Below are 278,332 nucleotides of genomic sequence, written 5' to 3'. Positions count from 1 at the left end.
AGTGATCCTAGGAGCTAAGTTGTCTGGTGCTTTATGCCCCTGGTAGGGTCACCTATGGCAAACAGGTCCGAGGTATGGGACAAGACAAAGCACGTCTAAAAGACCCCCCTATGATGAAAAAAATAAATTGATTAAATTTCCCTTGCCCAGACGCAGGTCACCGGGGCTCCCCTCTGGAGCCAGGCCTGGAGGTGGAGCTCGAAGGCGTGTCCCTGGTGGTTGGGCCTGCACATGTGGGGCCCGGCAGGGCACAGCTCGAAAGCGTAATGTGAGACAGGTTCTTCCATAACCAGGTTTGAGGTCATTGAGGTGGTAAAAAAGCTCCTCGGTGGCAAGGCCCCGGGGGTGGATGAGATTCGCCCGGAGTTCCTAAAGGCTCTGGATGTTGTAGGGCTGTCCTGGTTGATACGCCTCTGCAACATCGCATGGGCATCGGGGACAGTGCCTCTGGATTGGCAGACTGGGGTGGTGATCCCCCTTTTTAAGAAGGGGGACCGGAGGGTGTGTTCCAACTCCAGGGGGATCACACATGATGGCGGACCGTCGGGACAAGGAAAGTGGAGGAAGCGGTGGCGTGAGCAGGTGGGAGGGCTTGACGACGTGGCTGGAGACATCAGCAAGGCGGGGAGCATGGAAGAAGCACTGAGGACAAGGAAGAACATGGAGGTCAGACAGGACAGCTCATGACAGTAGCCCCCTCTTAACAGACGCCTCATGGCCTCCTACCTGGCTTCCTAGGGTGAGCCGCGTAAAAGTCCCTAATCAGAGAGTCATCAAGAACAAGTTTGCAGGAGATCCAGGAGCGTTCCTCGGGACCGTACCCCTCCCAGTCCACTAGGAACTGGAAAACCCTGCCTCTGGGCCTCACATCAAGGTTGTGTGAAACTGTAAAGGCCGGATGGTTGTCGATAACGGGGGAGGGGCAGAGGGGGTATGGCTGCAGGGTTAAGAGCACAGGTGGAGACAGGCTTGAGCAGCAACAGATGGGACGTTGGATGGATCTTGCGTTTTAATTTAAGTGACATGGAAGTGATGATTTTAGTGATCAGGAAGGGACCAATAAAGCACAGAGTGAGCTTATGGGATTCGGTCTGGAGCGAGAGGTCACGGGAGGAGAGCCAAACCGTCTGACCCACTTTGTACTCAGGCGTGGGGGAGCGACGAAGGTCAGCGAGCCGTTTATTCCTCTCAGCAGACTGAGTTAAAGCTGCCCTGACATACTCCCATATAGAACTTCCCAGGTGATCCCTCACCCCAGGAACCGCCACTGCATGCTCCTCTTCCCTAAACAACGGAGGTTGGAAACCGTAACAGCCCTGTTGTATGAATCGGATGGTCCAGGTGATTCCGGGGTGACAGGTGAGTTTTGAATTGTGTGCCCGCTGGAGAACGTCAGAACATCCCGAGTCGGGTACAAACAGCCGGTCGGGAGGTCTAGTCTTGGGATCCGGTTGGGTTTCTTGACCATTTTTAACTACCTTTTTCTATCTCCCAAGTGGCTGCCCCAACAAAGCAGGAGGATGGGTTCAGGCTCTGCAGGGCTGGAGGGGGGTGAGTTCATGCGAGAGGGGGCGTCAAGCTTGCTGTTGTGGGAACCAGGGGGGAAGGAGAGGCTGAAGTTAAATCGGCTCAGGAAGATGGCCCACCGAGCTTGTTGGGGGTTTATCACTTTTGGTGGAATGGAGGTAGGCAAAGTTGTTATGATGGGTCCATATGATAAATGGAGAATTAGTTCCCTCCAGCCAATGCCTCCACTCCTCCAATGTCTAGATGGCCAGGAGCTCATGGTTACCAACGTCAGAATTCCATTCGGCATGGGACAGACGACGGGGGGGAAGCACAGAGATGTAGTTTCTGAGAAGTGGGGTCCCGCTGAGAGAGAATGGCTCCTGCCCCAGTGTCCGAGGCGTCGACCTCCATAACAAACTGGAGGGAGGGGTCGGGGTGCCTCATGATGGGGGCACTGGTGAATAAGTCTTTAAGACGCTCGAAGGCTTGGGATGCAGCTGGGGTCCACTGGAATGGAGAGCTGGTGGAGGTAAGGCTCGTGAGAGGAATAGCCACTTTACTGTAATTGTGGATGAAGCGGCGGTAGAAATTGACGAATCCCAGGAAACGTTGTAGTTCTTTGTGGGTGGAGGGAATGGGGCAGTTCACGACTGCTTGGATCTTACCCCTTGCTCTCGTGCTCTTTCCCACAAACGGTTGTCTTGGCGAATGGATAATGAAATAAAGTCCTCGAGTGAGGAGGCCTCGTCCCGGGCAGCGAGCTCGTCCTTGACCTGCTCAGAAAGCCCTTTAAAAAAATACCCCTTACCGCGGCGTCATCCCACCCGCACTCACCCGCAAGAATTCCAAATTCCACCGAATAGGATGCCACGGAACTAGAGCCCTGAGTGAGCATAAGGAGGCGTCGTGTGGCTTCCCTGCCCTGAACGGGGTGGTTGAAGGCTTTTTAAAGTTTGTCGGAAAAGGAGTTAAATGATGAGTACCGGGGAAGAATTGCGCCATAACGCCTTTGCCCATTTAGCAGCTTTTCCGCATAGGAGGTTGGTGAGGAATGCTACCTTGGGTAGTTCCCGGAGTAGGGCTCGGGCGGAGGAACTTGAGGCTCTTTGTACAGGAGGCAGGATGGATCGGACGCTGCCGGCTCAGAAGGAATACTCACAGGAGGATGGGCGGACTGCATTTGGGAAGAAAGAAGGAATACTTGTTGAGAGAGGGTGTTTAACAAGTCCATGATCTCACGGAGAACTTTGTCCTGTTTTCCAAGGTGGGCGCCTTGGTGGGTGAGTGCTTCTCTTAGCGCCTCCGGGGTTGCTGGGTCCATGATGGCCAGAGTATTCTGTCACGGTACAATTGCATCAGGTTTGACTGGACCCAGAGGCAGGCGCAGAGTTTGTGGAGAATGGCTTATTAGGATTGCATTCAGAGTTGGACCTCCAAGGCATGGTGGCGGACCGTCGGGACAAGGAATGTGCGGGAAGCAGTGGCGTGAGCAGGTGGAAGGGCTTGACGGCATGGGTGGAGAGATCAGCAAGGCGGGGAGCATGGAAGGAGCACTGAGGACGAGGAAGAACATGGAGGTCAGAGCAATTGCGAGAAGTTGTCACGTACGTGGTTAGGGCGAAGGCGAGGAACGCAAGGCAAGAACATGGTGGACCCAATTGCAGGGAAGCAGGGAGGCAAGACAGGAGTGCTGGACGAGCGCTGGACGAGCGCCGCTGGAGCAAGGACGGGTGGCGGCCGCTGGACGAGCGCCGCCGGAGCGGGGACGGGTGGCGGCCGCTGGACGAGCACCGCCGGAGCGGGGACGGGTGGCGGCCGCTGGACGAGCACCCCCGGAGCGGGGACGGGTGGCGGCCGCTGGACGAGCACCCCCGGAGCGGGGACGGGTGGCGGCCGCTGGACGAGCGCCGCCGGAGCGGGGCGGGAGCCTGCCGCAGCTGCCGAGGAGCAGGAACGGGAGCCTGCCGCAGCTGCCGAGGAGCAGGAACGGGAGCCTGCCGAAGCTGCCGAGGAGCAGGAACGGGAGCCTGCCGAAGCTGCCGAGGAGCAGGAACGGGAGCCTGCCACAGCTGCCGAGGAGCAGGAACGGGAGCCTGCCGCAGCTGCCGAGGAGCAGGAACGGGGCCTGCAGTCGCTTCCTCAGCCTGCCGCCATTGAGGTTTGGGAGTAGAGGGTACGGGAGTGGAAGAGTGCACAAGGTCTTGGGAAGGTGAACTAGGAAAAATGGCTGGTACTGAACATGGTGGCAGGTTTGACTAGACGTGACTTAATTGGAACCGTGGAACAACGTGTGGGAACAGGTGAAAAATTAAGTGACTTGTGAAAAGGGGAAAAACAACAAGGGGGCAAAATTTGACCTTTAATTGGGCGCCTCCGTTGGCCACCACGTGGCGGTCCCGGGTAAATGGCCAAACGGGTGCCCAAGAAAAGGTCAGAGGGAAAGGTTTTGGACTCCCTGTGGTTGGAAACGGGGAGACGTGACAAAAACTGACGAGGACGGGATAAACTAGGGAAGGAACCAGAAAAATCTAAATCTGTGTCAGATTCGGAATCAGACAGGAGGTTAACTAAATCGGGGCCATCTTCACAATCAGAAAAATCTGAATCTAAAGAAAAATGTGGATGTAAAATAGTAGGGCATGGTGAATAACTAGGACAAGTGGGGGGACCCGATGAATAGGACAGAAAAGACTGAACGATAGGGCTTACTGGAGGAGGGTAGGTATGGATGGCAGGCTGAGGACGGTGGGAGGCAGTTTTGTGGTGTCCAGGGTGACGCCATGTTCTTCCCGCTGGGTCCTGTTCTGGTCGGTTCATTCTGTCACGTACGTGGTTAGGGCGAAGGCGAGGAACGCAAGGCAAGAACATGGTGGACCCAATTGCAGGGAAGCAGGGAGGTAAGGCAGGAGTGCTGGAATCTAAAAATAATAATATTTAATCACAATGATAAAGACAACTGGCGACTATGACATGGCAAGACACGTGACAATGACAATGAACAGACAAGAACTGAAAGAAACCAGGGAACTAAATACAAACAAATTGACAAGACAACGAGGAACACCTGGACAAGACACAAGTGGCTGGAGAGAGCTGATTGGTCGACACAAAGTAGACGAGAACAGGTGGACACAACAACCTAATGAGCACGCGACAAACATGGAACACAGGAAAACATGGAACAAAACTCAACACAACCCAAACCAAAACACAGACCATGACAGAAGTAGCGTAGCTTACGTGTGAGTAGAGAGCCGGTGCACCACCGATGAACGTTAGTGGAGTCCTGGATCTGGCGAGCTTAAATGCAGGCAATGATGAAGGCTGACTGACAACAGGTACGCGGCTGAGGTGGTGCTGATTACTGGGAAGAGAGAGCGAGGGCGAGAGGGGCGCAAAGTGCGAGGGCGAGAGGGGCGCAAAGTGCCACCCAAGCTCCAACAAAGGAACGGCAGGGCACAGGTCATGACGCCTTGGTATAGAAGAGAAAACTAGAGTAATTTTGTATTTGATTTATTGTATACATTCAATGAAAAGAGAAAACACACTTTCATAGCCGATATAACTGTACATTTGCCTAGATGCCTGAATCAAATTAACACGCGAGAAGGATGCTATTTAGTTTGCACAGTAAATGAAGAGACATGCAAATGGAACCTGAAGAAGCACTTATGGTTTCATCAGGCTTTAAACGGCATGTGTGTGGGGGAAAAAAACATTTCATTGCCTTTATGACACAGAATAACATTTTGTTATTTTCTACAATTAGACTTGAGGGTATAAATAATGACAAAACTTGGCTCTTAATTACAGTCAGTTATCCTGAACAAATTTCTGCTTGAAGAGATTCCGAGCCATTGTGGGAGCTCCTGTTTAATCTCAGATGAATCACAATAAACCTGCATTAGCTGTAGCAACACTAAACTCAGTTGAGTGGCAGAAATTGGATTAGCAAATGTGTGATTTGATTAGATTTTGATTGCATGATATGATATATCATTGTGCATATTTTCTGCTTAAATTACTGCATTGTTCGGTCTTTTTTTTCTTTTGGTCTTTAAGAGTTCAAAAACATTTGAATTTACCAATATAATTTTCCTTTTTTAAGTCTCTTGCACAGCTTCCATCCATCCGTTGTCTGTTCCGCTTTATCCTCACAAGGGTCGCGGGCGTGATGAAGCCTATCCCCGCTATCTTCGGCTATCACCTAAGGACAATTTAGAGTGTTCAATCAACCTACCACACATGTTTTTGGGATGTGGGAGGAAACCGGAGTGCCCGGAGAAAACCCACGCAGGCACGGGGCGAGCATCCAAAGTCCACACAGGGGGGGCCAGGATTTGAACCCCGGTCCTCAGAACTGTGAGACAGATGTGCTAACCAGTCGCCCACCGCGCCGCTTCAAATTCTTCCCAGCCTTGAAGAGGCATGCACAAATAATGCAGCTTGTGACGTTAACCAACTCTCAAGTAGTGGGATGCCCTATCAACAGGATGCACACTCACTTACTCACTGATGAGGCGTGCCATCCACAGATGGCTGGTAGAGACACAGCTGTGGGTAAGCTTTTATGCACGCCTAAAGGCAGATAAAATAACTATGGCCATGGAGTTCTGCATAATGCCACAATGCTTCCATGGAGATGATAGTGAAATATTCACTGACACTCAATTCACTTTTAATGCGTCAGGTTTTGTCACGACAAAAATGTAATTAGGTTAACTCTTTTCTTCATATCCCCTTACCAATATATGCGGCATTTATATATATTGTTCCTTCTCAGATGATTTGTTGCATTACGGTTTGTACCCTACATAAAATACACATGTAGAGGTACATAGCATATGTTGGGCATTTTCTAATGTGGTTGTTTATGCCACCTTGCTGAGCAGTGAACATCCAATTTAGCATCAAAGGTGATTAATTGACATATTGTGGTGTGGATAATTGTGATGACAGTCTGTGTTTGATTTGATCCAATAAGTCTTAAAAAAAATGTCTTATTGATCCAATAAGACATTTCTTGTTGCTTTCTCCAGTACTCATCCAAGCCATATCTGGCCCGTCCGCAGTCTCTGACCAGCCCGCGCAGTTTATAAGAACCTAAAATAACGGTGATTTTATTTTAAAAGTTGTTCTTTTATTTTAATGTACACATATGTGGGTGGTAAGAACGAGCACGAGCAACGACATTGGTCTTCAGTGTGGTCAACTTGGCAACGTCACTATGTTTTTGTGAATTTAACAACCACAGTGACTGTTTTACAAAAAAGCAAATAGTAACAACTACTGACAGCCAGTGGTCCAACATTCATAATTCCTGGACATTGGAGGGAAGAGGGGGATTTGCCCTTGAAATCATCTGGGAGTCCCAACTTCAAACAGCTAATACTGTACAGTGTGGGTTTTTGCAGCAAAATGCATTGTTTTGATTGTCATATGTGGGTTTATTTAGTAATGATCAGTCAATACACAAAATCGGTGAAACTTTGTGAAGGGTTGGAACACATACCAAGCAAGAACCCATAATATGGGTCGCCATGGTAACAAAATCTGGATTTGACATCGACCCCAATGTAAAAGCGGATCGGGTGTGCAGTTGCTCATTTGCATGAAACAGGCCCACTCAAAACGGTTAATTTTAGAGAGATAGGAATAAATATGCTGAAAAGTGTGCTATAATTATGACAAACGCATATCACAGACATGTAACTAAGATACTTGGGAGTTGTTCTCAAGTCCCTTTAGAGTAAATTCATAGATTTGTTACATTATACATTTTTGAAGGTAAGTGAAATGTGAAAAGACTTAGAATGACAGTGGGTACGGAAAGTATTCATTCATCCATTATCTGAGCCGCTTCTCCTCACAAGGGTCGCGAAAGCGCTGTAGCCTATCCCAGCTCTCATCGGGCAGGAGGCGGGGTACACTCTGAACTGGTTGCGAGCCAATCGCAGGGCACATATAAACAAACAACCATTCGCACTCACATTCACACCTACGGGCAATTTAGAGGCTTCAATCAACCTACCACGCATGTTTTTGGGATGTGGGAGGAAACCAGAGTACCCGGAGAAAACCCACGCAGGCATGGGGAGAACATGCAAACTCCACACAGGCGGGGCCAGGGATTGAACCCCAGTCCTCAGGACTGTGAGACAGACGCTCTAACCAGTCGCCCACCGTGGGAAAGTATTCAGACCCATTAAATTTTTCACTCTTTATTATATTGCAGCCATTTGCTAAAATCATTTAAGTTATTTTTTTTCCTCATTAATGTACACAGAGCACCCCATATTGACAGAAAACATTTATTCAGACCCTTTGCTGTGACACTCATATATTTAACTCGGGTGCTGTCCATTTCTTCTGATCATCCTTGAGATGGTTCTACACCTTCATTGGAGTTCAGCTGTGTTTGATTATACTGACTGGACTTGATTAGGAAAGCCACACACCTGTGTATATAAGACCTTACAGCTCACAGCGCATGTCAGTGCAAATGAGAATCATGAGGTGAAAGGAACTGCCTGAAGAGCTGAGAGACAGAATTGTGGCAAGGCACAGACCTGGCCAAGGTTACAAAAAATGTCTGCTGCACTTAATGTTCCTAAGAGCAGAGTTGCCTTCATAATCCTGAAATGGAAGACATTTGGGACGATCAGAACCCTTCCTAGAGCTGGCCGTCCTGCCAAACTGAGCAAGAGAAGAAGAAGAGCTTTGGTGAAAGAGGTAAAGAACCCAAACATCACTGTGGCTGAGCTCCAGAAATGCAGTCAAGAGATGGGAGAAAGTTCTGGAAAGTCAACCATCACTGCAGCCCTCCACCAGTCGGGGCTTTATGACAGAGTGGCCGGACGGAAGCCTCTCCTCAGTGCAAGACACATGAAAGCCCACATGGAGTTTGCTAAAAAAACACCTGAAGGACTCCAAAATGGTGATAAATAATATTCTCTGATCTGCTAAAACCAAGACAGAACGTTTTGGCCTTGATTCTAAGCAGTGTGGAGAAAATCATGCTGTGTTTTTTTTTTTTTTTTTCAGCTGCAGTGACAGAGGACGACTGGTTGCAATCGAAGGAAAGATGAATGCGGCCAAATACAGGGATATCCTGGATGAAACCTTCTCCAGAGTGCTCAGAAACTCAGACTGGGCCGAAGGTTCACCTTCCAACAAGACAGTGACCCGAAGCACACAGCTAAAATACCGAAGGAGTGGCTTCAGAACAACTCCGTGACTGTTCTTGAATGGCCCAGCCAGAGCCCTGACTTAAACCCAATTGAGCATCTCTGGAGAGACCTGAAAATGGCTGTCCACCAACATTCACCATCCTACCTGACAGAACTGCAGAGGACTGCAAGGGGGAATGGCAGAGGATCCCCAAATCCAGGTGAAAAACTTGTTGCCTCATTCCAAAAAGACTGAATTAGCTCAAAAGGGTGCTTCTACTAAAAGCATGGGTATTCAATTATTACCTTAGTAAACATAACACCTAAACAGTCTCTTCATGCTGGGATTGCATCATCGTCATGGCTTACTTTTGTAGAAGCTGTACAGCGATGGAAAGACAGCAGAAGTAAAAGAGCCAGAATAGAGGATCAGATGATTCCAAAATCATAATCTATAATGACATGCTGGAGCAGAAAGCAGTTTGACATCAGTAATGTGTGGTCTCGTGAAAAAGGAGGCTACAGTTTGCACGCTTGATGATTCGTTACAGGAGAGCTGCACCTAAGTACATGCTCACAGGGACATCCTGGCCCCAAACACATTTGCTTCTGGGTAAATTAGAGCAATTTCACATGTCGTTGCCTTCTGGAGTCACTTGATGAGAGTTGCAGAAAGTTAAAAGAATCATTTATATATGTACATTAGCACATTAGAATTACTATTTCGAACTAAACCAAGCAAAACTCCATCCAATCTGTATTTAACATCTAGGGTGAAGATATATGTGAACTGAAAGATCTGAATCTGTACTGCCATTAATTCATACGTTTACATGCATACTGATGATATTTGTCCTCTGCATTTAACATTACAGCAGGGGGCAACTATAGTTATAGACCTACAGTTTTGGAATTTTGGTGCCTTGCTCAGGGACTCCATGGCGACTCGTGTGATCCGGGACCCCGAGTGTGGCAGGCAGCAGTCGGCTACGTCTATCTACCTTTTTGTTTTGTTTCATAATGGAGAACAAAATAAATATTTGCCTATTTCTAACAGAGTATTGGGACCGACACACCTTCCCATGAGGGAGCAGAGTCTGGGTTCTCTGAGGCGAGCTCTCCTATCTCTGGGGTTGAGGTCACCGAGGTGGTTAGAAAGCTCCTCGGTGGCAAAGCCCCGGGGGTGGATGAGATTCGCCCGGAGTTCCTCAAGGCTCTGGATGTTGTAGGGCTGTCCTGGTTGACACGTCTCTGCAACATCACGTGGACATTGGGGACAGTGCCTATGGTTTGGCAGACTGGGGTGGTGGTCCCCCTTTTTAAGAAGGGGGACTGGAGGGTGTGTTCAACTACAGGGGGATCATACTCCTCAGCCTCCCTGGTAAGGTAAGGTCTATTCAGGGGTGCTGGAGAAGAGGGTCTGTCGTGAAGTTGAATCTCAGATTCCCATGCACCCTCGAGGAGGGTGCATGGGAGTTCGCCCAACCAGTCTAAATGTGTTTTGTGGACTTGGAGAAGGCGTTCGACCGTGTCCCTCGGGGGATCCTGTGGGGGATGCTTCGGGAGTATGGGGTACCGAACCACCTGATAGGGGCTGTTTGGTCCCTGTACGACCGGATTTAGAGATTGGTCCGCATATCCGGCAGTAAGTCGGACTCGTTTCCGGTAAGGGTTGGACTCCGCCAAGCCTGCCCTTTGTCACCGATTCTGTTCATAACTTTTATGGACAGAATTTCTAGGCGCAGCCGAGGCGTAGAGGGGGTCCGGTTTGGTGGCCTCAGTATTGCATCTCTTCTTTTTGCAGATGATGTGGTTTTGTTGGCTTCATCAAGCCGTGACCTCCAACTCTCACTGGAGCAGTTCACAGCCGAGTGTGAAGCGGCTGGGATGATAATCAGCACCTCCAAATCTGAGACCATGGTCCTCAGTCGGAAAAGGGTGGCGTGCCCTCTCCAAGTGCAGGAGTTCAAGTATCTTGGGGTCTTGTTCACGAGTGAGGGAAGAATGGCGGATCGGTGCATTGTCTGCACTAATGCGGACTTTGTATCGATCCGTTGTGGTAAAGAAGGAGCTAAGCCGAAAGGCGAAGGTCTCGATTTACCGGTCGATCTACGTTCCTACCTTCATCTATGGTCACGAGCTGTGGGTCGTGACCGAAAGAACAAGATCCCGGATACAAGCGGCCGAAATGAATTTGTGTCCGGGCTCTCCCTTAGAGATAGGGTGAGAAGCTCGGTCATCCGGGAGGATCTCAGAGTAGAGCCGCTACTCCTTCAAATCGAGAGGAGCCAGATGAGGTGGATGGGGCATCTGATTCGGATGCCTCCCGGACGCCTCCCGTGTGAGGTGTTCCGGGCATGTCCCACCGGGAGGAGACCCCGGGGACAACCCAGGACACGCTGGAGAGACTATATCCTTCGGCTGGCCTGGGGACGCCTCGGGATCCCCCCGGAAGAGATGGATGAAGTGTCTGGGGAGAGGGTAGTCTGGGCGTCCCTGCTCAAGCTACCGACCCGACCCGGATAAGTGGTAGAAAATGGATGGATGGATATTATTATCATATTTTAGCAGACAAGACACGGCCATGTGCAAATGACAAAATCATAGATTTAGTGAATCGTTTATAAAGGTACAATTCTTCCACCAACACAACAATCCACTATAATGGAAGTGAAGGCTTTGAGCAACTCTCAGACTAACTCTTTGACCTCTTAAAAACAATGCTTGAGGATATCTTTTGAAGTACAAGGTTAGATCTCTCCATCAAAATGTTTTGCTCTTCTATGCCTTACTATTTTTCTCAGTCCATCTCTCTTATGTTGTGCAGAGTTGCACAGATAGCCTCCAGGTTTTTTGTGTCAGTCTGTATTACTTATACATGAGGTGTCAGGTCAAGCATAATCAAAGCAGTTGGATTTAGACAGAGAAATAATAACAGAATTGATTGCAGGGCATTTTAGACAAGGTTCACAAATGCTTCAATGTTTTTCTGACTCTCTGCAACAATATAGTGCTGAATTGTTGAGCTCTAGCGTAAGCATCTTTTTTACCGTTTGAATTTTCCTGATTTTGTGGGTGGGGCTAAAACAGCCCCGTGACATCATTGGGCTGGGGTGTATACTTTCTAGCGCGTGTTCCCTCCCCCACTATATAAGTACAAAGTGACGTCATTCTGTTTGGCTATTCTGCTCAGTTGTGAGTTAGCTGTGCTTAGCTTTCATAAAAAGGTCCATTTACTACTACAGCGTGCAGTTAGCAAGCTAACGATGGCTACACCCCGAAAATGCGTTTTTGCTTGATGCCTCAATTTACAGAACAGCTCGGTGATGTTTTTTAAGTTCCCGAAAAAATGAGGAATTAAAAAAAGCGATATTTTTGAAGACACACGCAGATGGCGAGCTGAACATCAACACTACCACCCGACTCTGCAATAAGCATTTTACGACGGATAGTTTGGTAAACTTTCACCAGAGACATGGCTTCCTGGGTAACTTGATACTAGTGAATGGAGCAGTGCTGACTCTCTAACTACCTGGGCTTCCTCCTACTGTCCCGCTGTCGTCAGGTGTCGTGTTCAGCTGGGACATGATATCACCGACAACGAGGTAAGTTGACTTGTGCGCTTATTTTTGCTGATTATAGTCCACAATAACCATTAAATTTTGAAGTTGAGCCTCCTAATCTGGTTTTAAATCGTATATCACCCCCTCAGTATGTTTGATTCCTTTTGGTGCATCCAACACGCCCACAGCGTCTGAGAGCTGAGAGGTGGCCCTTATTTTATATTTTAAGTTTTGAAACCTTTTTTTGTATAATATTGCAATAGTCCGGTGCAATGAGTGTATGCGGTTTAAAGTGACAATATTGCAATAGTCCGGTTCAAGGAGTGTATGCGGTTTAAAGTGACAAGTAGTGCGATAATCTGGGACAATGTTGGTTGTGCAAATGTTACAGATACTCCTCAATCAGTGTGCAAATGGAGCATATGGTACTCTGGCATGAGTGGCCAGTATATGCAAATAGTGCAGCATATATATATATATATATATATATATATATACATTCAAATTTGGTAGGCTTGTTAACATTGCTTTTCTCTGTGGTGTGTCGAATTTACATCCCCTTTTATGTGCCTGTTTAGTGTCTATTTAAGTAGATTTTTCAGGTATCTGTACTTTACTTGAGTATTTATTTTTCTAGCCACTTTTTACTTTTACTCCTTACTTTTTAAACACAAGTATCTTTACTTTCTAATGAGTTTGTTACTTTTAAAATCTTATAACGTTAGCGATGTCGCATCATAAAAAGCAGAACACCAATGAACCGGAAGTAAGCAAGTCAAGTGCATAGATATCGTACATACGACACTCACCTATGAGCCTCGTGCTTACGGCAATGCTAAGATAGTGGGGGCAAACTGTCTGAGCTGGTAAGTAGGTATATTTTAGCAAAACTTGCTTGTGTAAAGTTTGAAGTTGGGCATGCAACTATCCATCCAAAATGGAAATAGAATGTATAACTTCCATTAACAGTTCCTTTTGCTATTTGTATTGCAACTGTTTATCTGGTCTCCGATTGGCTGGCGACGAGGAGGGTTGGCATAGGCTCCAGCACACCTGTGTCCCTAATGCGGATAAGCGGTGTAGAAAATAGATGGATGGATGTTTAACATGCTATTTTTACTGCAGGCTTCAAGTTTTGAACAATTGCTACGCCTGGAGGGCCTGAACACAATGTGGGCAAGGGGTGATTGAAGTCTTCTAAAACTTGGTGGTTGTTATGTTGGGTCAGGGATGATGATGGTGATGATGATGATGATGATGACACTGTTGGAATACTCAAGGTCACATAAAGATCAATAGCAACTAGTAAGTTTCCTGCAAAAATGCAGCACAAACTGTTGTAAATATTTTGCTCAGCAAGCAGATGAAGTGATTATAGCTGTTTTTTTGTTGACCTCACCTTTGAGAGTGGCTGCAGGACAAGAAGAAAAATGTCTCCACCCTGAACAGAATCACTCACACTCTACTTGCTTTCGACAGTTCATAACCAGTTGGAAATACAAATTACTTTACCCTGTGGCCATCTCAGATTTTGGTATTCTGGATTTCTTTACTTTAAAGGACAAAAAAAAAAAAAAAAAATTCAGACGCCAAGAAAAGACAGGAACAATAATTACTTAGTAGGGAGAAAAACAACAACACACTTTTTTTCCCAGTCTATTTTTATGAGTGGCGTTGGATTTTATGACTGTCGCTAAATCAGCCATGTTCTTGGGCTACAGCAGATTTTTCTTCAAAAGACATTTCAATTAATCAGCCAGGCACCAGTGACGAGCAGTGAAAGGAGAAAAGATGACAAAGCTTACTCCGTATTTTCTGAGGAAGGCAAGCAAACTGGGGGCTACGCAAGCTCCACTACGCTGTTGCAATGATTACATCAAAGCTTATCCGTGACTCTTAAGAGCCAATACACAAGTTGAGGAATTCAAATTTCAAGGAGATTAATTTTGCTGCAGGCACTATTACAAGAAAATCCCTCTGATCTATTCACCAAATGTTTTGTTCATCCTTGGGCAGAGTGTGCCTATGTGAAGCAGAATATTACTTGTCATTCAAGGTTATAATGATGCACCATCCCTTGCTCCTACTGCCTCTCTCAAAGGTCATCTTCACACTCACTTATCGGAATAAAAAGACTGTAGGAAATCTTATCCCATTCTCTCCCATGTGACTTTAAAAGAGAGATTTCACTGTATTACAACATTTGACTTCATTTGCATTTGACTATTTGGGAAGGGCAAACCACACATTGAAACTCAAGTTCATTCAATGCAATTTTTACCACATGGCATTTAATACTTACTATACTAACAGGTCATTTGTATTTTGTCATCACCGCTGTTGTAAAACGGGGAAAACACACTAAATGGTTGACAAAAGCCTTTTGGGAAAAGCATGTTTTGTTTGTTTGAAAAAGACCACTCAAAACTGTGGAAGACAATTGAATGAACATTCTGTCTGTCACTGCCGTTGTCTCTTCCTGAAGATAGTCAGTAAAAAGAAACCTTACATCACTGATTTTCAAGCTTCTTGGAACAAATCCTTGATACAATTGGTACAACGGCAATGCTTATCTCTTCCAGGTGCCGTCACTGTTTACAACCTCGCATTGATTTAACATAACTTGTCCATAGCTGTTACCTATGTCTCCAAGTTATATACCAGCCATAATCAGGTATGTTTGATGCTTGGCCCTCTATTGTTCAGCGCCGCTTGGCGATATCATACGCAAATATAACATCAGATATCATTGTTATGCAGACTATACATGCCTTTAAAACTGACTAACCCACGTAATTGCTGTAATTTAGAGGCATGTCTAGCGGAGATTATAGGTGTGATATGTCTCCAATAACTTTTGGGTTTTTAACCCTGAGAAAAGTGAGATTTTGACACTGGCACCTGTTTAAGGCATGGCCACCCCACTGGCCAAACCAAAGGGACCCCCCCCCCCCCCCCCAAGCTAACGATCAGTATTAATTAGATAGATGGCCGAAAATAACAACCCCCCACCCCCCGCACTGCCCCACCCACCCCCCACCCCCGCTGCCTCATTGAAAATTTAATTTCGTGGCCACTCCAGTAATTTTCCAATCACCCCCCACTGGTTTAGGGACACCACCCTGAGTTTTGATAAAAGTACCATTACCCAAAGTCATAAAAAGGTCAGCAAACAATCTCAGGGTTATATTTGACCAAGTCTCTCTATTCAAATACACATCAAGAATATGTACCAGAACTGCATTTTTTCATCTCCGGAAAATCATTAACGTACGGCCTATTCTAACTACTAGTGAAGCAGAGATCATAGTTAATGCATTTGTTAGGTCTCGCCTCGACTATTGTAACGTGCTGCTTTCTGGTCTTCCCGTATCTAGTATTAAAAGCCTGGCCTTCATGCAGCTTCAATTAACATTGTACAACACTATATGTGGCAAATGTTGCCCACCCGGCATCCATTGCCTCTTAGTCATCCTGGAAGAGAAATCCCTCCATTTGTGGTCCCTTCTCAAGGTTTCTTCTTTTTTCCCCAAATAGGGTTTGGAGTTTTTCCTTACATGGTTGGAGGATTCAGATCAGGGGATGTCGCTGATCTTTGTTAACTGTGGGCCTATGAAGCCATTTGAGACGCCTTTGTGATTAATGGCTATACAAATAAACTTGACATTGTTGGAATTTGCCAAAATAGATTCATGAGATTACAAATCTTTGCTCTTTATTTTCTGACATGTCCAGTCACCCTTTCAATAGTTGTATGAGTTGAGGTTGTATGCCTTGCTCAAAGGCACCTTGGCAGTGTTTAGGTAGTGAGCGGCCAGTCATCAACCAAGACAACCAATCTCCACCTTCGTATGTCATGGATGTTTTGTTTTATGTCTCATTTCTGTTCATTGGTCTGCACACATAAGATTCCAACATCAAATCCTTGTAGACTGAAACAATGTCACCCATTCTACACAGTTTTGGAGAATTAAAATAAACATTGTAGATTGGTCAACAAACTGTGGTTTGTGGTGACTCTCTCCTCTGGACGTGTATATTGTCTTTGTTCTTCCACAAAACAAGAGATAAGTAAACAGCATTTCCATCCTGTTAAAGAATGAGCTCCAGCTTTGTTGCCTCACACATAACACGTTTTGGTATACCCGTTTTTTTTTTTTTTTTACAGCCCCCCAGTTGCTCCTTGTTTAATGTCTTGTTTCATTCCAGCATCAATCACTCAGCTTGCTGCTTTCCTCAGGCACAAGCTTCAGACTGATTACCTTTTAGGAGTTCAATATAACGACAGGAGGCCAAGCTTATATCTGAAGTGATAAATGTATGCTAAGTGACTACAACCAATTGGGAGGTCTTGGAGCAATATCTAATAATGTAAGACAATACAAAAAATGAGCTCCGCTTACAGCTCAAAAACGAAGAGAGGAAGTCTGATCTCGACACTTCTCTTGGGGTATGACTTTGAAACCTCAATTTGCAATGGTAGAGGATTGAGGGCGAATGAACCAGGAAGATATGAAGTATTATTTGAAGGTGCACAAGAGCGTTCCCACAGCTAATTTAATTTACTATGCTTCATCATTGCACTGGTTTCACCTCTGCAATGTGTTTAACTCAGCAATTTCCACTCCTCTCGTTTTCCTTTGAAAATAAAAAAATAATTACAAAATTATTTGCAACTAAATCATGAAAATAACCCTTGGAAAAACACCTGCAACCCCCTCGAGAGGGTGACAACAGAAACTTGAAAATGCCAGTGCTCTTGTGAGTTATATGAACCTTGAATCACAACGTCAACAGGCATGACCTAGGGACAGTTGTGTGACATTTATTTGAAATAATTTTATTGTCATGGTCTGTTTTGGTTTGGGTTGTGTTTGGTATTGTTTCATGTTTTCCTGTGTTCCATCTTTTTCATGTCTTGTGTGCTCATTTAGTTTTTGTGTCCACATGTTCTCGTCAACCTTCTACCTTGTGTTGACCAATCAGCTCCCTCCAGCTACTTGTGTCTTGTCCAGGTGTTCCTCGTTGTCTTGTCAATCTGTTTGTATTTAGTTCCCTGGTTTCTTTCAGTTCTTGTCGGTTCATTGTCATTGTCGTTGTCAGGTGTCATTGTCTCTGTCTGCGTCACGTCTTAGTCGCCAGTTGTCACTCAGTTATTTCACCAGTCATGTTTTGTTTCCAGTTTTATGTTTCTTCAAGTGTTTCTTTGTTACTTTGGTTATCAGTTGTGGGACTTTATTTAGTTTTCTTTCGTTTATTTCCTTGTTTGCCTTTTTTTCCTGCACTCCTGCCTTGCCTCCCTGCTTCCTTGCACTTGGGTCCTCCACATTTTTGCCTTCCCTTCAAAAACCCTAATCGTGACATTTATGACAGAAGCATCATTTTTATACACAGAACAACCAGTTGGCATGACTGCTCCTGGTTTTATTTTTCCAGAGCGTGTCAGTCAGAAATGTTGCATTCAACAATGCTTAATGCAGAAAATAACCTCCTGTGGTTTCTTTGTAGCATATCTGTGCTCAAGGAAACTGGGTACTTCTAAAGTGGCCGAATCCCCTTTTGCAGTGGATCACTTTTTTCATGGATAAATTTATAAAATAATAGTGAATCAGATATAGCCTTTGTGTAAATGTTTTCCCTTAATAGACGAGACCATCTCTGAACAACATTCTCCCAAAATATATTTTTACACGGAAAATAGTCAATTGTGCTAATTGTGTGAATGTAGAGGCAACAAACATCTACATAAATGATACTGCACACCAAAATAGAGACGTAGCTGTGTTGACCAATGCAACTATAATCCCGACAAGAAAGATTCCAGAAAGATTCTGGAAATTTTCAGTTTCAAACACCAAACTTTATTTGTACGCAGATGGAATTTCAGGCTCAATAATTTAAATACGGCCATTAAAAAGTTATGATTTGCTAAAAAGGATATCATTACAGGATGATTTCTACTATGAGGAAAAGGTTCCATCTTACATGAGTGAGAGAATGGAGCAGTCACCTCCACCACATGGTACATGGTAGGAGAGGTCACACACACCGCATAACAAAAGGTACATAGGTTAAAAAAATACACAACAACATAAACATGCCAATCAGACCTAGAGAAGAGAGAAACTTCTATCTGTGATCTAGCCTATGGCAGTCGATTTGTACTGGAACAAGACCTTCACAATATAAAGGCCTCTTATTACTGCTTTCCAAAAGAAAAAGAAAATAACAATCAAACAGAAAAAAAATAACCATCTTGAAAAACAAAGGCTAAAATAGCAGTAGCAACTGCCCTAATGTCTTCCCTTACTACATCTATCAACCTTCTCTTTGGTCTTCCTCTAGCTCTCTTGCCAGCAAGCTCCATCCTCATCACCCTTCTACCAATATACTCACTTTCTCTCCTCTGGATGTGTCCAAACCATCGATGTCTGCTCTCTCTAACTATGTCTCCAAAACATCTAACCTTGGACATCCCTCTGATGAGCTCATTTCTAATCCTATCCAACCTGGTCACTCCAAGAGCGAACCTCAACATCTTCATTTCCGGCACCTCCAGTTCTGCTCCCTGTTGTCTCTTCAGTGCCACTGTCTCTAATCTGTACATCATGGCAGGCAATCACCACTGTCTTATAAACATCGCCCTTCATCCTAGCAGAGACTCTTCTGTCACAGAATACACCTGACACCTTCCTCCACCCGTTCCAGCCTGCTTGGACCCGTTTCTATACTTCCTTAACACACTAACAATTGCTCTGGACTTTTGACCCCAAGTGCTGTATTTAAAGTCCTCCACGCTCGCTATCTCTTCTCCCTGTAGCCCCACTGCCCCCCACTCCTCCCACCTCTCTCATTCATTCACATATATTCTGTTTTACTTCGGCTAATCTTCATTCCTCTCCTTTCCAGTGCATCCCTCTACCTTTCTAACTGTTCTTCCACAAGTTCCCAAATTTCACAGCAGATCACAGTGTCATCTGCGTACATCATAGTCCACGGGGATTCCAGTCTAACCTCATCTGTCAGCCTATCCATCACCACCGCAAACAGGATGTGGGGCAGTTTCCGGACGAGGCTCCGTTGGGAAGTAATTGCGGTGCAAGTTCTCTCCAACCGTGTGGCAAGCAATGCCACTGCCAGCGCGCCGGCCAACCTGCACTTGAAATGTGTCTTTTCCTCTTTTCTTCCTTTTTCTTCAAACCATCCCTCGTGAGTGCTCTTGCCAACCCTCGGAATGTCGACCCGGCTGCCTAAATTGATCAACACACGTAAGTCCAACACCAGTTTGTGTTGCCTGTTTTTGTGCTCGCGATCTTGGGTTTTGCGTTTCATTTTTTTTCACTTACGTTTCAGTTTTTTTCCCGTACGTTTCCGCGTTTGTGTGCGTGACTTTTGGCGCAAACCTCTCGGGTGGGTGGGCTTTATGAGGAATGCATCCTCATTGGCTAATTCGTTTTGAGTGACGGGCTAATTACCCCCGGATGTGATTTTTATTTTTTTTCTCGTGTCACACTGAGCAGAGCCAACGACAAGAATGTAAGATTCAATTTTCAATCACCTTAAGGAAGTGTAAGTATCCATCGTGTATGTTGTCAATGCTGTACTAGGAAGAAGTGATGTTGTAACATTATGCTAGTAACATATTAGAAGTGCACAGCCAGAGTTGATCAACAATTTAGCAGCTAAATATTGTTCGCGATTCTGCTAACGTTAGCTACCACACTGACTCGTCCGTACTGTTTACTATAAGGCCACTGGCCACATTTCTTTATCATCTTAGGATGATTCCATTACTAAATTCAATTCAACACTTAAAACCAGTATGGCTTAAAGACATAAACCCCCCCCCAAGAGGTTTGTGCCAAAACTCATTGACATTGACAGGGAAATGTACACGAAAAAAACAAACGCAACCGCAAAAGACAACATTGCGAGCACAAAAAACAGAAACGCATGCAAGAAAAACAGGCAACGCAAGCGCAAAAGTCGTCATCGCGAGACCCAAAAATTTTGGCACGTCTGTGATTTAAAGGTTTTTGTGTGAATCTTTTTAGGACGTTTCCGATCTAAAAAGTTTTGTGTGAATCTTTTTGGCATCAATCTGATTCCTTCCATTCCCCTTTACATCAACACAGGCTCCCACCGGCCGGCGAGGCTTGTCTGCATTCCACTGCAGTGGAAAATGTCATTGACAACAGCACCCGGGTTTCCTGCTCATCCACCTGACTATTATTGTCATCTGATTAGTATAAAGTGTCTGTAAGTGTCTTAAGAAGCGTTATGTAAGCAAAGCAAAGCAAATTTATTTATATAGTGCATTTCATACACAAGGTAACTCAGTGTGCTTTACATGATTAAAAGCATTTAAAAACAAAGACAAAAACAGCTTATAAACATTCAAAAGAAAGACAAAAATTAAAGTACAATTAAAACAGCGTACAGTGCGAGAAATATCCACTCCTATCATAACTTTTATTTTTTAATTTTATTTATGAAGGTATTGTTCACCAGCTCCAACTCCCTTTCCAACCACTTCCGTCCCCGAAAAAGGTCATACCTCCAACCCCCCATGATGTCTGTTTCTGGTCAGGGGCCAAGGGGGTGCTAAACACCTAGGAAGCCCCTTTTGGAAATGAATATACACAATGAAGAAATGTCAAGCGCTACGTATCGTATGAAATGATATGCTCATTAGCTGCTGTGAGTTGTAACTAGGGTTGGGAATCAAAAACCGGTTCCCAGTAATTTAATTCCTAGGATGATTCTTCTTATCCATTCCTCTTGGGCTTGGTACACAAAAATATTTTTCCACTCTTTAAAGATTGTTTTATCTGCTACAGACCCCACACACACAAATTGGGCATTCAAAAGGTTTGGTTGTCATGTGTGTGGTGTGCTCCGAGAATCTCAACAACACCCACATAAATATTCTATCCACTGCTGATCTCGAGTCCAGTCATCCAAGACCGGAACCTGGAGTGATCTAACGTGATCGTAACGAGAGTGGAGAATCTTGCAGCAGGTGTAATACTTTTCAGGTGACTTTGGGGCACAAGTAGCAAAGGTAAAATGTATCATTTATTTTATTGACGGTAATATTTACAAGTAAAATCAACGCTGGCCAGTACAAGATTAGCAGCAAGTTACCTACCTAATAGTTCCACGGCAAATTTCTTGCCAACTCTTGTCCTTGTCGTTTTGGTTGTGGTATGATTTGGCGGAGACGTTGAATAAGCAGTGTTATGCTTCCCACAGCTCCATGAGCTGGTCCTCCATTTGTGACATCCACCAAACTTTATGCTTTGGCAAGTACATGTTCATTCATTCTCAGCACCGCTTATCCTGTGCAGGGTCGCGGGGCGCTGAAACCAATCCCAGCTGACTTCGAATGAAAGGCGGACCACCCTGAACTGGTCGCCAGTCAGTCGCAGGGCACATATAGACAGACAACCATTCGCACTCAGATTCACACCGTCACTGAGTGGAAACTGAACCAACGCTGCCCGCACCAAAGTCAGGCGAGTGTACCGCTACACCATCAGTGACAAGCAAGTCCATGTTTGTTTTGATTTTTTGTGCTTCCTGGTTCCCAGCTCAGGTGACACGTCACTTCTTGATTGGGTACATTCCTTTTCACGTCACAACTCTCGGCGTCAATTACTCGGGAGACATCGGCTTCTCCCACATACTGTACAAGAAGAGTTTTGTTCGTAAATATTGAACGCTTTCATTATTTAAGATTCTCGGCCCCGACCTGTTTCGGACCCTAAACTTAGATCCACTCTTAACACACGTCAGACTCAAGCACAATCCTATAGGATAATCTTATAAGACATAAAATGGTTTGACATTCGATGTCCGCTGGGCGTTGTCGTTTGTTTTGCGATTAAATCCAATGTGTTATTTCCTAGTATCGATACAATCGATTGATTACCTTTTAAAATTACTTCAATCGATATATTTAATTCTGGAAGACTAACTTGCCGTGCAGAGATAAATCCAATTGGATAGTAGGAACAGAAATCAATACAGCAGGCGTGACCTAATGGTTAAGATCAGCACCTGCCACCGTGCGGGACACCCTGCAACCAGTCCTTGGTACATATCCCCACCTGAGCGCATGTTATCAATGTGTCCCTGGGCAAGACACTTTACCCACATTGCCTACGAATGAATGTGGGTGGATGTTTGTAGGTGGTCGGAGGGACCTTGGGCACAAAATGGTCGCCACGCTTCCGTCAGACTGCCCCAGGGCAACTGTGGCTACACAAGTGGCTTACCACCAACAGGGTGTGACTGAGGAGTGAATGAATAATGCATTAAATTATAAAGTGTTTTTGAATACATAGAAAAGAGCTATATACTGTACCTGTAAGTATAATACATTCTTCTTATTATTATTATTATTATATGACCTGATAATCTGGCATTAGTGTTCCAATGGATGATTCTGTACAGCTGACCTTTGCATGGGATGGGACGAGGGGAGCTGTTTCGTGGAGCAACCTGAGGAACACGTTTCAGCTATTATTACACCCATAGCACATTTGACACTGTAGATGTTAAATAGTGTCCTAAGGGACCCAGGTCAGGGTTGGGAAGACATAATAAATAAGAATAATTTTAAAATTCACTTGGAATCCAAAAGGGCTTCATGTAATCAATTATATTTTTCAAGACGACAGACTGGGAGACTTAAACATTGTAAAACACAGCAGTGCAGGCAAGCAAACAAACCTTGTTTGTAAAGAAGGGAGCAAAACTTTCACAAACATCGACTGGAGCTTCCAAGCTTTGTGTGCATAAAGAACACATCCATCCATCAATCCATTTTCTACACCGCTTATACTCACTGGAGTCGCGGGTATGCTGAAGCAGGAGGCGGGGTACACCCTGAACTGATTGCCAGCCAATCGCAGGGCACATACAAACAAATAACCATTTGCACTCACATTCATAGCTATGGGCAATTTACAGTCTTCAATAAACCTACCGTGCATGTTTTGGTGATGTGGGAGGAAACCAGACAACTGACTATATGCCCTGACAACAAATAAAACAATGCCACTCTGGGACTCTCACCTAGGGAATACCACTATCAGATTATATTCTATCCAGAGTTTCCACTGAGTTCCCACTTTCCAACACTAAATGTATTTGTGAACAGATGGAATTCAGGCTCAATAAAAAAAATAAGGCCCATTTACATTTTTTAGTTCATTAAGCAATAGTTATGATTTGAAAAGAATATCACTACAGGCAGCATGGTTAGCACATTTGCCTCACAGTTGTAAGGACCTGGGTTCAAATCCAGCCTCTGCTGTGTGGAGTTTGCATGTTTTTCCCGTGCCTGCATGGGTTTTTTACCAGGTACTCCTCCGATTTCCCCCACATTCCAAAAACATGCATGGTAGGTTAATTGAAGCCTCTAAATTGCCCTTAGGTGTGAATGTGAGTGCGAATGGTCGCCCAGAGTCAGCTGAGCTAGTTGCCAGCACACCCGTGACCCAAGTGAGGATAAGTGTTATGGAAAAAGGATTGATGGGTGGATATTACTACAGCAATAGGGTCCGAAGTATCCGGTATCGCATCACTAAATGCGACATAAAGTATAGTCTTTAACGATGTATTCCTCAGTTTCCATCACTACAATTTGCGATGTATGTTTTGAACCATTTATTTCTCATATCTCAACAAAGACAGCTTGGATTTATCACAGAAATGAATACTGTGTAGTAAGCAGAGGTAAACAGCTACGCAATTGCTGATTGGTCAAAGGTTAGTCAAAGGGAACTCATAGCAGATAGCAATAGCGATAAAATGCAACATGCCAAGCTCACGGACGTTTGAAAACTGGGCGAAAAGCCACATGTGCTTTCTTTTTGTGATGAAAGAGAGTGCCGTAGATGAGATACACTGTTGCCTTTGTCACCAACACGCAAATGTAATTAAATTTTACAGGCCTATTTTGAGTGGGCTCAAGCAAGTTATGACATAATTTCATTGTCCATGCATCGCCTTTGAAGGAAACATCGACCTTCCCAACATGCTTGCCACGTAGACACGTCGGTTAGTCGGCTTGCTACAACTCGCTGGCGTATAGTCTTCATATCTGTGGTCTGAACAGCCACACACATTTCCAGCTGTGTTAACGCTAATGACCAGGTAATGCTTGATTTACAACCCTAACACAATCTATGAAGTTACAGTTGACCACACGGTGATGAAGTATGAGCAGGAAAAAAGTTGGCATGCCTTGCAAAAGCTCTATCTCTACCGAGATTATTGTAGTTCTAGTCAAAACAAATAAAAATTGGACACAAAAATAAATAAATTGCCAATGGAGCATTAACACAAAAAAAAATTACTACCCTAGCATACTTTTTGTCTGCATATTTCAAGTAAAAATTACCTTGAAACAAGAGAAAATTGATTAAAAACAAGGCGGTGAGTCTTTTTTTTGAAAGATTTTGAGTTTTTGCAGTATGATTGTTTATTTTCATTTAAAAAATAAATAAAGAAGTCAGCCAGGTGCAGATACGAGACTAAAAAAATACTTCATGATAATGCGTTTGTCTTGTTTTTTTTTGTGTGTAGTTATACTGTATATACTACATTTCGAAAAGTGCTGCAAATATATTAATATTTTGAATATTAGTCAAACCAAAAGGTGACCTTATAAACAACTTACAAACTTCTTTAATATGGCGAGATCCTAGCAGAGACACGTCTGTCACAGAATACACCTGACACCTTCCTCCACCCGTTCCAACCTGCTTGGACCCGTTTCTTCACTTCCTGACCACACTCACTATTGCTCTGGACGGTTGACCCCAAGTATTTAAAGTCCTCCACCCTTGCGATCTCTTCTCCCTGTAGCCTCACTCTTCCCCCACCCCCCCTGTCATTCATGCACATATATTCTGTTTTACTTTGGCTAATCTTCATTCCTCTGCTTTCCAGTGCATGCCTCCATCTTTCTAACTGTTCCTCCACCCGCTCCCTGCTTTCACTGCAGATCACAATGTCACACAATGTCTCTAGATCTACAAATACGCAATATAGCTCCTTCTGACATACGCCCCCCACGTTATCGACAACCATCTGGCCTTCACAGTTTCGCGCATCCTTGACGTGAGGCCCAGGGGCAGGGGTTACCAATTCCTTGTGGACTGGGAGAGGTATCGTGCAGAGGAACGCTCCTGGATCTTCCGCAAGCTTATTCTCGATGACTCCCTGATTAGGGACTTTTACGCATTTCCCCCTGGGAAGCCGGGCAGGAAGCCAGGGGGCATCCGTTGAGAGGGCGGCACTGTCAGGAGCTGTGCCATGCAGTTCCCTTGTTGGAGCCTCGGTGGCGCTGTGCGGCCTTCTCGCCCGCTCTCTCTCTTCCCAGTAATCAGCACCACCTCGGCCGTGCACCTGTTGTCAATCAGCCTTCATCGTCACCTGCATTTAAGCCTGTCAGATCAGAGACTCGCAACTTACACGTAAGCTACGCCAGTCCTTGCAATATTTCTGACCTCCATGTTCTTACTTGTCCTTGGTGCTCCTTCCCTGTTCCCCGCCTTGGTGAATTCTTCCACCACACCACCAAGCCATCCACCTGCTCACGCCACCGCCTGCCGCATGCTCCCTGTCTCGACGACCCGCCAGTATGCCTCAAGGATCCACCTCCGAATCTCTTCTCAATAAACCATTCTGCACAAACTTCTTCAGCCTCCGCCTGCTTCTGGGTCCAATTAAAATTAACACCATCGTATCGTGACAGGATGCACCTTACCATGTGGTAGGAAATATTTATAACAAACTATTTCAAAATATCAGTCACCTTTAGAAACGGCCTACACCCATAAACTGCCAGAGAAATGTAGATAATAAAGCAATGTATAATAGTAACATTCATTTGATACAGGATCAATGGAAATGGATAAATGTAATCAATTGTCATATCTGCCTATACAACATAGCCAGCAGGTGGCAAGGCATGATGACGTGGCAGTATTCAAGTGTCCACAATTCCCTGGAGCATTGTCTTAACCCTTCATCTCCCCTGCAAACAGAGTGGAAGGGGAAGGGCTAAGGGGTAGAATTAGCCGATGGGTGGGTAGGTGTATGGATGGATGGATGGACAGATGGATGGATGTATAGATGGATGTTTATATACTTTTGGAGGAGAGTGTACAGTATTGTAAACTGCATGTATCCGTACTCAGATTTTTTTTATCAAAATGTTTGATAGATATACTGAGTTGTCACATAGAATATACTGTATTGCCAGAAGTATTCGCTCATCTATCTTGACTCATATATGATTTTAAGTGCTGTCCCATTGTAAATCCATATGGTTTAATATGATGTTGGTGTACCATTTGCAGCTATGTATAACAGCTTCACCTCTTATGAGAAGGCTTTCAACAAGGTTTAGGAGAGAGTAAGAATTTTGTGCCCATTCTTCCAGGAGTATATTTGTGAGGTCACACACTGATGTTGGACGAGAAGGCCTGGCTCACTGTCCACTCAAAATCAACTCAAAGGTGTTCGATCAGGTTGAGGGGAGGAGTCTGTGCAGGCCAGTCAAGTTCATCCATCTCAAATTCTCTCATCCATCTCTTTATGGACCTTGCTTTGTGCATGGGTTTTAAAAAAAATGCAATTGACACTTTTATACTAAGTCCATGTTGGATAGTAACTCTATGGAGCACTTATTAGCCAAAATATGGGACCTTTATAACCCCGTGAATTAAGAATGAGATGTCACTTAAATTCATATATGAGTCAAGGCAGGTGAGCGAATACTTTATAGTTTACATCACTGGAAAATGTATCTAGTTCTTTTCTCTATCAAAATGCACTGCAGCTTAACCTCTGGTTTGCATGCATCGTGTCTAGCGATATACTGTTGTCAGTACATCTAATTTATTAACCAATTTGAAACAGCATCACATTAGTGCAGCACGAAGAAATTGTACAGTGCAAACACAGCTTCCAGCGGCATTTAACCAGCTTCTACCAGGCTGTTAAAATCCATCCAAAGCAATAACAAAGGCCTTTGGCATTGTTATAGCATGTTAATTCAGACTGTTCATACTGTAATTGCCGCACTGGTCTCAAAAGAGCATTTCCTAAAAAGACAAAAAAAACATTGATGTTGCACTTTCCTGATATGAAGATACTGTATATATTTGGGTGACACAGTGGATGACTGGTTAGAGCCTCTGCCTCACAGTTCTGATCTGATCTTGGTTAAATCCCCGGCCCCGCCTGTGTGGAGTTTGCATGTTCTCCCCGTGCCTGCGTGAGTTTTCTCCAGGCACTCCGGTTTCCTCCCACATCCCAAAAACATGCATGGTAGGTTAATTGAAGTCTCTAAATTGCCCCGAGGTGTGAATGTGAGTGCGAATGGTTGTTTGTTTATGTGTGCCCTGCGATTGGCTGGCAACCATTTCAGGGTGTACCATTCATTTTTAGGAGAATTTATTGATAGGAGTTTGCAGTGTTTAATGATTCAATTCATGTTTAATTGCTGTTGTTGTTTTCGTTATTGTCATAATCAGGTGTGCAAGTTTAATTCCAAATACAAATATGGTTCCTTGTCTCGTAGAGGTTTACTTTGGGTAGATGCTTTATTTGAGCATAAAATATTTCCATGAGTGCTGAGATTGTATTCTGAAGAGGACAACATAGCCCAGTGGCCCTCAGCTTTAAATTTCTAGCAGACATTTAAAAAGGGGTTTCTCAAAAGAGGGACAGTTACTCCAGAATAAGGACCATAGTGGCATCTGATCCTCCCCTTGAGTGCCCCATTAACTGAAAGACTTCTGTGCTGTTCCAGGCCATTACCATGTGCCTCATTACCCCTGTGTGAACTACAGTTTTTTGACTGCATGTTAAGTAGAAATAATGGAGCTTGGAGGACCCTCTCTTTATAACAGCCTTCAGGATATTCCATTCATCTTTTATGGAGCACCGACCCATGCAGATGTGTGAGTGCGCTGTGGTCATGGGCCTCCATTGCTGCATAATAGATTGTGGAAGCTGACAGGGTCCTGGATTCCCCAGCTGTTTCAGGCTTTTTTTTTTTTTTGCTGAAGAGACAACCAAAATGACCAAAAATACAGTAATTTCACTCGTCTGGCCTAGTGTATCTCCTTGTCATTTTGGACAGTAACATCATGAGACAGCTTTTTTTGATCTGACTGTTAGGCCAGGAGAGTCATGGTGAACCAGCAGGCCTTTTGGGAACTGGAGTTTGAAGTTTGCTTTCCAACAATGTCCCTTTCAAAATTAAGATGTTATCTTGTCCTTAATTTATTACTAATTAATTTGATTGTTTTACGAATTATAGTCTATGCAGCAGAAGGGGAAAAATAATTGGAAAATCAAAACACATATTACTGATTCATAGCCAGCTTCATTCTTAATTATGACTGCTTTGTTCGTGTCAATATTAGTGTAGCCAAAGGCTGGGTGACATGCCCTGAAATACATATCAATGTATAAATTGAACTGCTTCACGTAATGGTATCTATCACGATATAAACTTAAGTGCAAAAATTAATGGAAATATTTATGAATGAGTTGCATAGCCCTTTAACAAAGCTAAATTATCCATCCGTCCATCCATTCATTCTCTGAGCCGTTTCTCCTCACAAGGGTCGCGGGTGTGCTGGAGCCTCTCCCAGCCATCATCGGGCATGAGGCGGGGCACACCCCGAACTGGTTGCCAGCCAATCGCGGGGCACATACAAACAAACCACCATTCGCACTCACATTCACACCTACGGGCAATTTAGAGTAGTCAATCAACCTAGCATGCATGTTTTTGGGATGTGGGAGGAAACCGGAGTGCCCGGAGAAAACCCACGCAAACACGGGGAGAACATGCAAACTCCACACAGGCGGGGCCGGGGATTTAACCCTGCTCCTCAGAACGCTCTAACCAGTTGGCTACCATGCCACAAGCTAAATTATATATAGCTTTAGCCACAAGCTAAATTATATATATATATATATATATATATATATATATATATATATATATATATATATACATATATATAATATATTTTATTTTATTTGGTAAGCAAGGGGGACTCCATGGTCCTTCTTGCCAGGAGGTTTTAAAAATGCCACTAGGTTGCCTGGCTGCCGCAAAGTATGTTGAACGTGTCGATGTCCAATGCGTCCTGCAATTCACATTAGTTCTTGCAGTTAGTCGTAATCTTCATCGACCCATGAGCCAAGCGAGGGCCGACCGTTACTGGCAGGGCCACCTGTTCCACAGGTCAGGTTTGGTCGGTGTGGTATTCTCAAGAAGGACCTTTTTGTTTCTTTTTTTTATTGACTTTATGTAAATCTCAGCAGAAAGAGCTAACATGGCAGCCATATATTGTATCCGACTCTTCTTTGTCTCTTATCTGCATCTTTTTATCCACGTAGTCCTTTTACATGGTGCCCAGTGTTTGAGACTGAGACACCACAATCCACCTTCAGAACAACCTCTGAAACAGTTCATTGACTAGCACTTGAACAGGTCAAATGGTAGGCTTATACTTTCTTACTTGAAACAATTTGTTATTGTTATTCAATTCATTTTAATTCTTTGGACTTTATTACGTTTATTCCTTGAAAATTGGTTGTACTGCCAGATATTTTCAGTGGTATTTATTTGGCCACTGGATATCTGTGTTATACTTTACTTTGATGTATCCTTTATTCATCAAATTGTGTTTTTATATAAAATATGTTTTACAAAATAATGGAGAAAAGATAATAGAGAATTGCTATTCATTTGACATAATTTAAAAGAAAAATACTCTTGGAATATATGTCGTTATTGGTATATAAAATTACCTACAGTATACCGGCATATAAAATATCATACAGCACTAGGGAGGAGACAGACGCCTCTGCTTGTGACGAGGATGATGGTGCGCTAGAAGAGACAGACCCAGAGCAAGCTGTATCCAGCACTGCTTTTGCTCTTCCAAGAGGACCGAGTGGTAGGTATATTTTCCTTCGTGGCTATTTTTCTTAAGGGCCGTATTCTTCCGTCCGTGTGTAAAGTCCTTTGAACATGGGCACATCATCAACCCGGTCAGTTGACATTGCCAATCCTACATTATTTTGTGATTTTTCCATACGCCGAACACCCCCCATGGTACCTGACGGCTGTAGGTGCCGTTTTTTTTTTGTTTTTTTTTTACATTGTCCATGGCTTCTCACACCCATGTATTAAATTCTCTACTAAGTTGGTGGGGGCCAAGTTCTCCGGATTGGCCTTTGAAGGGACGTCAGGGCCTGGGCGGGCACCTGTGTGGCATGTCATCGGGCCAAAATAGTGCATTATACAAAGGCCCCCAAGGCACCATTTGTGTTACCATAAAGGCGTTTCGACAATGTGAACTTAGATCCAGTGGGCCCCCTTTCATTCTCCCATGGTTTTGCCTACCTCCTTACAATGGTGGGAAGGACCACCATGTGACAAGAAGCTGCTCTCTTGTCTTCTACTATGTCAGCAGAGGTTGCACGGGCATTCATTATGTCCAGGGTGACTAATTTCGCCACACTCTGACTTCTCCTTAGACAGAGGTCCGCAGTTCACATCGGAACTTTGGACCACAGTGGCTGTGCTCCTGGCAGTGAAGGCTCATGGCACTATGTCGTATAACCCAGAGGGCAATGGACTTTGCAAGCAATTTCATTGAGACCTGAAGACTGCTCTGAATGTTGCCCTCATGGGCAGCGACTGGGCTGACCACCATGGGTTATGTTCGACCTTAGCTCTGCCCCCAGTAGGATCTCCAGGCCTTGTCGGCTGAGCTTGTGTACGGACAGCCTTTCTGCCAACTGCAGCGGCTCCCTGGCCAGCCACCTTTGAACGAACTGTGTTCAGGGACATTGTAAGCAATTTCTTTACCATTCAGACGTCACATCACCGCCTCCTCCAGTTCTTCATCTCCAAGGGCCTGCCTTCCCCCAAGTACGTTTTCATCTGCCATGATAGCTAACGGACCCTGCTGAAGCACCACTACAATGGGCTGTTTTGCTTGCTAAAATTACAATTAAAACAGCGTACAGTACAAGAAATATAATTTAAATGTGGAAATGCTCGAAAAAGCATGGGAAAAAAGAAGAGTGTTTAACCTGGACTTAAAAACATGCACACTTGGGGCTGACGTCACTTCTGTTGGCAACTTATTCCAATTGTGTGCAGCATAATAGCTAAATGCTGCTTCACCATGTTTGCTTTGGACTCTGTGCTCCACTATTTGACCTGAGTCTGTCGATCTCAGAGCCCTACTGGGTTTATATTCGATTAGCATTTCTTTCATGTATTCAGGACCTAAACCGTTTAGTGATTTATAGACCAGTAGCAGAACTTAAAAATATATTCTAAAGCTGACTGGAAGCCAGTGTAAAGACTTTAGAATTGGAGTAATATGCTTTGACATCTTTGTTCTGGTCAGAACCCGAGCTGCAGCATTTTGAATGATCTGCAGCTGTTTAATGCTCTTTTTGGGGAGTCCAGTCAGAAGACCATTACAATAGTCAAGTCTACTTGAGATAAAAGCATGGATGAGCTTCTTCTGTGTCTGCTTGACACATGCAAGCCTTCACTCTGCATATGTTATTCAGATGGTCGAAGGCAGTTTTAGTACTTGATTTGATGACTGTTGAAAGTTAGTTCAGAACACCAAGGTTTCGAACTTGGCCTTTGGTTTTTAAAGAGAGTGACTCCAGGTATTTATTTACAGCAATCCTCTTTTCTTTATTGCCAAAAACAATTATCTCAGTTTTGTTGTGGTTTAATTTAAGAACATTTTGGCTCATCGAGTTATTTATCTGTTTTAGACAGTGACACAACACCTCAATTGAACTGGAGACATCTGGAGACACTGCTAGATATAACTGTCTCATCTGCATAGCTATGATAGTCAAAATTAAAGTTCTGAAGAATTTGACCCAACGGTAGCATAAACAGGCTGAACAGGAGGGGTCCAAGAACTGACCCTTGAGGACCTCATAGGTCATTGCCATCCGATGAGATTGAACACTTCCAATGGTTACAAAATAACTCCTTTCCTCCAGGGTAGGACCCATTTAAGGACTGTTCCATTCAGTCCTACCAATGTTTCCAACCTGTTCAGCAGTATATTATTATCTACCGTATCAAGACCAGAATTGACACCTTTCCTGAGTCAGTATTCAACCTTATATCATTTATCACTTTGATAAGAGCAGATTCTGCACTGGGATGAGTTCAGAAACCTGAACCAGCATTCTTAATTTAGGTGCTTAAAATACGTTTAAAGGCTCAATCAATCATGAGTGTTTTGATAGCTCCAACCTCCACTCTCATTCAATGAATAATTCCGTCATTTTGTCATGGTTGTTTCCTGCAGTCCTTTTTTTGGAGCTTAGGTGGCGCTTCGTGCCTCGCCTCCCTCTCTCGTTCCCCCAGTATCGTGACAGTTTTACTCCTCGTGCAGATGTGATTCAGGAAGATGGTATCAAAACAAACTTGTTGGCACGATTGTGAGCAAAATGAAGCGGGAGCTGCAGTACATGCATTCTAAAAGTTTGGTCTGAATGAAAGCCAAACATGGAAGGTTTTAAAAAATTCCAATCAACTACCAACTACCAATCGAAATGGGATGTAATCAAAAAGAGGACCAATTCCAGAGATTAAAGATCTGCTTCAAACATCATCTCATAAAATGCTAGTTTAGCAGTTTTTAATAGCAAATGCACTTCTTTCTTTGGGTCATAAATCTGTATATCTGACTGTTAGTACCTCACCAGCCATGAACCTCACTCCACGATACTCTGTAGAACAAATCTTCATGGAACAAATTGTGTGTGACCTTAGTGGTTACACTATCGATCAATTTTCAGCAGAGCTTGACAATATATTGTTCGGTCTTTGATGTTTCACTCTCCTTAACCACACAAAAAGGTAAAACCATGGTTATTGTACTGCGCCAAACATAACTAAACATATCCTCATATTTATCATATTTTCTATTTCAGAAATTGCCCTATCTGTCTAGTTCACAAGCTTAGAAAGGAGAATTGATTAAATCACGAGTCTCAGAGGCATTGCAAGAGAAAAAGAAATGTTCAGTAAAACGAAACTGCAGTGGAACCCCTGAGGCCAAGTAAGCCTGACACGTGATGTATCTTTATCTATGACTAATGACACAACTTTGATGGAATTCTCCTTGCAGCTTAGCTATTAAACCCATAAGATAATCATTTGAATAAGATTGTACAAAAGCATGGAACATTATAGGTTGCCATGGAAAACAGCAGCACCGTTCCAATAACCCAAGGACGTGGAAGTTAAATGACTTATGTTGATTTGCTTTTTTTGTGAACAAAAAGACATAAAAGCTTACAAACAAATGTAGTAGCTTACAGTGCAACTGATTGCTTGGAAAAGCACAGTCTTTTTTTTCTTCCCTCCCATCTATTCTATCATGTTGAATCAATTCATTTCCAATAGCACTTGTCACCCTTTTTAGCGGAGGCATTCAAAACCGATCTAGTTGGAAAAATCTATTCGTTAGAAGCTCATTAGAGGTAGAGCAAAAAAAAAAAAAAAGAATAATTAAGGGCAGATTTGTGTGAGTAGCTGTCCAATTACTTAACAGGTTGTCGTTTTATATTCCTGAGATGTGGTCGTGTATAAGGGAACAGATAGAAATAGACCAATTTATTTCTTACAATTATTTAGGCCCACTCTTTTAACAAAATTACTAGCATGAAGTGATCGAGCCTCTGTGCCGTGCTTAAGATGGTAAAGTCGAGGGGGCTACCCGGCGTGACAATGAATTTATCTTAAAGTGGCCTACTTGGAAGAAAGAATGAAATGACTTTCAATGAAAAGACTAATTTAATTGGACGTGGAAGCGCCAGTACAATATCAAATCAAATGTCATATATAGAAAGTACGGAAGCGTATTGCTGCCACACCCAAAAAAAAACAAAAAACAAAGGTTCACGATATGGTTCACGTTATGTGATAAATTACACGTTATAACGAGATTGATTTCATGTTAGAACATCAAAAGTTTCACGTTAGAACGTGAAACGACTTACGTTATAACGTGAAACTTTTTACTTTACAGAGATAAAAACAGACAATTAAAAGAGCAAATATACACACAAAAAAAACACCGTTCCTATCCACATCATGCAAACACTGACACACCCATGCAAACACACACACCCACATGCACGCAAGCACACGCACACCCACGCACACACACACAACACACACTTAAACATACACTGCACATACTGACTACTAATGTAAAAATACAACAAAATCATCTACAATTCCAAGCATATAAATGTACAGCAATTCCATCTAGCCATCTATTTTTCTGAACCGCTTATCCGCACTAGGGTCACGGGGTATAGCAATTCCATTCCAATAATATATATATATACATATATATATATATATATATATATATGTATATATATATATATATATATATATATATACATATATGTATGTGTATATATATATATATATATATATATATATATATATATATATATATATATAGTGTTTAGGCCAGCAGAAAAGGCTTAGAAGGCCTTCAGTGCACACCACTGATTGTTGGCTAAATATTCTAATCATGTTCTTACCGAAGTTACTCTACGATTAACCCCCCACCCCCACCGGCTCTGGACGTAATGCCTAGATGCTGATCCTAAGCCCAATTAGAACTTAAATATTTGCCTAATAAACTGCCCTTTGATGAGGGAAATTGTTTAAAGAAGTGTTTGTATCATAATTTGTCATAATTTGTACATGCATTCAATGCCGGTACTGTTTAATACAGCATAGGAGCAAATAGTGTATCTTGTCATTCTCTTTCTTCTCCCTTCTTTGCCTTCTTCAGCTTGTGTATTGCTCCAAATTCAGGACAAGGACAGTCTGTTTCAATTAAGGCTGCACCATAAAAACTCTGTTGGAAACATATGGGACATCCTTCAACATCTGTAGATCATGACTACAAACCCTCTTTAAATGTTTGATTTAGTAGCTCGGCAAAAGCTCAACATGTTTTTCTTATTTGTTAGAGAGTGAGTGTCCTCATAAAATGTGTTCCAAAGATTACGTGTTATACTTGCAAATTATCCATCCATCCATCCATTTTCTGAACGGCTTCTCCTCACTAGGGTCGCGGGCGTGATGGAGCCTATCCCAGCTGTCATCGGGCAGGAGGCAGGGTACACCCTGAACTGGTTGCCAGCCAATCGCAGGGCAAATACAAACAAACAACCATTCGCACTCACAGTCACACCTACGGGCAATATAGAGTCTCCAATTAATGCATGTTTTTGGGATGTGGGAGGAAACTGGAGTGCCCGGAGAAAACCCACGCAAGCACGGGGAGAACATGCAAACTCCACACAGGCGGGGCCGGGGATTTAACCCGGGTCCTCAGAACTGTGAGGCTGACACTCTAACCAGTCGGCCACCGTGCCGCCCACTTGCAAATTAAAAGAATATAATTATGCGCTATAGTCCCGTCCCAAAGGGTTTAGCTCATTTTTTTGTAGTTTCCACCTCTTTTGACAAGTTCCATTACGCAACCTAAATCCACAATTGGTTTCACTTTTAATTTCCACAGCAGTGAGGGATGCTACATTTCGTTTCCTGTAAATCAGCTGTTCATTTGCACCTAAACTTGAATGTAGTATAACAGATGTCCACCGTGCATACTAGCACCAGTCGAATAAATATATTGCTGCCTAGCACGTATTTAATGGAAGTCAGAACTTCACATTAGAAAGAGATCCTGTGTACGCTTACTGTTCGTCAAACCTGTAGTTCTACACTCATGTACAAATACACAAAAACAATTTGACAAGGGATAAATAACTACAAAAAATTAACATGAATCTCTTTTACTCATGAATGGCAACGATGGCCAAAAACACTATTAGAGTCAGTTAACTGCACTGCGCTTTGAATGCTAGGCGCATTCAATTGTTTTGAAGTGTCCAGCCAGCCTTTCATTTGCCATCTTACAATGCACTAAGTTTTTAGACCTCTTATAAAATCAGATTGCAGGCCTGAGAGTTGTTGGAAGAATAACTCCACTATTGCCATAGCATCAACACTGTAGGTGAATGGGAATGACAGTGTTTTTTCACAGTTTTTCAAATGATATGAAGTCGACATTTTTATGTCCTCTCGATGAATGGTCACGGAGCCTGCTGGTCAGAGCAAGCAAATTAAATCAGTAGTGAGCATCAATGGCGACTTTGTGTTTGATTGAGTTAGTATCTGTTTTGTTGTCGAAAATTGAAACTTGGAAAAATTTGGTAGGAAAATTAGAGTTGACGACCTGGAATTTCTGTGAAGTTGTGGACTTAAATTTAAGCAAACAACAGGGATGCACTGTCGGTAATGCTGAATAAGCCTCACACTGTAAACAACTGTAGCGGTCTTGGACACGCTAATGTAGGAGTGTCAAACTCATTTACAGTACGTCATGGGCCACATAGTAGTTACGGTTTCCCTCAGAGGGCAGTTATGACTGTGAAAACCATATTAATGACATCAAGAGACCACTGGTCCGTCGACTTATGTATTTAATTCATTCCGGGCCGCCAAAAGCCAGCAACAAAAATAATGTGTAACGTGTCTGTTAATCAGAAAAATAGCACTCAGTAGTGTTGTAAAGTATAAAAATAATACAGTAGTTACATAATTAATCGCAATGTTCAGGGAAAAAAAAATGCGTCATGGTGTTATGCTTTAATGCAGTGGATATTGTGCTGCTCCTTGTGTTGTACATTCCTTGGCCACCAGGTGGCAATACAATGAATATACAAAGAAAACGGTCGCAACTAAGCTACAGTAATGTTAGTTGTTTTTCACATAGCATAAAGAATATAGGCCTAAGTATTGTTATATTCTCTGTCTGCATGTGTGACTGCACGATTCTAGTTTCATTATTCCATCTATGGCGTTTTTGCATTGTGTTTTACCATTAAGCTAGTGGACAAAGTTATGGGGTTTGTTGAATTACACATGTAATTCTCTTTGTGTAGTTATACAACCAACTTCAAGTGAGAGTGGTAATAAAGAGCTTGATATACTTAAGTAAGTATACTCATATTTGAAGGTACCACTGTACACAACAGCCCCTGTGATTGATTGCTCTATAGATTGTTCAGAACTAATTGCATTTGAAATCAGAAGTCAGGTAAAATTGTTGAATGCAAATATTGAAATATACAACTGCTCTTTTGTAAAATTTCTGATAAGGGATTAAGTGAAAACAATTCTCAGTTAAATGTGAAGAGAAAAATGCAATTTCAGTACAGAGTTTCTGCCAAAATAAAAAGAAAAAACACATTTACTGGAGCAAGCAACATGAAGTAAAGTGTTTTGTTTTTTTTTGCTGGCCACAAAGTGATGCTGAGTTTGACACCTGTCCTCTAATGCGTCGTGGAGTTGATGTTTTTTTTGTTTTTTTCCCCCACCACCACCATCACCAAGTTAAAAAAATACAATAAAAAAAAGCGCAGGGCAGAAAAAAAGTATAAACAACAGAAACTACATTATTTTGCTATGGGGTTTTCATTCGATCCAGACTGAAGCCAACTTGTTAAATCCAGTCAGAGCAGTTCAAGTGCCTTCTTCCATTCCCAGTTGTCACTTCAGTGCCAATTTGGCAAATTGTCCTCAATGGACTGGGAGATACGTCATCTGGTTAGAGTGACACCTTTGTGCACAGTTCGCACAGTCTGCTGAAACTCCGCTAACCAATGATTGAAATGATGCTGAAGGCTCTCCAGGTCAAAAAGGACTTTCCCCACCTCCTTTTTCTTGAAGGAAACGAGCAGAAAATCAATACTATTGTGCATTTCATTGTCACTTTATTTTCTTTAAATGGTGAAATCCTTTGAGCTGCCGTTTGTCAAAAAATACCCGAGCAACAGTAAATCTCTCTCTCTCTCAATCTATATTTCCTGTTAATCAGTCTCTCAACCTTTTTATGTTAATGACTTAGAGGGGGGAAAAGAAAGGCAAACCTGCTGCTGCTGTTTAATCAAGGCTTTACATGAAATGTGACAATAGCAACTCTGAGGTATTCAGATCAATCTCCAACAGATAAGCACTTGTCACAGTTCCATTCCACTGTAATAACTTCAAGAATACTGGCATTTATACAGTACAGTATATTTAACATAAGCCTTGACAAGATTTTGTGTTAGTATAATGAGGCCAGAACCCCAAAATGAGACCAGCTGGACTCATGCAAATGGTATCTCCTACATCTTTTTGAAAAATAAATTCCTGTTTCCACACTGTTAGAAGCATGACACAATTACTCCTAAATGAAAACTAATGAGTAGCAAATGACTTTGAATTTGCATTTTAGTTCACAATAGAAACATCCTCAAAGAAGAGAATCAAAAAGGGCTCTCTTGGGTTGACAAACAAACAGATGGGGTTGGAAACTCCCCCTTGGCAGTGGAACTAATAGTTTGTTGCCAACTAAGCCAAGATTAGATATTCTCCATTTTAGCTGTCTGCTTCTTCACCTGCAGACCAGAGGGTTTTCTCAGGGTTGTGGTCCTAAATGCACTTAAATGCTCCTCTTTTTAGTCACATTTTCCACTGCTACTTTTACTGCTGTAACCAGAGGCACTAGATGCAAGAAATCATAGTTAGAAAGCAACCTTATGATTGTGTTTGTTTTTTTTTCTTATCTTTCGTTACAGTATTTTCTTGCTCTTTTAGAGAACCTGTCCAAGGCCAAATACTTAACATTTTTATGATATAAAGAGGGACCTCCAAAGTCGAACACAATCAACGTAGTGCCACCGGTTGGATTCCATGCAATTCTAATTACAAAACAATTTGTTTCAGTCTGCTCTTGTGTCCAATCCAACTCGCATCATGACAGAAGTGAGATATTTATGAGCATGTTATGCTTGGATTGGTAAAAATAAATTGCATTCACTTCTGGCAGGAGAAAACCCCTTAATACAGTATCTCTATGACAACACAATATACAGTACGCACATTATTATTATCATTTACATAGAGCGGATATTGGCAACTTTTGTGACATGGCTTTCCACAAGGTTTAGGAAAGTGTGTAGGGTATTGTTGACCACTCTTCCAGAAACGTATTTGTGAGGCCACACAGTGATGTTGGTCAAGAAGGTCTGGCTCTCAGTCTCAAAGGTGTTCTATCCTGTTGATGTCAAGGCTCTGTTAAGGCCAGTCAAGTTTATCCACACCAAAATCTATTCCATGTCTTTATGGACCTTGCTTTGTGTACTGGTGCACAGTCATCAAATCTTAACCTTTCTTTTACGGGTATGGTGTAAGTCCATATGAGACTGCTTCTGGGTCAAGACGCGGGCAGTGGTCTGCCAGTTTAAAATTCAATGTCACCACGATCGAGCGAGCCAGCGCAAGCGTTTTAGCTCCTTAACTCACTAGCAAGTTAGCTCACAGACTAGTGAACGTGATAGCTAACTTCCCCTAAAGTGTCCAAGTTGTGTGCCTCTATGGAGCCAATGCCCTTCTGCCAGAGGGTCGTTTTCACAACAAAGAAAATGTATTGAGTCCGGAAAAAAAGTCTCGTGTCCATTGTATTTATGAAACAATAACACGCCCTATTCTGCCTCCGCTTGGCTAGCACCAAGACTGGACTCATACGTTTATTGGACAATGATTCGCTGAAGGACTTCAGCAACACACACATACGTAGGGCGGGTTTTAAGCAATGCTGTGCATCTATGGATGCAGATTGATTATACTTTATGCGTCCCTGTTCATTTTTGTGTGTCTCAGACGCGGGACGCACATCAAATGGGATCCCTGCAGTGGTAACAACATTGAGGGAGCTAGCTTCTTTACCATACCTGGACACAGCACGTTCAATTGACTCTGCTTTTTCTGCTTGGTCTCTGAAAGTCTTCTTGTGCTTTGCCCTGGATTTTGCCTTTTTAGCGGCCCTGCCATTGTGGCCATTGTTGACATCTGTAATGCACACGTCTTTGGGAATGTCAGAGGGACCGCAACTACAGTGCTGAGGGGATTGTGGTCGTGAGCTGTCACCCAAGCCCATAATGGATGCCCATATTTGGAAGTGCTGATGTAGCCTATGGACGTAGGCCTACAAGGATGTCGGCAGGCATTCCCGGCTGAGTGGACCACTTTCTGGTGTATTTCAGGCTGAGCGGGGAGCTTTGAAAGGGAGTTTGAAAGCCTCCTGCAGAGATGTCTCGGTGTATAATTTTTCTACTGTCCTAAAGTCAGAAAGACGGACAGTGGGACACCGCAATTATAATGCCTCCATTTCCTTCTTGCCATTTACAGTACAAGTCCGCCAAAATAGCACTCAGGAATCACTCCGCCAGGCCCTCTCCTTAGGCGCTTTCTGACGTCACTGCGATGCCGCTCCAGAATAGAATTTTTTTGTATTTGAGGGCACATTGCGTCGCCTCAGCCTTCCTGCACTTCCCGAGCCATGTGCGACACGGCATTCCATGTTACCGCCCCCTCAGCACAGACACCATCGCCCCAGGTCCTAAAGCCTTCCCCATTACAAAATGAATGGGTAAGTCGGCTGAACACCCATGCCAGTGTTTATGCCACGGAGTGCCACCTGACCCCTGACATAAAGTGTTTTTCTAGATGAAACACTGTGTTCCATTTAAAAATTATTAGCAATAATGTCATATCTACTATTTAATCAAACAAAATGGCTACAAAAGTTGGCTGCAGTGGTATCCCCACCAAAGGATAGCTGTGAAGATTCGACAGTCAGATATAATTATCAGTCCTCAGATTACTTTAGAAAAAAACTCACCTCATAGTACCACCAAATAGCTTTGTTTGCATATACCAAATCTAATTTTAAATTAAGTGAAAGCCTTGTTCTTAATCTCTCTTGCCAAAACGATGCCAAAGCATCTTCTAGTTGTTATTGTGTAACCCCTCCTGCTCCTTAATCTTTGAATTGAATTCCCTGAATTTTTTATCAATATCAATCTTAGTAATTACTGCAGATGGAATATTTATAGTGGGTGACTTTAAATTCATATAGGTTGTTCTATTATTAAAAATTATATCCTACTCTAAAGCTCATTGGTAGTGGATGGACCAACCCACTGTCATAAACACATCTGACAATATTTTCAAAAGATCATATTCAGTCTATGTGTGTATATATATATGGTAAATTGACTACACCATCACAGTGTCCACAAGCGTTTTACAAAGCTTCACATTCACCCACACACACACACACACACACATTCATACTCCAATGGGCAATGGGCAACTGCTGCCATGCAAAGTGCTGCTAGGCCCACTGGGAGCAAATTGCACAAGGACATTTTGACATGCGGACACTTTGTAGCCGGGATACGAACCAGTGACCCTTCGGTCACTGCATGACCTGCTCTACCTACTGAGGCTGGATTATTCTAACTCACTCTGAGCAGACTGCTCCACCAAGTCATGGAAGACTCTCCAACTGGTCCAGTATGCTGCAGTCAAAGAGAATTTAATTTAAAATCATTCTTTTCAGGCGGCACAGTAGCCGATTGGTTAGCACATCTGCCTCACAGTTCTGAGGACCCGGGTTCAAATCCGGCCTCGCCTCTGTCGAGTTTGCATGTTCTCCCCGTGCCTGCGTGGGTTTTCTCCGGGTACTCCAGTTTCCTCCCGCATCCCAAAAACATGCATGGTAGGTTAATCGAAAACTCTAAATTGCCCGTAGGTGTGAATGTGAGTGCGTATGGTCGTTTATATGTGCCCTGCAACAGTGGTCTAGTAGTAGGTAGTAGTAGTAGGTTGAACACCACTGCTGTCAGAAGCGCAAAGACATGTCAAAGGTTATATTGAGAAAATGCGGGCCACACAAAAATGGGGGCTGGCCCCCAAATGGCCCCCCGGTCATAGGTAGGACACGAATGCTGTTGGACAAGTGCAAAGCCTTTTCAAAGGTTATGTTGAGTAAACGCGGGTGTTGGAAAAAAAAAAGGTGATGGACTCTTAGGCCTACTAAACTACTGTATGCATTGTTGGTAATTATGGTGAGACTTTTAAGTCCTATGGAGTAAGGGCCGCAAATTGCCCCCGGGTGGCCCCTCTTTTTTATTCCTTGTCTTGACAGCTGGTTCAGGGATATTCTGTGTGTGACACGAGGCCTTGGTTTGCTCATACAGCGCTGTGTGTCGAATGCATCTGTATGTTTGCTCTTAAGTGTGTCACACACAGCTTGTTTGCTTATCAAAGCTTCTGCCATCTCTAAACTCTCTTTCTGAAGGAGCTTATTGAGTCCTTCGGCTACAGACAGAAGTGACTAAAACATCGCATTGCATAGACTGCTGATAACCTATGGAGATTTGCTCTGAGACCAAAAGCTATGGGGGATCCAATGTGAGATTAGCACTCCAAAATGGCAGCCAACATCTCAAGAACTGCTTTGATTGATTGCAACTGACATGCCCAGCGAGTGTTTGAAAGCTTCACAAACACAACTGTTGTCAATCTAAGCTTTGTCTGAGCCTCCATAACCTTATGATGTTTCACTAGGGAGGTGCTGAAGAAAAGGCATATACCTTCCAACAAGCTGAAAAGCTCCACAACCTCTGGGTTGGTTAAATTCATAAGCATAACAAGACACATAGAATTAAGCCTTCTAAAATGTGCTTGTACAGTACAGCTGACCCACTCGTGATGGCAGCAACATCATGTTTGTGCTGCACACTTAAGCTGTACAAAACCAATATTTTGGATCTGCTGCTGCAGCTCATTTGCAATCGACTGGACATCAAGTGCTAGGAAATGTTCCTTCACTGCCCCCTTTGACACATACCTGACACAGAAAGCGAAGCGCTCTGACTTTTCATCCCTTGCCTCCTCCTTTGGACTTTGTCATTTCAGATCAAATGAGCCAAGTAACTTACTGTGGCACAACAATCAATCATGTGGCATTCTGGGATGTTGGCGGGATATAGTGAAAATTTCATGGGTGATTATGTTTTTGAAGAAATGTATCACATTCCTGCAAAAGCTCCATGCACACGAGAAACCAATATTAAAAATACCTGGCTCAGACCCCTACAACTTCAATATCCTTCGTCATATCGCCAAATTACCATTTCTCTCTAAAATTCTGGAAAAGGTATTGCGGCACAGGTCCAGACATACCTCTCTCTTAATAACTTAACAGCTTCAGTCTAGCTTCTGTTCACGCCACAGTATATACACAGCCCTTTTAACGATCACAAATGACCTCCTGATTCGGGACTATTATCTATCCTCCTTCGACACCATTTCCTGTACCATCCTCCTCGACGGACTGGCTTCAATTGGTTCATCTGACTATGCCCTCGACTGACTCAAATCTTATATTTCTGGTTGTACTTAGTTCATTCGGGTGAAAAAGGTCTCATTCCAACCATCGCCTTTCTCCTCTAGCGTGAGCCAGGGATCAGTCGTTGGTGCCATCCTACTCATTATCTACATGCACCCACTTGGCCATATATTCCTGAAATACAACTTCCACTGTTATGCGGGTGACACCCAGCTCTAACTTTCATCCAAACCCACTTCCGCCTTCCCAGCATCATCCTTCTGTGCCTGCATCCAGGAAATAAAATCCTGGTTCTCTTCTAATTTTCTAAAACTCACACCGACAAAACTGTGATTGTCCTCATCGACTCCAAAACCATCCTCACCAAACATCCCAGTTTTACTCTCAGCATTTAGAACACCTCTGTTTCTCCTTCCTCTCAGGTTAAGAGCCTGGTTGTCGTCCTCAACAGTACCCTTTCTTTCTATACCCACATCAGGTACTGGTCTGCCTACTTCCATCTCTGCAATATTAGTTGCCTCTGTCAAACCCTTAACCCGAACAGTGCTGCTATCATAGTCCAGACACTGGCTACTGTACATCCTATTTGGACTATTGAAATTCCTCCTCTTTGGTCTTCCACTTAAGCTCATCCATAAACTCCAACTGGTGCAGAACGCTACTGCCTGCATCATAAAACCACACTGTGCTCCAATCACTGGCTCCACTGGCTTCCAAAGCACAATGACTATAAGATTCTTCTCTACACATTTAAATCCATTCATAACCTCGCTCCTTCATATCTCTCTGACCACCTCCCCCATCTCATTAATCCCACACAGACTCTTAGCCTCGTCCAACAGGCTCATCGTCCCTCCAAAACGTCTGTCCACCATGGGTTCCAGAGTCTTCAGCCACTGTACTCCTCGGCTTTGGAACTCCCTCCCTCCTGACATCAGGATTATGGACTCCTTATCTAATTTTAAATCTCATTTGAAAACACTTCTTTTTCAATAAATTCACTTTGATTTTTGTTCCCACTTTTTATTTGCTGCTATTGTTCTGATGGTTGGTGCTCTGCTGCAAAATGTTTAATTTTTAAATCTATAGATTTGTTTACTGTATATTTGCTTGTTTCGACGTTGTTTTAAATGTCCTCTACGGCAACCTCGAGTGGCTGTATAGGTGCCTTATGAATAAAATTTATTCGCGACCCTAGTGAGGATAAGTGGTAAAGAAAATGGATGGATGGATAATTATTTTTATTAAAATTCCCTCTATTTTTGCTGCCTCTACCTTCATAATGGCAACCGTCCCTGTCTTCCCAACAAAGAAGTGACTGCAACAATTTGCCTGAGATACTCTATTCTCCCTACTATCTCACTCATGTTAGCAGATGATATCATCTGCGCAACGTTTCAGAAGTTGCTAGTTACCCAGGAGCTATTCCATGCAACGACATTGTCCTTAGAAACACATTTAATTAATAACTGATCAACATTGAGGCTAATGACATGATTTTGGCTCAAAGGACAATAACTGTTTGGTCCCAAATACTTTTGAAGTGAAGAGATTACATTTTGTGAGACTAAAATGATTGAAGAGAAATATTAAGCAATTACTTTTAAATTAAACAATGAAGTAATATTAAAATAGTCTTTAAAATATCTGAGACAGGCTTCATCTCTTAGCTGTCTCTACTTTCTAATCATTACTATCCTAAATAAAATGTCCAAGTCTTACAGAAGTCGTCAATACGATGCATGTTGACTGAAATGTTTCATATCCTTATTGAGCTTCAAATGATTCCTAGACCAGTGATTTCCGACCATTATTGAGCCAAGGCACATATTTTACATTTGAAAAATCTCACGGCGCAAAAATGCTCCAAAAAGTGGGTACCACATGTCAATTATGTACTTTCTGCCATCTAATAGACTAGATAGTGGATAGCATGGTGGGAGTCAGCTGCCATTGCGGTCATCAAAGAATCCTACACTTGTGAGGCAAATGTACTATATGTTTAATATAATACAACGGCAACAATCGATCGATATACAACGTAAGAAAAATATTTTATACATCTGTGTTACTTCAGGGAGGCACGGTGACGAATGGTGAGCACAACTGCCTCACAGTTCCTCACAGTTTAAATCTGGCCTCGCCTGTGTGGAGTTTGCATGTTCTTCCGATGCTTGCGTGGGTTTTCCTCTGGTTTCCTCCCACATCCCAAAAAACATGCTTGGTAGGTGAACAGAAGACTCCTAAGGTGTGAATGTGAGTGCGAATGGTTGTTTGTGTGTATGTGCCCTGTGATTGGCTGGCGACCAGTTCAGGGTGTACCCCGCCTCTCGCCCAGAGTCAGATGGGATAGGCTCCAGCATGCCCGGTAACCCTAGTGAGGATAAGCGGTATGGAAAATGGATGGATGGATGGATGGATGGATGTGTTACTTTAGAGTACTGAACTAAAATGTAAATATTGAAAATGGAACTACGTACGATATGTACCGTATGTAACGTATTTTCTAAAGTTACCAATTGTTCAAGCTTGAACAGTGTTTAGAACAAACACAGATATATGGACTGAGTATCTAGTGTGTACAGAGGTGCGTGACATCATGGGAACACTATCTATAAAGTATACCCTTATAACAGAGATAGTTATAGTTTGTTCACAATTTACTCACCTGTACAAGCAGGTAGAAAATACAGAAAATGAAGACAATGCACACAGATTGTGTCTGGAAAAAACAGCAAAGCTTCGCTTCGTTATCTGGAACAATAAGACAAACAAATAATAATAATAATAATAATAATAAACTTTCCGGTAATTACTCAAAACTACAAATTTTTAAATACACGTGGTCACTCTAGTTGAGGTTTGTCATACAAGTCACCACAGAATGTTTATGTTTATCCAATCACTGTTATAAACATTGTTTTCTAATCCCCCACAAACCGTCCTTCCTGCCTGCCTGTCTGTCTCTCTCACTCTCTCTGTCCCCTTCTCAAAATATATATATTTTTTTTTTGCACAGTTACCCCACTTTAAACATAAACTTTAAATCTAAAATGCAATTTTTAAATGGTAATTTTATATATTCAGGAGGATAAAAACTTTTGAAAGCTACCTGGTCTTGTGTGAAAAAGTAATGTCCTCTAAATCTAAAACTGAAATCAAGCATTTTATACAGCTGGTAATGAGTTTTTCACATCTCTGCGGTGACATTTTGACCCACTCTTTGCAGAATTTATTTCATCAACAATGGAGGTTTTTTGAGCAAGAACACCCTTTTTAAGGTCATGCCACAAAATTTCAATTGGATTCAAGTCTGGACTTTGACTAGGCCGCTCCAAAACCTTTGTTGTTGTTTTTTTTTAAATTTTTTTTTAAAGCTGTTCAGAAGTTGACTTGCTGGTGTGTTTTGCATTGTTGTCCTGTTGCAGAACCCAAGTCATGGTTCCATCAATTAGATCAATTCGTCCGGGTCCTGAAGTTGCAAAGCAACCCCAGATCATCACACTACCACCACCATGTTTGACTTGGTATGATGTTCTTTTTCTGAAATACTGTGCTACATTTACATCAGATGTAAAAAGACACACACCTACCAAAATGTTACATTTTCGTCTTGACTGTCCATAGAATATTCTCCCTAAAGTCTTGGGAACCATTCAGATGTTTTTTTTTACAAAACTAAGGCAAGCCTTCATGTTCTTTTTGGTCAGCAGTGGACAGAACCAGTTAGCGTTGAATATTATTTTCCCTTAATACAGAAAATCACCATTTAAAACTAGATTTTATCTTTACTTGGGTCATCTTTGTGTGATGTTTACAATGTATTGATGATCTTAAATATTCAAGTGGGGAAGCTATGCAAATAATAATAATAATAATAATAATAATAATTTGAGAAGGCGGCAATACCTTTTCATACTATGTGACAGTGGCAGATGACTGCGCTGAGTCTCTTTTTGGTTTCAAGGTGTTTACTTTCACTTGTTTCATTGTCTGGTGTTTGCTCCTGTCTTGTCAGTTGCTTTTTGCTCAAGTGTGAGAACTGTGGTTCGAGACCTTCCTTATGTAAAATGCCTTGAGATAGATAACATGTTGACATTCAAGGCATCCGCATTTTACAGAAAACATTGTTCATTTCTCTTTTTTTTTTTCTAGTGAATTCAATTGAATCCTTGTTTTGGTCCGGTGTCTCCATCTAGTGTTCCATATTGTTAGTGCTTACTGTTCAGTGGAGCCAAACATCAATAAAACAAGCTACATCTTGTTTCATTAGTTGGAAAACGGCAGACATTTTAAAATTTACAAAGGTGATGAGTTTCGCACAATAACAAGTATGCAACCATGAAAAATAATAAAATCAAATTAAATACGTAACTAAAACTATCGTAGAGGTCTCCTTTGATTTCTCTTTTTATCTGTACAGTAGACAGACACTCTGGGGCCTTTACCATAACCGATGTTGTAGTGTGTGCGTGCTTGTGTGTGTGTGTGTGTGTGTGTGTGTGCGTCTGTGTGTGTGTGTGTGTGTGTGTGTAGGTGTGTGCATGCGTGCGCGTATGTGTGTGTATAGTGAGAATGGAGTATGTACAATATCAACATGCATCTTCATTTTGAGGGCTGACTCATTCCCATTGTCACGCAAGCACATACTTGTGTCTTTTCATCATTTCTCTCATGTTAGCTTGTTTTCTTTTCCATCAGCTTGGCAGCCAAAGGTGTTGAGGAGGCAGATCTGTCTGAAAAAAAATTATGCATCACTGACACACTCAGCTCAGTTATTGCAGAGGTGAGGTAACTTCTCAGGTGACTCATAATTCCACATAAATTAGATATTTTCAGCAAACCCACCTGTAGAAAAAAAAAAAACGGTCGCAGTAACAGTAACTAAAATTTGTACTTCAGTAAGAGTACTGTTATAACCCCAATTCCAATGAAGTTGGGACGTTGTGTTAAACATAAATAAAAACAGAATACAATGATTGGCAAATCAAGTTCAACCTATATTTAATTGAATACACTACAAAGACAAGATATTTAATGTTCAAACTAATAAACTTTATTGTTTTTAGCAAATAATCATGAACTTAGAATTTTATGGCTGCAACACGTTCCAAAAAAACTGGGACAGGTGACAAAAAACACTGAGAAAGTTGAGGAATGCTCATCAAACGCCTGATCTTCTTCTTTTCCTTTCGGCTTGTCCCTTTAGGGGTCGCCACAGCGCGTCATGTAAGCCTATCTCCTGCATCCTCCTCTCGAACAACAACTGCCCTCATGTCTTCCCTCACGACATCCATACATCTTCTCTTTGGTCTTCCTCTAGCTCTCTTGCCTGGCAGCTCCATCGTCATCATCCTTCTACCAATATACTCACTATTTCTCCTCCGGACGTGTCCAAACCATCGAAATCTGCTCTCTCTAACTTTGTCTCCAAAACGTCGAACTCTGGCTGTCCCTCTGACGAGCTCATTTCTAATTTTATCCAACCTGGTCACTCCGAGAGTGAACCTCAACATCTTCATTTATGCCACCTCCCTCTCTGCTTCCTGCTGTCTCTTCAGTGCCACTGTCTCTAATCCGTACATCATGGCTGGCCTCGCCATTGTATCATAAATTTTGCCCTCTCCTGTCACATAACACACCTGACACCTTCCTTCACCTATTCCTTCTCTCCTTTCCTACCAGAAGATACACAAAGTACTCTCCTGCCTGCCTCTCTGATCACCTTGGCTGTAGTGGTCCAGTCTTCTGGAAGCTCCTCCTGTCCACCGAGAGCCTGTCTCACCTCTTCCTGAAAAGCTGCACAACACTCGTCCTGTCTCAGCTTCCACCATATGGTTCTCTGCTCTGCCTTTGTCTTCCTAATCTTCCTCCCCATCACCAGAGGCATCTTACACACCACCATCCTATGCTGTCGAGCCACACTCTCTCCTACCACGACTGTACAGTTAGTAACCTCCTTCATATTACATCGTCTGCACAAGATGTAATCCACCTGGGTGCTTCTACCTCCGCTCTTGTAGGTCACCCTATGTTCCTGTCTCTTCTGGAAAAAAGTGTTCACTACAGTCATTTGCATCATTTTTCCCACCAAGCCTACCACCATCTGTCCCTCCAAGTTCCTTTCGTGGATGCCGTACTTACCCATCACTTCTTCATCTCCCCTATTTCCTTCACATACATGTCCATTACAATCTGCACCAATCACGACGCTCTCTCTGTCTGGGATAATCAGAACTACTTCGTCTAGCTCCTTCCAGAATTTCTCTTTCACCTTTAGGTCACATCCTACCTGTGGGGCATAGGCACTAATCACATTATACATAACACCCTCAATTTCAAGTTTCAGCCTCATCACTCGATCTGATACTCTTTTCACCTCCAAGACAACTCTTCTTTTAAAATAACCTCGACTCCATTTCTCTTCCCATCTACACCATGGTAAAATAATTTAAACCCTGCCCCTAAACTTCTAGCCTTACTGCCTTTCCACCTGGTCTCCTGGACACACAATAATGCAACTTTTCTCCTAATCATCATGTCAATCAACTCCCGAGATTTTCCTGTCATAGTCTCAACACTCAAAGTCCACGCATTCAGTTCTAGCCTCTGTGCGTTCCTCTTCTCTTTCTGCCGAAGAACTCACTTTCCACCTCCTCCTCTTCGAGTTCGACCCAAAGTAGCTGAATTTCCACCAGCGCCCGCAGGTTGTCGGCGCCGGTGGCGTACATTGTTAACCCGGGCCACGACCGATCCGGTATGGAATTCTTTGGATGAAGGCTCATATTTGTTTGGAAAAAGTTTTAAGCCGGATGTCCTTCCTGACGCAAACATCTGCATTTATCCGGGCTTGGGACCGGCCTACAGTTTGCACTGGCTTGTGCCCCCCCCATATGGCTGCATTAATTATTTCATTATCTCCGGTCCATAATAACATCAAAGGTTCAGAGAATCTGGAGAAATCACTGCATGAAAGCGGCAAGGACGAAAACCAACATTGAATTCCCGTGACCTTCGATCCCTCAGGCGGCACTGCATCAAAAACCGACATCAATGTGAAAAGGATATCACCACATGGGCTCAGGAACACTTCAGAAAACCAATGTCAGTGAATACAATTCAGCGCTACATCTGTAAGTGCAATTTAAAACTCTACTATGCAAAGCAAAAGCCATTTAACAACAACACCCAGAAACGCCGCCGGCTTCTCTGGGCCCGAGCTCATCGAAGATGGACTGATGCAAAGTGGAAAAGCGTTCTGTGGTCCGATGAGTCCACATTTCAAATTGTTTTTGGAAATTATGGACGTTGTGTCCTCTGGGCCAAAGAGGAAAAGAACCATCCGGACTGTTATGACGCAAAGTTCAAAAGCCAGCATCTGTGATGGTATGGGGCTGTGTTAGTGCCAATGGCATGGGTAACTTACACATCTGTGAAGGCACTATTAATGCTGAAAGGTAAATACAGGTTTTGGAGAAACATATGCTGCCATCCAAGCAACGTCTTTTTCATGGACACCACTGCGCATTTCAGCAAGACAATGCCAAACCACATTCTGCACGTGTTACAACAGCCTGGCTTCGTAGTAAAAGAGTGCGGGTACTAGACTGGCCTGCCTGCAGTCCAGACCTGTCTCCCATTGAAAATGCGTGGCGCATTATGAAGCATAAAATACTACAATGGAGACCCCGGACTGTTGAAAAGCTGAAGCTGTACATCAAGCAAGAATGGGAAGAATTCCACCTTCAAAGCTTCAACAATTAGTGTCCTCAGTTCCCAAACATTTATTGAATGTTATTAAAAGAAAAGGTGATGTACCACAGTGGTAAACATGACCCTGTCCCAGCTTTTTTGGAACGCGTTGCAGCCATAAAATTTTAAGTTAATGATTATTTGCTAAAAACAATAACGTATATCAGTTAGAATATTAAATATCTTGTCTTTGTAGTGTATTCAATTAAATATAGGTTGAACATGATTTGCAAATCATTGTATTCTGTTTTTATTTACGTTTAACACAATGTCCCCACTTCATTGGAATTATTATTATTATTATTTTTATACATGAAGAACACCTTCAGTTTTGTTCAGCAGGTCATGCTCAGGCTTGGAGATGGTAGGCTAGCACCAAAAATTTGATTTTTGAAAAATTAAATTGGGTTCTAAAGGCAGTATTATTCAGTGGGGCTTTGAGATAGAAATTTAATTTGCTATGTGATCATGCACATACGTAACTCTAAACACCCATCATCCATTGTCCGTACCGCTTATCCTCACTAGGGTCGTGGGCGTGCAGGAGCCTATCCCAGCTAACTCTGGGCGAGAGGCAGGCTACACCGTGAACTGGTCGCCAGCCAATCACACATAGACAAACAACCATTCGCACACACATTCACACCTACGGACAATTTAAGAGTCTTCAATTAACCTTCCACGCATGTTTTTTGGGATGTGGGAGAAAACCGGAGTACCAGGAGATTCTGGTTCACTTCCGGGATTTATTTTTAGCACTTCCTGGTCATATTGGGGCACTTCAGGTTATGAATAAAATAATAATAAGTAAACTTATATATATACAAAATACACCCAAATAAGCATATTCACTACAATAATTTTTCATAATCATTTTGACTACTTAAGATGTTGAGTCAAATGAGTTCTTCATTACTTAGTTTTCTTTTTTTCAAGGTAACCGGTTCACTAGTGTTTTTCATTGATCCATCCATCCATTGTCAACACCGCTTATCCTGGTTAGGGTCGCGGGGCGCTGGAGCCTATCCCAGCTGACTTTGGGCGAAAGGCGGACTACACCCTGAAGTGGTCGCCAGTCAGTAGCAGGACACATATAGACACGGACAACCATTCACACTCACATTCACACCGTCACTGAGTGGGAACTGATCCCACGCTGCCCGCACCAAAGTCAGGCGAGTGCACCACTACACCATCAGTGACTAGTGTTTTTCAAGTAAACTCAATTTATCCAGGTTTACAGTGACAGCGTTACATTGTGCAAATAAAGACCAAGACAGAATTTCCATGTTTCTCAAGTTCAAAGTGGAGTTCTTGTAGGCTGAAATGCTGACATTTTAGATGGCCAGATGGCAACGCTCGATGTAGCTGTTCCATTTCGTAGTACGTCTATCCATCTTCTATACCACTTACCGTATCCTCATGTGGCACACGGGTGAGCTGCAGCCTATCTGTAAGGTACTGTTAGTATATATTTTGTCATGTTTTATATGAATAGATCACTTTGAACACAAACAATTCCACAAGCAACAATAAATATAGTAAGCCTACCTGTCGATAAAAATACAAGTAGCGAGCGGAATGTAGCGCACTGTAAAAAAGTACAAAAGTAAAAAAGTTTCTTCTTAACAAAAATACTCGGGTAAAAGTAAAAATTATGTTGAATTAAAACTACTGTGAGTAAAATTACAATATTAAAAATACACTTAAATTATTTTTCTTTACCACCGCATGATAATGCCATTGCATCTTCAATTAGAGATCTCCTGCAGACCAAGACAAACTCTTAAACTGGCAGTTTACCAAGTGGGGATCCTCTGATGTGCCAAAAAAAAAAACAAGTACAAGACATGCTGTCATGGAGGGCTGTCACCCACCATCGTCTCGCACTAGTGAGTCAAGGTTTTCCACTGATTCATGTCTGCTGAACCATAGGTGAAAACTTCAGTCAAGTCCTCCTTTTTCACAGCTCCTCTTCCTATTATCTTCTTCCTATTAGTTCACTCCTCCTCTCCGTTTACAGCTTGTTGTAATTCTCCCCGGGCCAAGTTGTTTCAGTGCTGTCTCTGAGCCCTTGCTGGGCGACCATTAGGATGTTTAAAAAAAAAAAAAAAAAAAAAAATTCCCACATTCATTTGTACCTTCGGGCCAGTGCGGCTCCGACAGGGGATTTCACCGCACTGATGACGGGGCGCAGTCTTCCTTCCTGAACCCACATAAATCTGTCGGTGAAGTACCTCCTGTGGTATAATAGTATCGCTTTTTTTCATGGCATGCAACTTGGCAGGTTAGGGAAAATTGTTGTTGAGTAACATCCGCAAGTATAGCTGGTAGGAGAAAAGGCTTCGTTTAATGAGTTCCTTTTGATTTGTACAACTACCAGCTGACCCATCACTTGGAATCAGTACTGTTGAACTGTTGAAGCAGTTGCTTTAACTGAAATTGGCACTTCAAAATCCTCCGCCAAAACAACGTAGCGTATTGCATGTGGACCTATGCTTTTATTCTGCCGCGTTCCGATAGTTCTTTGCCTTTTCGTCGCTAAAGAAAATGACAAGAATGGACTTGCGAGGCCATTTTTCAAATGAGTGAAGGACCTCTGTCATTGCAGATACAGAATGCTTGAGGCTGCTGACCTTAGGCTATAATCAAACACACACACACGCACATCTGCTGCTTGCACACATGGAAATGCATACTATTTGATTCGTGTATAAAAGTCAAGCAAACCAAATGCAGAACAAAAAAACGTGACAGGAATCATAGATTTTAACATTTAATTTGAAAGTTTAGAAAATGTCTTTACAAATGTACAAACAATGTACAGACAGACACAACTTTTATGGCAAAAGAGTAAATAAATACTTTTTTAAAATGGTGACTAATGTGTTAAGAGGCTCTTTGCCATAAAAAAAAGAAGTATAAAAAATAACATTTAAATAATTCAGCTTTTGTATTGTGAAGTGACTAACAATGACACCATTTTGTGTGATCAAGAGTGAAACATAATTTTCTGCAGATGATCATTGCATGTTGATTTAAAAAGGTTAATTATATTTGCCTAAGGTTTATTGTAATACTGAGTTGATTCGATCACCAGAAGCAAAAAAAAAAAAAAAAAAATCAAATTCTTCCCTGAGATCATTCAACTGTCATTCAACTGTCCCGTGGTGTCCCGTGTAAGAGCTCCCAGTTTCCTGTTACAGTATGTCTGAGCCGGTGGAGAGGTTGTGCTCGTGCTCCTGCCAAAAGTTCATCTGCCAGGGATGTCCCAAAGCTGGAGACGGCGCTACAAAAGCGTCTATGTACCCTTGAGTGCAGGAGCCCCACATTCCGGGTTGGTACCCCAACCCATCACCCACCTGAGAGTATCGCAGTGGGCTAGGCGGATAGTCATGAGGGCTGCCACAGTGGCCGTGTGAGGCATAAAGCTGTCCCTCCGTAGGATAACAAGGGTAGTGTGGTGAAGGGGGGCATGACGACACACCGTTATCCATGTAGACATGTGGTTCCATAGGGAGCCTGTCCATGTGCAGACCCTCTTGTGACTGCATCTGATGGGAGATGGATGCTTGCCAGGGAGCGTAACTCTGATGTTCCAGGCGCGGGACCGTACCCTTGGTCGGGAGTCGAGATGCCGCCATCACTGCTGGTCCTGCAGTTGACCTGTTGCACTCCTGATGGGTGCAAGGCTTGCTGGGAGGGTTTGTGCTCAGGAATACAGAAAGAGCAGAGATGCGATTGATGGCCCTTTGCAGTGTGGCAATCTTTGAGAGTCGCTTGCCACAAAGGTCATGATTTAAAGCGACCCGTAGGGCATTGAAGGCCTGGTTGTAGTCCATGATGCGTTTTCGCTCACGCACGTTGGCTGCCACCCGTCGAGCTTTAGAGCGGACTGGTCTGTTGCGCTTCTTGGTCTGACCCTCCTCTGGGTCGCTCGGACTGCTTGTTGAGCTCTCGCTGTCTTGAAATGACGTCTTTGGACGTCCATCGTCCTTACTTTGGCTGAGTGCACCAAGCTCCGACTCTTCCTCCGAAAACTCAGACTCTGCAACGCTGCTGCAGCTCATTGTGACATAGAAGTAGACACTCGCTGGAGGTATGAAAAATACAACTGGCAGCAAAAATCTGGACGCCACGCTAGGTTCGCAGACTGCTGCATGTGGGGCTATTGGTGTTTGCTGCGGTGCGCCGACAGCCCAGGTACTCTCTTTCCCTGACTCCGCTGCTGCCTTGTGATTACTTGTACTTCAACAGGACAGGTTCACTTGCTTTTTAAAGCTTCTGAAGTCACATGGTACAGTCACCTGTGAGGAATGGTGCACTCTCTCCCTCTCCAGGTTTATGAGTACCCTCCAGTCAAATGGCACTGTCACCTCCTCCTCCTCTGACTCTCCCTCACATCCTTTACAAGTTTCAACACTTATGTCTCAGCATACAAAACAAATCATACAAATTAATTTTGAAATCAATCCTGGTTTCAGTTTGTATCTTTATTGAGGGATGTCTGCCCCTATAATTTCTGCTGAGTTGGTCTTCATTGGTTCAGATGTCTTCCTTTTTTTCAACCTTTATCTGTACTTTACCGCATGCAGCTCGTTCTATTATATTAAAAGCAATAAAGACAACATTCATTCTGCAACATGAGTGACATATCACAAGCAGACAAATTACACATTTCTCCAAAAGTCCCAATATTAAACACATTTCCCCTTTTCTCGGGTCTGGGAATTTTCTTATCTACTGCAGGTTAGATTTGGCTTGCAATTACACATCTCAAGAGTTACGATTTGACCCTCTCTCCCCCCCCCACCCACCCACCCCTCTCTCTCTCTCTCTCTCTCTCTCTCTCTCTCTCTGTCTCCCCTTCCAGGTTTAAGGGGGCATGTAATTTAGACTAGCTTCCCTGGAAATCATGCTCATAAATCAGGCTTGGGCAGCACCTCAGGACAAGAGCAGAGGGGACTTCAACTTCAAAGAGAGGGGAAAAAACAAGGCCAAATACTTTACAATTAGAACCTGCAATTGCTGCTGGCTCAGTTGATCTATCTTCCAGAACCTGTTACTCGTAAAAACAATCTGATTAAATTTCTTTGAATTGACTGTTACAAATTGTTAAAGCATAAGTCTTGTCCTTTAATATCTTTGTAAAATGACATGTAGCACTGCCAAATAAAGATTATTCCACACGTCAGAGTCATCAGTAAAATATTGTCCGCCACAAGAATGGTACAAGTTTCACTTGTCATGGACAGAAAAAGGTGGTGGTGCTAACTTTTAAGCAAATGACCCAGCACACAACAGCAATGCATTTAGCAAAAAAACAATATCTTGTTTAGCGCTTGCAGAATAATGTTATTTGTTCTACTTTCTTTGTATGTATGGATTACTTGGGTTGTTCTTTGTATGAATGGATTACCATCATTTCTTGTGTATAATGCACATTTTCTACCCCCCAAAAAATGTCAAAAGTCAAGAGTGCGCATTATACATAGGTATAGGAGAAAAATGAAAAAGACTTTCACATTTTATTAATGTATGCTGCCATCTAGAGGTTATGAAAAAGCTGTACATTTTCATTCTAGTATGCGACCTCGAGGTTATGAAAAAGGTGTAGACAACACTTATATTCCAATATGACAGTTGTACATATGACTGCATATATGTACAATTGTGCTCATAAGTTTACTTTCCCAGGCAGAATTTGTGAAATATTGTTTTTTTTTTTTTTTTGTTTTTTTTAAATATGACTGATGACTGAACAACAACCATCATTAATGTCTTTATGGTTATGTTTTGTTTAATGATAATGCTTTTCTGAAATGCTTGACAGTTTAATTTGAATCCCATTCAAATAAAATTAAATGTGTTTCACTTTATCCTTAATGTTTTCTTAAAAGAATTGTACACATTTTACAAATTCTGCCAGGGTAATCAAACATATGAGCACAACTGTGTGATTTCTCATTTACTAAATAAAAGTAAGGCTGTGAATTTCAAAATAAGAGCAAGTAAATTTAAAAGAAGTATTCTATTTCTGTATTTAACACCGGCATAAGGCACACCGTATTATTGGGCGCAGGCATGGTAAAACATACGCTATCTTAAAACAAACGGTAGCATGCACGCTAAAGCAATGTTTTTTAAAAGGCAGCGGGAGCAAAACTGAGCTCGGTTGTACTTCATAGAATTATTTAACAATTTACTCACGTTATTTTTTTATCAATCCTCATCCACAAATCCATCACATTCCTCATCTTCTGTATCCGAAATTAACAGCTGGGCAAATTCTCAATCCGACATGGATTGAGAACTCTCAATCCCTCTCGTCATTGTCGAAGTCACTCTCGTTGCCAGAGGGCTGTTCAGCAATGATGCCGGCGTTTTCCTGCTTCCTCCACTTGCGAACCATGGATTCGTTGATCTTGAATTCTCTCGCGGCTCCCATGTTCGTCCGCGTAACTGACATTTTCGGGGATCCTTAGCCAAACCGATGTTGTTTTGTACAATGCACATACCCGCGCTATATACCTACTGGGGGCATGCCTTTAGCGTCCTCTTTCACGCGCCCCCTTTAATGTCCGCATGCTGTCCTCAGTCACGTCCGCCTTTCCTCTATATAGCTATATAGCAGTGTGTGGGCAGGAAATCCTCCCAGTCAGTCAAGCGGAGCACTCATCAAAGTCACACAACATTTACAGATTTTGGGACCCGGTGCACACATAAGGCGCGCCGCATTATAAGGCGCCCCAACCATTTTGGAGAAAATTTAAGACTTTTAAGTGCGCCGTATGGTCGTGAAAATACGGTATATTTAATTGATTACACTACAAAGACAAGATATTTAATGTTCAAACTGAAGGCAGGCCAGTCTAGTACCCGCACTCTTTTACTATGAAGCCACGCAGTTGTAACACGCGCAGAATGTGGTTTGCCATTGTCTTGCTGAAATAAGCAGGGGCATCCATGAAAAAGACGTAGCTTGGATGGCAGCATATGTTTCTCCAAAACCTGTATGTACCTTTCAGCATTAATAGTGCCTTCATAGATGTGCAAATTACCCATGTCATTGGCACTAACACAGCCCCATACCATCACAGATGCTGGCTTTTGAACTTTACGTCATAACAGTCCGGATAGTTCTTTTCCTCTTTGGCCCGGAGGACACGACGTCCGCAATTTCCAAAAACAGTTTGAAATGTGGACTCGTCGGACCACAGAACACTTTTCCACTTTGCATCAGTCCATCTTAGATGAGCTCGTGTCCAGAGAAGCCGGCAGTGTTTCTGGGAGTTGTTGATAAATGGCTTTTGCTTTGCATTGTTGAGTTTCAAGTTGCACTTACGGATGTAGCGCTGAATTGTATTTACTGACATTGGTTTTCTGAAGTGTTCCTAAGCCCATGTGGTGATATCCTTTACACATTGATGTCAGTTTTTGATGCAGGGATCGAAGGTCACGGGCATTCAATTTTGGTTTCCGGCCTTGCCGCTTACATGCAGTGATTTCTCCAGATTCTCTGAACCTTTTGATGATATTATGGACCGTAGATGATGAAATCCCTAAATTCCTTGCAATTGTACATTGAGGAACATTGCCCTTAAACTGTTCGGCTATTTTCTCACGCACTTGTTCACAAAGAGGTGAACCGCGCCCCATCTTTGCTTGCGAATGACTGAGCAATTCAGGGAAGCTCCTTTTCTACCCAATCATGGCACCCACCTGTTCCCAATTAGCTTTAGTTAGACGCTCTAACTAGTCGGCCAGTTGATTTAAGACGCTGGAATAACTTGCCTATATCAATACTAGGAAGAATAGCCACAATAAAAATTAAAACCTTACCTCAAATAAATTATTTATTCTCAATGATTCCATTTAAGCCCACATTAAATGATTAAAAAAATAAGAAAAATATAATTAATTCATCCACTCTTCAGAAAAGTAAACAGGAGGGAGGCCAAAATGCTCCCAACTTTAAACACTTTTATTTAGCTAACCAATTGCAATACCTCATCAAATGGATGCACCACGATGGGGAGCATCATTCCTGGCTGGAATTGGAACAAATAGACTGCAACAACATCAAAGTCCCAAAACTCCCATTTATTTCCACGTCTTAAACGCTATAAATGCTTCAAGAACCCAATAATCGCATCACATTAATGGCTTGGTTAAAAAGTTTTAAATCTACAGGATCTCAATTAGTTCCCAGTATGCTCTCCCCAATATGGCATCATCCAGATTTCGAAATTAATAATATACCCCTTTATCTTATGGCAACAACACGGAATTGACCACCTACAACAACTATTTAACGATATTTTTAAGACACGTGATGAACTGTTCCAAGAATTCCAAATAACAGGCGGAAACTTTCTTCAATACAATAAATTAAAAGCAGCAACCTCAAACTGCCGGAGTTTGTCAAGCAAATAGTGAAGCTTCTTCTGCAAAGGAAAATAAATCTCTCAAAAGTGTGTAAATTAATTTCATGCACTAAATCAATGCACTTACCAATTATTAATAAATGGGAAGAAGACCTTTCCATTTCCGCTGACCGTAACTACTGGATACAGATATGTGACAATACGTTTAGAATGACAAAAACACATATTTACAGCTTATACAATATAAAGTGCTCCATAGAACACACTTTACTCAGTACACTATGCATAAAATTGTTTACAATTTTGACAAGATGAGCGCTCTCAGAAAAGAGGAGTGGTGTCGGCTCTATGTTAGAATCACTAGCTACAAACTAATACTTTATGAGAGACATTGATGATGCAAAAGTAACTATTGTTGGTGAGAAGAAGTAACTGCAGTCTAATTACTTTCCTGCGGAAAGTAACACGTTACTTTGCTCGTTACTCAAAATGGCGGACTTATTTATTTATTTTTATTTTTGGAGTAACGCGTTACAAAGTAACGTGCGCGGAATCACTGTTTAGTTGTGTGCTTAAGGTTATCGTTTTGTTGGAAGATTAACCTTCGGCCCAGTCTGAGGTTCTGAGCACTCTGGAGAAGGTTTTCGTTCAGGATATCCCTGTACTTGGCCGCATTCATCTTTCCTTCGATTGCAACCAGTCGTCTGAAGAACACACCCACAGCATAATGCTGCCACCAACATGCTTCACTGTTGGGACTTTATTGGACAGGTGATGAGTAGTGTCTGGTTTTCTCCACGCATACCGTTTAGAATTAAGGGCAAAAAGTTCTACCTTGGTCTCATCAGACCAGAGAATCTTATTTCTCACCATCTTGGAGTCCTTCAGGTGTTTTTTAGCAAACTCCATGCGGGCTTTCATGTGTCTGGCACTGAGGAGAGGCTTCCGTCCGGCCAGTCTGCCATAAAGCCCCGACTGGTGGAGGGCTGCAGTGATGGTTGACTTTCTAGAACTTTCTCCCATCTCCTGACTTTATCTCTGGAGCTCAGCGACAGTGACCTTTGGGTTCTTCTTTACATCTCTCACCAAGGCTCTTCTCCCCCGATTGCTCAGTTTGGCCAGACGGCCAGCTCTAGGAAGGGTTCTGGTCGTCCCAAACGTCTTCCATTTCAGGATTATGGAGGCCACTGTCCTCTTAGGAACCTTAAGTGCAGCAGAATCTTTGTTTTGTAACCTCCGCCAGATCTGTGCCTTGCCACAATTCTGTCTCTGAGCTCTTCAGGCATTTCGTTTGACCTCATGATTCTCATTTGCTCTGACATGCACTGTGAGCTGTCAGGTCTTATATAGACAGGTGTGTGGCTTTCGTAATCAACTCCAATCAGTACAATCAAACAGAGCTGGACTGTGAAGGTGTCGAACCATTTTAAGGATGAACAGAAGAAATGGACAGCAAACGAGTTAAATTATGAGTGTCACAGTAAAGGGTCTGAATACTTATGGCTGTGTGATATTTCAGTTTTTCATTTTTAATAAATCTGCAAAAATGTCAACAATTCTGTTTTTTTACCTGTCAATATGGGGTGCTGTGTGTACATTCATGAAGGAAACAAATGAACTTAAATGATTTTAGCAAACGAGTGACAAATTTAACGGGATCTGAATACTTTACATACCCACTGTATCTTTGGACAAGAGGTGGGGTACACCCTGAACTAGTCGCCAGCCAATCGCAGTGCACATTTCAACAAACAACCAGTCGCACTCACATTCACACCTACGGGCAATTGAGAGTCGTCGATGAACCTACCATGCATGTTTTTGGGAAGTGGGAGGAAACCGGAGTACCCACGCAGGCACGAGGAGAACATGCAAACGCCACACAGGTGGAGATTTGAACCCCGGTCCTCAAAACTGTGAGGCTGATGTGCTAACCAGTCTTCCAGTGTGCCGCCATAATGTGTACATATTAATGAAATATGAATATTATATATATTAAAATATATTGTTATTTTGTTGGTCAAATGAACGGTCCCGAAACTCAATGTGTTTGACACGGGAAAAGCATGTCTCAATTTAAGACTTGACTCGGGACTTTGCTTTCTCGACTTGAAACTTGACTCGGGACTTGAGGGCAAAGACTTGAGGCTTATTTGTGACTTGCAAAGTCATGACTTGGTCACACCTCTGATATATAGAGGTATATATATATATATATATATATATATATATATATATATATATATATATACATCGTTGGTTATATATATATATATAACCAACGACTTTGGAAGAACTTGAAGGGCGAATACGAGAAGTTATGTCGAGAAGAAGTTATGTCTTCCAGTTCATTATGAAATCAGTTCATGCAGTTCCCAGGCGGCTTGAGAAACTGGTGGCTCATGCTGGCGAATTTAAAATGAAATGACACTTTCTTCGCATGTTAATTTCTTGTAAGAATTATAGTTCAGAAATAAACTACAAGTACTTAAAAATAGGGAGTTACTTTTCAATCACCCGGTATAAATCTCAACAATGTCAACCGAGCAGGAGAGCATTTGTTGCCAATTCCTGTCAGCAGTTTAAGGTTGCATTCATCGCTTTTGTATACTATACACAGTTCATTTTTGTCCTCGGCCCTATTGTAGTTCTGGTTTCCCTCAGATGGCCGTTATGACTTCAACTTTATAAATGTTTAATTGCCTCATCACACAGTATTATTACATACACAGAACAAATTGATGGCTCACTATTTTTGAAATCAGAAGTCAAGGAAAATCATTTGTTCATCTATTGTGCAATTTGTTTTATTAAATGTTTGGTAACAAAAGAATGCTTACAATATCTCAATGTTGTTGTTTTAAAAAAAAAAAAAAAAAAGAGCAATTTTGTTTTGTGGGTGGACATGATTTGCTTTAGGAGGACACCCAAAATGATGTGGTGGGACGAATCTGGCCTGCAGGCTTTGAGTTGGACACTGGTGCTATACACTATGAGGCTATTCAGTACAGTGTAACCCGTTGATGTCATTGCAATGCAACATGAAAAAACATACAAGTTATATAGCTGTCTTATTCCTAAAAAAATTTTTTTATTTGAATAGCACACCTATTAGAACACGATCAATCAGTGAGGGTTCCCTCTAATGCATTTTGGAAAGCTCTAAATCCACTACTTAACAAAATCGGCACAATCCTGTTAGTGATCAAAATCTCGCTGTGAACCATAATTCATAACTAGCTTTATTTTAGTCCCTGTCTTGTATTAAACCAGTGATTCATTCCACTGAGTTGTAAACTAGTCACTTACACCTCTTTACTTAGCACAGCTTTCAAATAACCCTGCTGATCTTTTGCATACCTTTTATCCCTAAAATGAAATGTTCATCTTATGCCGCCAAGGAGAGATCAGCCTTTATCACATGCTATGGATTTATGGCTTAACAAACATTACAGATTTACTGCGGCGTTGTAAAGACCGTGCAGACTACAGACTCGGGACTCTCCCCGTCCATTCAGTTTTGACAGGTGACAACACACCAGTAATTATCAGCCACCAGGAATAAATCACAAGATTTTATCACACAGCTCACCTCACCCGTGAAGGAATAACCATTTTCAAGCAAGGGGTACCTGTCCAATGCCACTGCAACTAAGATTTGTAAATCTCCTGCTCAAGCCCAAATAATGACTGGTTGTTAGCCGTTTGTTATTAGAGGTCTGTGTGCCAAACGTAGATGTATATTACCAAAGGGGTAGTTAGGGCTAATAAGCGAGTAAGGTCTGGGTTAGCTAACCTTGGCTTTGCAGTGGTATGTTAATGCATGTTTTTGACTGTTGCAAGGAATTTTCTCACCTCAATAAAAAGCCATTTGTCCAAAAGGTGTTTGTGGTTGCCTCAGCCCCTCAACCAATTGTCACACTATAATCCCTTGAATTTGTGTTAAATGTTGATGGCCGTTATTTGAATTGAAAATGCTGGATTTGTAATTTCCGTTTTAGGGAGGATTTGTTAAACCTGTAAATTTAAAGCCAGAGCAACCAAACAATTTACTGATAGCTAAAACCAGGGGTGTCAAACTCATTTTTGTCACAGGCCCCATTGTAGAAATCATGTTTAATTGTCTCATCATATTACATATATACAACAAATTGATGGAAAACTAGTTTTGAAATGAGAAATCAAGGATAACAGTTAGTTATTGTAAAAGTGGGTTTGGTAACAAAAAATTCTTGCAATATCAATATATTATTTATTGTATATGACAATTTGACATTTTGGTACATATTTAAGCGAGAGTTATGGAAGTTGATACATACGATTTGCTTTCGCGGGCCACATAAAATGATGTGGCGGGCCAGATCTGGCCCCCGGGCCGTGAGTTTGACATCAGTAGCTTAGACTAATACCACACAAACAGGTACAGTATATATTTTCATGTTTTTATTGAAAATAATGTAAATAGGGAGGAAACCGTAAGTGAACCCTTGGATTTAATAAGTGGTTGACCCTCCTTTGGTAGCAAAACCCTCAACCAAATGTTTCCTGCAGTTGCAGATCAGATGTGCACAACGATCAAGACAAAGTCTGGACCATTCCTCCAATTTAGACAGCAACGGCTTCTTCCTTGGTGTTCTCCAATGAACCCCATTCTTGTTTAATATTTTACCTATAGTCAATTTGTCAACAGAGGTGTTGGCATGTGCCTGTGATTTCTGTAAGCCTTCAGCTGATACTCTAGGGTTCTTTTTTACCTCATTGAGCATTCTGCGCTGTCCTCTTGGAGGGATATTTACAGGATGACCACTTCTTGGAAGAGAAGCAACAGTGCTAAACTTTCTCCATTTACAGACTGAGGAACATCAAGACTTTTTGAGATACCTTTGTAACCTTTTACAGCTTTACACAAGTCGACAATTCTTAATCATAGGTCTTCTGAGAGCTCTTTTGAGTGTGGCATGGTACACATCAGGCAATGCTTCTTGACAAAAGACAATTCTAACCTGTTGTGCGTTTTCTAGTAGCCGCTTTGAGCCAAATCTTGTTTCATTGATTGAACTCCAAGTTGGCTCACACCTAACTCTGATTAGCTCTTGGAGAATTCATAGCCTACAGGTTCACTTACTTCTTTCCACCCTGTCCTGTGAATGTTTATGTTATTTTCAATACAAATATGAAAACATAATTGTTTGTGTGATATTAGTTTTAGTTTGATATGGAGTTTGTTTATTCTTGTTCGTTACATGAAGTTCAGACCCCATTTTATGACCAGTTAATGCAGAAATGTATTTTAATTTTCCCACTGTATTGTCTGTACTGTTATATTGTACAATCTGGCAAGAGAAATGTGTGGAGAGAGCAGAAGAAGAAAGTCACCAGCATATCACACAGAAACCCATGCAATGTCCAAGTCCTTTTGCAAGGTCTTACGTTCAGTGGTTATCCTCTTCCGTTTAACAAACTCTCCCGAGTCAATTGTTACGTGAAACGGGATAAAATAAGTCGTTGTAGATGAGGTTGCTTTTAAAATGATCTATTTTTGTTCGTACAAACTTACAAACGTAAAAATGTACTGAAAAATAGCAAATGTGGGCGGCAGGGTGACCGACTGGTTCGCACACCTGCGTCGCAGTTCTGAGGACCGGGGTTCTAATCCCGGCCTAACCTGTGTGGCGTTTACATGTTCTCCCCGTGCCTGCGTGGGATTTCTCCGGGTACTCCGGTTTCCTCCCACATCCCAAAAACATGCATGCTAGGTTAATTGAAGACTGGTAAATTCCCCCTCGGTGTGAATGTGAGTACGAATGGCTGTTTGTTTCTAATTGCCCTGCGATTGGCTGGGATAAGCTCCAGCACGCCTGCGACCCCAGTGAGGATAAGCGGTTCAGAAAATGCACAGATCGGAAATGTGTATGTTTGTAAGTTTGCTTTTTCTCCCCTGTGCTTGCAAGGGTTTTCTCCAAGTATACCAGTTTGCTCTCACACTCCAAACACATTCACGCTATGCTAATAGGTGTGAATGTGAATGACTGTCTCTCTACTCGAGTAGGTTGTACTGTATGTGGTCTGACTTGCACGCAGGATCAGCTCCAAAGTGAAACAATCTGTTCGGTGAAGCTTCTTGGCGTCCAAGTTGTTTCCAGGGTCAAACTTTTGCTATAAAAAGCCACATTTATCGTGCAAGGTTGACATGCCTTAGCTCATATGCAGACACAGGTATAGAGAGATGTTAACCACTGTATCATAAACCAAAATAAGGATGACTACTCACAATTTGATGACACCTGGCTGGTGAGGAACTGAAAAGAGTTTGCAAAGCGATACTGTCACCTAGTGGCATCTAATAGGTGGACCTACAGTAAGTAAGCTTTGTATGTTGGCGGGCAGCAGCTTATTATCATGAATTCCAATTGTTTTCTTTAATTATGGATTTTTAAAAAAAACTCTGAACAAATTGGAGTCGACACTTGTCACAGAAAGGGGTCTCAACCTTTAAGGTTGCTCTGTTATTTAGTTGTTTTGCCTGTGTGTCCTGGTGCAACTTGTATTCTTCAATAAATCTAAACGTGGTAATATTTGTGGTGGTTCATTTGACCAGCTCTGAGGACCGGAGTTCAAATCCCCCCCTGTGTAGAGTTTGCATGTTCTCCCCGTGCCTGCGTGGGTTTTCTCCGGGTACTCCGGTTTCCTCCCACATCACAAAAACATGCATGGTAGGTTGACTGAAGACTCTAAATTGCACGTAGGTGTGAATGTGAGTGCGAATGGTTGTTTGTTTATACAGTATGTGCCCTGCGATTGGCTGGCGACCAGTTCAGGGTGTACCCCGCCTCTCGCCCAAAGACGACCTGGACCTTATAGACTTTTATTCCATGTTTCATGAACTTGAAGTTTCTGTTTACAGAAATAACTGACGAGTGATTAATGTGACATTTTTGTTTCAGTCAGGTCATAAATGTAAGATGGTTGCCATGTAGAAAACAACAACAACAAAACTGCACTAATATTTGGGTCAGTGACAATCCTGCACTCTCTAATTTAGCCGTAAATTGCACATTAATGTAACCTGTCTTTGTGATTTATGTCATGCAGATCTCCGTGTGCTGATGTCATGACACGTCTAACAGTTTCCTCTGCAAAGGAATGTAGACACGCTTCCTCACCCGCTCTGAATCGTGATATGAATCATTCAGTTTAAGACAACAGTATTTACTGGAGGATCCACAAGTGCAAATGTAAAGGGAAGGGATTGTTAAAAAGATGCACTTTTATTGCATACGGCAATGGACAGAAAATCTTCTTTTTGTTTTGCACGTGCACTTTGCATTGAGCTGAAAAAAAAAACAAGTTCTTAAAGGCAGAGACGTATGTTCATTGGACATTCTTTCCAACGAGAAGTCGGTCATTACACTGGGTTATCATTAACGGGTCCATTCACAGTGTTGGAACTTGTGGTCAAGGTTAACTGTCTGTAGGCTAGTTCCCACACAACCCGCAGCATATAAAGTGGTGCCCCCTGACTGCAGAAGCAGTAATAAAGTACCCCAGCAACAATTGGTGTAAATGAATCTAAAACGTATTCAACGAGTGCCCAAAATGAATGTGTGGAAATTGTCAGCTGTCCCTTGGACACAGGATGATTGAAAGCTGTTTTAAATTGATGAATATGCAGACAGTGTATTAATCTAAATGTGTTGATTGGACATCTTTGCTCTCTCGGTCAGTCGTGTGGAGGCCTGAATCTTCTCATGCCTCAAGCCTTTTAATGCGCCCCGTGGAAAAGACAATATATGTGTTATGAGTCTGTGGAGGTTCATTGAATAGTTGCCTCAGTCAGTTGCCTCATTCTTTCAACTTAAGCTAAAAAATAAATCCTGACATTACTTATTGTCTCTTATTTTAAGTGATTATTGACAATAATCTATGTTTAGATTATTGTGAGTCGGGACATTCATTTGTCAAAACGACTCGATATTGAGAAATATTGTGATGTTGCAGACTGCGCTTTATGGTCAGACCTTAAGCTTTAAAATAAACGGAATATTTGGAATCTTTCCCAAAAGACAAAGACACGGTAGTGTTGATGTTTAAAAAATGAAAACAATTCAAAATATGCAAGCATATTTTGTTTGGTAATATAGGAACGAAACAGAAAAACTAAAATAACATTGGTCAACAAAAACATTATTGTTGAAGATTTTTTCGCTGATTTAGGACAATTTTGACATGCTAAATCCAAATATCACATTTGTTTTGCTCCATCAGGTCAACCTTTAGAACTATGGCCACATGTTTTTGTTTCTTTTTGAGTCGTTTACATGTACAGGTATTTTTACTTTGCAGGTTCAAATAAACACATGTTCATGCCCTACATTTTGAAGAAGGATGACGTAACATTCAATTTACTGGTGCTTACTTTTATCAATGCCTAATATTCAATTTACAGTCAGCAAAGTTTGTAACATTTGATTAATAAAGTGGTAACAACTTGGCATAAAATCCTTACCTGAACGAGAGAAACGGATGTAATTTTTGGTTTCCGCGATGCAAAATTGTCCTAAATCAGTTGAAAAATCATCGACAACTTACAGAAATATTTTTTTGGAGCCCAGTGTAATCCATTCCAGGATCAAACTTAACAAAACCTTTGTTAACTGCACAGGCAACATTGACTGTAAGTAATTTTGGAACATTCTTCATGGACATATAAGCAAAATTACCGGTAAATTATATTATATTAATGAATGTTTAAACAATAAAAACCCTCTCGAACACTGTTAACATTAATGAGGTATAAAGAGGTTTTATTATCAGTTCCATGCAGGGGACAATAAATGTTCTCGTTTTTTTGTCATAATATGACAAACTCAGACCTAAGGACCATTTAGAGTCTTCACTTAACCTACTGTGCGTATTTTGGTAATGTAGGAGGAAACCGGAACACCCGTAGAAAACCCACGCATGGGTATGCATGCAAACGCCACACAGGAAGGCAGGAGCCTGGATTTGAACGCACGATCGCTAAACTGTGTGTCAGATGGGCTAAACAATCAACCACCATGCTGCCATTCATTAAATATATTTTTTTGAAATGATTGACATACCATGATGAAATAACCCCAAAAAAATCAAATACAAACTTGGATGATGTGCGGATACTTGCTTGAACTTGCTGGTGTAAAATGCATGTTTCCGCCTCTAGATGGTGGAAGGAGGCTACAGAAAGTGTTTGGTATTAGCAATTAGCACAGACCTGAAGTTCTCCTTGCAATATGTGAATTGCATGAAAGCTGTTTTTTGCAGTTGCATGAAGTATCAGATTTTAAAAAAATTTAAAAAATAAAAAAATAAAAAAGTTATGTCAAGGTGAACACAAAAGGTTTGCAAAACAAAAAATTTGTGTACTTGGTTGCCATCCAAACATATTTTAACAAACAAGATTGACAAAAACCAGAACATTGGATGGAATAAAAAAAAAACTCCAACAAATACACTTTTTTTTATTTTCATTACATGATTCATTTTTAATTATTTTTTCTTTTTAAAAAAATCCATTGCTAAAAACAAAAAGAATACCTCCAAAATACACTCAATCATTGCACCAAAATCACTATTTACACACTTGCATCTGTTTTCTTCAGAATTAATTTCAAAATCCCAAAGTAGAACTATATCTTATTTAAGGGGGGGGGGTGTATAAATCAGTGTAGTTGTCATGTATTCTCATGTCAATGAATAGTTAGGGTCATTTCTGCACTTGTATCACTTGAAGGGAAACACATTTAAATTGTGCAACTCGCACAAATTTGATGAAGCTGTCTATGTCTTTACCGTTATGCACTTTTGTCTTTCTCGTTAACGTATTTCAGTGGGCCACCACCGTTTGCCCTGTCAATAAGGATTGCCTTTACTATGAATGCCTAAAATTTTAATTCAACAATAACATTTGGAAAATAGGACTTTAAGCGTGGCTGTCTTCAGAATGGGAGACATGTCCAATTATTAAACCAAAGCGGCATAAAAACAATTGCTAAATTAATTTTTTTTTTGTCTTCACCGTTATTGGTAAAACTATATGAAAATAGCACATATACAAACAATTGTTTTGCAAAAGTGATGAAACAGTGAAATGTGTGCATCCAGTGACTAATTACGGCCCATACAGTTGTTGTTGTTGTTGTTGTTGTTTGTGGCAAGGGGCTCCCATTGCAGGCTGTCTTAAAGCAGCGGTGTGAGCACTGATCCAAATCAGTCAGCTGCACTGTTGCTCATGTGTGCACGCAACCTCCTTCCCTCTCATTCACTGCTTTCCACTGACCCCTCCTCCATCCCAAATCCTGCTCCTGCTCCCGAGTGCAGTCATTTCTAGTGCAGCGAAATGTCCCTGGTGACACTGAAGGATGACGCAGGCTCTTACCTCCATTCTGTTTATCACCACCCCAGCACTACCTCCCAACACTATCTTTTACCTCTTCCTCTTCTTCCCACATTTTTCCCCTTTAACATTCCCTCTTCCTGCCTCTCTCTCCTGAACTCTCACATGATACCTCTCTCTCTCTCTCTCTCTCTCTGCTCTGCTCTGCTCTGGCACTGCAGTGCTGATTGTGATTGCACACACACACACACGCACACACACATGCACCCACACAGAGCGTTGCTGAGAGGCAAGGACTGCAGCAGCATGCACCAACCGCGGCAGAGCTGCTCGGGAACATGAGAAAGGCGAACTGAGGCGAGAATGTTGTGTGCTGTCTCACGTCAGCATGCATCATTGCAGCAGCGGTAATGATGCATTTCAAGAGCAGATAGCTTATGTTCTCCAGCCTCCTCTGCACTGCCTCTGCATCCTGTCCTCCCTGCTCCTCCCACTCAAACTCTTCCTCCTCCTCATCCTCCTCCCGTCTACTGCTTCACTAGACAGGACTATAGATTGACCGGGACTTGCCAGCGGTGGATGATCAGGTTTGCTCCGGCTGGAAGATTCCTCTGTGGCGATGTTACATCTGCACCGATTCCTGGATTTTAATTGACATTTGCGGCTAGAAGATAACTGACCACCTGCAACGTAGCTTGGATGTGTGTGTGTGACTCCTAAACAGCATTGCCATTGGTTCATTTCCTTGGTTTTGCTGGTTGCTTTTGCCTTTCGTGGCTAGCAGGCACTGCAGCATCAGGACCGCAAGACCGATGAAGTAGTAGGGCATGAGGACCCAGGGCGATCCAAACGAAGGGCTTGAGTGCGTCCATTGCTACCGCTGCTGAGGTGCTTTTCTTGATTCTTTTTTTTTTTCTCCAGAAAAAGAGTGTCTGGTGGGGGTGGGTGGTGAGAGAAAAGGTATCCAGGCCCCTGCAGAGCCCAGCGGAACAGGGTGGCTCGTGCATAGAAGAAGCGAGCAGGACGTCCTGTGGGAAAGGGCCGGCTTGATCAAGCATTGGCCTCCTGATGGTGGCTATTTTTGTCTCCCCTAGCTGAGTGAGTGGGACAGCGGGTGGAAGAGAAGATGCTTATGGCCCGAGACACGGCGCGAGATGAGGCTCAAAAACTACACAGGAAGTGGCTGAAGCACCAGGCCTTCATGGCAGAACTGGCCCGGAACAAGGAATGGCTGGCCAAGATAGAACAGGTGAGTGGATGTGTTGCAGGATGGAGAGGTCACATAGATAGAGCAGGTGAGTCAGAGGGAGGTGGGAGTGGGGTGCCATGTTGATAAGAACACATGTCTGAATTGCCTTAGAAGCGAGGTGAAATTGGGAGAGGTGTCATAACTCATTGATCATTGTTTTATGACATGGCAAAGGGGGCATCCTGAATAACATTCTCAAGGTTATGAATGCTCAGCTCGCTTTACACGTTCACAGAGCTTTTGCCACTCTCGCAGTGATGTAAAGAGTACAATTGCGTCGGTCCATCGTTTAGCTTAGCAACACGAAAAACCTTTGCGGCAGTGGCGATCGTACAGATAATGTACTTTTTTTTTTCCCATTTGAACTGTTATTCTATGGTCATATAGAAAGGCAGGTTTTATTTTAAAGACAGAACTGTGTTCCCATCATATGCCATCCTATCTACATAATGCAATATCCTCTCCCTCGCCGAAGCTAAGGGGGCTTTTGACATGTAAATGAGCTCAATTTGCACTCCTTGTATTCCATGTTGCAGACATTTTACTTGCATTCGAGGAATAGCATTCCCAGTTTAGAGGAGCTGAGGATGTTCTAGTTTGAGAGTGTTGGTCCTGCTGATATGGAATTGGTTTGTTACTTGATCATGTGATTTGTAATGTAAACTCTTCAACATTCGTCTCTTCATTGAGCTCTCTCTATTGCAGTCGTATTAAGATACATTTGATTTCATTCATGCAAAAATCTGTTAGAATATGATGATGCGTTCTTGGGATGTTTGAGCTCATTCTTTATATATCCATCCATCCATTTTCCGCACTAGAGTTGCTGGCGTGCTGGAGCCGATCCCAGCTGATTCTGGGCGAGGGGCAGGGTACACCCTGCACTGGTTGCCAGCCAATCGCAGGGCACATAGAAACAAACAATCATTTGCACTCGCATTCACACCTACGGGCAATTTAGAGTTTTCAATAAACGTACCGCGCATGTTTCTGGGACGTGGAGGGAAACCAGAGTACCCGGAGAAAACCCACGCATGCACGGCCACAACATGCAAACTCCACACATGCGAGGTCAGATTCGAGCCCGGGTCCTCAGAACTGTGAGGCAGATGTGCTAACCAGTTCTACGCCATGCCACACATTCTTTATGTACTGAAATATAAATCTATTGTATGTCCAGGTACTTAAATTTGTTACTTTCTACTTACTGCATAAAATAATACAATTGATTGTAATCCTCTTTACACATTAATTTACTGTTGTCTCCATTATTAATTATTCATGAGCTAGTGTAAGTAATTATATCCATGGTCCTTGAAGACAAGTCCTACTACTGTTGCCTCATGTACCTAATGTTGGCCATTTTGGCTGTCTACAAAAGAAATGCATTTCAAGAATAAGCTACTGCAGTCTTGACCGACCCGCGAAGTGAATCGGTACTGCCACATAATTTCATGTAGCCCACCAAAGATTAAAATATGTGGTTTATAGAACACTTATTAATAAATGTTCTACAACTATAGTCTAGAAATACAGTGTACATGGAGTTGATTATTTCACGGCAAAGTCATTTTTTTAATATTTGGCATACAATAGCACAATCGTCAAACAAAATCTTACGTTTTGGTTAATTTTAGTCTGTATGGTTAAATCTTTATGACTGGAACTTATCTTTATAACACATGCGCCATAACTCTGTAGCCTATGATGAAAACAGGTTCGACAACTCTGGTCTAGACACTCAAAAATATATGATTTATTTATTTTAATCTACGTTCTTTTTCAACAAGCGAGAAAAGCGTCGAAAAGTGTATAACCTCGGGAGTATGTAGTTGAAATGTAACAGTTTGACAACAACAAAAATACAGTACCCCACTTGCCTCAAAAATGGTTTGTTCCACACAATCCCTCCCACTTCTCGCCAACCTGGCTCTTGAGTGCACAGAGTAATACGCTGCCTTCCAGTGATGTACAGTCGTGGTGCAAGTACCTGGCTAAAACCAGGATACGCAGCACATTTATTAACTTCTACCACTTAATACCAACACGCTCCAGAGCGCACGCTCCTCTGCTATATGACTGGCTGCTGCATCGCGGGAAGGTCAGGCTATGCTGACCACTCCAAATGTGTATCACATTTGGACCAAATAAATACAATCAAAATTGTTACAGGAAGGTTTAGGTTGGGTTGGGTTAGTGGGATTCATAACGCCGCCATACTGAAGTCAGATCATTATTTTCCCTCCTGGAAACAGTAGGGCGTTTCATGTGGCTGCCATTCTGCGCCTTCGGCCCCTCCGACCACCACCAAACATCCAACCACATTCATTCTTGGCATGAATGTCTTGCCCAGGGACACAACGCAGTCTGTTCACTCTGGTCGCAGGGCGTAAACTGACCCTCTGCACCACACCACCCAAAAGTGTTCACTTTCACACTTTTGCGTTCAAAGTATGCACATAACGCAATTTCTGTTAATATGTTTTACATGTCGTACATTGCATTTCATATAAAATAGGTTTTATTTTTGGTATTTAGTACTCACTATAGCGGGCTGGTTTACTCGAGAAAACATGTATGTAGAGATGAGTTGTCTTTCCCTCGAAATTAGTGGGGTGACAATATGTTGGTTTTATATAAATCCAATCCATTCTTCTTTTGCTGTGGCTTCACATTTAGATAACCTTCGTCAGCTCATGATATTGCATAATCACGGTGATCCCTGCGTGAGTGGAGCATTGTCACTGCATTGTGGCAACAGAAATGTGAGTGGGTACCCTTATTAAATACAGAATGAGCTGGTGATAAACGCATGCGAGTTAAATATGTCCGCGGAAGCTCAGCATCTGTCTGCTAGCACCCTGATCAAATGAACCAACTGCTTTTATGGACAGTAATTGAAGAAAGAAGCAAATGAGAAAATACGGAGTATGTCGGTGTTTTTCTCCTTTCATTTAGAAGAACATTTGTGAGGTCATGTTGGAGGATCCATTCTAGTTCATTCCAAAGGTTGCTCTGAGAAAGCCCTTTTACACTAAACTCGATAGATGGTTTATGCTGTGGACTAGAGTCATGCTGGAACAATAAAAGACCTTCTCAAAACTATTCTCACAAAGATTGATTATTTAAGAGATCCATACATGCATAGATTTTCTGTAGCGTGGTCCACGCTGGGTCGATCTGAGCTGGATCACCCGACTCTATGGCCGAGAGGATTGGTACAGCTTGGATTGGTCAACAGTCAATCCCAGGGTACATTTAGACACAGTCGCACACAATTTTACACCAATGGGCAATTTAAAGTCTTCTATGAACCTACCGTGCTTTTTCGAGGGCAACATGGAAGCCGAAGCACCCGGAGAAAATCCGCAGATAGATGAAAACAACAGTTACAGTGTGAGCACTGACCCTGTGCCAAGCCTTACCTCTGGCACAGATGCCAATACTTTGTAAATAAAACGACATAGCTGGCCTGAAGAAATAGACCAGCTCGATATTTGCATATGGAAACAATATCAATCCTTCTTTATTTATATCGTTGGAACAGGTACATTTAGGGACAAATACCTTATGCAATACTAATGCGTAAGACACCTTTCAAGGGTTTTTGTTTTGGAAATTTAGTTATGTTATATTAAAATTGAATGTCAGACGAGAGCACAAACTTCAATGCCAAACGCTCAACAAAACTGCAAAAAAATAAAAAATAAAAATTGTAGAACATCAGCGTTGTTTGTTCCCGGTACATGACGATGACAAAGAGAATGATATTTTGCCTTGAACAGTGAAAGTAATTTCTCTATGCGCAGCTTTCAGACTCAGAATCCTTCATTAATCCCAAAGGGAAATTTGCATGATTCTGTTAATTTTTATACCATTGTTCACCAAAATGGAATAAATTCTTCACTGGCCCATGTGTCACCTGCATGCACCTAAACACCAGTTGAGATTTAGGTGGGTTAAACCATCGAATTAACTATAGTCGGTCATCTTTGGTGTTTCCTTCACCCACTACTGATTAAGTCTCACTTATTGTTGTTTTTGTTTAAATGGCTTTGATGCCAATATAGGAGTAGCACTTTGAAAGATGCATTGGCGAGCTGCAAAGGCTCATCAGTTTTAGATGCTCAATATAATTTGAACTGTAAATGTGTTTCATTACTGTGCAGTCTAATCCAGTATGATTTCTTTCATTGTGGTATAGTTGTTATCTGCAATTGACTGGTGGCATGTACAGGGTGCACCCCGCCTCTCTCGCAAAGTCAGCTGGGATAGGCTCCAGCTCACTTGCAACCCTAAGGAGGATAAGCATTATAAAACATTGTATGAATATTTACGGCATCATCTAGTCATCCAGTCCCAATTCCTGATACTGGAAATGTGATATCAATGTCAGTATAAACTGATTACTGGTCATCCTGTGTAAGGTTGCATGAGCCTGTTGTAAACCACACAACACTTTTTTTTAAAAACGTAGTAAGATTGTCCTGTAATGGCTAGCATGGTGGAATAATAATTAGCAGGTCTGCATCACAGATCTGGGTTTGAACTTCCATCGGAACATCTCGGTGTGTAGTTTACAAATCCTTCCCAAGCTTTCATGGGTTTTTTCTTTATATTCATGCTTCTTGGTTTAATTGAAGACTCTAAATTGCCCATAGGTTTGACTAGGAGTGTTAATAGTTGTCTATATGTGCCCTTCCGGGGACTGACGAACATTCAGGGTGTACCCTACCTCTTACCCGTAGTCAGCTGGGACAGGCTCAAGTTATGTGTGATCCTAATGAGGACAAGTAGTATGGATGGATGTTTTTGCCCAGGTCTCAAGTGTGCATACTGTAAGTGGACTCAATGCCATATCTGCACACAGACAGGAGGTGAAAGAAATACCAAAAGAAATGATTGACGACCAGTTCAAAGTCTACCCTACATCCCAAAGTCAGATGGATTAGGCTCTAGCTCACCCATGACCCAGAACAGCATAAGCGATCGAAAATAGATAGATGGGTGGATGGAAAAATTGCAAACAGAAGATGATCAGTTAAGTATATATTAGAATACTGATATAAAGTTAATCTTAGTCAATATACTGTACAATGGAACCTTCTGGGATGTCGGTTAGCCTAAAATTTTGCGACAAGTTTTCCCATAAAGGAAATAAATACAAAATATATACGTACTGTATTTCAGATTTTCAGGGTCAAGCTGTCACCATCATAAAACATTTATCAACTGTATGTATCACACATTAATCACTGTGAATAATAAAATGAAAAAAAAAAAACATCAGTCCTGACTTTACGGACAAACGACAACAATATCTAATGTCTTGCACAGGTGGGCTATATCTCAGGTTGGGCTTCGAGAATCGAGAACCTATTGGAACCGGGACTAACATTCCGGTTCTCCCGGAATCGTTCAAATTTTCAAAATGTGGTTCCCAGTTTCGATGCCTACAGTCCGCCAACCCTGAAGAAGAAAGTTGTGAAAACCAACAAAGAAGCGATGAAAACCAACGAAGAAGAACATGCACGAAAATGTGCCTGTGGCCAACGGCAGCGGTGAACAGAAGTGTTAACTGCGTTAAAATAAATGACCAGTGGCCTCAGTGCAACACTTGGAATAAGATTATATTGTGCTAAGGAGGCTTTCACAATGTGTAGAAGTCTGACGTGCTCCCTTCCACGCTGAGCCTCAGTCAAAGTCAAATTGGGTGAGTGAAACAATAAAATACGTCTCTGCCAACATTGAGGCAGCTAACAAGTTAAACGGTGGGTTGCACTCTTGCACTGATGGTTTTTTGCATTTATTTTAGTCTTCAAACCAACGTCAGAGCTGATGATAGAGACCAAAATAAAATATAAATTACTTCACCATACTGGAAAGAAAGTAGAAACAGTTGCATTACAAGCTTGACATTGAGCTAAAACTTCACAATAGGTCCAACGTGCAACTTTACATCACAATGAATTGGGACAAAATTCACAAAAACGTTGTCTCACAGTATCACAAACACTAACCTTGTGTCTCATCGGTTGGTAGGTAAAGGAATCAAGGATTTACAGAGCATTTGGTTCCATTCATTACTTTTTTTTTTGCTGTCTCGTTTTACTTTGTGAAATTATTTTTCGTGTCACAATGCTGAGTTACAGTGCGTACCCTTCAAAATTGAAGACCACATACTTAAAACAGCAAGGCAAGTTAAAACCTGCACATATAAACCATTTGACGATTAAAAAAAGGCACAAATAACTATTGTAACAATGCTATATTTACCTTTTAGCTGAAAATATAATTAATGAATATTAAGTCAATTGGGTTAGTTCCACACTCATTGCCTTTTAGTTCACAGGTTTGATATTAATACTGGTAATATAGAACCCCGACTCAAATGTTCATTTGAGATTATACTGCAGGCTGCTAATAAAATGAACTTTATTTAAACCACGCACACCTTTTTGAGCCAGCCCCCTAAAAGAATCATAATCGAGAATCGGAATCGGGACCGGACTAGAATCGCTCAAATTCAAACGATGCCCAACCCTAGCAATATCTCACTGTGTAACCTTCTTAATGGTAACACAAGTGTTAAAGCAAAGTTAACTACTGTTCTTTTCTCACATTCTTCTCTTAACACCTCTCGTGTCGTTAATTGTACAACCTCAGAGGCATTCAACATTTGAGGTTTCACTGTGAGAAATCATCACAAGACACTGGCAGAAACAATGTTGCCTACACAAATTACATCGGTATCTGCACTTGAGAGTAACATTGTAACTTTTCCTGTTCCATATATATATATAGTGTGTGTGTGTGTGTTTGTATATGTTTGTGTGTGCATCGTGTGCTTGTGTTGTCTTGCCACTACAATGACCCAATATTGTAGGAGAACAACCTCAAACAATATTGCACATTTGGTTACTTGTGAGCCATTATGTTCAAAAGTAGGTCAATGACATGACAGCAAGAAAACTCTATCTTGTTCTTCAGTCCAGTGACTTATTCGCAAAATGTTTTAAAGCTGAGTGAAGCAGAGAGTTGCGGTTTGGGTAAAAATCGAGTTATTCGTCAATGTCAATAATTATATTAAAACTTTGGCCACGGTCAGTGTAACAATTACAACCATCAATGGAAACCAAATGTGTTAAGCCGCAGTTGTTAATTAAAAAAAAAAAATAGTATGTTAGATCAATGTTTCTTTATTTTGATTTGCTATGGTGACACATCTTGCTTCCTTATTTGGTCTTTATACAACAAAAACATGGGACATAAAGCCTACTGATATTTGACCTTCTTGTTTTAAACAGCTCAGCCATTGGGTGTGTAGTGTACACCTAGTAACTACACTTTTGTGGAACTGTCAAGGGTTAATTTCTCACTCAGTGTGCTGTAAACAAGCGCCATGTGGCAACTCCAAGGTGTAGTCTACCTTTAGCCCGAAGTGAGCTGGGATGGGTTCCAGATTCCCATCACCCTGAACAGGAAAATTGATGGCTTTAAACAGCCACAAATTGTTTTTGAGTTGCTTCATTCCTTAGCTCTTTGTTTAGCTGTGGTTTGATACACAGGCAAATGTTTTAATTATAGTTTTATTAAGCATGGGCAAACACAAATGTCCCTGCTGTTATTTAAAGCTCTTAAATGCCACTTTGGCTCCAAAAGTAATTGGACAATTATCAGTACATTTTGTTTATGGACAATGTGGACTAAAAGAGAGACACACAGAGTTTGTGACATGGTGTTGCTTTTCTGTCTTCAGTCGGTGTAAATACTTTTGTCAACAAACAACAACAAAAAACAGCTCTTACATAACTCCAACTGTACTGCTGCATCAGCATCACAGGAAAGCCTGAAGAATTTCGCACAGTATCATACCGCCATGTGGATGCTATTACGACATTGTGACGTGGCAGACATAACTGCTTTGAAGAAGAAAAACTCGCAGATGTTCATTGGATCCAACTGCGTAAAGGTTTTGCCCACAGCACGGCACACCCGCAGCCCGATTCCCGTTCGACAAACCTTTGATTCGCATACCTCCTTTCCTCTTTTACTCTGCCTTTCCTCTCCACCACCCCATCTCTGGTTTCGTCTCCTCTTGCCTCTGTGTGTCAGTAAAGCCACAAGAGGAGGGAGACCACTTTCTGCCGGCTCTGCATTATGAGATGGAGAATGAGGCTTAGGGATGTGAGAGAGACTGAGCACAAGCAGAAGTTGAACAGAGAGGCTGTGCCAAGAGGAGGAATGCAGCACTGCATTATGGAAGCCATAGAATAGATACAGTAGTCCAGCTCCACAGCAAAATTACAGAAGCAATGCCGGGCTTTGATTGTTTTGATCTGATGCACAGAATGTTAAGGTTATTACCATATTTCACATTTCAGGAATTCTTAAAGATGGAACATTTCCATGGGAATTACCATTTTAGAGAATTACAGAGCTAAATTGGTCAGGTGCAACTGTGGCAAATTACAGGTTTATCTATAGCAAGGCACTGTAATATTACAATAAAACATCTTAATATTAGTCTTAGCTAAAATGATTTGTAAGAATTTCAAGTTCCATGACCACAGCACACAATTTACTGCAGACTCTTGAGGCCACACCCACTTTATGACCGTATGTGAATACACTGTGAATTGCTCCATCATGTCATAGATGTTTAAAAAAAAACCTGCATGCTACAGCAGGAGTATTGAGGCCACTGCTGCATTTGGAATCCGCACACTACATCCATTTTAATCTGTAAAATGATTAAAACACTATTCACAAATAAAACAATGCATTTAAAAAAAAACACACACGCACAATTTAGGCAAAACTAACGTTCATTGGAAAATTTCTAGTTTCCTTTTGCAACACTATGAAGAGCTCATCATGAAGAGCATAATATGAAAGTATCACTGACATCAACAAGCAGATCAAATCAGTGTTTCCGGTCAAATACTACAGACGTTTATACTAGAAATATCAGCTCGACTGATACAAAAGAAAATGCCGGATGCATTGATTAGAATGCATGTCTTCATTCGGATTCTCTCACAAAAAGAGAGAGAGAGAGCAAACGAGGAAAAGCTCAGGTACAGGACATAAGAGAGGTGTATTAGACTTACCCTGCACGATTTGTAGGTCAGCCCGAGGCCAAACTTTGCTCTATTCCTGCTTCTTTGCAAGCAGGAAGTTGCTGCCTTGGCATGGAGCAGTTTTATTCCATGTTATTTCTGGCTACAGAGCTGATTTTATCTACTGCCTATTTTCTTTTCTTTCCCCAGTCCAAACAATGCCATATGTGCAGTGTACAGATCAAGGTTAGACTTTGAGCTTCGCCAGCTCCCATGCTAATGATGACTCAATGAATGTTTGATTTTCAGTGTAATGGAATAGAATGATTGACACTGCATACGTTGAAAATGCTTTATAGCCTTCTCCAGATGTAGTGTTTCATCTTCTCCATATCTGCTACTGAGAGAGACAGCAGCTCATCCCATAAGAACCGTCCCTTGAAGCTATAGCTGACATTAATGCCGTGTACAAGGGAGAAACAGAGTCACTCAGCCAAGAAATGAGAGTCTCACATACAATGCATATTTTAAACTAAATAAGGCTAGCAGTGTTAGCACTGATACAGTGATTTGTATCAATCTGTGTTGTCAGTGTCGCCCCTATCAGTTTAACAACTGTTCCTGTTTTCCTTCCTTAGGAAGGCCAGGGGCTGATCCAGGAGAAGCCGGAGCTGCGCACAGTTGTGCAGCAGAAGCTAGAAGAGATCAGAGAGTGCTGGTCTGACTTGGAGACCACAACCAAGGCCAAAGCTCGCCAGCTCTTTGAGAACAACAAGCCGGAGCCGGCAGTGAAGAGCTACTCGGACCTTGACAACCAGCTCTCCCACTTGGAGCAGCAGCCCCCCCAACTGGAGCAGGCACATCATCTGCCCACATTCAATGAGCAGCTCCAGAAATTTCAGGCAAGAATAAAGGAAAATATGGCCCACACTAAATATTAGAAAAAATATATTATTGCACCGTGTTTCAAAGTATTATGCAAATGATATTTGGCTACGATTTTCCTAAATAGTCGAAGCAAATGACAGCATAATTTTCAAGTCATCAATCGTTCGAGGAGACATTGAATGTTTTTGATCAAACCTGCCAATGACAACTGTATTTATTTTTTTTAAATAAGGAATTTAAAATGCACTTTTCCAAATTATTATGCACAACAACGTTTCAAAGCAATTTAGGATGTTAAAGAATTTAAAATAGTTATATGTTCAATTTGCAGCATTAGGAGCTTGCTTCACAATTCGTGTATCCTTTGAACATGTGAATTTTGCTTGAAATTTTTTTTTCAAGATGTCAGAATAGCATTCCAGAGCTGCTGTTTTGATGTCAACTGCCTCCCACCCTCATAGATGCGCCAAAGGTTCTTCATAGGGTTGAGGACAGGGGAGGATGTGGGCCACACAATGAGTTTCTCTCCTTTTATGCCCATAACAGCCAATAATGCAGAGGTATTCCTTGCAGCATGAGTTTGTGCTTTGTCATGCATGAAGATGATTTTGTTTAAGGAAGCATGGTTGTTCTTTTTGTACTCTGGAAGAAAGTGGCCATTTTCACACCTTTAGGGACCTAAAAGGGACCAACAAGCTCTCGCTGCATGATTACAACCCAAAACATGACTCTGCTAACTCCTTGCTGACATCCCAGCCTTGTTGGGACATGGTGGCTATCCACCAACTATCCACTACTCCATGCATATGGACCATCCAGACTTGCACGGCACACATCAGTGAACAATCTCATGCTGAAAGGAATACTTTTGCATCATTGGCTGCTATGGGCATAAAAGGAGATAAACTCATGGTGTGGCCCCCATCCTCCTGTGACAACATCCTGATTGACGACCTACCGAGCCTCCTCAAGTAAAAGATCTATCAAGGCGGTAGGCAGGTCGCATCCAAATAGCAACTCTGGGAGGCTATTCTGACATCCTGCAAAGAAATGCAAGCATAAAGTCATCCAAAAGGATGTAATAATTGTGAAGAAGCTATCAAATATGATGTTACAATGTAACTTGACCTGTTAAGATGTTTTGGATTGAAATAGGTTTTTATTTCATTAAATATGACCTGCTAATTCTGTAACTCAACAAATGACTTTTTGAGTTCTTTACAACCTGTGAGATGTTTTTAAACTGCGTTGTTTGTAATAATTTGGAACAGTGTATTTTTTTTTTTTTTTTTGTATTAAAAATACAGTTTCCATTGGGAGGTTTGTTCAAATCCTTCAAATTATATTCTAAAAGTTGATGACTTGAAAATTGTGTTGACTGTCCCATGGACTATTGAGCAAAATCAAAGAAAAGTTATCATTTGCATAACAATTTGGAACAAAGTCTAAAATCAATATCGTGTTTGTGGCGCATGCAGAAGACACATTCCAAAACACAAATAGCCACCTAACCCTCCACCCCCCAACCCTATCTTTCTCCACCACCCCCACCCCCGTTGACAATTGTTTTTCAAGGGCGAAAAACTTCAGTCAATACATTATTTGTACGTTTTACATTACATACATATGCAACAATTCCGTTGAACATTTACCTTACTTTAGCTGCAACTCTCCTGTATCGTTTTGGCATAGGCTATGGAGTCTCAGTTTGGGGACATTTACAAGGATGTGGAGGAACTGGGTAGCTTGCAAGGAGTTTGCCTTCCCCAGCGAGGTCTGATGGCAGGTGACAAGGAGGGTGCTGAGCAGTCAGGCATGGCAGAGACCCGCATCGTTCGCCTCATTGAGCCCCTGAAGGAGAGACGCCGCATCCTGCTGGCTTCCAAAGAGATGCACCAAGTCGCTCAAGACCTGGAAGACGAGATGGTTAGCTCATCATCTTCTCATTTTTAAATATTTGTTACCATTCCCACATGTGCACATTGACTAAATGCATTATCTTGTTTGATTATTTAATAGCTGTGGATTCAAGAGAGGCTTCCCCAGGCGTCATGTAAAGAATACGGACGTAATCTCCATAGTGTGCAGCAGCATGTAAAAAAAAAACAGGTGAGTATCACAAAGGTCAATTCTAAGCTAAACGTAGACCTAAACCCTTCCTGAGATTTACCTGAGATCGGTCTTTCAGACTCTCCAGAGGGAGTTGGCAGGGCGGCGGGCTCGTGTTGAGGAGGTTCTAGACAGGGCGGGAATTATCGCATCGCTGCGCACTCCTGAAGTGGAGTTTGTGCGTGAAGGGGCTGGCCATGTGCGGCAGCTGTGGGAGGTGTTGCAATTGGAGCTGGAAAGGAGATCTGTGATGCTGGATGCAGCACTGCAGGCTCAACAATACTACAGTGAGGCAGCCAAAGTGGAGTCCTGGTTGTCAGGTCAGAAGCTGCAGCAGGCCAATGACGAAAAAGGCACGGTACGGACAACGCTGGCAGTCAGTTCATTTTTAAACCCACTACTCCAGTACACAGACTCACTTCTGATCGTTTTCAGGATGAGGCGAGCACCCTGCAACTGTTGAAGACTCACCTGGCTCTGGAACAAACAGTGGAAACATACGCAGAGACTGTGGGCATGCTGTCCCAGCAATGCCAGCAGCTGCTAGAGCTCGGACACCCAGAGAGGTGTGACATGACTCATCATTTCACTTGCTGTTCACCTATCAAGCTCAGTTCATAGCTTTAGAAAAAAAAAAAATAAAAAAAAAAAATCTATTTTTGTTTTAACTAGAACGGTATAGCAGTGGAATACACATGAATTATAGTCAAGATTTTCTTTGTGAAACACAGTTCAGTTTAACTGGCATCATGTTCAAATGAACAACGGTATCTAAGATCTAGGTATCTCATTCTTCAATTTGGATCTACAGTAGGTGTCTGTAAAATAATGCAAATGCGAGTTAACAGTTTTATTTGAGATGCAGGTGGTTGTAATGTGCACCAAAGGGCAGGGCTATGGGCAGAGTTACACAGTGTTGGATTCAGTCCGCCTCAAAGTCGAGCGGTCCCGGCTTTGAATCTTGGCTCAGGCCTTCCTATGCGGAGTTTGCGTGTTATACCCATGCATGAATGTGAGCGTGAAAGTCAGCTCGGATAGGCTCTAGCTCACCTGTGAGGCTAATTAGGATAAGTGTTTTGGAAAATGGATGAATGAATCGATGTGTTGGATTCCATTATACTGTATTGTGCAATTTGGTCACAGTACTGTGAACAGTCAATGTGTAATGTAAGAAAAAAGCTAATTAATTAGTCCATCAAATCAATGGTCTCTATTGCTGACTTCATAATTGAAAACTTTGTTGAATAACTTTAAGGATGAGGCAGTTAGTAAATTCCCAAATTATCTTCTCATAGAGCCTCTATCCCTTAATTTGATAAGCAGAATGGATCGATGGATTTTATAGAACACGAAATTGTACAGTTACGAAGAAAAAGTGCAGTACGTTATATTGTACAACCCCGATTCCAATGAAGTTGGGACGTAGTGTATTCAATTAAATATAGGTTGAACATGATTTGCAAATCATTGTATTCTGTTTTTATTTATGTTCAACACAACATCCCAACTTCATTGGAATTGGGGTTGTATGTATAACATCCTGAACAATTGCTGGATACCTGCTCGGTCGGGCACATTGTGGTCATCTCCAACCGTGCATTTCTAATTGTAATACCTTATAATAAGTGAGTTTGTGATCTGGTATTGTTATTTTTTCCTCAGTGAGCAAATCACCAAGCAGCAGTCCCACATAGACAGACTGTATGTGTCTCTGAAAGACATGGTGGAGCACAGGAAAATCAAGCTGGAGCAGCAGTACTGGCTTTATCAGCTCAATAAGGACGTAGAGGAATTAGAGAAATGGATCACTGAGCGAGAGACTGTAGCAAGCTCTACCGATCTTGGCCAAGACCTGGAGCATGTTACGGTGAGAATTCAGATCACTGCAGTTTTACGCATTGGTCTTCACTAATTACAAGTTGTTTTATAGTTGTGGGTTATGTTCCCACAACCTCAGGAATGTTCATTTTAAGCCAGTTATAGTATATCCCAGTGATTCTCAAAGTGTGGTACTGGTACCACTTGTGGTATGCAGGCTCCCCCTAGTAGTATGCGAAATAATCACTGCGTAAGTACAGTTCAGTTGTATTTAACTTTCGAGTTAACTACTTTTGCATTTAGTCTGTAACAACTTTGCTTTTAAATACATATTTAGGTACTGTTCCACTTTTATGTGCTGTACATTTTAAATTGAATCATTATTGAAGAAACTGTTGTTTTTATTTTCCTATATTTAAATAAAATGTTAATGTTCAAACTGTGCATAATGTTACAGTGGCTTACAATAATAATATTTATTATTATTATTATTTTTAACCTGTCCTGTTCAGCTGCATTGTCATGCAGAATGATGGATCTGTATGCCTTTTGTGCTGTAACAGTTTTGCTGTGCAACAGGGATGCGAACCACAGCAGAAAATTAGTTAGACAATAGTTAGATATTTGACCACAAGTAACATTACAACACTCAAATCATGTTCTTATTTGTGGATGTGTGTGTGAGAACATGGAATAACTACCCAAATAGAACAAGATGAGAGAGGACAGAAAAGGGGAGGACAGGACAGGATGTGGGAAATGATAAAGGAAGTGCGACTGATGAGTGGTGCGGTGGGATGCTTTTTATAGTGTCTAAACACAAGTAAAAAACTGTGAGTTGATATCTTAATATAACCTGTGTTATTATTAGTGGTCCCAGCACAAGCAATTAAAACCTATAGCGTGACTGGATGTAAAAACCTGTACCACTGGTATATACAGTAGTCTGCAAAAGTTTTCCTTTTTCTACTTTTTCGTTAATTTTGAAACTTTGTCATACATAAAAGACAGAAATTCAACTGCATGCTACAAGTGTTATGCATATGACATTGTGATTACATTCTAATTAAGAGACTTTAATTAGATATGGGCATCATGGCATTGGTAAAACAACAAATCTAATGGCAGAATGAGACTTTGGTACTGCACTGGATGTGTCAATATTACTAATCTTGTGTAAACAGTATAATAGCCAAGTGCTTTTATTGTTCTTAATTGATTATCTTGTGTTTTCATCATAGATCACATGTTTTAAAATACACATATTACATTATTTACATATTTTTTCCAGATGCTTCAAGAAATGTTCACCAAATTTGCCTCAGAAACAAACAACATTGGCCAGCAGCGGATGGAGCAGGTAAACAAAATGGTGAATGAAATGATCGACTGTGGTCATTCGGATGCAGCCACCATTGCTGAGTGGAAGGATGGACTGAACGAGTCCTGGGCCGACCTCCTGGAGCTGATGGAGACCCGCAGACAGATGCTGGCAGCATCCAACCAGCTCCATAAGTTCTTCACCGACTGCAAGGAGGTGTGTTACGAGTTAATAACGGCCTGTGTTTCAGGCGTGTCATTTTAAAGGGTGTTTGTCTGGCTGTAACATAACGCTCATATTTTCAAAGCGCTCGTGATGACGACCCTGTCTGGTGTTGTAGGTTTTGGCTCAGATCGCAGGAAAGACAAAGCAGCTGCCAGAGGTGAGGGCATGCCAAGCCAACATCACCAATCCAGCCACCCTGCAGAGACTTATGCACTCTTTTGAGCATGCCCTTCAACTGTTAGTTACACAGGCAAGTGATATAACCTCTTCTGAAAACCACCAGTGACGTCATTTACTTTGTTTTTTTTTTTGGGGGGGGGGTTGTTGTACTTTTATATGATACAGGAATAATCGATTACATACAAAATGATCATATAGATTGTTTTTTGGGGGGTGGGTGCAATTCTTGTGACTGTTCTTTTACCGTATTAATCAACAACCTTACTAGCTATGATGGAGTCATTGCATCCTATCTTGGTTCAGGTACGACAGCTGCAGGAGAACGCTGCACAGCTGCGTACTATTTATGCTGGCGAGAAGGCTGAGGCCATTCTGGCAAAAGAGCACGAAGTAATGGACGCTTGGAAGGAGCTGTTGAGCTCTTGTGTGGCCAGCCGTGTCCAGGTCACCTCAGTGACAGACAAAGTGCAATTCTTCTCAGTGGTGCGCGAAAATCTTATGTGGATGGAAGGCATTAAGGGCCAGATTGGATGGGACGAACCCAGGTAAAATTTACTCTTCTTGTGAGCATATTATTATTATAGTGTCGAGCGAGGCTGCAGTGTCATCTTGACCTAATTTACAATGATATCGCTCCTCCAGTTTAAATATCATGTAATCAAAGCGTCAGAGACTGACTTGAGTTTTCCATCCGTCCCAAATATGCAAAACATGTAGTAAATAGAAATTGTAAAAAAATATATGTAATTGATACATATATTTAGCAAGTTGAAATCAATTGCTATGTTCGGCTGATCATCGGTCATAGCCCATTCTACATGACCAACTGTGAAGCCAGTAGTTAAATTGGGGTAAGGACCAGATGAAACAAATTGGTCTGAGACCAAGGTGGTGTGTTTTCCAAATGAATTTGGCACAATTCAGTTATGGTGACCTCAAACCGCTCTTGGCAAATTTCTGGTTTGACCCAAGACGACATAATGATGACTTACCAGACATGTCTCTGGTTCTGCATATACTGTACTGTATGAGGTTAGCATGTTGTCTGATAAATGCAGGGTTTTTTTTTTTTCATCATAGAAAGGAAATAGGTTCACTCGACTTTTTTTCTGCTTTACTTTAGACTGATATATTGTGCAGTCAATTTGAATTTTTATCAAGCTATCCCAAAAATGAGTTTTGCTCCATGCTGCGTTTATTAGCACCGATTCCACTAATCCATACAGCAAGTCATTTTCCTGTTGGACGTGCATTTATTTATTTATTTTTTGGCTTGGAATTTTCATAGCGTAAAAAGGAACCAAACAAATTTACAACCTCATCAACTGACGGCATAAGAGAATATGAACCAGATGTAAACCACCCTTGATCTCAAAATCGATTAATCTGGGTTGGGTTTGCTAGACTCTTTAGTTGCCACTAAATCTTAATTATTCAGTATAACAAAACATAGAATTTGTGGTGCATTCCCTAGTGCACAAAGCATTGTCGGCTAGGGTATGGTATGATAAGGATTTGACTGTCCTTGAAAGACCTCACTCCCATTAAACACATTTGGGATGAACTATTACGAGAAAAAACTGCTCAAGTACTCGTATGTAATGCTTTTTCTTATCTGTAATTCTAAATAATGCATCATCTTTCTTATCTCAGGGATTTGACGGCATTGGAGGTCATGATGAAACAGCACCAGGAGCTAAAAGCCAAAATAGATGGCCGCAGCAAAACCATCCAGCAGTGTGCAGATCTCGGCAAAATCCTTATAGCTGCTGGCAACCCTGCATCGCAGGAGGTCAGGCGAACCAAACGATGAATTACTTCAAATTCCAAATTATTCATGCACATGAGGATATCTACACAAGCAACACACGTCCTTCTTGAACTCCATCTGATCTCAATCAATATATTTTTGGGTCATGGTTGCAGATTAAAGAAAAGCTGGACAGCCTTCTGGCCAAGCAGAATGATCTTGTTGAGAAATGGGACAAACACCAGGAGAGGCTACAGCGCAGTGAGTTGCTTACAATTGACACAACGTAATGTTAAATAAATTAACCTTATTAGCCTCCAGGTTAATGTGACACAGGTCTGAAATCAATATGTAGAACCATAGTATGATATGACACGCAAATGCAAATTTACTGTGCCACATGCATTATAATGTGAGGTGATGGTTAACAGATTAACGGGAGGCTGTTTTCTTCAGAACATGAGAGGTTCCAGTTTGCCCAGGAGACAGTAAGGGCAGAAGCCTGGCTGAAGGCCAAGGAACCTCCGATCACCTCCAAGCAGCCAGAGGGCGGACAGACCCAGGCCCAAACTGATGAGGTTGAGCAGCTCATCCTTCGCCATGAAGCCTTCCGCAAGGCTGCTGTAACCTGGAAAGAACGCTTCAGCTCTCTCCGCCAGCTTTCCGCAGTAAGCTTGACTGTAGCTAAATGTTTAATCAGTTTGATTCCACAGGAAAAAAAAAAATCTTGGGGAATTGTAGTTGCTCAGCAGACATGGATCTGTACCAGTGATTCTCAAACTGAACTCAAAACTCATTTTTGCCGCGGGCAGTTACGGTTTCTCTCAGAGGGCCGTTATGATTGTGAAATATAAATGTTGAATCACCTTATATTATTACATACACAACAAATCAATGGATGATTAGTTTTGAAATACAAAATCAAGGGTAATACTATTATTCAAGTTACTGTACTGTGAAAAGGGTGTTGGTAACAAAAACATGGTTGCAGTATCACAACTTTATTATTTATTACATATGACAATTTACATTTTTTTGCACAGATATTCGCAAGAATCATGGCGTTTCAAGCAAATGATTTGCTTTCGCGGGCCACATAAAATGATGTGGCGGGCCGGATCTGGCCACCGGGCCTTGAGTTTGACACGTGTGCTCTACAAATATGCAAAAAAAAAATAATAAATAAATCACTGACCAAGCACAGTTCAATTGTAATTAACGTTCAAGCTACATACATTTTAATTTAATCTTTAATAACTGTTTGGTTTTAAACAATTTTATAGGTTTTTTTTAAAAATTTATTTAAAGGTCCCCATACATCCAATTTTTTATATATAATCTTTGATGTCTTTTTATCGAGTATGCAAATTAATCTGGACTGAAAATGCCCATAATGTCCTTTTTTAAGATGTTCTATTTTGTCTTGTTTGCCTGGGAGTTGAGATGGACGGATTTATCACATGTAAATAAATATCACAATAAATAAACTTTGCTTGCTTTCTTCGCTCATCTTCTCAATGTAAATATGGAAAACAGCTTTGCTCTGATTGGCCGATTGGCTGTTGGCGATATCTCTGAGCCTTCATAGCGAAATCGCATTTGGCTCATTCGATGACGTGGGGTCTTACTATCGTCGTGAAGTAGAATTGACCAAGCGTTTGATTGTTCGATCACGGTCACAATCCCACAGAGGAGGGGACGTGTCACCCGGGCGAAGTAAAAGAGAGGAAGATATTTTGAAAGCAGGTGCCATTCAATCACTTCAACGTAACCGGTTTGCGCCGTTCATCCCCATGCCGTTCATTGTTTTATTCCATTCAGCCGACAAACCGCATAGATGTCATACTTAAACCAGGTCACAGACTAATTTTAACCTATGTTATGCATAAAACAGTAGAAAAAAATTGTTTTTTGCTGGAAGGGGACCTTTAACTTTTATATTTAGTATATTTTAATTGACTCATTATTTAAGTTAATAGTTGTTGTTTCCCAATATTTAAACACAGTGTTAATGTTCAAACTGTACATGTTACAGTGGCTTACAACTATTAAATATGCTACTATATTTTAATGTTGGTCATGATGGTGGTACTTGAAGTATTTTGTAGTTGGTATTTGGTGCAAAATGTTTCAGAACCACTGGTCTATACCATCTCTTTGCATCATTATGGCCTTAAAAGCTCTCTCATGAACCATGATCTTACTCATTCCACCCCATATTTTTTTTGTTCTATGGCTGCCAAAAAACGAATGAGCAAATATTCCTAATAATTTTCTATAACTGCATTGCATATATCCTTCTTTTGTGTTCTGTTCTCCTCCCTAGTAAGCATGATCTTAGTTATTTCAATCATTTTCAGGCTGAGAAGAAAAAAGAGGAAGACAAAAAGACGCCGCTCTCCAGTCGAAGGATGTTCCCGTTATCTTGTCTGACTCCAAGTGGTCCCTCGTTCAGTTCAAACCCATCCTTTATGAGGCAGATGGTACACGCCCACATAGATCCCACACACTCACAGACCAGCGTGGAACCAGCTGCCCCCCCTGCAGCCCAGAGATTGTCCTCATCGCTCGCCAGCTACAATCCAGTCATAAATGGATCAGGGTATCACGGGCTGGAGCAGCACTGTAGTGGAAAGTTGGTGAGCCCCTCATATCTCGGGATGAACCACCAGGCCATCGGAGGTGGAAATGACTCTGCTTTTTCAGTGCTGAATTCGCACTGTGGGGGACAGGACACCTCTACATACCTGGGGATAAACAATCAAACAACTGATAACGCTGAGAGCTCTGGTTACTTTGGACTGTCTATGGGTTGTGTGGGTGGCTCTGGCTATGCGATGCAAAGCCATCCGGGCAGTGGCAGGTTAGGAAGTTCAGGTAACCTGGCTCAGGAGCAAAGCAGTAATGTAATGGGAACCCCTGGGTTTCTTCAGCAGCAGAATATGGGAAGTTCTGGATATTTGACACAACATAACATGGGAAGTTCCGCTTACTCGACACAACCTCAAAACATGGGTAGTTCAGGATATTTGGGACAGCAGCCCAATTTAGGGAGTTCAGGATATTTGGCTCCGCAGCCAAATTTGGGGAGTTCAGGATATCTAGCTCACAATTATCACGGCAGTGGTGGAATGGGTAGCTCAGGCTATCTCGCACAAAATCATTACAGCAGTGGAAGTCTTGGTAGTTCGGTTTACCTGGCACCGAGTGGTGGCATCATGGACCCAAAAATGGCTTATGCTTGGCAACACTTGAAAGCTGACTTCATGCAACCAGGGATCAATCACATCCACAAGCCTGTAAACCCCCTCCTCGAGGCCAGTAGAGTACAGCGGGAACAGTATGGTGATATCCCGATGGCAGACATGATGGGGCCGGAGTCAGGACTGGACCTCCTCCACGGCCGTCTCCAGAGGGATCCCCGGGGCAGCCGCTCAGACCCTCAGATGGACCACCTGAGACGAGAACGGGAGTACAAACTGGGTAGACAAACTTCCAGCGAACAGGAGATCCAAGCCAGGCTGAACGAGCTTCCAATGATTGTGCGTCAGGAGCGGTATCGGAGACGCCTGGAAAGGCAGTCGTCCAGTGAACAGGAGGGGAGTGGCAAGCAGAGGCTGCAACGACAGGACTCGAGTGACCTGGAGGGCTCTGTTAAAGATGGCTCTGACAAACGATCAGGGTAAGTGATCTGGTCACGCTGGTGACAGTTCGGGTGCATATACACGGCAAAAACGCCCTTATCAAAACGGGAAAATGATTGATTGACTTTTTGCTTTAAAGTTTCATATCTATATATACAGTATATATATCTATAGTATATATCCATCCATCCATCCATTTTCAACACCGCTTATCCTGGTTACGGTCACGGGGTGCTGGAGCCTATCCCAGCTGACTTTGTGTGAAAGGCGGACTACACCCTGAACCGGTCGCCAGTCAGTCCCAGGGCACATATAGACACGGACAACCATTCGCACTCACATTCACACCATCACTGAGTGAGAACTGAACCCACGCTGCCCGCACCAAAGTCAGGCGAGTGTACCACTACACCATCAGTGACACCTTACTGTAATTAAATTACTTTATTTAATTAAATTACTTCACACACACCAAAACTAGAGCATGATAGTTAGTCCTAGCATTTGCTTGCTAAGATACCTAACGTTTCGTTGCCTGCTTGCGAGCGGTATCATATTAAAAGTTCGAGTTGACAAGATAAAGCCCAGTGATCATAAAAGACGCGATGTGGTGGTATCGGAATATAAGATTTTATTGCAGTAGTCTGACATAGTGCAATTGTGAAAGACCAAATTTGTCTTGTAGTCTGATCCAGGCATTACGAGCTGTCTGTCTCAGACGTGTTGTCTGTGCCACAGCGGCGACGTTTTTTTTTTTTTTTTTTTTAAATAACTTTAATGGTGGTCAGATATTTACAGTACCTCGTCAAAAGACACGCGACAAGGCTAAAAATAAACTAGGTTCTGGATTCAAATATACAGTACAAGGCGACGCGGAGTAAATGTCTTATGCGGAGCCGATCAATGACCTCATTGATTGGATCGGCAAATTATGACATTAAAGCCGATCCGCCGATCAGCATAAATTGCTAATTATCGGCCGATACCGATCAAGCCGATCAGATCGGTGTAAAGTCTAATGTAAATATACTTTTCTCTCCCTGGTTGTACCTATATCTCACTGTCTATCGTCAATTATATTTCTTAATAGAGAGTGCTTGCTGCCTGCTAATGCTATAGGCTGCAGGCTATTTCTCGCCATCTATCATCAATTATATTTCTTAATACAGTATGCATGTGAGCAAGACAGAGACAGAACGAGTGTGTATCATGTTATGAATGCTATTGCTAGCTTGGTTTACAGCAAAGTAAAAAAGACAGCTGTAAACAAGTAGGCTGACCAAATAAACTAATTTCCTCGCTATCCATTCTCCAGGCCTGCTCTTTTTTCATACCATCCTGGTTTTGGGTAGCAGGAGTTATCAAAAATGTTCAAGGTGCACACAAACAGCGACGATCATTTTATCATCCATTGTTTTAAGACGTTGTGAGTGACGACCATTGGCTGTAGCTATGCAAATTTGAGTTGATTGGGTGGGTACTTGAACAATGAGTGGCATATCTAATATCACAACGACACCTTATTTTCGGCACCTAATTCAGTTCCGCTCGTTTTCAATGCCTTTTGACTTTCATTGGCTCTTGCATACGATCAACAAACGGCATAGATGTCAAATTTAAACCATTTCATAGATTATTTTTGACCTATGTTATGCATAAACAGTGGGAAATGTTGATTCTGATGGCATGGCACCTTTAATCTATACTACTTGTCTTTCTGGGTCTTATCCCCAAAAAATATTTGTAATACTGTATTGTATGTCACTCATTATAGGAGCATTGGATGTCACTGTCAACATACTGTTTTAGCACAACACTTCAGCTCCCTTTACATTTTTACTGTACCACATTTGTTAGCAAATCAATGTTCTTTTTTTTGTTTTGTATGTTTTAATTTAAACATTCAAACATTGTTTCTTAACAAATTACAGACTGTTTCTCTTCTCCCACAGGCAGCAAAAATTCTGTAAAACGTTTTCTCTATCAGGTTTGATGATTTCATAGAAAAGCAATACTTACTCACCAATAACCAATATGGATTTAGAAGCAACCGATCAACAGCACAAGCCCTTATTGAATTGATAGAAAAAAACACAAATGGCACAGATTCAATATTTTGTTGGAGTATTCATTGATCTAAAGAAAGCATTTGATACAGTAAGGCATTCAATATTAATCAGTAAATTAGAATACGGAATTAGAGTACTTGCACTAGAGTGAGTGAAGAGTCACTTGAGAAAGGGGTAGTAATTTGTAAAAATGGGTGTATATCAATTAACATGCTTGGACATTGTTTGTGAGGTGCCACAAGGGTTGGTGCTGGGTCTCAAATTATTTATCATATACATCAAGGACCTATGCAATTCATCACAATTACTCAAATTCATCTTATGTGAAGAGAAACATATTTAATGCAGGTGAAAATTTACAGAAACTGATAATATTCAGAATTCATCAAGATCAAAAACTGGTTTGACACAAATAAACTCATTAAATTTGACCAATACAAAACTTATGGTATTCGGTAGCAAAATAACATTGATCAAGCACGGGTGCAGATGGAAGGGGTTGTTTTAGAAAGGATGCATTACATCTAATTCCTTGGTGTGATAATACATGACAAATTCTGCTGGAAGTCTCTCATAAAATGCATATGCACTGAAGTATCTAGAAGCATCTCTGTTATGTCAAAGTAAGTCACTTTTTTGAAACGTCACTCCACACTGTTTTCTGTTACTTAGTTTTACTTTACCTAAATTACTGCACAGAGGTTTAGGGCAATACATATAAGTTTATTACATCCACTCTTCATAATGCTAAAAAGAGCCATTGGAATAGCCCACAAGGTAGGTCATTTGGAACATGTGTAAAGTCTAAAATAATTTGGTTTAAAATGATATTGTGGAAACAGCAGAACGTCTTTGCAAAGCAAGGAACTAGGGAGAGAGGTTTGTCTCAAAATTATTTACACAAATATATCCATGATTTACACATGTTTTTCAGATACACAAATATATCTGCAATTTACATGTTTTTAATGTTGTTTGTGCATTCATCATGACTTATCATTTGTAAATATACAATTCTGTTTCTGAATTGTTGAGGGTGCGTTTGTGGATCAGTGTGCGTGCGCATTTATTTTTTAGACAAACGTTACGCAGTTTTCACACACACACAAGTTGGGAATATTCACATGTGTGGGAAGGCCTGTCCCTCCAGCCGCTAGGTAGCAGTGTACACCATAGTAATACATACATTACTAAAGAACAAGTAAACAGTATTAATAATAAAACTGATCCAACTTATTTAGAAAAGCAAATTAGGAAAGGGTGGCCGACTGGTTAGCACATCAACCTCACAGTTGTGAGGACTCGGTTCAAATCCGGCCTCTCCTGTGTGGCGTTTGCATGTTCTCCCCGTGCCTCCGTGGGTTTTCTTTGGGCTTTCCGGTTTCCTCCCACATCCCAAAAACATGCATGGTAGGTAAATTGAAGACTCTAAATTGCTCATAGGTGTGAATGTGAGTGCAAATGTTTGTTTATATGTGCCCTATGATTGGCTGGCGACCAGTTCAGGGTGTACCTCGCCTCTCAGCCAGAGATCATCCCTTAACAATTGATCTACAACGTAAAAACTGGACCAGCTGGGGCTCAACACTTCGATGTGCAACTGGCTGCTGGACTTTCTCACAGGGAGACCGCAGGCAGTACAGGTCGGCAGCAACACATCCAGCACCATTACTCTGAACACAGGGGCCCCTCAAGGTTGTGTGTTGAGCTTCCTCCTCTTCACCCTGCTGAACTATGACTGCACACCGACATACAGTTCCAACCTCTTCATCAAGTTTGCAGATGACACAACTGGGGTGGGTCTCATCAGCAATGGGGATGAGACAGACTACAGGAGTGAGGTGAGCCGCCTGGCCGGGTGGTGCATGGACAACAATCTCTCCCTGAACGTAGAAAAAACCAAGGAGATTGTTGTGGACTTCAGGAGCGCGCACTCCCAGCACGCTCCCATGAACATGGACATCCTGCAGGTGTGTGCGCAGCACCATGTTCCTGGGAGTGCACAAGGACCTCTCTTGGACCAGCAACACCGCATCACTGGCCAAGAAAGCGCACCAGCGTCTCGACTTCCTGCGTAAGCTGAGAAGAGCCAGAGCCCCGACCCCCGTCATGTGCTCGTTCTCCAGAGGGACCATAGAGAGCATCTTGACCAACTGCATCACTGTGTGGTACAGAGCCTGCACCGCATCCTGCCGCAAGACTCTCCATCGCATAGTGAGGGCAGCTCAGAAGATCATCTGAACCTCTCTTCCCTTCCTGCAGGACATTTACAGCACCCGCCTCACCCGCAAAGCCCTCCGCATAGCAGGGGATGTCACTCATCTGTCACACAGCCTCTTCAGTCTGCTGCCATCAGGCAGAAGACTGCGGAGTCTGCGGGTCAGGACAAGCCAACTCAGATACAGTTTTATTCATCAGGCTGTCAGGAAGCCCGCTCTGCCCGCTCTGCACCCTCTAACTATTCTGTCCTCTGCCCACCTGAACTCTGACGCCCCGCAAACATGTAGATGCACACACACAATACACGCACATACACACACGCACATACACACACACGCATATGCTCACACCAGACTCGTGGTCGCACCAGCCACTTTAGTAGCATTGGGATTTTGTCATCTAATTTATAAATGTCTTATTTGCCTTGGTTCTCTGACCTTGACTATGTTGCACATGTCACCTGACCTTTGATATTTGCACATTCAATTAATACTTTTTATACTGTATATACTATAGTTTATTTAGCTTTTATATTGATGTTATTATTTGTACTGTCTTTTGTACCAGCCCGGGCCATTAAATACCATAATTTCAATCCTCTGTATGTGTTACGCATATTGAAGAATTGACATTAAAAGTACCTTGTACCTTGAGTCAGCTGGGATAGGCTCCAGCACGCCCGCAACCCGAGGGAGGATAGGTGGTATGGAAAATGGATGGATGGAAATTAGGAGGGGATGACCACTAACATTTATTGCATTTAAATATACAGTGTACGTGTTAATGGATAGAAAGTCATAAATGCACATTGTACTGTACATAGGAAGAAGGGTTTTCCTGATTTTTGGAGTCAATTTTGGGGGTATACACAAGAGTGTATTATACACGGGAAATTACAGTACGAAGTGATAAAGAAGTAAGGTCATTCCATAATTGGAGGACAATTTAGACATCAATATTTTTTAATAACAGATCATAAAGAAAAACAGATAATAAACGATACAGCAGTAATTTGATTTGTCCAGCTCAACCACCAATGGTACACTTTTTATGAAATTATGTATTTCATTTGAAGCCGTAACCACAAGGTCATAACAAACAAAAGCAGATTTAAAACTTATTTTGTCTGTTATATTTGATATATAACTTGATAATCAAGAGGGAGGGATGAGAAAAAAGAGAGTGCTCAAGAGATATTTGGTATTTTAAATAATATTTAAATTATATACATTTCAGAATCAGAATCCTCTTCATTTGCTAAGTATGTCCAAAAAACACACAAGGAATTTGTCTCCGGTAGTTGGAGCCGCTCTAGTACGAAAACAGACAGTCAATTGACAGAGAACACTTTGAGACATAAAGACATTGACAAACAAAACAGTCACTGAGCAATATCATTTCATCATTTCGTCATTTCATTACAATTTGTCTCAGGACAGCTATCATTTAAGATTTAGATATATTTTTGTATTTTGTGAATGGATTATTTGAAAATTCATTGAGAACAGAAAACCCAACTTTGTTATTTGTCATCCTCTTTAGCACCAAATATGCAACAACAGCGTTCTGGTTCGGCATTCTTGTTGTGAAGCACTGACACTGCACATGCCTAGCCTGAACACCATACTAAAGCCCTACACTTTCAGAGACTACCATTTTCAGGTTTTCAAGGAAATCTTGATGGTTTTGCATTTGCATTTCAGATTTGAAAAGGCCTTTCACTGTTCACTCTTCATGGGTGATTTATCTTGTCCTCTATCAATGCAGGGAAAAGAGATCTACTATGGCGGAGATTGTAGAACAGGTCCAGGAGAGAGAAGCAGCACATGTAAGTTATCTCTCACAGTGAACCAGAATGGTGCATGCATGTGCGTCATTTTCTCAAATCTGATTCATCAGGCCAGAGGAGAGCCGTATCGGCCTCCAAGCAGCCTCTCAGCTCCAGTGACACGTTTTGATGGTCGACCTCGTGCTCGAGATCGACCCAAACCGAGGAGGAGGCCCCGTCCAAAAGAGCCTGAAGAAACTCGCCGCTCTCGATCAGCTCCAGCCACTGGTGCCCCGACAACACCCCAGCCACCGTTACACACAGCACACAATGAGGGATTCCTATATCGCAAAAAGGCCACCAGCTCTGATCTTGAAGCTCAGCAGAGGAGCCCCACCAGGTATAAGCTGCAGCTATCCAAATGACACTGTATTGTGGCAAGGCTAAAAGCGAGGAACTCTCAGGTGTATTATATTTTTCCAATTTGAATGATTGAAAAAAATCGCCACGCTAATACAATGACAACTGAAAATAGTGCAAAAATCAAGCCGTTGTGTCCGCTGAATGCGCTGAAACCACAGCCGTACAACTACGACAAGGTGAAAGAGAACCCTACTTTGTCTAGCATCTTTCATATGCCTACACCGAACTATATTTTCTAGCCGCGAAAATACAGTATGTCGGCTTAAAGCCTCGGGTGACTGGAATATATCCCAACGGGGCGTGGAGTGGCTTTTCTATAACGAGGCACTCTAAAGCGGCCACACCAACGCAAAACCCTGGTCCATATGCTGACTCTCAAGACTGACATTTTCCATCCATCCATTTTCTACACCGCCCAGCTAACTGCGGGCCGAAGCCAGGGTACACCCTGAACTGGTCGCCAGCCAATCGCAGGGCACTTATAAACAAACAACCATTCGCACTCACATTCATACCTATGGACAATTTAGAGTCTTCAATTAACCTACCATGCATGTTTAGGGGATGTGGGAGGAAACCGGACTACCCGGAGAAAACCCCCACAGGCATGGGGCGAACATGCAAACTCCACACAGGCGAGGCCGGATTTGAACCCAGGTCCTCAGAACTGTGAGGCAGATGTGGTAACCAGTCTTCCACTGTGCCACCGTCAAGACTGACATTTTGACTGAAATTTCCCCCTCCTCACACATCCACCTTTCTCCTCAGTGATGTGTCTGCACTCACAGCGGACAACAAGGCACTCTCAAGCAGCCACGCCAGCGGACTATGTATAATGTATTTTGATGAATTATTGGGGTGTAGGCATAGCTTGCTAACTAAGTGCACATCACAATTGCGCTGGATAACCACTGACATGAATGAAGGCGCTCCAAAAAAAACGGGGGCGCAAAGACTGCCATATCCTTATTTTCGTGCAAGCAAAGGCTCGCCGCATGTGTCTGTCAATGTGGCAGACGAGCCTGTGCCAAGCTAGGCATTTGGGCGCAGTGAGGGTGTACCCTTGGAAATGCGCCCGGCACAGTGACAGTTTGTTGATGAAAGTTGGGCTAAACTTTCCCCCGCGCAGACCACATCTAAATCTTGGCACAACTGGTCCAATGTGATTTTGGTAAATTTGATTGGGGTACAGGCAGACAGATTCTGTGGGGGGCAGTTTCCAAGGACCAGCTTCACAGCGCAGATCTGTGATCTCCTCCCAAGCCAACTTATCATTATCCGCTCGTCAGGGTCTGCTTGGAGTTCCTTATAAATGTACTTTGGGTCTCTAGCCAATCTGTTTCTTCTTCCGCCATGTTAAAGACTCAGTGCGCGACTAACTGCATTTAAAGGGAATGAGAGGAGCCCCTTTGATTGGACAGTATTGAAGTCGGCTGTGATCACGCCCACAGCAGCAAAGACGGGGGTGCGCTGGTCCACGAAATGATCAATACAGGGTCTAACCTGCCTCGGCGCAGATTTTAGATTTAGCAGATTTTTTTTTTCTGTCACGAAAATAGAACCCTGACTGTCCAGTTTTAAAAAAAATTGCCGTCAAAATAAAAGACCTCTACGTTTTGTCTGCTTCTTCATTGTTAGAAGACAATTACGCTCCACTACGAAAAGCAAAAAAACAACAACACTAGTTTCATGAGCTACGTAACTTGCTTTAATTAGGCCAATGTTAATGGTTACCTGAGGCAAACAAAATAAAATGGATGAACTGTATATTATATGGCTGAGATATAATTTATTTTCAAAGGGAACTGCACTGTACTGCATGAGGATGAGCAACCTGACAGACATTGACAGTACAGTATTTTAGCCACGTTCAAACCACTCAAATATAGTCAATAATCATTCATACGCTGACCAACCGTTAGTGAATATTAATTATGTGAATGGGTAGTTCTTTGCTGGAAAAAGTTTTTTTTTTATTTATTATTATTTTGGTCTCTGACCTGTGTTTTCTGATTGCGTTTCCAGCAAATCCTGGGTGAATGTCTACTGTGTGCTGAAAGAGGGCAAGCTGACCTTCTACAAGGACGCCAGGAACCACAACACAACATACAATGGAGAGCCATCTGTTGACCTTTCCAACTGTTCTTTTGATCCTTCTTTGGGATACAAGAAAAAGAAGAATGTCTTCATTCTTCAGTAAGATCAATTGCAAAATTAGGATTGTGTCTTTTTGTGTACAATGTTATTTAGATAGTTAACCAGAAATGTTCAAAACAAGTGACTCTTTTTTCAATATATTTTACTCTAAAGCCTTCCACAGCATGAGAAACTGACTGTCACTGTTTTTTTTCCCCTCTCAGAGTCAACGATGGAAATAACTTATTAGTATTCCATGCAAAAGATGAGGTAAGAGCATTTAGCAAGTCGTGTCAAAATGGAGTTGCATGGGAAGGTAAAAAATAGGATTATTTTTCAAGATTGTAATACACTACATTTGAGGTCAACTAAATACAATAAATATATATCTTTGAGGCAAAGTTAAAACATGAATACATTAGTAATAACTATCTACATAAACAAGCGCAAAGCCAATGATGAATTTATATTGCTTAATGATCTTTACCTTCAAGTACACTGGATCTTCAAATCAGATCAATCAGGTGGTAGACCGAAGCATTATTTTGTTAATTTCATTTTATTGGTTAGCAGTAACTAACTAAATAAATAAATAAAAGAGGCTACTAGGCTAATACTACTAGACGCATCCATCCAAAAGAAATTGAAAATAAAGTTCTGACAAAAAATGCCTTACTCAGTCTATCCTCAGTCATGTGACTCAAGTCCCCAACCTCTGCTTCAGAATAAGCTGCCTCGCTGCATCCGGCACAGGGTGTCTTGAATCTGTGCAGCGTCCAAAGAAACTTTGAGACTTTCAAAGCATTCCGGAGAGAAATGCTATCGCAGTGTCAGTTATCTTTTTCTCAGCAGCATGTCAACAGTTCCTCCAACAGAAAAATGACTGAAATCACACAGCTAAAAACATCCTGTCGACAGGTGCAGAAGCTTCATGGAGTGTTACATACTGTAAATGCTGTGGCTGATTTTCATTTGTGAATTTACATTCGCATTATCACTTCATTTTTCTTTTTTCAATGGAAGGGTACCAAAATGCCCTTATATATAATTAGATAAATGTGCGAAATAAGGATGCACTTAAATTCATGCATAAGACTTTTTAACAAACTTGAGAATGTTTACATTCAGCATTTTTGACGAATGTAGATTTTCAGAATAGCTCCAAGTCAATCGCAATCTATTCTGTCATGCTGGTGGACTCAAATTTCATGACACTTTTTTTTTCTCATAAAGTTTAAATAATCTGTTCAAGTCAAACGCATGCCATCATAACACTCTTATTAACTGTACATATTCTTTGTTTTTTAAGTAACATCCTATAGCATCCTTAACATATTGTACTAATCTGCCGGGACAAAGATGCTTCTACCAAACAACCAACTCCATGGCTAATTTGCATAAGAGACCAGTTGGTTAGGTGGATGGCGAGTGCCAGGTTACGATTACGCTGCTCACATTTTATATGTTGTTCCTCCTAGCACTATGGTATTGTACGAACACAAAAGGTTCTGTTGTCTACATTATATTACTCCTCTTTGCCTGACTGGTACTGTTCTGTGAGGGCGGATACACTTTTGGAGTTAATCCTTTATGTGCTCATTAAGCGGAAGCCTCATGAGATGCTCAAATCTCTTGAGATATGCTGAAGTCTTACAAGATATGCCATACCTGTGAGTTGTTTTTTTTTTTAAGCTCGTTTCTCCTGAGAATTTTGGTTGAATTACAATTGGACAAACTTTAGGGAATTTTTTTTTTTTTTCTTTGGAAATTCCACTGTACTGTAAAAAATGCCTGATGACAAACAGTGGGTGAGTCATTTGATGTCGCTTTTGTCGGCCACTGTATTCTGCTTTTAAGAAAACCACACAAAAAAAAACAGAGCGACTACAAACTGTATCATGGCTGTGTATTGTCGGTCTCTGCAGGAGGATCTGAAGGCTTGGACTTCTAACATCACCACCTGTATAGCTGAGCATGAGGCCATGGTCAAGTGGGACAAGCCCGGGACATCAGGCATGGACCCAGACCGTTCAGAGAGGAAGGAGAGGTCTGAGGGCGATGCAGACGCCAGGTCAGAGAGATCGGAGCTAGTCGGCGAGGAGAGATCTGAGAAGGAGAGATCAGAGAAAGGGGACGGCTCCGACAAGTTAGACACATCAGAAATTGCTGACAAGCTGGAGGGTGGGGCGGGGGGCTCCAGCACATCTGGAAAGAGCAAATGAAGAGCCGGCTTATGTTTTTGTTTTATTCACTGACAAGTGTTGGTTGTATGAATGGGAAGCATGTTTGCGGAGCCTCAGTCACAGAACGGGAAAACAATGAGATTACCACCCAACGACAAGACTATTGTAACTCATCTCTCAGCCAAGCTCCCCTTTACCTAAAGCAGTGCTGTTGCTGATGCGCTTGCATTGGGCTACCTGTGTGTGGGGATTGTCGTCGTTCCATCTCTCGGATTCATCTTTCTATGTTTCAGTGAACGATTATACCATGTCTGTCTCTCTGTCTGTCTAGACACACCTGAAAAGAGGTGAAAGAAATGTTCACAATAATTAAAAACATTTGAAGCAATGTACTTTTTGGGAAGTTATTCTCTCTTGTACTGAGAGACAAAAGCAAATTAAATATGAAGTAGTTGCAAATGTGATGATTTGATATGATTTCTCATCCACACACGATTACCCCAGTCTTGCACCTTAGATACTTAAAACATACAAAATCTTGAAGACATGTATTCCCACCACATGGTAATCATAGATCATGTTATCATAATGGAATGCTGGTGTTACACACCTAGCTTTTTGGGGGGATGTCGTTAAATATAAATTATTTTTTGATCCATGTAAAAAAAAAAAAATGGAGCTTACAATGAAATGCTCACAGTGACACTATTTGTCATAATGCCTTTGTACACAAAATCTGAACACTGCATGAAATTTAATAGTCTCCTAGTGCCCTTGTTTGACTTTTTTGTTATGTTCTTGAAATCATTTGGGGAAATTGCAATAATTTAGTGCAAGGAAACATTTTGCAATCATAATTCACTAAGTAGGGTTGTCTTCCATCCACAGTTATAAGAGACTCCTCCTTCATCTGTTATGATGAGTAAGTGGCCCTTTACTCCCCCGCCCCACCTTTGTTTGTTCTATACCCTTATAATTCATTTTCCCACTGAATTTAACATGGCGTCTGAAGAATTGTAAACACCTGAAGTGAGAGAAATGCTCTCTGTACTGTTGTGTCTTTTATTTTAAAGTCCAGATTGTCACATACCAACAGCGACTTCAAATGCAAATCTGTTCTAAGTCATGAAATGTATATACCTAACTTTGTATGTATATCAATAAACTCTGTGCGCTAATAAAACAGTACACTGAAGTGTAATGGGTAAAAGTAAAACATTTGTATTAATCCACTTAAGTCAAATAAAAACATTACATTTAAAGGAAAATATGCAAATTAGAAGTCACTAATGTTTTACATAGCCTATATAAGTACACCAATATCTAGTTGTATGAGCCACTTTTACCAGGGAAGAGGAACAGGAAATACTTAAAATATGCTTGTATTTTTATATTCCTATGTTGCCTATATTGGCCCACAGCCCAAATAAGACCATCTAGCGGATTGAGTGGTCAGTGTGTTTGTGAGAAGTGTGTTAAATGTATGTATTATCAACATGTGTAAATCAAGAAAGTTTTGTTGGCGAGCACAGAGTTCTGTGAGATTAACAGACATACTGGTTGTTGGCTATGTGTTCATTTCTTTTACATGTACGAGAACACTAGAACATATGTAAATGTGAAAAATCAATTTATTACCATTTTGACACGACATGCATAAATTCCTGAAAAGAAGTGATCCACTCTGCAGCGACAGCTGGAGCCATTCTGTAAATGTTGAAATGTCGTGTTCCATTTTATCATCATTGCAGCTTGATTTTATATATATATATATATATTTATATATATATATATATATATAAATTCAACCAGTCTTCCTTTCTTGGTAAACTCCAAAAGATACTTTCCAATTCACGAGTATTGGGTTACCCCCATGAGGAATGTAGTGACAATGTGCTGTGTCCTTCTGCAGCCTTCCAATTATTCAAACGAGAATAGATGCGCTACTGTACTTTATGATGTGAATGTTGTTTTCCTGTCACTCTTTTAACATAAGTGCCATGTCATACAGTTAGATGAAAGAGCACTAAAGAAGACTGGTGATTATTGAATTGAACTGAAATTAAACCTGTCATTGCAATACATCGTTTTATCATTGACGTGGGAGCTACAATACTTACATGTGGATGTCCGATATGTTTGCTCTCCATCACTTTTATGAAGCACGCCAGGGACTTCTTTTTTTTTCTTCCACCATGTTATGAGCAACACAACAACAAGAGACAGCACAAACTGTGACTGATAAAAAAAAAAAAAAATGCAAACTTTGTTTCCTTCATTGGTGGTCTTCAAGTGTGTATGTCTTTGTTACTTTACATTCAAACCTGCTGCTAAGACATTAATAAACCTCCGAACTTGCTGATGCTAACGTGACATTGAATTAATGTGGACACTGTATGATCTGCTGTTCTACTCACATTCAGTAGCACATTCAAACCAATAGGAGATTGTGAATCTTGAGAGCCGTTCCTACTCAAAACTTTACTGTAGACCAGAGGTTTTCAAAAGTGCGTCACAGTGGGCCTCCCCTCAGAGAGCCTAAAATGACTGGGCTTCAAGCCCCAGTAGGTTGTATTCAATTGGGCTCATTAGATTTGAACTGCACCTCGTAACATAACGAGTTAAGTTACTGGTAGTTTAGCAGATTTTTTAAAAATAATTTTAAAAAAAAACTACAAGCACCTGTCAGAGCAATTCCAGGACTGGTGTCATAAAAGATACACATATTTGAAACCCATACTACAACCAATGAATTTTCCCTTAAAATGCGGCCAAATGATCAGCCAGCGCATCTTCAATGTACAATAACAAGGTACCTGCTCACAATGCCCTGAGCATCCCACAGTTCCTGGCCGAGAAGAACATCGCCGTGTTGGAGCAACCTCCCCGCTTGCCCGACCTGGCTCGGTGTGATTTTTTTCCTTTTTCCCGAGCTCAAGGAGATAATCAAGCGTGGAAAACCACAACATGGCTATGATGGTGGAGCTTTGGAGAATCCTGGAAGAATGCTTCCAGGGGTGCTTGAAGGTGTAACAGAGAAGGCTGGGAAAGTGTGTTAGACACCAGGGGGATAACTTCGAAGGGGAAACAATTGTAGTCTGTTGTCTGGATTTTAAAGATACAGGATATTTTGCAACACCAGTCCTGGAACTTTTCTGACACACCTCATATCTCTTCTTGCACAAAGATTCTACTTAATCTCTCACCCACTTGTAAATTCTTGGTATGTATCCAACAACAAACACTCCACTATTTGAAATTTCACTGCAGGACTGAATCACTGGTTGATATCAATTGTAGGGATGCTTTTATCTCAAAGTTTGTGTCCCCACTTGCCTCTGTATGTACAGTAAAAGAGAGGAACACAAACATTTCGATGCCGTTCTTACAGGTTTTTTTTTTTTTTTTTTGCAGTAATGAAGAGGCGAATTGTGAGTGAATGGGTATGCAAGTAAGAAAAAAAAAAAAGAATAAAAGAGGCTTGTGCAATTTTAGGTAGCGGGGGGGTCTGTTCTATAGTAATAAATTATCAGACATGTATACATTATTGCACAAATCCTGCACAACTTGATGTATGCTTCAAGAATGTACATTAACATTTTGATTTGTTTATTGAATTGAACTAAATCTGAATTAACACTGTCTGTCGAAATATGAAATATGGTGATGTATAAAGTCAGTGCATCCCTTCACTTTGCCATTGTCTTCTTTCTCCTCTGAAGGTTTTACAGACATGCCGATGTTACAAATATTTCTATTTACTGCATAAAGCCCGCGGCACAGTGGACGACTGGTTAGAGCATCAGCCTCACAGTTCTGAGGACCCGGGTTCAATCCCCAGCTCCGCCTGCGTGGAGTTTGCATGTTCTCCCCGTGCCTGCGTGGGTTTTCTCCGGCACTCCGGTTTCCTCCCACATCCCAAAAACATTAATTGGAGACTCTAAATTGCCCGTGGGTGTGAATGTGAGTGCGAATGGTTGTTTGTTTGTGTGTGCCCTGCGATTGGCTGGCAACCAGTTCAGGGTGTACCCCGCCTCCTGCCTGATGACAGCTGGGATTGGCTCCAGCACGCCCGCGACCCTAGTGAGGAGAAGCGGCTCAGAAAATGGATGGATGGATGGATGGACCTTTCGAGGAAGGTTAAGGGCACCTGAATGAAAGAAGGCTTTATTTCCAGTAAATCATTGTTAAATTATACATCAAGCTATATGCACAGAAGAAATAAAAGGACATATGGATCACAGCCATAAGTACAATCCATCCATCCATTCTCAACAACGCTTATGCTGTTCTGGGTTGCGGAGCGCTGGAGCGTATCCCAGCTGACTTTGGGCAAAAGGCGGACTACACCCTGAACCGGTCGCCAGTCAGTCGCAGGGCACATATAGACACGGACGACCATTCGCGCTCCCATTAACACGGTCACTGAGTGGGAACTGAACCCACGCTGCCCGCACTAAAGTCAGGCGAGTGTACCACTACACCATCCCCATAAGACCCCCATAAATTCAATGTTAAGTGAAATACTGCATGATATTTTTATATATTATGTGACAGACGTGCAGAGACCTTTGGAAGGGCAGGTGCTCAAAGTTAAAAGGGGGGCACATGGAACAAGAAGTTTGAAAGGCAATATAATAAGGCAATATTAAGCAATATAAATTCAAACATTAGCACAAATGTGTTTTTGCATTTACTAAATAAAAGTAGTGCTGTGAATTTCAAAATAAGACCAAGTAAATAAAAACAAAGTATTACATACTGTTATTATAAGTGTTCAAATAAAGTGCTTAACTTCAGAATAATTATTTGAAAAAACAAACAAAATATAGATAATACTTCATGTTTTGATCATATAGGTCGAAGGAAAATCATGGATTGTAAAAATGCATTATACATAGGTAGAAGGGTTTCCCAGAATTTTGAGATCAACATGGGTGCGCATTATACATGAGGAATTACGGTATATAGATTATTATTTTTTATTATTATTATTATTTTGTCTGATAAACAGGAATCTCTCTCATGGATGAGCAGCTTTCTGCCCAGATAAATCCGTCGTGTCTCATTTCCGAAGTTCTAGAATATCCTAGACTATAAACAGGGTTGTACAGTGTGTACAGCGTCATAGAATTACAACAAAGGAACTGGAGTAACCTTTCCCATGTATTTTGTTGTTGCTGTTGTTGCTTTTTTTTCAAATGTTATGCATTGATAGCACACGCTTTAGCGTTGATTAATTAAAAAAAAAAGTAAACCTCATGAAAATCGGATGCGAACGAAGCAATTTACTACTTTTTCTTTTTTTTTTTGTCTTTCATGGGAACATCGACCTCTCCAACATGGCCGCCGCATAGCTACGTCAGTAGAGCCAGGCAGCTACAGCGCGCTGGCGTATCGACTCTTGATATCTATGCTATGGCGCCACTCGTGGGCGAGGCTACGGAAGCTCGGCGAAGGGGCGAGTGTAGAGAAAATGGCCTTCGTTGGAAAAGTTGCGTTCTTTTTCAGGAGTGCTGTCAGGGGCTCACGGCATTTGCAAGGTTCAACATGGCGCCCAGCTGTTATCTGCGGCACAGTTTTCGCGACAGGGTTTTTAGGATATGCTTACCGATATGACGTGAACAGTAGACGTATTCCTCTCGTTGTCGTTCACGCCGAAGAGCAAAAGGTGAGTACGCACATGTTTTGAAGTTTTATTTGAACTCCAAAGATTCACCTTTTTAAATGTACATTGTTGTTTTCTCTTTTCAAATTCATTCTTCAACGTCCTGGCCTGCTTTCAGTGGTCTGCTGCTCCCCAAATGTCTGCCAGAAAGAGGCGTTTCATCCAGTTTGCCTCAATTGTATATAAAGAAGAGCCCTACATGACGCCGAGAGACTTCCTCTTCTCGGTGATGCTGGAGAATGTCGATCGTAAGCTGACATAACAGCATACAACATAACTGTACAGTCGTCTCCTGTCAAAGAGAAAGGGAATTGACATTTGTGGCTCATTCAAGAATCGGAAGACAATTAAGGAATTGTGAAAGTGAAGCTCACTGTTTCCTCTTCCTCTAGATAGGGTTAGCATGTTTTGCTAACAGGGTTTTGTGTATTTGGAGAGACGCAACGTCAGAGCATAATTGTTTTTATTTATCCATCCATCCATTTTCTGAGCCGCTTCTCCTCACTAGGGTCGCGGGCGTGCTGGAGCCTATCCCAGCTGTCATCGGGCAGGAGGCGGGGTACACCCTGAACTGGTTGCCAGCCAATCACAGGGCACATAGAAACAAACAACCATTCGCACTCGCAGTCATGGCTACTGGCAATATAGAGTCTCCAATTAATGCATGTTTTTGGGATGTGGGAGGAAACCGGAGTGCCCGCAGAAAACCCATGCAGGCACGGGGAGAACATGCAAACTCCACACAGGCGGAGCTGGGTATTGAACCCGGGTCCTCAGAACTGTGAGGCTGATGCTCTAACCAGTCGGTTTAACAGATTTATTTTATGTAATATTGAGGGATCACTTTTACAACAGATGCATTTCGTTTTGTCTCAGGGCAACTGTAATGTACACAACAAGAGCGTGTTTCTGTAGTGATGATTTTCAAGGGAGGGGGGGGGGGGGGGGGGACAGAAAATGTTGTCCAATTCTGGAATGACACATTTAACAAAATATTTGAGTGCAGTTGTACATCGCTGCAAACTACAACTGCGATTGTCCCACCATAAATCATTACCTCTCTGACAGTGTCAACGTCAACTGAGAAATGGTCACCGAATTTGTTGCCGGGCAGAATTAAAGCCCACTTGAAAAAAATTAAAAAAATAAATAAAAGTTGCTTGTTTATTTTGGCAACTTGGCGCAGATGGCTTCGCTACTGTACTCTTCAGTAAAATGACGGGTATGGCTGGCAGGTATACATGCAGATACACTCTAAAATAACACTCCAAAAACCCAGCTTTTTCCCAATTGGAAGGCCAGTTTATGGAGGAGCATTTTTTTTTCTCAATCACATTAGCAATTTGACAAGTGTTCCCAAAACTGACAGTCTGTCAAAATGCTTTATCTGGTTGAAATGGCCACTTCAACCTGAATACAACGCACCAAGAATTTTGAAATTAAGAGGATAGGGGCTCGAGAAATTTAGTTTTTTTTGTGTTGAAATAAAAGTTGCCTTTTTGGGTAACGTTTTTGTGTGATGTAGCCAACAGAAAGCCAGGTCAAAAAAGAACTTCAATTTAGAGTTAAAAAACAAAACAATTGATTTGCCAAGGCTAAAGTTTAAACATACATTTTCTTCCGCTTATCCGAGGTCGGGTCCAATAAGTTGGTACAGACCGAAATTCCAAGGGGTTTTCTAAGTCGATGCCTCAAAATTACAGAGACGTTTTATTGGGCGTGACTTACTGTGACCGTAAAATTGCGCAAGTGGAACCTTATTCTTGAGAAGAACAGTGTGGGCTGCAAAATAGATAGGTCATGTACTTTAGTGGTTAATTGTTTTCTCGCCAATGTATTTGCTATGGAGAATTTTTGAGGCATTTGAAGTGCTCACTCCAATGTTTTTTTTTTTTTTTTTTAATATATATAAATACAGCAAAGATGGTGGCCACGAGTTGTGTTGACAATTTAGTCATTACCTAGGTTTAAAGACCTGAGTTCCTTTCTTAAGGTGGCGACGTAACCCAAATTTGCACTCCAGTCAGAATACACCATAGTCTTCTCACTAACTAATACTATAAACCTATGCTAATGCTATAAAGTCATCTTTACGCTAAATGTTTGTGTAATCATTTCTAGGCCATATAAAGTAAAACAATCAAATAAGGAACAGTATGTACAGTGGTAACTGTGTATATTGTTGTGGTGCATGATGACATATTCAACCTTGTTCATTTCACGCCGTTCATAACAACAAAATGTCGGGTCTGTCGTAAGCCGAGGACTGCCTGTACTGTGAATTTAATTTATAAAACATCTCAAAATGGGGAAAAAAAAGAAGCTTCCCCCCCCCCCCTCAACACAGCATCATTAACTGGATCTGATGGGGTGGTGCACCATTTGTTTTCAATATGTACTGGTTTCTTTAATTCTTATGAAATCAACCTTTATGTGATTCATTTTTTTTTAAGTGTGTGTTTCTGGTCTCTGGTCTAGGAAAACTGCAGAAGAGAGTCCTCAAAACAAATGTAAGTATAGTTCCCTGCACTGAGGAGTTAAGAAAAAATACGCGTTTTACTTTCCATCGGGGATGATGATACTGATATGCATCTACTCTGACATTTTTGTAGGAAATTGATCAGATGTTGGTCGCTGCTTCCAAAGCTCGGCCTGGCAACAATTTGTTCAGACTTTGGGGAGACAACGGTAAGTTTGAACTGAATGGGGGTTCTTGCATGACTGGCTCGTTCTGTTTATCTCTGCTATCCAAACAGTTGCTTTTCATTGTGGCCTTTTCTACAGTATATGTGTCACTTTCGGCGTAATTACACTTATTAAAACAGTTTATTTCTTTACATTCCCTTTTTATGTTTTTTAATATTTATATTTCAATGAAAGGGATTATATTAATTTGTAGTTTTAGGGGGCTGGAACAGATTAATGACGTTTCAATTCATTTTCATTGGGGAAAATTGAATGGCGAACTTGGTCACAGAACAAAATAAGAATAAGCTTGTAAGTCAATATAGCACTATTTTAGCCATTAATGTTTTATTTTACTTAAATCATACACAAAGAAAATGTAAAGCATTTTTTTTTTTTTTTCGGTGACGCTGAACATTTGGATATGGGCATTCAAAAGTTTAGAGAAGGTCAAATTAAGTTAACCTTTCAGGGTTATAGTTCATTTTAGGGTCATCCCGCAATTTCATCCGCAAGCCGAATATCTCTATCATTTTGGAAGTGGTGCATATTATACTTTTTGAAACTCACACATTTTTGAAAGCCTGTGGTTTTCGCGCCATCCCCAAACACGGATTGCGCTTGACACTGGTCGCCAGCACAGGGTGTACAATGAAAGTCAATATTTCCATTTTTAACTGATACAAAGTCAAAATAGTGACCGCTTCAAACCCCCCCCCAATCTTCCTCACCCTCCTACATTGTTGACTTGACCGCTTTTGTCCACGTGTTGAAAACGTGATTTGGCACATGTGTGATGTCACTCCTCCCAGACGGGAGGACGTGATCCCTCTCAGAATGACTCGCAGCTCCGTTTGTGAATATTTCACCTTTGTTTCATAATGTAAAGCTGTTTGTTGTGTGCTCTTTAGTTATGAATAGTTAAGAATAGTGTGTTTTATAATTCGTTGGCAAAACAAACGCTGAAAGTCAGTCTAAACTTACGACATCACTGTCAGTGGCTGATGTCCTGTTCATTGTCATGCCTCTTTACTGCAAACTAGTGGAGATTGTCTGTAATTGCCTAAATTGAAGTACAATCTTACTTCAGCAATGTTAAAGTGTGTTGTATGGTCAATATAGTTACACACAATGACATAAGAAAAGCAGCTATAATCTAATCTATGACTATTTTTTATATAGTAACTCGTTACGCAGGTTTGATGATTTGTTTTGCAGGTTTGATATCCTACACAGAATACCTGTTCTTGCTGACTATTCTGACAAGTAAGTAAATGACCACATCGACAAATTATCACGAGATTGGACTGTCTGTTCATCAACAATTCCTAAATGTATTTTCCCTCATTAATGGCCTGCAGGTTGCATTCATGCGTTCTATTGACTGAGCTTGTGGTGTGAGTTTTATTAGACGTCGACGTTGATAACTGATGCCGTTTGCTGTTGCAGAGCCACGGACAGGATTCCGTATAGCTTTCAAAATGCTTGATGTGGACGGAAACGAGCATGTGGACAAAAGGGAGTTTATGAAGGTAAAATTAACCCAATGACAGGGATACAGAGCCTTCTTTCTGTTTTACAATTATACTATACCACATATTTTTACCATTTAGTATTATAATACTGGCGGCACGGTGCACGACTGGTTAGCACATCTGCCTCACAGTTCTGAGGGTCGGGGTTCAAATCCCGGCCCCGCCTGTGTGGACTTTGCATGTTCTCCCCTTTCCTGAGCGGGTTTTCTCCGGGTACTCCGGTTTCCTCCCACATCCCCAAAACATGCGTGGTAGGTTTGATTGAAGACTCTAAATTGCCCATAGGTGTGAATGTGAGTGCGAATGGTTGTTTGTTTCTATGTGCCCTGCGATTGGCTCGCGACCAGTTCGGGGTGTACTCCGCCTCTCGCCCGAAGGTAGCTGGGATAGGCTCCAGCACGCCTGCGACCCTAGTGAGGGTACAGAAAATGGATGGATATATTAATACTGTTCTTACGAATGGATGAATAGATTGTGGGCTCAAATGTCACACTGTTTGCATTTTTGATGCTGCCTGATGCTGCCACAGCTAAAAGGTGAGGTGGACTCATCCATTTTGTTTGCATCACTCATTACTTCTGTTTCGTCCATTCACTCCAACATTTCCGTGTCCTGACCAAGCACATATATGACAGAACGGAATTATGTGATGTTAGCGTATGTGTGCTTCTAGCTTGCATGTCTGTTCTACTTTCGCAGCTGCACAACAGTGTTCATTTTGTTGACGAAAAATGTTCGTAATAGTCAAGGGCCTTTTTTTTTTTTTTTCTGACAAAGACGAGACTATTACTAAATAGAAATGTATTTCCGTAAAAATGAGACGTAAATGCCCGCCAGAGACAAGATCCAATCAGAACTACTTTTGTTTGAAGAGGTTCAATAAGAGCACCTATCAGATCGACGTGATAAGGAACTAACGCAAGACAGTTTGAGATTGAAGCCAGCGGCCGCAAGCGGCCATGAGGAAAGAGCTATATAAACATAAAAGAACAAACTTCTACTGTGTCGTTGGCTGAGTGTGCACTAGAACACTTTTAGAAATATGACCAACTGGAAGAGACAATTACAGTCCAGTCACCCTGAAATCCACATACAGGTATGCATGTTAAGTTATAAAAAAAAGTAAGTTTTTTATCGCTTAGTTAGCATCTCTAAGTCCGCTGACTTTGCTGCTGTTTTGCTCAGCCTCCTCGCTGTTTTGCATCGATGTGTGAGAGACTAATGAATCAATGTTCATAAAACGACCTCTTAATGTGTTGTTGTTTGTCCACAGACACCCCACATACTTTAAATGTTGGTAGTTTTTACTGGAGTCTATATTCTATCGCTTAATGGTTCCCAATTTTTTCCAAAGGCATCATTAATGCACAAGGTTTTGTATGTGTACTTCGAACGCAACTGTAGTTCAACCGCAGCATGACAGCAACCGAAGCGCCGTGGCAACCTGTGTGTGAATTGCATACCTTACTGTTCTTAACACATTCATAGTGCTTTAATTACATCTTGATCAGTGGTTCCCAAATATTTATAAATAGTACTGTGTCAAGTCTCAGAGTCTCTTACGTTGGTGAATGGAAAAAGTCCAAAATGTGAAAATTCAAAACATGACAATAAAATTAAAAAAATATTAATAAATGAAAAATAAAAACCAATTCATAAAGGAACATGCAATTGATCAGGCCGAGCATTCCTCCAACAAGCTTATTCTTCAAAATTGTATTAAGATTAGATGTGAATGAATGTTTCAATAGTACCTCAAATGCTGGCTGACGGGAGGCAAAGAGCGCTAAAAAACTGAGTTTTTGACTTGTATAGGAATGTCATCCAAGCTATTCTAAGGCCTTCGTTTTCCTCGGAGTTTTACTTCCTCTTTTGATCTTCACTTTAGCTTGTCAAATCCAGTTTTGCGTGCCCATTTTAGTGAGTGCATTTCACCATCTCGCAATATTACTCAAAGCGTTTCGCCTGCGTTACTATGGATACGACTTATAATAACTTGTTAGCCAATACTCAAAGCTCACTTCTGAGCAATCTTTCCTGAAATAATACATGGATGCATAACATATACTCCCCTAGCCATAAACATAGAACATGACACAAAATACTTCATTTGACACTAAAAGGTCCTATCACGCCATTATCTTTTCCTCACAAATACCTGTGTGGACACAGATAATTGTGGGCTCTAATTTTTAGGTACCAAAAATATTTGTAATAAACTGTTACAGGTTAAATATGTTTGCTAATATGCATGAAGCAAGCAAATGCGTATAAGACTGTATCGCCCTGTTAGATCTTCACTTTGGCACCATCCGGTGGACGTTTTTACAGTACATCTGGTTTATCATAACAAGGTCTTCCTGGCCTGTCCCCAATCTGTAATTTTAGACATTATTCGTACAATCAATTATACTAATATTTTCCACTAGTTTTTGCCACTGCTCAACAGTATCCATAAAAATATTTAATCTCTTGAGTACCACCATTATGACCAACATTAAAATACACAATAATAGTATTCCTAAGTGTGCATCAAAAAAACATAACAGGAGTTGTGGTCCTAAAAGCTGTATTTAATACGGTGGCCTGGAAGTGCAAAACAATGTAACAAATTGTGAAACACTTTTTACATTTCAGAAAACAAATGAACAAAAGCAAGACCCGCCCGCTTCTACATGATTGGCTCCTGCATTGTGGGAAGGGTAGGCTACGCAGATGTAACAAGAAGTCCCAAAAAACTAAGAAGTTTATGACTGTTAGGTTTAGATGGAGGGTTGGGGTTAAGGCAGTTTAGGATGAGTTAAGGTTAGGAGTACGGCGGTTAAGGCTGGCGCACACCGAGCACCGCCGCCATACCCGACTGAACTATGGCGCAGTGTGCGTGGTTTGGCAACTGTTTCGTTGAGCGGCCGATCGGTCGGCCACTGGTTTTGACGCAATTCAAAATTAGAATTTCCGTTGCGCCTCGTCTTCACACCCCAGTTTACTCTTTAGCAACCTGATTCTTCCTTAACTCTTAATCGATCTTTTTATGGTTTAAGAAATGGGATTAAGTGCAATATATTGTATATACAGCATCAAACGCCTATACAGGCTCGCCGTTCAGAGCGTCCATATATGGAGTCTCGTTACATCTGCGTAGCCTACACTTCCCTCTATGCAGGAGCCAATCATGTTGAAGAAATTGAAGGGAATGTTTACGCGCACACACCCTTAACACACTTTTTATTTTAGTCAACTAAATTTACTGGAGTTTTCGTCGACTATAATCTTATGGGATTTCATCAATTCAAAATAAACTAAAGGTAGAACTATTTAAATGACACAATTATGACTCAAACTAAATTACATTTTAGTCAAAAGACTGACTAAACCGAAATCAAAATTTGCTGTTAAAATTAACACTGGTGTACAAGCATGCATCCATGATTAGAAGTGCATGTTTTCATTTTTCTTCAACAGCCTAAGTATGTCTTCATAAAGATCATAATGCTTCTTTTGTGAAAGTTATTCATCATTTTTCTCCTTGTTTTTGTTTTTCAGCTCAAGAACATTGGGAAAAGTAAAATGAGAATTTCAAAGGACATCACAGAGGTGAGGAAATCCCCACTGTCTTTTTTTAATCTGTCAACAAACCACAACTTTTAGTTTTTTCAAATGTATTGAAATGTGTTATTTCTGCACTGCTGGTATCTTGCAGAGATCAGTTGAAGAAGGCGAGCATGTGAACACGACGCTGCAGGCATACTTCTTTGGAAAGAGTGGCCAAAACAAGTTGCAGTATCAAGAATTCCACAAGTAAACAGTCTGTGCTTTGCTCAAAGGCAGTTGTCTGGAAATAGACTCGCATTTTATACGACAACCAGTTGTCAGTTTTTTGTTTTTTTTTACATTTAAATAGCTGTGAATCCTGTTTCCGTTGGTTGGCTTTGTGAGCATTATTAGCTTTACTCCATGAATCAAGAGTGGAACAAGTCAGGCTCATCGGTTAATCCGGCCCACCGACCAATTACATTATCAGTGTTTGAACCCCGGTCCTCACAACTGTGAGGCAGATGAGATGTGCTAACCAGTCGTCTACCGTGCCGGCAGTACTAATAGGTAATTGATTTATTGTGTAAAAATAAATAAATACAAAAATAATACATTTATATGCATCTATTCAATTGGTTAGTTAATTTAAAACATTACTATTACAAATATTTTATGACTAAAATGAAGCATTTTATGTAATACATGGACCACAACCTGGTCCATCTCTCCATTTTTAAAAATCCGTTGCCGGACAAAAGTTTGCCCATCCCTGCTGTAGATCAGTCACTGGTAGAAATAGACCCATTCATTAAAAGATTGGCTTCGGTTGTCATTGTAAATGTGCGTCTTGAGATTGTGTTGAAATTATTTAGTTACCATTTGGTCAACTGTCTGTCTCTTAGGTTCATGGAGGATCTACAGGCTGAGGTTCAGGAGATGGAGTTCCTGCAGTTCTCCAAAGGAATGGACACCATGCGACGTGAGGACTTTGCCGAGTGGCTGCTCCATTACACCAACGAGGAAGACAATGAGATTTACTGGGAAAACATGAGGAAGAGGATCCCTGCTGGCCAGGTACGCGGCAGAGTGGCTTTTCGTATTCCATGCCAAAGTGCAACATGCAAATGACATATTGCCCACCGCAGAGCATCACATTTGAGGAGTTCAAAGCCTTCTGCCTGTTCACAAACAATCTGGAGGATTTTGCTTTTTCCATGAAGATGATCAGTGAAGCCAACCGTCCCATAGGAATGGGTAGGACCTCTTTTCTAGCTGGAATGCACAGCAAGGAAGAACGCTGTCTGAAACAATGATGTGTTTCTATATTACGAAAACAGCCCAGTTCAAGAGGGCCGTGAGGATAGCCACAGGCCACGACCTGTCCGAGAACGTGTTGGACACTGTGTTTAAACTCTTCGACTTGGACGGGGACAACTGCCTGAGCCACAAGGAGTTCATTGGAGTGATGAAAGACAGAGTGCTGCGGGGGCTCAAGGTAGGTCGATCCATCACTGTGGCTAAATGGTTTGGGGAAAAAGTTGTCGCTGAAAGATTGATACCACTCTAATGGAATCGAATAGAATTCTGCAAAAATATGAATAATTAGAGAACAAGGATAAGTAGTGTTGTTACCCAGTGTTGTCAAACTCATTTTAGTGAGTTTAGTTTTAGGGCCACGTTCACACCAGTTTGACCTCAAGTGGGACGGACTCGTACCTGTACAGGAAGTCCTCGACCTACGACGTTTCGACTTTACGACGCCCGTGCCTCGTCCGCCATTTTGTCCCCAGTACCAAAGTGTTTCTGCTTAGCGAGTGCATAGTGCTTGTCTGTGTTTGTGCGGCGGGAGTATCTTTTGCCTTTTTCGCCCTCCTTTTTTCACACTCTCAGCAGGAATGGTAAGTACAGCATCTTAACTTAAAAAAAAAAATAATAAAAATACTCTGCCGAGGTTGTCCTCCTCGGGGTTAACTCCCTTCTCTCGTTGCACAGCTGAGCTGGGTGGCGGCAACAATAAAGGCAGGAAGTACCGATTTACTGCTTTCATGGCTTTATTAGCTCCTCTGCACATTCAACGGTAACGGGTCCTCCGCTAATCGCTACTCTTCGCCGGTCGCCGTCACTACAGTTGCCACTGCACACACTCGCACCTGCGCGCAGTCCTCCCTCCTTCACAGTCCCGCCAGACGACGCCTGCGGAGTCCCGTCTCGACGCACACGCCCACACACACTGAGCTTGCTGACACAATCACGTGGGACAATACCCGTAACAGAAGTATTTTGACGTAAATTTCGACATTAACGGTGAAATCCGATTCGGGTTACGTCGCCAGCGTAGGAACAGAACTCGTTCGTGAATCGAGAACTTCCTGTATAACCCTTGGAACAGTCTACATAAACTAATAGCACACAAACAATCATGTTTTCATATTTTTTGGAAAATAAGCTAAACACTTGGCTTTAATAACTAGTTGACCCTCTGTTGGCAGCAATAACCTCAACCAAATGTTTCCTGTAATTGCAGATAAGATGTGCACAACAATCAAGATGAATTTTAGGCCATTCCTCTTTACAAAACTGTTGCCATTCTGCAAGATTAATGGGATGTCAGGTGTGAATAGCTCTCTTGAGGTCAGCTTGTATAAATTGGAGTAGGTTACAAAAGTATCTTAAGTCTTGATGGTCATCAGTCTACAGTAAGACAAATTGTCTATAAATAGAGAAGGTTCAGCACTGTTGCTTCTTCTCCAAGGAGTGGCTGTCCTGTAAAGATGACTATGCAGAATGCCCAGTGAGCAGGGATGATTCTAGGTTCAGAGGTTTAGGTTGCTGGGGTTCATTTAAGGCAGGCAACATTGTTGGCACGTTTTCCTTCCAGAGGGCCATTATAATCGTGAAACCATATAAATTGTTTCATCGCCTGATCATAGTGTTATACTGTATGCACACAACAAAATGATAGATTAGTTTTCAAATCAGAAGTCAAGTCTTTTGAAACTGGTACCTGATTGGCCGACTGTCGTAGCCCCACACTCCAATACCCCCGAGCTGCTGCGGGAATTATTTCGCTGCAAACAACCCGGATTCAAGCACAAAGTTTAAGGTTTTATGGCCCCAATTATTGTTAATTGAAACGTGGAGAGGTTTCTTCAAGACACCAACTTACATGTTCTGCAACAAAAATCCCAAATGTATTTATAAAAAAAAAAAAAAAAAACGGCGACAGCCAATCAGAGGAAAGGGCGCTCCCTTAGCCACATATGCACAAAGCAGATACAAAACTGGGTCAAACAGAAGTAGCTGTCAGAGGGGCCTTTTTTGGACACTCGTATGACAAAACCAAGGTGTTCTCTTTTTTTTTTTTTTTTTTTTTTTTTTAAATAGATGCTTTTATACTAAGTCTATGTTAGAGAGTCACTATGGAGGTCCAAGTAGCAAAAATACGGGACCTTTAATTCTCGCTATGGGTGAGTATTGTATAGTTCGGCGGATGAAATTGCTGGGAGCTTGACTTGTCGCAGTTAAGGGGCGCATCAAATCAGCATCTAGAAACACTTATTCGGGTGGGGGTGTAGGGCCACATTTTACCCCTCAAACAACGCGTGCACACACACAAGCTTTATAAAACAGGTATTCCACGGCGGGAAATTAAACATATGGCTTGGCTTTAGAACACTTGAGCTGGCATGTGGGCATTTTTCTATATACTGTACGATGGTGTCCTTCACTCACTTGAGTATTTTCGGGCTACGTCCCTCAAACGCCAGCTGAACCAACAAATGAAATCACATGTTTATCAAGATGTTTTGCAGAAGAACTTGAGGCCATCTGTCCAACAGTCGAAACTCAAAAGGGGAGGGGTGTTGCAACAGGACAATGATCCTGATGCTGAATCATTAGTAGTAGTAGTGAATGAGGAGTCAGTAGTAAAGCTCTTTGACTACCTTGAAGGTAGAGAAGCGCTGTAAAAAAAAAATGAAAGCCCATTTACCATCCAAAACACAGAAGCGAATCAACAACAGAATAGCTTCAGAAGAAGAAAATGGGTGTTCTGAAGTGTCCCAGTCAAAGTCCTGAGCAACTCAACCTCAACTGCAGTGGCATGATCTCAAGAGAGCTATTCACACCAGACATCCCATGAATCTGCAACTGTTTTATAAAGAGGATTGGTCCAAAATTCCTCCTGATCATTGTGCACGTCTGATCTTCAGCTAACAGAAATGTTTGGTTGAGGTTGTTGCTGCCAAAGGAGGGTCAACCAGTTATTAAATCCAACGGTTCACTTTTTTGACTTGGACAACTGATAACCTGCTATTGTTACTTGCATAACCATTGACAAATATGGACCTGTCAACTGTCAATTTTCTTTGCTAGTCCACATCTCATTTTCCAAGAATTCTGGCTTTATTTTATGTGATAAACATATGCAGGTGCATCCACAGAATGGCTTCTCTGGCTACTGGAAGTGTGTGAAGCAGGAGACCCTGAAAGGAGCTCAGGAAGCACTTGGAAACGGCAGATGTCCCATCTGAGTGTGGAGTCGACCGAGGACACGTCTCAGCCCCACCGCCCGAGTGTTTGCATCATCAATGGGACGCGCTGTCAAAAACAACTTGTAAATCCACTGTAGTTGACAAAAGTCTGAAAGTTGCAAGAGTGAAAATATAGTGGTTTTTGAATCACAATTTCATGACATCAGCACCACAGTGACAAGTAAAGTATTTTCAGCTCAAAAGGCGTGTGACAATGGGTGTCCAGAAAGTAAAGGATTTTGACCACATCTGTACAAATGTCTAAAAATTGTGTGGGTATTAGGTTGTGCATTTTTTGTGTGTGCTCAAGCAGAACCTTTACAAAAAGGCTGTAAAATTGTTTCCGGTTTTCTACAATTTGGTACTGTGTGCACCTTTATCTATACAGTACTATACTTTCAAGTCATGCAATAAATCAAGCTATTAAATATCCTTTTTGTTTTGAATGATTCGCCGTGGTATTGGTTATAATTTTGCTGCACCTAATATTTTCAGGCACATCTTTAATTCCATAGTGACTTTCATCATAACCACGTCCTAATTTGATTGCCACCATAAAGTTAATCATGCTTAGTTCTGATTGTGAGCAATTCGCATCGTGTTTATTGCAGTTGTAGTTTTCAGTGGTGTAGAACTGTCCCGCATCGTACTGTTCGGACAGATGTTTATTTTGATTCAACCTCCCTTAAAATAATTTAGAACTACATTTGATATTTTACTTGGATTTTCTGTGATATACTAAGATTGGTATGATCTAAAACAATTGTGATAAAATTGCACACACACAAGCTAGAAATCAAAAGGGGGAAAATACTTTTTCATGTCGCGGTATATAATTTGAGCAAATGAGTATGCAGTGGTGTGGGTTTTGTTTGGTATTTATTGAATAAAGTTTGTAAAAAAAAAAAAAAAAAAACTTTTCATCTGAGCATCTGTTGCACTTCTGAGACAGAAATAAACAGTAAAAGACAGGTAGGCAACATTTCAACTACTACTGTAATTTACTGTAGAATTGACCCATTGAAATCACAAGTTTAACCATTTAAGACTGTGGCGCTAATTACCTAATACATATTTCAGAAAGTAAATAAAGCTTACGTCTGTGAGAGAACTTAGTGAGTGGCGGCATGGTTATCAGCGAATACAACATATACACCACTAAAATAAAAGTGACACTTGAGTATGACGCCATCTTTGGTCTTCGTACTACAAACTAAACAAAAATGAATGCAATTTGAATTGTATCAAAAATAGAAATTACAGCCATATTGAAAGGAAATTCACATTTGACAGACAAATGAGACATTGAGATTACATTAGTTCCTTGGCTTTAAAAAGGAAAATAGTTCTTTTTAGAACATTTTTGACATTTCGTTTTTTTGTTTGTTTTTTTTGTTTTTGTTTGTGGAGCATCTGTCGGTCAAACGATCAGTATCAATGTGATCCATCTATATTTGCCAAAATTATACACAAATGAAAGAAAAAAAGACTGTCTTTTGTTTTGTTTATTTGTTAAAAAGGGTGTGCTTGGAAAATGGCCTGATGAAAAGCATGAGTCATGTTGTGTCCTTAAGCAAAGTTTTGTCCTCTTCGACGTGGGAGCTCTTCGGTCCTGAGAGGCACATGATGAACTGCAGAGAGGGAACACTCTGCTTTACGTGGTAGGGAAGTGCTTTGGAATCAATCAATCAATCATCCACTGGAGGAGAAAAGGAGGATGAGAACGATAAGAAAGGTTAAAGTAAACTGGAAACCCAACATGGGCTACCTTTTCAGTATCAACATTTGTGTTGCAGGAAATACATTTTTGGGAGAGCCGTGAGAGCTTATACAAGAGACCATCTCGTAAGAAAATTACTTGTTTACTTTTTTGCGAATTGGCTTTACATTTTTAAACCTTACTATAATAAGCGATCTGAATCTCCAGGGATGACGGTGCGCCCCCCCCTGCAAACCAATGACCCCTTAACATTAAACATTGATGGAATTTGTTCTTTTTTTTTTTGTTATCTAATATCCATCCATCCACTTTCTATACCACGTATCCTCATTAGCTTCTTTACTCTCTGCTCACCATGCATACCACCACCCGCACTCTCCATTCCAAGTTTTATTAACATTGTTTCCGAAGTCCACCCTACTTTGGGGGTTGATTGTTTAAAAAGTTAGCGAGGGATACTTTACATGATCGTTGCATCTGTTTATAGCCTGTTATGAACCTTGTATTCCTCATTGTCTTATGTATTTATTGTTTCTATTATATTCATTTGTATTCTCTTGTATTTTGCTTCGTTTTACTCTGCCGTCTGACGCCAGGTTGACATTGCAAATGAGAATCTGTTCATGTCAATTGCCTTACCTGGATAGATAAAAGCTAAAAATACCTATGCCTATCCCAGCTGACCGAGTAAAAGCTGGGTGTACACCCTGGACTGGTTGCCGGCCTACGCAGGGCACAAAGAGGCAAACGACAAGTCACACTCGCACCTGAGGACAAGTTTCGATTTTGCAATGAACCTAACGGAGAAAACCGAAGCAAAGCACGGAGGGAACACGCAAACTGGATACAGGAAGGCCGCAGCCGGGATTTGAACACCTCAGAGCAGTGAAGCCGATGTGCTACTTTATTTAACACGAGGATAAATGCTATTGTTCAATTACATTTTCATTGTTATGCCAGTAAGGACCCAAATGACAAAATTAATCATTTGTTTTGCGCTTCAGCTATGCTGACAAAAACGCATTTTTAATTGAGCCGCATACTTTTCGCTCTATACCATTGTATTTTATCCCCCCCTCCCCCCAAACCAATAGCAGCCCTCACCGATACAGAGTCCCGATACCGCTAGTACTTTTTGATACATACGATTTCAAATGAACACAATGACATAGCTGTGAACAAAAGAACTTGTTCTCTCTGAATGTGTCAACCTGCTGCAGTGCGGAGGACTTACTCGAAGTAGCGGAAGGATATTAATACCTGGTATCGGTGCTTTTTTTTTTTTTTTTTTTTTTAAATAATATTTTGTCTGTGTACACGCAGCTTTTGAACAGCACGTTCAAAACAAGAGAGAAGCTATCCGGTCGTACCGCTGCTGGGAGGACGGCGACGTCAAGGGTCGTTCTCCTTCTTTACTGTCACGTCTCCGTCTCCGGCCAGAATGGTGGAGATTTCCCCCTGCATGAAGGCCCAGGGCACGGTGGACCCAGCCAGGGGGCAGCGCTCTCCGCTCGGGCAGTACACCTCGCCGCCTTGACCCTGGCTGCGGATGAAGCTTCTGGTGCAGGGAAAGCAGAACTTGTGGTGTGGGACGGAGGGACACTGGACAAAGTGGGTGTCCTCCAGACGCTCTCGGCACAGGGTGCAGCAGAGCAGGGCGCCTTGACCGCCGCCGCCGGCCGACTCGCCGCCGCTCGGGCCCACGGACGCCTGGGAGACAGAGGTGGAGGCGGTGGCGGCGGAGGGACTGCCGGCGGCGGCGCGTCCGGCTGCGGACGTGTGCGCTGAGGACACGCCGGGGCTGTCTCTGGCCGCCTGGCCGGAGCTCAGGCTGTCGGCGACGCCCATGAGCGCAGACATGGGCGAGGGCTGGCTGTGTAAACGAGGGGGGCCGTCCATTCCCGGGAGAGGTTCCATGCCCGGGTAAGCGCCTCTGGACCACACCTCCCGGGACGGGTGATCGGGTCTGCCGTCGCTCTCGCCGTTCTCGGAGCCTGGAGAGGCCTTGCGGCGCCGAGTTGCGCTCTTGGCCTGGACGGAGCGCGCGGCGGCCGCCACGGGCAAGCCGGCATCCGGCTGCGGAAGAACCTCGGGGATGGGCGGCTCCTTGAACAGACGCACGCCGTCGTTTAACAGCTCCGACAGCCCCCGCCAGTCTCCGGTGCCTTGCCGCTTCTCATATTCCACGTAGCGTAAGCCGGAGTTGACCGCTTTCCCGGCGTCCTTGGCGGAGTCGCGGAACATCTGCCTGACCAGGTCCGGAACTCCGGAAAAGATCATCCCGGAGCCGACGGGATACTCCACGAACACCTTGAGCTCGAAGTCCGGCGCGGCGCCGGCATCAAACGCCAGAACGCGCCCCATCAGATTGTGCTCTTTCCTGAAGCGCACCGGAAAGGGGACGCAGGTGCTGAGCGCCGCGAGAACGTCCCTGACCACTTTGGGTTTGTTAGGCCAGCCTTCCACCTTGCTGCGCGCCACCTCGTTGAGGTCCGCCATCGCTTCGCTGCTCCTCCACGCGGCCGGGTCGATGCCCACCAGGGCAGACGTGCTCGCTCCCACGCCCAGAGCCGCGGCCTGTCTCATGATGGGGCCGGCCGAGACCGCCACGGGAGCGCCCCCCGGTCTGGAGCCCGACATCGGCGCGAGGAGCCCGTGCGGGGACGCGACTAAGCCCTGAGCGATCAAAGCGTGGGATATCGTTCCGTGGAGACTCGGAACTGCCCCGGCCATGGCCCTGCGGGCGTTGGGGCTCTGCCGGCTGCTGTCCGACAGCGCCACGTCTTCAGCTCTGTGCAGACCGTTCGGCAGGCGAGACGCGACGCCGTACTCGCCCCTGCCCCTGTCGAGTCGCCCGGCTTCCGCGGACCCGGCCGTGCTGGCTTTGCCCTGCTGCGGGCCAGGAGACCTGCCCTCCAGAACCCCATGCGTGCTCTTCAGCTGCCTGGCGGTTTCAATGAGGAGCTCGATTCTGTCCGCGCCGTCGTAGTTGACGCAGCCCCGGCATACGGCTTCGCTGAACTCCCACAGCATGGCCCAGGGCATCTTGGGTAAATCGCAGAGGTAGCACCACTGGCGTCTCGAGGAGGGCTGCGACGAGGACGACATGTTGTTTACAGGCCCTCGACCAAACTTTCTTCGCTAGGCCTGAACCTTTGCGACCAACGTTTCCTGCTGTTCTTCCTTCTTCGGCCACGGCTCACCACATGCTGCGCACTTGGCAATGTTCGCCTAACGAAGTGGAGCTCGACGGACGACAGTATTCTAGGGCGTTCGCTAGTTTGGAACGTCTTCTTTCTTGGGGCTGTTCGCGTCGATCCGAGCAGAGGGAAGTAAAATCTTACAGGACACCGGAAACACCTACGTACTTCGCGGCCCGAGGCATCATGGGACTTGTAGGCGTCTGCGCTCTATGCGTCCAAATTTCCTTCCAACCAACATGCGTGTTGCCCCACGTAAACCAGTACAACTGCTGTACACACACACTAGTCGATCGATACTTTATTACGAATACCAACAGAAGTTCTTGGCTATACATCGGATCCCCTTCGTTTAAGAGGTAACAACTTTGAAGTCATCAGATTGTACTTAGCTAGCCAGTCAGTAATATCACTTAAACGCGTGTTGCTTGGAAAGAAGCAAAAAATAAAAAAATAAAAAATAAAAACTAGCACACTTGAGCCTGCTCTTGCTTTGAGCCACAATGCACTTAAATTGCAAGCGCTTCCAATTCATGTTTTAATATTGTCAAGTACTTTGAAGTTCCCGATCCAAAATCCTAGCACATTTCAAACATTGAAACACAACACTAAAAAGCTGTATTGGAGAAGTTTATTACATGTATCATGTATTACTGTACTGCATGGTCACACTTTCCCACTTGGTCCCGGTTCACTGCTGCAAAACTGAACTATCTAGTGTTTCCAGATGCTATATTTATTTCCAAGGTGTTAACATGAATTCAAAACTGATCATTTGCTGTAGTCCAACAACCAACCAAATGACAACAACATTTTTTGTTTTTGTTTTTCGTAACAGAAAACTGCAATTTAATCACTACCCAGTTTGCTAATAAATACCTTACGTGGACATTTATCTTTCAACGTGCATTCCATCTTTATTTGAAAACAAAAGGCTGGATTTACATAGAAATATTTTAGATTGTGGGCTTGGTAATATATATCTAAAAGAAAAGAAATACTGTAATCACTTAAAAAATAATATAGTAAAGCACAGCAATCCTATTTGTGTCAACGGTGAGTGAATACTTTTAATGGGACATAAGAACAGAACTACATTATAGTTTATGCAAAGAAATAAAATGTGACACGTTGTTTAAAGGGGATGTATTTAGCTGCTGGCATGGTGAGTGGTTGAGAAACACAACTTCAGAGTGTAAGGATAAGGTCCACCTAGAAAAAAGGGTGGGGGTGGGTGGGGGGGGAGACATTGTACACATACATACATTGTGAAAGTTCAGACAATTAAAGTAACATTTGGGAATTGCAATTTTTGTGAATACTTACTGGGGTTTTTCATCTGGTGATGGTTCATCATTGCCAGGGCTTCCATGGCATCATTAATGGATTCCCACTCGAGCAAGCCTGATGAACTTCGCTCACCTGTCGTGCCACACGAGACAAATGTTTACCTTGAAATACCAAATGGTTGTCATTTCTTTGGTAGTTATGTATACTGTATTGTGGCAATTGAGGCACATCCACTATTAGGCAGTCAATTATACGAAAACAATTAAGGTTGGTAAAGTTACCAAGGTAAAATGAGTACAAGCCTAATAATAATAATTATATATATTTTTTTAAAATACTGTAATACTGTACAATGCTTTTTATTCCTTTGGATTTATGTTTGACATGATATTGAGGATGTTTTGTTTCCAGAACTTTGGGTGTAGATAAGCTCATAATGGTATCAATCCCTTCAAGAATGTACAATATTGTCACGGTCAGGCGGAATCCTAGCATCTCTGAAACCATTTTTCAGGAAATAATAAAAGTGGCATATTTTGAGTTATTAAACGTCTCGTTCTGGAGAGCAAGCATTTTCAACGCGTAAATAGTTAATAATTGGTTAAAAAAAAAAAGAACAGACCCACGTGAAGACTACCAACCGTATCAATTTGGATTAAGAGGGTGACACCCAACAGCGACTATATCCAAATTCTAATTTTAGTAAATAGTGTCGTTTGTGTTACTCATCAGTATGATACGACATATTCGTGACAACAGCATTCCAGAGAGCTAAAACAAACGTGTCTCAAGGTGGAAGTTTCTGAAAACACCAGCATTATTTCCATGTAAACACTGAAAGCTATCTTTTATAAAATGGAGGATGCGTGAATCACGCACTCATTCGTGAATGTTGGAACAGAGGCTGTTGCATGTTTGTGTGTCACTCAAGGTAATAAGCTCGATTACGCTTCTTCCCCAGCAAAGTGTGCATTTACTGTGAACACCAGACATATACTCCCACAACTCAAATTCTCAACCTAAATATATGCCGTTGAGTTCATGTACAGTATTAAAATCTGATTTTGGATGACACGGAGAACAACCAGCTGTTGTCAACAGCTGGTTGTTCTCCGTGTCATCCAAAATCAGATTTGTTGCAGTTAATGCATGACAAAACATCTTAGACGAATGCCAATTACTCACTCTTCCCACTGAAAAGCTTCACACTTGAAGGGCTCTTAATTCCCAATTCATCGCAGACCTAGAAGGAAAACACGGCTCAGATATAATGACAATGCTGACGATATTCAAGCTACAGTGGATACAAAAGGTTTACACAAACCTGTTCAAATGCCAGGTTTGTGACATAAAAAAAAAATGAGCCCAAGTCATTTTAAACCTTCTAAACTACTAACATGAGCTAAAAGCCAAAGGTGCTGCAACAAAGTAACAGTTTGAGGGTGTGGATAATTATGCGTTTTATTTGTTTTTAAATTTCCCCTTTAAAAGATTTCAGTTTATTCTTGTTTCAGGTTATAGGCTACAAACGTGGAAAAAAGTTTTTCAATTTATCTTGGTAATTTTTATTTATTTTAAACAAAAACCTGGCATTTGATCAGGGGTGTGGAGACATTTTATATATGCACTGTAAAAGTTTTGTGGCTTTTCTGACCTGGTTGAAGATCTCCTCAGAGATGTCAGGCTGTGCATTAAAAAAATGTAGGACATTTGTGGGGTGCTGGATTCGGTTCTTGGCTGCCTGCTCTGGTGAGGTGAAGCGGTTGTTACGAGAACCATGGAAGTCTTTGAAGCTGCTGCTGTTGTCTTCTAACTGGTAGCTCTGTCCTGGTACTATAGCCTGCTGCTTGGACACACTACACCATGGAAAGACAAGAGGTTTGTGTCTGGAATTTGATAATAGTAATGATCATGGATTTTTTCTGTTTTTAATGCCGATGCAATTCCAATATTTGAATCAGAATGTCTTTACTGTAATTGCATTAAATAACTTTTGGGTCACTTAACAAAACAATAAAACATGAATTATAGAAAATTCGGCAAAAATCGGGCCAATTTTGTTGTTGATTGTCTTTTGTTTGTTTTAATGTCATTATCTTTATCTTATTTAGTAATGTGTAAATGTCTAAGAAAAAAATGACAAAAATTGGCCTATTTGAAAAGGACTAATATCGGCTGATTAGATCGGCCGGCTGATTGATTAATCGGTAGGACTGTAGTAAAGACTCATTTTTAAAAAAAAAAAGGATGAAACATTTTAAGACTACTGCCCTTACCAGACATTGAGTTTTTGTCCAAAAAGGAAGTTGTTGTTAAGATGAGAGATGGCCCTGTCCACAGAATAGCAGTCACCCATCTCGACCATTGCGGCTCCGGGTTTGCTCTTCATAAACTTAATCTACAGGAATAAGAATATGCAGTTGAAAACATACCAATGAATTCCCTTCAAACAAATCCTTAGGAGGAGCACTTTTATTTCTCTCACCCTCTCCACATTGCCATAGAGGCAGAAGATGTTAAAGACCTTGTCAGCATTGATCTTTGAGGGCTCAAGACCATATACCATAAGTACGGGCGAGTCGGCATGGGGGCCGTACTCGGGGAGTGGCGGCCCATATCCAGCACCGTAGCGCTGATTACCACGACCACGTCCCCCTATACTTGGCCCCATTCGGTGGGGAGGAGGCGGCCCATAGCTGTCATCACTGTATCCGTGATAGCCTCCCTGAGGGCCACCTTTATCATAAGTAGGGGGGAAATCAACATCATCAGTATTCATAATTTGCCTATCATCTTGAAATTGTTTTCTGGATTTATACCATAATCAGGTGGGTGGTCCCCAAGAAGAGCAGGCTGTCTCTGGCGTTTGTTTGAGTTTCCATTAGGATCTACATAAGGTACAATCATAAATGCCTATGAAAATGTTTTTTGATGAGGTATCATGCTGGTAAATGAGTGGTGACTTTGTGTTACGGGATGTAAGGTGATTGACATGCAACAGAAGGAGCTTGAGTCTTAAACATTGATTAAAGGTATGATTTCGTAACCCAATTCATGACATAATGGAGATTTGTTCCTGCCATTCTAATAAAACGCAAACACACCTTGTGAACTGTTCCAATTGCCTTCACCATCAGCATCTGTGCAGGTACACAGATACATGTCAAATCAAAAGTTGCAACTGGAAAAAACATACATTTGATAATGTTACAGTTTCTCGACAGCGCTGACAATTACATTGTAATTAAAACAAAATCAAATTACTGCTATGCAACAGTTTGCATAACAAAACAATCAATATGATCAAAAAACAAATTTCCAGTATGCAGCAGTTTAATGATGTGATCTTATGAGGATCTCATTTACTCTAAGCACAATACAGCAGTCATTTGCAGTTCCAATTTGTTCTATGACATCAAAATTATTTCTTTTAACACGATTCATTGAAAAATAAAGGTTAATCCTCTCTTGCAATCACAATTATGATTCCACCATATTACCTAATCCAACTAGAGCTCCAGTGCCATGAAAAAGTATATGCCCCTTTCGCAAAGTTTTTTCTTTTTTGCAGCTTCCCCACTTTGTCTAACATTGCCAAACAAATGTAAATAGCATACAACGATAACCCAAGAAAACATAAAATGTTTGTAAATGGTTAATTTAATTAAGAGGGGGGGGCGACGACATTCAAAGCTTCCTAGCTCACTGTCAAAAACAGCCCCATAAACCTAATAACTGGTTGGGCTACCCTCAGCAACAACAACTGAAATTAAGTGCTTTCTATAACTGGCAATGAGTCATCTCTGTGGAGATATTCTTGGTTTGATTAGTTCCCCCCCCCCCAAATCATAATTTAAAAACGTTTGTTAACTTGGTTTATCTTTGTCTGGTATGTACATTTGTTTGAAGATCTTAAACAAAGTGGAGAAACTGAAATAAATATATAAGCCTGAGACGGGGGCAGTACTTTTTAACGCCACAGTCTATCAGTTTTATTCAAATAATATTACAGTTGTTAAATGTCTTAAACATCCACATGGTAGTCTCTTAATTCTGCCAGTTTGTCAGTTTATTACCGCTATCAGCTATTACTTTGCAACAGCACTGAGTAAACAACAGCAAGTTTGATTTTGGTACAAAGTAACTGTCAGTTTTTAACCAATACATCAACTTATCATTTAGCAGTACTTACAGGACCATACATGAAGTATTGGACACAGTGGGCAGTAGGGGGCAGTCTTCAGCAAGGATATTACCCTCAAAGGACAACTCATTCTCCATTTCTTTTTTTCTTCTTCTTTTCTTCCTTCTTTGCATCCCCACCACCATAGATAAGTACATCCACAAATCCATGCTTGGTTTGTGCTTGCTGCCATTTGATTTTTCATTTTATTTTTTCAAAGTTGCTATGACAAGCATTTCCGGCTTACCGTGCAGACCACAAAGCAGGATTAGTGCATCATTTGAGAGTGGGCTGTCTGTCCATAGACACACTGAGCCAAACCTGCATCACACGGGAGGTGTTAAAGGCATCACTGTGGGCCAGTGCAGAAAAAAAATGGAAAATGAAACAACAGAACAGCACAGATAGAAGGGAAACGGGTGGGAAGGTAAAGGGAAAAACAGAATACCAGTCCAAAAATGCAGCGCTTTGGAAGAGGCTTTTTGTAATCTGTTTGCATCTGTACTTGTATGCTTGCTGAATGTTTCATGCTCGTGTCTTCATGGGCCCCCCCCGTGGATATTTCTTCTCGTGTAAAATTGGGCACGGAAATATTGCTGGCTTTGATTTGGTTTAATGGCGGTTGGTCACTTGTAGAAAAAGAGAAGAGGCATCTAGTGCTTGACAGTATATCTGCATGATGATGTGCTGTGATGGCAGTTCCGCACTGTATGCAGCCGTGGATATTCAGCTTGTTGTAGTGTCATGTGTTCGCACAGGAAGGTGGAGGCATGCTGTATTATTGTTGCAACGAGAGAAGGGTCTCTTTTTCCTGATGTCTGCTGCAGTATGTGTTGTCATCTGTTCCCTTGTCAGCTGAGTGTCTGACAATTCCTCTGTGGATCCCTGTGGTAGTGTTACAGAAGGAATAGCCCAAGGGCCCCAGGGCTAGGAAGTGTGGCCGACAACAACCTGCCCAGACCATCAATGTGCTATGACAAAAGTGGTTGCTCCTCAAGGATCTGGAGATGTGCTGTACTGGTAAACAGGTGGTGGTGGATGCTTATCAACGTATCAAGATGGGTCTGTGTTGGGTATAGGTGTCTGCGTGGCCTTTGAATATTTGTCCCTCAAAATGAAAGGGTGATTGTCCATCACCCCAAAAAATAAAATGGATCCCCTTGTCAGTCCCTTGTAGTGGAGAAAGAGATGTCGATGAACTTGATATGAGGAAGTACTGCGTTGAGGTTGTGTTCCAGTGTTTGTTGTCCCACTGTGTCCGATGTGTCCCGAAGAGTAGATTTACATTAGTTATGGCTTTGGGTGCTGTTCTATTGTTGCTGTCGAAGTTGTTGTGTCTTTGGCAGCATGTGTCTGCTTGGAAAATTAGGTAAGCCTGTATATGGGTTTGCATGGCCAGGACACAAGGAGTACCTCTGGTTTAAAAGGCAGCTGAAATGTAATAGAACACTTCTCCCAACTGGACATCTCACAAAGTGGCAAGTTTGTTTTTTAATTTTTTTCCCCCAGCCAACCTTGCTTGATTGTAACCTGTTTTGGGAGTGTACCGACTAAAAAAGGAACAAATATGCAGTCCCCTCCAAAAGTATTGGAACGGCAAGGTCAATTCCTTTGTTGTATACTGAAGTCATTTGGGTTTCAGATCAAAAGATGAATATGAGACAAAAGTTCAGAATTCCAGCTTTTATTTCATGGTATTTACATCTGGATGTGTTAAACAACTCATGACAGATCACCTTTTGTTTGAAGCCAGCCACTTTTTAAGTGACCAAAAGTATTGGAACGTGACTGATGGGTGTTTCTAGTTGCTCAGGTGTTGCCTTTACATTGATTGCTTAAACGTTAGATAGTGCTTTGTTTTAGACAATGTGTTTCGCCTGTGAAAACTGCATTTGCTGTTAAGCAAACACGAAGACCAGATGTATATGGGAGAAAAGCAAACCATTTTGAAGCCGAGAGAAGAGGGAAAATCGATCAAAGCTATTGCACATAGGGTTGGGCATCGTTTGAATTTGAACGATTGCGATTCCAAACGATTCTCGATTCCAAATCTTTTAGAGGGCTGGGTCAAAAAAGTTTGCATGTTTTAAATAAAGGGTGTCCAAATTATAAACATCCATTTTCTTAGCAGCCCGCACAATAGATTCAAATGAACATTTGACTCGGGGTTCTTTATAACCAGAATCAATATCAAACCTATGACCCAATTGACTTAATAATCAATTAATATTTCAGCTAAAAGTTTAATATAGGATTGTTAAAATCATTATTTGGGACTATTTTATCACGTCAAATGGTTTATATGTGCAAGTTTTAACTTGACTTCCTGTTTTAAGCTTGTAGCATTATATTTTGAAGGGCACGCACCGGAATGCAGCATTTTGGCACAAAAGGTAACCACACCGCACCTGTGATTTATTTTATTTTTAAATGCTATAAAACATTGACTCCTTTCCTTACCCACCGATGCGGTACAAGGTTAGCGTTTGTGTTTCTGTGAGATGTTTATGTGAATTTTGTTCCAATTTATTGTGATGTAAAGTTGCTACGGTGAAGTTTTAGCTCAATGTTAAGCATTTTTTTTCCCGGCTCTTACTTGGTTCGAAGACTAAAATAAACGTTAAAAACAGTGCAAATGTGCAACCAACCGTTTACCTTGTTAGCTGTCCCAATGTTGGCATAGATGCGTTTTATTGTTTTCACTCACCCAATTGACAGTTGACCACTGAAGCGCCGCTCGGAGTGGGAGGGAGCATGTCAGACGCTACACATCGAGAAAGCCTCCTTTGCACAATATAATCTTATTTCAAGTGTTGCACTTAGGCGATTGGTCAATAATTTTAACAAAGACACACTTTTGTTCGCCGCCGTTGGGCACATGCACGTCTTGATGCACGTTCTTTGTTGGTTTTCGCCACTTCTTCGGGGTCGGCGGACTAGGCATCGAAACTGGGAACCAAAATTTTTTATTTGGACGATTCCGGGAGACCTAAAAATTTAGTCTTGTTTCCAATCGGTTCTCGGTTCTCGATGCCCAACCCTAATTGCACAAACATTGGGTATAGCCGATACAACAATTTGGAGTGTTCCAAAAAAGAAAAAATACTTGTGTACTGAGTAACAGATATCAAACAGGTCGGCCAAGGGTATCAACAGCAGTTGATGACATAAACATTGTGAGAGCTGTGAAGAAACACCCATAGACAACACTCACTGACATCACTGCCAACCTCCACAAGGCAGCTGTGAAGGTATCACAATCCACTGTTTGAAGACAAGAAATATACAGGCCAAGATGCAACAAGATGCAAACCCCTCATCAGCAAAAACAATGGGAATGCCAGATTGGATTTTGCAAAGAACTAACAGAGATGAGCCACAAAAGCTTAGGAGCAAGGTTTTATGGACTGATGAGACCAAGATTAACATCTACCAAGGTGATAGAAAGGCCATAGTATGGCGAAAGAAAGGATCAACGTATGATCCAAAACACACAAGCTCATCCGTGAAGCATAGTGGAGGTAATGTCATGGCTTGGGCTTGCATGGCTGCTTCTGGAATGGGCTCACTGATTGACTCATTGATAATGTAACGCATGATGGTAGCAGCGGAATTAATTCTGAAGTCTACAAAACCATTTTGTTTGGCAATTTATAGAAAAATTCCCCCAAACTAATTGGGAGACGCTTCATGCAACAAGACAATGACCCAAAACACACTGACAACACAACAAAGGACTTCACCAGGGGAAAAAGTGGAAGGTCATAGACTGGCCAAGTCAATCACCAGACAACCTAATATAGCATCCATGTTACCTTCTGAAGAGGAGACTGAAGGTAGAAACCCCTAGGAACAAAGAACTGAAAGAGGCTACAGTAAAGACCTGGAAAAGCATTTCAAATGAAGAATGCAACAGTCTGGTGAAGTCAAAGGGTCCCAGGCTTGATGAAGTTATTGCAAGTAAGGGTTCTGCCACCAAATATTAAATGTTATTCACTTTAAGTTTATTTAATAATGTCTGTTGCAATACCTTTGCTCACTTGAAAAGTGGGTGGCTTCAAACAAAAGATGCATTGTTTAACATCCATCCATCCATTTTCTGTACTGCTTTATCCTCACCTAGATGTAAATACCATGAAATAAAAGCTGGCATTCTGAACTTTTGTCTCATATTCATATTTTGATCTGAAACCCAAATATCTTCAGTATACAACAGGAAACAAAGGATTTCACCTTGCCGTTTAAATACCTTTGGAGAGGATGGTATGGAGCTGCTGCTACCTTAACTTTGATTTAACATCACAACATATAATTTGAACAGTGTCCAGTCTATGTTAAACAAATATCACAGAAAAATAATTCTAAAAATGTCATGTCCTTACTTTTCATATAAAACAGTGCATGTGGAAAAAAAAACGTTTATTGTAGTTTTCATTCATAGAGTTTTTCTCATCTGAGTGAATATGTCGAAAACTAGGTTCTCATGCCTTTTAAGGCCATACTGTAAAACCAATCTGTTGAAGGGAGTTAAATGTATGGGATGCAAAGAACGTGCTAATCAATCAATCATCCTTTATTCATGTAACTTAACAGTATTGATTAGAATGTTTATAACCACTTTAAACAGGCTATTTATTGCAATGCAACATGACAACCACAATCCCTTCACGGTACTGGCCAGTATATAACTTTGTCAAAATGATATATGAACCACATTAAAAAGTAATTTCATGCCATTGTCGTAATATGAACTTCATCCTATGATGCTCATAAAAACATCTAGTGTTACAAACCACGTTCCGTAACAGTACTATAAGGCAGTGGACAGCTGCCAGCAAAATCATTTGTGTAATCGTATTCTATCATGTAGATGGAATGCTAAATTATGCCTGGATCAGACTACAGGATTTTAGCCCCGATATTGGCCTGATTTGCTATTGCGATGATTTCCCAGATCAGGCCAAAAACATATTTTGTCATGAACAACAATACTTCTGTACTGTGACATAATCCACAGCCGACGATTTGGCCCTACGACGCAAAAATATTGGATACCTTCCATGCAGTGTGACATATGAACGACAACCGTCCAACATATGCGTTGACGTCAACCAACAGGATTGCCAATTCCGACCGGCGCCTTGCGGTTGTCAACGTACTTGCTCACCATCGTCAACATGTATTCACACGCACAAACCAATGTTTACCAAAGCATTGTAGTATGAATCGACAGAACGCCGGCATGTTTATGTACAAACGTTAGTGCTAGCACTGGCTAGCTACATAACGTTATGTTGCCTGCTTGCGGGCCGTATTGAAAGTACGTGAACATTACGTCAAGCTCTCATCGAAGAATAGACGGGCCAAAACTTCCTCTGCGCAGCACCCAGTGCCAACAGCAGACGTTTCCTCCCAATTCCCCCGTCCCCATCCCCCCAAACCCAATACATTGCTGCAATCGTTGTTGGTGCCTGCCTGCCCCAACAGTGTTTGATTTGACACCATGATCATGTAGCCCAATGATCGTAAAATACGGGATACAGTTATGTCGTGATAAATGTCATGTTGTGCTGCCGATGTCTGACCGAGATACGACAGAATTTCATGGCAGTAGTCTGATGTGCCATCGTGAGAGACCATTCGTCTTGTAATCTGATCCATGCATTAAGAGATTAATCATAAATCCTTTGTGGCTACAAACTAGACATAAGGTACTGACATCAGACCCCATTTTGTGGGACCCTTAAATGGTGAGTTTCATTCAAGCAATAATAAAATCTCCAATATGTTTGATAGAATGAGCACACTTGCAAGTATTTACTGGACGGGAAAAGGCAGGGATGTTTTGTTGTGCAGCTGTTTCATGCTCTTGAGGGAATGTGGACCTAAGTGGTGAATGGTGTACTTGTGCATGGTACGGTGACTGGAGTGCACTGGTCTGTACTCATGCATTGGACGAAATAATTGGCTGCCAATGAGGTTACTCCTCATGCCCTCACTTTCTGCCTGCTGTGTAGCAAGAAAATGAATAAAACGGTGATTGTACCACAAGAATAATGCCTTGGAACAATAAGGTTGACGAGCTTGTTGAGTGAAAGAACTCGATAATGTGATCGAAGGCAATATTCCCACAGTACAGGGACCTAACATCTAAAACTAGTGGCATGAAAGGTAAAGAGGAAGTAGAAAGGGGAAGGAATGGTGACAAACCTACCTTGGCCACCCAGGTTAGGATTAGTGTAGTCCCATGTGTCCTGGTCATTCTTGAAGACATTTAGGCGTGCTGGCTGTGGATTTTGTCACAAACGAAACACTAATATCACTACTTGTACTAATGATGACATTTCTAGCTTGACACATACCTTGGCATATTCAATCTTCAGTGTGCAGCAACCAGAATAGATGTCTGCCCCATTGAGCGAGGCTTTGGCCCTCTGGGCACTCTGGACTGAGTCAAATGTAGCAAATGTAAGTTAAGGTGATGTTTGAGCACATGAAAATTCTGAGTCACTGACTCAGCAGATAGCAGAAGCTCACTACAAAGGGAAATATGTTTGGTACCTACAAGAAGTGAAAAGTTAATATGTAGAGTCAGACATGCAAACACCAAAGGCATGAAAAAGGTGAACCAAAAAAAAAACAAAAAAACATTGGAGTGGGGGTCTAGGGGGATCCCCCGGGTCCCCGCAGTTTTTAATTTTAACATACATTAAGCAATCTGGAAGACTGAAGAGTACAATAAGGCAAAAATCAACAAATTTTCTTCACGCAGAAAAACATTTATTTACACCGCTCAAGTGCATGTTGATGTACAAATTAAAATTCAAATTAAATTTGCCTCATCTCTTTGCATTTTTGTTTTGGCCTCCAAATTGAGCCAGGTACATTTCCACCTACAGCTGATGCCTGCTGCAAGCTGTGCCACATGAATAGCATCCTCCTCTTTAAGCATTCTGGGAAAGAATTGACTAAAATCATTGTCTGTTTCACTTCATTTTTCACTATTACCAAGTTCAAAGGCTAATTCCAAATGCATCCTCCAGGAAAATAATAAGTACAATATTTTTCTGTTTCTATTGGGCATTTCAGAATTTGAAGTTACTTAATTCTGTGTTGTGACATAATCCCGAACATTGCTCCGTTGCTTTACACATTTAACATTAACAACCGCAAACTAATTAGTTAATTGTAGGCGCGTTTCCTAATTAATACAAGATGTACTAGCGGAGTGGCACTTGTCACCGATGTTACATGCGCGTCGCGGTTCCGCTGGGACCGCAACCAGGGCCACGACTCATATCACCTCAACGCGAAAATACAAAAGACCAGTGCAACAAATACGATACTGGCTGATCTGATGAGCAAAAATGTTGAAACGTAAGAGTAGCAATAGAGGATGTCTCGAGGTGGGTAGAGTAGCCAAACGTATTCACGTAAGAGTACTGTTACTTGACAATAATGTGACTCAAGTAAAAAGTAGTCCTCCCCAAAAAAAATAAAGTAAAAAGTACACAGTGAAATAATTACTCAAGCACTGGGAGATCATGTGACTTTCTTTTGTCGTTTGATTGGTGAACGAGACTTAAACGTCATTAGCGCTTAAATTAGATTGCCACAAAGAGCGCCCAATGCGGAAGTCAAAGTCATAGTCTGCGCACGAAATAGTTGATGAATAAGCAATAATTGAGAAATAATAGTATCGAGCGACATTTATATAATTGTAACGGAGTGAAAGTACTGTTACCGCTAGCTGGGAGCATTCAAGGATTACGAAAAACTCATCGGATCTACACGACTCACGTAAATGGCCTATTTTGAGTTCAAAACAGCGAATTTCGCCAAAAGGCAACTGATTGAGAGTACTTTACAATGTTATGTTGTTATGTTATTGTTATGACCCTTTTTCAAAAGCAGTCAATATGAATCATAAAATATTAAGAAGGATATTGCAGATTTACACAAATGACTACATAAACAATGTCTACAAAAAGAGCATGAATACAAAAGGATATTCAACCATGGCCTGAACACCATTCTTTCTGAAGATGACGATCCGCTGTACAGGACCACAGTTGTTACATACGGTGTACAACACATCCTGTAGAGGTAAAGTTTGGATCATTTTTAAAAAAGCACTCCTGAGTCCTGGCATGCCCAAAGTACCCCTCTAAATTACCACATTGGACCAGAGTGGGAATGATACCCTTATTTTCAATAATGAAAATAATATATTTATTTTATGGCTCAATAACCATACATAAAGCGAAACCGGTTAAATTGTTCATTTTCAAACAAAAAATGTAAAAGAAATTATATAAAAAGCAAGTCTTCATAACTGTCACATAAAAATTTGAATGTAAAAAATGATCAGAGCCCTTTACTGCATTTCAATGTTGTATCTGCAAACTATATTAAACACAACCACTCGTATTACACTGGTTTGAAGTTTAGATTACCGTGGTGATGGGGTAGATGGGATTTATAATGGTGAGTAGCAGCACATTGTTCACACTCCGGGTGTCGTCTGAGTCTCCTGGCCGTGAGATCTTTTGGCTAGTGGAATAGTTGATGAAGGCAGGGTGCCCTGCAATGTAAACCTTGTTCTCAGCTGCATATGTAACAGCACTGGAGGATCCATTCATGTCCTCAAACTCCACCAAGGCCTGGCGCTTCTTGGGCATCATTACCACAGAACTATGGGGGGAGAGTACAATCCATATTGGTTAGAAGCTACAAAATACAACAATCTTGACAGCCATAGTAAAGGGGGTTGACATTGAAATTTAAAAATTTCATTAACCCTAACGAAGCACAAAGACATTTATTTTTCGACTCTAATCCAATAGGTTATTATTCGGGCTGCACGACATTTTGTTTGCGCATTGTCATGTCATGTCAATGTACGTGTGCACAATAGTCACATCGCAGGGTCTGCTGCGATGATAGTGTACTGTGTAGCAGACACGCTCCCGCAACCTGAGGTGCCATGGTGACGCCCCCACAACTTGATAAACTGCATTCTTCCAAGCCACCCTGCTGTGAGACAGTGACTAAAAGGACGCCTGGCGTACGCCTGCTGAACCTTAACCTAATTAGCAGCTTCCCATCAAATCTTGACTCCCATCTTCAAAAGGCTCCTTTCCTTCTTTTGAAGATAGCGACCCTCTCTCCGAGAAGACCAAGCTGGGACAGATCGACAACGGAATGCAAATACAGCAATCAACTATTTGTTTAATATTTAAACATGCAGGGAAGTCATCCCCCACTGGCGTTTGAGAGTACTGCAAACCGTGGCCTTCCATTCAGAGTATTTTTTAACTGAAGATAAAATGTCCATTTTGATATTTCACGAACTCTGCAGAAATATTCCAAATGTATATGTGTGGCAACTTTACAGGTGCAATTGATTTGCCAAGACTAAAGTTTAAACATCCATCCATCCATTTTCTACCCCTTATCCGAGGTCAGGTCGCGGGGGAAGTAGCTTTAGCAGGGACGCCCAGACTTCCCTCTTCCCAGCCACTGCCTTGAGCTCTTCCAGGGGGATCCCGAGGCGTTCCCAGGCCAGCCAAAAGATGTAGTCTGTCAATCCAGAGGCACTGTCCCCGATGTCCACGCAATGTTACAGAGGCGTGTCAACCAGGACAGCCCCACAACATCCAGAGCCTTCAGGAACTCTGGGCGAATCTCATCCACCCCCGGGGACTTGCAACCGAGGAGCTTTTTAACCACCTCGGTGACCTCAACCCCAGAGATAGGGGAGCCCGCCTCAGAGAACCCAGACTCTGCTTCCTCGTGGGAATGCTTGTCGGTGGAATTGAGGAGGTATTCGAAGTATTCTCCCCACCGACTCACAACGTCCCGAGTCGAGGTCAGCAGCGCCCCATCTCCACTATACACAGTGTTGATGGTGCACTGCTTCCCCCTCCTGAGACACCGGATGGTGGTCGAGAATTTCCTCGAAGCTGTACGGAAGTCTTCCTCCATGGCCTCACCTAACTCCTCCCATACCAGACTTTTTGCTTCAGCGACCACCAAATCTGCATTCCGCTTGGCCAGCCGGTACCCATCAGCTGGGTACCGGCTGTTTTGGAACAAGGTTTTATGGAATGGTGAGACCAAGATTAACCTCTACCAAAGTGATGAAAAGGTCAAAGTATGGCGAAAGAAAGGCTCTGCTTATAATCCAAAACACACATCATCATCTGTGAAGCATGGTGGAGGTAATGTCATGGCTTGAGTTTGCATGGCTGCTTCTGGAAGAGGCTCACTAGTGTTTATTGATGATGTAACTCATAATGGTGGCAGCAGAATGAATTCTGAAGTCTACAAAACCATTTTGTCTGGTAATTTACAAAAAAAATGCATCCAAACTAATCGGGAGAAGCATCATGCAACAAGACAAAGACCCAAAACATACTGCCAACACAGCCAAGGACTTCATCAGGGGGAAAAAGTGGAAGGTCTGAGACTGGCCAAATTTGTCTGAATTTCCATATTTTCCACATTTTGTCCAGAACATTACCTTACATTAAAATAGCGTACCCCCAAGCAGCCTTTTTTTCTTCCCTCGTCACGGTGGTCAGACACAGCGCCGTACTGGCCGGTAATGTCGGACACTGTATTTTTTTCTCCCCCAATAGCCAGAACAATCGGTGTTACAGCCATAACGAGTCAGCGTGCAGTAATTTCCGTAACAAAATACGGACGCTCCGTAACATTTGTAAGCTCTGCTTTATGATAAGACCAGAATGTTAAACTAAAAGTATTGGCATGTAATGCAAAATTAGTGTTAGCTTTATTTGTACTTGGAACAAAAACTACATTTGTTCATGTCAAAACATATACAAAAATTAAATGAATTGCTCACAGTCAAAACCTTATCTTCACCAAGTGTAAATCTTGCAGTGGCATTTGTAAATTGGAAAATTAAGATAGTCAAAACTACATTACCAACTGCCACTAAAACGCTGTAAAGATTTATTTTTACAGTCACTGTTCTAGTAGGCTTTTCATTGGTTCGAGGTGACAGTTAAAACACCATTCCAAGCAGATGTAGCTGCAATAAAATAATCTTTTGGATTAGAATTCCGGGTACTCCAGCTTCCTCCTATATTCCCAAACCATGCATATTAAACATTCATAAGACCAAAAAGACCAGATAAATACATATTGTATTGATATTTCATTTCTTTTGTCATTTGTTTAGTATTTGGTAGTTGGATAATCCTAAATTATCCAACTACATTTGGTAGTTGGATAATCCTAAAGTATTTAAAATTAAATAATCAAGTTACATTACTTTAATATTATGGTACATGGATCACTAACTATTTGGGCTAAGAAGAATGTATTCACCATTTGATTCAATTTGTGAATTCCAATTAAAAAAAAATTTGAATTAAGATGTTCACATTCAACTGGAAGCCAATGAATTTACGCATTTTATTCTGACAGGAGCTGGAATGAATCAAGTCATCCGGCCATGTCCTTGTTAGCTTCCAGCGCGTTTTGATTTACTGCGCGCATTTGGACAGTTGCGTATAATATGCAACGCATCATGGAGCCTTCTCCCCTGAGGAAAGAATCTCCCCAGAACGAAGAGTCCCATGAGGAGTAGCTGCACGAATGTTCATGGCAGACTGCAACCACGGCAGATGAATTGGATAGTTATGCAAGATTCATCCAACACATCGTGGCACATGATTGACAAGAGCTACCGCTAACTAGCAGCTAAACTACCTAGCTGGTAGGAGACAAGATGTTGCCAGCCAGCGTGGAGTACATTTTTTTCAGCATTGAAAAGTCCTTAAACAGACTTTTCCCATGGCGAGGGATCATGATGAATAAAGTAAATCATTTTAAACTAACAAAAAAAAGAGTTTAGGCAACTGCTTTTTTCCCCAGAGGGAAAATGTGCAAACAGCCCGATTTGTCTACATTGTGACTAAATCTGCGACCTCAAAAAAACAGCAAACAGGAATTAAAAAGAGGGCTACAGATAGTTTTCAAATAATTCAAATTGGATTTTTCATTTGTTGGATTATTAATTTGGATTAGTACAAGAAGAAAGAGATCAAATTGATTCGATAATCGGTCATTTGCATGGCTGAAACGTCCAGTTGTTCTAGATTCAGGAGAGGGTTCATATAACACTCAGTAAACATTATAAGAGTTATATAAAACAAGGGCAGGTTTATTTATTTTTATTTCATATTATTCTGATTATATTATTTATTTTCAAGGCAACATGTTATTTATTTGTGTTTTTAATTTGAGTTAAAAAGAAGACAATGCCTGCAAATCAAATGTTCAAATTAAGGAGATACAATTTAATTCAATAATCAGTTGTGTTCTACTTTTTGAGAATCATCAGCATGTATGAGTGAGGGCGTACACAAGACAAAAGGTTGGGACTTGGGACCACTGGTGTGGGAAATGTACAACAACACAAAACCTTTTACGTTACGGCATATTTCCTAGAGGATGAATACCTGACGCTTCCAAACTCTTGCAAGGCTTCCACCAAGTCGGTCTCCACAATACCATCAACCAAGCCCCTGATGTGCACCACCGGGGAGGGTAGGGGTTTATGGGGATCATCGTAGCTCTCCTGAAAATAATTCCAGCACAGTGACGCTAGATAAACGACGTGCAATGTGGGGAAATTAGTTCACCAACAAACACGACATGCGAAACTAGGCCCGATGGGAGTCTCTTGAATGGAGCTCGCATTGACGTTAGCATTAGACATTAGCGGTAGACTGTTGATTTAGACGTTAAACCTAGAAAAAAAACAACTGATCTGGTATTTCCGGGTTTTATCAATGTTTTAACATTGCTGCACGTTCTACTAAATTATTTACTTTGCTCAGGAAACGGACTACCTTGAAAATGCTAAAGTGTACGGTTACAATTGTGTTCGCTTAGAATGGCTAGTTTCTTGGCTACCGAAGCCGAGAGTCTGAATTTTCTATATAGTGGCGTCTAAAGGCAGATTTTATGACATAAATAATTGTATTAACAACTAAATAGTGCGACAAGAAGGCTCGCCCGACCGTTGTCATCCCTCCGTCCTCGGTTTTCTGTCGTTTTGTTGCTCTGCCGCCTTCTCCGTAGTATCGGCCCGCAGCGGTAGCCATGTTGTCCTGCCCCTTGTGCTAGATTAATGTTGCATTCACAAGCAATGGGACAATGTAACTTCACGTTTCAAATGAAACGTCATTTCAACGCTGAGGAATTGATGACAGCTTTGAACATTTTCATTGTTCATTCAGTAAAGTAAACGAAACGTTCTCGAACTCTAAATGTTTTGAACATGGGGAATTTTTTTATTATATAGAAACTAGCAGTGTATACATATATTACATTCCACTCGCACAAACTATTAATTACAATACTGTACGGTATGTGTGTTGGTCATTCAAGAATTGGAGGAGACATCCATGAAATTAAAAATAATCCATGCACAAAATACAGACACACCATGCACTTGTGTAAATTATAGTTGTCCTGAGACAAAATGTATACTGTAGCAATGTTTACCCCCAGCTCTTAAGCGCCACCACCCAAATGCTCTTTTTCTTTCAAATAACACAGCCAAAATATGTTATTTGGATATTTTTTTGGGTATGATTTTGTTGATTTGTCTTCCATGTAATTGTTAAAAAAAATTAATCACTGGCACATTTTAAATAGGATGCACTGGTTATGTCTCTCAAGATACATTAAATTCTACTCAAACCTTTTAGCCATCTAGAGGAAGAGGGAAAAAAAGTGAGCTCCATAACTCAGCAAAAATGACATCAAGCTAATTGCTCTGACCATGTGTAGACCTGTATGTTTTTTTTAATTCTATTTTTCACATTTCTTCAGAGTGCATTTTCGGCTCAGTTATCTAAAACGTTGGGCCTCCGATTAAGCATTGCTCACGTAAGCTAACCTTAAAGTAAATACACAACACAAATTAACGTCCTTGCTCATAATAAAGCTCGTTCACGATTGGGTGTGCTGGAGCCTATCCCAGCGGACTCTGAGCGTGAGGCGGGGTATACCCTGAACTGGTCGCCAGCCAGTCGCAGAGCACATATAGACACGGACAACCATTCACACTCACATTCATGCCACCACTGAGTGAGAACTGAACCCACACTGCCCGCACCAAAGTCAGGCGAGTGTACCACTGCACCATCAGTGACGAGAAGATTATTATTATTATTATTATTTATTTTTTTTTTCAAAAAAATGACCTGGGCTATTATTTTAGGAAAGTGACAATATGGTACATACTGCAGTTACGAATATAGAGCAGCCAGTGGAGACAAAAACACACATTCAATTTCCAATTATAACATAAAATAAATTATATTGTAGTTTTGTCTATATCAGAACATTTACAATACATTACAAATACAGTACATGAAACTACAGTTTACAAAAACAAAACAAAAAATAGCTGCAATTTTCAGGTTGAATTATCATTTTAAAACAGTCAGACTGACAGTGCATGTCTTTGTCATTGTGCAGCTTAAAATGAATGTATTGTCATTGTAAGTATACGATTGATTATTCTGGACATGTAGTGTGTTGAGTAATATCAAATTGGATTGATTTGTGCCACAAACAAAGGTCCATGTTGCTTTGAGAAACACATTTTTTATATACTCCATGTTAGCAGTTCATCAAAAAAATATCAATGTAATTACACAGGTCAGCATTTATACCTGGCCTTTTTATATATACTATAACAAGTTAAATCCATCATATACTGTAGTTGATGACAAAAATCAAATACAGCGGTGTCCTGACATAATGAAGTCAAGCAAATTACAAAGCAGAGGGGTGGTATAAAGTTTTTTTTTTAAAGACATTCACAATTTCGTCTTGGTATACGTAATGAACGCTGTATGCTATTTAGTTTACTGACTGCTCAATGCTAAGAAAATAAATTCTTGCTGCAGTGGATATGCAGATTTACATGTCCAAGTGTGTTATACCATGGCCAAAGTTTGTCAAGTGATGATGGGTCTTCTCAAAATTACTAATCAGTTCTTTCCAAAAGAATACTGTACTGTAAAACTGTATATCTTTGTTTAATTACTGTCCCCAAACATGTATTCTCAGAAGCCTTTTATATGGCAGTAGGCTTCCAAACTAGAGAAGAGAACGTAAAGGAACCAGAGTCCAAAGAGAATCAGTGATGTCAGGATTTTGGGGATCCGTGGGCCTCCCAGTTCACCACCTATAGAGGGCCTACGGCGGATCATCAACACTCCCATTGTGAAGAAGGCAAAAATGGTGAAGAGTGTGACTGAGAACGCCAGTGAGCCAACATCCACACGAAAAACTTGACCTTTTACTTCCCAATAAATGGCAGCCAGAGACCACGCTACACCAATACCTAAGAAGACATTCACTGCATTGCTTCCAGTTACATTTCCCACTGATGCATCGGCATATTGGTCCTGGATTGCAGCCACTTTACTGGCAAAGGTATCTGTGAATTAAAGGTTCAGTATTGCATAGACTGAACATTCAATATTAAGATGAAAATATATCGACGAGATAATACTTACCAGGAACTGAAGTCCCTAGGGCTACAAATACCACTGCGGTGACAGTGTCTCTCAAGCCAACTGTGCAGCCGAAATGAGATGCAAGATCTCCGATAATGGCTGTTAACATACCAATGACACATATTGACACTATGAAACATGCCCAGCCATTCCAGTATTCAGTTGGCGGGACACAAGCAAAGAGAATCTTCCAAAATATGCACAATATGTGCATGAAATAGTCAAAGCAGTTCGGCATTGGCTGATCTTGTCCCTCATCATCTCTGTCACCTGTTTAAAAAAAAGAAGGGAAAAAAAAAGTGTCATCCTACACAATTTGAGAAGCAGATAGCGCTTAAACATCAAAGGCAGGTTATTTTACTGTGTGACCCAGTAAGCCCCAAACTGATAGCAAACTACAGTGAACGCAAACTCAGACTTTTACCTAAAATTTAATGGAAAACATGGTCCAAAAGTCAAACAAGAATCCAGAAGCCAAAGGACAGTAGGCCAAAAAGATGACAAAAAAAGCTGCAATGTCTCACAATCATCATTTGTTAAAGTGTTTTATTGAATGCTTTTTGTGTTCACTTTTGCTATTTGTGTGTATATAATATTTTCACAGGGATATCAGTTATGTTTTAAATCAAGCCTAATGAATTTTGTTAACCTTGGGTAATTAAACATGTTTGCCCCCTAACCGCAACATTCCACACTCTATACATTATTTTAGGATTTTACTTAATGCAATATTATATATGTACAGGACTCTTCTATAATGATATTTAGTGTTTTTAACTTTTACATTGTTTTTCTAATGCCTGTCTTACTCAGTTTATACTCTACAATATATTATGGAAGTTATTCATGGCTGTATTGCATATAACATTGTGATTTTACAAATTAGGCAATTGCAAGCTAGGGAAAATACAGTTGAAACCAGATGTTTACATCCAGTATATATCTGTCTGACATGAAATCGTACTAAACCTTTCTGTTTGCTTTTTCAGGTGTGCCTATACATTTTCAGTAGGCTTGAGATCAGGGCTTTGTGATGGCCACTCCAAAACACTGCCTTCATTATGCTTAAGCGGGTAGTTGTCCATTTGTAAGACACATTTGCGCCCAAGCTTTACATTTCTGGCTGATGTCTTGAGATGTTGCTTCAGTATTTCCACATAATTCCACATTCCACCTGCCATTCAAGCATTTACTGTATTAAAAGTGCTTGAGCCTCGTTAAAATGTCCCATCCTGGGCGCACACAAACTTCTCTGTGGTTCTTGCCCTTTACAGTACTACTGTATCCATTTTATGCCGGAACAGTTTTACTGTGTCACAGTGGAGTTTTTAAGATGCCCCTGTGGTCCTTTGTAGTCTGATGTATTTTTATTGAAAATTTCAGTCCGACAGAAAAAAGTTTTAAAGGGGAGTGACAAACAAAACAAAAAAAACAAAGGAGAGTCTGTGTGAAGGTAACTAAATAATATAGGAAGAGAAGACAACAAAAGACAGGACATTAGCGGTAATAAAGATGAGGAAAGTAAATCACTATCTACCTAATACAATCACACATTAGATTTGAGTGTTGTATCGGGCAGTAGACCTTCATCCTGTGAAGGAAGGACAGGACAATATAGGACAGGACCGGACAGGAGGGAAAGCAGCAAAACTACTACAGCGGTAGTGGACCCGGATGTACAACTGAAGTGTGGTGGGAGTGGCTATGTAAATTCTAAACATCTTTAGAAATAGAGTGCAAGTGAGGGGATACCCAGGAAGTTATCATAGTTATGAGTTATTTATCGCAATGAGTGAGTGGCCCCACACCAAGCGAATAAGTCCCAGTGGTGAGTGTCTGTGGATACATGCAACTGAATTGACACCGTCTCACATGCACAATAACCTTTCGAAGCACAAAAGTTAAAGTCAGTGGTATTTGGAACTGAAACAAACAAAAACTTATTGCACTTTAAAATTAAATCAAATTATGAAGACCTTGAAATGATTACCATCCCATCTTCTATGTGAGCATAATAATTCTCATATTTATCCTTCTTCCCCACCACCACAATGTCTTCTGTATTTTTTTATTTTCAAATTCACCCTACGGGTCGGATTGTATACCAATGGTTTAAAAGCATAGTAATGTTACTGTATGTAAACTTCTGACTTTGAAGAAGGTAATGAAAATTTGCCAAATAAAAATTCTTCTCTCATTATTCTGCCATTTATCAAATAGAAATAATTGTGGTAATCCTAATAGACCTAAAAAAAAAAAGGTTTCGTCTGATTTCATGTCAGGTAGACAAAAACAGCGTAGGCCTACGTGTCTTTTTATATAGTTAGTGTATGTAAACATTTGGTTTCAGCTGTATGTCAGTGATAAGAAGTAGTAGAGTATGTTGACAGAAGCATTTGCGCAGATCAGATCTGAATACTGATTTGAATGCTTCAATATGTGTGTATTTGATTTAAAAATGTAAACAGTTAACACTTTAATATTGAGGTCACTGAAAATGTAGTAAAAAAAAATTTGATGAGTTAAAGAGAAGTTAAGAATAGAGGAGAACGTGACGCTCCTGGGATCAGGAATATCTGCAAATAAACTGCGCCTTTATTGCTGCAGGGGTTAAAGATGGGGGGGAAAGAGTTATGCCGTATAGTCCAAATATTGTGGCAAATCTAGCCTTCTGGTTTTAACACAGATGGTCAACATTAGTATGACTAAACGTGAATACAACAAATTCAAATGAAATTTAGACAATAATTTTTTTAATGATAGTCACTGACCTGCACTGACTGTGACAGCTTCAATGAACTGTTCTCTCCATGAACGAGAGCCAATCACAGCTGCCAGATTTGTATCCTTAAGGAGTTTATCCACAGTATTCTGTCATATGAAATAGGCCAGTTTAGGATGAAGGTCATGAGTTATCAGTCATTAAAAACATTCTTTCTGAGAAGTGTGTATTTGTTCCAAAACAATAAAATAAAATCCACTGAATAATCTGCATGTAATCAACAATCATTTATTGCTGAATAAATTAAGATTGTGAGACTCCGAGAGTCTACAAACACTTGCCTCTTTTACACAGAGATTATGCAACAGCGCTCTGACAATGAACCAAACATCACGCACAATAAAAGTAGGTCAATGTTAGCAGCATTATCAAAATGAGTGTTTGGGATTAGCTGCTTCAGCATTCTGTCACATTTACATGATAAACAAGGTAATACCTCTCCAAATTGTATTTCTGGCTATGTGCAGTTTTTAAAGATAAGGCAAAATAGAAGTTTAAACATTAGGGCTGTAACGATACACATAAATTAAGGTTTGATTCATATCTCAATTTCTGACCCAATTTTGAATAAATAAATTAATATCATAATAATAAATTCATTAATTTATAGTAATATTATATTATAATATACTGTATATAATTTATCAATATAATAAATACATTTGTCAGAAGGCGGCACGGTGACCAACTGGTTAGCACATCTGCACATCAGTTCTGAGGACACCCCCCCTCCTGTATGGGTTTTCTCCGGGTTCTCTGGTTTCCTCCCACATCCCAAAAACATGCATGGTAGGTTAACCGAAGACTCTAAATTACCCGTAGGTGTGAATGTGAGTATAAATGGTTATTTGTTTACACGTGCCCTGCGATTGACTGGCGACCGGTTCAGGGTGTACCCCACCTCTCGCGCAGAATCAGCTGGGATAGGCTCCAGCACACTCGCAACCCTAATGAGGATAAGCGGTACGGGAGATGAATTAATGAATGAACATTTGTCAGAGTGGCACGGTGGGCGACTGGTTAGAGCGTCAGCCTCACAGTTCTGAGGACCCGGGTTCAATCCCCGGCCCCGCCTGTGTGGAGTTTGCATGTTCTCCCCGTGCCTGCGTGGGTTTTCTCCGGGCACTCCGGTTTCCTCCCACATCCCAAAAACATGCATTAATTGGAGACTCTAAATTGCCCGTAGGCATGACTGTGACTGTGACTGTGAGTGTGAATGGTTGTTTGTTTCTATGTGCCCTGCGATTGGCTGGCAACCAGTTCAGGGTGTACCCCGCCTCCTGCCCGATGACAGCTGGGATAGGCTCCAGCACACCCGCGACCCTAGTGAGGAGAAGCGGCTCAGAAAATGGATGGATGGACATTTGTCAGAGTAGTTTTCTTCCATGCTTCACCTAAATTATTTTCAAGATGGTGATATTGGAGGTCTTTGAAGGTGCATTAACATGTTTCTTTAAGCACTTACGGCAAATATTCTGGGTCTTGTCAACGATTTGAAGTTTTGGATTTCGATTCTGTATCGTTACAGACCTAGTAAACATGCTTGACACACCAAGACAATGTAAAAGAGTTCAGAGCAAGGGTGTCTGACATAAGGCCCAAGGGTAAAAACCGGCCCAGTAGGAACTTTAATGCAGCCCATATAACAGTTTTTGTGATTCAACTTGTTCAGATGCGTTTTGGTCTAAGTGATGGCTCAATAGCACCCCTTTTACATATAACTGCTATAAGTAAGGTGGATGTGTTACTAATGCCACCAGTTCATGAGTGACATGACTAATCAGCTGTGATACTTATGTGACTTGTTGTCTTTTATAGTCTGCTTATAAGACCCATACATGTACTGACCAGTACATGTCTTGTTCCTGACACCCCTGGGTTTGAGTCTTAGTGTATCTTCAGATTCAGGTCATGCATTAAAAAGAAAAGGCAGTAATGAATATACAACATTTCCTGTATATCCAAAAGGTGTGTGATGAGAAACTGAAATGAGAAATTCACAAGACACAAGAGCACACTGCTGAAACTGTACCTGGTCAAGCATGCCATTGGGAGTCTGATGTGTGAGAAAGTGCCAGGTTGTCAATAAATCAAATCATACCAACATGATATATATTTTTTTTAGTTTTAGTTATACAGGAAGTCCTCGATTTTCGAACGAGTTCCGTTCCTATTCTGGCGACGTAACCTGAATTTCCGCGTAAGTCGGATTTCACCGTTAAAGTCGAAATTATTCTGTTACGGGTATTGTCCCACGTGATTGTGTCATTAAGCTCAGTGTGTGTGGGCGTGTGCGTCGATGTGTGTGAGACGGGACTGCGCAGGCGTCGTCCGGCGGGACTGTGAAGGAGTGCGCGCAGGTGCAAGTGTGTACAGTGGCAACTGTAGTGACGGCGACCGTGGAAGAGTCGCGATTAGCGGAGGACCCGTTGACGTTGAATGTGCAGAGGAGCTAATAAAGCCATTAAAGCAGAAAATTGGTGCTTCCTGCCCTTATTGTTGCTGACACTCAGCTCAGCTGTGCAACGAGGGAAGGGAGTTAACCCAGAGGAGGACAACCTCGGCCCTGGAGAAGGCGTCTCCCCTGCGTCTCCCGACCACGGTCAGGTGACCGTAGCAGGAAAGGTTAACACTTCGTATAAAGAAACTAAAATACATTAAAATAAAAGAATAATATTCTGTACTTACCATTACTGCTGAGAGTGTGAAAAAAGGAGGACGAAAAAGGCAAAGATACTCCCGACGCACAAACACAGACAAGCACTATGCACTAACTAAGCAGAAACACTATGGTGCTCGGGACACAATGGCGGACGAGGCACGGGCGTCGTAACGTCAAAACGTCGTAGGTCGAGTAAGTCGTAACTCGAGGATTTCCTGTAATCTTGGTTGTGTATTTGTTTAAAATTATGAAGGAGACTTTCATATGAAGAACTGTCAGAAGCCATACTGTTTCCCACCTTGCAGGGATTGACTTAAACTAAAAATACAACCCCAATTCCAATGAAGTTGGGACGTTGTGTTAAACATAAATAAAAACAGAATACAATGATTTGCTAATCATGTTCGACCTATATTTAATTGAATAGATATTTAATGTTCAAATTGATCAACTTTATTGTTTTTAGCAAATAATCATTAACTTGGAATTTTATGGCTGCAACACGTTCCAAAAAAGCTGGGACAGGGTCATGTTTACCACTGTGTTACATCACTTTTTCTTTTAACAACATTTAATAAACGTTTGGGAACTGAGGACACTAATTGTTGAAGCTTTGTAGGTGGAATTCTTTCCCATTCTTGCTTGATGTCCAGCTTCAGCTGTTCAATAGTCTGAGGTCTCCGTTGTCATATTTTACGCTTCATAATGCGCCACACATTTTCAATGGGAGACAGTTCTGGACTGCCGGCAGGGCAGTCTAGTACCGGCACTCTCTCACTATGAAGCCACACTGTTGTAACGCGTGCAGAATGTGGTTTGGCATTGTCTTGCTAAAATAAGCAGTATATAAGCGTCCATGAAAAAGATGTTGCTTGGATGGCAGCATATGTTTCTCCAAAACCTTTATGTACCTTTCAGCATTAATGGTGCCTTGACAGATGTGTAAGTTACCCATGCTATTGGCACTAACACAGCCCCACACCATCACAGATGGTGGCTTTTGAACTTTGCGTCCATAACAGTCCGGATGGTTCCTTTCCTCTTTGACCCGGAGGACATGACGTGCACAATTTGGGTTGTACATGTCAAAACAAATTAAGCTGTGAGATTGCATGTTTTGCATATTTATTATTTAGCAAGGCTACTGACTAGAATTATGCCAAGTAAAAAGTACCAAAGTTTTCACCGTAATTGAATGAATCTCGCCTGATCGTGGACAGTTTTGTAAAACTAAGCCATTTTTTATAGCGCTTGTCATATTCAGGTTCATGGGCAACGATTCGAACAGCTGATCAAGGGCTCAAAGTCTGGGCCAGTTTGACGATTCTTCAGCACAGTTACACATCCCTCTCCTGTCCCCTGCTGCTCCTCATTCACTGTGCTTCACTCATTCAGAGTCAGCATGTTCACGTGTCTCATCACTTCATAATACAACACTCCAGTATTGCAACTTTCCTGACTTTGTTGCTTGTTTCAAGTTACAGTAAACCATCATTTATCGTGGGGGTTACCTTCCAGAAAACCTCCCATAGTCAATGAAATCTGCAAAGTAATCAAATACATCACCATATAAAATCATAGGTTTCATATAAGATTTTCAATGCCAATATGTGAAACTGTAATTTGCGAGTTTTTTATTTGTCCATGAGGTTGCCACACACATGCACACGCACGCACACAAAAGCACCTGCCTATTTAAACATGCACTGCTTGTGTGACATGATCAACAGCCCATCCAGACATGTTGTGAACAGGGATTTTCCTGCCAATAAGCACTGGCACCATTCCTCACACTCATGGTCCTGCAATGTCGTCAGCAAAAAAGCATTATGGGTACCCAGAATTCATTGCGGTGATGTTTTAAACTACAGCACTGTAGTTGTAAGGAACTTCAAGCAATTTGGTGATTTACCAAATGTATGAGTTGCATATACAGTACTAAGGTTTATTTTTCTGCAAAGAAGAAGAGCCCAAATGACCTTCACTGAGTCATTGCTGCCACATTTAACTCCTTTAGTCGATAAGGCTGACAGTATGAGAGATGTGCAGGTGAGTCACTGCACTACAATGACCTTTAAAAAAAAAAATCCGTAATGCACTGAATTTGCAATAAATAAACCGCGGTATAGCGAGGGATTACTGTATTCTGCCATTCTGTAACAACTGCATTAATTATTGGTCCAGGTTGGGCGTTTGTGTGTGTGCAAGGAAGTGTACTCCTCTTCAGCATCGGTGAAGCTCAACTTCCCATTGCTATCCACTAACTACTGTATCTACTTACTACTTTAGATAACATAAAACTTATTGAGACTGAATCAACAACGCTTCTGTTGGTCGCAGCCAAGTTGTGCACGCGATTCCTTCGAGTACGCCAGTAATCAACAATTAATTCCACACAATTGACAGAATTCTTAATGATCAATTAAATGATAATCATGCCGGTCCCTAGCCCAGATAGATTAATAATTGAGCTAATTTTAGTTCAGGCCAAAGTTAATTTGGCACATTTAGGAACTACAACATCTATTTACATTTTTCAATTAGTGCCAATGTCTTTTATATTCAAAAATGTTATGTTCTAAAAATCAAAAAAAAAAAAAAAAAAAAAAGGTGGCTTTTTGGAATTTGATCATCAATTTGGTCATCATCTCGAATACTATGGTCATTACAAATATGCAGAAGCAATGCAGGGGGATATATTGCTAAGGTATTCAGCCACCCACACACCTTAAACTCACAGGACTCTTCTATGATGATCTCTATCCTGCTGTGCTCTCCTAGAATGGGCTTGCCCATCTCAGAAATCCTCCTGGCCTCTTCCTCCTCAGTGGTGGGGTGGCCTGTCAAGGATGAAGCAAAATTCTTTCACTTACTGCAGCTGTGCCTATTTCGTCAATCATACTGTCCTGGTCAATTGCATATAGTGTGGGTAGAACTCCCATCCTCCTAAGAAAATGTTTCACTTGATTGCTGTAGAGGACAACCAATCTAACATTTGAGCTTTGCTGACACGGGTCAGGACACATGTATTCAACAGTTGCTCAGTTAGCCTCATTTCTTTCTACTAAACTTAAGAAAGCAGTGGGGGAGCTCGACCAAGGATGAATCGAACCATACCACTTACATACAGAATGCGAGGAGGAATTTTTATGTCATATTCCAAGTGCTCTTGCCACATCTGCAAATTTACCATTGCTATTCCGAAGAAGGGAAATGAGAGGTAGAATTTTCAGAATGTTCATAAAACATCCTGTCAAAAGCAATCTGGGAAAGAGAAAAGTAAAACAAACACACATGCAGCCCAAAACTCAAGTTACGAGTGCTGGCCCAAACCTTAAGAATTGAGGGTAGTTCCACATACAGCACACGGACATAGTATTGCAAAGGTGCAGTGAACTGTATAGCCTTTAAGTGGAAATTACGTATTCAGAAACAATCCCTATTACAGTAGTTGTGTAGTGATTGATTTGAGATGTTGTGTTCGCACAAATTAGCATTAGCTAACAGCGTTTTCAGGAGTAGTTTCTGATAACTGGTATATACTAGAATGTTCAGCAAAGTTGTCGACATGGGGTTGGATTTAATTTCTGCTTGGCAATGTGTCCGCTGCATGCCCCACATGCATAGATCTGCACAAAAGTTGATGTGTGTAATTTGGCCGCTTGGTGATGATGGGCTTCCTCCATTAGTGAAAATGTCTGGTTTTCTCTGCTCTTTTCCTGCTCACCATTCTCTTCCGACTATGTGCTGTTTGAGAACAAGGAACCACTTCACAATTCATAACGCCCTAGCTTCACCCCTAGTCACCATCATAATTAAAGCCTATTGGCCCTGCAGAACAGGGAGCAGATGAACAGTGACTAATTTCCAGAGATTTAGAATACTGTGTAGTTTAATAAAATGTATTGCTTACACATTTGAGCTCAGCTTCTTTAGCCAACTGTTCTCAGATCTCAATAATCAGAAACCTCTATGGATGTGTATTGATCCATATCGAACTGTATCTTGTCCTGTTACATTATGGGGACTACCGAAAGTTATTGTTTAAAGCTGTCAACTGTAATGAGTACAGAGGAGCAACAGTAATCGTTTTGCAAGTGGGAAGATTAGGATTTTGGATTAACTAATACATTTTGCAGCATTTAGTGATAGTTTGAGAATAGGAATGCCATGATCCATTTACACAGTATTGGCTATTTCTATACAAAAACTGGTATTTGAAATGCTTAACACCTGCACCCTGAAACCCAACCGACAAACTAATGTCTTACCCTGATTAAGTAGTAATGCTGTGAAAAAAAAAGAAAAAAAAGATTAAATCATCATATTTCCATTTAGTATGTTAGTATGACAACAAATACATTTAAATCAATCAAGCAATCGTATTCCATAATCCTAAAACCATAAAAATATAAAGAGGATAGACTGCGCCATAAAATGCTCCACTTTTGACCACTTGCACATTTTATTGAGATCCAATAAAAGAGTTGTATCAAAAAATAATTAAAAAAGAGAATAATACTCAGTTTTTATTGACACTGTAAGAGAGGTAATAATTAGATTAGCTAGATTTCTCATGAAAAATAATTCTCAATCTTGTATAAAAGCCCCACCACCACAGGCGGGGCCGGGCACCGTGCCGCTGTTTGAAATATTGTCAGTTAAAACATTCAATTAATTGCACAAATTACACTAATCTGTGAATGTAGTAGCCTGATGGAAATAAGCATTTTAAATTTGATTGACTGATGATTGAATTTTCATGTTTATGTTCACATAAATAGTGCATCTATTCGACAAAAAAAATATATTTGAATTTAACAGAATCATGTCTTTTTTTAAATTTTCACTATACACATGTACTTGTACAACGAGATTTAAAAAACACCGATAATTATCCATCCATCCATTTTCTACATCGCTTATCCTCACTAGGGTCGTGGACTTGCGGGCTAAGTATATGATGTCAAATCTTTTTTATGTCTTTAACAATTATTTACATCCCTGTGTTAATACCACCACTATCAAATAGATCACTAAATGTGTTTGTTGCTGTTTACACAATTTGTAATTGATTTCCTGATTTAATATTTTTATTATTCAAAATATAATGTGTTGCAATGCTTGTGGTGCCTTTTTTTTTACTTTAAAAAAAAAAAGTAATACTCTATTGTGATAATAGTGATAATCATGATATGAAATTTTCATATAATTTCATCTCTATTAAAGGTAGGTATGAAAATAATTCAGGTCACAAAGAAAATAGTTTCTAAGGAAAGCCGAGTGGGTTTTCATTATCCACGTATTCATGAAATCATATAAACATTAGACTTTTGTTATTTGAAAGGATTTACTTACCAGAGAGTCCTCGCTTCAGCCATTTAGGCTCTTCAAGCACAATAAAGAAGTTTTCCTGTTTTTCATATTCCTCCACATTTATAATGTGAACTTTTAAGGTGTGGCTGGGGGTATACAAGACACACAAAACACAACAATATTAGTCATACAAAATATGAAAAGGAAACTAAATGAAACATGATAGATCACAAATCAACCTTAAATTCATTATACAGAGTTGGAAAGCTATGTGAGGGTACAAAATAATACTGCTTCATTTTGTCATCAAAAAACAAGCGAACTGTAAACTAAACTAAACAAACTATAAGACTAACTACTCCAGTCACAATGCATTTCAAGTTGCAAACAAATTTAACTGATTGGGCTGGTTGCATAACTGTGTCGTCCACTAAAAGTACAATTAGTCAGCATGCAAAAACAGTTTACACAATCTGCAAAATTAATGGGAAAACTCAGTCAGTTTAAATAGTGTAACTTCAGCTTCCAACAGTGTGGACAGCATTACTGGATTACCTCACAACTTGATACCCATCAAATAGTGAGGTAATGGAGAATCATTATTACTAAGAAAGGCTAAATTGTCCCTTTCTGAAAGCAATAATGTAGTATAGGAAAATACAAACAGTAAAACAAATGAGAATGCATGATAATCAATTCAATTCCCTGGCCCCTTACATCCAGTTGCCATACAGACATCACCAACAACCTGAAATTAAACAAGGGTCTCCCTAACATATAATTGGAGCGATAGATCGCACCCACATTTCAATTGAAGCACCAACACAAAACAAATTCAGCTACGTGAACAGGAAAAGATTTTATCCAGTCAATGCACAAATAATCAGTGATCCCCATCGCTTGGAGGAACGCTCCACTCATTCATTCTACAGAATAGCTCAGTGGAATGTGCACCTTTGGAGCTGTGGTTGAGGACGGCTGGCTGAACGTACAGTATAATGAACAGGTGTATAATGCCACCTGTTCTTTTCAGGTGGCAAAAGTCGAAGCGTTTTCTGATGGTACTGTTAGTAAACAAACCCTTCCATGTGGTCTGACCAAGGCACAGTGACTTAAAAAACATCCATCCATCCATCCATCCATCCATTTTCTTTACCACTTATCCTCACTGGGCCGCGGACTGCTGGAGCCTATGCCAGCTATCTTGGGGCGGGAGGCGGGGTACACCCTGAACTGGTCGCCAGCCAATCGCAGGGCATATAGAAACAAACAACCATTCGCACTCACATTCACACCTACGGGCAATTTAGAGTCTTCAACCAACCTACCACGCATGTTTTTGGGATATGGGAGGAAACCGGAGTGCCCGGAGAAAACCCACCCAGGCACGGGGAGAACATGCAAACTCCACACGGGCGGGGCCGGGATTTGAACCCCGGTCCCCAGAACTGTGAGGCAGATGTGCTAACCAGTCGTCCACCGTGCCTGCACTTAAAAACACAGTAAATTAATTATTTTCTTCTCGTGTTGTTGTCTGGGAAGTCTTAGACTCACAAGGAAACGTCTCTTATTGGCTAGCCTTCTTCTTTACCACTGTAGTTTGAATGTGTGTAGTGTCAGTCGAAAAGAAGATACATACAGTAAATTGCTTAGAGGTGAGACCCAACGGCAGCCGTAATTTACATTTCAACAGGTGAGTTGATTAAAAAATAGAGGTGGTGGAAAATTAGATGGTTAACAAGATCATTGAGGAACTGGCTACTTATCAGTAATTCAAGAGAAAGCAATAAATGAATTGCCTTAAACTTGGTCATCGTAGATGTAGCCTTCAGGGGAGCATACTGCCATAATTAGTAAATGAGGATAGGCTACTATTGACTACTACTACTATAGTAGTAGTAGTCAATAGTATACTACTATACTACTACTACTACTATTGGTTCTTTTGGTGACTGATGCTGTTTGATATGGCTATGGTCGACGGTCTAGTTCCCTGTTATCTTCAAAATCTGGTCATGGATTTCTTAGTGCTTAGCTTGAGCTTTTCTGTTGCTCCAAATAATGGCACAAATGCTATTAAGATTTAATTTAAGGGATTCGTGTGGGGAAAAAAACAAAAAAACATTTTGCCTTGTAGCTGGTGGCGCAACCTTAAAAACAAGTTTTTGTCATCGTTTCAGTTTGAGATCACCAACAATGTTTTTAACAATTGCTACAGTAGCTGGCTTGATCTCTTCCGGTTAGTGGTAGTCACTTGCGTTCAGCCACCTGGAAATAACCTGGCGCGGATTGTTTATAAACAATCTGAATTAGTTAGTAGATTACTACATAGTATATAAGTATATTGTATGCACTAAAGTTTTGAGAGACACTTCTTTAACATTTCATCTAATTAATCAAATCAGGAACTGGCCAGGATTCCCAAGTTCATCCCTAATTTTTTGATTAATGCATGCAAGACATTTTGGACATATCCATGCTTCCAACTTTGAAGGAACCGTTTGGGAAAGGCTCTTTTCTGTTACCAAGCAAGGAAGACATGATGGATAACTGATGTGCAATAACTTGACTAGGCTGAAAGAACCCAGAGCTTCAACCTTCCAAGACATTTGGGAGGAACCAGAGCTGAGATACAGAGCAAGGGTGTCTCATTCAACATCAGTGCAAAAAAAAAAAATCACAAACATTCCTTCAATGGTTTGTTCTTACATGAGTAATGGGCAGATATCCCAATATATGTCATCCATAAACATAACAGAAAATTATGACATTACATTAAAGCTATGCCGACATGTTTATTTGACAGCAATTGCCTCAAGTTTCTGTCTTTGTCTCACCTCATTTGTTCATTGGTAAATTCCAGCTCACCCTTGGCCTGCTCGTAGTCTAGTCCAACTTTGGCACTGCCGTCCTCTGTGTGATAGGGTACAGAAACGGTACCCCTGGAGCCCGAGTTCCTCACCACTGTCACCGTCAGAGTGCCTGTGCTCTCACTCACCCGCAAAATCCCCTGACCAAAGGTGAAGATGCCAGCATGGTCATCATCCAAGATAGTAACAGTGGCAACCAGCGGCTCCACTAGTCTGCCCTTAGGTGAATGTCCTGTCCCTTCACCACCACCCTCCTCTAACCTTAGATTTTGTAGACGGACAAAGAAATGTTCGTCCTCTTCAAAGATGTCGTCATCCAAAATTTTCACCTAGGAAATGCATAGAAATGTACAGTTTTTTTTAGGAATACCCAAAATAATCTTTTGTTCACATCATCTACAAATGTGTGGTTGTAAACGATCACACTGTATCCCACCACCCTCCAATTTTTTATGATACAGTATACGTGCCATAAAAGTTGTTTAACGAAACAATCAGGCTCCAATCACAGCTAGCTCAAATGAGTATGTCATCTTCGAAAGATACCATTTTTGGCACGTTGTAATCTCATCTCACATATAGACAAAATTGTGACCTGTATAGTATACAAAAACCTCGATGGCGGACCAACAATTATGAATCCTGTGCAGCCCGTTCCTCCAGAGGACTATAACAAAATACTGTTCCCATTACTAATATTTGATAACGGATTTTTCACTTTGCTTACCTTGATCTCTTTCCGAGTCTCTCCTGGTTTAAATGTCAGCGTTCCTTCACTAAATTCATAGTCCGCCCCAGCATTGGCCGAACCATTTTCCGTAGAGTAGTCCACATAAAAAGTGTTCTCAGCTGTGCCCCCGTCAAGGATCACCCAGAGGCTTAAGGTACCACAGTTCTCTATGCAGAGATACTGGGCACTTTCAAAACAAATGTGAGAGCATGTACGATCGTCATCCCCCTGACCTGCCGCACCTGTACGGCGTGAATATTCAGCAGCATGTTTCCTTAGTAGGTTTCCAGCACCAATCAACAAGCGAGTTGCCTGGATACGGTAGAAAGCTCGACTCTTCTTCTTATGAACCAAAGTGGAGTAGTTTGCCATTTCAATAAGCTGGTCTAGGTCTTTGTCTGGATGTCTATCCCTTAGGTCTTTCAGCATACGAACCACCTATCAATTGAAAGAAATAATTCATATAGTTATAAAAAAGGATTAACAATGACATTCAATCAACGAGATCAGCTTTTGAAATTCTTGCAAACATTGCATGGGAATGTTAAAAGATGTGGCAATGCCAGAAATACGGTGACCTGGAAGTGCAAAACAATATAACAAATTGTGACACACTTTTACATTTCAGAAAACACATTAACAAAAGGAGAAACACTTTTACAAACGACGAAACAAATTAAAAAAGACGAAAGGGAACATCTCATTTCACAGACATTCTTAAGGCTTCTTTATACTCGCGCTATCCCGCGAGCAGTTTGCCTTTATACTTGAGCGCAAATCACGCGTGCAGTTTTGAAAATGTACTGCAGTTCTCCTCCAAGTCGGTGGTGCAAGTACAGCTGGTATTGCCTAGGAGTTTCCTCTGCATTTTCCACAGCATGTGACTAAAACGGACCAATCACGAGACATGTCCTCCGCGGCATTCTACGCGCAACAATTTTTGCCCTCTGCGCATCAAGTGACGCACAGGGGCCGCGCGGCCCAATGCGTTGATCACATGATGCAATACGGGCGCTGTCGGCCACGCGAGTGCGGGAGTATAAAGAGGCCTTTGGAAATCCTTTCTCGGCAAGACCCGCCCTGCTTCAACATGATTGGCTCCTGCATCGTGGGAAGGGTAGGCTACGCAGATGTAACGATTGGGAGTGTTTCGGCTTTTGTTAATTTGTTTTCTGAAATGTAAAAGTGTTTCACAATTTGTTATATTCTTTTACACATCCAGGCCACCGTACAAAAACTAGTTGAATAATAATAAATCAACCTATTACAGAGGACCACCGCAATTTGCGGGGGGATAGGGACCAGGGCCAGACTGTGAACAGCGAAAATCTATTTTCAGTGGTGCTTTGAGATACAAGTGGCCCAAGTGACGGGTTTTTTCAGGTGTGAGCCGTCATTTGGCATATTTTCTGTTTTGAGATATGACCCAGATTTCGAATAATGCATGCGCTTCCAACCTTCCACCGACAGGTGGCGGATGCAGACTACACAATGTATGGCAAACCACAGATTCACACTAATTTCCTTGGGAAAATACATTAGGTACAGTGGTGATGTGTAATTGCATTTCCTCAATTTTTTTTTCAAAGAAAGTATTCCTAAGTGAAAAATTAACTCTTTACATTTAAATATATTACATTGTTTACAGTCTGTCTCACAGTTCTGAGGACGCGGGTTAAAGTCCGGCCTCCCCTGTGTGGAGTTTGCAAGCTCTCCCCGTGCCTGCGTGGGTTTTCTCCGAGTACTCCGGTTTCCTCCTACATCCCAAAAACATGCATGGTAGGTTAATGAAGACTACTCACTCGGGGCGTGCTGGAGCCCATCCCAGCTATCTTTGGGCGAGAGGAGGTGTACACTCTGAACTGGTCACCAGGCAATCGCAGGACACATATAAACAAACAACCATTCACACTCACATTTACACCTACGGGCAATTCAGAGTTAAAAAAAAAAATAAAAAATTCAATTTAAAAAATCCGCGAATAGATGTATCCGCGGATGCTGTGCCACGTGAGTGCACGGGTCCACTGTACAGCAATTCCCAGAGATCATGCCAATATACCCCTAAGGGAAAGACAGCAGAGGCCATCAGAAATTTTTGATTGAATGCTTAAAAATTAAGGCAGTATATACTACATCCAGGAAAAATTAATGGGAACACCTAAAGGTTACTACAACTGCTAGGATGTTGGCCTCAAACTCTCCGGGTGTACTATCTCCTGGCATGTTCGCCACACTCAGCCAACAAGCACTGCAAACCTCCTGGCGCATATGAATGTGGCATCCTGGAGGAGCAGCACGACCTAAATTCTGTGGGCTGCCCTCATACTGTACTCACACTAGTGGCAAAGCATGGGGAAAACGCTGATGTCACTTTTGATCACATTTTCAAGGGCTTCCTAGTAATTTACACAGGTAAGGGTTTAAGATGTGTTTGGGGAATTCAAAGTGGCAGAATTAATCTAATAAGTATGAGGAATAATAAGTGAATACCTCTACTGCTTAGCAGCAGGACATACTGAGATCAGGATTAATGGGGGGAACTGTATGGTATTATCATTTACTTTAGTGTTCTCACTGAACAGGGTTGATACAGGTATTAAATATGAATTGGGAACCTGGACCTGCAATTAGGCATGTGTAAATCTAGCCTATGAGAAGAAAATTACAGTACTTCAACCTTCTGTCCTTTGACAACCATCTTGCAGTGGCAAAATAAATGTTTTCCTTACCTCATCTTGGTTCTGGTCCATCTCACTTGCTGTTTGTACAGATACTGTCACACTTGAGGAGTTTGTAGGGCACGAAATGCCATCTGAGTTCTTTCCGTCCATGATAATATCAAGGGCTTTGGGTGTAATGTCACCTTCCATTTCCACCACAATACCATGTCTTTTGTCAGCACGGTAACGTTTGTGCAGGTATTTGTAGAAGAGCAGGCGACGGTCAGCGATCCAAGCCAGTAACACACACACCGGAAAGTAAAGCAGTGTCACTGCAGCTTCCCACACCTAGTAATACAGACAATGCCAGTTTTTTATTATTTGCACAAGTATAATTGCCATCAAACTAATAGAGTATGTAGAAACACACCTCTACGATCCCAGGCGATATCACAGCTAGTATGAGATAGAGCCAAATGTAGGCAAAGATACTCCAGAAAGATGTAATAAAAAATACTCGCAGGTGTTTAATCTTGCGAGACTCTCCATCGGGGACCACCCACACACATATGCCGATAATCACAAACATATTGAAGGCAGCACTTCCAACAATGGTGCCTGGGCCGAGCTCCCCTGCATCAAAGTTATGCCCGCACACCTGGCAAGTAAAAAAAAAAAAAAAAAACATAATAAAATGTACAATTAAAAACACGATTGATCATTTCAGACTCAGCTTCTGAGATCACAGCCTCATTTGGATCTATGTTGTTCTTTAAAGCAGTGATTGGGATCTTCTACCTCATATCTGCCCAGAGGTGAGCCTAAATTACACTTTTTTGATTTGTTATAAAATGATGACATTTTATTCTTCCACAAAGAAGTTTTCTTCTTTTTCAATTTGTTGTATACCTCAATGACAGAAAGCAAGATTTCAGGAGCAGAGGAGCCCAGAGCCATGAGTGTAAGGTTGGAGACAGTCTCATTCCAGATTCGCACTGTGGTTACTGTAGTCTCACCGGTGGGTTTGGTAATGGTTATCTCTTTCACCTACAATACAGATGTTGTAAATATATGCCAGTCTTATTATCTTTCTCTCAGGTATTAAACAATGAAGTCCCCTAAGTCAGTAAAGTACAAACTTATCAATGATGAACAAATAACATAACAGTTGAACTAAGTGTTGGCGGCATTTGGCTTACAAGAAATTATGTGCGGGGTGTCCACAAAAACACTCCCTGATTTCATTATGCTATGATCTCAAAACCAATTCTAAGATAGATTCCCTATCCAAATATATTTTATTTCATTTTCAGTCTTCACTGGCACTTTCTGGCATCTTTTTCTTTGAGGGATGCACTGTTACTGGTCAAAGTTACCTGGAGACGCTAATCAATTGGATGTTTCCACAACTAGCTGCTGATGGTGGTGACTACCTTTTTCAGCAAGATGCCACACTGGCATCTTGCTGTCAGGAGATTCCTTAATGAGTACCTGACAAACAGATTGATGGGCCGTGGAGCATAAGACGATCTGTGTGACTTGAGTAAAATGTGATTAATCGAGATTAATTATATTTTCAATCTAGTCCCACCCAGAGCTAAAATGCTGTGTTCTATACATGAAGTGTGCATTCCAGACTGACTAAAAAAGATGATTCTTAAAAGTGAACCATACCTGAGAGGTAATGACTTCGATCGATGCCATAAATCGGTCTGCAATGATGGACACTCCCAGGAAAATGTACATGAGACAGAGGAAGTAGATGACAGCTCTCCCTGCCCTCTCCCCTTGAGGAGGGTTGATTGGCAACCACACTGGCAACAGTATACCAGGTCTACACACTACATGGCCTGTACAAGGCCGCTTGTCAGATTCTGTGAGATTAGTGGATGGATAGGGTTGTTGAGAGCCTGATGCTCGTTCAACAACCTGTGGCCTGAAGGAGGTGCAAGGCTTAGACAGGAGAAGAACCATGAGAAGGAGAAGAGGGACTGTTGAAATGTGAAAGGGTATGGGTGCCATATCTCTGGGAGGCCTGGGGGATCACTGGGGAGCCGCTGGGTCAGACGACTTTGCTGGAAAAGCAGAACCAAATTAAAATCAATCGGAGAAAGACATTCAAAAATTCATGAAGATAATACATTTTTAGCATATGAAAAATGCTAAACGGGCAATACTGTCAGTATGTGAAACCTTTCTAGAATGGGACAAAATACATTCCTGTTTTTACAAGATTATAGTCATGTAAACATAAACTAAAAGTGTCAGTATGTATTAACTCACTCCAAAACCAACTTGCTCATGCTCTACACAAATGTGGACAACATTTCTGGTACCTCTGCTCAAGAAAGAAAAACTCCCATTGGTCAATGACATAATTGGGGGAAAAAATGGTAATATGATAACAACAGCTATTTTGGCCCACTCCTTTTGGGCAAATAAGTTGATCAGGTTTGACAGAGCTGACCGCATGTTTCAGCTCCTTTCACAGAGGTTCAATATGATATGATTCAGGGGCTAGATCAGGGCTTTTCACTATAGTTTGATGTTGCTATTAGTTATTCTTGAGTATTTTGAACTTTGTGGTTTTGATCATTATTCTGGAAGACCCATGACCCCCGGCTGAGACCAAGCTTTCTGACAAGGAGCAGCAAATTTCATTCCAAAATAAAAAACTAATTCTGTTGGACCACAAAAATGAAGCAATTCCTCCAGACTGTATTTTTTTAAATTATTATTACTTTTGTCATTTTCAAGTTATTTCAGTTTTTTGTCTTTAACAGAAGTCATTGTCTTTCTTTTGGTATTGCTCACTGATCCCAGATGATGAGATTATTTCACATGCAACAATGCAATTTTTTTATATGGAGCATCGTACCAGTACCATGGTCTTCTTCACCAGTACCATGGTCTTCTTCACACCTATCCCTGGTAAACAGCCTGAGTGCATGCCAGTATGTGGACCTTGTGTGTGCTAGCATAATTTATTTATGGGCATTATACTGTAGGGCTGAAAGCTGCTCACTAACCAAGAGCTTTCAATACATGTTGCTCATTGTACCTTATGAAGAAAACAATGAATGACTCAATCTCCAAATAAGAAAAAAGATGTTGTGGATTGTCAGTGAAAAAGTATAGCAGCCAATTTACTTCTCAGTATGTCAGAATAACGGACTGTTCCTACTACCTCCCATAGGTGAAGCTACACTGCATTTTGCATTGTCGCATGAAACAGATACAGTACTTGGGTACTGCATCTTTGATGCTGCCAGAGCTCTGCCTGATCATTATACAGTTGTGATTCAGAAACACAGCCCACAGAGCTGCTGCATCACATTTCACTTTCCAAGCACTGCTATGGTTACCATGAACTCACACTAAGAAATACCTTACGCCAGAAGTTGCTTTGAACACATTTTCCAAAGAACACACTAAAAAAGTAGGCAGGTTACCTTTCTTTACAAAAGGTAAGGTCTGGCACATACACTAAATGGAAAGCCTTACTTTTTTTTCTTTTTTTTTTTTACAGAGAATTCTAATAATTAAACGGTGCCATTGATGGTAGCCAATCAAAGAGCCACTGCTGCAGGAGGTGGATGCATAATTGATTGATGTATTCACCTAAATATAGCAGGGTATTATTTTCATGTCAACTAAAAACAACTCTGTAAACATTAGAAAAGAAAACCTGATCGATCTACTAGTATAACATTTCAAAAAAATTAACCATTAAGTACAGCTTGGTCTCGCCAGTCGAAACACTGAAAAAAATAAGGATATTGGAAAAGTATTGCTGATCTTGCATGCAGTCACAATTTTTTGACTGTTGCTGCAAAACGGAAGACACTGTAAAACTACAACTGAGTCGAGATTTTAAGGGATGCTAGTTGGCTGGTTGTGGTTGTGCGGTGTTATCTGGGAACAGCTCATATTCCCTGACCCTCTCTGACTTGGCCAATCTCTGTCAGCACTACCGATTACTGATTGCCTGGTATCATCTTACGTTGATACATGTACCATCCAAAAACGTTAGTACCTTTAATACAGTTGATGTGTACCCTAATGGATTGTTGGAATTTGTCAGCTGTCAACAGGTAGTGTGCAAATTTATGCACAATTATGTGTGTGTGTGTGTATATATATATATATATATATATATATATATATATATATATATATATATATACACACAGTTACAGTGCTGTAAAAAAATATTTGCCCCTTTCTCAAAACATTTTTTTTGCATACCTTTCCTATTTTAATGTTTAAGATCATCAAACAAAGATAACCCAAGTAAACATTAAATGCAGTTTTTAAATGGTGATTTTATTTATTAAGGGGAAATAAAATATTCAAAGCTACCTGGCCCATGTGTGCAAAAAAAAAAAATATATATATATATATATATATATATAATAATAAAAAATAATAAGGAATAACTACAAGGGGGGGGGGGGTAATAATAATCCCCCCTTGTTAAATCATAAATTAACTCTGGCTAAACACATTTCTGGGAAAGCTGAGTTCACTTTCACTTTCACCCCACCCAAGGCTGATCATCTCCAGACCTGTTTAATTAAGAAAACACTTAAACAGAACCTTTCTGACAAAATGAAGTCAGCCAAAAGGTGCAACAAAATACCATTATCCAAATAAATGCAAGAACAGATGAGAAAGTAATTGACATCTATCAGTCTGGTTATAAAGCCATTTCTAGTTTCAGGACTCCAGCGAACCAAGTTGAGAGACATTATCCACAAATGGAGAAAACACTGAAGAGTGGTGATCCTTCCCAGGAGTGGCCAGCCTACAAAAATTACCCCAAGAGCACAGTGGTTATCCATCTCAGAGGTCACAAAAGATCAATAACAAGATCCAAAGCACTGCAGGCCTCCCGTGCCTCAGTTCAGGTCAGTGTTCATGAGTCAGCAATAAGGAAGAGACTGGGCAAAAATGGCATCCATGGCAGAGTTCCAAGGCGAAAACCACTGCTGACCAAAAATAACATAAAGGCTTGTCTTATTTTGTCAAAAACAAAAACTGAAGGATTGCCAAGACTTTTGGGAGACTGGACTGGCGAGACGACAGTTGAACCTTTGTCTCGTTACAGCTGACGTAACAGCATTTCAGAAAAAGAACATCAAACCAACAGTCAAACGTGGTGGTGGTACTGTGATGATCTAGGGCTGCTTTCTACTTCAAGACCTGGACGACTCGCTGTGATTGATGGAACAATAAATTTCGCTCTTTACCAGAAAACCCTGAGGGAGAATGTTTAGCCATTAGGTCGAGATGTAGATTGATTCAAATAAACTGATCACAACAAAATCCCAGAAATATCGTGCTCGTACAGTAATTACCCACTCCTACAACACATTCTATATTGTATTGTGAAAAATAACTTTTTCGTTATTTTCTAAATCTTGTGTATTTCCTCTATAAATATTTTCCCCATGAGATTTATTGTTGAATTTGAGAAATACAAAATAAAATACGTACAGTATTGCAAAAGAATAACATCCTCTCAAGTTTCACACAAATCTTGGCAGAAAGACAGGCTTTCTGTTTCCTGACAAAGTAAAGAAATAGATCCTGCCCTTTAATAAGTAACTCGGGGCTTTGGCTAGATGTTATAGGCCTGTCAATGAAGCAGTTGAATCAGAGTGTAAGATGATCCACTGAGCCGTGCAGACACAAGACAGGCACACCGAATGGGCCAAACCACTAATCGGGCATTAGGGGTCAATGTGCTCAAATGAGAATTAAGCAGGAAATCGCACATGTTTGAATGATACCATTTAGGTTCTGGGGTTGGCACAAAAGGTGACAGGAGAAAATAAATGTTTCTACCATCACATTTTTATTTAATTGTGCACTAAAACTTTTTTTTTGTTTTTTTTTTTGCCACGTTAATGTGTCGCAAATCCAGTTCTTGTGTAATCGTACAAACCAAACAAAAGGGCTGAAACCAATACTGTACCTCTTGCCTTTGAGTCGTCATCACATGTAAAATAGTAACTGGGTTCCAAATCTTTAAATTGAATATTCACAAGTTGTGTGTTTAAAAATAGGTACTCTGGGTTGATAGGCAGATGAAAGTTGAAAAGATACTTTCACTGTGTGAACTATAGTCTGTCTCTAAACACGGAGTGAATCGCATTTGGATCAATGATGTACACTTGTTACAATGGTACTTATGGAAACCTCACTTCCGAAATGTTTCATGAATAATTATGTCTCTAAAGTTATATGTAGTAATTAGATATCTAGCAGCAGCAGTTACCATTACATTAACAGTTTCTAAGGCTAACTGCATGTAAACTGACTATGATTATGTGGCCCACCTCCAGCTGTCATCCTCGCACAAATCTCAAAGTTAACGATTAAAGATTATAAAGACATTATAAGACAGAATTTTCCATTGAGCACAATGACTGCAAATGTTTAGCAAGTTGGAGGTTTTCCACACAAATGTTTCGTTAGTCAATGGATACAGGACTGAACGTGAGAACACAGGGTCTCCCAGGAGGATTTGCACATCAGATTAAAGCTGAAACAAGAACCAGGCTGGGTTCCCACTGGGTTCTTTGCAATTATGTGATTGCAATATTGCTTTAAACACACATAAAAGGTGCAACTATAATAATATATGACCCCCCCCCCCCCCCAATATATATATATATATATATATATATATATATATATATATATATATATATATATAATTCTAGATGGCACAAGTAGTCTGTGTGAACTCAGCTAGACTTCAAGCAAATTGAAGAAAGGGGTATATGTTGGTCAAGGTTGTTAAATTTACTCCATACTTGAATGAAAATCCCTTGAATCACTGTCATGAGTTGGCTTTCAGTCTGCTGTATTTCATCTGTCCCTCAGTGTATTAATTACCCTCAGTGTATAAATGACCACTATCCATGTTTTTCAAGAAGGAAAACACAATGTGTCCACGACATCAAAACTGCTATCAATCTGGACAGCTATGCGAGCCCCATTGATCACAAGGTTTAGTTCACAGCATATCTGGTAATCAGGTAATAATTGTCTCTTAGTTCTTAATTCTCTCAGTTCATAGACTGTCTTTCCACACATGAAACCTTGTTTCTTCAGTTTCGTGTTATTTTTTTAAATGTCTTGCGGTTTTCTTGATAATAACAGTTATATTTAATAATACAATTAAGGTTATTTATTCTTCAGGTAAAATTCATTTAGTGGTACCAGGCATTAAAATGAACAAGGAATTGAAGAAACAAGGGTGGTCTAATATTTTTCTTTAATGACTGTATATCATACATATACTTCATATAGTTGTGCAATTCTATATACATACAAACACACACGCATATTTGTCAAAAAAATCATCTAAATATTTGATATTGATATTATATTACTAATGTAAAGAACTACACCGCTTATCCTCAATAGGCTCAAGGGTATGCTGCAGCACTAAGACTATTTGCATCAGCCATACTGCAAAAATAGAACATTTTAAATTAAGGTAACTAATTTAATTCATAGTCAACTCAGTGACAGGCCCAGTTTAGTTGTAGTCAAACTTTAAATATTGTTTATGCTATCAAATGAAAGGTTTAAAGGATACCTTTTGCTTCATCATGAAATTGAGTGATAAGATTTTCAGCAAAATTATATGCCTTTCATTCAAAAATGTCACTCTACGAAACTCACTCCTTGACATGTCATTTATATTTTAACGGTTCTAAGAATGTCTGGTAGAAGAAATCCTTTCTGCTGGCAATTGTGTAATATAATGCAGAGGGTCCAAATAATAAAAAAAAAAATCAAACACTGCAATTTGAATGCACTTAAAAAATATTGATCTTTTTCCTCAAGTGGCCACTGAAAATATAGAAACCCTCGTATTCACTTGTATTTGAGTGTTTTGATGTTTTTCTGTCTCACAGAGTTCAACTTATTTTTACGCCTGTGTGACAGGTAAGAACAATTGTTTCAAAATACAAACACTCGGATATGAGCCATTGTTTTTGAATAGAAATAAAAAATGTTCTCATTAATGTCATATATAACATGCAGAGGGGATTTTAGGTTTATAGCACCATAAATAATGCACTTTGAAACAGCAGAAGTGGTTTAAGGATTTTGTAGTTCAAAAAACTTTACAGGTTTTCTCCAAGTGAACAATCCATTTGTTTTTGTTTGTTTGCTTGTTTGTTTGTCTTTCATGTCCGTCACGCAGGTCAAAACGTTACAGATCCCCCCCCCCAAGAGTCTTCATGTGTATCTTTGATCGGCTAACTCCAAAGGACAAGACATGAGGTGGACAGAAAGGGTTTTTTGACAAGCCACTGACAGCCAGGATACAGCAGCTCCTGAGGTTTCAATTACATGACATACTTTGTCTGGCCATTGGCAACCGTCACCTTAGAAGGAACAATACTCTCCACTTTAGCTGGTGGAAAACTGTCAAACACAAACATTCAGGATGGATGTTTGACTAAATTCCCTTGATTGACTTTGGGTAAAATGATCGACTTTGGGTCAAATTAATTAGCATTATTTTTTTTTAAAATATATATAATTATGTGGATGACTGGTTAGAGCATCAGCCTCACAGTTCTGAGGACCCGGGTTCAATCCCCAGCTCCGCCTGTGTGGAGTTTGCATGTTCTCCCCGAGCCTGCGTGGGTTTTCTCCGGGCACTCCGGTTTCCTCCCAAATCCCAAAAACATGCATTAATTGACAACTCTAAATTGCCCGTAGGTGCGACTGTGAGTGCGAATGGTTGTTTGTTTGTAAGTGCCCTGCGATTGGCTGGCAACCAGTTCAGGGTGTACCCCGCCTCCTGCCCGATGACAGCTGGGATAGGCTCCAGCCCGCCCGCGACCCTAGTGAGGAGAAACGGTTCAGAAAATGGATGGATGGATAATTATGGCGGCACGGTGGCCGACTGGTTTGCACATCCACTTCACAGTTCTGAGGACTGGGATTCAAATCCCGGCCCCGCCTGTGTGGAGTTGGCATGTTCTCCCCGTGCCTGCGTGGGTTTTCTCCGGGTACTCCGGTTTCCTCCCACATCCCAAAAAACATGCATGGTAGGTTGATTGAAAAACTTTAAATTGCCCATAGGTGCGAATGGGTGCTTGTTTATATGTGCCCTGCGATTGGCTGGCGACCAGTTCGGGGTGTACCCGCCTCTCGCCCGAAGATAGCTGGGATAGGCTCCAGCACGTCCGCGACCCTAGTGAGGATAAGCGGAATGGAAGATGAATGAATGAATTAATTAATATTTTCATTATGTTGATAGTTTTTAAAAAATCTGTCCGAATCACCAACAGCATTTCTGCTGGGTGAAACTGAGTACAGTTCTCCTTTTTGCCTCACTTTCTTTTAGATGCTAGTAACATCAAAATCCACACAACTGACAGTATTGTTAAAGATAAATGAGTCAACTACTAATCGTTTATTACACCCATTTCTAGACAGCATACAGTACATTTGGATAAAGAATGGTGTGAACCCAAAATTTGGCCGACTCCAATTGACAATCATTTATCTTTGGGTGGATGATTTTTGAGCTTCACAGTTGTGAATACTTATTACCCAGCCTTAGGCAACATATTTCCTACCAAGAGAAACACAAAAGTCAATCAGTTTGTGTACTAGTGCCATTTATTGTTCAGCGTGGTCATCGGAATTACAGGCATAAGCCTAGTTTAGAACAAACAAAATATTAACAAAAGGTGTGGAGGCAGCCGGCAGACTTACGGCAATGAAAACAAAACAGACTACCACAGGAAAGACTACTTTTATATGGTTACTGACATGATTTATTCTCTCCACTTTTCAACACTTTTCGGTGAAGTTTCCGTTTTCAAACACTCAGTAAAATTCAGCAATCTTAGGCAAAAATTATGTCTGTCTGTGCCGGTGCCAGGTGGCAACGATGCTCCTTTCAGCTCGTTTTAAAGTGCGGATTCAAGAAGAAAGAGTGACTTGTGGTTACATGCTAAATGGTACAAGGCGAGTGGTAAAGAGATCACCTTCCAGCTCTCTATAATTTGTTAAGCGCAAGAACATTTTAATTTTTGTGAAAAGTTTCCGCCTGGTAATGGTGCCGCTCAAAGGGAGGGGGAAAAAAACAAAAACAAAACATTGTTTAATGCAAAATTTCGGCTTTCTTTAGTGCATGTAAATGACTGACTATCGTTTCTCAGTCATTTAATGCAATCACAGCGAAGCCACTTATTACAATCTCATTAACAACACTGGTGCATAAACCTAAAATGAATTATTAACATAATACCCTGACTTGAACTACATGATCCCCATATTATATTGCATATATGAGAGGCTTTTGACCAGGGGTGTCAATCATACGGCCCACAGGCCAAAACCTGCCTATACGGCCCTGTGTAACGGGGTTACTATGATAAGAGTAATACCACTTTTTCAGATGGGTTTTGGTGTATTTGATGAATCAAAACACACAACACAGCGTCAAAGAGGTTTGAACTTTCAATAGTACCAGTGTATTTTACAATACAGTTGTGTCAAATTAAATCTGTGGTTTTAGTGTATAAATGTGCAATTAAATGTTAGTCGGCAATTAACTAAAAAAAAAGAGTCTGGTTTAGTGGAATCATATTGTCCATGTCTTTGCAATGCAATATCAATATGTTTTAATTATGTATGTTTGAGGTACAACGTTATTTGGATGTCAGGTGATAAATTTCTGAGAGCTTTAACTTGTTTTTTAACTTTCATTTGAAAATTGAGTTCAAATAATTCCTAGATCTTGATAAGATGATTTAATTTAAAAATGCAGTGCTGTACTATATTTTTGAGTTCCAAATACCTGTGCCTTAATATTGTGTGCCTTTATAAGCAATCAATTAAGTAAGAACAATCACTGTGATCAGTTATAATGCAGAGAGGTTGATTGATTGATTGATTATTTTCTTATCCAGGTAAGGCAATTGAAAACAGACTCTCATTTGCAATGCTGACCAGGCAGCAGACAGTGGAAATGAGATAAGCTGCAAAAAAAATGTTTTTCTGAAGAAACATAAGGTTGTTGTTAATGTTTTGAAAAAGGATAGTTATTTATGATTAACCTAAAATACTTTATTTCAGCAACTCATTTATTTACATGAATTATGCTATGATTTTACTGGTCTGACATCAAATTGGGCTGTATGTGGCCCCTGACCTATAGTCCGTTTGACAACGCTGCTTTTGACAATTCAAAAAAAAAAAAAAAATGTAAATACTACTATCCATCAATAAGAGCTAACCGAGCAATCTCCTTAAGGATAAGATAAAGCAGAGGCTTTAAAATGTCTTGACTCAAATCAAGGAGATGAAATGTTTTCAGTGGGGGAGACAAGTACACCGTTTCACTGATTGATCCAGGGCGAAATGTGAGAGAAACGTGAGGTATAGTATAGCCCTTTGTCCCGTGGCACCTGAAATGGCACGTGTATCATTGCCTGTATACAATGCTGCAGCATTGGTTTACTTGGTCTGTTACAGTGCGGGCGGGGTGAGACGGTGGTCTTGCGTTTCAGAATAAGTAGTAGGCGAGCTTTTGTGGTGAACTTTTTTGATTTCACCCTCTGAGCCGCAGTACATGTTGTCTTGTCTCCTTTTCATGTGTTCGGTCGTTAATCAGAGAATTTGCCACAATTAAGCGCCAAACAGTGTGTTTTAGTCTGTTCCGTAGTGATCATCTTTATATTCATCTATTCTAAATAGTTTTAAATGGCCAGCAGAATACTCCATGTTCTTTTATCTGCCACTGTGTGTAAATCAGGACTTTAAAAGATTTCATCATCAACTTGAAATTCAGCCATCAGAAAATGTCAGGGAATCATTTACAGTATTAGATGTGCTGTACATGAGCATTGGTATACAGTATCATTAAACAGTAATGTAAAGACATACTGTTGATTCGAAGGAGGCTGCCAAAAGAACTACGGCTGACAATAAGAAATCAAAAATAAAAATTAGGCTGAGCTACTTACTGTCTCAATCATGGGTTGTAGTTGTACCAGGATGGATGGGTGATGTACAATCTCACCAGCCACAACATTAGGTAAACCTGCACAGTACAATGAGATCGAACACAGCAGCATTACAGTATAGTCAATTCAGACGTAAAGAGTGTCATGCAGTTGTGACTGACACTGTCAGAAAAGTATTGATGGACCAATATGTGTATTATTTTGGCATCACACTGACAGGCGTTTCTTTAATTTCGTGTGACTCTCATTTCGCTGAATAAGCTAAGCAGAACAAAATCCCTTTCGGGGATGTAGCGTTGTTAATTTTAAGATGTATGGGTGACCACACAGGGCAGCGTGGCGACATCGCGGTTAGCCGGTCTGCCTCACAGTTGTGAGGTTTGAGTTTCAAATCTCAGCTCCTGCCTTCCTGTGTGGAGGCTGCGTGGGTTTTCTCTGCGTACGCGGTCATCCTTCCACATTCCAAAAACCTGCATGTTATGTTAATTGAATACTCTAAATCCAGTATGAACTTAGCACAGCTCAGTGCGCCGTCGGCCAACCGATTCATTGTGTATGTGCTGCCGCGATGCTACGACAGAAAAACACAAGTTTTTTTTTTTTTTTTTTTTTGATTGGGTCAGCACATGTCTAACGGGACTTGTCGCCTGTTACTGGCTCACAGAGTTCACTGCTGCGAGTACAACTTTAACTTTCGTTAGCAGTTAGCATATTGGCGAGACTTTGCCAGCTGTAGAAGCCGAGATTGGAGGAAAATAGTGTGTTCCAAGTTTGCTGGTAAATATAAGTGGACAGTGAAAATTGGCAATTCAAAGGAGAATTTAAAAAAAAAAAAAAAAAAAAAAAAAAAAAAAAAACAGTCTCCCATTCTCCCCCCCTCTGCACAAGACCACGTGTCCCAATATGCCTTTAATGAAGAGTTCCAATTTGAAACAACATTCTGAGATGAACCGAAGCAATTTTGAGGTAATTTCCTCCAAAAATAAATGCACTGAAATTATCAAGCTGCAAGCAGGATTCTTGTCACATCTATGACACACACAACAACAACAACAATAACAACAACAACAACAACAACAACAACAAAGCAGAGTGCTGACTTTGAGTGGTGTAGACTTTGGGAAAGGACAAGAAGCAGAAATATTTGTTCCTTCTTTCTTGTGGTTTCTTTGTGTTTATATTTCAAATGAAATGTGTTCTTAATTATCTCCTGATATATTTGTTTTGGATTCATGGACAGGGGTCCTGTTTTGTTTGATACGACAATTTTATCCAGCCATCCATTCTCTGACCGCTTATCCTCACGAGGGTCACGGGTGTGCTGGAGCCTATCCCAGCTGACTTTTGGACGGGAGGCAGGAGACTCACTGAACTAGTCGCAAGCCAATCACAAGGCGCATACAGACAAACAACCGTTCATGCCTACGGAGAATTTAGAGTTCAATTAACCTACCATGCATGATTTTTGGAATGTGGGAGGAAACTGGAGTAACGGAGAAAACCCATGCAGGCACGGGGTGAACATGCAAAGTCAACAAAGGTAGGCCGGAGCCCAGATTTGAACCCATGACCTCTGAACAGTGAGCCAGATGTGCTGTAACCAGTCGTCCATTTTATTTTTGTTTTGTATTTCTTTAATCATATTACAGTCTTATCGCATGTGACCGACCTCAATAAAAAAAAAAAAAAAAGACCCTCGACTCGTCGGAAAATGTTGTTGTGGGCCCTTTTTTGAGTAAATTGTCCATAGGTTTGAAGTTGAACGTGAATGATTGCTTGTACTGTACACTTGCGACCAGTCCTGGGTGTCGCCTTGCCTCTCGCCCAAAGTCAGCTGGGATATGCTCCAGTTCAACCTAAACTATGAGGACAAGCGTAATACAAAAAAAAAAAAAAAAAAAAAGTGTACCGTGTAAAGTTTTGTTTAAAAACTTTGCCTATTAAACCCTAAACAATCTTTGTAATGTAGTATATTTCAATAGTACTGTCTCCCACCCTTTGACCCTCTCAAAGGAGGTCTGGTTTCAGTACTATTGAAATATACTACAGTAACGGCAGCACTTGTGTGCCTAAGTTGTAGCCAGTGAGTGTGCACTGTCCAGATAAAAAGCAAAAGGTACATTTAAACAGTGAAAGACAAAATATTGGTCAAACTCTGTAAACACTTACTACTATGAAATATTCGGGCAGGTGATGCTGTTGGGGAATGTGGGCCTAGCTAGTTGTCTCAAAATGGTTTTGGTTTCACCTCCGTATATCATCACCTCTTACGTTTACGTCGGTTGAGTCTCTTACCTTCTTGTTAACGGCACAGCTCCAGTTGAAGGTGATATTGCTTCTAAAAACGTATGAAGTCTGAAGCCTGGTCTCTCGATCCCCGTCTCGACACACGCGAACACGCCTGAGTCAACTTTCCCGTGAACGCAACATTGGTGATGCTTGGAGCCCACGCGGCAGGTCACGTGACACCTTGACTGTCTCCTCCCAGTCGTCCCAACTGAGTTTGGGTCATCGCGTATGATTTCCAGTAAAATGTCACCACGACTCAAATGTAATAGTCGTGTAACGATTTCAATGACTTCCTCAAAGTCACATAACTAATTACATTTGATTACTTTTCATAATTTTGAATGAATGTATGAAGTATTTCAACCATAGATTATTATTTCAGAATAACCCACATATTTGTTCTATACACAAATAATGTATTGATTAAAAACATGATGAAATTTAAATCAATGTTTGTTTGTAATGTGTTTGTGTGTTTTAGAAATGTGTTGCAATGTGTTGGTTGATGTTCAAAACTATGATACCATGTTGACCTGATGACAAATGCACACAGTTTATATAATAGCGCTCCATATGAGAACCCAGATGGCATTAATGTTCCATAAAAAAATTCTAAATTATAAAGATTAAACTGTTCAAAAAATTACCATAATTTAGAAGTCTAACTCAGTCTAACCTTTTCAAAATCTCAGATAAACTAATAGATTGAACTACAATACAATACAATAATGGGTAAAACTGTCACGTTTGAGACTGTGGCAGAATGGCACATGACCAGAGTGAGCCAATAACAACCGCCGGCTTCAGAAGGAGGAAGTGGACTGGGGGGGAAAAAAAACAATTTGATCAATCCAAGCTTCTGCTGCAATTTTTACTTACTTTTCACTAAAATTGTAACTGTAACCGTAAACATAACTAAAAAGCAACTCGTTTAATGACCTATTTTCATAGATTTACAGTCTGTCGCTTGAAAAACTGTTCCGTGTCAAGGATAGTTTGCTTTAAGGCAGGGTTACTCCGAAATTATTTAAATACCACAAAATCTTGAGGGCAAGGGCCAAGAATTAAACTGTTCAGTAGTAACTTCTGCTATAAACAAGATGCATTGACTGTAATGCCACAGAAAAGGATGCATGAAGGTTAAAGACAACATGTATCCATATGCATTTAGTTTTTGGGCATATAATATCATATACGGTACACAGAATCATGCACATTTTAATGTGGACGTATGTATATGGTTTGAAAAATGACATGCAAAAAAAATAAAATCTGTGAATGGAAGAATGAATGGAACTTGTTTCAATGTTTGAGACAAAAGCATGTACACTATTTATTTTCAATTCTGACATGGGTACGGCTGGGCCAGCAATGTCTTGTCCCAGAGCATCCATTGAATCATCATTTAAAAAGTAAGAATTCACAATCTGAGGTTGTGAGTACATTTCAGCAGCCTTTCCAGAAAAGGTCTATGAGCTGGTTTTGATAGGGTTGACAACGACTGAGCTGCCAGTAAACATGGTGGGGAAGAATGACATCATGAATTTGTTCTTCAGTCTGTGCAAGAAGTGAACGTACCTCACTCCCGGGCCGTAGCCAGAGAACACGTGCGACACCTATGGGTGAACAGAGGGACATGCAATGAAAATCAGATGCAAAAGGAACAGACAGACAGAACAAAAGGAGCCTACCTCCTTCCATGTGTGGGAATAGGTGCTCAGATCCTCAGTGGGGTTGATAGAGTGCTCTGAGATCACCGTGCTTTGGTCTGCGCCCAATAACTTCACATGTAGTTGGTAGATCGACTGATGCACTTGACTCTCCTCATACCTGGTGCAATAACGTGAAGTTAATGTTGACGTTTAAATAAGGCATCGACATTTTTATTTTATATCGAGATGAAGACGGAGAGAGAACACGGATCAAATGATCAATAGGGATGGAGAGTTAATTAAAACATTTTTAAAAAATTCAATTTTGGTTCACAATGTTAGAGGAATATTCATTTAAAAAGTACTACTGCAATCATTGTAATTCTACTTTGCAGGTCTGTTCAAATTGCCGTCTAATTTAAGTGTTGACAACAAAACCCCATCTTAAAATAGAAGGGGGGAACCTTTATAAAGGGAGCTCATTGTATGTTTGTAACCTCAGATAAACATCTTTTACAGTGCCATAAAAAAGTACTTAGCCCATTTTTATTTATCCATCTATCTTTTTCTTTGTTTTGCATATTTACCACACTTTAATTTTTTTTAGATCATCAAGCCAATTTTATTATTTGACAAAGACAACCCGAATAAATACGAAATTAAGTGTCTGCATCTGAATTTTATCAAGGGAAAAAAAAAATCTGGCCCGACGTGAAAAATAAATGTCTCCCCACCCTTTATTAAATCATCAGTTAACTGTGATTAAACACAGTTTTTGGGAAGATGAGTTCAATTTTACTGGCCACACCCAGGCCTAATTCCCGGCAGATTTATTCAGTCACGTAATCTTAAATAGTGCCTGTCAGACAAAGTGAAGTGGGCTACAAGATCTAAAAAAGAAACACACCACGCCACAATCCGATGTGCATGAATGTGCAGATACAAGAATGTCTTTTTGATTTCAGCCAATATGACAATAATGGAACAGTCCACCCTGCAGAATGACACCATGCTTCTATTTGTCATTCTCCATGAACCGGAAAGTAGACCGCTGACTAACAAAAACATTGGAAGGCAACACTTCACTTTCTTACACTTTAGTAACAGTGACACACCTAGTTATGTATGATCAGAATTAGAATTGAAAAAAAAAACAAGAATTGCAACTTTTGCGTAGCACTGTACGTGCCAGGGTTATATACTTTCTATTCATTAATCTATTTCTACCACTTATCCTGTTTCTATATACTGTATTGTACAATGCATATGTTTTATGGTGTGCACACTGATTCAGCCATTTTGTGTGTTTTCACTTTCACCGCTAATATACAGTACCTGTTTTTTTCCCTCTCTCTCTTAATTCCTTGCCCAGAAAGGGCTACAAACACAAACACTGAATGCCTGAACTGCTAAAAAGTAATGGATTAATACAAACTTAAATAGTATATTTATGTACAAAATCTGAACACACTTTTATGACATGCAGTCATTTGGAATGTGCCTAGCAACCAGGCTGGTCAGGCATGTGATAATGTTGTAATGCTAATGTTCCATTGCGTGTGCTTGAGGCGATTGTTCACTTACCAGTCGTGAATCACTATTTCCGGTTGAAAATCATCCAGCAGCTCTTCCCATAGCCCCTCTGCCTTTAAGTCCACAGTCTGCTCCAGGGAGAACCAGCTGAGAAGAAAGAGAAAGAGGGAGAAAGAGAGAGAGAGAGAGAGAATATTTTACTATCAGCTTACTATGACTCTGACCTGAGCTCAGGAAAAAAAAAAGAAATTATAATCATAATTTGATGGTCTCAAAGTCAAAAGTGAAAGTTGTTTGTGAATAATTATGTTCAGAAAGTAAAACAATGAATAGAAATTCAGTCCAATGGTCCTTTTAACATCTGCTCCACAATGAGACTTACCTATAGTGAGGCAAAGCACAGATAACAGCCCCTTCTGGAATACCACTGCTATCATAAGGGAGAACTTCTGTGTTTGTGGTCCAGCCACTGAAGTCACCTGGAAATTCAACTTTAGATGGTTCAATTTTTCTCACACGTTTGTCAAACATGCCAATCAGTCCCATTTCCTACCTTCTGGTTGAAAAATCGGAGGGCCGTCCATGGGCACTTCAGGCAGCTCAGGTTCAGGTGGAGCTATATCTTTACTCAATCCTATGCAATGTTGAGGACAAAGTGTGAAAACACCACACCTGCGGATTTAGTCCACAGCAAACATTATAAAGCCCTGTCTGTCTGACAAAGTTGCTGGGTGTGCCTCAGTGTTAAAAGCGCATTATATTACTGCGCATTAATCTTACACTTGCACCCTAGTAGACTTTCAGGATAAACATCCAATATTGATGATTCCTTTATAATAATGAGTAAATAGGAATCTTTTCCGTTTGCAACCAACTAGTGATGGGCATGCGACGAAATGTCTTTAATCGACAATACAGCAGATATGAGACTATATATTTTCACTAACCCTAACAAATGAAGTGATCAATTAATGTTTTTTTTTTTTTTTTTTTAAGTTTTAGATTTATTCGTATAGCCCCTAATCACAAGAGTATCAAAGGCCTTAACAAGCTCACAGTTGACAAACTTCCCAGGGGTCCTAATAAAAGGTCTCGGACATTCTTCTGTCAAAATAGAATTAAATTACTGCAGTGAAGGAATACAGGGATTTTTCTGGTTGTAGCCAAGCAGTGCTTTCCATTTACCTCCAGTTGCTTAAAGACAGGTTCATCAACAATCAATTCCACACAACAGTCTGAATTTTGGTCATTTAATCGATTACTATCCCCATTCTTAAAGCGAACCTATTTTAAACTGCTCAGTTGCAAGTATTGCGATGATGTCGAGAATACAAAACCTAAGGACCTACTACAATAGCCATTACATACGTTTTTAGTCTTGAAAGTCTTTAAACTTAAGTTTTTAATTGAGAACTGTGACAATTATTATTATTATTTATTTTTTTGCAAGATATATTTGAAGAGCAGCAAAGCAATCTCGAAATATATTGTGTGCCACAGTGCCAGTATTAAGTGCATCTAAAACCAGACCCTTATGTTCATATTACGTTTTCTGATTTTAAAATACAATAACTATTCAAAGAAAGCTTTTGGTCCAAACCACAATTATTTTACAAGCCCTAAATCTCATTTCGATGAACTGCTTGGTAATAAAGACAACTGACAATAGTGTGATAGGACATTCCATATGGTTGGACCTTCACGGGAGCCAAGAGAGACTCAAAATGAAAAATCAGCTATTTCTACACGAGACTGCTCTTGCTGTCAGCGGGGTCTTGTTCAATTCTGTTGCTATGGTACCGTGAGGAGTAGGGTTCTTGAGCAGATTTCTCCCAAATGGTTTGGCTTCATCAACGGACTTCCAGTCCAGGCTCTGCGGCATCGGCAAGCCCTGCAGATCCCACTCATCCTGACAGGCGGCACTCATGTTTCGGCAAGTAGTGCGTGCGGTGTTTCAACGAGGAAGTACGTTGGAACATTTATTGCACACCACACCCAGGGTGTTGCAAGGTCAGCCAGGCTGCGCAAGCTGCTGACTGGGCCCTTAAAGGCACAGTAAGCTTTTACGTCAAGAGGCTCTCATCTGTTTGGTTTTTTTATACTATGTATAGGCTGTGTGATATGCAGTGGTTTAGTAGGGAAGGGGTTGGGGTACAGCCTGCGGGCAAGGGTTTTGTCAGAGGGGCTGTAGTTGGCGTCCCCTCGGACTACATAGTCGCCAAAACGGGGGAGAGAGAAGGGTGAGCTGATTTCAAATTTCTGTACAATTCACCTTACTCCTCTTCTTTTATTTGATTGTTTATATTAATTTCATTCTCCTTTCATTTTAACAGGGACATGTTTTGCCCAACCAACTTTCTCCAGTATTTGGGATGTAATATTTTCTCTATGGTGCCTCAGTAAACATGTGAAATATGAATGAAAATCATCCACAAATTCTCAAGTCAGAGATGTTTTTCTGCCGAGCGGCCTGAAATCATTTCTCGACATCACTAGCGAAGATCCCCGCCTACCTCTTCACTCTGAGCCAGCGCTGTCAACATAACAAACACGTGTTCTCCCACAAGTGGGTCTTCTACACAGAGGCAACCAATCAGACGAATGGGGGCGGTCTCAGCCAAATATGGACAAAGCAGATACAAAACCGGGTCAACTGGACGTAGTTGTCTGAGGGGCCTTTTCTGGACACTAGTATGACAAAACCAAGGTTTTTTTCTTTTTAAATTAAATTGACACTTTTATACTAAGTCCATGTTAGAGAGTCACTATAGGGAGGTTTAAATATCCAAAATACAGGACCTTTAATATAATTATATTGAAGGTGAATTGCACTACCACCCTGCCCCCCCCAAAAAAGAAGAAAAAAAAGAATATAATAATATGGATATATATATATATATATATATATATATAAACTGTGCTGTATTGAAGCGCAAAACCTTAAAAAACAATTGGTGGGAGTATGATTCATTGGATTCGCATTCAAGGGATTCCTAATCTTTGCTACACAATATTATTACTGTAATTAGAGTATATTAATACTATAAAAAAAATATTTTAGATATACATCATAAACTCACCTATAATGCAAAAGTAATTTGAAGAATATTAAATCCGATTGTTCGTACAATGGTACAAGTAGCATCTAAAACTGGATTTTGTGTTGTACTTGCTACTCGAGTCCACAAGGTAGAGACATTTGTATTTCTAGTACGACTGCATGTACAATGACCTCACTGGCTGCAACATTTACTGTAGGTACCACTACAAAATGTACATAAATCTAATACAAGATCTGTATGAAACGTTATGATTTTAAAAGGATACAAATGTTTTCTTGTTGTTAACTGGAACTGTCAGATTGGGACTGTGGAGTGATGTACTGTAGCGCTTCAGAGTTGTTTGTAAATGAAAGATTCTCAAAGAAACAAAATAACGTCCATTTATTTCAATATTTATTCATTCATTCGATAAATAAATGCCATACAATGAAGCTCGCTGCCTCGTTAGCTTGCTAGCCGGTTAGCCCATTCGTTTGTGAGCTATTGCACGTAATAAACAGTTATCGCTCCCCGAAGTGTCTTCGTTGTGAGGGCCTGCGTGGGGCACGGTCATGGCGCGTTGGACAGGCCCCAACGCCGATGCGCCAGACCGCCGACCGTTATTAACAAGGCCAGGGGTGAGCAAACAACGGCCCGCGGGCCACATCCGGCCCATTGATCATTTCAATCCGGCCCGCCCAAGATTGGTACAGAATCGCCCAAATCATATCAAAATCATGACTACATTCATTTGACCTTGGCCTGTAATGCAAAGTGGTTCCACCAGGTTGTGCTATAATGCCCAGTGGTTCCATCGGGTTGTCCTGTAATGCCCAGTGGTTCCACCAGGAAGCGCAGTAGGTACATTGATACATTAATTTGACTTCGGCTGTTTTATCGCTCTGAACCCTTCTTCAACTACGAGTGGGCCAAATAAAAGAAAAGTCAACAGGGAGTGCAGAGTGTTTAATATACTAAGGACTACTAAATACTTTTTTCACTGAAGTACGGTCAAAGGCTGTAGGTCTAATTTGTTAAGAAACCATTGCGATTTCAGAGGAATATAACATTATGCTAACAGCCAATCAAGGCAGGAACTGAAGGCTAAGGCTGCAAATGACCCTTGGGCCATAGTTTGGACACCCCTAGTTTACTGTATACAAAAAACAAAAACAAAAAACATTTACTTTTTATACCTGTCACAACTACAAAGGCGTGTTGTCGCTTATCAATACGATTTTTGGAAATATCTAAAAATGTTACACTGGATGTGTAATCTTTAAAATCATATCATTACAAGTAAATCAATGCTGTCAACTAAACCACACGCAGTACTTGTTGTGTAGCCAGCTCACCACCTCACGATGTCGTTATGTTGATTATTTGAAAATGTAACAACTGGCAGAGCTTTATACCAAAATATGTATTTCATTTATTTGTTTCCAAATTATTGTGAGTTGTGAGTATTGAGGGTGATGAAGAACGGCCTCATACTTCTTTGCCAATGTGGCAACAGCTGCTGTTCCGCACTTAAAACGGATCTCTGAGCTCACCGCTTCAATATCAAACACAGACCACTCCTTTAATTCATCCTCTTGAAAACGAGCATCCAAGTGATCCCAGATCTTACCAATAAAATGAATAATCTCACTGATATTTTTTTATATGAATTCCAAATCCTTTCTTTTCCTTTTACATTGTTGAAATAAAATGTTGTCTGGCATGAATTGTTCATCGGTGCTAATTGTTTGTGTCTCTGATGTGCAGATTTGTTTCCCAGCATCAGCTCTAAGTGTCGCCAAAGGACCATCGGCTGCAGAAACGTGCGTACGCTAGCCATGAAGTTGGCGTGAGGCACCGCGCATTTCCACGGTCATTTCACACTCGATACATACTTCTTTTTCACAGCAAAGTTCAGATGGATCAAGAGTGAAATGAAATGTGCGGTGCCTCACGCCAACTTCATGGCTGGCGTACGCACGTTTCTGCTGCTGTTGGTCCTTTGGCGACGCTTAGAGGTGATGCTGGGAAACTGTTATCATAAATCTGCACATCAGAGACACATGAACAATTAGCACTGATGAACAAATTCATGCCCGGCAACATTTGACTTCAACAATGTAAAAGAAGCAAGGACTCTGAATTCACTTGTTGACCAGTGTATTAATGAATCACTGACATTTGTGAGGATCCCTTTAAATTGATCGAGGCGATCATTTATACTGCCAATTGAATGACTAAGGGCGGCACGGTGGGCGACTGGTTAGAGCGTCAGCCTCACAGTTCTGAGGACCCGGGTTCAATCCCCGGCCCCGCCTGTGTGGAGTTTGCATTTTCTCCCCGTGCCTGCGTGGGTTTTCTCCAGGCACTCCGGTTTCCTCCCACATCCCCAAAACATGCGTGGTAGGTTAGTTGAATACTCTAAATTGCCCGTAGGTGTCAATTTGAGTGCGGATGGTTGTTTGTTCCTATGTGCCCTGCGATTGGCTGGCAACCAGTTCAGGGTGTACCCCGCCTCCTGCCCGATGACAGCTGGGATAGGCTTCAGCACGCCCCGCGACCCTAGTGAGGAGAAGCGGCTCAGAAAATGGATGGATGGATGGATGAATGACTAAGTAATCAAGCAGGAGTCAACATTTTTGATATGCTGATGTGCTTCTATTTGAATTCAAAAGATTGATTGCAAATAGCATAAATACAACATTTACGCATGAACCTTTCTCTCACAGGACTGAGTGTAGCTTACTGTATGAACATTTGTTGTGAGTTCTAAAAATACATGGTATTTACCTTGTGGTCATAGTCAGCCACATGTGCTCCCATCACCCCTGAGTGAGCAGCGTCACCCATGATCGCGGCGACTCTCTCCTCGAACGGGGTGAGGCCCTCCGGGCTGTTTCTTCCGCCTATTTTGGCCACACTTTGGCGGTGGGCACCTGTCCTCCGCTTCCCATCCACCTTAATGTCTGACCACTTCTATTTTTAGTTCAGCGTGTGTGCGCTGTTCTGACCCCACAACATTGACAGCCGCACACACGCTGTCCCATTCACTCTTCTTTCGCTTGTTGTTTACGCCGGAGGACAGCGTGCCAAAGAGGATTTTCTTGCGCACCTCCACTTCATTGAGCAACTCCACATTCAGAATGTTTTTTTTTCTTCATTACATTGCTCATGTTCATTTTTTTTCCTGATCATGCAGAGATTGGGATCTCAGGTGCAGGGTTAATTTAAATATGATTTGCATATGTAAATGTGGGCGTGGACAGGGAGGGCTCGGCTCGTCCAACATGTGCGCTCAATGCTACGTTGATTGGGATGTTTTTCATGTCTGAGAGTATGTTACTGTGTAATTCCAAGTGAGGTGCCTTTGTCAGATAATCCGCTGTGTTTTGTGTCAAGAAAATACAATTTAGCTTTTCATTTATGCTGTACATACTTGGTTGTTCCAGTTGCCCGCTGGAACAAACATATTGTTCCATGCCAAACAATGGAAGCTGGAGTCTGATGCTTTTGCATCAGTGACCTAAAGTTTCTGTTGTCTTTTCTTTTTTGAGTAATTAGCAGTTGGTGGAAAGTCCTGTATAACAAAGACCTGTTGTATGTAATTTCTCTTAAGGAGTAAATAAAACATCCAGAAAGATGTAGAGTTCTGCATGGGTTAATGGTAAGGTCTCTGTCGTGACCTCACGGTTTAGGACTTCATTTTCAGCTGCCTAGTTAGAAAAAAAAATATATATAATAATAATCATCATTGTGCAAAAACAATAATCAAACCACCCTTTTGCATTGAACAGGATGAGAATCAAAGTAATAAGCTGCTCGCAGAGCAGACAAAAACTCCATAATTTAAAAAAAAAAAAGAAAAAAAAAAAAAGAAAAAAAAAGGCAAGGAGCTAATTTTAGATAATACTGCGCTCCGATCAAACATGATGTCAATGTCAGCGGAACTCCAAACTCTTAGACTGGAATATAAAATCATAAAATAAACTATGCTGGACATTCAATCGCCAAGCATGCGCGACAATCTCATTTTCTCGGGCATTCTAGAAAACGCACCGGAAGACCCCGATGCGCAGATTAAACAATTCATGACGTCCACGCTCAAGATACAATCGACAAGATTACCTTTCACCGTGTTCATCGATTGGGAGGCCTTCGTCCAGGAAACAGAACACGTCCCATCATTACAAAGTTTGAACACTTTCAGCAGAAAGTGTTCGGGAAATCAAAAGGTCGTGAGCTCAATGGGCCTTTGTTTGGAATGAACGACCAGTTCCCCAAGGAAATCAACGAGAGTCGTAAAATATTGTACCACCGCCGTAAGAAAGGCAAACAAGCGTGGCTAGCTGTCAAGCTATAAGTTGACGGCCAACTGTTTCGTGATGCCGATGTCACGCCCGGGCTCTTCTAGAGAAGCACTTCTTTTGATCTGTTGTCGTTATGAATTGTCAAAAAAAAAGTGTATTGGATTTTGTTTCATTCTTTCCACTTTTGCTTCGACCAAAAAAAAAATTTAAAAAAAAAATGGCACCAGCATGAATTCTCACTCCTAGCTGTTTGCTTTTCTGCTCTGCTTGTTTCCACACACACGTTTGCTCACTACAAATAACCACCACACACCATATTATCCCCTTGCCACTGCCCTTCTATGTACCCTGGCTTTGCTGTATATAAAAATATCGCATCTTTATCACACTCTTTAACATTTGTCAACACACTACAAAAACAAATCCGAAAACTGTCAAAAAAAAAACAACAACAATAAAGAATACATCGTGCACAATACATTTAAAATTACTATACACGCACACTTTTGTGTCATGGAACGTCAATGGCATTCGATCGCAGGCAAAGAGAATTAAGATTCTCACAAAATGTAAAACAGATTGACTGCGCACCTTATTGGGTCACTCTCTAATTTCACTCCGGCTATCGGCCTTTTCTAACGACAGACAAAGATTCTCTCTCTGTACACTTTGGTTGTGAATCACTGCTTACAGCATGTGCAGGAACAGTAATGCTGTTGTAGATAAATGTTTTTTTTTTGTTTTTTTTGTTTTTGTTTTTAAATGTGTCGCTCTTCTGTTCTGTTCTTTTGTGTTCATCACACTTCTATCCATATAGGACATTGGACACCTGTCATCCACAACTTGGGCTTCTATGCCTAATGGGTGTTACATTCCGCCATTGCATGTCAGCTGCCTGATGATATATGAGGTAATCTACTCACAGCAGGTGAACAAACGCATTCCGTCGACAGGAGGCAAATATTCATGGGTGAAAAGAAACTCCCCACTAGTAGTATACTCCTACAATCCGAGTTTAAGCAGTATACAACTACTCACTACCTTGGCCAACGATTCAGCTATTTACGGTTATCTTCAGCTCATTGATTGCAAATTGATTGCACGGCTCTGGGAGCACTGGGCCAGGTCTACAGTATGATGCTTCCAACTGATTTTATTTAATTCCAAATCTTTTTCGGACAGAATAAGTAAGGAAGCAACCTTGTCTTTGTGGATCTTTATGACAAGAAGAAAAGAGAAAGAGGAGAGAGAGACAGACAAGAGAGGAACCTGCGGTTGCCTCGCAGTTCTCCGCGTCCCTGAAGAACATGGAAGAGGAACACAGAGTTCAATTAAAATGGGAGGGAGATGAGAAAAGAAGAAAGAAAGACCTATTCACAGAGTTATCTTGTCCTTGAGAGAAAAGGGAGGCCGGTACAGCTACTAGGTACATTTGAAAAGGTCACACAAGAACAAAGAACTATTGAAGTCATCAAAACGACACAGAAACTAAGGGATATAGAAGAATATCGAGCATATTTTGTCCTAACATTCGGTCTCCAGCATGTTTGCATGTGCCATCGCGAAACAAAACAACAATCCATGACAGCAACTTTCCTGACTGGAAGAGCTCATGAATTTTATTTCCATAGTGTCACTTTCTTCACATAATACCATTAACTCTAATAATTATAGTCTGATGGTGACCTTTAAATAGACGTTTGTGAATCACAAATGAAAAAGAAAAAAACAAAAAACTCTTCGGCCACTGGCAGACAGCATGGAAAAAACTAACGCAGAAGATATGTTTGGGTGAGTGCATCTTTCATTCACAGAGCAGCAGGGCTGTCAAGCCTCTGAGCATCCATTGGTGCTAATGGCTTTTAAGCACGGCGTGCCAAAGCTCCTTTTGATATTCCAGTCTTCCCTGGCTCAATCTCTCATGCTAACACGCTTCAAGATACCCGCCATCTTTCCGGTGCCAAGGAAGATACCAGCCAGCCTGAAAGATTTCCACCCAGTGGCACATGTCTCTGCATGGATGAAGTGGTTTAAAGGGCTTGCCATGAATTTTAACTGCTTCTTATTACACAATATTATTGAGTTACTACATTGTACCTACCGTTCTCATTTCAACAAAGGGCAATGTACAGTTTACCACGTTCAGTGCCACTGGCTGCTTTAGAAGTCAAATATCCATGTTAACTGGGAGGGCTGGCACTGAATGAGTGAAGCAACATCTTATAGAATGTTCACCGCCATGATTTATCTGTGCCTGCGAGGATCCCCGTCTTCCTGACACGACGCGAGCCAAGCTGGTGAGTCAGCACATAATCTACATACAAGTCTTCATTTCACAGCTCGACCTGGCTTCGTGTTGAACCACGTCTTGTACTTACCTGAACACATTTGACTGTGAGGCCTCTTTATCGTTGCTCGAGTATCCAATAGCTTCACGCCCTTTTCCGTGCCGTCTCCTGTTACTCACATCCAGATTCAAATCATGGACAGTTACACGTGTTCGCACAGCTTCCATAGGCGCTACGAGCAAGCAATTGTCAGCTGAAAGGCCAACATTAAGTTGATCTGGTTCAAAATGGGACGATGGAAAACAATTGCAAAATGTTTTACATTGCATGCACATGAAAGGGATTATTTATTTTTGAATATACATGTTGATGTTATGAATCAGCAGGAAGAGTAGTGATTGATTTGGTAGTTTGCCACCTTGACATTTTGTACATATTTTTACATAAAAAAAAAGAAAGAACATGATTGTAGAATTTAAAACAATGCATAAATAAAAGAATAATCCATTGAAAAATTGCAGGTTTGTCTAACAGAGAACGTGACAGTTTTTGAAAGACAAAAAAACTAAAATTCTCCTCAAACAATTCGCAGCTGACTAATCAATTTGGAGTTCTAGCCAAAGCTCTGAGACGTCAGGTCAAGGGAAGGTTGAGATGGATAGTGGACTGACTGGATGAAACCGAATCAGGGGCCACGATGAATAGGGGTTCATGTTTGTGAGGGTGTAGGTGAACCTTGCCAGCTGAGCTCGCCTGATATAATTATAGCATTCCTTGACCACAAGATGGACTTGTGACTCCTGCTGGCTTTAGTTTCAAAGGCAGAAGACCAATCACCAACTCTTTGACAAGTTTTGCCACCAAAATATAACCACGCTAGGTCTGCAAAACGAAAATGAATATGGTATTCCATTTCCATTCAAACTGCACCAAATTCTACTTTTTACTGAATTACGTGAGTAAGTTTAGTAAAATCTAAACTGTAATTTGACATATAGATCATTCATGTCATTCTTGTTTATTTTGCATTCATGCTCTACGTCTCACAGTAGTTTCCAACAAACAGGTGTTTAGTTTTAAGTGAGCGGGACAGGGGAATGAAGCGTTTAATACAAAAGTATTATTTATAGCGGCTTGCCACGTGATTGGGTGTGGTTGCCAAGCCCCTCGCGTTACTTTCCCAGTCATGCCTTACTGAAATGGTTCCACAATGAAGCAAATATTACGATTCCTGAGAGGTTTGAGTCCTGAACAATAGAAACCCAATACTCAGTATATGTAATACTCAGTATGCATTGGGCGCAGCTGCAGCTTGACACTGAGCTATTTTGACAAGGGTCAGTGCAATTGGCATGGATTCCTTTCCAAGGGTCAAGCTATATATTTTCAACTAGGCCTAACCTGCAATGCAACAAACTTCCTATGCAGCACTTAGTTGGATGAAAACATTCGCATAAGAAAATGTGGAGTAGTAGAATCAAAATATTTTATACATAATGTATTTTGTGACACAAACCTGTCTTCACTATTCTTTTCAACGCTATTATTCCATAGAAATGCTACATACAGTTAATATGGAGGAGTCTATATTTCTGTGGTGGTATTTCTGTGATGGTACTTTTAAGTATTCTGTTTCTTGTGAGAAACTCCATAGGTGGCATTTGCAGAATGTACATACACAGCAATGCCCTGTTGAATAACTGACGAGCGATCAAATGCTGTGAGTCAAATGTCAACAGCCAGCCGCTGGTATAGTATTGGTGGGTGATACTACACTGCTATTACTTTCAGCGTTTAACCGAAGAACAAAAATGAATCCGGTATGATTGTTGCTATTTTATAACTCAGAAGCACACTTACATTGTAGAGTGAAATCATAGCGCACCCAAAAAACATGCATGCACACTCACGGTGCAGTCACAACCAAAGCACCAAACCGCTCATGAAATGCAAAGGTTGCTGAAGGACAATTTTGAAGTATAGTGTATACATTTTATGCAGCACACAGAAAAGAGAAAAGCCAGAACATGGCGTCAGAATTGCACAGACTAATGTGGTATGGTTCCCCTTTTAGAGGAGGAGAGTCAACAGACAGCTGCGTAACAGGAGACATGATTTCAATGCAAGGCAATGGCACACTGTGCTCAAAAGCCTCCACTCTCTATTAGAACTTAAGAGGCCAAGAAGAAAGAAGGTGCATGACAATAAGAGTGGTGCAAAGTTAAATATAAAAAAGGCAGGTGACACAGGGTCCGAGTTGAAGGTGAGAAGGGAGAGTAGGGTTATTATTTGGGAGGGAGGTAGCACCGGTTGTTCACACAGCAATAACGGGGACTGGCGCCAAACAGGTGCCAGTCAGCTGCTAGTTCGAGGCAACTGAGGTATCCCACAGAACAGTGCCTCGGATAACACTCGAGACGTATTTGTAGTAGTAGAAGTACGGTAACAGCCCTTCACAAATGTGTCTTGCACTGCTTCATTTTTAATTGCATTGAAGTTTTAAAGTCCTGCATTCATTTTAAGTGACGGACAGAACTGTACTGATGGTAGGACCTGCACCAAATCAATTACCTTTATAGTCACCCACCGCCTACATATGCTTTTTATTTTGTATTTATTCATTTATTTTTTTAAATTAAAGTTCATTTGTGTCAAAAATCTTTTTAAAAAGCAGCATGAAAAAAATCCTGGATCTGCCCTTTAAAGCGGAATGGCACGACAATTTCATTTCATTTCCATAATACTGTACCCTATGCCACTATTTAATCATTAATTATAATAGCAATAATATAAAAAATGTTTGTCATTGTATTATTCTTATTCATTATTATCAACAACTCCAGCTCACCCGTGACCCGAATGGGGACAAGCACTATAGAAAATGAATAAAAAGAGGAAATCAGAGAGCCTAGAACCGAATGTGGGTACTTTGAATGTTGGAACTATGACAGGAAAAGCTCGGGAGTTGGTTGACATGATGATTAGGAGAAAGGTTGATATATTTATTGTGTGTCGAGGAGAGCAGGTGGAAAGGCAGTAAGGCTAGAACTTTAAGGGCAGGGTTCAAATTACTTTAGCATGGTGTCGATGGGAAGAGAAATGTAGTCGGGGTTATTTTAAAGGAAGAGTTGGCTAAGAATGTCTTAAAGGCAAAAAGAGTATCAGATCGAGTGATGAGGCTGAAACTTGAAATTGAGGATCTTATGTGTCACGTGATTAGTGTCTATGCCACACAGGTAGGATGCGACCTAGAGGTGAAAGAGAAATTCTGGAAGAGCTAGACGAAGTAGTTCTGAGCATCCAAGACAGAGAGGGAGAGTCGTGATTGGTGCAGATTGTAATGGACATGTTGGTGAAGGAAATAGGGGTGATGAAGAAGTGATGGGGAAGTACGGCATCCAGGAAAGGAACTTGCAGGGACAGATGGTGGTAGACTTTGCAAAAAGGATGCTCATGGTTGTAGTGAACACTTTTTTCCAGAAGAGGCAGGAACATAGGGTGACCTACAAGAGCGCAGGTAGAAGCACGCAGGTGGATTACATCTTGTGCAGACGGTGTAATCAGAAGGAGGTTACCGACTGTAAAGTAGTGGTAGGGAAGAGTGTGGCTCGACAGCATAGGATGGTGGTGTGTAAGATGACTCTGGTGGTGGGGAGGAAAATTAGGCAAACAAAGGCAGAGCAGAGAACCATATGGTGGAAGCTGCGACAGGAAGTGCGTTGTGCGGCTTTTCGGGGAGAGAGGTGAGACAGGCTCTCGGGGGACAGGAGGAGCTTCCAGAAGACTGGACCACTGCAGCCAAGGTGATCAGAGAGACGGGCAGGAGAGTACTTGGTGTATCGTCTGGTAGAACGGGGAGAAGGAGACTTGTTGCTAGAACTTCAAAGTACAGGAAATCATACAAGGAAAGACATTAGCTAAGAGGAGGTGGGACACTGAGAGGACTGAGGAGAGGAGAAAGAAATACATGGAGATGCTACATAGGGCAAAGGTAGAGGTGGCAAAGGCCAAACAAGAGGCATATGATGGTATGTATGGCAGCATGGACACAAAAGAAGAAGAAGAAAGATCTATACAGGTTGGCCAGGCAGAGGGATAGAAATGGGAATAATGTACAGCAGGTTAGGGTGATTAAGGATAGAGATGGAAATGTGTTGACTGGTGCCAATATTGTGCTGGATAGATGAAAAGAATACTTTGAGGAGTTGATGAATGAGGAAAATGAGAGCAAAGTTAGAGTAGAAGAGGGGAGTGTGATGGACCAGGAAGTGGCAATGATTAGTAAGGGGGGAGTTAGAAAGGCACTAAAGAGGATGGAAAATGGAAAGGCTGTGTGTACTGACATACCTGTGGAGGTATGGAAGCATCTAGGAGAGGTGGCTGTGGACTTTTTGACCAGGTTGTCTAACAGAATTCTAGCGGGTGAGAAGATACCTGAGGAATGGAGGGAAAGATATGAAAAATAATAATATATTGTCAGATGGGTGAGTACCAATACTGGCCTTATTTCAAGGTATTGCATAATTGTGTAGGCTGCCGTTACCAGCCACCAATACTCAAGGCAAAATAATTTGACATCAAATAATTCCTCCTCACCAGTAGTTGGCATTACACGGTGTTGTTATGACACATCGGCGAATCATCATGTGTGTCAGAAGGAAACTAATTGAGTCTTTCGTCACAATTATATGTCACTATGCTAAATATTATGTATCAAAAGTACTAGTGGTATGAGTACTAGGTATCGGTGAGTACTCAAGAGTGAATACTCAGACGGATATCAGTCCGAAAAAAAGGGGTATCAAGCATCACTACTATATTGCATGATAAATAATAATTTAAATCTGCTGCGTCTCTCCTTACATTGCTGAAGTCGTCACAACTGAATTTACATGACATTGATGCTAGTGTACTTCAATCCATCCATCCATCCATCCATCAATTGATTTTCTATACAGCTTGTCATCATTTGGGTCGCGGATGAGCTGCAGCCTATCGCAGCTGGCTTTGGGTGAGAGGCGGGGTACACTTACTCTGGTCACTAGCTAATTGCAGTGCACATATAGACAAACAGACTCACTCACTCAAGGCCGCAGATCAGATTTGAAAGCAGAACCTCATACAGTAATTGTTAAGTCAGATATGCGAACCACCACATGGATATCAGGCATACAAAGAATCTGAAATTGGGAGCTGAGTAGCAGATAAAATAATATAAAAATACAGTTACAGGATATACATTTATAATTTTCCTAACAAACTACCGAAGCTAACTTTAAACAAGTTGATAGTGATAGCATTGCACTTTGCACAGTTGAAGACTAAAACATACAACAGCATTAGCTATTAGCATCAATCCCGATTTTCTATTTTGCAACAGAAAGGCAATATATGCATAGAAATAAAGCCCAGAAAGTGGGCATTTCATAGCAACTTTTCAATACAATCTCCCTTTTTCTTAACACCAACTGTCCATCGATGAACAAGGGCATGTATGCTAACCTCGTAAAATTCAGTAGCCTGCTCTTTAAAGCAGCATTTTTTTGACAGCTTGCTTAACTTGTTTGTCATCGGAGAAGTGCTGACCCCTAACTCCTTTTAAATGTCCAAAAAGGTGATAACCAGATGGTGCCAGATGGGGTGGGTATAGGGGATGGGTTATGGTTGTCCGGCCAAAGGAACTGAGGACGTTACGAGCCCCTTTGCTTGTCTCGGAAATCACCCAAAGAAGGCTCTTGTTCTTCGTCTTTGATCCTGGACACCCACTTTTTTGATTGTGCTGTCACCTATTGCAGCTTACCCAGACACCTTATGCAGCATTTTGAAAATGTTAGTGGTGGTTCCCCTTGTGTTGTCTAGTAAAGTTGCCACAAAGCAATATGAGATTAGCATCGTGAGCATTGCCACTGCAGACTCAGAACCCACTGATCTGAGGGCTAGACGTTTCCTTGAGCAGTATTGACATAAGGCATCATGGATTCATGGAAAAGGTCCAGCAACCCTTTCCAACCTTCACACCTGACACCAAGACCCTTTGCTCTGTGTGACATGCTTTGGGGGGGCGGGGGGGGGGGGAAAACAGCTCAGCTTTTGTTTCAACTCCTCTGCCCTGATGACGGCTCTACCATCGTGACCCCCTTCACAGCTCAGATACTCTCATCATCCATTGGTGCTCTGTATGGGTGGGTACGTGTGTGCGTGCGTGGGGTGACGGTACAGCTGTGGGCGCCCTTCTCGGCTGACTGAAGTGTGCCCCCGTCATGAAGTTTGTATCAGAGTATTCGTGCACAGGCTCTAGCCAATCAGAGGGGAGCAGGCACTAAAATGGCAAGACCAATGGTTGAGTGTCGGCCCAGTATATAAACAGGGAGCAAAGACCTTCAGAACTGGGTGACCCCTAATTTGGCCGCAGTGAACAGGATCTGATCCCAAGGACTGTTACCTCTATTCTTGTCTAGTGTGCAGGTAAATATTACATTTCATCAGTTCGATTCAAGAAGGAAGATTAGGATACAGTATTTGAGAATTCTAAAAAAGCCTACAAAATATGAGAATGTCATAGTACTCTTTTTATAAGATTTTTTTCCTACGATACTACATGGATTCATTGATTGATTTTTGAATGAAGTACACATTTGCAACATTTTCGGGATGCCAGAATGTACTGTAAAGACGGGGTGATCGACACAATTTCACTTACAAACTGGCTTTTTAGATCCAACCGGAATGGTCTAGTTGCAAAAAGATATTTGTAATGCGTAACTATCAAAACAAATAGAACAATTGAATTAACTGGTTGTAGTGCATTAGATATCATATGTCATCTAATGTGCCACTTATATCACTGCACGCATTAGTTAGGATCACAAGTAAAACATGCCTGCATGGAAAATGAAAAATGGACAGTGTAGACCAGAGCAAAGCACTGCTGCAGATTGTCAGAGCTTCGTTAGGAGTTTAGCTATGACAAAACCTGATCCCAAAGGGTGGCCAGCACAAGCGTGATACAAATGTGGAGGCTGTTTTATTATGGAAAGCGTGACTGCCGAACATGTTAACCAGTAAAATGAGGACACGGTTGTAAATTTGATAACCGACAACTTTCTGCATATCTTCAGGACAACTTGAAGATGTGGTTTACAGGCAGACGTGACGGAGCTAAAAATAGCCCCACTTCACTCCCTCTCCTTCCCAACCCACTCTATTTTAACTGGTCATATGATACGTTGGAAATCGTATAACACATGTAACCAGGATTCCTCTGGGGCACATAAAATGCCAGCAGCTGTCTCTTTTCAACTTTATCCTATATCGTGTCATTTTTCAGATCACGATCATGTCGGATTACTTGTGTTTTACGAGACATCTCGTCTCTGCGTCTTTTTTTTTGCAGTGTTAGAAAAGCAACCATGCCTTTCGGAAACACCCACAACAACTTCAAGCTCAACTACAAAGTTGAGGATGAGTATCCTGACTTGTCCAAGCACAACAACCACATGGCCAAGGTTCTGACCAAGGAAATGTATGGCAGGCTGAGGGACAAGCAGACACCTAGTGGCTACACCGTGGATGATGTCATCCAGACTGGTGTTGACAACCCCGGTATGACACTGTCATTTGTTAATCAAATGCACCAGTAAAGAAATATGTTTTTTCTCTTGAAATAAACCAGTTCCACCCCTCATCCACTCATTACTCGCTCCTTAGGTCACCCCTTCATCATGACTGTTGGCTGTGTTGCTGGTGATGAAGAGTCCTACGAGGTTTTCAAGGAACTGCTGGACCCCATCATCTCTGACCGTCATAGTGGATACGGCCCCAATGACAACCACAAGACGGATCTGAACTTCGAGAACCTGAAGGTCATGAATGAAAACAACCCAAAATAAAACTGAGGAGTGCATGAATATCGACTATTTGTTCTTGTTAACAGGGTGGTGATGACTTGGACCCCAACTACGTTCTGTCCAGCCGTGTCCGTACTGGCCGCAGCATCAAGGGATTCACTCTGCCACCCCACAACAGCCGTGGCGAGCGCAGAATAATTGAGAAGCTGTCCGTCGAGGGTACGATTGAGCGCTTACTTCTATCGTAAGACAGGATGTAAACAATAGCAATAGCAATAACAATTTCAAGGAATTCATTAGAAATTGTTGAATCCGTCAAAGCGATGGCATTTCATTATCACTTGTAGCAGGTTATGTTTTCAACACAAACCATGTAATTTCCTAATGATACACATCTCACCAGCTATGACCAGTCTGGATGGTGAGTTCAAGGGAAAATACTACCCCCTGCAGTCTATGACTGACGCTGAACAGGAGCAGCTCATCGCTGATCACTTCCTGTTTGACAAGCCCGTCTCCCCCCTTCTCACTTGCGCTGGCATGGCCCGTGACTGGCCTGACGCCAGAGGCATCTGGTGAGTATGAACCGTTGAATGATATTAAACAATTTCAATCACCAGTAGACAAGGAAGCCACTTTAGTAACCAAACCAGCAAACCATTTAATTTAATCCATTAAAGTTGCAGTCAACAGGTACCAATGTTATAATGCCGCGATTATTGGATTACGAGGGCCAGTTAAAAAATAATGATCGCAATTTAATTGAACTTAATGATAATTGAATTTTGTTTCATGGTTTGCAGTTCAAATACTTGTTTGGTTTATTTAAAAAAAAAAAAAAAAGGTTTTGCTTAAAACCTGTCCTCTTCCTGTCAGCCATTGTGGAAATGACATAATTGTTGGATGCAGTCAGAAGCAGAGGACCACCACTAAACATTTTCAAAAGGTTGCATAATGTGTATGGGAAAGCTGCAATAGGCTACAGTAAAGTGAAAAAGTGGGTGTCCAGGATCAAAGGTGAAGGACAACAGCCTGCTTCGTGTGACCTCTGTGACAGCCATAACCCAACCGCCATACTCACTCAATCTGGGACCGATTGAGTGAGGATCACCTTTTACGACCTTTAAAAGAAGGAATTTGGGGTCAGCACGTTGCTGATGATGAACAAGTTAAGCGAGCCGTAAAAAAACGATGAACAGTCGGCTATGAAATCCCCACTTTTAGGCTTTGTATATGGCCTTTCTATTGCAATTAATAAAGCTAGAAGAAAGTTGGGCTCATTAGTTTTTGATGGCGAAGATTGTAACTATTTGATGAGAATAATATTTTTTTTATAATCATGTATATTGTAAATGACAGCCAGATTTCCACCAAGTGGTATAGCATATAGAGTATATCGGTTATTGGGGCTGTAGCGTTACAAGCACTTTCAGTATTACGTTTTCAGGAACACTATTGGACAGAGGTGTCATTCTGTTTCATTTGTGGATAGTGACAGGCAATCATCTTGATGAACTATCAGGCAAACAATATTTTGTTACAAATTGAATGAGAATTAGTAAGTGGGGGAACTATTCCCCGAGTGAATGTAGTTAGAAATGACAATAGTCAGTCCTGAAACTGAAAGAGTAAACATTTATAACACATAAAGCCACTTTCCATCCCATTTTCATTTTCTTCGCTTCCATTTCAAGGCACAACGACAACAAGACTTTCTTGGTCTGGGTGAATGAGGAGGATCACCTGCGTGTCATCTCCATGCAGAAGGGTGGCAACATGAGGGAGGTCTTCAAGCGTTTCTGTGTTGGCCTTCAGAAGGTGCAATAAATAACAAGAGGTCTAATCATGCCCTGAGGGAGTGATAGCAAAGTGCATTTTTTTTTTTTTTTTTTTTTAACTTTCCGTCTTTGTTTTGTCACCAGATTGAGGAGATCTTCAAGAAGCACAACCACGGCTTCATGTGGAACAAGCATCTGGGGTACATCCTAACATGCCCCTCCAACCTAGGGACTGGTCTGCGTGGTGGCGTCCATGTCAAACTGCCTAAGCTGAGCACGCACCCCAAGTTCGAGGAGATCCTCACCAGGCTGCGTCTGCAGAAGCGCGGCACAGGTACGAATGCGGATCTTGATTCACACAAAATTTCTGCGGTGCGGTGAAGACTAATTTTCACTTCAAAACGTCCGCCCTGGTTCTCTAAAGGTGGTGTAGACACCGCCTCCGTGGGCGGTGTGTTCGACATCTCCAACGCCGATCGTCTGGGCTCCTCTGAGGTCGAACAGGTCCAGATGGTGGTTGATGGTGTCAAGCTGATGGTGGAAATGGAGAAAAAGCTGGAGAAGGGAGAGGCCATTGACAGCATGATCCCTGCTCAGAAGTAAAGAGGAACAATCATGTTTTTTTTCCTCCTCATGACCATGTCATGTGCAATCGAGCCAACTGGTGTGCATGCAGGGGACACGACAGCTCATTGAGAGACTCTTGACTCTGCTCACCTCCTTTTTGTCCTTCCAGCTTTTTCACATTCTCTCTCGTGTTGGTCGGTAACATCCCAGGATCGATCCCCACTCGGCTAGGCTTGCCTGGCAAACGTGGCATTACCTACTTTGTGGTATAAAAAGTAATTATTATTGGAACTGTTCACTGCTCAATAAAAAAAAAAAGCCCCATTCACAAATACATGAAAGTTTGTTCTTTACGTCACAAATCCTTACAGACATTATTTGGCAGCACAGGGAGTGAAAGACATTTGGAATCATTTAGAAGCCTTGTTCTCAATTTCTCACGTTGCTATATTGAATACTGCTTTCCTGGTCCTTAGTCTGAGTTTTTAACTCTATTATTTGAATTTCTATGAAGTCTAGTGGACTACATGCTTTGTAATGATTTAAAAAAAATAATTATTATATTTTACAAAACAACCGATGTTGTCACCGATTATGTTCATTACCTTTATGGACAGAATTTCTCGACACAGCCAAGGCGTTGAGGGGGTCCAGTTTAATTTGAAATATTTTATTAAAAGTTTGATATTTTTGTGTTCAAGAAAAGCAAGTAGTCAGGTTGCGCCCTCTATTATTAACGATGAACCGTGGCACATGAAAATAAAACACAACGTGAGGGAAGGAATGCCAACATCAGTGAATTTTATTAATCTTCAACTCCATGTTCTCCTTTAGATATCACAACCACTCAAGCTCAGTTTACAGTTGGTTTCTGTTGGGGAGGAATTAAAAGAGCAAAGCAGTGAAAAGGCTACCAAGCATTTAATCAGTCTCATCGAGGCTCTTTTGCATTTTCTTTTCCTTTTCAAAATCTGTTTTGAAACAGCAGTGCGTGTTTAATACTGAGCCCTCTGGGATTAAAAATACTGCACCTTTCGTTAAAACCACGTTTACCACTGAAGTTAAAATACATTTTTTTAAATAAAATAAAAAAAAAAATAGATTCATTTAAAATTGCACCGTGTTCATCCATTCTCCCCCTAAGAGTGAGCTGTTTGCTCGGCCTTTTTTGTTGTTGTTGTCTTCAGTTGCTTCACCTGATATTCAACCAAGTCAGTGGCATAGCTTTCTATGGCTTGAATGCAACACGGGGCTATGATAACGTAAAGAATCGGATTCAGTTTAAGGTAAACAGTTTGATTCCCAATTTAAATAGGGATGGAAAACTACCTGCTTTCTTTCAGTAGATTATGTGGGTACATTTCTAATTCCAGGGCTACCTTTTAATGCGCCTGAAGATGCCCTGAATGCAGTGAACAATGTAAATCACTGTATTATACCCAAAGGCTGTCTGTCCATAAGTGAGAGGGGGAAAAGCTTGCAGCCGTACCAAGCACTTATTTCTTGATAGTGTATAGATTTACGTTCAAATATGTCTGCGTTTCACAAAGCTACCGATCCTAGCTGTGCATCGTGTTTCATTTCTCCCTTTAAATCCAAACACTGAAGTCATGCGGGTTTGCAAGTGGGTTGGTTTACCCATTGTCACTGACAGAAACAGCTTTAAATTAGATTGACGTTCTCTTGCTCTAGCTATAAATAAACCTTGAGCTCTAAGATATATACTATTTTCATAAATTGTATATACAGTCAACAACTGACTGATATAAATCCTGTTTTAATGATATTCTAAAAAATAAATTAAGTACCTGTGCAAATATCCACAAATTGAAGTGTTTCACATTTAAGACATTGGCGCCCTCCAGTGGCTAGTTGTGGGTATCCCATAAAGGTCCACTGGAAGGAGCTGATTCAAGTCAAAGCAAAGTGCATTGAGGTCTCTATTACCTAATGCAAATATATATACCACAACGAGGCAGAAGACAGGGACAGTGTCCACACTGCTTTTCACCCAAAAGAAGAGGTTAGGTCAAACCCAGTCTCCCCACTCCCTGGCTGAAAAAGCACACACCAAGCAGCAATGAGAAGATGTCATACATTAGCCCCCAGTACAGTGAGAAAACAGGGTCTCAAGGTCGAGGAAAGCCAGATGCTTATTGGAATGACTGAACTTGAAGGTAGTTGACAGTGGAGGTTGGCATCCCTGTTTAATAGAGTTGCTTGATTTGGTCGGTACGAAAAGGAAATGGACATGGGGGGGATGATGGGTGTTGGTTTGGGGGTCACCATGAGAAAAGCCACAATTGAGAAATAGTATTAACAGTAAATCAGCAGCCAAACAACATGATCTCTGCAGCCTACGTAAATATCACAGTACGGTATTCACTAAAAACATGGGGAGAGAATAGAAAGCAGTCTTTCTTTCTCTTCCTTTTTGTACATTAAATATATACCATGTGAAGGCGCTGGGGTAGTTCACTTTAAAGGCAACTGGACTAAAAAGAAGAAGGGGGAAAAAAAAAACGTCCACAATGCCTTCATCATGCCTTTCCAGGGTACTTCCCTTTTATAGCAACAGCCCGCAGTCATCGAGGATGGACAGACAAGTTCATATACTGTGCCACAACAAGAAGAGGGTGGAGTGTGTTTTTCTGTGTACTCTGATGGGTTTTGCTACTTGGCTCATCCATTCTTTTGGTGATGATGTGGTGACCGTGCAGGGCGCAGAGATGGGCACAAGTGCTGCATTGCACTGAATGTAAGCCAGTTGTGATGGCACGACAGGCTACACTAAAGGGCAATAGGAATTGCCTCATGCTCAGCTGCCCACGACACCGTGAAACCGTACTTCATAAACATTGAAGTGAATGAGGGCTACAGGTTGGATGGATTCTCTCAAGTGTGTGTCAGAATTGCTGCTTTCAGTGCTATGCGTTTAACGAAAAGGCGACGGGATGACGCACCATGACAGGTTGGAAAATTCTTATGCTCCGAACACGCATGATAACGAAAGAAAGCTGAAATCTGTTCTATGCACAGTTAAGCCTGAGATTATTAATACCCTGGGGAAATTTTAGATGGAGTTAAAGTGAAAATATAATTGTTGACAAGGTATCTTCTGGCTGGAAATAAAGAAGCAAAAGATTTGTGTTGGAGATAATATTATTTGCCATTTGTATTGTTTTACATTTTGAAAATTATTGATATGGCTGATCAGACGATTGTGAAAAACGCAATAATTTGTTCTATTCCAGAGGAACATTGTCCCAGAAAACCCACTTGAAAGGTTAACTGAAGACTCTAAATCGCTTCTGTGGCAAGGTTCAAAAGCTGGCATTTCCTACAACCCCCATTCCAATGAAGTTGGGACGTTGCGTTAAACATAAATAAAAACAGATTACAACGATTTGCAAATCATGTTCAACCTCTATTTAATTGAATGAACGACAAAGACAAGATATTTAATGTTCAAACTGATAAACTTTCTTGTTTTTAGCAAATAATCATTAATTTAGAATATTATGGCTGCAACACGTTCTAAAAAAGCTGGGACAGGTGGCAAAAAAGACTGAGTAAGTTGAGGAATGCTCATCAAAAATCTGTTTGGAACATCCCACAGGTGAACAGGCTAATTGGGAACGGGTGGGTGCCATGATTGGGTATAAAAGGAGCTTCCCTGAATTGGTCAGTCATTCACAAGCAAAGATGGGGCGAGGTTCACCTCTTTGTGAACAAGTGAGTGAGAAAATAGTCCAACAGTTTAAGGACAATGTTCCTCAACGTACAATTGCAAGGAATTTAGGGATTTCATCATCTACGGTCTATAATATCATCAAAAGGTTCAGAGAATCTGGAGAAATCACTGCATGTAAGCGGCAAGGGCGAAAACCAACATTGAATGCCCGTGACCTTCGATCCCTCAGGCGGCACTGCATCAACAACCGACATCAATGTGTAAAGGATATCACCACATGGGCTCAGGAACACTTCAGAAAACCAATGTCAGTAAATACAATTCAGCGCTACATCCGTAAGTGCAACTTGAAACTCTACGATGCAAAGCAAAAGCCATTTATCAACAACATCCAGAAACGCCGCCGGCTTCTCTGGGCCCGAGCTCATCTAAGATGGACTGATGCAAAGTGGAAAAGTGTTCTGTGGTCCGATGAGTCCACATTTCAAGTTGTTTTGGGAAATTGTGGATGTCGTGTCCTCTGGGCCAAAGAGGAAAAGAACCATCCGGACTGTTATGGACGCAAAGTTCAAAAGTCAGCATCTGGGATGGTATGGGGCTGTGGTAGTGCCAATGGCACGGGTAACTTACACATATGTGAAGGCACCAGTAATACTGAAAGGTACACACAGGTTTTGGAGAAACATATGCTGCCATCCAAGCAACGTCTTTTTCATGGACGCCCCTGCTTATTTCAGCAAGACAATCCCAAACCACATTCTGCACGTGTTACAACAGCGTGGCTTCGTAGTAAAAGAGTGCGGGTACTAGACTGGCCTCCCTGCAGTCCAGACCTGTCTCACATTGAAAATGTGTCGCCTTATGAAGCATAAAATATGACAACGGAGACCCCGGACTGTTGAACAGCTGAAGCTGTGCATTGAGCAAGAATGGGAAACAATTCCACTGACAAAGCTTCAACAATTAGTGTCGTCAGTTCCCAAATGTTTATTGGAAGGTGATGTAACACAGTGGTAAACATGACCCTGTCCCAGCTTTTTTGGAATGTGTTGCAGCCATAAAATTCTAAGTTAATGATTATTTGCTAAAAACAATAAAATTTATCAGTTTGAACATTAAATATCTTGTCTTTGTAGTGTATTCAATTAAATATAGGTTGAACATGATTTGCAAATCATTGTATTCTGTGTTTATTTATGTTTAACACAAGGTCCCAACTTCACTGGAACTGCGGTTGGAGTTTTCGTGCAAGTGCAAGGCTCGCTGCGCATTTGCGAATTTGGCAGACCAGTCTGCGACAGGCAAAGGTGTGTCCTTTGACATAACTGTGGGCGCAGTGACAATTTGGTGGCAGAAAGTCAGTCTAAACTTACACCACATCTACATTTTAGCACAGCTGGTCTAATGCGATTTTGGTGAATTTGATGGGTGCACAGGCAGACGGATACGCAAGCTCCGCAGACTGGTGGAAGTCTGGTGGATGTCAGATGTATTCCATTCATAAATATGTAAACAGCGGGCATCTAACCTTCTGAATCATTGTCGAAAACAATTAATTGAATGCATGATTTCTATTAATATTATCATTGTCATTATTATATTTTCTTAAATCATCCCACATGGCTGGAACAGCTATGGAAGGTGGGGGTGGGGACAGATACATGAAGTCTGCGGACATATTTAAGTGACTAGCAGTTACCACCGGCTTCAATTGTATTTATTAAGGGTACCCGCTCACACTGTCTGTTGTCACACCGACCAAGTGCTGTGACAATTGCACGGATCACTGAGATTACGAATCGTTGTCTTCTGCACAGAGATGTCGCCATGTGAGAATGAAGTCGACTGTAGACATGCCCACAGTGATGCAGCCCACCCATTCTCAGATTGGTCGGTGTGATCTGGTCTACAAAAGTACCAATACCGTATAACCCACCCCTGGCACACACTTGTGTCGCTCGCCGGATTTACCCCGGTCCTGAAAATACAGCCCTAGGTGTGAATGTTAGTGTGAATCGTTATCTGTCTATATTTGTCTGTGATTGACTTGCAATCCGTCCAGGGTTACCCTTCCTCTTGTCCAAAATATGTTGGGATAGGCTCCAGCTCACAAGCAGTACAGAAAATTGATGCAAGGATGTAGCACCATATTCTTGGCTCCTTCAGAGGGCCCCTTCCAAATTTTATCCTTCAGAGGGCCCCCTCCAAATTTTATGTTGACACGGGCAGGGGAATTTCCTTCGATCACCCCCCCCCCCCCCTCCCCCAAGACGCCTCTGGATGGACGTTATAATTAAGTATCCCTTAAAACAACTTTGTACAGTCGCGTTTACCCCTTTCGGGCATGATTTGCAGTTATGAGGCGCATTCATATGAAATTAAAAAGGACTTTTAAGTCCAAATTTGGCCAGGGTATTAATATTTTGTGGCATAACTGCATGTAAAAATCTAATGAATACATTTCCATTTGAAACAAACAAAAAAAAGATTCTATTGATTGAATGAGCTGTCTGCAGCTTCTTTGTTGAGACTCAAAAGCATTTTTTTTCTGCTCATCTGTCACCCGGAAATGTGATTGAGAAGCCACAAACCCACCGCCTCGTTAAGATGAGGATGTCACAGACTCATTAGTGTTAGTCAGATTCTGACTGGCCAACCCTGCTCCCGGTGACCTTAATCCAGCGCAGTCGTCACTGTAGTACGTAGCGATGGGGACTAATCGAAGCGACCCACTTCGATTGCTTGTCTGACACATAGCCAGACCATCTCCATATGTTATGTCCAGAAGTGTATGGAAAAATTGAATGGTGGATGTAAATATGAACAGATATCAATATTGAAAAAGAGGACGGGCTGGTCACTCAAACACAATGAATGATGTTTTTCTGCACTAGTAAAAATAATACTGGATAAAAACAACCATCAGAGCAATACATTAAAAAAGAATAATTATGGCTAGAGTAGTAGTAGTAAAAAATATTTAAATAGATTCAGTCAGATCCAGGTCCAGAGGGTGAAGTTTCTCAACGGGGAGAGCTGAGCTTTTGTGGGGTGACGGGATGGAGGGAGGTGTGGGAGTGGCTTGGGGTGAGGGGGGTGGTTTCCTCAGTGTGTGTGTGTGTGTGTGTGTGTCTACATGTGTGGTAGTTGTGAAGAAACTAGGCAGAGAAGTTAGTATTTCCACTTGCCACTTCTCTGCTCCATTATTCTAAAGTTGTCCTTTTCCCACACATAAATACCCTTTCTAACACTCGCACACACACTGACACATCCCCACACCCGCCACTCAGAGTTCAAGATCCTTGGATATTTGGGTGGCGATGTCCCGAAAAGCTAGTGGTGCCCCCCAGAGTCGTGTATAGCGCACCCCGTTTGAAGTCCCAGAGGCGCCCGTGGAAAGATGGCACACCTCTGCCTCAAAAGCAACGCGGCCCCCTGCCACGCCATGGGTGCAGGAGAGCAGAAAGGGGCCGGCACGGTGCACCTGGCAGTCGCATCCGAGTGCTGCCTCCCGCAGAGCCAGTACAACCTCCGCAGGGTCCCGCCGCCCACTGCTTCTCAGATCCCGGCCACGTCCGACGGCCCTGGGCTCGGACGCTTTTTGATACCCAGGTAGATGGCAACTGGAATGGTAGACACAACATTTGTAAGTTTGCAAAACTAAAGGACACAGGAACTAACCCAACTTTCCGTTGTGAAAGACACACTGACCTTGTGACCGCAAATCTCCTGATTCCCTCAGATTCATTTGTGACCCTGGAGGACAGCGATATAATGTAAGAGAGGTAATCCAGAGCAGTCAACAAATGAACGAAAACAAGACGCAGAGATGAGATGACGTTCAGAACAAACAAGCATCATCGACAAGCAGGCCGTATGTACTGACCAGTAACCTTACAACTCAGCTCTCTTCAATTTAAAGCATGCATTGATTGTTCTATATAGTACAACAGTGCACATTATTGTAACACATGGAATAAACATTTAATGAGTTTCAACCCATTAACCACAAATCGATAATGAAAACTGTCTGGCAACATTGAGCGCAATAACGTATGCAGGCTGTTCACAGTGCAGATGCTGCAAAGCAACACGGCCATCATGATCAATGAACTAGTTTAATCAGGCATGAGAACAGCATGGAAGAGACATATGTGTTGGGAGCTCCACTCTAAGTGCACTCTCACTCTACTTGTGAACGTGATATGACTACTGTACATACTGAATCTCTTTGCTTTTTGTGTCCTGGTTAGTGTTCACACATGGGTTTTGGGTATTTCCATGCAGAGCAGCGATTAAATTGTTTAATTAATGGGTATACAAAAACAATCTCATTAAATGTGTTCTTAAGTTTCTTTTGTGTGCGTCTGCTTCAGTCATCGCTCTCATCCTGGGCCACGACACCATCAGACCCTAGTTTGCCGTTCAACAGATTAGTGGGCGTGACTGGCTTTTGTTTTTGTTTTTCACGTTAAGAAAATGTCTTAAGTGTGTTCAATGTAGCCAGATTATATGGGCATACTTGGATGAATTGGATGGATAGAGTTAACGCTTAATGATATTGTCTCCACTGTTGATTACAGTGACCCTCCAAACAAACAAAAAATAAATAAAAGTAATTAAAATCTTGCTTGAGCTAAAATCATGCTTAAAACCTATTGTATGAGAAAGCATATAATGAATATGATAAACAAAAATCATGCAGAGTTGCAACAATGAATAGATAGAGCCAATACAGAAAATCAGTGAGGCATTCACGGACTGATGTAACTCCAGTGTGACCAGGCAGACAATGGAGCGGTGCAGCCACACAAGAAATAAGCAAGACACACGGCAACTTACTAACGGTTTTTGATCCTTGTGGAAGAGTGCAACCCGACACTGATTTGTTTGAGCCCTGGCGCTTGGACGGGTCAAGGTTGACCCTGATGCCATGACAGTAGGAAAGCAGAATAAGAAACACAGGAGAAGAGGGAATACAGGGTAAGAGCGGTGAAGGGAGGGGGCTCAAGAGATACATGAGAGATAATTGAATCGCAGGAGACCAAGTGGTAGAGGAGAGTGTGGCACAGGAATTGAGTGGCAAGGATAAAGCTGTGGTTTGATTAGATTAGTCATGTGTGATTATAAACGACTGAGAGGAAGAGGGGAACAGGGGATAATCTGGGGCCACAGAAGGACTTGCAAAGACGCCAACGTGAATAAACATTCTAATAAGCATGGATCCCAGCAGGGTTGAACTCAAATTGAAAGCAAGAAACTTCCTGACTGTTCTACGGTAATGTTACATACACATTTGTATCTTTCCATTTTCTATTTAACACTTGAGATCTCAAGAGAAGCCTTCACTCCCCACAACGGCAGAAAAATAAATAAGCACTTTAAACCTATGTTCTAGTCTTTGAAGTTGTTTTTCAGAGTGGCAAAGTTCGATAGAGATAGGACAGATGTAGCAAATGGAAATGTTGACAGTTGCCTGGTTAACCTCTGGCATAAATAATGCGTAATGGAAATATACAGAATAATAAAGCATTTCTTTAGTAGCTGTTTGCTAAGAATAAAAATGGGCTGAAGGCATCTGCAGTTAAGAGGAACAGTTTGCAAACACATATTTAACTGTACATAATACTAAAAACAGTGACATATTATCGTAGCAGGCGTAAAATCAATGGAAAGTGAAAAAAAAAAAAATACTAGAAGTGATATTTTTGCATGTTGTTGTCATTCAAACACTAACAAGTGTTGCTAAGAAAAATTATTCTAACGTAATATTTTTCCAACTTTTAATGCCAATATGTCTTTACTGTTGTGTGTCCCACATGAAATTTGATACCGTAATTTCTCGTGTATAATGTGCACCCATGTATAATACGTACCCCCAAAGTTGACCTTAAAATTCCGGAATACCCTTCTACCTATGTATAGTGCGTTTTTACAATGCATGATTTTGCTTCTACCCGTATGATCAAAACATAACATGTATTTTGTTAGTTTTTTTCAAAGAATTATTCTGAAGTTAAGCACTTTATTTTAACACGTAATCCTTTTTTTTTATTTACTGGCTCTTATTATGAAATTTACAGCCCTACTTTTATTTAGTAAATTAGAAAACACAAAGTTGTGCTCATATGTTTGATTACCCGGGCAGAATTTGTAAGATGGGTACAATTCTTTAAAGAATGAAGGACCAGGCGAAACACATTTAATTTAATTTTATTGGGATTCAAATTAAACGGTCAAGCATTTCAGAAAAGCATTATCATTAAATAAAACATAATCATAAAGAAATTAATGATGGTTGTTGTTCATTCATCAGTCATATTAAAAAAATATATATTTCACAAATTCTGCCAGGGTAGGTAAACTTATGAGCATAACTGTACATATATGCAGTCATACGTACCCCCTGTCATATTGGAATGAAAGTGTAGGCTACACCTTTTTTATAACCACTAGGTGGCGGTGGCAGTTTGGAATGAAAGTGTACAGTTTTTTTTAAAACCACTGGATGGCGGCATACATTAATAAAATGTGAAAGTTTTTTCCATTTGCCCCTCTACCTATGTATAATGCACACTATTGACTTTTGTCAATTTTCAAGGGGGGGGGGGGGTGCGCATTATACATGAGAAATTACAGTAATTTGCAACATGTTTTCTGAAGTTGCTCATTACATTCTTGGACTTATGGGATTTTTCTAATATGCCTTTTCTATGAAAAGCAACCCAAATTGGTCTGTGTGTCTTTTTTTAAAATGTTTTGTTTTTAGGTTCTTTTTTACAAATAGTCTGTCTTTCTCACTCAAGCTGTCTTTACTGTTGCCACTGGAAAGAGCCTCATTATATTGTTGCAATACACCAGAGGGTAGCTGTATGAGCCAAATTGCCAGGATGAGGCAGCAGTTTTGCTTTCACACAATAGCAGACGGCAAAATAAATGCTGTTATTTAGATATGCATGAATTTGAGAACGTGTCACAACTACTGCATGTCTTTACCGTTATTATGACTGTACAAAGACAAATGTAATTGGTTTAATGAGCAATTAAGATCATTTCTGCACTTGCATCCGCAGAGTTTGAAGGGCAACGCAGGTCAATCGTGCGACACAGGTTTTTTTTTTGTGGAAGCTGTTATGTCTTTACCGTTATGCAAGAAGTGTATTTCAGTGGGCCACCACATTTTGCTCTTTCAATAAGGTGGGCTTAACTATGAATGCTTAACATTTGAAATCATAAAATATCTTTCTGATAATGGGACTTTAAGCATGTCTATTTCAGCATGGGAGACTTTTACCAATATAAAACCAAGGCGACATGAAAAAATTGCTAAATTCGATTTTTTTAAAGTGTCTTTACCGTTATTGATCAAATTAGATGAAAATGACCTAAATATACAGTATTTCCAATACTATGACATGAATTGCAGTACTAAACATTTCGAAGTAAAATATTTGGAGTCTGCGGAAGCCACGCAAGCTACCTGCGAGTGAGTTTGGAGGTCAGCTTGGTGAAGAGGTTGGAGGTGGCCCTGGTGCGAGCATGGGGCAGCGGGCTGGCATCATGGTGGGACAGGGTGGGTGAAGTGGGCGGGGCTGAGTAAATCGGAGGGCCACGGTCCCTCAGCTGTCCCCCGTGAAAGGTGCTGCGGATTGTGGAGCCTCGGGTCAAGCGGCATCGGTCCGAAGAAGAGGAAGATGTGGCTCCGGCCCCAGAAATGCTGAGTGTGGAGGGAGACGCTGCAGGCATGCGGTGGCCCAGAGAGCTGCATTCATTGAAACGAAAGAGGATGTTAAAATAAACACACACAAAAAGCCTTACTTTCCAGTGCAATCATCAGCTCATTTGTATTTTTGTTCGACGGTTAAGTCCAGATGTATTTGGACCTTGATTCTGAGAGGCACGTGCACAGACATGTTTTGGGGTCAGGTACTCAAGTCCAAAAAAGGTCAACCATCGCCGAAATTATTCATACAATTAAGAAAAAAAACAGTAGTATATGGATCATGTATTTATATCTGTTAACACAAATCAACACCCTCAAAAATACAGCTATTAAGAAAAAAGGAGGTGAAGGGAAGCTACAATGGATATAAAAATCTATACAGTCTATGAGATACAAGAAGAGACAAATAGATAGAGAGAGAAATATTTCAAAAGTTTTTTTCCACTATTAGTTAACCTATAACCTGTACAACTGAACTGAAAAAAAAACAACAGATGAGATGGTGTTGTTGCACAATGCACATGCTCTCTTACAAACGGGGATGTAACTGTGTTCACATTCAAACTCAAGTTAAATGGGAGTCACCACGCAACTGCCATCATTTCAAGTGCCGCTGATTAACCCCCCAAAAATCTCCGTTGTTCTAGTTGGCTATTCCTGTCATTTTTGGAGTCACATTTTACAATACAAGCCATAGTCCGCAGAGAGCATCCGCTGCATCAGAGGGGCTTCATTGTACAAAGGAGAAGGGTACAAAAATTCGATAGCATCAATGTCATAATCATATCATATGCATAATTCTCCCAAGGACTAAAAAAAAAATGTTTTTAAAAAATACTCGTGAGATATAAAATGGTTATACGAATGAATAAAAAAAAAAGGGGGGGAGGGGGGGGCTACAGCAGAAGGGCACTTTTTTCATCTAATGCAAATGACCCGAAAAAAGAAAAAAACGTTTTCTTCTTTTTGTAATAATGCTGCTGAATAAAACTAAGCTCCCAAATACACCATCTCAAGAATATTACAGAAAAAAACAATCAAACAATATTTTTTATCTACAAATTAGGTCAGAGTTCGCCTTCTGAAAACTATTTCCTATGTGTTAAATACTACTGAAATACAAAAATCGTTCTGGAATGCTCCAGTTTAATTAGATGCACCTGAATGTACTGGCTGGCTAAGAAAAACTCTTTTAGCCTTTAGACTTCATTATAGTACACATACAGTGCTTAACAAATGTATTAGATCATTTGTAATAAAAACAAGACCAAGTGACCATCCAACACCATGAAGTGCGCTAATGTAGACACTTTCAGTTTTAATGAGCTACTGGTGTTTTATCATTTAAACACAAATTAAGAAAATTAAATTCACCTTTTCATACCTGAATTTGCCTGCTCCATGGGCTTCCCTGAGAACTCAGACGATAACATTAAAATACCAAAACTTTTTTTTCCTGTTCTGGAATACAAGTAAATTTCTACAATTTGACATGTTAATCAAGAAAAAAACAATAATGTGCATTAATAGTCTTTTAAATTTTTTGAAAATGTAAAATTGCCGAATTTTATCAGATGGTTATAAATAAAGAAAAGAAGCTTCAATGATAGATTGTCTGTTAATGTTTTTACCTGGTTTCTTAGGGCACTATGGGTTATTGTATTTTGAAACAAAAATGCAAAAAACAACCACCAACAACAAAAGGACACGACACAGAGCAGTACCTGTTGTCTTTGCCATTCTGCAAGAGAGAGTGCCTGTCAGTCCCTGAGCGATCCGTGCACACGTATGTGTTTCGACGTGTCATAGCGCTTCCAGGGATGTTGTTCTTCATAGTGAGGTGAGAAGAAAATATTTGTGACTAAAACCATTTAGGTAAATTTTTTCCTTATTAATGTCCACACAGCACCCCATCTTGACAGGGAGGGGGGGGGGGGGGAACAGAATTGTTGAAATTTTTAGATTTATTAAAAAAACGTTTTTTTTTAAAAAACTGAAATATTACACAGCCATAAGTATTCATACCCTTTGCTCAGTATTTAGTAGAAGTACCCTTTTGAGCTAATACAGCCATGAGTCTTTTTGGGAATGTTGCATGAAGTTTTTCACACGTGGATTTGGGGATCCTCTGCCATTCCTCTTTGCAGATCCTCTCCAGTTCTGTCAGGTTGTATGGTGAACGTTGGTGGGCAGCCATTTTCAGGTCTTTCCAGAGATGCTCAATTGGGTTTAAGTTAAGGCTCTGGCTGGGCCATTCAAGAACAGTCATGGAGTTGTTCTGAAGCCACTCCTTCGTTATTTTAGCTGTGTGCTTAGGGTCATTGTCATGTTGGAAGGTTAACCTTCGGCCCAGTCTGAGGTCCTGAGCACTCTGGAGAAGGTTTTCATCCAAGATACTGTACTTGGGCGCATTCATCTTTCCTTCGATTGCAACAAGTCTCCTTGTCCCTGCAGCTGAAAAACACCCCACAGCATGATGCTGCCACCACCATGCTTCACTGTTGGGACTTTATTGGACAGGTGATGAGCAGTGGTTGGTTTTCGCCACACATACCGCTTAGAATTAAGGCCAGAAAGTTCTATCTTGGTCTCATCAGACCAGAGAATCTTATTTCTCACCATCTTGGAATCCTTCGGGTGTTTTTTAAGCAAACTCCATTCGGGCTTTCATCTGTCTTGCACGGAGGAGAGGCTTCTGTCGGGCCACTCTGCCATAAAGCCCTGACTGGTGGAGGGCTGCATTGATGGTTGACTTTCTAGAACTTTCTCCCATCTCCCGACTGCATCTCTGGAGCTCAGCCACAGTGATCTTTGGGTTCTTCTTTACGACTCTCACCAAGGCTCTTCTCCCCAGATTGCTCAGTTTGGCCGGACGGCCAGCTCTAGGAAGGGTTCTGGTCGTCCGAAACATCTTCCATTTAAGGATTATGAAGGCCACTGTGCTCTTAGGAACCTAATTGCAGCAGAATTTTATTTTTATAACCTTGGCCAGATCTGTGCCTTGCCACAATTATGTCTCTGAGCTCTTCAGGCAGTTCCTTTGACCTCATGATTCTCATTTGCTCTGACATGCACTGTGAGCTGTAAGGTCTTATATAGACAGGTGTGTGGCTTTCCTAATCAAGTCCAATCAGTATAATCATACACAGCTGGACTCCAATGAAGCTGTAGAACCATCTCAAGAATGATCAGAAGAGATGGACAGCACCAGAGTTAAATACATGAGTGTCACAGCAAAGGGTCTGAATACTTATGGCTTTGTGATAGTTCAGTTTTTTTGTTTTAATAAATCTGCTAAAATTTCAACAATTCCGTTTTTTTTCTGTCAATATGGGTGCTGTGTGTACATCCATCCATCCATCCATTTTCTGAGCCGCTTATCCTCACAAGGGTCGGGAGAGTGCTGGAGCCTATCACAGCTATCTTCGGGCAGGAGGCGGGGTACACCCTGAACTGGTTGCCAGCCAATCGCAGGGCACACATAAACAAACAACCATTCGCACACACATTCACACTTACGGGGAATTTGGAGTCGTCAATTAACCTACCATGCATGTTTTTTGGGATGTGGGAGGAAACCGGAGTGCCCGGAGAAAACCCACGCAGGCATGCATGGAGAACATGCAAACTCCACACAGGCGGGGCCGGGATTTGAACCCCGGTCCTCAGAACTGTGAGGCAGACGCTTTAACCAGTCACCCACTGTCCCACCCGCTGTGTGTATATTAATGAGGAAAAAAAAGAGAACTTAAATGATTTTAGCAAATGGCTGCAATATAACAAAGTGAAAATTTCAAGGGGGTCTGAATACTTTCTGTACCCACTGTAAAACAATCAAATGGAAAAACAGTAAGTACAGCAGTAACTGAAGCATGCTTTCTTAGTTTTACACCACGCCAGTCTATCACTAACTCCCCCCACAATAGTTAAGTCATAATTAAAAATAATGTGTAAAAAAAAACAAAAAAACCTCCAGACCATAACTATAAAGCAATCAAATGAAAAACAGTAGGTACAGTGGTAAATGAGCCTTCTCTTGCTGCTCAAACTCCCTCATTGCATACCATTCATAACCTCAAAATCAAATATGTTGGAACCTCCATCTTTCTATAATCACAAACTGAAGGTTGTGCATTGAATTGGAGGCCCAGGTGAGCTGTTGGAAAAAGCAGCTCAAAGGGTCATATACGAGAATGAAAAGACAGTATCGCAATTTCTCGTGTATAATGCGCATGTTTTACCCCCCCAAAATTGTCAAAAGTCAGTTAGTGTGCATTATACATAGGTATAGGAGAAAATGAAAAATACTTTCATATTTTATCATGTATGCCACCATCTCGAGGTTATGAAAAAGCTGTACGCTGTCATCTCGAGGTTATGCAAAAAGGTGTAGACTACACTTTCATTTCAATATGACAGGGGTACATATGACTGCATATATGTACAATTGTGCTCCTAAGTTTACATACCAAGGGTGAATTTGTGAAATTTGTTTTTGTTTTTTAATACGACTGATGACTGAACAACAACCATCATTAATTTCTTTATGGCTATGTTTGGTTTAATGATAATGCTTTTCTGAAATGCTTGACAGTTTAATTTGAATACCATTAAAATATAATTATATGTGTTTCGCCTGGTCCTTCATGTTCTCTTAAAATAATTGTACACATCTTACAAATCCTGCCTGGGTAATCAAACATATGAGCATAACTGTGTGTTTTCTCATTTACGAAATAAAATAGGGCTTTGAATTTCAAAATAAGAGAAAGTAAATAAAAAAAGTATTGTGTGTTCAAATAAGGTTTTTAACTTCAGAATCATTCTTTGAAAAACCTAAAAAAAAAAAGATAACACTTCATGTTTTGATCATCTGGGTAGAAGCAAAATCATGCATTGTAAAAATGCAGTACACATAGGTTTTTCCAGAATTTTGGGTTCAACTTTGGGTGTGCGCATTATACACGAGAAATTGTGGTATTTGAATGAATGGCAGTAGTCCCTCGCAAAATGAGTAGGCAACACTTACTGTGGTGGCGGTCATGTCTTTACGGCGGTCTGGTATCTCCGACTTGTTGGGGTTGTTGGCGCTGCTAACCATTGGACTAGAAGGAGGGAGGCTGTGGCTTCCCATCACGCTGCAACTGGCCTTACGTGAAGGCATTCGTCCCTCTCGCAGCTCCCGCTCGCCGGTGCTTGTTGGGCTCCGTTTGGGGTGCATGACGGGCATGGAAGGCCCGCCTTTGTTGTGGAGGACAGCAGTGCATAAGACGGACAAGAGACTCATATAAGGAGTATTCTGCATCAGCAGTCCCCAGCGGCTTATAAAAGGATAGCCGATAGTAAACCAGCTTGGCTGAAGTACTGAATTACACAGTAAGTGTAACACCTTCAGAAATAATAAGTAAGAGTAGATACTCACAGAAGTCGCTGTGTCGTCGCTGCCTGTGGTAAGTGGAGGCACTGCGCTGTGTCTTACTGTGTGAGGAGGAGGTGGAGGAGGAAGAGGAGCCTGTAGCTGCTGAAGAGTGTTTGTTGGTTCCATTGGTTATAGGGCTGGGTCGTACCCTTGCCAAGGACAGGGTACTGGCTGTGCGGGCCTCGCTGCCCTCCTAAAATGATATGCAAATGAAAGAATGACACTTTAGAAAGAACACTATCCAAGTGGACCCCTGCTATTCTCACAGAATTGGGACCGGGACGGACCGTGAATAGCGGAAATCTGCAGAAAATTGAGACCCATTATAATTGTATTGAAATATACAGTGGGGCAAAAAAGTATTTACTCAGCCACCAATTGTGCAAATTCTCCCACTTAAAAAGATGAGAGAGGCCTGTAATTTTCCTCATAGGTATACCTCACCTGTGACAGACAAAATGAGAAAATAATAAAAATTAAAAAAAAAAAAAAAATCCACAAAATCACTTTGATTTTTAAAGAATTTATGAGCAAATTATGGCATAAAGTCAGTATTTGGTCACCTCCAGACAAGCAAGATTTCTGGCTCTCACAGACCTGTAACTTCTTTAAGAGGCTCCTCTGTCCTCCACTCATTACCTGTATTAATGGCACCTGTTTGAACTCATCAGTATAAAAGACACTGGTCCACAACCTCAGTCACAATCCAAACTCCACTATGGTCAAGACCAAAGTGCTGTCAAACGACACCAGAAACAAAATTGTAGACCTGCACCAGGTTGGGAAGACTGAATCTGCAATAGGTAAGCAGCTTGGTGTGAAGAAATCAACTGTGGGAGCAATTATTAGAAAATGGAAGAGATATAAGACTGATAATCTCCCTCATTCTGGGGCTCCACATAAGATTACATCCCGTGGGGTAAAAATGATCACAAGAACGGGGAGCAGAAATCCCAGAACACCACGGGGGGACATAGTGAATGACCTGCAGAGAGCTGGGACCAAAGTAACAAAAGCTACCATCAGTAACGCACTACGCCACCATGGACTGAAATCCTGCAGTGCCAGACGTGTCCCCCTGCTTAAGCCAGTACATGTCCAGGCCCGGCTGAAGTTTGCTAGAGAGTATTTGGATGAGCCAGTAGAGGATTGGCAAATGTCATATGGTCAGATGAAACCAAAATAGAAAATTTGGGTAAAAACTCAACTTCTCATGTTTGGAGGAGAAAGAATGCTGAGTTACATGCAAAGAACACCATACCTACTGTGAAACATGGGAGTGGAAACATCTTGGTTTGGGGCTGTTTTTCTGCAAAGGGACCAGGATGACTGATCCGTGTCAAGGAAAGAATGAATGGGGCCATGTATCGTGAGAGTTTGAGTGAAAATCTCCTTACATCAGCAAGGGCATTGAAGATGAAACGTGGCTGGTTCTTTCAGTATGACAATGATCCCAAACACATTGCCCGGGCAACAGAGGAGTGGCTTCGTAAGAAACATTCCAAGGTCCTGGAGTGGGCTAGCCAGGCTCCAGATCTCAACCCCATAGAAAATCTTTGGTGGAGTTGAAAGTCTGTGTTGCCCAGCGACAGCTTCAAAACATCACTGCTCTAGAGGAGATTTGCAGGGAGGAATGGGCCAAAAAATGGTCTACAAAATTACCTACGCACTATATGTCATAAAGTGGTGTGGCAGCCGACTGCTTAGCATGTTCAGATGTCGTGGGTTCGTACTAGGGCTCTGGCCTTCCTGTGTGGGGTTTGCATGTTCTAACAAGCCAAAACCAAGCATGTTAGGGGAATAGAAGATTCTAAATTGTCCTTAAGTGTGAATGTAAGTGTGAACGGTTGTTTGTCTATGTGTCCTGTGATCAGTGTGTGTGATCAGTCCAGGGCAGCCTCTCCCTCTTGTTCAAGTCCTGGTATAGAGAACGGATGGATGGCATGCTTTCAGAAAAGTTGAACAATGGCAACAGAGTTGCATTACTTGCTCGAGTTGAACTGCTAGGCAAAGACTTCATCACCACACTAAAACAGTCAGAGGAGCCAGTTAGGACTGTGTTATCCATCCCTCCATTTTCCGAACCGCTTAGCCTCACTCGGGTTGCAGAGGTGCTGTATAGCATTATGTAATTTACATTTTATACTAAAACTACATTGAAAGCTACGAAAATGATTTCCACACAGCTTGATGGAGGGGTGTGTCAAGGACCAAGGAATAAATTGTTCAATTCTGGTGGGTATTTCAACAACAGAATTTAGCCATTTTTGTTTTAGATGACTGTCATTCAAAAAACATTTACAACCGCATTTTTCTTAGAAAACATGATTGCAGTACGTTTCTAGATTTCTTTTGTTCACTCATTACGGCCTGTATTTAAGCCTGCCTGACCCAGGGCTCCAATGCCAGAGTATTCGCACTTGTTTGTGGTACACAGGCTGACTGTCGTGTGTAAGATATTATCAGACAACCCGCACCTGTACTTAGCCACTTGTGTTCTCTTCCACTTCCAGTGCTCCTCCCATGCCTCCCACTTCGCTGCCCGCCCCAACCACACCTCCTCATGTTCCCGTTGCCTGCGCATTCCTTGTTCCGATGGCGCACCCAAGTACTTACTCTGGTGTTGCATGACTATTTTTCACAATTGCTTAGTGGTTAGCACGGCTTCTCTGTCTTCTCCTGTTAATTACTCCTCGTCCTCCTTTCCAGGTGGCAATAATTAGATACTTAGAGGAGCAGCTTCGCACCGTGTTTAGCCCCACTAGCTATACAGACGCAGGTAGCAGCTAAATGAGGTGCATAAAATAGCAGAGCCCCGAGCATTTCCCAATAGTACCCAGGAAACGTGGAAAAATGTGGACGCAGAATTTGGTTAAAAACACTGGTGAATGTGTTGAGTTCATCGTTATTTATTTATGGCTCTCGGGCCAACGTTTGTAAGCTATGTGGTGGCCCGACTTGGTGGCTACGGGCCATCGGGTCACCCATAATGTCGGATCCTGCGGAGTTAGGGTTATAATAAATTCCCATCAGTAACCATGGAACAAAAAGGATTTGAAATATTTTCTTGGTTAATACGGCTGCCATGATTTATTAATTTTTTTGACAGGTAAGAGTACTTTTTATTTCAGATGCTCATATTTAATCACAAATAATGAAATAACAACTAACTAACTAACAATTAACAACTTCAGAAGTGTTAGTCAGAGATTTTTTGGCAAGAATCCTAAGCCTCAAAGATGACCAATCCACTGGAAGAGAGCGTTTAACGAGAGGAGCTAAAATACTTTGAGAGGCTGCATTAAGAACCAATAGGAGATTAATAATTATGAATCATGAAAATCCCAATTAGCAGGTAACAAGGGCAACAGAGATTTAAATGATGCTGTAAATCAAATGGTATCATATTTCTTCATACATTAATTCATTAATCTTCCGTTCCGCTTACATGTATGATAAAAAAAAAAAATTTAACGTAGATGTATATAACTCACATCGCCTTTGCGGCCCAGCAGTAAGTAGGTAGCGGTGACCTCATTGTATTTCTGATTGAGCAGAGAGTCCTTGATTTCCTCTGGGGTGAAGCCCATGCCGACCATCACCTCTGAAGCGCACAAACAGTAAATGGTGACGTAAATCATCTCGTGTGATGACAACATCGGTCATGCTCTGACAGCATACAGTACAACCAACATGAAAGCTACATTATCCCTGGTCCAGTTGACTCACCTATGCGGGCTGGATCGCTGTAGTCTTCAATAGGTTCTATATGGGGCTTTAGGTCCTCACCCTCATACCCTGAATTTATCCACTTGTCCTTCATGACTTGCTGTGGAGACATAAAAACATAGTTCACTTTTTTTGAATTGCACATGAGACAGACTCTGTCTATTTTTTGGTACTTCTCACATCAAGGGTGCAGCGTTTGGCGGGATTGAGCACCAGGAATCGACGAAGGATCCCTTCACAGTCTGTGGACATGTAAAAGGGAACGCGGTACTTTCCCCTTAGCACACGCTCCCTCAGCTCCTGTTGGTTACAAGATTCAGATGTTGAACATTCTGAGGATTCAGACATTTTCAAGACGCAACAGGACAAGTGTAACATTGGTCACAGCCTATTTATATTACTTTCATCCATTTTAATACAACCCCAATTCCAATTAAGTTGGGACGTTGTGTTAAATAGAAACAGAATACAATGATTTGGAAATCATGTTCAACCTATATTTAATTGAATACCCTACAAAGACAAGATATTTAATGTTCAAACTGACAAAGTTTATTGTTTTTAACAAATAATCATTAACTTAGAATTTTATGGCTGCAACACACTCCAAAAAAGCTGGGACGGGTGGCAAAAGAGTGAGAAAGTTGAGGAATGCTCATCAAACACCTGTTTGGAACATCCCACAGGTGAACAGGCTAATTGGGAACAGCTGGGTGCCATGATTGGGTATAAAAGGAGCTTCCCTGAATTGCTCAGTCCTTCACAAGCAAAGATGGGGCGAGGTTCACCTCTGTGAACAAGTGCGTGAGAAAATAGTCCAACAGGTTAAGTTCCTCAACGTACAATTGCAAGGAATTTAGGGATTTCATCTTCTACGGTCCATAATATCATCAAAAGGTTCAGAGAATCTGGAGAGATCACTGCATGTAAGCGGCAAGGCCGAAAACCAACATTGAATACCCGTGACCTTCGATCCCTCAGACGGCACTGAATCAAAAACCGACATCAATGTGTAAAGGATATCACCACATGGGCTCAGGAACACTTCAGAAAACCAATGTCAGTAAATACAGTTTGGCGCTACATCCGTAAGAGCAACTTGAAACTCTAATGGCAAAGGCTATTCATCAACAACACCCAGAAACGCCGCCAGCTATTCTGGGCCGGGCTCATCTAAGATTGACTGATGAAAAGTGGAAAAGTGTTCTGTGGTCTGACGAGTCCACATTTCCAATTGTTTTTGGAAATTGTGGACGTCGTGTCCTCCGGGCCAAATAGGAAATGAACTATCTGGACTGTTATGGACGCAAAGTTCAAAAGCCAGCATCTGTGATGGTATGGGGCTGTGTTAGTCTCAATGGCATGGGTAACTTACACATCTGTGAAGGCACCATTAATGCTGAAAGGTACATACAGGTTTTGGAGAAACATATGCTGCCATCCAAGCAACATCTTTTTCATGGACGCCCCTGCTTATTTCAGCAAGACAATGCCAAACCACATACTGCACGTGTTACAACAGCGTGGCTTCGTAGTAAAAGAGTGCGGGTACTAGACTGGCCTGCCTGCAGTCCAGACCTGTCTCCCATTGGAAATGTGTGGCGGATTATGAAGCCTAAAAAACGACAATGGAGACCCCGGACTGTTGAACAGCTGAAGCTGTACATCAAGCAAGAATGGGAAAGAATTCCACGTACAAAGCTCCAACAATTAGTGTCCTCAGTTCCCAAACGTTTATTGAATGTTGTTAAAAGAAAAGGTGATGTAACACAGTGGGAACATGACCCTGCCCATCCTTTTTGGAATGTGTTGCAGCCATAAAATTCTAAGTTAATGATTATTTAATAAAAACAATAAAGTTTATCAGTTTGAAAATTAAATATCTTGTCTTTGTAGTGTATTCAATTATATGTAGGTTTAACATGATTTGCAAATCATTGTATTCTGTTTTTATTTATGTTTAACACAAAGTCCAAACTTCATTGGAATTGGGGTTGTATTAAAGAAAAATAATATCTATGTCTTCTTAACTCTGTACTTGGCACTCACAATTCCCATGGAGTTAATTTACCTTCAACATGCAACATAACTCAAAGCAGAAATGTACTGTTTCGTGGTTAGGTAGCATGATTATGGAAAGAGAGGGGGAGGAAAACAAAAAAACGTTCCACACGTACAGTACATGTACCAAACAGAAACATTAAAATATTGAAAATTGAATGTGATTGCGAATGGTTGTTTGTTTATATGTGCCCTGTGATTGGCTGGCAAGCAGTTCAGGGTGTACCCCGCCTCCTGCCCGATGACAGCTGGGATAGGCTCCAGCACGCCCGCGACCCTGGTGAGGACAAGCGGCTTAGAAAATGGATGGATGGATGGATATATTTCAAATGTGAAAATACTAAGTCGAAAACAATTAGGAGAAAAACAGAAGAGAGTCCTTCCACGCTTCCCGTTCCCATTGCTCCTAAGTGAGTCATTGCCTGCGAAGATGAGGGCCAGCATTCAGCAGCTTTAAGGATTATTTAACATTTGTTGCTGGCAGACTAAAATGGACAGCAAGACTATGAATAAATAAGCTTTTATTTGATCTTAACTGTATTATTTTGAGATTATCATAAAAATTAAAGCAGTTAAAGAAAATGAAGACATCAGTTTTTCAGTTCAGTCCAATTACAGTACAATGGTTGCCTTTTACTGTGCATGTGACTTGCAAAGGAGTCTACAGACATAGTGTCTCGTTGCTAGTGCAACCAGAACTCATTGCAAAACATTGTAGAGAGCTTTTCGTGCAATTTTGTCACACTGGTCTGGACAATAGCCTAACAAAGTCACCCTCATTCAAAGGGGACTGTTAAACAATAGTGTGTTGATTGACTGAATCTTTTCAATCTAGCTCTCAATGAGTGTTTACAACATGATAACCAAACATTTTGCATTCAGAGGATTTTGTCTTAAATTGCAGGCTTCATTATTTCGGTAGGTTTTGTTTCTTTAGCTGAAAGGAGTTTAAGAAAACCCTGACGGAAGACTTCACTGGTCATGAAAGTACCAGAAGAGTAGGCAAACGGCCTGCTTTCATATGTAGCAGTCAGTGTTGGGAAAGCTCATTTTCTACACGACTTAGGTCGAAGTTCAATTCACTGTTGCAAAAATGAACTGAACTTCTTTGAACTATGTTCACCATTCCAAAAATAAACTAGTTCATAGTTCTTTTTTGTGTTTTTCTCAATATGTTGCTGATGGGCTCGTCCCCTTAAAATACTGGAATTTCATTTTCCCATTGTTGCCACCAATTCAGTCCACACTGGCAGCCAGCTGCAGCTTTCACCATACAATCTCAAAAACATGAGGAAAAGCCTGTTGCTTGCTCTTTTATTAAAATGAGGAATTCAAACAAAAACAGGACTTTTGTCCGTAATGTGCAAACAAAAACATGCAAAGGACATTGATAACTTTGCATCCCTCACAGCTCTGGCTGATTGAAAATATATTAAAATATTTCATTCTGAAGCAAATCATAATTTTCCTAGTAATAATTTGTTTACAATTATGTACTGTTCGTTCATCAGGCAGAAATGAACTAAGTTCAGTTCATGTTCGGACAAAATATGAACTTTCGTTCACTGAACTTGTTCAGGTACAACACTGGTAGCAATTAGGGCAAACCCACAGACACCAGAGAGCCCATCTGTAAAATATGTCTTAAACCTATGCAAACTGACGCATTAGTTACAGACGCATCACATTGTCAAACCATCTCAGTGATAGAAACATCAAAAGGTTCACTTCTCAAAATTACAAATGAGGAACTGTGTCATTGACTAATGACTAAAACAAAGAAATAATGTTTCTATTGTTTTTCTCTGCATCCACAAAATATTAGTTAATAACAATGACATCTGCATGTTACACATGGAATTTTGGGGGGGGGGGGGGGTTTGTTTAAATCACGTTTCATCCATCTTTCATACCGTGTATATTTTTCCAGGTCAGAGGGAGCCTGGAGCCTATCCCAAGTGGCAGGCGGGGTACAACCTGGACTGATCACCAGTCATCAACAGGTCACAGGTCACAGAAAAATTTAGATAACATCACACACACCTAAAGGTAACTTAGAAGCTTAGTTTACTCCGGCGTCAATACTGTGTCTTATCCAGATGTGCCACAAGTTAATTATTATTTTTTTCTATTTAGGGTTATTGGCAATGCAGTGGTTCACATACCTGGCCTTTGTGCATTTCTTGTGGGTTTCAATTCCAACCAAATGCCCCATTTACAATCCACCTGTAATTGACTTGTAACCATTCCAGGATGTTGTTTAATGTTTGCTCTAAGTCAGCAGGGATATTTTCAGCTCTTTCCGTGACTCGGAGCAGGATATGTACTAGAGGTAACGAATGAACAGACAGAAATTATCACCTCTCATATGTTCTCATAGCAAATGACTTTTTTCTTGAAATGTGTCAGTGGGCTAGTCGTTTTGCATTTCTATCTACATAACGTAATATTAATTCAGGAACAGTGGGGCTAATTTACATAATATCTTCACCTACCAAGACTGAATTTCTCCACCCATGAATTCTCGCTAGGCTGGGCGAAGATCTGCCATTAGCGAGAGACGGGCGGAGTCCTGTTGCCAGACTACACAGAAGAATCTCACATTTTCAGTTGTCGATGTGGAATTGGGATTTTTGTGTCATGCACCACAATGTGACACTATTTGACAAAGTGTAATTTCAGTGGCTCAGTGACTGCTTCCATGAGTGAACCCCCCCCCCCCCTCCCCCCTTAAAATGCTCGCTTTATGGTGGTGTGTGGGATATGGTCAAGTTAGCGATGGTGGTTTTGCAGAGGTACCATTCCATTGCAGTCTGGAGGGAATCTTGCGAAGTCTCCAAGAACGAGAAGAATAATGAGTATCTACTCGCTTTTGACGCCTGCCCTAGCTCCACCCCGGCTGTCATGGAAACGAAAGCCATACTTTGCATTTGCATGAGACAAAAACCGAGTAGTTTAAACCAGAATGCCAAGCCGACATCAATTGTGCTCGAATTCTTTATCATTTGTGTATTTTGAATGAAGAATGTCAGAAACCTTTTATTGAGCCACCTATGGAACTGTTTTGACTTTTTAAAAAATCTGTACTTGAGAAAATGAAGAGAAACATCTTGAACCTGTTAGAGTAAGGCTCAAATTAGTAAAAAATAAATAAATAAATAAATAAAATGCTGATTTTGTACCTTCGAGTGACCACCAGGGGACAACCCCACCAGGGACATAAATCGGAAGACTTCACACCTAAAATTTAGAACTGAAGAAGCCTTTTGGATTAAAGGTGAAACGTCCTTAACAGCTAAGAAAAGTCCAGTTGCCTCGATTCAACTTTTGTGGGAAACATCTTTCTGTTACTACCGTGGTTATAAAAAAAATCCTCCTGCCTATCCGGCAGACCAGCAGTCCCCACTTCACACACACTTGCCTTTAAGTTCTGCCCATCAAAAGGCAGCGAGCCGCTGACCAGTGTGTACAGGATGACTCCAAGACTCCAGACATCCACTTCGGGTCCATCATATTTCTTTCCCTGGAAAAGTTCGGGGGCAGCGTAGGGCGGCGAGCCGCAGAACGTGTCCAGTTTGTTACCCAGTGTGAATTCATTGCTGAAACCGAAATCGGCGATCTTGATATTGGCGTCAGCATCCAGCAGAAGATTCTCCGCCTGTGTATATTGATGCAGAGGGAGAGGAGGTAAATATGGTAGAGGAGGGAGCGTAGAAAATGTCAGTGCATAGACAACATGATGGGGGAGAAGAAGCAGAGAAAATAATGGAATGAGAGACGAAAAAGTGGAATGAGATTAAATTGGAAGACAAAACGTAAATTGTAATGGAAGAAAAAAAAGCAGGATGTATGGGACAGATGAGAGAAGTGACTGCATGTTGTCTAACAACACACACACCTTCACGTGACACATGCATCTACTCACTAATCTATGAGAACACATGCCAGCATTCGCCCGTTTTTTAAATTCGCCATTCTGTGTGATTAAGACGCTATGGGGCCCTTTTCACACACAAAGATTAAGACTAGTCTGAGATTATGATTTGAACTAGCCTTAATCCCCTATTTCTGAAAGTGGCCCAAAACATCATCTCAGATTTCTTACCTTCAAATCTCTGTGGACAATATTCTTAGTGTGGCAATAGTGGACAGCAGAAACAATCTGTGAACACATAGTAATAGACCAATTTAAAATGATTATCATAACAATTAATCTAAAATTAATTCCATAAATAAATAGAAAGATTGCTTAATTTTGTGCATGATTTTTTTTAATACCTGTCGAAATTTGGCTCTGGCTTCAACCTCCTTCATTCTTCCATGAGACACGAGGTAGTCAAACACTTCACCTGTGATTGTGAAAAGGTGAGACAGACAAGTGAGACAAAACAAAACGAAACAAAACATAGGAAACAAGCGACCTTAAATGTAGTTTTTTCTCGGGGTGTTTACTCAAGTGCAGAAAGTACCACACGTTTATTTGGAGGAGGGAGGTCTTTATTTGTACAAATGCTTGTGTCAGGGTGGTGCAAGACTTGCTGGTGTCTGTTGATTGGTTGGTGGAGAATCAGTATTACAATGGGAATGGAATGTGTCACTGCCTCACATTTGCATTTTCTATTGCAGTCCTTTTGTTCTTTGTTCGAATCAATAGTGCAGTGTAGTTGGAGCAGGAACAAATTGTTCCCTTCTTGTTTCCTCACTGTTACTGAAGACCGATGCAAGACCGAAGCAAACATGAGACATGATTTAGCTCTCCAAATTATAAGCAACCCACTGCTGTGCAATGTCTATTCTACAAACCCCAATTCCAAAGAAGTTGGGATGATGTGTAAAACAAACAAAAACAGAATTGCAGAATTGATTCTGGGCGAGAGGCGGGGCACAACCTGAAACGGTCTCACATTCACACCAACGGGCAATCTATCATCTTCAATTAACCTACAATGCGCGGTTTTGGGACGTGGGCGTACCAGGAGAAAACCCACGCAGACACGGGGAGAACCTGCAAACTCCACACAAACGAGGCCGGATTTGAACCCGGGTCCTCAAAACTGTGAGGCAGATGTGGTCATCAGTCGGGCACTGTGCCGCCCTGTGCCAAAAATCAACCAATGATTTAGGAACAAAACAGATAAAAGAAAAAAAACACCTGAATCAGACTTTCCCCATGTTATTATGAACGAAGAGTCTTCTTTAATGAGGTGCTGTAGTCCTCCTTCTCTTTTCCTCTTTAGTTAAAGTTAATGAGCAATAAACTGTTATTTTAACTTGTTTTATTTCTTTATCATAGTGTGTTTTCACTTATTTCAATTCATTCATCTTCCGTTCCGCTTATCCTCAGTCGGGTCGCAGGCGTTCTGGAGCCTATCCCAGCTATCTTCGGGCGAGAGGCGGGGTACACCATGAAATGGTCGCAAGCCAATCGCAGGGCACATATAAACAAATAACCATTCGCACTCACATTCACACCTATGAGCAATTTAGAGTCTTCAATTAACCTAACCTCCATGTTTTGGGGATGTGGGAGGAAACCAGAGTATCTGGAGAAAACCCACGCAGGCACGGGGAAAACATGCAAACTCCACACAGACGGGGAACCCCAGTCCTCAGAACTGTGAGGCAGATGAGGTAACCAGTCGGTCACCGTGCTGCCACTTATTTCGATATTGTACTGCATTTATTTTTAACTACACACTGAGAAAAAAAAGTATAACTTAATTTTGGGGATGAAACGGATTCATTGCATTTCCATTAAAACACATTCACTGCCGTTGATGGCTTTACAAGTCAAAGATCCATGTTAACTGGGAAGGCTGGTAGTGAATGAAATTTAAATGGGAAACATTACCTCGGTTTAAGAAACTTTCAGGTTACAAACGGGGTCACGGAATGAATTAAGTTCGTAACCCAAGGTGCTATTGTATCTATGATCCATAATATTAAGACCTTCAATCTCTCAAGGCGGCACTGCATTAAAAACCGGCATCATTGTGTAAAGGATATTCCCACGTGGGCAGGAACAGAAAACCATTATCAGTTAACATAGTTTGTCACTACACCTACAAAAGTTAAAACTCTACCATGCAAAGTGAAAGCCATATATCAACAACACCCAGAAACGCCACCAGCTTCTCTGGGCATGAGCTCATCTGAGATGGACTGAAGGCTAAGTCGAAAAGTGTGCTGTGGTCAGATAAGTCCACATTTGTAACTGTTTTTACAAATGATTGGTTGTGTTCTCGGGCCAAAGAGGAAAAGGACCATTCGGATTGTTATCAGCGCAAAGTTCAAAAGCCAGCATCTATGATGGTATGGGGGTGTGGTTGTGCCCATGGCATGGCTAACTTGCACATCTGTGAAGGCACCATTAATGCTCAAAGGTACATGCAGTTTTTGGTGCAACATATGCTGCCATCCAAGCGACTCCTTTTGCACGGACTTCCCTGCTTATTTCAGCAAGACAAAACCAAGCCACATTCTGCATGTGTTACAACAACATCGCTTCGTAGTAAAAGAGTGCAAGTACTAGACTGGCCTGCCAGCGGTCCAGACCTGTCTCCCATTGAAAATCTGTGCCGCATTATGAAATACATAAACGGAGACCCCGTACTGTTGAGCAGATGAAGTTGTACATCAAGCAAGAATTGGAAAGAATTTCGCCTCCAAAAGCTTCAACAATTCGTGTCCTCAGTTCCTAAATGCTTATTGTGTGTTGTTGAAAGGAAAGGTAATGTAACAAAGTGACAAACATGCCCGTCCCAGCTTTTTGAAATGTGTTGCAGGCATAAAATAAAAAATGAGTGAATTTTTGTGAAAAACCCCAATGAAGGTTATCTATATGAACATTAAATATTTTGTCTATGTAGTTTATTTAATAGACTATACATGGACTATATATATATATATATATATATATATATATATATATATATATGGACTATACTATACAGGTCGAAAAAGAATTGCATCATCATCATTGCATCATCATTGTACAGTGGGAGGAAAAAAGTAATTGAACCCGTTGGAATTTCTTACATTTCTGCATAGATTGGTCATAAAATGTGGTCTGATCTTCATCTAAATCACAAGAATGAACAGTCTGCTTGCACTAATATATGTTTTCATATTTGTATTGAAAATAAGATGCAAACATTCATCCATGATGTGGAGGAAAAAGTAAGTGAACCCTTGGCTTTAATAACTGGTTGACCCTCCTTTGGCAGCAATACCGCAATTTCTCATGGATAATGCACGTTTTTTTCCCCCTAAAAAATGTCAAAATTCTATGGTGCGCATTATACCTAGGTATAAGGGAAAATGGGAAAAAACACATTCCCATTTTATAAATGTATGCCGCCATCTAGAGGTTATGAAAAAGCTGTACGCTTTCATTCCAAAATGCCACCGCCACCTAGAGGTTATGAGAAAGGTGTACATTATCACTCTAATATGCCACCGCCACCTAGAAGTTATGAAAAAGTTGCAGCCTACACTTTCATTCCAATATGACAGGCATACGTGTGACTGCATAGATGTGCAGTTGTGCTTAATAGTTTACATACCCTGGCAGAATTTGAGAAATATAGTTTTGTTTTTATTTTTTATGTTTTTAATATGATTGATGACTGAACAACAACCATCATTAATTTCTTCATGGGTATGTTTTGTTTAATGATATGCTTTTCTGAAATGCTTGACAGTTTAATTTGAATCCCATTAAAATAAAATTAAATGTGTTTCACCTGGTCCTTCATGTTTTCTTTCAAGAATGGGCCATATCTTACAAATTCTGCCTGCTTAATCAAACATACAGTATGAGCAAAACTGTGTTTTCTCATTTACTAAATACAACCCCAATTCCAATGAAGTTGGGACGTTGTGTTAAACAAATAAAAACATACTACAATGATTTGCAAATCATGTTCAACCTATATTTAATTTAATACACAACAAGATACAAGATATTAATGTTCAAACTGATAAACTTCATTGTTTTTTGCAAATTATTATTAACTTAGAATTTTATGGCTGCAACACGTTCCAAAAAAGCTGGGACAGGTGGCAAAAAAGACTGATAAAGTTGAGGAATGCTCATCAAACACCTGTTTGGAACATCCCACAGGTGAACAGGATAATTGGGAACAGGCGGGTGCCATGATTGGGTATAATAGGAGCTTCCCTGAATTGCTCAGTCATTCACAAGCAAAGATGGGGCGAGGTTCACCTCTTTGTGAACAAGTGCGTGAGAAAATAGTCGAACTGTTTAAGGACAATGTTCCTCAATGTACAATTGCTAGGAATTTAGGGATTTCATCATCTACGGTCCACAATATCATCAAAAGGTTCAGAGAATCTGGAGAAATCACTGCATGTAAGCGGCAAGGCCAAAAACCAACATTGAATGCCCGTGACCTCGATCCCTCCGGCGGCACTGCATCAAAAACCGAAATCAATGTGTAAAGGATATCACCACGTGGCCTCAGGAACACTTCAGAAAACCAATGTCAGTAAATACAGTTTGGCGCTACATCCGTAAGTGCAACTTGAAACTCTACTATGCAAATCAAAAGCCATTTATCAACAAGACCCAGAAACGCCACCGGCTTCTCTGGGCCCGAGCTCATTTACGATGGACTGATGCAAAGTGGAAAAGTGTTCTGTCCTCCGACGAGTCCACATTTCAAATTGTTTTTGTAAATTGTGGACGTCGTGTCCTCTGGGCCAAAGAGGAAAATAATTATCTGGACTGTTATGGACGCAAAGTTCAAAAGCCAGCATCTTTGATGGTATGCGGCTGTGTTAGTGCCAATGGCATGGGTAACTTACACATCTGTGAAGCACCATTAATGCTGAAAGGTACATTCAGGTTTTGGAGAAACATATGCTGCCATCCAAGCAACGTCTATTTCATGGACGCCCCTGCTTATTTCAGCAAGACAATGTCAAACCACAATCTGCACGTGTTACAACAGAGTGGCTTCGTAGTAAAAGAGCGCAGGTACTAGACTGGCCTGCCTGCAGTCCAGACCTGTCTCCCATTGAAAATGTGTGCCGCATTATGAAGCCTAAAATAGCTGAAGCTGTATATCAAGCAAGAATGGGAAACAATTCCCCCTACAAAGCTTCAACAATTAGTGTCCTCAGTTCCCAAACGTTTATTGAATGTTGTTAAAAGAAAAGGTGATGTAACACAGTGGTAACATGACCCTGCCCCAGCTTCTTTGGAATGTGTTGCAGCCATAAAATGCTAAGTTAATGATTATTTGCTAACAACATTAAAGTGTATAATTTTGAACATTAAATATCTTGTCTTTGTAGTGTATTCAATTAAATATAGGCCGAACATGATTTGCAAATCATTGCATTCTCTTTTATTTATGTTGAACACAACATCCCCACTTCATTAGAATTGGGGTTGCAAAAGTAGGGCTGTGAATTTCTAAATAAGAGCAAGTAAATAAAAATACTGCATTAAGTATTCAAATACAGTGCTTAACTTCAGAATAATTTGAAAAACCTAACAAAATACAGTTAATACTTCATTTTGATCATATAGGTAGAAGCAAAATGATGCATTGTAAAAATGCATTATACATAGGTAGAAGGGTTTTCCAGAATTTTGGGGTGCGTACTATACCTGGGTGTGCATTATACACGAGAAATTATGGTAACCTCAAGCAAACATTTTCTGTAGTTGCACATCAGACGTGCACAACGATCAGGATGAATTTTGGACCATATCTCTTTACAAAACTGTTGCATATCAGCAAGATTCCTGGGATTTTTGGTGTGAATAGATCTCTTGGAGTATATCAATCAGGTTGAGGTCAGGACTTCGACTGGACCACTCTAGAACACATATTTTCGTCTTCTGAAGCCATTCTGTTGTTGATTTGCTTCTGTGTTTTAGATAATTGTCTTGTTGCAACACCCTCTCTACTCTTGTGAGCTGAAACTGTGGGACAGATGGCCTCAAGTTCTTCTGCAAAAACGTTTAACTTGTCAGTTCATTTTTCTGTTGATAATAGCAAGTTGTCCAGGCCCTGAGGTAGTAAAGCACGCCCATACTGCAATGCTCCTTGCACCATTTTTCAAAGTTGGGATAAGGTTTTGATGTTGGTGTGCTGTGCCATTTCTTTCCTACACACATGGCGTTGTGTGTTCCTCCCAAAAAATAAACTTTGGTTTCATCTGTCAACAGAATTTTTTACCAATAGTGCTGTTTTGCCAATACTGCTGCCAAAGGAGGATCAACCAGTTATTAAATCCAAGGGTTCACTCACTTTTTCCTCCTTGTCCTGTGAATGCGTACGTTATTTTCAATAAACAATATGGCAACCCTGCGACCCTAGTCAAGATAAGCGGTATGGAAAATGGATGGATGAAATCTTACAACATATTTTTTGTGTGGTTATTTGTTTAAGCAGACTGTTAATTCTTGTGATTTAGATGACGATCAGACCACATTTTATGACCAATTAATGAAGAAATTCCAAAGAGTTCAGTTATTTTTTCCTTCCACTGTATTCTGTTTTTAATATACGTTTTACACACCGTCCCAACTTCATTGGAATTGAGGTTTGCACATGGCTATGCAAAGATGTTGTTGTTTTATTTGTTTATTGAAGAGCCTTGTCAAAACACTGGCACTGTTTAAAATTTGCTGTGGGATATAGCCCACCGCCTTTCATGTTACAGTACTTGTTTTCTTTTTTGAATTCACACTTGTGAGTTACATCCGGTCCTCCCGCTATGATGTCACACTATTTATGGAGCTCACGCAGCAATCTGCTAGACTTGTCTGCCATCAGATAAACCCGTAATAGAAACGCTACCCAAAGGAAGTTGTAGTGTATCAATCCATGTCTACATTAACCTAACTGTACACCTTGGTGGAGATCTGGCTATTGGAAAGCTAATTACAGCTTATTTGTGGCACAACCTTTTCCTGAGGGGAAAAAGGAAGCAGCTATTTTGACAGAAGCAATTTCTTTCTTATCGGGTTAGGGCATCTTTGATTTTCCATATTGCTTATCTTCATTAGGGTCGTAGGTGAGCTGTAGCCTATCCCAACTGACTTTGACTAAGAGGCGGTGCGGACTAGTCACCGAGTCACTAGTCACCCTGGACTAGTTGCTAGCTAATCGTAGGGCACATACAGGCAAACATCCATTCACACACAGAATAACACCTAAGAACAGTTTAGAAACATGTTGTGGGAATGCGGGAGGAAGCGGGAGTTCCTGGGGGAAAAAAAACAAGCAGGGGAGAACATGCAAACTGAACATAGGAATGCCAGAGTAAGTCTTAGAGCAGAGGTGAATGATGAGAATTTAGGATTATCATACTGCTCATATACAAATTAAGAGAGAAGAAAGGCAATGAAAGAATGTTTTCCTCTCATTTGAAATAAATGCCTCACGAATACATCACAGTGGTTTCTGAACATGATGGCTGAGGTACCCACCTCCACTAGCATACTCCATGATCAGGTAAAGGGTCTTATCTGTCTCAATCACCTCGAACAGCTGCACTGTAGCCCAAAACAGAAACATATTAAAATCAAATACATACTGTACATAACAAGTCACATTGTGAGTCGAAAACTTTAGCTTGAGTCTTACCTATGTTGGGGTGATTTAAGCCTTTCATTATTCGTACCTCCCGAAAGAGCTGCAAAGAAATAACATGCTTTTAATAAAACCAACAATAATAATATAATTACAATTTCACAGGTATTTTGTCATTTCTCTGTGTTATTTATCCATCCATCCATTTTCTGCACCGCTTATCCTCAATTGGGTCGCGGGCGTGCTGGAGCCTATCCCAGCTAACTGCGGGCAGGAGACGGGGTACACCCTGAACTGGTTGCCAGCCAAATCGCAGGGCACATATAAACAAACAAACATTCGCACTCACATTCATACCTACAGACAATTCAAAGTCTTCAATAAACCTACCATGCATGTTTTGGAGATGTGGGAGGAAACCGGAGTAGCCGGAGAAAACCCACGCAGGAAAGGGGAGAACATGCAAACTCCACAGAGGCGGGGCCCAGGATTTGAACCCCAGTCCCCAGAACTGTGAGGCAGATGTGCTACCCAGTCGGTCGCCGTGCCGCCTTGTGTTATTTATTTACTAATTTCATTCATTCATTTAATGCTTTTTTTTCTTTTCTTTCTTTTTTTTTATGTACAAATATTTTTGTTGTTATGATTTATGGCCAGACAATTGTACAGCAGCTACACTGCCCTCCACAAATATTGGAACAGTGAGACCAATTACTTTATTTTGCGGTCGGAATTGGAATCTGATACACAATTTAGATGATTAACTGTTAGATTAGTTTAGATTTTATTGTTATATATTAACTAACCATAACCTCTTAATCCCCTAAACCAGTGTTGTTTAAATCCACACATTTTTCACATTCATACTCAGATAGAGTTTCTTAAAATAATCTGACATATGGACCAAGCTTCAGCTCCCAAAATGTGCAAGTTATACTCTATAGTTTTCAGTTGTAAATGTATTTTATTGTGATAAATGTTTTGCACAATAATTTTCTTTATCACAATAATTTTCTTTATCACAAATATATCAGGCTACAACACGCAGCTGGACATACACTGTACAACAGTATTCTATTGTATAAAAGATTGACTCAAAATGTGGTGAATTTTCACATGTAGTCACAAATGCTGAGCGGGAATGCCATATAAGTTTCCCTCCGATGATTATTTTAAAGTCACACCAACATTTTCCTGTGGTGCACATTCCTATACTAATAACTGTGTTGCCAAGCAGTATGAGGACTATTCCTATCACCGGAACGTATAAACTGGTCAAGGAAAATAAATGGTACATTTAATCACCCAGTTGTCCTTATCAAAACAAGTTGATTAATTTACGGCCAAATAAAACATAAGCATTTGTCACTGCATGCGATAATGTCAGCTTCAAGGAATATACAGTAGTTGTACATTTTCTTATAACACAGGGGGATTAAATTAGAGCCGGTTACTCTGTTTTCCTCAGTTCTCCCCTCATCTCATTTCTCCCTCCAGTCCTTCCTCCTCCATCTCTAGCCATCTTCTCTCTTTGCAAAGGCCAACGTCACTGTTGCCATAGAAACCCAGGTATTAAGACCACGATCTTTCTCAGCTTCTCCAACTGTGCTTATGTTATGTGAATCTTGGGATATGTAGTGCTGCTGTGTGATCGTCCACACCATGCATTCCCAGCAACAGCATACCAAATTACCTAAATGATGTAGTAACTCTTTAATGAAACTAACATGGAAGGATATGTAGATTACGCAGTTGTCGTGCAAATCTGACAAACTACAAACCCTTCCAACATTGTAAGGAAGTAGAGAGCAACATAACCTGTTCCTGCCATTTCTACGAAATCCTTCTCATCATGTTAGAGCTTGATTTAGCTATCTGCGCCTTCAGTTTCCTCTTTTGTCCGCCCCTGTACAATACATCACAGATTTTCCCTCGACATGAATTCCTGTTGAGATTATGTTCATGTCAGCGCTTTCATGTCTTCTGATTTTTTTTTTTCTGACCCGTGGGTATCCTCATGCAAAGAATCCCACTATCATCAATAGCGAATTTCAAAAAAATTGAAAGTGGCTTGATAAAGCCAAAGGAAATTGCATTTATTTACTAAAGCCTTAATAATAGTAACCCAAGGTCATCGCTATCATTGTATGATAAATACAAAGACAGGGAGCAAAATTAGTAGTAGGCTAATGATCAAAAGTAAAACGTGTATTATTTTTTAAAAAGCTGCCCCAATATTATTCATATGTATTGATTTATTTTATTGTATTATCAAGATTATAATTTAAAGTGACCGTTTCTGTGTGTACATCGTCATGGGGATGTTTACTTTGAAAGGTTATAACGGCATGTAACAATAGTTAACGCACACACAAAAAAAAAAAAAAAAAAAGATTATTTCATTCTTCGTTGATTTATTTGTGGTTTCTCCACTTCTTGCCCCAAGCAAAGCAGCTCATGTAGGCCAAGCGGGCCAAGTATGAGAGTGACAGACTTACGGTTCAATGAGTGAGACACTTTGCCCCATATGTGCATATAAACAGCATTAAGGACAAATATTGTTCATTGGATGGTTATATGAAGGCTTCATCATTTCAAGCTTCACCACAACATGAGATCTTTACAGTTACCTGACTGATTAAGTCACATTAGACAACACATGGCAGGGCAGGAGAGCTTTTGAATGATATGACTGGATGATGGGATATCTGTGCATGTGATCAGATGGCCTTTTTGTCAGTCATTTTTGGAGTTCAGTAATATCGTGGTTTACTTATTGCGGATTTAGTGCATGGCAGATTTTAAAATAAAATGTATATTGCTCACACCTGCACATATCTAGTACAGTTAGCATGATTTGACTGTAATGTTGCAGCAATGACAAATAGGCTATTTTACTTTGCAGAAAAAGAAACCTTACTGAGTAATTTGAACTCACACATTTATTAAGTCACCACCAATATGACCGAAATGCCACTGTTTAACACACAAGCCACAGTCAGAGTTTCATGAAACAAATAAATAAAATACCAACCCAGCTCAACGTGTAGCTAATGCACATACTCATAATAAAATGGACAGTAAAGAGCAACGTTTAGCTTGTTTATCCAACTACAGTACTGTAGTTAAAAAGAGCACCACAAAGAATTCTGGGAAGCAGCGGGATCTGCTGGCCCTACTTCGCATAATGCATTGTGTTGCCTGCACGCAGGGACCATCAGCCTAATGTTATTGCGTTTTATGCATGAACTGTATTCGCTCCCATTAAGTTTCAATTCGTAATTGCACTTCTTAATAGCATATTTATTCAGTTAGCCCTTTTTTAAGTAGAATTATCTGGGGTACATTTATTTTGTCATTATTATCTCATTTATTTTTATTTAAAGATTCATTTTGCACTGAAAACTGCCCTTGTTAAAAAGTACTGCAATAAAAATGATTTTTCTCGAACTTGATTACAATATTGATCAAAATAATTGTGATGATTATTTTGGCCATAATCGTGCAGCCCTACTGTCCCTCTGTCCAGCTGCAGATGGTTATACTGCAATTCCTCTTTTTGATTCTGAGTGTGTGCGTGTGCCATGCTGCAGTCGCCCTTGATGGCTGCCAAAAAAGTGTGCACTGGCCCGGCTTTGACCTTCATGCACAATGTCCACCATTTAGGCGCCAAACGTCAACATGCTGATCAGCAGGAAAAAAGATGACGACGAGGAGCAATTCGAAAGACCCCAGTCACAATACAATAGCCACAAAAGACTAAACCAAACATCCATAATCACGAATCACATTCAAACACACTTTGCTGCCCTTGTCTTTGTTATTCCCAGCGTTGTGTACTAGGTAGGGGTTGCCCGACTTCAGTCGACACAAATGTAATGAAAATCGAGTCGACGTATAAAAAAAAATTTTGTACAGTATAATAGTTTTTTTGTAAATAACTGGAGGCAGGAATACTGAAATAATCTACAGTATATTCAGTGACAATGTACAGCACAAACACCAAAGTTATGCAGATCATACACGTTCATCATCAAGTCTGTACAACTTCAAGTACTAGGAGGTAGGTATTTGGGATTAAGAAAGGCTGGGTTGAGTTACCACCACTTCCCAGATGTGCCACACACCCATCTCTCGAGGCACTGATTTGCCAACAAAGGGCTGTGAGGTGGTCTCTTTTCAACCGCCTCTACTAGCGCAAAAACTGACAAATGTAATTCACAATTAGAGATGTTCCGATCCAACTTTTTCACTTGCTATTGAATGTTAGAAAAAGCTTGATCAAGTGATATTACTCAAACAGAGAACAATAACGAGCAACATTAGGTATGAGAAAAAGTGACTCATTTATTATTGACCAATGTGTTACATAAAGTAACTTTAAAAATAGGAATGTACTACAATTGAATAAGATAAATGAAAGTTATATTAGGAAATATAAATATAAAATATAAATAACTTCAATAAAACCAATAATAACAAAAATGTTTAAATTGCAATAACGACTGCTTATCTTAAACATAAGCATATTCTACCCTTGAATAGCTTGAATAATAATTAAAAAGAAAAAAAAGAAAACCATGAAAAATAACCTCAATAAATAATAAATAAATGATACATTTAAAGTGCAAAATAATTCAAGTTACATTTTTTTTACAGTCAGTTTATTGTAGGAACAGCATTTGCTTTCTCCACATGCGGCGGATGCATCTGGAATAGAATTTTATTCGCTGTTGCTGCTGTGCACGTCTTGACCTCTGAGGGGCAGTATGGTGCACGCAATGAGATACACACTCACAGTAACAAAGAAAGTAGCAGTCACGATCGAATAATTTTAACATAACTCGTTTTTCAGAGTTTGAAGAATATATGCCTTGGTATGTGTTTATACAGCGTTTGTGTACCAATATTCATCATTTTGAGAGATATAAGTGCCACAAGTTCAATGCTAATTTCATTAGCTCGTCAATGGTGTTTTTCACTCATTGTGTGTTAGCTTTGAGCATTTTCTTCCTGAAAAACGAAGACACGAAGTCTGAAATTTATTCTAACATTCAATAGGTGAAATTATTTTGTGTTTAGTTTTAGAGTGAATTTCAACTGGAGTGTGGATAAACGACTTTAAGTGAGCAAAATTCACTCTTACTTTTTGCTACTATGTTAGCCCCTCAACAAGCTATCGTTGTGATCATGTGGGCTCTGCATGCCGTCCGGGTGCTGCTGGATAGAAGTGCTGGAGCAGACCATGGAATGGACTGCTTGCATAAGAGTGCTAAAATTGGAGATTTTAGACCCTGTCTGATACGATCCGATACTAATTTTTTTTGCTGACATCGGATTGATTTCCGATCTCAAAGATTGGATCGGGACACCCTTATTTACAATTATTTAAGGTTTTATATGGGTCACATTTGACTGTAGAATGAATTTCAGATTTCCCCCGTGCGTCTCAAATGGGCCAAGGAGAAGAAGGACTGGACTATTGGCCAGTGGTCCAAGGTCCTCTTTTCTGATGAAAGTAAAGTGTGCCTTTCATTCGGGAAACAAGGTCCAAGGGTTTGGAGGAAGACGGGTGAAGAACAGAATCCAAGCTGCTTGAGGTCCAGTGTGAAATATTCAGTCAGTCATGATTTGGGGTGCTATGTCCAATGCAAGTGTTGGTTAACTCTGCTTTCTTAAACCCAAGGTCACCGCAACAGTCTATCAGAATGTTTTAGAGGACTTCATGATTCCTTCTGCTGAGGATCTGTACGGAGATGCATATTTCATCTTCCAGTAGGACCTGGCCCCTGCCCATACCGCCAGAAGCACCAAAACCTGGTTTGATGCCCATGCAATCTCAGTGCTTGACTGGCCAGCCAACTCGCAGGATCTAAACCCCATTGAGAATCTATGGGGTATTATCAAGAGGAAAATGAGGGGCGCCAGACCCAAAAACAAAGAACTGACAGCAAGCATCAAGGAAATCTGGGCTTCCATAACTCCCAGGCAAGGCCACAAGCTGATTGCCTCAATGCCACGGCGCATCAAGGCAGTGATTAAAGCAAAGGGATTCCCAACCAAGTATTGAAGATTAATCGTTTTGAATAATTCGATTGACTTAATGTGACCCTAATTTCTTTCCTTCTCTTTTTTTTTTTTTTTTTTTTTTTTACAAAAACTGAGAAGTAAATGTTAATTTTGTCACAGTATTCAATTTTTTTTAATTCCTGCGTTTGTGGATTTTATGAGCTGGAAACCCAAATTATTTAAAAATAAATAAATATTTGCAATTGTTTAAATTGTGGGCCCTGCATCTATAATCTATGAAAGTTTAACTTTTTGAATGAAATTATGGAAATGATTTTTTTTTTCCATGATATTCTAATTTTTTGGACAGGGTCTGTATTTATTAGTCATTCGCCATCTTGTACATAACTTCCGGTGCAGGATCACAGGCTGATGAAATGTAGCCTGGCTGACTTTGGATGAGAGATGGTGTACACCCTAGACAATTTACCAGCCAACTGCACACCTACAGGCAGTTCAGTCTCCTTCATCTTTAAACATACAGTAAATACATCCCAACCAAAAGTGTAGGAACAGTAAGGCCAATTCCTTTATTTTGCTGTAGACTGAAAATATTTGCTGAATATGAGACAACACATTTCAGCATTGTTTTCCACATATTTACATTAAGACATAAAATAAACTCTACAGAAACATTATGTCTGCCAATTTAAACAAAGATGCATCTTAAGAGATTGGGGATCTGTCATAATGAAGCACGATAATGACCCAAGACACACTGACAAAACAAAAAGGAAGTTCATCGGGAGAGAGAAGTGAAATTTTTAGACTGACCAATTCAATCTCCAGACTTAAACCCCATGGGTCACAGACTTGATTGATTTTGCTAACCTAACAATGTTGGTTAGTTACAAATAATGCTATGCTGTGAGTAACCAACTGAAGCTAAAGTAACTAAAGCTGAACTCTTATTGTCATATTCATCTTTTGATGCAAAATCCAAATGCTTTTAGCCTACAGCACAAATAAAGAAATTGGCCTCACTGCTCTGATACTTTTGGGGGTAGTGTACTTGATTTCGAACTGAGAGGATTCAGAGAGAATCCCTCCAAAGGAGCCGATACAAACTCCCCACAGAAAGGCCTTAGCTTCTAGATACGTTCTTGTTAGGGCACTTATAACCACACCACTATGCTTCAGAGGATATAATGTACACTGAGCAATTCACTGTATTTTATTGTTTATTACAAGTTATCAATGTTTTCCAAGGTGATGCATGGGACATGACGGTTGTGTCTAATATTTAATTTTAATGTACTGTATCATTAAATATATGTATGAAAGGTTACAAGCACCCCTCTGCATGGTATAGTGCAGTAACTTACCTTTTGTAGGCTGGTTGGATTCAACTGAGTTTTGTCTATGATTTTTATTGCGACCTGGAAAAGATGTAAATGATCTTTAATTAGTTAAACAGAAGACAATTAAAATAAATCAAAAGTATCAGAAGCTGAACATTCTTCACAGGCATTGTGTGCATAGATTTGGTTTTAATTAGACTTTACACCGATCTGATCGGCTTGATCGGTATCGGCCGATAATTAGCCTTTTATGCTGATCGGCTGAATGACATCATTGATCGGCTTCGAAAAATACTTTTACTTCGCGTTGCCATCGTGTACAGTATATTTGAATCCCAAATTTTTTTAAATGTGTAAATTGTGTGCGGGTGAAAAAAATAATAAAATAAAGGAAAAACATGTGGTGGTCATCACCGGTGCTTGGGAGAGGATGTTCATTCACGGATTGCTTGAGGTATGTTTACATACTTTTAATACGATACGGCTCACAAGCAGCCAACAAAACGTTCTGTAGCCCAGCAAGCTGGTGCTATCACTAACGGTCGTATGTAAACATGCCAGCGTTCTGTCGAATCATGTTCGAAGGTTTCGGTGTGTGCGAAGTAATTGAATTACAATAAAGTAATTTAGTAATTTCATTTATAAACAAGACTTTCCTTAATGTCAGGCCTAAATGTTATGATGCATTGATACGAATAACATCCATCCATCCATCCATTTTCTGTACCGCTTTATCCTCACAAGGGTCGCAGGCGTCCTGAAGCGTATCCCAGCTATATTCGGGCGAGAGGCAGGGTAAACCCTGAACTGGTCGCCAGCCAATCACAGGGCACATATAAACAAGCAACCATTCACGTACACATTCATACCGAAGGGCAATTTAGAGTTTTTGATCAACCTACCATGCATGTTTTTGGGATGTGGGAGGAAACCGGAGTGCCCGGAGAAAACCCACACAGGCACAGGGAGAACATGAAAACTCCACACTTCATTCGTTCTCTTTTCTGGTGCATACCTCCACCTTTGTAAATGTTCCACCACCAGTATTACACAATTACAGTTTATACTACTCACAAAACATTTAGGGTTGTTCAACTTTTGGGTGAAATTTCGTAATGGAATAAAATGCACTTGAACTTTTACAGATGAACTTAATTTGACTATTAAACTTCTGAATGTACACCCAACTGTTCAATGAAACATTGAAGTGTTGGAAACGTGCACTGAAAGTTTAGAGGTCAAATAAAGTTTTCCTTTAAATGTTACAGTGTATTTAGGTCAATCACCCCAAAGACATGTATACTTTTAAGTACTGTATAGCCCTTACGTTTTTTTTAGTCGTGCACATATGGAAATACAGATTACAGTGAATTGTGTAAAAATATGAGTTGACTACCAATGATAAATCATTGTCATTTCTTACCCTGCAAATATTTCCTTTCACTCATACTCTGGCATTTGCCTTCCTTCCCCTTGTCTCCGAAATTGACATTTGGCGTCTTACCTCTCTGCCTGTCAGGATGTGGCGTGCCAACTTGACCTTGGCAAAATTTCCCTTCCCGATGGTCTTGAGTAAACGATAGTTGCCGATGTGTGGCTGCTCGTCAGAGCAGGAGGCGATAGAGTTCCTGCACCGGGCGCCAAGCGAACGGCTGGACTGACTTGTAGCCTTGTCAGAACGGCTGGCCCCCAGCAACACATGCTGCAAAATATGAAGAAAAAGGTTTTAAAGAAATAGCAACATCACATAAGAACAGAAGTCTGGCCAAGGAGCTCCAGGGTCACCCAATCCTAGAAAGTGATTATGATCGGCAGAATCTAAACCATCTGTGAAAGTATGTGCATCCATAATCTGCTTTTGAACTCTAAAGATTACATTTTATAGTGGCATTGTATTGTCAGTTCTCAATATACAGACCCTTTCCAAAAAAATTTAATATAATGGAAAGGTTTATTTATTTCCATAATTCCATTCAAAAAGTTAAACTTTCATAGATTACAGATTCAGGTCCCACAATTTAAACAATTACAAGTATTTATTTGTTTATTTTTACATAATTTGGGCTTCCAGCTCATAAAAAACCCACAAAATCAGGAATTCAAAAAAGTAGAATAATGTGAAGAAATCCCCATTCGCGACTCAGTTTTTATAGAAGAAAAAAAAAAGAAATTAGGGTCACATTAAATCAATCCAAATATGGTACTTTCAAAACGCTATTTTAAATCTTCAATACTTGGTTGGGAATCACTTTGCTTTCGTAACTGCCTCGATGCGCCGTGCCAATGAGGCAATCAGCCTGTGGCATTGCCTGGGAGTTATGGAAGCCCAGATTTTATGGGTCTGCTGCCCCTCATTTTCCTCTTGATAATACCCCCTAGATTCTCAATAGGGTTTAGATCAGTCAAGCACTGAGATGGCGTGGGCATCAAACCAGGTTTTGGTGCTTCTGGCGGTATGGGCAGGGGCCAGGTCCTGCTGGAAGATGAAGTCTGCATCTCCATTCAGATCCTCAGCAGAAGGAATCGTGAAGTCCTCTAAAACATTCTGGTAGACTGTTGCGGTGACCTTGGATTTAAGAAAGCAGAGTTTACCAACACCTGCACTGGACATTGCACCCCAAAAATCATGACTGACTGTGGATATTTTACACTGGACCTCAAGCAGCTTGGGTTCTGTTCTTCACCCGTCTTCCTCCAAGCCCTTGGACCTTGATTCCTGAATGAAAGGCACACTTTACTTTCATCAGAAAAAAAGACCTTGGACCACTGGCCAACAGTCCTGTCCTCCTTCTCCTTAACCCAGTTGAGACACTTCCTGCGTTGGCTCAGGCTCAGAAGTTGCTTGACCCGAGGAACCCGACAGTTGGAGCCCATCTCCCGGATGCGTCTGAATGTGGTGGTTTTTGAAGCTGTGACTCCTGCCTCATTCCACTCTTTCTGGATCTCTGTTAGATTATTGAATCTTCTCTGTTTGATAATCCTCTGAAGCCCACGGTCATCTCTTGCTGGTGCATCTTCTCCTGCCACATTTTGTCCTTCCACCAGACTTTCCATTGACATGCTTAGATACAGCACTCTATGAACTTTTGTGGGTTACCCATCCTATGGAGGGTATCAATGATGGTCTTCTGGCCAGTTGTCAAGTCTGCAGTCTTCTCCATATTGAACCCAACTGAGAAAATCGAACCAAACTGAAGCAATTTAATGACACCTGGGGAAACCTGTGCAGTTGCTTCGAGTTTAATTGATGATTAGTGTGTGACACTCCGTTTAAAACATTTATGGCCTGAAAAATTTGGGCTGATTTCTTCACAGTATTCTAATTTTTCTGAATTCCTGATTTTGTGGGTTTTATGAGCTGGAAGCCCACATTATGTAAAAATAAACAAATAAATACAAGAAATTATTTACATTCTGGAACCTGAATCTATAATCTATGAAAGTTTAACTTTTTGAATGGAATTGTGGAAAGAAAATAAACGTTTCCATGATATTTAATATTTTGGAAAGGGTCTGCATGTGGAACATACAGAGGGCCGCAATTGCTTTCCCAAGAGATCACTGTCACAAAAACAATACAAAAAAAACAAACAAACCATAAAACATAAAGACATAAAGCATCCAGTCATACATGCGCTTTGTTGCATGAAGCGGTTATAGATTAATTCTGACCCTGCAAGTTATGTTTCAGCGTAAAAGGCAATTCGTATTTTTGGTCTTGAGGCTTCTGTCATTTCTTCTCTTCTTCTTCTTCTGAACCATTGCATGCTGACATGCTAAAATTTAGCTAAGTGTGCATTCCCCAAAGTTAATATTAAAATAATAATAATAAATGCATCTTATATAGCACCTTTCATGAAACCCAAGGACGCTTTACATAAACAAAGTGGACAACAAAAGACAAGTGGACAACAAAGACAATCAATAGAAAAAACACTAACAACAGAACGACCAAACTAGGTGCCAAAGGCCTAAAGTGCCGTTTGAGTGCAGGTTCGAAACTATCCAATGTTGGTGACTGCCGAATCTCCTTTGGAAGAGAGTTCGAAAGGGGAAAAAGGCTGTCACGCTGAAGGCTCCTTCCCCAAGTTAGGGCAGTTAAGTTTGAGAGACCATGCCCCTTTCGGCCATAATTGAAGACAAATTTCTCACACATCCAGCTCAGTGAGCTCAAAAAACATACAAAGCTTTTGAATAATTACGCAATAAACACCAAAAGTTGTACACAAACTAAGAAGTCTGGCGTGCACATGCATTAACTATAACTTGTGACATACAGTATCCTTTTATATTTTCAAAATATTCAAACTAAACCGGATCCCCAGCCTTAGGTAACTGACAAAGACGCAGGGGCAGTACTCAACTCACTGATCATTAAAAATGGTGACACGCTCATGTTGAAAATGTTGAATATTCTAGTTCTGCAGAACACCCTGGCTTTAACAGTCCTGGCCTCCAAGAGGTGACTGATGGGCAGCAGGTTCATTCAAATACACCTTTCTTGGTAATGTACATTAGGAAACTGTAAAGCAGTGGTGAAGCAGAAATGCTACTCTTGGGGACCCCTGGTTACCACGAGACACAAAGCAGGCAGTCAGTTGTGAGAATAAGGCATAAGGAAAATTTCTGCACCGCTTATCCTCACTAGGGTCGCGGGCGTGCTGGAGCCTATCCCAGCTAACTGCGGGCAGGAGATGGGGTACACCCTGAACTGGTTGCCAGCCAATCACAGGGCACATATAAACAAACAACTCACATTCACTCACTACGGGCAACTTAAGAGTCTTCAATCAACCTACCACGCACGTTTTGGGGATGTGGGAGGAAACCGGAGTGCCTGGAGAAAACCCACCCGGGCACGGGGAGAACATGCAAACTAGACACAGACGGGGCCGGGGATTTGAGCCCCGGTCCCCAGAACTGTGAGGCAGATGTGATAACCAGTCCAACACCGTGCCGGCCACTGTTGCCAGTATATTACTGTAAACGGGAATTGAATTGAAAAAAATAAATTAAAAAGTGGGAGATGAGTAATCTGAATTGGATTCCGTAGTCATGCACCACTTGATATATCGTATTCATACACCAGCTGTGAATCATTATCTGCTCAATACTAGTCGATTAGCTTACCTGAATCAGGTGACACTTTGCAAAGTAGCAATTGGCTCCTGTCTCTTGACCTCTAAAGTGAGCTACCAAACCTACATGTATATAATACAAGTATATACAGGACAACAATGCTTTCCTGCAACGGTGTCACATTGTTCGTGTTCAGTTTTTCTACGCAGTAGATTTTTTTGCTCATTCGCTTTCTTGTATTATCATATTTTCTTGCATGTGTCTCTTGTTAGATACGTGTCTTCTTATTGATATCGAAACGCCTAAACACTGTGGAGCCATGAATATTACAAGGGATGCTGGAAAGATATATTACAGTCCACTTAGCCATTGCTGTCAATTTTACAGTTATTTACAACATAGCATTCAGTAAAATACAGTTAAGTAATTATACTTCAGACATGCAAACACCAGAGGCATGAAAAAAGTGACAAAAAGAAAAGGAAAAAAAATGAAAATGTGGCTAGTTAACACCTACAGCTGCCAACACTACAAGACAAGTATGTTATGATGTTTTCATGTTATGCTCAAATGATTTGTGGTTTTATTCTCTCTTAGTAGTATAGTAAGTCTTTGATTGTGTATCCTGTATTATATTGTCTTGTATTTTACTGCTTTTTTACATCATGGCCGCCAGGGGACTACAGATGAAAACTAGCCTTCTGGCTAATTCTGGCTTTTTTAACCATGTGTACTTCATGTGTTTTATGAAATTGCATTGTCCCATTTCCAATAAACTGATTTAAAAAAAAAAAAAAAAAAAAAAAACATTGCAGCGGGACCGCCGCAGAGAATCTTTTTTATTTTAAGAAGACTGAGTACAATAAGGCAAAATCAACAAAATTTCTTCCCACAGAAAAACGTTTATTTTTATTTTTTTACCGCTCAAGAACATGTTAACGTACGAATTTAAGATTCAAATTAAATTTGCCTAATTTCTTTGCTTTTTTGTTTTTGCCTCCAACTTGTGCCAGGCCCATCTCCACCTGCACCTGATGCCTGCTTCAAGCTGTGCCACGTGAATAGCATCTTCCTCTTTAAGCACTCATTCTGGAAAAGAATTGACTAAAATCATTGTCTGTTTCACTTAATGTTTCACTATGAGCAATTTCAAAGGCTAATCCCAAATGCCTCCTCCAGGAAATTATTAAGTGCAATATTTTTCTGTTCTTAGACAGACAGTGCCAGACAAATACTACAATACATGAATGCTGTTGTGTTTTTTTTTTTTTTGTCTAAAGGTAAACACGAGTAGCGCGCTGTTGCCTTCATGGTAACGACGGCCTTCCCAACATGGCCACCACGATCAGCCGGGCTGGTTTACCTCGTGTTAATACCTATGCCCGGGAAGCCCAATAGAAGCCGTGCAAGGTCATCTGACTGTCCTTTGTCGTTTGGTTGGTGAACTAGACTTAAACGTCACTCGCGCTTAAATTAGATTGCCGCAAATAGTGCCCAATGCGGAAGTCGAACTTGTATTCACCCGCACGAGCGATATTTAGATCATTGTAACATTGTAAAAGTACCGTTACCACGAGCTGCCAGCGTTCAAGGAGTATGAAACAGCCTATGACGACAGCGACGCCGACCCCCACTGAGGAAAAACACATCGGAACTATACGATTCACATAAATGAATATTTAGAGTTCAAAACGGAAAATTTCGCACAAGGGCGACTGATTTGCATGTATGATACTTTAATCAAATATAGTTTCCACAGCATCATGGGATTTTGGTTGACATTACACACTATAACAATAACAATATAATAATAATAATAATAATAATGCATTACACTTATATAGCGCTTTTCTATACACTTTACAATCGCATACATTATTCATTCACTCCACAGTCACACCTAGTGGTGATAAGCTACCTGTGTAGGTACAGCTGCCCTGATGCAGCCTGGCTGCCATTCTGCGGCGACCGACCCGCCGACCACCACCAAACATCCAACCGCATTCGTTCATGGGCGATGTGGGTTAAGTGTCTTGCCCAGGGAAAGAGTGACGACGCTCGAGTGGGATACAAACCGGCGACCCTCCAGTTGCAGGGTGTACTTTTATCCTCTGTGCCACGCCGCCCACAAACAGAGAGTTACTATATATATTTTTTAAATCAATGTTTTAATTGTGCTGATGAGTCACACAAGGACAATGGGAGCTCTTTTGGCTTGCAGAACAACTTTCACATTCTGTTGCCCACGTCCTCAAGTCAGCTGATTCGGTGCCTATTTTATCACCTCATCCTGTGCCACCAGTTTTCCCTTCTTCAACTTTCCTCGTACCTGCACACTCTGTCCTCCTTGTTTCTGGTGTCCCCCAACCTATATGATGGCAGGCTGATCAAGCTGATTCAGACCTAGTTCCTGGCCCTGCGGCAGTTCTTGGTCCCCATACCGCCCCAGTGGCTGCTCAAGTCCCCTGTACCCGACCAGCAGCTGCTCAAGTCCCCTGTGTGTCACGTACGTGGTTAAGGCGAGGGCGAGTAACGCAAGGCAAGAACATGGTGGACCCAAATGCAGGGAAGCAGGGAGGCAAGGCAGGAGTGTGGGAGTCTCAAAATAATATTTAATCTTCAAAAAGGGAAAACTAAACAAAGTCCCACAACAGATACCAATCAAATCAAAGTAACAAAGAAACACTCGAATATCTAAAACTGGAAACAAACTATGACCTGTGAGTAAGACGTGGAATAGAAAGGGAGAATGACACCTGACAATAACATACCACAATGATAAAGACAACTGACGACTATGACATGGCAGAGACATGTGACAACGACAATGAACCGACAAGAACTGAAAGAAACCAGGGAACTAAATACAAACAGATAGACGAGACAACGAGGAACACCTGGACAAGACATGAGTGGCTGGAGAGAGCTGATTGGTCGACACAAAGCAGACGAGAACAGGTGGACACAACAACTTAATGAGCACACGACAAACATGGAACACAGGAAAACATGGAACAAAACTAAACAACCCAAACCAAAACACAGACCATGACACTGTGCCCGACCAGCAGCTGCTCGAGGACCTCGTACCGGTTCAGCCATTGATCATGGCTCAATTACCCGTCCATGTTACGACTGGTCGGCCCGGACCACCACACCAGTTACATGTCCACATTGAGAATGGTTGGCCGGCACCACCAGGACAGCCGTGCAAGTCACCTGACGCTTTGGCGGTGCATATCCACTGGCCATCATCTGACCCTCCTTGGGCAGCACTAGCCCTAACGGCCATCCTCCGTTTTGGCTGGTTGGCCAAGACATGATTTTGGGCACCTGCAACTCTGTGAGGTCCGGTGTAGCGGCCGGCGGCCTGAAGGGCCATGACAAACCCTATAACCTTGGCGTCCTGGTCATCTTCTTGACCAGCCCAACTGAGCACTTCATATCTGGCATTTTAGACTGGCCCTGATGTGACTCTTTCTCCTGTCCTCCTGTTCGGCTTCCAGAATGATAGTCTAAGTACTCCGGCCCTGACACCCGGCACTAGACCCCCTTCAGCCCACCCTGTTTTAGATAGTTTGGGTTTTGGACATCTGAAATCCGTCCTTGAAGGGGGAACACTGTTATGATCTGTGGGTTGTTTTTTTTCCAGCTCTTTGGTTTTTCTGTGGGACAGATAATATGTTTGGATTTATTTGGAGTTTTATGTCCCTGTGTACTTATGATGTCTGCATCTCCACTTGTTCTCGCCAGACCTGCTCTCCTTGTGTCTACCAGGCAGCTCCCTTCAGCCATTCGTGTCATGTCCAGGTGTGCCTTATTAAGGTCCCCATTTTCTTTCAGTCAGTTTTTGTCCTTGTCATGTTGCCTGTCGTGGTGAGTCACAAGTATTTGTTTTTGGACTTTTTGTTATTTTGTATCCATCCTGCTTGTCGGGTATTTTTTGTTTTGTCTTTTTTGTTATACCTTTTTTGAGTATACCCTGCACTGCTACCTTGCCTCCCCTGCTTCCCTGCGCTTGACTCCACTCTTTCCCTCCACCCCACTACAACAAAACCCTCAAAATGTGACAGAAGGAAATACCTACCCAAAACAAACAACTGAAAGAAGTGACAGTGAAAGCCTAAAAAGGTATCACAAAAGAAGAATACAAAAGTTTGGTGATGTCATTGGGTCACAAGCTTGATGCAGTTATTCCAAGCAAAGAGTATGCGACCTAATATTAAGGGTTAATCTGTTTTAATTGTATGAGTACCAATCCTTTTGTTCACCTAAAATGAATAATTCTTTATAAATAATACTAACTGCTGATCTTCTAAGTTTTATAAAATGCAGATGTAAATAACTCATAATAAAAGCTCAACTATTACGCTCGTGTCAAACCCAAATATTTTCAGTCTACAGCAAAATTTTGGGTGCTTTATTGTCGGAGATAGCAGATTAGTTGATTAATTGAGAATTGTGAGGAATTGAACTTTGTTTTTGTTTTTCCTGTTCTTACAAACCATTTGATGATTAAGTGTTAAAACAATTTATCATCACAATTTTCTGCTATTAAAAACGATCTTTTGCACTAACGCAAGGCAATTCGTAGAGTGGGAAACAAGAGCCAAAAGCAGAAGGCTGAGGAACCAGGATGCCAGAGTGATAAGTGGGTGAGGTGCACAAAGACAAACAAATAAAAGGAGGTTATACTCAAAAAGGGAGCAGATGCCGACACAGTAGTCCCTGGCCAGTTCCAGGCCCTGAGGCATCGCACTTCCATTCACCCAGCATGCCATCTACACACACAGGCATCTACAAACTCTCAGGCAGTCCCTCCCTCCCGTACTGTTATTCCTCCTCTCAAACCCCATCTATACAGCCTATTTTGGATCCCTTCCCAAACATTTGGGAGGCCCCGACCAATAGGGATTTGTTTCTGGCCGATGCTGATTCTGATATTTGGCAGAATTAAATTCCAGTAACCGATTATTCTGCTGATTAATTAAACAAAATATATGCTAAGTAAAGTTACTTCTTTTTTGGACCCTTAATGCTTACAACAATCATCTTTTCCTTTCAGCTTGTCCCATTAGGGGTCGCCACAGCGTGTCATCCTTTTCCATGTAAGCCTATCTCCTGCATCCTCCTCTTGAACACCAACTGCCCTCATGTCTTCCTTCACGACATCCATCAACCTTCTCTTTGGTCTTCCTCTAGCTCTCTTGCCTAGCAGCTCCATTGTCATCACCCTTCTACCAATATACTCACTCTCTCTCCTCTGGACGAGTCCAAACCATCAAAGTCTGTACCACTGCAAACAGGAAGGGGCTCAGGGCTGATCCCTGATGCAGTCTCACCTGCACCCTAAACTCCTCTGTCACACCTACAGCACACCTCAACACAGTTCTGCTGCCCTCATACATGTCCTGTACTATTCCAACATACTTCTCTGCCACTCCAGACTTCCGCATGCAGTACCAGAGTTCCTCTCTGGCTACTCTGTCATAGGCTTTCTCTAGGTCTACAAAGACTTCTCCTAGCTCTTTCTTACCTTCTCTGTACTTTTCCATCAACAATGCAACAACAATAACAACAATAAATATATGAATTACAGGCAGAACATTTGATTGTTTCACAATACTTTGCAATTTAGTATTTGTTTAACTTCACAACAGAGAGAAACGGGGAAAAGATTACAGATTTTTTGCCGATTTTGCTGTTTTTTTAATGTTTGTTTGAATGTCATCATTTTTGTCTTATGTTAATGTGTCAAAAAAAAACAGCAAAAATCGGCCGATTTTGTAGATTTGAAAAGGGCTCATATTGGCCGATTAATCAGTCGGGCCCTACCAATGACCATAGGCAGTGACAAGCCACAAGCAAAAGCACTGGGGGCTTCTTTACATTTTATTATTATTTGAGTCCACAGATCAACCCAAGCCTCACCTTCGCCAGTGTGGCAACATCTTTGCTGTTCAAATCACTCATCCACCATCATCACTTCATTGTGGAAAGCAGATCAAGATTATTCTAATGGGAAGGGTGGACGTGAATTCATAATCAATTATGCATCTTGTAAACTCTCACACACACACACACAGTCTGGCTTAACCACCCTTGTGTGCTAAAAGCTCTGCTAACAATCATGGGGTGGGGGGAGGGTGTCATGTGATAAGTGTTTAGGGGAGAGAAATGACAACGCAACCTCAGTCAGTATTGCCACAGACAGACAGACAGACAGACAGATAGATAGATAGATAGATAGATAGATAGATAGATAGATAGATAGATAGGCAGACAGACAGACAGACAGACAGACAGACAGACAGACAGATAGACAGATAGACAGATAGATAGATAGATAGATAGATAGATAGATAGATAGATAGATAGATAGATAGATAGAACATGCATAAGACCTCTAACTGCTAAATGCACTGTACTGGATGTATGGCGCTGTCTGACACCCACTGGCTGTAGGGTTGGGCGCCGAGCAGCCTGCGCAAACACTGACTGCACATCATTCCATGCAGTAATCCCCCCTCGCTTCACACGAACAAACCAAGGTAGATTCTATACATTTGTTTTGGCCGAAGATTGCCGGAGAATGCATGCATGCACAAAGAGGAGGAAGCAGCAGCAGCAGCAGCGAGGGCTATTTTGTGACATCCCAATCTCCATACAGCCTTATAATAAGATGTGACAGCTGCTTTTAAGCTTGCAGAGGGCTGCTTTCCTGCACTGAGCTATACATGCATGCGCAGACACTCAAGGTTAGCCCGTTTTCAAGTCTTTTTTTTTTTTTTTTTTTACACACATAAGTCCAATATTACCTCTTGCAGTCCCAACGTAATAAGGAAAAAAAAACACAGATCAAGCAACCCGCACCATTAACATAGCAGCAAATACATGCCAGTAGGCCAAGATGATAAAAGATTAGTTTTAAGGGCGCATTTATCTCCCGAATGCCCCCAAAACAGGCTTTAGGCTGCAGCTGCACTTACATGGTCGCCAGTACTCCTGTCGTTTCCAGACGGTAATGCAGATCGAGAGGACATGTTTTCTCTTCGCTTTTCCCTGAGTGACAATCGCGGGTGTGTTTTTGACTGAGCAGTTTTTTTTTTTTATTTGTTTTTTTTTACAGGCTCCACCGGCAGAATAACATCCGCTGATATGACCCACCGTCCCGAATCAATCTGCCTCTTCTCCAGCCGGCCGAACCACCGCGGTCGAGACCAGACCTCTGCCTGTCATGGCAGGAATTGATATCCTGAGGGGGGGGTGTCCTCAATGCAACTGCATCTTCCATCCACCATGCACTTTGCACACCAAAAAAAAAAAAAAAAAAAAAAAAATGGAGAACAGAGAACACGGTCGATCAGCGATGCAGCAAATGCAAATGCGGAGCATAGAATAGGTGCTAAAACGCAGAGATGTTTGGCCGGAGCCCAGCGTCTCTGTGGCGACTATCCACCCCCTGCCTCATTGCTGCACAAAACAAACACAATCTTCTGTTTACGTGTCATCTCCGTCGATCACAGCACGCGCGCATAAAATATGCTGTTGCTGTTGTTGTTGTTGTTGATTTCATGTCATCCCGTCGACGCCAATGCAACTCGTCCGCTTTGCAGCAGCTCACAGCAGCCGAAGATGCAGCACCGGAGCAAAAGGCCGAAGCGGTCACCAATCGGTATTCTCCGTCGGTGTGTTGCGCTGCACCATTAACCCACGAAGAAGAAGCGCAGGCAGAATTAACCAGACTTAAAAGCATTAAAGGGCGCGCGTTGGCCTTGATCATCGGTACTAAGTCCATGCCCTTGAAAGCAGGAGCAAAATAGGAATCCTACTACACCTTTGAAAAAAAATAATATTCATAATAATTAAAAAGAACATTGTTAAAAAAAAAATCTAAGAACATTCAGAGTGACGTTTGTTGAATACAAACATAGCCAATAAGATTACAGCAATAAAATCCACCCAATTAGTCGGGTTGATCTGTTGAATTAATAATTGAGACTTTATTATAATAAGACCTGTTTAAGGCGCGACCATTTTGGACCATCAACTGGAGGCAAAAACACAGGTAAACTACATTACAAATGGTTATTGACCGATACTGCTGGCTGATCTTTATTTGATTAGTTGTTGTGTTCATTCTATAATTGATAATGCAGGTTATGGTCGCATTCTTTTTTATTTGGACAGCAAATTTTCAAACTTCCTGTCAGTCTGTCTGATGTTTCTATTACACAAATGAGCTGTGCCATTGCACAAATACTGACAGATCCAACTCAACGTTTACGTTCAACACATTTTATACATGTTGATGTTTGTTGAGTGTCCTGTAAATGAGAAGCACAATATATTGTGGTGCATCAGTTTGACTTTTATGGTCCCTTGAACGGGGAAGGTGTAGGAAGCGGAAGCATGGGCAGGAGGAACAGCATGGCGGCGTGGCTGGAGCGGACAGCGAGGCAGGAGACACGGCTAGTGGAGGCAGGGTTGAGCGGAGACACATGGAATGTTGGGTAGACTTTGAAAGATTGAGGGAGCTTCAACTGCACAAACGTGGGATTGATGATTTTAGTGATCGAAAAGGCAACAAAGTGTGGCATGAGCTTGCGTGATTCAGTCTGGAGAGGAAGGTCATGGGAGGAGAGCCAAACTGACTAACCCACCTTCTATTCAGGTGTAGGGGAGCGATGCAGAGCCGCCAACCGCTCGTTTCTTTCAGCTGTCTGGACCAAGGCAGCCCTGATGTCCTTCCAAATGGATTGTACACGTCGTAGATGCTCCCGTACTCGAAGGAACCGCCACGGTGTGCTCTGGTTCCTTAAAGAGGGGTGGTTGGAAGCCATATCAAGCCATAAAGGGAGACATACCTGTGGCGGAGCCGGTGAGGGAGTTGTGGACATATTCCACCAACGGGAGAAAGGTGCTCCAGAAGGCGGGGTTGCACGCAGTGTGAGCTTGGAATTGTGGGCCCACTGAAGGACGTCAGAGCGTGTGAAATCCTCTAAGCCTCTTTAACCACTTGTTTGAGCTCCCCAGTGGCTGCCCCAACGAAGCAAGAGGAAGGAATGATGGGTTCCGGTTCTACTGGGATGGAGGGGGGTAAATAAAAGCGAGAGAGTGCGTCAGGCTTGCCGTTGCAAGAACCAGGGCGGAAGGAGAGGCTGAAGTTGAAATGGCTGAGAAATAAACCGCAATGAGCTTGTCGAGGGTTCAAACATTTGGCAGAACAGAGATAGCCAAGATTTTTGTTATCGGTCCATATGACAAAAGGAGAAACGGAACCCTCCAGCCAATGCCTCCATTCTTCCAACACCCAGACGATGGTCAGCAGCTCAAGATTCCCCACGTCGTAATTCCGTTCAGATGGGGACAGGCAACGTGAAAAGAAGGCACAAGGATGCAACTTCTGGGATTCGGGGTCCCGCTGGGAGAGGACGGCCCCGGCCCCAGTGTCGGAGGCATCAACCTCCACAACAAACTGGGATGAACGGTCTGGGTGCCTCAGGATGGGGGCACTGGTGAATAGCTTCTTAAGGTGTTGAAATGCTTGTGAGGCGGCAGTTGTACAATGGAATGAAGAGCTGGTGGAGGTGCGGATTGTGAGAGGAATGGCCACTTCGCTGTAATCACGGATGAATCGGCGATAGAAATTGGGGAAGCCTAGGAAACATTGCAGCTCTTTGCGGGTGGAGGGAATGGGCCAGTTGACGACTGCTTGCATCTTTGCCGGGTCTGGTTGTAACTGTGCCTTGGCGATGATGTATCCCAAGAAGTGAATGGAGGAGAGATGGCATTCACACTTTTCTGGTTTCACAAAAAAGGCGGTTCTCAAGAAGGCGTTGGAGGACTTGGCGGACATGTTGGTGATGATCCTCGGGGGAGCGGGAAAAGATGAGAATGTTATCTAAATAGACAAAGACGAACCGGTTGAGCATGTCACGGAGGACGTTGTTGCTGAAGGTCTGAAAAACTGCGGAGGCGTTGGTTAACCCAAAGGGCATGACGAGCTATTCAAAGTGTCCAAGAGAGGTATTGAAAGCAATTTTCCATTCATCCCATTCTCTAATGCGGATGAGATCCAATTTGGTGAATAACTGGGCGTCGCAGAGTAGTTCAGATGAAGGGTAAATAAGGGGCAGCTGGGATTTATTTTTCACAGTGATGTCGTAGAGTCCCCGGAAGTCGTTGCAGGGGCAGAGAGTGGTATCTTTCTTTTCAACGAAAAATAATCCATCCCCCAGGGGGGAAGAAGAAGGTCGGATGAGTCCAGAAGCAAGGGAGACACGGATATAGTTTTCCATAGCCTTCTTCTCAGGGCGGGAGAGATTGAAGAGGTGGCTGGAGGGGAGAGGGGCTTCCGGAAGGAGGTCGATATCCCAGTCATAGAGGTGGGGGGAGGGGGTAGAGAGATGGCAAGATCTTTACTGAACACTGGAGAGGTCGTGGTATTCCTCCGGAACCCGGGAGAGATTAACAGGTGTGGCAGGTGGCTGAGGTTAACTGGAGGGTGCACTCAAAAAAATGACTCATTGGATGAACACAAATAAATTTGGGGCAGGATTTCCATCCATTTTATTTGTGTTACTCCAACTCAAATTTAGTAGTTCCATGTAAAGTGATATAATTGAGTCAGCCAAACCCATTTTCACCAAAGTAAAATAGGTACATTTAGTGGCCTAAATTGATTCACATCAGTCCCACTCAAATTACTATAATTAGTCTAAAATAAATTATTTTAGCATTTACCCCTCCCCACAATTTATTTCACACAACACATTCTTTGGAAATGCATTTTGAACTTTACATGCTTACATTTTTAAGCTTCTTTGGAGTCTAGTCACTCATAGAGTAACGCAGGTAAATGCATTTTAAATTAACACATTTTAAGTACTAGAAAAGCATCTTTGATACAGTCTTGGACTGTGAGCACACACCCTGACTGTCAATTTATGGAAAAAAGTAAGATTTGTTATGGAAAAAAGTAATAATTTTAGCTGCTGTAGCTTTGCAATTAGCTTGGGTCCATCCAAGTTTATAATGATCGTCTCGAAAAACCCGAGATGTACTTCAGGTTTTCTGAAAAGACTAGATGAAGTGCCCTGATGAGCCCAAACAGCATGATCAACACCACGATGACACTGCCAGCGTTGTTACGGACTTCAATGCCCTCAATCACAATTCCCACATCCTCTGGCTCCTCATGTCCATCTTTTCGAATTGTGTAAATCTTTATGACCGTGGTGGTGATGTTCCTTTCTGCATCCTTAGCTACCACGGGCTGAACAACAACACAAACACAGAAAACATATTAATTAAAATGCAACACATGGGGGACAACAAACAGAAATCCATATACAAAATTACATACAGCAGTTTAAAGCAACGGTTTATCAGTTGTTATGGTCAAAAGAGTGGGATAGAATAAAATGTATGCACGAGCCGTCTTGTAAACTCTTAACGCAACAGTGGCACAGCAGCTAAAAATAGCACAGATTCAGTATTAGCAAATAAAATACTCCAACTTGATTCGCTTGCAGAAAGAAAAAAAGGGAGTGAGGAGAGAAGGAGGTCACGTGCCGGGTGCTACTTGTCTCTCAATGGTCAATTTAGCTACCCTTTGGTGATTTAACAATATACTGGACTATAAATGCCCCATAAATGACCCACCGGCCTTGCATTCACACGGCGATTTTTGATAAGTGAATAAAGCACAGACGTCACTGAATTTTCAATTCATACATACATTGAGTTAATAATTCACGTTTGTAGGTTCCGTATGTACATGTACACTTTTTCTAGAACACGTTCTGTGGTTAAAACACTACTTAGAGTAACTACAAAAACGAGTAGTCATACTCAAACTCCATTCTAGTGTAGGGCATCTTTGTGGTTAAACCTAGCATAGCTAGCTAGCTAGCCATAATGCCTGTCCAACTACGCTGACGGTCTTCGCGGTCTTTGGGAAAGGTTATTTTAAAAAACAAAACAAAAAAATCAGTGCTCAACAGGGAGGGAAATTACAGGTGTCTTTCTCCGCAGCAGCGCCGCCACAAATTGTCGAATGTCGCTAAAGAAAGCAAGCTGAGAGCGCAAGGAACAAGTGTCTGAGTGCTGCAATTGGCAGTCCCAATTCACATTTCAAATCAAACACATTTGTTTTGAGTTCATGAACGTCAATTTGAAACTATTACTTCATCTTTAAAAAAAAGTACATGTATAAGTTGTTAATTAGATTTGTATTATAAAATCAAACAAAAAATAAATATATTGCATGAAAGAAGGGCCTGGTTGCGAGCTCATCTTTGAGCAGTTATGACAGTCCATTAATAAAAATGCCCCTTAACGCAGCATCATCCCACCTGCACTCACCCGATAGAATTCTAAATTAAATGGAATATGAAGCCACGGAACAAAAGCCCTGAGTAAGAGCAATGAGGCGATGAGTGGCTTCCCTGCCCTTGATGGGGTGGTCAAAGACTTTTTGAAGTTCAGCCGAAAAGGAGTTGAAAGAAGCAAGTACCGGGGAGGAATTATGCCAGAGCGCGGTCGCCCATTTCGGAGCTCTTCCGCGTAGGAGGTTAGTAATGAATGCCACTTTGGATTTATCCGAAGGATAAGTCAACGGTTGTAGATAAAAAACAAGGGCGCAATTTAAAAGAAATTAAACCTACGTCCGCCGAGTAGGGTTCGGGAGGAGGGACATGAGGCTCTTTGTATGGCGAGAGGGGTTGGTCGGAGGCTGCGGGCTCGGAAGGAATACTCAAAGTTGGGCTATCGGAGTCCATCTGGGAGGATATGAGAGATACTTTCTGGGAGAGGGTGTCTAAGGAGTTTGTAATTCCGCGGAGAGCTTAGTCTTGTCTGTCAATGTGGGAGCCTTGGAGGGTGAGCGCTTTCCCCAACGCCTCCAGGGTTGCTGTGTCCATGTTGGCCAGAGTAGTCTGTCACGACTGGTAATCGCATGATGTAGGACTGGACCCAAAAGCAAGAGAGACATGAGGCTCTTTGTATGGGGAGAGGGGTTGGTCGGAGGCTTCGGGCTCAGAAGGAATACTCTATACTGAAGTTGATGAGAATGGTTTATTAAGTATTGCTCAGCAGGTAGGATAGCCAAGGGTCGATGGTGGTCCGTTGGAAAAGGGAAGGTATGGGAAGCGGAAGCATGGGCAGGAGGAATAGCTTGACGGCGTGGCTGGAGCGGACAGCAAGGTGGGAGACACGGAAGGAGCACTGGAGACGGATAAGAACACAAGGGAGGTAAATACGATTGCAGGAAGTCGAGTAACTTACACAAAAGTTGGCCTGTGTACCACAGATGAACGTCAATACTCTGGCGCTGAATTCCTGGATCTGACGGGCTTAAATGCAGACAGTGATGAGTGTTGATTGGGAACAGGTGCGCAGGCAAGGGGGTGCTGATTGCTGGAGAGAGAGAGAGAGAGCGAGAGAGAGAGAGAACGAGAGAGAGAGATGAAAGAGGGAGGGGAAGGCAACGCACAACGCATCACCCAAGTTCCAAAAAAGGAACTGCAGCGGACAGACCATGACACATCCTGTGTTTTTTTTTTTTTTTTTTTTTTTTTTTAAGCGATACCCCAATAGGCACGGTGGACGACTGATTAGCACATCTGCCTCACAGTTCTGAGGACCGGGGTTCAATCCCCGGCCCTGCCTGTGTGGAGTTTGCATGTTCTCCCCGTGCCTGCCTGGGTTTTCTCCGGGCACTCCGGTTTCCTCCCACATCCCAAAATTATGCATGGTATGTTAATTGACGACTCTAAATTGCCCGTAGGTCTGAATGTGAGTGCGAATGGTTGTTTGTTAGTATGTGCCCTGCCTGATGATAGCTGGGATGGGCTCCAGCATGCCCGTGACCCTTGTGAGGAGAAGCGGCTCAGAAAATGGATGGATGGATGGATGGATGGATTGGTGAGAATCCAATTTTCTTTTCCAATTTTGGTGAGAATGTTTTTCCTTTTAATCAAAAACCAAAAACATTTCTTGAACATGGCATCAATTTCACTCCAATATCTTCTTTTCCTTTCGGCTTGTCCCGTTAGGGGTCGCCACAGCGCGTCATCCTTTTCCATGTAAGCCTATCTCCTGCATCCTCCTCTCGAACACCAACTGCCATCATGTCTTCCCTCACGACATCCATCAACCTTCTCTTTGGTCTTCCTCGAGCTCTCTTGCCTGGCAGCTCCATCCTCATTATCCTTCTTCCAATATACTCACTATTTCTCCTCTGGACGTGTCCAAACCATTGAAGTCTGCGCTCTCTAACTTTGTCTCCAAAACATCGAACCTTGGCTGTCCCTCTGATGAGCTCATTTCTAATTTTATCCAACCTGGTCACTCCAAGAGCGAACCTCAACATCTTCATTTCCGCTACTTCCAGCTCTGCTTCCTGTTGTCTCTTCAGTGCCACTGTCTCTAATCCGTACATCATGGCTGGCCTCACTACTGTTTTATAAACTTTGCCCTTCATCCTAGCAGAGACTCTTCTGTCACATAACACACCTGACACCTTCCTCCACCCGTTCCAACCTGCTTTGACCCGTTTCTTCACTTCCTGACCACACTCACCATTGCTCTGGACGGTTGACCCCAAGTATTTAAAGTCCTCCACCCTTGCTATCGCTTCTCCCTGTAGCCTCATTCTTCCCCCACCAGCCCTCTCATTCATGCACATATATTCTGTTTTACTTCGGCTAATCTTCATTCCTCTTCTTTCCAGTGCATGCCTCCATCTTTCTAACTGTTCCTCCAGCTGCTCCCTGCTTTGACTGCAGATCACAATGTCATCTGCAAACATCATGGTCCACGGGGATTCCAATCTAACCTCACCTGTCAGCCTATCCATCACCACTGCAAAAAGGAAGGGGCTCAGGGCTGATCCCTGATGCAGTCCCACGTCCACCTTAAATTCTTCTGTCACACCTACAGCACACCTCACCGCTGTTCTGCTGCCCTCGTACATGTCCTGTATTATTCTAACATACTTCTCTGCCACTCCAGACTTCCGCATGCAGTACCACAGTTCTTCTCTGGGTACTCTGTCATAGGCTTTCTCTAGATCTACAAAGACACAATGTAGCTCCTTCTGACCTTCTCTGTACTTTTCCATCAACATCCTCAAGGCAAATAATGCATCTGTGGTACTCTTTCTAGGCATGAAACCATACTGTTGCTCGCAAATACTCACTTCTGTCCTGAGTCTATCCTCCACTACTCTTTCCCATAACTTCATTGTGTGGCTCATCAACTTTATTCCTCTATAGTTGCCACAGCTCTGCACATCACCTTTGTTCTTAAAAATGGGCACCAGTACACTTTTCCTCCATTCCTCAGGCATCTTCTCACGCACTAGAATTCTATTGAACAAGCTGGTCAAAAACTTCACAGCCACCTCTGCTAGATGCTTCCATACCTCCACAGGAATGTCATCAGGACCAACTGCCTTTCCATTTTTCATCCTCTTTAATGCCTTTCTAACTTCCTCCTTACTAATCATTGCCACTTCCTGGTCCACCACACTTACCTCTTCTACTCTCCCTTCTCTATCATTTTCCTCATTCATCAACTCCTCGAAGTATTCTTTCCATCTAGCAAGCACACTGCTGGCACCAGTCAACATATTTCCATCTCTATCCTTAATCACCCTAACCTGCTGCACATCCTTCCCATCTCTATCCCTCTGTCTGGCCAGCCTGTATAGATCCTTTTCTCCTTCTTTAGTGTCCAACCTGCCATACATGTCATCATATGCCTCTTGTTTTGCCTTTGCCACCTCTACCTTTGCCCTGTGTCGCATCTCAATGTATTCCTTTCGCCTTTCCTCGGTCCTCTCAGTGTCCCACTTCTTCTTAGCTAACCTCTTTCCTTGTATGATTTCCTGTACTGTGAGGTTCCACCACCAAGTCTCCTTCTCTCCTTTCCTGCCAGAAGATACACCAAGTACTCTCCTGCCTGCTTCTCTGATCACCTTGGCTGCAGTGGTCCAGTCTTCTGGAAGCTCCTGCCGTCCACCGAGAGCCTGTATCACCTCTTCCCGAAAAGCTGCACAACAGTCCTGTCTCAGCTTCCACCACATGGTTCTCTTCTCTGCCTTTGTCTTCCTAATTTTCCTCCCCACCACCAGAGTCATCTTACACACCACCATCCTATGCTGTCTAGCCACACTCTCCCCTACCACTACCTTACAGTTGGTAACCTCCTTCAGATTACATCGTCTGCACAAGATGTAATCCACCTGTGTGCTTCTACCTCCGCTCTTGTAGGTCACCCTATGTTCGTGCCTCTTCTGGAAAAAAGTGTTCACCACCACCATTTGCATCCTTGTTGCAAAGTCTACCACCATCTGTCCCTCCAAGTTCCTTTCCTGGATGCCGTACTTACCCATCACTTCTTCATCACCCCTATTACCTTCACCAACATGTCCATTACAATCTGCACCAATTACGACTCTCTCTCTGTCTGGGATGCTAAGAACTACATCATCTAGCTCCTTCCAGAATTTCTCTTTCACCTCTAGGTCACATCCTACCTGTGGGGCATAGCCACTAATCACATTACACATAACACCCTCAATTTCAAATTTCAGCCTCATCACTCGATCTGATACTCTTTTCACCTCCAAGACATTCTTAGCCAACTCTTCTTTTAAAATAACCCCGACTCCATTTCTCTTCCCATCGACACCATGGTAAAATAATTTAAACCCTGCCCCTAAACTTCTAGCCTTACTGCCTTTCCACCTGGTCTCCTGGACACACAATATATCAACCTTTCTCCTCATCATCATGTCAACCAACTCCCGAGATTTTCCTGTCATAGTCCCAACATTCAAAGTCCCCACATTCAGTTCTAGGCTCTGTGTTTTCCTCTTCTCTTTCTGCCGAAGAACCCGCTTTCCACCTCCTCTTCTTCTTCTTTGACTTCGACCCACAGTAGCTGAATTTCCAACGGCGCCCCGCAGGTTGACGGCGCCGGTGGCGGACGTTGTTAACCCGGGCCACGACCGATCCGGTATGGAATTCTTTGGATGAACGCTCAAATTTGTTTGGCAAGGTTTTAAGCCGGATGCCCTTCCTGACGCAACCCTCTGCATTTATCCGGGCTTGGGACCGGCCTACAGTTTGCACTGACTTGTGCCACCCATAGGGCTGCATTATTTCACTCCAATATAACATTTTAAAATCACAACTTACTGTTACTGACATCTTACATGTCTTTTACCAGTCTTGCCACACATTTCACTTCCAACTACATGTACCCTGTAATACAAAGCATTTCAGTTAAGTAGTGTCTCAGTCTAAACACTAAGGGCACTGTGTAAAATGAATACATACAATGGTATATATACACACAGACAAACACACACTATTAGACATTTTATAGGATTTTTACATACCTTACTACTAATACTGTTGCCAGTAAGTTACTGTAAACTAGATTACAGCATTTACTGACAACAGTGTCAAATCAATGTTTCAATTCATTGTGGTGCTGATGAGTTACACGTGGTAAAAAGATGTTCTTTTGGCTCGCAGAAGTAGGTCAGATAACAATTAACTTGTCTTTACTTAGCAAACAGCAGAACTGACTCAGATGTCACTGTATTGCACGCAACCCACAGTCAGGGTTTCATGAAAAAAAGTGCGACATACATGTAACGCCAGAGTTAAATAAGACACATTCAATGAACTATGGTTAACATAAACACACATGATCAAAATACAGTAACTCTGTGTGATATCAACCAAAATCCCATGATCCAGTGGAAATTGTAGTTACTTACTGTAAAATCACTAGAAAGTATTTTACTGTAAAGCATGTCATAAATAACTGTAGAATTTACAGAATTTCTCACAGTGTGTGTGTGTGTGTGTATATATATATATATATATATATATCCATATATATATATATATATATATATATATATATATATATATATAGTCTACTATTGTTCTCAGCTTGAGGGTTAGCGATTGTAATGCATGCCAGACTGATTTAGCGCTGTCGTTAGCGCTGATTTAGAGTCGTTAGAGTCGTTAGCGACTGATTTAGAGTCGTTAGCGCTAAACTATTTTTCTAACTTTACTCCATAGTTTCTCTTTGCAATGTTAATTTCTTTAGTGGCTCAGAAGACTCACCCGGATCCCAAGACTAGACCTCCTAACCAACTATCCGTACCTGATTCCGCATGCTCTGAAGTCCTCAGTGGGCCCACAACTCCGAGCTCACCTGTCATCCCGGGGTCACCTGCACCATCCATTTCTTCAACACTTCTGGTGGCCCAGTCTCGTCACAGACGCCCAAGAGTTTGTCCTAGCCTGCTCCGTCTGTGCCCGAGGCAAGTCTTCACATCAACCCCCAGCTGGTTTGCTGTGCCCCTCACCCATTCCGAGCCGCCCTTGGTCCCACATCTCCCTGGACTTCTTCACCGGCCTACCCCCATCTGAATGTAACACTGTCATTCTCACCATTACTGACCAGTTCTCCAAGTGATCACTATGTACCTCTTCCCTAATTTCCCTCTGCCTTTGAGACTGCTAACATTTTTGTCCTCCACGTTTTCAGACTTCATGGTATCCCTTTTGAAATAGTATCGGACCGGGGTCCTCAGTTCTCATCCCAGGTCTGGAAAGAGTTCTGCAAGGCGGTGGGCGCAGCAGCCATTTTATTTTCTGGCTACCGTCCCCAAAGCAATGGCCAGATGGAACGGGCAAATCAAAATCTGGAATCCGCTCTTCATTGCGTTGCTGCTCGCCATCCTGCCTCTGAGTGGAATATGCCCACAACTCACTCACCAGCTCCGCCACAGGTATGACTCCCTTTATGGCATGTTATGGTTTCCAACCTCCATTGTTCAAAGATCAGGAGCATACATCCGGCCTTTACGTTGTTGCGCATCCTGGATGTGCGACCCCGGGGCAGAGGATTTCAATTTTTGGTGGACTGGGAGTGATATGGCCCTGAAGAACGATCCTGGATTTCATGCAAGCTCATATTGGACGACTGCCTTATTAGAGACTTTTAAGCGGCTCACCTGGGAAAGGATGCCGTTGAGAGGGGGGGAACTGTCATCATCCATGCCCTGCAGTTCCTCTTTTGGAGCTTGGGTGGCGCTGTGTGCCTTGTCTCTCCCTCTCCCCCTCTGTCTCCCTAGCAATCAGCTTCAGCTGTGCAGCGCACCTGTCTTTAAGCAGCACTGATTACTGCCTGCATTTAAAGCCTGTCAAGTTCTACAGCCTTCGCCTGAGTATTGACACTTGTTTGTGACTCACTGGCCGACTCTCATAATCGCAGGTTTTGTGATATGACAGTAATTAATCTACGACCCGCATCTGTACTCACCCGATTCTGTTCTTTCCCATCTCCAGTGTTCCTTCCGTGCCTTCCCTGTCTCGCTGACTGCTCCAGCCACGCCACAAAGCTACCCACCTGCTTACGTTTTGGCTTCCTGCTCGCTCCTCGTCCCGACGGTCTTCCACCTCGCCTTCGATATTACCCAGAGCCAAACTACAATAAACCATTCTATATCTACTCGCTCTGCCTCAGTCTTCTCTTGGGTTCAATCCAATTCACATCCTACTATGCTCCGTGCCGAAATGAACGGCATGGTCAATCCTATCATAGAAATATATATTGGATTGGATTGAATTTGGATTTGTACAGTTAAAAGTATTTGGATAATGGCAGATTTGCTGTGATTTTCCTTTGCTGAATGCTTGTTGACTATTGGATGTCATTTGGTGTGATATGGAATGGAAACAGTATGCAACAAATAAAATAGGAAGCTGTGATATCAGAAAATTTCAATCACTTATCTTATTTGGTCCTACATATATCTTGTAATGTATATGTGTGTATATGTATATGACATGATGTGAAGAATAATAATGTGGTAGGTTTGTATCATGTAGTTGTACAATTTGAGACACCATACAACACCTCTTACTGCTGGAATGGTCTATTAATTGTCTATTATAATTGATGGTTATTTGTTGACTTCAAGTTCATTTAGTCTGTATACAATGGGTTTCTTTTACTTCATTCCTCTGCCTTACGTAAATGCCTTTTGACTGTCAGCATTGTGGTGTAATGCTGAAAATAGACACTAGAGGTTAGCAAAATGTAAAGTATATCACAAGCCACAATTGTTTTGGACTGGTTCAGGTTAAAGTGAATATGAATAACAAATGAAGTGAAATTGAAATAATTTATTCGATTTTTGTGGCCTGGAATGCGACTGCTGTGGAAATTGGGAACATAATGTAAACGTAGCTTAAATACAACCACATTTTTTTTATATTTAAAGGAAAATCATTTGTAGTCTAAGACTGACTGGAGTCTTTAGCCACTGGATCTCACCAATCCCCCTTTGCCAGGCCTTCAGTGCAGTAACCTTCAGTTACTGCTTTGCGTTTGTCTTTAGTAAGTAACAAGAATGTTCTATGATGTTGAGATCAGGCATTGACCACACTGAATACTATACTACTTCTTTGCTTTCATAAAAACTTTAAATTATTCAGCACCGACCATTCAGTTTTATAGAATTTAGCTGAACTTGAGCAGTGGAGGACAGCCCGAAACACCCCCAATTCATTTTGTTACCTCTGACAGCTGCCACGTAATCAAGAAGTCGGTGTTGACATTGATACTCCTACCGTCTCCGGATTATTCTTAATTTCTGTTGATGTTGTGAATAGGGTTTTCATCAGCATGGAAAGCACTCCACAATGCAGTTTAGTTGTCTTCTGTGGTCTTCCAGGCCTTTTGATATTGTGATCTGTTCTGTTTATTTGGCCAGAATTGAGGTGTATGCTGTTTCTTGGATGTGTGTTGTTTTCCCTGCCTAATTATGGTCTCCTTCACTTGCGTTAAGATCTTATAGGACTTCATATTCGTAGCTCCACTCAAACAGTCAATGTCTCGTTCCTGATATTTTATCCAGACTTGTTTCATTTTTGTCTTTAAAGTAGCAATCATCCTTTGAGGCCCTTGAAAATCGACACATTCTGCTTAAAATTACTTTAATTCGTAAATGCTCATATTGGTGAAACCTTTTGTATATCAAAGTGTTTTGTTCTTCCAGTCAATAAATAGTATGTTTCTTGCTCGTCCCTGCAATTGGCTGGCCACTGGTCCAGTGTGTATACCCAGCCTTGCCCAAAGTCAGCTGAGATTAGGTTATAAGGACCAGGGTGTAGAAAATGTATGGATGTATGCATGTATCATTTTCCCCCATGCACCCTCTAGATGTCAGGACTGAGCTTGCAACTGCAAACTAATGGCGTGCCTGTTTGGTTCTGCAGGTGTCCCCTAGAGTGCTTTTGTTACACACATTTCTGCAACCCTGATTTGGTGTGTATCTTCCATCCATCCATTTTCTGAGCCGCTTATCCTCACAAGGGTCGCGGGAGAGCTGGAGCCTATCCCAGCTATCATCGGGCAGGAGGCGGGGTACATCCTGAACTGGTCGCCAGCCAATCGCAGGGCACACATAAACAAACAACCATTCACACTCACATTCACACTTCAGGGCAATTTAGAGTCTTCAATTAACCTAGCATCCATGTTTTTGGGATGTGGGAGGAAACTAGAGTGCCTGGAGAAAACCCACGCAGGCACGGGGAGAACATGCAAACTCCACACAGGCGGGGCCGGGGATTGAACCCAGGTCCTCAGAACTGCGAGTCAGACGCTCTAACCGTGCCGCCTGTTGTGTACCTTAAATAGGAAAAAAAATGAAAGAATGGGGTTAGGGTCATAGAGATTGCAGTGACAAGTCTGAAAAAAAGATGACAAAATTCATGTGTCAAAGGGTTGAAGGGACCAATTGTTAAATCAGGGCAGCTCTGCAGTGCACCGTCAGCAGGAGGGCAGAAAGGATGTGGAGTCATTAGGGTCCAACTTAAACGCTTTCCTGGTGAAAGATTAATCGAGGTTTGGGGGCTGAGAGAGTTTGCGTCGCATTTATAATTCTCCTTGTTTATGGTGTTGCTAGTGTTCAAACTGTCTGAAGAAAATAACTTAGAAGAAGAATATTACTTGCCTGGTGTGACTTAAGTATGAATCGAATCCTGTACAGTATATTTCATGAAATAAACTCAAGTGTAAAAAATATCATCGGAGTATTTCTGAATGGGTTGTAATCCTTTAGCAAAGCTAAATCGATAAAAAAAATTAAGATACAAGGTAATTTAAAATTTATTGTACAGATCTCAAAATCCAAATTAAAATTCAGCACTCTATGGTGCTGGTGGGTCAGAGGCCCTCCCCGATGATCGAGCTTCTCAACCTATCTCAAAGAGACACACTGTGCGGAGTTAACTCATTTTGGCCGCTTGTATCCGCGATCTTGTTCTTTCGGTCAAGACTCACAGCTCATGACCACAGGTGAGGGTAGGAACATAGATTGACCGGTAAATTGAGAGCTTTGCCTTCCAACTCAGCTCCTTCACCTTCTTCACCACGACAGACGGAGTCCACATGACTGCAGACGCTGCACCGATCCACCTGTCAATCTACCGCTCCATTCTTCCCTCACAACACCCCGAGATACCGGAACTTCTCCACTTGGGGCAGGATCTCCTATTTGATCCAGGGAGGGCACTCCACCCTTTTCTGACTGAGGACCATGGCCTAAGATTTGGAGATGCTGATTCTCATCCCAAAGGCTTCACACTGGGCTGCGAACTGCTCCAGTCAGAGTTGAAGATGGCGGCTTGTTGAAGTCAACAGAACAACACCATTTGCAACAATCAGAAACGCAATGCTGATGTCATCAAATCGGATCCCCTCAAGATCTTGGCTACGCCGAGAAATTCTGTTCATAAAGAAAATGAACAGAATCGGAGACAAAGGGCAGCCTTGACACAGTCCAACCCTCACTGAAAGTGAATCCGACCTACTGCCAGCAATGCAGGCCAAACTCTTACACCGGTAGTACAGGGACTGGACAGTCCTTATTAAGGAGTCCGGTATCCCATGCTCCCAGTACACCCTCCATAGGACCCCCGGGTGACACGGTCGAACGCCTTCTCCAAGTCCACAAAGCAAATGTAGACTGGTTATGTGAACTCCAATGGACCCTCGAAGACCATGTTGATGGTTTAGAGTGAGTCCACTGTTACACGCCCAGGACAATAACCACACTGCTCCTCCTGAATATGAGATTCGACTTCCCAATAGACCCCTTCTCTCCAGAACCCTTGAATAGACCTTACCAGGGAGGCTGCGGAGTTTGATTCCCCCTGTAGTTGGAACACACCCTCCAATCCCCTTTCTTTAAAAGTGGACCACCAGCCCGGTCTGCCAATCGGGAGACACTGTCCCCAATGTCCACACGATCAGCCAGGGCAACCCCACAACTCCGGGCGGATCTCATGCAGCCCCGGGGCCTTTTTATTTACCTCGGTAACCTCAACCCCAGAGTTAGGAATGTCTACCTCAGAGTCCACAGACTCCGCTTCCGCATAGGAAGGCGATTCGGAGTATTAAGGAGGTCTTCACCACTGACTTACAATGTCCCAGGTTGAGGTCATCAGCGCCCCATTCCCCACTACACACAGTGTTGATGGTGCACTGCCTCCCCCTCCTGAGATGCCAGATGGTGAACCAGATTATCCTTGAAGCGGTCTGGAAGTCGTTTTCCATAGCCTCACTGAACTTCTCCTACGCCCAAGCGTTTGCTTTAGCGACCACCAAAGCTCCCTTTCGCTTGGCCTGTCACAGGTCAAAAAGGCCCCATAGGACTCCTTCTTCAGCTTGACGCGGCATCTCTCATCGCTAGTGCCCACCAACGGCTTCGGGGATTGCCATCATGATGGGCTCTGACCACCTTATGGCCACAGCTCCGGCAGGCCGCCTTAACAATGGAAACGTGGAACTTGCTCCACTCGGACTCAATGTCCCCCGCCTCCCCTGGAACGTGTCGATAGCCCGCGACCCTAGTGAGGAGAAGCGGCTCAGAAAATGGATGGATGGATGGATATATATATATATATATATATATATATATATATAGGGAACATGCGAACTCCACACAGGCGAGGCCAGATTTGAACTGCCGAATTTTGATGATTAAAAAAAAAGTGTGTTTCTGGACATTGTTTTAGTCCCAAAAAAAAAAGGGAAAACTCAAATAGCGAAAAACAGTATAAAGCTACACAGTTCAGTATAAAGTTATCAGTCTTTGCACATTTTCAGAGACTCTATTCAAATATGTATAATGCCTTTAGAAAGAAATCTCTGAATTCACATTACAGAGACTTTAAAATCTAAACAATGATCAGAAAAGTGAATCATTTAACATCCACAAATCCAAAGTTGGTAGAATTGAACATACAATGGACAGGTTATGCTCCAGGTTAGCCCAACCTCACAACAATGTAGAAATTTGCAGTCAAAGCAGAGGGTCTGAACTTTTCCCTCCTCCAGACTGTAGTGCATAGGTCACATTTGTGTTTACCGTTCTATTCACCTTCTTCAGACAAGACAAGCCCTATTTCCAAGTCTATGGCAGTCAGTTTACTCTAAATCTGACTACAGTTTTTTGGTTTCCTGCAACACCTCTTCCTAGTGGGTACAGAACACAACCTGCTTACGTAAATAAGCCTGGGGAGAAAGCACAAGGAGCCAAAGGTGAGCCGCCTGTTGCCATATTTCACAAGAGGAACCATTGTTTAGCTGCAATCTTATTCGTTGCCATGCAAAGTAATTTCCCTCCTTGCAAAATGTGGGAGAGAAATGTTTAGCAAAGCAAAGTAGGGGAGGCTTCTTCACAAACAACAACGCTGCTTTTGTTCCACGCTTCATTCTCATCCAATAAATGGGCATCGGCAGCACACAGTAAATGTGTTGCAGGATTCCCTCCAACAGACTCTAGACCAGTGATTCCCAACCACTCTTTAGGTGTGCCGCGGGAAATTATACAATTTTACTTAATTGCTCAGAAAATATTTATTTCCAAGAAATAATGTATCTTTATTCATCTATTTATGCCAGTGAGGCATGGTGACAGACAGAACAAATAAATGCTCTGCTATCAGATGGCAGGGAGTGCATACAGTATCCCCTGTTTGTAACATTTTTGTTTATTGGTGTGCCATGAGATTTTTCAATTGTAAAATATGTCCCTTGGCTCCATAAAGGTTGGAAATCACTGTTCTAGACCACAGATGTCAGAGTCAAGGACTGGGGTCCAGATCTGGCCCACTACATCCTTTTATGTGGCCCACTGAAGGAAATCATGTGCATTTAAATCTGTGGCAGAAAATCGAAACTAGATATTGCAAGTCTTTTTTTGTTACCAGACCACCTTTTAAAACAAATTGAGCTATGTTCCTTGACTTCTGATTTCAAAAATAGTTATCCATCAATTTTTTTGTGTCTACAGTATGTAATATGGTGACAAGACAGAGATGTATGTTTTCACAGTCATAATGGCCCTCTGAGGCACCCCTAAACAAACATCCCTGATAAATGAACAGCATTTAGGCTTGTCCTTTTGTAATTCTCATTTGTCTAATTTCAATTTTGACAGCTCAATCTCTCTCTCCCTGACATCCTGACATTGTCACTACACAACAGAGAGAGGAGCTCTTTCCTCCCGTCAATAATGAAGCGGATGAAATTGCATCATTCATGTCTGATTTCAATATAAAATGACCAAAATGGCACTTAGATTAGGAATTTCTCTCCACACCCCTATTGTAAATAGACAACTGCATACAGTGGACTGCCGCTATTTGAAGGGGATAGGCCCAACCACGAACAGCAAACTTAAAATAATTGACCCCCCCCCCCCTAAAAGTGATTATAATTGCTTGTATCAATAGTTGAAATCATAAATATACCAAAAACTATTCTTTGAAGATATTTACAATTTCTGTCACCCCCTACTGCTGGAATTCAGCATTACAACCAAGCCTCGGTCGCTTTGTCTCCGTCTCCCCATATGTATACAGAATATACCGCAATTTCTCGTGTATAATGCGCACCCATGATACGCACCCCCGAAGTTGCCCTCAAAATTCTGGAAAACCCTTCTACCTATGTATAATGCATTTTTATAATGCATGATTTTGCTTCTACCAATATGATCAGGACATGAAGTATTATCTGTATTTAGTTAGTTTTTTTCAAATAATTATTCTGAAGTTAAGCACTTTATATGAACACGTAATACTTTTTTAATTTACTTCCTCTTATTTTGAAATTCACAGCCCTACTTTTCCATCCATCCGTTTTCCATACCGCTTTATCCTCACAAGGGTCGCGGGCATGCTGGAGCCTATCCCAGCCATCTTTGGGCGAGAGGCGCGGTACACCCTGAACTGGTCGCCAGTCAATCGCAGGGCACATATAAACAAACAACCATTTGTGCACACATTCACACTTAAGGGCAATTGAGAGTCTTCAATCAACCTACCATGCATGTTTTTGGGGATGCGGGAGGAAACCGGAGTACCCAGAGAACACCTACGCAGCCACGGGGAGAACATGCAAACTCCACACAGGCGGGGCCGGGATTAGAACCCCGGTCCTCAGAACTGTGAGGTAGATGTGCCTAACCAGTCGTCCACCGTGCCACCAGCCCTCCTTTTATTTAGTAAATTACAAAAAACACCGTTGTGCTCATATGTTTGATTACCCAGGCAGAATTTGTAAGATGGGTACAATTCTTGAAAGAAAACGTGAATTACCAGGCAAAACATATTCAATTTTATTTTAATGGGATTCACATTAAACGGTCAAGCATTTCAGAAAAGCATTATCGTTAAACAAAACATAACCATAAAGAAATTAATGATGGTTGTTGTTCAGTTATCAGTCATATTTAAAAAAAAAACAACAATATTTCACAGATTCTGCCAGGGTATGTAAACTTATGAGCACAACTGCATCAACCACTCTGAGCAGCATATTTCCACTCACCATCCATATATGCAGTCGTACATACCCCTGTCATATTGAAATGAACGTGTAGGCTACGCCTTTTTTATAATCACTAGGTGGTGGTGGCATATTAGAATGAAAGTGTACACCTTTTTCATAACCTCTAGATGGCGGTGGCATTTTGGAATGAAAGTGTACAGCTTTTTCATAACCACTAGATGGCGGCATATATTTATAAAATGGGAATGTTTTTTTCCCCATTTGCTCCTATACCTATATATAATGCGCACTATAGACTTTTGAGAATTCTTTGGGGGGAAGAAATGTGCATTATACACGAGAAATTACATTACACTCTGTGATAAAGCTGTTGAAACTCGCGAGCCGTGAGGTAAATAAAACGGTATAGTTAAAACAATAGTTCAAGTTCGAGCATACATAATTGTGTTCATGTAGAGTTACGTGCACATTTCCAGTTTCCCCCAAAATCATTCAAATAATGTACATTATAAAGTATACATTTTAATGTGATTTACAGCAATACTTAACTACATTTATAATGTACGGTACATGTGGATAAAAAAGCCAAGTTTGTGGCCAATATGTACGCGGGGATATACGTGTGTACCGCTTAGCAGCCGTTCAAATAACTCTTAAAGTACTGTATAAAACGCTCCTCCTGTTCATGTAATAACCCACTTCTTCCTTCACGCTTAATATATCTTTTGATGGTTTAATAAATGTAATCTAGTACAATAATGTATGTGCAGCATCAAATGCACGTCCACATAGCCGATTGCTCAATGTCTGGGGGTCACTTAACACTTGACAACATGACGCGCAGGATGTTTTCACCAGTCGTCCGAAGTGTCTTCCTTGTATGTCACCGGTGATCAATGCCCGTAAGCAGATGAAGAAGGAAGGAGGCAGAGAGAAAGGCAGTAGCATAACAATGCTCATTTATCATCAAGTGGATAAAAGTTCAAACCACATCACTAGGTCACCAGCAAGTTTACTTACACACACGTTAAAAGAAATGAGATAAGGATCAATAAAAGCAATAAAAACAGGACCGTGGGGATTGCTGCTCAGCACACATGACGGCCCACACAGTTCAAGGGCTCCTTGAAAAGAGACAGTTGGGGGGGGGGGGGGGGGGGGGGGGGTTTGCACCAATTTTCATTATTCTTTTTGTTTACCTAGCAATTGTTGTTTGATTATTTTATGCTACAGAAACACAAAAAAAAATATATTTTTTTAGTGAGATTTTTAAAACCGTATCTATATTGCTCCGCAAAATGCCTAATTTCTGTGCCGTCATTTCCGCTACGTCATTTGCAGTGTGCCACTAACTGGGCCAGCGCGGGAATGTATACGGTAGACACTGAATTAAAAAAAAAAGTAATATTGAAAAATACAGATGTTCGAGGAGCCGACAGGCTTAATCAACTAAAAGGAAGGAAAGAATAATTTGTGCTTTGCTTTACATTTAATTGTGAATATTTTATCAACATTACACATTTATTCATATTTTCTCCGGGTACTCCGGTTTCCTCCCACATGCCAAAAACATGCATGGTAGGTTGATTGAAGACTCTAAATTGCCCGTAGGTGTGAATGTGAGTGCGAATGGTTGTTTGTTTATATGTACCCTGCGATTGGCTGGCGACCAGTTCAGGGTGTACCCGGCCTCCCACCCGAAGATGGCTGTGATAGGCTCCAGCACGCCCGCGACCTTAGTGATGATAAGCGGAACACAAGATGAATGAATGAATAATTCTGTCCAACAGTTGCTGTAAATTGTCCCCTGTACTAAATATGTTTGTGTCGTGTGCAAATACGATTAATTAGATTAATTGTGATTTGTTACATATGTTATTAATGTAAATAATAATTTCAGACCCACCACCGACCCCTTTTGCACCCAACACACAATGTCCAAGTATGTTGATTGATATTATTCCCAGCTCTCTCTGTTTCCCTATTTCCTGTGACTCTTTAGTTGCACTGCCAATAAAAGATATAGTACACATCCAGAAGGCATCCAATCCTGTTCCTTGGTGTCACTTTTACCACAGGCTGACTGATCATATTAAATTCCATGCATTAATATTTTTGCACATTTGTTTTCTTTGGGGGCGGCACGGTGTTTGACTGGTTAGAGCGTCTGCCTCACAGTTCTGAGGACCGGGGTTCAATCCCCGGCCCCGCCTGTGTGGAGTTTTCATGTTTTCCCCGTGCCTGCGTGGGTTTTCTCCGGGCACTCCTGTTTCCTCCCACATCCCAAAAACATGCATGGTAGGTTGATTGAAGACTCTAAATTGCCCGTAGGTGTGAATGTGCGTGCGGATGGTTGTTTGTTTATATGTGCCCTGCGATTGGCTGGCAACCAGTTCAGGGTGTACCCCGCCTCCTTCCTGATGATAGCTGGGATAGGCTCCAGGACTCCCGCGACCCTTGTGAGGATGAGCGGCTCAGAAAATGGATGGATGGATGTTTTCTTTGGGGTATTTTTGTCACTGCCTCCAACAGACCAACCGCTGGTGGTAGGCCCTATCCCTGAAGTAGCACCATTGACAATGTGCCATACACTAATAACACGAGCAGAAGTGGATAATCAAGCGATTTATTTATTTTTTACCATTGGATTGCTAATAAATAATGTTTTTAAATGTCTAATGTTGGTTACATGCTTGTGGCTTTATTGTAATTTACTTGTGCATAGATGCTGAAATTCTTTTTTGTACCCTCTCCTCCAATGCAGCAGTTTGAACTGATGCAATTTTCATAAGAAGGGCATTCCCACACCATTTTAACCACAACTACCAAGCGACAATTGAAGACATCATTCTTTAATAAATGCCTACTGCAAAATGGAAAAGTATACAGTACCACACAGGATGCTCGATGTATGTGATGAACAGGCACAACCCCTGAGGATACAAAATGGATCATCACTGGCTGGGGATCAGAGGTTTTCTTTTTTACATTGATGGCTGTATCACCGGTTGATTGGTACTGGGAGCCAGTACAGTACAGCCAAGTCTGTGAGGCAATGGGATGTGCTCACATAAATACAACTCGACCAACAAATGCCTCGTGTTTTTCTCTCTCTATTATAGAGACGTCAAAATAGTTTAAACAAAGGAAAACAAATAACCCCCCAGGTTAGGATGTTTACAATCTCAGTGGCATCAGGCCAGCATAGAACTGCAGCATAACATTCATATCCACATGTCCACCCAGTGGTAGTGACAAGTTTTGGGAATGATTCAAAATTCTCAATATGAACGCTTGATGACCGTACATGTTTTGGTCATTA

General features: G+C 41.4%; 9 protein-coding genes across 12 annotated transcripts; 3 read left to right on the top strand and 6 right to left on the bottom strand.

The window, feature by feature from the left end:
• Positions 1 to 54,581: 54,581 nt before the first annotated feature.
• bhlha9 (basic helix-loop-helix family, member a9) lies at positions 54,582 to 55,451 on the bottom strand. Its single transcript, XM_061703330.1, has one exon. The coding sequence runs from the start codon at positions 55,449 to 55,451 to the stop codon at positions 54,582 to 54,584; it is 870 nt and encodes a 289-aa protein (XP_061559314.1).
• A 15,009-nt stretch (positions 55,452 to 70,460) lies between these two features.
• On the top strand, positions 70,461 to 106,658 carry sptbn4a (spectrin, beta, non-erythrocytic 4a). Its single transcript, XM_061703296.1, has 19 exons — positions 70,461 to 71,392; positions 81,093 to 81,356; positions 83,035 to 83,268; positions 83,362 to 83,451; positions 83,531 to 83,809; positions 83,887 to 84,017; positions 85,114 to 85,318; positions 86,561 to 86,806; positions 86,931 to 87,065; positions 87,299 to 87,540; positions 88,649 to 88,787; positions 88,922 to 89,006; positions 89,202 to 89,413; positions 91,106 to 92,427; positions 98,446 to 98,506; positions 98,578 to 98,846; positions 100,895 to 101,065; positions 101,230 to 101,275; positions 102,931 to 106,658. The coding sequence occupies exons 1-19, from the start codon at positions 71,270 to 71,272 to the stop codon at positions 103,225 to 103,227; spliced, it is 4,551 nt and encodes a 1,516-aa protein (XP_061559280.1). The 5' UTR covers positions 70,461 to 71,269; the 3' UTR covers positions 103,228 to 106,658.
• A 1,874-nt stretch (positions 106,659 to 108,532) lies between these two features.
• Positions 108,533 to 122,111, top strand: micu2 (mitochondrial calcium uptake 2). 2 transcript variants are annotated; one of them, XM_061703450.1, is made up of 12 exons: positions 108,533 to 108,859; positions 108,975 to 109,104; positions 111,335 to 111,366; positions 111,469 to 111,544; positions 112,760 to 112,807; positions 112,991 to 113,073; positions 116,620 to 116,670; positions 116,777 to 116,874; positions 117,513 to 117,684; positions 117,756 to 117,864; positions 117,948 to 118,105; positions 121,041 to 122,111. In XM_061703450.1, exons 1-12 carry the CDS (start codon positions 108,602 to 108,604, stop codon positions 121,140 to 121,142), a joined length of 1,317 nt encoding a protein of 438 aa, XP_061559434.1. In that variant the 5' UTR covers positions 108,533 to 108,601; the 3' UTR covers positions 121,143 to 122,111. The 2 variants fall into 2 exon arrangements, with proteins under 2 accessions (XP_061559434.1, XP_061559435.1); XM_061703451.1 differs by having other exon boundaries at positions 108,534 to 108,859; positions 121,053 to 122,111.
• LOC133416487 (interferon regulatory factor 2-binding protein 1-like) lies at positions 121,984 to 126,249 on the bottom strand. Its single transcript, XM_061703447.1, has 2 exons — positions 124,233 to 126,249; positions 121,984 to 122,841 (listed from the first exon to the last, which is right to left on the bottom strand). Exon 1 carries the CDS (start codon positions 125,968 to 125,970, stop codon positions 124,255 to 124,257), a length of 1,716 nt encoding a protein of 571 aa, XP_061559431.1. The 5' UTR covers positions 125,971 to 126,249; the 3' UTR covers positions 121,984 to 122,841; positions 124,233 to 124,254.
• A 430-nt stretch (positions 126,250 to 126,679) lies between these two features.
• On the bottom strand, positions 126,680 to 144,687 carry hnrnpl (heterogeneous nuclear ribonucleoprotein L). The gene is made up of 14 exons (XM_061703449.1): positions 144,594 to 144,687; positions 144,030 to 144,148; positions 139,992 to 140,229; positions 139,548 to 139,633; positions 137,898 to 137,994; positions 137,750 to 137,822; positions 130,457 to 130,492; positions 130,172 to 130,240; positions 129,838 to 130,088; positions 129,629 to 129,750; positions 129,007 to 129,208; positions 128,538 to 128,595; positions 127,389 to 127,484; positions 126,680 to 127,274 (listed from the first exon to the last, which is right to left on the bottom strand). The coding sequence occupies exons 1-14, from the start codon at positions 144,675 to 144,677 to the stop codon at positions 127,213 to 127,215; spliced, it is 1,593 nt and encodes a 530-aa protein (XP_061559433.1). The 5' UTR covers positions 144,678 to 144,687; the 3' UTR covers positions 126,680 to 127,212.
• Positions 144,688 to 145,995: 1,308 nt separating this feature from the next.
• slc8a2a (solute carrier family 8 member 2a) lies at positions 145,996 to 178,534 on the bottom strand. Its single transcript, XM_061702046.1, has 13 exons — positions 178,446 to 178,534; positions 176,151 to 176,227; positions 165,808 to 166,208; positions 165,043 to 165,180; positions 164,564 to 164,791; positions 164,203 to 164,481; positions 161,468 to 161,908; positions 160,708 to 161,069; positions 157,913 to 158,016; positions 155,282 to 155,394; positions 149,882 to 149,981; positions 147,111 to 147,380; positions 145,996 to 147,031 (listed from the first exon to the last, which is right to left on the bottom strand). The coding sequence occupies exons 3-13, from the start codon at positions 166,153 to 166,155 to the stop codon at positions 146,655 to 146,657; spliced, it is 2,760 nt and encodes a 919-aa protein (XP_061558030.1). The 5' UTR covers positions 166,156 to 166,208; positions 176,151 to 176,227; positions 178,446 to 178,534; the 3' UTR covers positions 145,996 to 146,654.
• A 1,213-nt stretch (positions 178,535 to 179,747) lies between these two features.
• Positions 179,748 to 183,589, bottom strand: nccrp1 (P1, F-box associated domain containing). Its single transcript, XM_061702508.1, has 6 exons — positions 183,425 to 183,589; positions 182,178 to 182,258; positions 182,007 to 182,103; positions 181,676 to 181,771; positions 180,131 to 180,269; positions 179,748 to 180,055 (listed from the first exon to the last, which is right to left on the bottom strand). Exons 1-6 carry the CDS (start codon positions 183,549 to 183,551, stop codon positions 179,909 to 179,911), a joined length of 687 nt encoding a protein of 228 aa, XP_061558492.1. The 5' UTR covers positions 183,552 to 183,589; the 3' UTR covers positions 179,748 to 179,908.
• Positions 183,590 to 197,648: 14,059 nt separating this feature from the next.
• ckma (creatine kinase, muscle a) lies at positions 197,649 to 201,778 on the top strand. The gene is made up of 8 exons (XM_061701881.1): positions 197,649 to 197,725; positions 198,654 to 198,862; positions 198,968 to 199,122; positions 199,194 to 199,326; positions 199,511 to 199,682; positions 200,802 to 200,925; positions 201,030 to 201,219; positions 201,310 to 201,778. The coding sequence occupies exons 2-8, from the start codon at positions 198,670 to 198,672 to the stop codon at positions 201,486 to 201,488; spliced, it is 1,146 nt and encodes a 381-aa protein (XP_061557865.1). The 5' UTR covers positions 197,649 to 197,725; positions 198,654 to 198,669; the 3' UTR covers positions 201,489 to 201,778.
• A 3,756-nt stretch (positions 201,779 to 205,534) lies between these two features.
• On the bottom strand, positions 205,535 to 255,778 carry mark4a (MAP/microtubule affinity-regulating kinase 4a). 3 transcript variants are annotated; one of them, XM_061702538.1, is made up of 18 exons: positions 255,090 to 255,778; positions 244,526 to 244,723; positions 243,046 to 243,099; positions 235,706 to 235,754; positions 235,549 to 235,614; positions 228,357 to 228,427; positions 228,184 to 228,240; positions 227,500 to 227,736; positions 222,198 to 222,317; positions 222,018 to 222,117; positions 221,783 to 221,892; positions 218,292 to 218,481; positions 217,899 to 218,110; positions 214,594 to 214,697; positions 212,627 to 212,908; positions 209,989 to 210,071; positions 208,858 to 208,902; positions 208,620 to 208,769 (listed from the first exon to the last, which is right to left on the bottom strand). In XM_061702538.1, exons 1-18 carry the CDS (start codon positions 255,141 to 255,143, stop codon positions 208,705 to 208,707), a joined length of 2,097 nt encoding a protein of 698 aa, XP_061558522.1. In that variant the 5' UTR covers positions 255,144 to 255,778; the 3' UTR covers positions 208,620 to 208,704. The 3 variants fall into 3 exon arrangements, with proteins under 3 accessions (XP_061558521.1, XP_061558523.1, XP_061558522.1); XM_061702537.1 differs by lacking the exon at positions 209,989 to 210,071 and having other exon boundaries at positions 205,535 to 208,769; XM_061702539.1 differs by lacking the exons at positions 209,989 to 210,071; positions 243,046 to 243,099; positions 244,526 to 244,723; positions 255,090 to 255,778 and having other exon boundaries at positions 205,535 to 208,769; positions 235,549 to 235,609; positions 235,706 to 235,731.
• Positions 255,779 to 278,332: the final 22,554 nt, after the last annotated feature.

The sequence above is a fragment of the Phycodurus eques genome, chromosome 17 (assembly GCF_024500275.1).
Source record: "Phycodurus eques isolate BA_2022a chromosome 17, UOR_Pequ_1.1, whole genome shotgun sequence".
Taxonomy (NCBI): Eukaryota; Metazoa; Chordata; class Actinopteri; order Syngnathiformes; family Syngnathidae; genus Phycodurus; species Phycodurus eques.
This window is presented reverse-complemented; position numbering and strand designations above follow the sequence as displayed.

What these genes read in the sequence shown, in the direction of transcription:
- sptbn4a (XM_061703296.1), top strand. Translation starts at nt 71,270, where the DNA reads ATGCTTATGGCCCGAGACACGGCGCGAGATGAGGCTCAAAAACTACAC. An exon ending in GAGCTCGGACACCCAGAGAG is followed by an intron (nt 84,018 to 85,113) that starts GTGTGACATGAC and finishes TTTTTTCCTCAG; the next exon opens with TGAGCAAATCACCAAGCAGC. An exon ending in CTCTCCGCCAGCTTTCCGCA is followed by an intron (nt 89,414 to 91,105) that starts GTAAGCTTGACT and finishes AATCATTTTCAG; the next exon opens with GCTGAGAAGAAAAAAGAGGA.
- slc8a2a (XM_061702046.1), bottom strand. Translation starts at nt 166,155, where the DNA reads ATGGCACCCATACCCTTTCACATTTCAACAGTCCCTCTTCTCCTTCTC. An exon ending in TCTTGCTTTCTGTCATTGAG is followed by an intron (nt 164,792 to 165,042) that starts GTATACAACAAA and finishes TTTACTTGCCAG; the next exon opens with GTGTGCGGGCATAACTTTGA. An exon ending in TTTACCAATGAACAAATGAG is followed by an intron (nt 158,017 to 160,707) that starts GTGAGACAAAGA and finishes GTATACCCCCAG; the next exon opens with CCACACCTTAAAAGTTCACA.
- nccrp1 (XM_061702508.1), bottom strand. Translation starts at nt 183,551, where the DNA reads ATGAGTGCCGCCTGTCAGGATGAGTGGGATCTGCAGGGCTTGCCGATG. An exon ending in TGTGCTTTGCCTCACTATAG is followed by an intron (nt 181,772 to 182,006) that starts GTAAGTCTCATT and finishes CTTTCTTCTCAG; the next exon opens with CTGGTTCTCCCTGGAGCAGA. An exon ending in ATTCCCACACATGGAAGGAG is followed by an intron (nt 180,056 to 180,130) that starts GTAGGCTCCTTT and finishes GTTCACCCATAG; the next exon opens with GTGTCGCACGTGTTCTCTGG.
- mark4a (XM_061702537.1), bottom strand. Translation starts at nt 255,143, where the DNA reads ATGTCCTCTCGATCTGCATTACCGTCTGGAAACGACAGGAGTACTGGC. An exon ending in TTGATGGGCAGAACTTAAAG is followed by an intron (nt 222,318 to 227,499) that starts GCAAGTGTGTGT and finishes TGTAACCAACAG; the next exon opens with GAGCTGAGGGAGCGTGTGCT. An exon ending in CAGCGATCCAGCCCGCATAG is followed by an intron (nt 221,893 to 222,017) that starts GTGAGTCAACTG and finishes TGTGCGCTTCAG; the next exon opens with AGGTGATGGTCGGCATGGGC.
- bhlha9 (XM_061703330.1), bottom strand. Translation starts at nt 55,451, where the DNA reads ATGAGCTGCAGCAGCGTTGCAGAGTCTGAGTTTTCGGAGGAAGAGTCG.
- micu2 (XM_061703450.1), top strand. Translation starts at nt 108,602, where the DNA reads ATGCTATGGCGCCACTCGTGGGCGAGGCTACGGAAGCTCGGCGAAGGG. An exon ending in CAGACTTTGGGGAGACAACG is followed by an intron (nt 111,545 to 112,759) that starts GTAAGTTTGAAC and finishes TTTGTTTTGCAG; the next exon opens with GTTTGATATCCTACACAGAA. An exon ending in AGAGGATCCCTGCTGGCCAG is followed by an intron (nt 117,685 to 117,755) that starts GTACGCGGCAGA and finishes TGCCCACCGCAG; the next exon opens with AGCATCACATTTGAGGAGTT.
- hnrnpl (XM_061703449.1), bottom strand. Translation starts at nt 144,677, where the DNA reads ATGGCTACCGCTGCGGGCCGATACTACGGAGAAGGCGGCAGAGCAACA. An exon ending in TCCTAACCTGGGTGGCCAAG is followed by an intron (nt 130,493 to 137,749) that starts GTAGGTTTGTCA and finishes GTACCTGCACAG; the next exon opens with ATGCTGATGGTGAAGGCAAT. An exon ending in TCACCAGATGAAAAACCCCA is followed by an intron (nt 127,275 to 127,388) that starts GTAAGTATTCAC and finishes CCTTTTTTCTAG; the next exon opens with GTGGACCTTATCCTTACACT.
- LOC133416487 (XM_061703447.1), bottom strand. Translation starts at nt 125,970, where the DNA reads ATGTCGTCCTCGTCGCAGCCCTCCTCGAGACGCCAGTGGTGCTACCTC.
- ckma (XM_061701881.1), top strand. Translation starts at nt 198,670, where the DNA reads ATGCCTTTCGGAAACACCCACAACAACTTCAAGCTCAACTACAAAGTT. An exon ending in GACTGGTGTTGACAACCCCG is followed by an intron (nt 198,863 to 198,967) that starts GTATGACACTGT and finishes CTCGCTCCTTAG; the next exon opens with GTCACCCCTTCATCATGACT. An exon ending in TCTGCAGAAGCGCGGCACAG is followed by an intron (nt 201,220 to 201,309) that starts GTACGAATGCGG and finishes GGTTCTCTAAAG; the next exon opens with GTGGTGTAGACACCGCCTCC.